Source organism: Actinia tenebrosa, unplaced genomic scaffold (genome assembly GCF_029948245.1).
Source record: "Actinia tenebrosa isolate PJP-AT-01 unplaced genomic scaffold, QUT_ActTen_1.0 PGA_scaffold8__29_contigs__length_14323225, whole genome shotgun sequence".
Classification (NCBI taxonomy): Eukaryota; Metazoa; Cnidaria; class Anthozoa; order Actiniaria; family Actiniidae; genus Actinia; species Actinia tenebrosa.
Genome location: NW_028292585.1, coordinates 12409121 through 12681462, shown reverse-complemented (window position 1 = coordinate 12681462; position 272342 = coordinate 12409121). Strand labels below are relative to the sequence as shown.

Sequence of the window (272342 nt, the reverse complement as noted above, 5' to 3'; positions counted from 1 at the left end):
CAGGATGCATCACCATCAGACAGTGGGAAATTGCAGATCTTCACTCTAAGCACAAATATGAATTAGTGCTGCTTACAATGATATGGACAAAAATAAAGAATATACTACGCTGCTACAACAGGTGATTACATTAAATGAGGCAAGTATATAGAAGTCCTAAGTTATAAACTGTGCTTTACCATCGTCTTATTATACCCCCTTCCCTGACATGACAGCAGCCATAGCAAGCCCTTGGGTGTCCATCATTCTCCAATCATTTACTTCTGATTCTGATTGGTTTTTGTGGTTTTTGGTGAGGAAACAGGACTTCAAAAACGAAAAATCGAAGAGCCTTGCCATGGAGCAGTTTTGATTTCACTGTATATTATCACTCATTACATGTATTGTTAAGGGTTACATATTATTTTGATCCTTAGCGGCCATGTAACCCCGCATACATATCTTTCAGTTTTTCCATTGGTTTTCGCATTCTTTTAAAAGCAGAATCAATACTTTATGTAAAATTTCACTCTTTTTATACAGAGAAAGAGAGAAGATTTCGAAAAGCTAATGCAGCATTGATAGTTTAGATGCCTTACTGGAGTTGGGGTGAAGACACATCGGAAACACTGGAAGGAAATTTGCTAAGAGATTTATAAGTTTTATTTCTAGGAGAACTTGGCTCTCGGAGCTTTGGAGAATCGAAGGAAGCTCATGATGGAGAAGAAATCACTATGTGTGAGTTAAAATGCTCAAGGGTATGTGAGATTCGTGCCGTGGTCGCGTTCAGCCCCGCCGACAACACTCAGGGTCTAAAATAACTCAGGGAAACGTGCTTTCTTAGTAATTACATCTGCAAATGATTAGAGGTCAAGGGGCTCGGTGTAAACAATTTACTTAATTTTTCGCCTCTCTACTCATTAAACGACCTATAGGAGAGACGTAAAAAACATCTGAGGTGAATGACCCTACAGTGACCACCACTCAGTTCCTACACCCTCATCACCCACCTTTCATGATGTACCGCCATGATAGATCAGGAAGAAAGGGCCTGGTGCACTAAAATCATTATCATTATATCCTAACTTTCGAAATAGTTAGAGAGGAGGAGCTTACATTGCAATTATATTCCAACAATGTCGCAAGCATTGGTTTTTAATTCAGCCCAGCCACAGAAGTGAACTGAGAGACTTGTTACCGAGCTCACTTATGGCCAACGTTGGCGAACATCCCCGTTTGTAAGCTTGCTTGGAGCTTTGTAACGTTATGGTACGTTCAATACCTTTCGGCTTCAGGACCATTTAGTAATAACATTAAGCAATCTTGATATAACGTCTATTTCAAAGGTTGAATACTGAACTCCGGCATACTGAATAGTGCATTCCAGACCAAAGTGCTTTTGGGGGCCATAGTCATATCTTGTTCTAAGAAGGACTATCAATAAATCATTATTCTTTTTTTAGTGTAGTCCATCTGCTTAAACAAGGTACTGTACTACAGTAGAGAGTTACTTGATGTATATTTTACTTTTTATTTCAAATTAATGAGACCCACAATGTCAAACATACAACTGCGGCACTTTGCAAATTCATTTCTTGTTTTTTAATATATAGGTCCTTTGTGGCGGCTGTTGTTCAAGTTTCGCTGAGAATGGCCTCTCTATCGATATCTTCACTCTCAATGGTCCGAAAGATCCACCGTACGGAATATTGCTAAAATCGACATCACAGAAACATACCAAGAAACGGACTATCGTCTCATCTTTGAAAGTTAACTCCTAATTGGCTTGCAAAGGCAATGAACCATCTTAGTTACAATGAAGGTACATACAAGAGGGACTTAAGATTTAATTGATTTAAAACATTAACAACCATGTCTAATTATGTAGTTTTTTGTGGGTAATATACAGTGGTGCTAGAGATCTGGCAGCGCGCCATGTCTTACTGGGTAAGAACAACATCCATGGTGGGTCCTGACTTTGGGTGGTCACGTGATGTCTACGAAGGCGCATATGCGAAAAAGACACAGGGGTGGAATAGTATCAAATACTATTGTAACTAGTTTCTGCTCTTCTACTACTTATAATTGGAATTGAATGTTGTTAAATCAGCTTTTAGTGTAACTACCTGTCAATGGATGGCAATCGAATCTTTGGAATACATGTGTATCCGTACAAAGTGACCTGTAAGTATGGCATAATAGATCCCGAGACTATTGTAATACGTCAGTGCATGTAAGTATGTCATATAGATCGCTAGAAACTATGTGTATACATAACAAAGTGACATTAAGTATGCCAATAGAAATCCTAGAAAGACTAATTTGTGTACAGTACAAGTGACTGTAGTATGTCAATATAATCTTAAAGAACTATGTGTATACAGTAACCAAGCGACATCGCTAAGTATGTCTATAATCCTGTAGAAGACTATGTGTATAACAGTCAAAGTGACATGGTAATAAGTCAATAGAATCGGTCCCTAGAGACTATGTGTAACAGTACAAGCTGACGTGTAATATGTCCCGATTAATCCCTGAGACTAGTGCATACATACGATGACATGTAAGTTAGAGTCACATAGAATCCTTAGAAAGACTATTGGTTTACAGTACCAAGTGACCATTAAATTATGTCCCTATAGGAATCCCTAGAGACTATGTGTATACAGTCCAAAGTGAATGTATATGTCATATAGAATCCTTAGAAGACTATGTGTATACGTACAAGCAGACCTGTAAGTATTCATAATAGCAATCCCTAGAAAATACTATGTGTTAACGGTACAAAGTGACATTTTTATATGTCATTAGATCCTTAGAAGACTATGTGTATAGTACAAGGACATTAAAGTATGTCAAATAGAATCGGTCGCTGAAGACTATGATTATACAGTACAAAGGCGCATGTAACGTATGTCATGAATCGTCCTAAAGACTATGATTTACAGTACAAAAGCGACATGAAGTATGTCATATCAGAATCCTAGAAGGACTATGTGCCATACAGTCAACGTGACCATGTAAGTATTTCATCTAGAATCCCTAAAGCCTATGTGTATACAGTAAAGTTGACAATGTAAGTATGTCATTAGAGGCGGGTCGGTCCTAGAAAGACTATGTTACTACAGTACACAACACATTATGTATGTCAGAATCTTTAGAAGACTATGTGTATACAGTACAAACGACATGTAAGTATGCCATATAGAATCCATAGAAGACCATGTTTATACAGTACAAAGTGATTATGACGTGTAGGCATGTCATAAAGAAGACTTTTTTTGTTAATATTATGATTTGGACGGTCAACTTACTTTATTTGTTCTTTTATTATCTTATCCCTCTTCAGTTGGTCATATGGTGTTTGTTTGTGGGGAAGTTGAGACTTTGGTGTAAGTACCTGCTGCGATCAAAATATGAATACAGTAAACCTGAAATTTGTGATCCCAAGCACTTCCGGGTCAAATCTTTGTTATCTGGGGTCCGAAAGGGTATTCGCGGGAGCCGGAAAACGGATAAAATATAGCGTGGGATTCGGGGAAACTAGACTCGGGGGATATTGGGCATAAGGCCCGTGACTCGGGGATTGCCGAATACGGGATTTTGCTTTCTGATTTTCGGGGAAAACCTGATAAAAACATTAATATATAAAGAGTAAATATTCAAACGCCTTTGAATATGTTGCATTTGTTCGTGCGATATAATAGTCGCGGGACACGGGATTTCGGGGAAAAAATTAGCGCGTGATTCGGGATTCGGACCTCCCCTTCCAGACCCTGTATCATAATATCCATATAATATTAAGTGTATTTAACCTGAGCATATAATACAGGTCACATTCCCTACCCGGGTTTGAATGGCATGAAAGTGTTTGAACAAGCTTAAAAATGGATATGCGACTGAGAAACCAGATGACTGCACCGAAGAAGTGTAAGTCAGATGAACAATATAAATAGTAATAAACCATTTCAAGAGAAAATTTAGGCTTGTAGTGAATATCATAGTCACCGCGTTTGCTTCAATTTTAGCCTGGATTTATCTTAGGGAAAAAATCATGTTAATTTGCTTCAAATTATTATCAGACCAAGGTCGCATATGCCTCTCAGTCAAAAAAATTTAAAAAAAAAAAAAAAAAAAATGAACATGAAGGTTTCTAAATAGAAATAGTATTATATAGTGCTCATGATCGGGGATTCCTTCACTCTCTTGGCCATTGTATGATCTTAAAAAATCTTGTATGATCTTATAAAATTTATGATATCAATATTGCACACAAATAATAGATACCAGATCATGCTAGAGTGTTGGCAAGAGAATCCTGACAAACGTCCAAGATTCAGCGAGTTAGTGACAAAAGTCTCGACGATGTTGGAGGAATGTCCTGTAAGTACTACAATTTAACAAGGAGTTTGGTATTTCATTGCGACATGCATTAGAAAACATGTCCTTAAAAATCGATTACGTACTGAAGCGCCTCAATTCAGCTTGTTGCAATAAATATAATAGTTTTTTTAAGACATCGAGACATTCGTTCTGTCTTCTTTATTCTCAATTTTGAAATCTTAAATCTTTTTTTAAATCTTAAATCTTTTTTTTTTCCTAGTTCTTCCATTCCTGTTTCTACACTTCTTTTTTCCTTTTATGCATTTTCCTAAAGTAAAAACTTCAATTTTTATATTTTTCATTCTTTCTTTTTATGTGTTTGTTTTGTTTTCTTAAGGAGTACAAGGAAATCCTGTCACAGGAGAAAATCGAACCCTCTGAGGGCGAAATTAAAATCGACAATTTATTTTGGAGCGAAGAGAAAAAAGAAAGCAAAAATAACTACTATGAAGACCCTGAGCTGGTGATTAATTTAAACGAGGAGAGCAACAAGTTGTTGGACAGCTATTAAAAACCTGCCTGTAGTTTTTCTTGAAAAGCTTTTAATGTATGAGTGTTTATTACAGCTAGATGGGTCATGGTTCAATCAGAGAATGAAACAAGGCGAACACTTTGCATACTTGCAGCTATTTCAAAAACGTTTGGTGAAGCTTTTGTTGCATGCGCATTTTGCATCTTGTATGTTCCCGTGCATATTAAGCTTGAAATGTGTTATATATCTGTAAATAATTTCAGCACAGAAGAAATTATGCCGGACAAACGCGCACACAAGTTTCGGAAAATTTCGTATCATTTTGACCTTCTGCTTATTGAATTCACATCGTGCAGTTTGGTTTTGGCATGAAACATGCAACAAAATCTTTACAAACCTATTTCGTTGTCGTTGATAGAAAGTCATATTGTTTGTACAAGGACAAAAAAAAAAAAATCTCTATAAAACAACAGAGCGGTATCTCAGAAAAAAAACAAAAAAGTTGGAGTGACTGGTGTTTCTTCAAGTATTATTATTTTCGTTGATCGTCGTTAATAGACGTCCATTAGTATCGGTGCTTCGAAGCGTGCCCATTTTTGAATGATCTATCGCATACTTAACTATCTATCTACTTTGTAGGCATTAGGTTATATTAATTTCTTATCATTTTTCGATAATCACTTACATATGAATAGAAAATTGCGCGCGCTTCGTTCGTCGATGTGTGTTCGTCGATGCGTGTTCGCGCTTTCAAAATACGAAATAAATATAAATTTTAGAACTAAACCTCTGTTCTCTACTTTCTTTCAAAGAATCATTTGTGCTACGACACTAAGATAATTAGTCACCGTAGCTTCGGTGATTATCAGTGAATATTTAACTCACCGCTGGAACACTTGTGGCTCGGTAAATATTCATCGATAATCAATAAAATTACAAAATATTTAACAAATACAGTTTTGCATGATTCCTACAGCATTATTGGAGTTGTAATGGAGCCTTCTCTAAATTGTCCTGAATACGACGCTATGTATATCAACATGGAAATACAAAAGAAATGCCCCCAATTCCATCGAGAAAAAGTATGATATCTTTTGTATTTTCATGTTAGCCTCGCTTTTGCTTTTGCGACTGCTGATGATAGCTTTATTCCACCTGTATTATTATTAAGATAAAACCCCTGGATATATCCCTGTATACGAAGAGGTTTTCTTTTCTTTCTATTTTTTTCCTTAACTCTCCTACTTTTAATGGCTTCTCCGTGTTTTTTATTGCTGTGTTCTTCACGTTTTAAAGAGTTGCTGTAGCTCGCAAAATATTGGTCCAAACATCACATGCAAAGGGTACATTACAAAGAAATTGTCAATGATGGTTTTTATTTTTAAAAAAGCAACTACAAAATATTATATACAGCTTAGTTTTGTAGATTATAGAAGACAAAAATAGTCTATGACATTCTGTATATGTTTCGAGTAAGAATCAAAGTAGCAAAGAGTGAGTTGGTGAGATATGCCTCCCATATATTGTTATTCAATAAAAAAGATATGGGTTTTTGAAATTTGAAAATCCGCCATTTTGTTACAAAAATAGCACGAAATATCGGGAATTTGGAATTTTAAAAATTATTGTTTCAGCTATATCTCTTCAGCTATATCTATTAACTATGTGCCCAACCGTGATTGATGGTAAGGCAGATTCATGGTCATTTGATGAATTTTTTTGGGTTGTTTTCCAACTCGCTTTTATAAACTACCAGCTAAAAACAAATTAACGACGAATAGCAAACAATGGAAAAAGTCTTCATTTACCAATTGCAACGAAATCGTACTTATGTCCAGCTTGGAGACGAGAGAGGAACATTTTCAATCCTCTAGAGATGATGCTGAACATATATAGCTTTCAGTTAGTAGAATCCAGCCAGTAAAGTCGTTGGGTTATTAAATAATGAGTCCTTTCTCGCTCACTGACATATCGGCTGATAATGTCCTTGTGTGAGAAATTGTCCTCAAAATTTTATATATGCTCTAGATCGATGCTTCACTTTTCGGCCAATTGTTTTTTTTTTCCTCCAGACTATTCCTGACCCTCGGACATCATCAGCGGTTATCCCAACGGCAAGAAGAGGTTTATTTACCAAATATAGTCCGATTTCGAAGTAGCTTCATTTTGTTCATTCAGGATTTTTATACAACATATATATGCATATAAGTTTTCAAGTGGAAATGTGAAAGTCATATTATGAGATGGATTCTTCATTTATCATCCCATAAGCCGGATTCGCAAGTGACATAATGCTTTTTTGTGGCTCAAACTCGTCACTCTTGTTTTTGTGGTTTTTGGTCACATTTGCTGGTGGCCCTGGATGTTCAACGTATCTTTGACTTTCCTCATTCTCGATGATATTTAATACTATCTCACTAGGTTTATCGATTATGCTTTTGACTTCCTTTTCTTCTTCTTCTTCTTGGGCAAGGAATGATTCATCAATGACCACTTGGTCGTAAGAAGCGTTGTTGAATTCTTCAGTTGTCAGAGCTCGTTCATCTTCGTGTGTCTTTGCTAGGAATGATTCATCAATAACCACTTCGTCGTAGGAGGCATCGTGCAATTCTTCGGGTGACACGACATCTTCGTGTCCCTTTAAGAAAGACGGAATTGAACATTACATTTCTTTTAGTCCGCATAAACTTACAGGATCGTGATATATACTTACAGGGACGTCCTTAAGCAAAAGTAAGATCCTCTTTGTTAAGTCAGTGAATTTGGGGCGTTTGCTTGGATCTTTTTGCCAGCAGTCCATCATAATTTGGCACCTAAAATAAAGTAAATTCTTGTTATAGGTGAATTGTTACGTTTTAGTACGATTGCAACCATTAAAAAACACATACAATGTATGAAAATTAACTACAAAGACAAGATCAAGCTCAACAGAAATACTTAACAAATACGGACGTAGTGGCCAAAATACTACCATAAACCATTAAAATTTGCAAGTGAGCTCTCCTTTCTTTTATATTTCGATTCAGGGTCTGAGAACAACGGAACACACTAATACACTTACACTTCATTCGAACATTCTTCAGGCTTCTCAAGTCTATATCCATGTTGCAGATTGCTCAGCAATTCAAGCCCACTTATAGCTGGATAAGGAATGCGACCTTGGAAATTGAACAAAGATGAACTTCAGCGTATTGACTAATGTACTAGTCTACCATAAACAAAATGATTTTAAAACTCACCAAAAGTTTCTATTTCCCACAAAACAACGCCATAAGACCAACTGAAACACAAGAAGAAGAAAAAGAAAGATGAATAACTATGGTTCTATCAGCATTTTTGTATCTGCCAAAACCCTATAGACAGAAGACACCTCTTCCAGAATTCAGTTGATATCCGACATCTTGGTAGGCATTAACATGCCTCTCAAGATGGCAACCACAACTAATGCTTGAATAATTTATGTAGATTTCGAAAATTTAGTTTGGATACTAATTAGAACTAAGAAAAAATAGCAAATTATAAATCAATTCAGTACACTTTGTGTTCTAATCATAGATAAAGCCAAAACGAATGATTGGACATGCAAATAAAGGTCATCAATCTTTTGAATATGTAATCACTTTGTTCAAAAATCAAATAATAAAATCCAACTTTTAATGACTTGTTTAAGTTTCTATTTTGTTGGAAATTATGAGTATTGTCATATTGAAATTTTTTGGCTTGTTATGTGACCATACAGCCTCTAAACACTAAGTTTATCAGGTATCCTATAGAGCGTTTTCACGTGACCTCACAGCGGCCATCATGGTGTACCAAAACAATGCAATTTCTATCCTCGTTGAATTGACCTTTACTTGTTTGCATAATCTATGCAGAAAGTTTCTATTGTTTGGTACTCCAATATGGCTTCCTTCTTACGCGAGTGAAAATGCTTTATATACCATACTTACACGTCACTTTGCACTGTATACACATAGTCTTCTAGGGATTCGATTGCCATCCATTTGACAGGTAGTTTGCCCTAGAAGTAAAGGTTTAGTAATACACTGTTATTTTTTAGGAGTTGATATAACTCCAAAAGTGGAGTAGAAAAAAAAGGTACAGGATAACTCCTTTTTTGGAGTAACTTTAACTCCACTGATTTAACTCCCTTCCAAGAGTAAAATTTACTCCCATGAATAGTAACGTTTACTCCCATGAAAGAGTAACATTTACTCCCATGAAAGAGTGACTTCTACTCTACATGGGAGTTGTTTTGAACCCCCTAACAGAGTCAAATTTATCCTTTCGGAGTTGTTATAACTCCCTGTTTGTCACCTTTCAAAGGAGTAAAATTTGCACCTTTTCAGGAGTAGATTTTTTCTTGCTTATTAAGCTTCATCAATTCCCACTGTACGTTAAAGAATAATAACACAAATGACTACAAAACTACATTTGGTTTTAAAAATATTTATTACATATAAATGCCGAATTGATAAGTATATTTAGTAACAACATTTTATGTCGCCTGCGTTCACTGCATGACATAATCTCTACTCATACTTCTTCATTTTTCAGTTACAGTCAAACCAGCTAACGTTCCTATCAAGGCTAGAAGATTCAGTTAATTATTTAGAATCTGATTTCGAGTTTGTTTTGAAGCTTGTATTTAATAATACGTGCTCAGATAAAAATCGTTTTATGTCTTCACAGATTTGTGCAAAACCAAAATTATTTCACTGTTGTATAGCTATCAACTCAAACCCATCTGTGTGGTGTGATACTTTGAGTTAATGCCGGGATCGAAGGTCATTACAACCGCCAATACAAGTTTCAAAAAAAATTCGAATTCAAATTTCTGTCTATATCGTTAATGAGCATGTTTGGCGCCATCGAGCGCCATCGACAAACATGCTCATTAACAATCCTGTTAAATCTTTTCATTCTTTAACCATCGGTCCCTTTTTTCAATGTTCCAGCTGTGTGGTATATATTTTTCTACCGTATATATCAGTATTTCTTGAAGGAATACAAATCTTGGAAGACAGTTTCGTTTCGAATTTACCTCATCGTCAACAAGCTTGGTGAGGTGCGAGCCTCGTGCTTTACTCCGGCAGAAACCAAAGCATCATACAATTCAGCACCCATAACCTATGATAGGACAAAAAAAGCTATTATTAATGATTTATCATACTCATCAATATACAAGGATGCTTAAGCTTAAATAAGAGCATCGCTTTGCAGTTACAGAACACCGAAAGCTTTCAATTTCTTATCAGTATTAACATAACAAACTTAAGTTTAAACTTTCTGATCTAAATAATACGAAAAAAATAGTAATTTACCTGCACAATATATTGAATCCTTTGAAAGTAAGTCATCCATTACCACAAAAGTTGCTTTTGAAATAAGAATTCAATGGGTTTTAGGCTGGTTTTTAACTTCAAAACCCCGAGACAAGCACTTTCCATCTCCAAGCTTCAGGACACTGTTGCAGGAAATAGTGATACTCTATACCAGGTCATAGTCCAAAAACATTCCTGGCATTGACGATGTAAGATCCACCAATCACGATCAAGAAAATTTGATACATGTCATGTAATGTGCAAGTGGTCTAACGAGTCCAACTTTCATGTCCTGTGTGGTATAGATCTTGTGCGAAGACCTACAAAAATGTTCTCTCTTACAGAAACATCTGATTCGCAAGCACATCATCGCGAAAGATACACAACAACACGATTCATAAAATGACGACTCTGGAAGTGTTTGAGTGCTCTAGCGCAACGGTGAAGTTTATCTGACAAGCGAGGAGCGCCAAGAACTTTACCATCGGTCCGATCGGGCAGAGAATGGACAATTTGACCCACAAAAAAGCCGAAAACTGAATGAAAACGGCATATGCTTTTTCCCTTGTGAAATTTAAAGAAAGGAGTCGAGTGCTACAGGCAATTATAGATTTGTATACGATACGTCAGAGTTAAAATTACTCTAGGGTCGTATTAACGAAAGGAGTTGAAACAACTCCCGTCAATTTTACTCCAAAAATAGAGTCAAATTTACTCTGGTTGTTTCCGTCAAACATGAATTAAAAACAGCATGGTTTACCTTTTTTATCTAAAAACAGGCTTAAATCTACTCCATTATTGATAATGTACTCTTTATAGTAATGTTCAACTGTCGTCATTTCCAAAGAGTTAAATTTACTCTTGGAGGAATACATTTTACTCTTGGAAGCATTAAAATTACTCTCATTGTAGAGTAGATTTAACTCTCTTTCAAGTTACTCCACTCTGTAGAGTAACTTTAACTCTTTTGGTAGAGTTATATCAACTCCTGAAAAATAACAGTGTATCAATTTCATGATATTTAATGATTGAACTAGTGGCGGATCCAGGGGGATCGGTGGGATGGTGTGGGGTCTGGTCCCCTCTCATACCTGAGATTCAGTTGATTACGTTATCCTAAAATTTAGTTTGCCACAGGTTTGAAGTAAATTTCGTATTTTTTTTATAGAAATCTATTTTTAATATAATTATAGGGAGTATAGAAGTGAGTGGTGTCCAACAGGTTTTACTAAGTATAAGTTTGGAACCCTCTTCTCATCTCAAAAATTCCTTAATCCTCTTTTGTGAGCACTATTTTTACACTACTATTCAGTTTTATTCTTACCCCTGTTGTCTTTTCATATTGACCGCTTTCGTAAACATCACGTGATAACCCAAAGTCAGACACCATTGGTATGTTGTCCTTACCCAGTAAGACATTGCGCGCTGCCAAATCTCTGTGAATACACTACAAGACGAAAATATATCAAGCAATTGCCAATATCTAAAAAATACTTAAGAGGTACAGATTGTTCGGCGATTATTAAACGTACCTTCTTCTTCCCTAAATGGGTCATTCCCTTGGCAATACCATATGCAAACATCAGTTTCTCAAGAAGAGATATACCGGTTGTGCTGGTAGTGTTCATGGCGGTATTTTCATAGCTATGATTCTGTTTTTCATTTTCACTTGTGCTGACAACGTTTTCGTAGCTGTGTTCTTTTTTTGGGCGATGACACTGAAGATACTCGATCAGGGAGCCGTTCTCAGCAAACTTGGCAACCAGCCACAGTGGACCTGACGACAAAATAAATAAAATATTATGTTAGATAGGATGGCAGACATTATTACGTTATGGCGCTTGGACGGCAATTAATATTGGATTGTGACAAATCTCACCACCAATTGTACAAGCTCCAATCAAACTGACTATATTTGGATGTTCACCAACGTTGGCCATAATATTCAGTTCGTTGACCAAGTCTCTCAGTTCTACTTCTGTGGCTTGAGCTGCAAACCAATAACGACATCAATATTTATGCTGTTGTACGCATCCCTAACTACTTAAATATCACCTGCAAACTTTAACTAAACCCGACATTAAAATGAACTTACCCTTGAGCATTTTCACTGCACATATTGTGGTTTCTTCTCCATCAATGAGCTTTCCTTTCTTGACTTCTCCAAAAGCTCCAGAGCCAAGTTCTCCTATGAACTCTATACATTCTCTAGCAATTTCCTTCCAGTGTTTCTCGATGTCTTCACCACCGACTCCAAGTAAGGCATCTAAACTTATCAATGCTGCATTCTGCTTTTCTAATTCTTCTTTTTCTCTCTGTATGAAAAGAGTAACATGTTTAACAAAGTTTTAAATCTCTAAGACTAAATTGCCAGAAAGGTTTAAAAGATATACTTTAGGATGCTTTCTACCACTGATCAAAAAGAATGCGAACACTTCTTAACTGTTGAAGATAAAGTGAAATCAAACCTGCTCCATGGCCAGCTGCTCTTCGATTCTTTTTCTTTGGCGTCGCTGTTTCCTCCACCAAAACCACAAACCAATCAGACTCAGAATTAGAATAATTGGAATGATTACACCAAGGGCTATGGCTGCTGTCATGTCAGCTGCAAGGGGTATAATAAGATCGATGATTAAAGCATCAGTTTTATCATCTTAAACTAGACATATTTGATATCATTCATTTGCCTCACCTGTTGTCTGAGCTGTTATTATATTACTTTCTTTTTGTCCATATTTATTGTAAGAAGCAACCATAATTTCATATTCTGTGCTGGACTGAAGATCTTCTATTCTTCCCTTGTTTTGATCGGCTGATAGCATCTTACCCATAATCCATTCCTTCCTACCAGTTTTCCTGTGTAATATTCTGTACCCAGTGATGGCGTATGCTTTGTAGTCTTGTGGGTAATCCCATGTCAGGTGAATATCTGTTGGGTTTATTACGTTTGCTTTGGGATTTTGTGGAGGAGACGGTGATTCTATAGTATAAAACAGTACAGTTATAAGACCATAATTGGTCTTGCACCAGCTCAGCCTAAGCAATACTACAAGAAAGCTGCTTACATTGCCGGTACCAAACATGACATGACATAGATATTTCGGGGCTGGTAGCAGTAGTGAAATCTGCAAAATTGGGAGGTGAAATCTGCAATATTGGGAGGTTTACGTTCTCATAGCGCGTACAAAAGACCTCCAGTTTTAATTGAACCCTGCAACAAATCTCTGCACTACCACTGAAACCTGAAATAAGTGGGGCACGGCGTAACTCACGTCACAAATAGAATTGAAAGTTAGCACTGTAATAGGTTTTAAATGAGAAGGATAAAAAAGCGGAGTACTCGGAGAAGATAATTAATGGATCAAAAAACAGGAGAGTTTTTTATTGGCGCGTGACCCCAAAGGTTTAAGGCGAGCGATACTGCCGGTACACCGCCAATTATGATCAATCTCCATGTACGTATCTTTTACAATGCTACAAGTACCTTTGAAAATGATGTTATCGAATGTGATATCCTCCGTCGTATTCTCGCCTGCAGAGAATGAACGAATGAGGGTTTCTTTGATTGACTTTAGCGAGGACGATTTCATGCTTGGGTCATCCATTGCTACGGAAACCTTTAACTCTGCTATTACACTGCCATTCCTTTATAAGGATAAATAATACTTTTTTAAGAACAAAGGCTCCCAGGGTGGGTCTTCGAAAAACTAAAGTTTTAACTAACAACTAATTTACCTGAACTTGAGGACCGTGACGAACACATCTTTTCTTGGTTTGAATGCTTTTAAGATCTACATTACACAGAGAAAAACGATAAATACTTAATTATGAGTACAGTATAGAATGTGGTTCTATGTTTTATTGAATGGTAATATGCTCACTGCTGTTTCTATTTTGAGAATGAACTCTCTGGACATCTTGGATGTTATGTCTTCTAGTTCTTCTTGATATTCTTTATTAGAAACTGTTATCTGGAGCTGGATTACAGCAACATCTGAGAAAATCAACGGTTTTACGAACAATACGAATTACAGTAGTAACAACTGAAGGCAGTCATTGACAGTCATGCGGATCCAGCATTTTGAAGAGGAGGTTCCAAAATGGCCGCCACACAAAAGAAGCTGGCGCACTCGCCTTTACAAACGGGGGCTACAGTTTTTTTCCTACTTAGCTTAGAGAACATGAAAAATAAGAGGATATACACATAGAATGACGAATCGTTCGTTGTACTTTTCATTTTTTTTCTTTGTTTTAATATGTTTTTTTAGTTTTGCTATTGATATCGCTGCACTCGTGATTTCCACATTAGTTTGTAACATGTTTTAACACGTCTTAAAACACGTCTTAAAAGGCGTGTCATGCATATTTGATCTATAAGAAGACAATCAATGGGAATCATATCTAGAAACGATTTGTTAACTGGATTAGTTTGCACTGTATCATGATATGACTACGGTTATATTCAATATTTCAGTACTCACCTATAGATACTGTAACTGACACATCAGTTGTTGCTACACCATAAGTGTTGTTCAATACACACGTGTATAATCCTCTATCCTGTTTTTCAGTATAGGATATGTACCATGTACCATTCGCTAACTGTGTCGTAAATCTCTCTACACTTTTATTTTCATCGTGGAGTCGCTGTCCATGACGCAACCAGTATATCGTGGGCTCAGGTCGTCCTTGGTATTCACATAGTAACCTTGTCGCATTGCCTTCTTTTGTAACGATGGAGCGACTTTCGTAGAATGGTTCAGGAGCACCTACCATAAGCACGAAACTAATTTATAAGTGGAAATCAGTTGCTTTCGACACTATCATTTCAGTTATAATTGTCCAGGACGAAAGCTTCGTTTAATTTTTTATTTCAGTACTCGACAGACTTAAAAAGGATTAAATATATTTCAAGTTTGTAATGCTAACACCTACCACAGGGACATGTGCTAGTGACGTAAACAGCAGAAAATGGTCCATCTCCAGGTGAAGTGTAAGCAGCAACCTTAACGGTGTAGTTCTTACACTCGTCCAGTGTTATTGCGTTACTTGTGGTTGTTGTTGTGAAGTTCTTGTAGAGCAGTTTTCCATGGTAAAGCAATACCCTGTATCCTAACAGTTTACCATTGATGTTCTTAACACCAAGAGGATCCCACATCGCTCTTAACTCGTATCGATCACAAACAAATGCTGCTTTCAGTTTTGGTGGAGGACTACTTGGTTCTGAAATAACGAGGAATAGAGTAATGTTCTCCTTCTTTTCTTATATCTTTTTTACACTGGGAATGTGGCATTTGTTTAGTGAGATTAACAACATATGCAAATAATCCAATTAAATCCTTTTTCCTTTAATGACTTACGGCAAATGGCAAACATTTTTAGGGATGTTGAGCTAGCTATTTAACAATAAGACCCGCAGGCCGTAACCGAGGGCGAGACAGTCTACTAGTTTTAGTATAAACTGTAAAGAAAGACCTGAAAAAATGATTTCAGGCACCGGCATCGCGGAAGTCATGGGTTCGATTCCCGTTGAAGCCTGAAATCATTTTTTCAGGTCTTTCTTTACAGCGTTCGCTTGGATCGCTTATTCACTGTGAAGATCAACATCCTAACAAAATACTATAGTGTTACACTGGTTGTATTTTTTCTTCATTGTACATGAATGAATAACAACATATTGAAAACTTACTGTCTTCCTGCGTTTGCCATGATGACGCTTTTTTAACCATGGTTGGCGTAATCATGAATCCCATGGAAGTAAAGCCTATCACTCCACAGTAGTAGGATGAATATGGCTTGAGATTTATAATAGTATAGCTTCTGGTATCTAGAGAAACCAATTCCCTTTGGTAATTTGCGACAACTTCCTTCACATTTAAGTACATGACGTAATAACCCAACAGAAACCGTTGTGTGTCTCGGGAGGCAGTGGTTTCCATTCCATGTAAATGCTGGTGGGAGTTGGAGAGGTAAGTTTTGTAACTTCACATATATCGCTTGGTACTGCAAGGCAATCACCCAGAAGAAAATGATTGATATAACTTAGTTTTATTATCATTATTATTATTATCATCATCATATCATCATCATCATCATCATCATCATCATCGATAGTTATTCTTATATATCTGAGTTTATTTTCACCGCCTATATGTATTTTCGTTGTCAACATGGCTATAAATGAAGCTGGTCTGATTCAACTGTAGAGTTTATATTACCAAACAAGAAGTTGGCGCCAATTCAAAACTTGACTTCATTGCTGCAAATTATGATAAAGTTCTTCAAAAGTTTGAGCAAGAGGAAACTGATGATGATTTCGCAATTTCGTGTTGTGATTTCAATTTTCGCATAGTAATTTTTTTACTCTCGCACAGTGATTCATTATCCTCACCATACTTTTGTCCTGTTTGGCTTGCCATGGTTCAGGGCCTTCATTTGACTAGTTTAGTTAGCTAAATACGGTCCTTACAAAAACATAAACTCTTCATATGGTAACCAAAAATTAATGTATGAACTAATATAATTAATTCTAATGTAAAAGAAGTAAAAGTAAGCTTATATTTTGCTCTCCTTTTCTTAACCAGTTTTCAAGCCCGTCTTATGTTCGTGTTCATTTTTCCTTAAAAACTTAGAAAATCTCCGCTTGAAATTTGGATTTTAATGAAAGACCTCCTAGGTACATTTCACTAAACTTGTCAATTAATTGGATAATCTGTGGTTATCTTTCGTTTTTCAAATAAAATTAACCAGGAATTCAAAGCGTGGAAATGGCGCCCATGCAAAAGTTTGTCGAAGAATTTTTTTCAAGAACAAAACTAGCCCCTGGGGTGGGGCTGGTGGTGGTTTGTGTACATGCGACAAAATTCCTAAGTGGGAGAGTACTAAGGTCGAAAACAAAGACTCGTGCAAAGAAAACGATTTAGTGCAATTCTTTTTTATTTTTTTCACTTCATGTTATGAGAGACATTAATATAAATCTCGAAGGAGAAAAAAATTTGAAGATTTTTTGCCCGATTTTATTTTCATTGGACTCCCTGTGCCTATTGGGAGCTCCGCTTTTAGGTAGTGCCTAAATTTATATATTATCAACTCCTAAAAAATAAAATTGTTGGTAGTTCTAGCTCTGATTGTCTTCCTATCTCCTATGGTGTTCCTCAAGGGTTCAGTCTTAGGCCCTTGCTGTTTCCGTTGTATATTAATGATTTCTCCACCTAATATCTTAGATATTCATCTTTTTGCAGATGTCTCAAATTTATTCTATTCTGACTAAAGATCTTATATAAATCTTGAAAAAACTATTAACCTTGAACTAATTAAGGTTAATGAATGGTTAAGTGTTTATAAGCTTACTTTAAAGGCCTATCTACATCGAACCGAGATGCATTGCGCGCTGGGGTAATTTTTTACGAGTACAAAAAAGACGTCATTTTGTTGAAAGTTCGATCCAGTTATCTTTGTAATCGGGTTCAATCATCCTCAGTTTACCAATTATGTAGAATGCAAATGCTGGCATAATTGTACCTATTCAAGCTGGAGTTATTTTAAGATTAGAAAGGTATATTTCAACGATAATGCCTAACGTTGGATTTTTTATCATAAATTATGTCGGGATCAAAGAGACCTCGGGGACGACCAACATTGCCTGGTAGACCAAAGTCAAAATTTGTAAGAGTTTGCGAGAGAGCTTCGAATCTCTTTAAAGAGACAAAAGTTAGACTTGCTTTTTCAAGATCATCGGACAGTATCTTTTCGGAAGCGCTTTTCCGGTCCACAGATTGTGAAAATCCACATCATATCCTTCACTATCTTGAGAAACTTAAAGCCACTCTTCTTTGTACTTATACTCTTTCAGTTCCTGTTTAATGAATATATTCTTCTTTTCGTATGTGAATGTTTGTGTGTGCTTTTATTTTATTTTTTTTAAATGTGCGTGTGTTTTTGTGTGCATACATATAATTTAGATCACGTAAAAATAGTAATGCGTATACATATAATTAAATAATCACAGATGTATATAATCATGTATATATACACCTACTTGCAAGAACGTTGTCATACAAGAATAAAACATTAGTAATTTAGTGAGAAAGGAATACATTAAAAGACAAAAGAAAAAGTTCAGCTTCAGTGATCTTCTTTTGTTTTTTAATATAATTCCTATCCCACTAAATCACTAATGTTCTATTTTCGTATGACAACGTTCTTTCAAGTAGGCGTATATAGATACTCGATATTCTAATCTTTATATTATAGCCTTCTTTTCCACCCATATACTTTGTAATTTCAGTTATGAGTGTTACCTAGCTCGTTTAGCTCTTATTGAGTTATTCTAGGTAATCCCTACTATTCTTTTGAAAATATTTATATTTATATTATTTCCTATTGTATCTATGGTATAAATAAAGCACATTGTTGTTGCTGTTCATCATCATCATCATCATCATTATTATTATTATTATTATTATTATTATTATTATTAGTCGTACTTCCCGTTCTTTTTTGATAAAGAAAAAAAAACGTCTTATAATACTCTAAGTTCTCTTTTAACACTCTAAGCTCTCATTTTCAGCTCATTTGGTAGTCTTAATATAGTGTTATTTAGGCAAACAAAATTTTACAACGAAAAGGAATAGAGGTATCAAGAATCAAATAAGAACGAAAATTACAAATTCTGTACATCTCATAATGTCTGTTTCTTTTCCTTGGAACAAAATACGATAAACGTGGGCCGAAACGGTTGTCAAGTAAGATTGCAATGCAATGCGTCACCGAAATGTCAAAAAAATGCAGCCATCTTGAAAGGTAGCCGTGCCTTTGCATCAAAACGAGACGAACAGTGAGCTTGCAATGATATAGACCTTATAGGCAATTATTTCACACGCCTCTATCATTGCAAGCTCACCGTTTCTCTCACTTCGATGCAAAGGCAGGGCTACCTTTCAAGGGTGCAGGAATATGAATGAGACTATTGAACGACTACTAGTTTTAAGGGAGGTATGGTCGCGTGACCTGTTAGTGCAATTGCCTTATTACTCTACAGAGAGCAGGTACCTCCTTCAGGGGTCCGTACAGTCACAGGAGAACTCCACTGCCCATGACCAAGAGACGTTTTGGCTCTGATATATAGTGTGTAGTATCGGTATGGCAGAAGGTGGTAGATAGTAACACTTCTTTTATTGGAATTAGCAATTGTACTAAGGTTACCAGAAATGCCATCAGTTCTGCCGTACAGTATTATATAGCTGGTGATCGTGCCGTTAATACGTTTGGGTTCTAACCAGGTTAAGGTAATGTAAGATTTAAAATCACCACCGTCAGTTGACGCGGTTACGTTGTGCGGAGCTGACGCAAAATCTAGAAATAAAAGATTCAAAAGAAACTCAAATCAATGATATTAAATGATATGATGGCAATCTAGCTAAGGAAATCCTTGAACCATTAAACAATAGCGCCAACTCCCAACTCCCAACCACTGACTATCTCGTTTATTCATCCTCCTATTCGTTTACCCAATCATCCATCCAACCATTCACTCATGCTCCCAACCATTTATTTGTCCTTCCGTCCATCCATCAATGATGATTTGATGATTTATTGCTTATATAGCGCCATTTCTATATGAAAATAATCAAAGGCGCTTTACATTGAGTTGTGAATGACAGATTGCTTTAATTCATGCAATTTACAAGCATGAGAGATGGTTACTATGAAGTGTAGGCACTGAGGGTGGTCACTGCCAGGGTTTCATTACGTCCTCGGTGGTTCTTTTACGTCCCTCCAATGTTGGTTAGCAATTTAGCAATGATGAGTGTGGAGAGATAGACGGGGCCGCCATTTAAAGTGGTCATCCGAGCCACTTGAAAGTCTAACCATTTGCAGATGTAATTACAAAGGCAGCACTTTCTCCTCAGTTATTTTAAGACCATGAGTGTTGGTCCGGCCGGGACTCGAACCACGACCTCCCGCACGAAAGTTCGAAGCTCAACCAACTGAGCAAACAGGTTTTTCAATCCATTCGTTCATCTACCTATTTACCTATCCACCCATTTATTCCGTTAATCATTCATCCGCATATATAATGACTTTCTATACCATCTTTTTACAGACGCTAATACATTTGGGGCACAGGAATTTAAATTTGCGTCAGAGTCAGTAGCTCGAACAATCTTTGCGCATGCGCTTGTTAAGTTGAAAATATGTAATGTATATTCATAGTTATTTTTTTTGTCGCAGCACACATGTTTTTATTGAGCAAATATACAAGGTGTTCGCTCATCTGTCCAATCTATCGTGTTATGCTCCTTTCATTCTTACCTTGATCTATGCTGTTCGTGATGGTGGTAGGGACCAAAATTACAAGAAGAAAAACGGCTCCTATCTTTAAGCTGTCCATCATGCCTGAAAACAAATACAGTCACCCTTCAATATCATGCGTCGATGTGTTTACTGAATGTTCTGATCTATCGAAATATAGAGGGTTTGATTGAGGACTATTGTGCTTACGTATGTCATTGCCATTACGTATGTGATTTATCGCTTTTAAATCGTGTTACACATTGATTCAGTCAAGGGTTACTCAATTAATTTCTACACAAAATGATGGGGTTAGCTCAGAAAGGCTAGCACTCACGCAAACTAGCCTTTGTCCTGCGTGTGATTTCCTGAACGGAGCTGTCTCAGGGTCCCTATGAATACCAGCAAGTTGCTGAATATCTGTTATTACAGTTCTGCCAGCAATGAAAAAATAATTTTGCTTTGAGAATCATACAAGTGAGGTTATCGGGCCGATAGCGGAATGCTTGTTTTGTCATTTGCATGCATCCATAATAACTGCCATTGACCACTCTCTCAAATAAACTTCATATTTACATTCAAATTTGTCGAAGAAAAGAATTGTAATGGCAGTGACGAAGGTAGTGCTTTCGCAATAACTAAAAATTGCTAAAGCAGTTTAAACCATAATGATATTTTGCTCTGACATGCACGAATATGAATTGCTTATATCTAGCATGTTTTTACAATAACATACAAATTTCTTGCACGCTGATTGGGTATTTTTATCATTTTTTATCGGCTACATTGACAATGTGATAACACAATTTATCGTCAATAAGAGGACAGACACATTAAAAACTGATGTCTATTTTTTAAAGTGAATCTTCAATTAGGTGAGTCAGTGTTTCAACATACTACTAATTGCTTACCATGAAAAGTCAACTCGATGGTTTTCCATTTTTTCTTAAGTATGGATCTCCGCTATATCAATATCAAAATCAAATAAAAGCCCCTTTCCACCTAAACAAGATTTGAACTTAGCTTCGGTAAATTAGGCTTTAAGAGGGCTAGTCCCTAAAAACCAAACAACGTGAACAGACCTTGAAATATAAAAATTCTTCAAACTTTGTCAGATCACAGCATTTGGGCTACTATTAATCACAAAACAACTCAAAGACATTGTTTTTTATGAACGAAGGCAATTTTGATTTTCGCCGTTTTAGGGAGACTTTTGAGCTTGGAATACTACCTCTCAACCCAAGTTCATCATATTTATATCACTGGATTGGAAAGTTCCATAGCCACTTGAAGTTCTGTTTGAAAGATGATTTGACTTATTATATAAAAAAATGGGATTTAAGTTGAGAACCAACGATAAGGACAAAAGCTATATGAGCTAGCTTTCCTGGTCAGCCTTTTAGGAGGCAGTTTCTGTAAAAGCGGCCCACTGCATTTCGGGTCAGAAAAAAGTTTTCCCTCGAACTTTTACCATAGAAAGGTAATTACTAGTAAGTAATGAAAATGACTTTATTTTCTCGAAATTCATCAAAACAGTTCATATACCTCGCCAAACGCATCATAACATTGTATCAAAAAGCATCTATTTTAATATATCTGACTTTCTTAAACGGCCAAACTAAGGAAAATAGACAAAACACAATTTATCTACGACGACAAAATGAACAACCTAGTTCAAAACAAGTGATTTTAATAATACGAAGTCCAAGATTTTAGTTAATTGTTAAAAATGTCCGTAATGTTATGATGCGTTTGGCGAGGTATATGAACTGTTTTGAAGTTTATGCAAATTGAGTGTTTGTAGTAGTTTGTTCAAGCGTTTAAGGTGGCTGGACCCCCTCACGCTTGACCGCTACCTTCCACGTTTGGAACGCTGGTGCATAAACGTGTTTTATCCGATTGCAAATCTTTTTTGCACATAAGTCACATAAAGATTGAATTAATGTTTGATGCAGTTTTTAATTAGATCGGACGTTAAGACACGTGACTATGAGGAAATATTTGTTTTCGTTTAGAGAACAATCTTAGCCTTGAACTCATTTAACGCGATCTAAAGCGAACGAGAAATGCAGAAAACATCGATCGTCTCCCAACGATTTGATGCTCTGGGAATTCTATTGTTTGCTAATGATCATAACGTCAAATTCTTTCGCACCATGCACGGTCTCATCTCGCTTGGCTGCTTTCCGACTTACTCCCGAAGTATGGTAATAAACAGTTGTTTTTTTTTAATTCAAGCGTAAGACGTTTGTCATGCTGTACTTTGTCAGTGTGAGTGAATAAAATCGGCGAACATGCCTCAAATAAAAATTGTGTTACTTATCTCGAGCATATTTTATCTCCTTTAATGTTTATTACTATACTTCATGAGTAAATCGGAAAGCAGCCAAGCGAGATGAGATTGTGCATGGTGCGAAAGAATTTGATGTTATGGCCGTATGAAATCCATTGTTTAATTTTGAAGTAAATTATGCACTATATTTAAAGAATCTCAAATATCTCATAATTAGCTAGATAGATTTTTTCAAAAATCCCTACGAATGGAGGCATCTAGTATATAATCATGTGGTACGAAGCATTTTAGTGTTGAACACTCTGCAAGGCTAAAATTGTTCTCTAAACAAAAACAAATATTTCATCATAATCACGTGTTATGACGTCCGATTGCATTATAAACTGCATCAAACATTAATTCAATCTTTATGTGACTTATGTGCAAAAAATATTTGCAATCAGATAAAACACGTTTATGCACCAGCGTTCCAAACGTGGAAGGTAGCGGTCAAGCGTGAGGGGGTCCAGCCACCTTATATTTTGCGAGCAGTGACGACTTAATATGGGCAATTTTCAATTGATAATAAATGCAAATTTAGCGATAACGGTGGTCCAGGATTTATGCGCTGTAAAAAAATCCTTTTGATGAATTTCGAGAAAACAAAGTCATTTTCATTACCTACTAGTAATTACCTTTCTATGGTAAAAGTTTGAGGAAAAACTATTTTCTGACCCGAAATGCAGTGGGCCGCTTTTACAGAAACTGCCTCCTAAAAGGCAGACCAGAGCCGCCATCTTGGATTAAAGAATCGTGGACACTATTCCTGTACCTCTTTCGATTTCAGTGCATGGTTTTTATTACGGGGGGCATTATCTTCATCTCGAATAAAAGACATTGAAGATCCCACCCCCCTCCCCCGATCGATTTTATTTTTACCTTTAAGATTCATTCATATTGGGCTCTCTGTGACTTGCGTATCGGGAGTTCCGCTTTTAGGCAGTGCCTAAATATATGTATATTAGTGGAAATAAAAAACAACAACACATAATGTGTCTTTGAAGGGTCATATGAGACTATGGGACTTGGTAGCTCAGTGGTTAGAGCATGGCACCGAAATCGCCAGAACAAAGGTTTATAGATCCCGTTTAATTTTTTCTGAGTCTTTAAATTTTCAGCTGCATTTAAAGTTGCTTGATATACTGCGAAGATCAGCTCAATTAGATACACTTCGACCGCAGCACAATCATATAGTTTATACATATTCTCATATACTACATAAAGAACTGTTATTAAGAATTGAAGGTGTCGTTATATGCAAATATTCCCCCGACGTTAAGCGTGCGGAACGGAAAGAATAAGTTTTTAAAGTGATGTTTACAATATGAGCAGCCGTGTTATTTTTCTACAGAGAAATGTCTTATATGCTTCAAATTTTGGATTTGATTTTCAAGCGGCGTCATAACTACTTTTCTGCCCTTGACTTTCCATCCAAATTTACACAGGCTGCATTAATACAATATGATGAGATTCTGATTCTAAGTTCCCGAGAATGAGGACAAAAAAGCCAAAAAGCTAAAAATATCACTGCTTGATTTTCGGCCATAGTAGGCTAAACAAGGAAATCTTTAAGTAAAATAAACTGTTAGTATAAAAATCTAGCTAGTATAATTAAAGTACAACATATGAAAAATCCAGTTAAATTCCACATTAGTTTTGCGAAGGCAGCGCCAGAGAGAATAAAATTGTCCAAAATTGGCTTTGAATTAGTTGGGATCTACATTAAAGCTATAAGCTTTTGTGGAAATATTATATGGATATTATAAATATATTTTCCCCTCACATGTTGTTTCAAGTTTCTCTAATTTTTTAAGAAAAGAAAGAATACGTTTGATCTTAGACTTTTATAAGATCATGCGCTCAAGAATGTGCTTAAAATAGTTTAAGCAACATTCGTTGAATTCATAAATTTAACGGATATCAGGATTTCTCGGTGATATGCAATGCGACACATTAAAAAATAATGATATATCCTTTGCTACAACGGGCTAGGTAATTTACGCCATAACATAAAACTGGAAGAAAAAAAACTAGGACAACGCTTATCGCTTACCTTAATGATCTCTATACTTGTTTGTTCAGATCTGTATTATGAACGTTTCCCGTTCAGCGTCCTATGCTTTGGTTTTCCCACGGTTAGTGCAGTACGATGATGTTTTAAGTTCAGTCAGGTGTGACCACAAAGAATTTGCATCAAGTAGGAAGTAAACACCTCTGAGCTTGCACTGAATATGTCTGAGCATGCACTGGCAGCCTTATCATTGATTGGCCGGTAAATAAAGTATGCCTCTATTAAATAAAGTGGCCATTCTACAGGCAAGTGGTCCTGAAAAGGTGTTGCAAGAGAGTTCTGAAACCGATGACGATGTTGAGTCAGAAGGTGCTGACAGCGAAGAGGAGGCAGAACCAAACGAATTTATGGAGTCCGATGCATGTGAGGGAACTGAATCCGATCGGATATCGCAATTGTTGAAACCAATTAGTGATCCATAGAGAAAGACGAATTCAAACCAGTGAGCACTTTTTAAAATACAATTTTCAAACATCGTTGCTGTTACGATTATGATTCAAATGGTATTGGTTATTATTTTGCATATTGTTGACTTATAGAAAACGTTCAAACAAACTTAACTCTACTGTCAAAAACTAAATTACTAATAAATTAAAAAAGAATAGATATTGAAATGAATGAATAAATGAATGAAAGAAAGAAAGAGAGAGAGAGAAAGAAAGAAGATAGTAAGGAAGACAAATAAATACCACGAAAGGTATTGTATTGGTATTGTTTTTGATTCATTATTTCAATTAAAATGGAATAGATAAGACAGCATACCAAATTTTAAATAGAATTTTACAGCACTGAATAATTGAATAGGACACATTGAGTGAGTTATTGAAACAATTTTTTAAGAATAAAGTTTTTTGAATAAATAAGGAAGCATCTCGACCTGGCAATATTGTAGTATTATATTACGGAACAATGAATTCCTCCACATTTTTAATGATCCCCCCCACTGGGAGAAAAAACAGATTTACGCTTGCAGGAAATTACAAGGAAACGTTCAGTAAAGACCAAATTTACGTTGATTTACATTAGTTTTTTTTTGCATTGTAAATTCAAAGTTTACTTCGAAATTTGCTGTACAGTAAATTTAGTAAACGCGCACTTTACTATGGTATGAAAACGGAATTAAATCATATAGGAAATATGATCTTTACATCGCTATGAAATTTACGTAAATATTACATTAAATTTGAAATTTTCCAGTCTCGTAAAGTGTATTAATTGGTACAGTAAAGTTGGCCTTTTTGGTCCCCTTAAATGCACGTAAATAAAATATCAAATTTGAAATTTTCCATACACTTAAAGTGCATTAATTCCTTATAGTAAAGTTCCCGTTTTTGGCTCATTAAGCTAGCGGAACTATACCAAATTTTGAAATTTGCCATACCAAAATGTTTTTTTTTCCAAATGAATATAACAATACAACATATTATCTTTATTTTTTTAAAATATTTATTAGGAGAGTAATTTCTGATACAAGTAACATAACAGATTTTTTAACGTTTCCAATAATTAATAAACAATTCAAGTGATCCTGCCTTAACAAAACAGCATGATTTTCTTCAGAAAAAGTCAAGAAACTTGATGTTTTTTGTTTTTCTTGCCGATCTTTAGCAAGTGCTCTTTATTTTCATAAAATTCCTTCTTTACAGCCCAAGAAGGAAATGATTTGGGTACAGGCCTTGAGGAGGGCTCATTGGCTTCAAACCTCTTCAGAGCCATTCGCTTTGACCTTCTAGATAAGCTGTCTAAATGCTTCTTATCTAATGCCCTAAGCATTGAAGTCAGCTCATCTGAGCGCCATTCTAGAGGAACTATCACTAGAGAGTTGTCCTCGTCGTCGGAGTGTTCTGAACTCATAAAGTCCAGATTCATTACTCGCAAATGCTTCTTTCTTTCTTTGTCGTCAATTCTACTTGTTGACATCAAGATTTTCTTGCGTGCGGCCAATTTCTGAAATATTGAATTAAAACGAAAATAAATCATGTGCTCGATTACTTCGTATAAAGAATAGCATACATTGTCGGGTTCCAACATAAAACATAGCAAAGTTGAGACCGAAAGGTATTTTGTAAAATGATATAATTATCCTCTGATAACATTTGCAATGCACAGTCAATATGAAATTAAACGTACGTTAATTTCCGTGCAGATTTTACATTTTCGATGTTTTGAACTCGACAAAGATATTACTGAATTCACGTGCCAATCATGATATCGCCTATTGTTTTGATGATAAAAGGTCAGCAAGTCTGCACTTACCCTTTTTCTACGTTCATATTTCCTTTGGCGTGACACGTGGTTATCAAATTGATTTTTCTTCTTCTTTATGTGCGCTTCATAGAGAGAAGTGTAATACCTTTGCGTAGCCACTGAGAGATAATAAAAATGGTATCTATAAATATAATTTCGCTTCAAACAATTACACTTTTCTTTTACTTTTATTGTACGATATCACTGCAACACCAACCTCTAATGGATCCTCTTGGCGCATTTGGATACCACCCTTTCACTATCTTCATAATCTCTACACTAGTCTTCACGTTGCTTGCATCTCTACGTCTAAAGAAAAGCAGTCCGAGATTTATTGAATTGCACGATGAACAAACAAACGGACGAATGAATGAATGAATGAATGGATGGATGGATGGATGGATGGATGAATGAATGAATGAATGAATGAATGAATGAATGAATGAATGAATGAATGAATGAATGAATGAATGAATGAATGAATGATGTACTCAATTTTGTTAACACACCCTTTATCAAAATTCCACAGTGCCAAATCGTTTTCTTCTTCTTCCTCCACGTTTTTTACAAGATCTCTGTAGGCAGATCTCACTGCTTCCTGTATAAATAAAAAATTAAACGATGTTAATCTCAATAGCATTGTTTCTAAGATGTGTTCAACAGAACAAAACTTACTCTTATTTCATTTGGAACTTGGATCTTTTTCGCCCTTTCTATTTCCTCTTCTTTATTTTGAAGCTCCAAAATTTCTTTGTTCTGGGCAATTATAGTTTGCTGGTTTTTAAAAATTTGTTGAAGAATATTCATATCTGGCGTCACAGCTGAAAATAAATTCAAAAACACGTAAGAACTTTTTTCGAGACATTCATTAGGGTATTAAAAATCAAGCTACACGATTTAAAGTATTTCAATATGATAAATGCCTACGTAATTGGATATCGTTCATTACGTCATAATTCTGCAGACATAAGTTATACATAATTTATGCATGTTGGTTTTTAGGTTGTACAATTAATTCATGAAATTTCGATCACCTTGTGATCACAGAGTCCCAGAAAATTGTGTATATTTTCTATTTCATACAGATTATAGGTTTATGTTTCATAATACATGCATGAAGTTAAGGAATCATTAGTAAACCCTGTAGCATAGTAAATATATTAGTTTTGGCGCGATCGAAAGGTATTTCATTTCTGTAGAAAAATGTAACCTTTCATTAACTAGCAAAAAATTGAAATTAAAGATAAACAAAGCAAAATTGAAAATTGCACATATTCCCTAATTCATACAGATTAAAGGTTTAGTTTTCGTGTTACTTGAGGTTAAGGAAAGATTAGTAAACCCTGTAGCATAATTAAATTTTCTAGTTTTGGCGCGTTCGAACTGTATTTCATTTCTATAGAAAAATGTAGCCTTTCTTCCATAAATAGCGAAAATTTGAAATTAAAGATAAACAAAGGGAAAGAATAATTTATGGTAGTGATTTAAAAAATAGGAAAAGTAAGAAGTAAACATAAAATCATAAATTTTGGCGCCAAAATAATTATGTTGACCTTGAAAAGGTATGAAAACGCAATATTGCGCTACTGGAACATTTATTTAAAACAAAAATATTTCAAGTTCCCGATGATTTACCTTCTTTGCTGACCTCTTCTCTTGAAATTTCATTTTCTTCTTGAACGTTTTTCTTCTGAAAGTTTTTCTTCTGCGGGTTGCCCAAGGTTGTTCTAATTGGCGCCAGTTTTCGATTTGTAGCTTTATCTTCTTTTTCGCTAGAGCTAAAATCGGACGAGCTTTCCATCATAGCGATCTTTGATCTTTCGAAAATTTGGTAAGAAAAAGACAAGAAGGGTAGAATTTTCAAGACCTCGGTAAAGCAAAACTTCTGTACTCGACTGATCAAGGTTGTGAACTGACGGAATGTGCCTGTATGAATGACCCAATGTCGTTATCGACTGATTGCTCGAGTGTATTAACCTAATGTCAAGTTTCTTGACAATACCTTATATCAATTTCAAGATAAAACTGCAGCATTGTCTATCTTCTTAGTAACATTTTTGTTGTAACGCTTTCCTGGAACGCTTTATTAAGCAATATTTCAAGTCAAAATTCGTTCATTTTCTGCAACTTGCCATGGAAAGACCTCGTAAAAGAACCAGAACTGTTTGTCCTGGATGTGATCAGTCATATTCCTCACGATATTTTATCGAACATAAAAAAGAAAATTACTTTGGAGGGGACAAATGGCTTTGCTCAACAAAGATAGGTAATGTTGAAAACACCGCTGCATTTGACCATCACTTATATGATTATGACGATGTTGAAACAGACGAAAGCCTGATTTGTACGTCGGATGACCCAATACTGGACGTCGATGGTCACCAAGAGGAGTCGCATAATTCGAAGGGAGAACAAACCAACCAAAATAGCGCGGGAACGAGCTGTCACGTTGCAGAATTGCCCATCGAAGCCGGTCATATGAGCGATGAAGAGTTAGATGACGAAAACGAACAATGGGATGAAGAAATAGAAGAAGTCAGAAATGACACTGATCAGAAAGAAGCAGATCAATATACAAAACAAAAATGCGCTGAACATGGGCTATTGAAATGGATTTGCCTTTTTATAAGTGTATGGCAAGCAACATCTGCCATACCGGATAACGCTATCAGATTACTACTAGAATTTTTAAGTGCCCTTTTCAAGATTCTCGGGAAACACTGCGCATTTGTCGCTAATTTGGCTGCCGTATTTCCTTCTTCAATACATACATTGTGGAAAATTCTTAAGATAGATGGAGACGAATTCATAAAGTTTGCTGTATGCCCCAAATGCAATTCACTGTACACGTTAAAGGAAGCTGTAATAACCGATATTGGAGGAAGGAAACGAAGCCTTAAGTGTACTTATGTAAAATGTCCTAGTCATCCTCATGCGGCAAGAAGACGTCCATGTGGAGAAAACATAATGAAAGAAGTTATGCTGAAAGGGGAAAAGAAGTCTTTTTATCCTCGTAAAGTATACTGCTATAAAAGTGTAATCGATTCCCTACGAAAATGCGTGTCATCAAGTGCTTTTCAAATGGACTGTGAAAAATGGAAAAATCGCAAGCTGCCTGAAGACGTTTTTGCTGACGTCACAGATGGTAAAGTCTGGAAGGATTTCAAAAACTTCCTAAATCAATTTGGCAACTATGGGTTGATGCTAAACTTTGATTTTTTCCAGCCTTTCAAACATGGAACGAATTCTGTTGGGGTGATATATTTAACAGTCATGAATCTCCCAAGATCAGAGCGCTTCAAGCTCAAGAACGTAATACTCGTGGGTATTATACCTTCTATCAATAGAGGTACATCTATAAATCCTTTTCTTGCCCCATTAGTTAAAGAATTAGAAGAATTATGGGACTTAGGATTTCAGTCAAAGTCTTTCTTAAATGGAGCAATACATACTTTCAAAGCAGCGTTGCTTTGTGTGGCATGTGATCTGCCTGCCGCAAGAAAAGTTTGTGGGTTTTTGTCCCACTCAGCAAAGCGTGGCTGTTCAAAGTGCTTTAAAGTATTTGGTGGGGATTTTGGAAAGAGAGACTATTCCGGTTTCGATAGGGAAAACTGGGGAGAGAGAAACGACAAAATCCATCGGGATGCGTGTGAAAAATTGAAAACCTGCTGTACTCAAGAAAAACTATCAAACCTTGAAAGTGAATTGGGGACGCGATGTTCTGTATTAAATAATTTGTCTTACTTCTCTGCAGTTAGATTTTGCATCATAGATCCCATGCATAATTTGTATCTTGGGACTGCAAAAAAAATGATTGAAATTTGGATTGAAAAAGGAATATTAACGGAAGACAAACTCCGTGAAATCCAGAAGAGGGTAGACAGTGCAGAAGTAGCAAGTGACATTGGTCGCATTCCTTCAAAAATAGCGTCAAGTTTTGGAGGCTTCACAGCAGATCAATGGAGAAGCTGGACAAACCTTTTTAGCATAAGTGCGTTACAAGGAATTTTGCCGAAAAAACACTTGGAGTGCTGGCGAATATTTGTCCAGGCATCACGTCTGCTCTCTTCTCGCGTGATTCGTTTAAATGAAGTATTAGAAGCAGATAGACTTTTATTAAAGTTCTGCAAAACAATTGAAACCTTGTATGGCGTAGACGTTGTTACACCCAATATGCATTTGCATTGCCATCTGAAAGAGTGTATCATTGATTATGGTCCTGTCTTTTCTTTCTGGTGCTTCAGTTTTGAAAGGTACAATGGCATTTTAGGAAAATACTCAACAAATCAAAGATCTATTGAAATTCAGTTGATGCTGAAGATTCTTAAGAGATAATCAGGTATTTCACCTACAATCTTGTGAAGATTCCTCTTATAAAGACTTAGAGAAGATTGTTCGAAAAGAAAAAGAAGAAAAAGGATCTCTTTTTGAAACAAGCATCGATCCAGAACGTGTTCTTTTTGTTTTGGAATATGCATTGCCGTGCGAGAACATTCCAAAAGATTGGCAGTGCGACACTGACATCTACCTGCTGCGCCCTCCAAGACAAATAAAACTGTTTACTTCTCTGGAGCACGACAACATTAAATCCGCATATAAATTGTTGTATCCGCAAATACAAGACAAAAATGCCCAAGTTGAAATACCAAAAGCATTTTCACGTTACAAGTCATTTTCCTTTGCCGGCGAAAATTTTGGCTCCGAGCTTACTAAGAGTGAAAGATCCTCTCTTATAATGGCATCATGGGTCGGGTATGATGGAAACATTGCTCTTCGATCAAGAACGAGACCAGGAAGAGTACAATATTATTTGCTGCATAACATAACTGATGCCAATGGTGTTTGTAAACCTCATTTATTTGCAAAAGTTAGTTGGTTTCAGGCTCTAGACGACGACGTGAGAAATCTTTGTGGCGATCCTGTAGAGCTGTGGTGCAGAAGCTTATACGAAATCGATGGTCCTGCAAGCTTCATCCCAGTTCAACGCATACGGTGCAAATGTATAGCTTCAATTCATCTGTATAAACATGAACAGCATCTGGCTATTACGCCAAGGGAACGTTCTTTTAATATTTAGCAAATCATTTGTATATCAGTCCGGTATCAGTTTAGGGTATTGTGTGATGCTTGTGATCGATGTGAGACTTTTTTTTTTTTTTTTGCAAAAAAAATCAAAACTTCATGGCTTTTGTGATCTGAACGTTTACCACTGGTTTATAGCATAATTAAACTTAAGTAAACATTAAGTTTACTTGCGTTTGGATATCAACATTAAATCCTATTAAATCCGGAAATTACAATAGAAATTAATTTGAATTTACTTGTAATTTACTTCTAAATTTACCATCAAATTTAAGATTAAGAACAATGCAATTAAATCTGAAATTTACTTGAGCTTTAAAACATATTAAACCCCAAATGCGAAATTTACTTAGATTAAATTCCATTAAATTCCAAAACTCGATATTTACATTGCAATTTACCATAAAGTTTAATTATGTAAATTCGATTTCTGATGCAGTGCCCCCCCCCCTTTGAAGCTGTGGTTTACGACTGATCCCCCCTTTAGTATTCCCAAAAATCGACTTGTGCCCCCAAAAATCCTCCGCCCCCCCCCTCCGCCCCCCCCCTCCCCCCCCCCCCCCCCCAGGCGATAAATGATGACCGGTCCAATAGTAGTTCCTATTCTTGACCAGATCGTTTGAAAACGACGAATAACATAATATATGAGTGTGTACTTCAGTAGAAAGAAAAGAAAACCTCTTCATATACAGGAATATATCCAGGGGTTTTAGGATTTCGTTAATGATATCCCTTGTGGCATTAATCAAATGAAAGAAAGTAGAAAGTAGAAAGTAGTTAAGGTCATGGAGGTCCAACGGGGATACGTGACCGTATCTATCTATTTATGTATGTGTTTATTAATTTTTCAATCTTATTTTTGTTGTTGCTGTCGCGGTTGTACTATATTATACATATATATCTATATAAAAAATAATAATAATACAGGTGGAATAAAACTCTCATCAGCAATCGCAAAAGCAAAAGCGAGGCTAACATGAAAATACAAAAGATATCATACTTTTCTCGATGGAATTTGTGGCATTCCTTTTGTATTTCCACGTTAAAATATATAGCGTCGTATTTCAAGACCCCATTACAAATCCAATGCTTTAGAAATCATTCAGTACTGTATTTGTTAAATATTTCGTAAATATTTCGAGTATTTGTTAAATATTTCGTATACTGGAATGGTTGATGGTCACCCTGTGGTATAATTTGCTTAAACCTCTTCCCATCGTACAGATTGATACGGACCGTACTGTCTGTATCGGCCCGTGCATCTCAGTATTCCGATGGTGCAGCCCGTAAATGATTGCGCTGCAATCTTAAAAACGGAAATGTTCGATCGATGTTATTCGTCGTTTTCAAACGATCTCGTCAAGAGAAGAACCTAATTTTTTCCCTCACTCTCCTACTTTTAATATTCTCCGTATTTTTTATTGCTGTGTTTTTCACTTTTAAAGATTTGCTGTAGGTCGCAAAATATTGGTCCAAACATCAAATGTAAAGGGTACAATACAAAAAAGTTGTCAATAATGGTTTTTATTTTAAAAAATATTACAAATGACTACAAATATTATATACAGCTTAGTTTTGTAGATTAGTAGGGCACTTGTGCCCGGCTAGAAGATTAGAGACATTAATAAAGCTATTATTATTATTATTATTATTATTATTATTATTATTATTATTATTATTATAGAAAGACAAAAATAGTCTATGACATTCCGTATATGTTTCACGTAAGAATCAAAGTAGCCCTTTCTTGAGTTGGTGAGATATGCCTCCCATATATCATTGGTCAATCTATTAGCTAAAAACCAACCAACAAATTAACGACGGATAGCAAACAATGGAAAAAGCCTTCGTTTGCCAATTGCTTATGTCCAGCTTGGAGACGAGAGAGGAACATTTTCAATCCTCTAGAGATGATGCTGAACATAACAAAGCTTTCAGTTAGTAAAATCCTGCCAGTAAAGTCGTTGGGTTATTAAATAATGAGTCCTTTCTCGCTCACTGGCATATCGGCTAATAATGTCATGTACTGTGTGAAAAATTGTCCTCAAAATTTCACTTATGCCCTAGATCGAGGCTTCACTTTTTGTCCAATTGTTGTTTTAATTTTCAGACAATTTCTGGTCCTCGGACATCATCAGCCGATATTCCGACTGCAAGAAGAGGTTTATTTACCAATTATAGTCCGATTTTTGTTCATTCAGGATTCCTATATAGCCTATATATGTATATAAGTCTTCAAGTGGAAATGTGAGATCTATATTACGAGATGGATTCTTCATTTATCATCCCATAAGCCGGATTCGCAAGTGACATAATGTTTTTTTGTGGCTCAAACTCGTCACTCTTGTTTTTGTGGTTTTTGGTCACATTTGCTGGTGGCCCTGGATGTTCAACGTATCTTTGACTTTCCTCATTCTCGATGATATTTAATACTATCTCACTAGATTTATCGATTATGCCTTTGCTTTCCTTTTCTTTTTGTTCTTCTTGGGCAAGGAATGATTCATCAATAACCACTTGGTCGTAAGAAGCGTTGTTGAATTCTTCAGTTGTCAGAGCTCGTGCATCTTCTTGTGTCGTTGCTAGGAATGATTCATCAATGACCACTTGGTCGTAAGAAGCGTTGTTGAATTCTTCAGTTGTCAGAGCTCGTGCATCTTCGTGTGTCTTTGCTAGGAATGATTCATCAATGACCACTTCGTCGTAGGAGGCATCGTGCAATTCTTCGGATGACACGACATCTTCGTGTCCCTTTAAGAAAGACGGAATTGAACATTACATTTCTTTTAGTGCACATAAACTTACAGGATCGTGATATATACTTACGGGGACGTCCTTAAGCAAAAGTAAGATCCTCTTTGTTAAGTCAGTGAATTTGGGGCGTTTGCTCGGATCTTTTTGCCAGCAGTCCATCATAATTTCGTACCTAAAATAAAGTAAATTCTTGTTTTAGGCGAATTGTTTTAGTGCGATTGCAATCATTAAAAAACACACACAATGTATGAAAATTAGCTACAAAGACAAGATCAAGCTCAACAGAAATACTTAACAAATACGGACGTAGTGGCCAAAATACTACCATAAACCATTAAAATTTGCAAGTGAGCTCTCCTTTCTTTTATATTTCGATTCAGGGTCTGAGAACAACGGAACACACTAATACACTTACACTTCATTCGAACATTCTTCAGGCTTCTCAAGTCTATATCCATGTTGCAGATTGCTCAGCAATTCAAGCCCACTTATAGCTGGATAAGGAATGCGACCTTGGAAATTGAACAAAGTTGAACTTCAACGTATTGACTAATGTACTAGTCTACCATAAACAAAATGATTTTAAAACTCACCAAAAGTTTCTATTTCCCACAAAACAACGCCAAAAGACCAACTGAAAACACGAGAGAGAGAGAGACAAAGAAAGAAAGAAAGAAAAAAAAAAAAAAGATGAATAACTATGGTTCTATCAGCATCTTTGAATCTGCCAAAAACCTATAGACAGAAGACACCTCTTCCAAATTTCAGTTGATATCCGCCATCTTGGTAAGCCCTAACATGCCTTTCAAGATGGCCAACACAACTAAAGTTTGAACAATTTATATAGATTTCGAAACTTGAGTTTGGATACTAACTAGAACAAAGAAAAATAGCACTATATAAATCAATTCAGTTCACTTTGTGTTCTAATCATAGCTAAAGCCAGAAAGAATGATTGGACATGCAAATAAAGGTCGTTAATCTTTTGAATATGTAATCACTTTGTTCAAAAATCAAACAATAAAATCCAACTTTTATTGACTTGTTTCTATTTTATTGGAAGTTATGATTATTGTCATGTTGAATTTTTTTGGCTTGTCATGTGACCATGCAGCCTCTAAACACTAAGTTTACAAGGCATCCTATAGAGCGTTTTCACGTGACCTCACAGCTGCCATGGTGGTGTACCAAAACGATACATTTTCTATCCTCGTTGAATTGAACTTTTTTGCAAAACTTGTGCAGAAAGTTTCTATCATTTGGCACACCAATATGGCTTGGTTGGTAACTGAGTGAAAACTCTTTGTATACCATACTTACACGTCACTTTGCACTGTATACACATAGTCTTCTAGGGATTCGATTGCCATCCATTTGACAGGTAGTTTACCCTAAAAGTAAAGGATTAATAATATCAATTTTATGGTCTTTAATGATGGAACTAGTGGCGGATCCAGGGGGATCGGGGGGATGGGGTGGGGTCTGGACCCCTGTCATACCTGAGATTCAGTTGATTATGTTATCCTAAAATTTAGTTTGCCACAGGTTTGAAGTAAATTTCGTATTTTTACAGAAATCTATTTTTAATATAATTATAGGGAGTATAGAAGTGAGTGGTGTCCAACAGGTTTTACTAAGTATAAGTTTGGAACCCTCTTCTCATCTCAAAAATTCCTTAATCCTCTTTTGTGAGCACTATTTTTACACTACTATTCAGTTTTATTCTTACCCCTGTTGTCTTTTCATATTGACCGCTTTCGTAAACATCACGTGATAACCCAAAGTCAGACACCATTGGTATGTTGTCCTTACCCAGTAAGACATTGCGCGCTGCCAAATCTCTGTGAATACACTACAAGACGAAAATATATCAAGCAATTGCCAATATCTAAAAAATACTTAAGAGGTACAGATTGTTTGGCGATTATTAAACGTACCTTCTTCTTCCCTAAATGGGTCATTCCCTTGGCAATACCATATGCAAACATCAGTTTCTCAAGAAGAGATATACCGGTTGTGCTGGTAGTGTTCATGGTGGTATTTTCATAGCTATGATTCTGTTTTTCATTTTCACTTGTGCTGACAACGTTTTCGTAGCTGTGTTCTTTTTTTGGGCGATGACACTGAAGATACTCGATCAGGGAGCCGTTCTCAGCAAACTTGGCAACCAGCCACAGTGGACCTGACGGCAAAATAAATAAAACATTATGTTAGCTAGGATGGTAGACATTATTACGTTATGGCGCTTAAGGACGGCAACTAGTTTTGTATTGTGGCAAATCTCACCACCAATTGTACAAGCTCCAATCAAACTGACTATATTTGGATGTTCACCAACGTTTGCCATAATATTCAGTTCGTTGACCAAGTCTCTCAGTTCTACTTCTGTGGCTTGAGCTGCAAACCAATAACGACATCAATATTAATGCTGTAGTACGCATCCCTAACTACTTAAATATCACCTGCAAGCTTTAACTAAACACGACATTAAAATGAACCTACCCTTGAGCATTTTCACTGCACATATTGTGGATTCTTCTCCATCAATGAGCTTTCCTTTCTTGACTTCTCCGAAAGCTCCAGAGCCAAGTTCTCCTATGAACTCTATACATTCTCTAGCAATTTCCTTCCAGTGTTTCTCGATGTCTTCACCACCGACTCCAAGTAAGGCATCTAAACTTATCAATGCTGCATTCTGCTTTTCTAATTTTTCTTTTTCTCTCTGTATGAAAAGAGTGACATGTTTCACAAAGTTTTAAATCTCTAAGACTAAATTGCCAGAAAGGTTTAAAAGGTATACTTTAGGAAAATTTCTATCACTGATCAAAAAGAATGCGAACACTTCTCAACTGCTGAAGATAAAGTGAATCAAACCTGCTCCATGGCCAGCTGCTCTTCAATTCTTTTTCTTTGGCGTCGCTGTTTCCTCCACCAAAACCACAAACCAATCAGACTCAGAATTAGAATAATTGGAATGATGACACCAAGGGCTATGGCTGCTGTCATGTCAGCTGCAAGGGGTATAACGAGATCGATGGTTAAAGCATCAGTTTTATAACTTTAGACTCTATATACTTTATATCATTTAATTGTATCACCTGTTGTCTCAGCTGTTATTATATTACTTTCTTTTTGTCCATATTCATTGTAAGCAGCAACCATAATTTTATATTCTGTGCTGGACTGAAGATCTTCTATTCTTCCCTTGTTCTGATTGGCTGGTAGCATCTTACCCATAATCCATTCCTTCCTACCAGTTTTCTTGTGTAATATTCTGTACCCAGTGATGGCGTATGCTTTGTAGTCTTGTGGGTAATCCCATGTCAGGTGAATATCTGTTGGGTTTATTACGTTTGCTTTGGGATTTTGTGGAGGAGACGGTGATTCTATAGTATAAAACAGTAAAATTATAAGACCATACTTGGTCTTGCACTAACTCAGCCTAAGCAATACTACAAGAAAGCTGCTTACATTGCCGGTACCAAACATGACATAACATAGAGATTACGAGGCTGGTAGCAGAAGTGAAATCTGCAAAATTGGGAGGTTTACTTTCTCATAGTGGGTAAAAAAGACCTTCAGTTTTAATTGATACCCTGCAACAAATCTCTGCACTGTCACTGAAACCTGAAATGAGTGGGGCACGGCGTAACTCACGTCACGAATAGAATTGAAAGTTAGCACTGTAATAGGAATATTTAAATGAGGATGATAAAAAAGCGGAGTACTCGGAGAAGATAATTTATCGATCAAAAAATAGAAGAGTTTTTTATTGGCGCGTGACCCCAAAGGTTTAAGGCGAGCGATACTGCCGGTACACCGCCATTTATCATCCATCTCCATGTACGTATCTTTTACAATGCTACAAGTACCTTTGAAAATGATGTTATCGAATGTGATATCTTCTGTCGTGATCTCGCCTGCAGAGAATGAACGAATGAGGGTTTCTTTGATTGACTTTAACGAGGACGATTTCATGCTTGGGTCATCCATTGCTACGGAAACCTTCAACTCTGCTATCACACTGCCATTCCTTTATAAGGATAAATAATACTTTTTTAAGAACAAAGGCTCCCAGGGTGGGTCTTCGAAAAACTAAAGTTTTAACTAACAAAAGCTAATTTACCTGAACTTGAGGACCGTGACGAACACATCTTTTCGTGGTTTGAATGCTTTTAAGATCTACATTACACAGAGAAAAACGATAAATACTTAATTATGAGTACAGTATAGAATGTGGTTCTATGTTTTATTAAAACGTAATATGCTCACAGCTCTTTCTATCGTGAGAATGAACTCTCTGGACATCTTGGATGTTATGTCTTCCAGTTCTTCTTGATATCGTTTATTAGAAACTGTTATCTGGATGTTGATTACAACAACATCTGAGAAAATCAAAACATTACGTATTAGTAACTACTGAAGGCTTTGGAGGATCCAGCATTCTGAAAAGAGGGTTACAAAATTGCCGCGCTATGCAAAAAAAGCTGGCGCGCTCGGCTTCACAAATGGGGGTTCCAATTTTATTCTACGCGTAAAGAGCATTATTAATAAGAGAATAAACGCATAGAATGACAAATCGCTTGCTTTACTTTTCAACTTTTTCTTTTTTTATATATGTTTTTTGGTTTTGTTATTTTTATGGCCGCTGCGCTGAGGTTTGAACATGTTAAGACGTTATGCATCTTTGATCTATAAAAAGACAGTCTATGGAAATCATATCTAGGAGCAATTTGTTAACTGAATTATTTTGCGTTGTATCGTGATATACCACCATATTCAATATTATATAGTACTCACCTTTAGATACTGTAAGTGAGACATCAGTTGTTGCTACACCATAAGTGTTGTTCAATACACACGTGTATAAACCTCTATCTTGTTTTTCAGTATAGGATATGTACCATGTACCATTCGCTAACTGTGTCGTAAATCTCTCTACACTTTTATTTTCATCGTAAAGTCGCTGTCCATGACGCAACCAATATATCATGGGCTCGGGTCGTCCATGGTATTCACATAGTAACCTTGTCGCATTGCCTTCTTTTGTGACGATGGAGCGACTTTTGTAGAATGGTTCAGGAGCACCTACCATAAACACGAAACTAATTTATAAGTGGAAATCAGTTGCCTTCGACACTACCATTTCAGTTATAATTGTCCAGGACGAAAGCTTCGTTTAATTTTCTATTTCAGTACTTGTACAGACTTAAAAAGGTTTAAATATATTTCAAGTTTATAAAGCTAACACATACCACAGGGACATGTGCTAGTCACGTAAACAGCAGTAAATGGTCCATCTCCAGGTGAAGTGTAAGCAGCAACCTTAACGGTGTAGTTCTTACACTCGTCCAGTGTTATTGTGTTACTTGTGGTTGTTGTTGTGAAGTTCTTGTAAAGCAGTTTTCCCTGGTAAAGCAACACCCTGTATCCTAACAGTTTACCATTGATGTTCTCAGCATCAAGAGGACCCCACATCGCTTTTAACTCGTATCGTTCACAAACAAATAATGCTGTCAGTTTCGGTGGAGGACTACTTGGTTCTGGAATAACGAGGAATAGAATAATGTTCTTCTTCTTTTTTATACCCTTTTTACACTGAGGTCAGTTTGTGGCATATGTCAGATATGAGATTAAAAACGAATGCCGGTGCTCCAATTAAATATTTTCTCCTTTAATGACTTGCGCCGGGCAAATGGCAAATGAGTTCATGTTTAGGGATGCTGGCAATTAGACCCTCAGACCGAACCGTAGACCACGAGGGCGAGAGATCTAATAGTTTTTGTATAAACCTACTTATTGCTTATGAGCAAATTTGATTTTCTGTGTATTGGAGATGAATAAACGAAAAAAAAAAAAAAATTTCGATTGACTAAATATTCTTGGAGATATAACGCCCTACCACGCCCCATCAGCACAGAAAATCAAAATTGATCATAATCCTATAAAGGTAATAGGCACTTTAAGCAATGCATCATATAATAGTTTGAATTTATTTGACATGATTCATTTTTGCGTCTTCTGTTTTTCAGAACTGGCATTTTTCGCTATTTATGGAAGTCTATCACTAATAGACCATTCCATTAGTAATAATAATAATAATAATAATAATAATAATAATGATAATCTAAATAAAATCTATACTCTAGTAGCTCAGCCAATCAGAGCGCGGGAGCTAGGATAGACCATTAGAAGGGTTGGCTAATTTAAGATATACAGTGAAGGCCCATCACTCCCAGCCTTCTGATAACTAGGGAATAGGTTTGAACAAAAATGTTTATTAAGTTACAGATAGACTTCACTGTACATGAAAAATTACACCAAAACTTACTGTCTTCCAGTGTTCGCCATGATGACGCTTTTTTAATCATGGTTGGCGTAATCATGAATCCCTTGGCAGTAACACCTATCACTCCACAGTAGTAGGATGAATATGGCTTGAGATTTATAATAGTATAACTTCTGGTATGTAGAGAGACCCATTCCTTTTCGTAATTTGCGACAGTTTCCTTCACATTTAAGTACATGACGTAATAACCCAACAGAACACCGTTGTGTGTCTCGGGAGGTAGTGGTTTCCATTCCATGTAAATGCTGGTGGGAGTTGGAGAGGTAAGTTTTGTAACTTCACATATATCGCTTGGTACTGCAAGGCAATCACCCAGAAGAAAATGATTGATGTAACGTACTGTATGATTACTTATACTTTGTATGGTTATGTATTAGTTACTTCTCGTTCTCCTTCAATTTTTAAGTTTTATAATATCTCTAGTTCTCTTCAAATTTATTTTCATTTTCAGCTCATTTGGTAGTGATCATAATATGGTAGAGTTCATATGATAAATATAATAATTAAACTTCAAAGCGCAAATGAGCATAAAATGTTCATCTGCGATTTTTACAAAAATAATATATGCAAATAATGATAAAAATAATAGTTGAAGAACAATAAACATGGCCGAAACGGTTGTCAAGTAAGATCGTAATGCAATGCGTCACCGAAATGTTAAATGCGCATGCCCACTTTGAAATTTGCTAATCAAAAATAGGCTTGACACATTTGATTTGACTTTTGCAAGCCCAAAATGTCTTTGGTTTTCCATATAAATGACAGGCAAGCAATAAATATGAATATAAAAGTCTCATTGCAGCTCTTTTTCAAGAGATATAAGAGAATATATTTATTTTTAGCACACTTACGGCAAATAACCACTCAATGGCTGTTTTTTTATGTTGTTCATTATGATGCTCGATTAAAAGTTTGAGAAAAAAGCTTTTCGAAGCTATAAATTTTGATGACTACACAGGGAAAAATATTTCGCCTCCAGGCGCATTTTTTTTCATCAGTAATGATTTCACAGGGGAATTGACTCATAAAAAGGCAATGACAATAACACAACAGGCCTTTTGCACTAACAGGTTAAGTGACGTTAGTACGAGCTGAAACTATGCTTCGTTATACTAACACCAAAGTGTCAGTTTTATTTCTGGTGTTCATTTGTACGATTGCTAAATTTAGGGGCAGTAGGATCACGTAACCTGTTAGTGCTATTGGCCTATTACTATATATATAGAGAAGATACCTCCACCAGGGGTCCGTATAGTGACAGGAGAACTCCACCGCCCGTAACCACGAAAGGTTTTTGCTCTGATATACAGTGTGTAGTATCGGTATGGCAGAAGGTGGTAGATAGTAACCCTCCTTGCATACGAATTAGCAATTTTACTATGGTTACCAGAAATGCCATCAGTTCTGCCGTACAGTATCATATAGCTGGTGATCGTGCCGTTAATACGCTTGGGTTCTAACCAGGTTAAGGTAATGAAAGATTTAAAATCACCACCGTCAGTTGACGCTTTTACGTTGTGCGCAGCTGACGCAAAATCTAGAAATAAATAATTCAAAAGAAACTTAAATCAATGATATTCAAGGCACAATTACACGGACCAATTCTCTCTGCAACTTGTCTAGAAAAGCTTTGCGACACGAGTTTCATGGAGTAGCGTGTAACTACAGCAAAATTTATAGCGTTTTTACTTTTGGCGACGATTACGTAACCGATGCATCGTGTAAACACTCCTACAACTTGTTTCGCAGCGCTGTTGCGTGACAAGTTGTTTGGAAAATTGCTCCCTGTAATCGCGCCTTATTAAATGATATAAAAGCTGTGCCATCCAGCTCAAGAAATCCCTCCATCAATAAAACAATCACCCAACCACCCAACTACTCACTTTCTCGTTTATTTATGCTGCCATACATTTACGCATTCATCCATCCTTCCATTTGTCTCCATTGTTCTTGGAAACCCGGCCCATACAAAATTCACTGACTGCGAGAATGAAATTCAGATCGATTTCTTTAATTAGCTCTCTTAACAGCAGTAAAAACAGCTTCAATCAAGTTAGGAAAATTATATTTTGTTTGCATTTAGAGAGCTAACTAAACGAACCAAACAAATATTTTGTTTAAAAGTCAGTACGTACATGCGCACGGAATTCCGAGAACAATATCCGAACTTCTTGGTGACCATAACACTTTGCAACACCATTATACAACGTGATGGCTTAAGCGCCGAAAATGTGCTTTCATTCTTACCTTGATCTATGCTGTTCGTGCTGATGATAGGGACTAAAATTACAAGATAAAAAACGTGTGCTATCTTTAAGCTGTCCATCATGCCTGAAAAGAAACACAATAAATGCAATAGACTTTTTTAGCATGTGATCTGGAATGGAGAAACATTACACCTGAGCTAAAAAAGCATATTCACTATACCTATATGTTTACAGAATGTTATGTTGTATACAAATATAGAGGGGTTGAATAAGAGTAAAACGGACTATTGCACTTACGTATGCCGTTGACAGTGCTTATGCTTACGTCGCTAGTAAAATTTAAACCAGACTTAGCGCTTTTGAATCTTGTTCCACACTGATTCAGTGAAGAATGGATGACTCAAAGTAATTTCGACATTGAAATGGGTGGGGTTGGCGGGGGAAGGCTAAGACTTACGCAAACTAGGCGGCTTTGTCTTGCGTAGGATTTCCTGAACTAAGCTGTCACAGGGCTCGTATGGATACAGGCTGAATGCCGAATGGGCCACTCTCGGTTATAATCTTTACATTTACATTTGTCAAAGAAAACGATTGTTTTAGTGATCGATTGTAACGGAAGTGACGAATGTAGCGCTTCCGCCAATATTGAAAGTTTCTGAAACAGTTGAAACCATAATAACAATTGCTCTGTCACGTACGCATAAATATGAAATTTTCTCGCGCTGATTGTTCATTTGTTCATTTTTTTAAATCATTTTATTATCCATCTTTAATGCCATGAATATAGCATATTATATGAGATAATATAATATGTACAATAATAATTTCCTTTAAATTAATATTTTGTCGCTTAATTAAGCTTTTTTACTCTTTAGCTTTCAAGGCAAACGTCTATTTACGAAAAAAAAAAAAAAAAAAAGAAATACGGAAATGCTCAACCGACTGTGCACCAGACCGAAACGTAGACAAAAATTGATCGTGATTGAAATCATGCACGCTTCAGATTCATTGAAATCGATCCATTTCCGCTTTCAATATACATATCTTTTTACCTCTAACTGCGCAATAGAGTACAAACAATAAATGTGTGCAATAGTTATCATTATTTAGTAGTAAATAGCACTAATTAAACAAAAGAAAACAATAGAATTAGCATAAAATAGCACTATTTAGTGATATTTATGTTGCACACTTTTAGTGTACTTTCTAACAAGCCTTCAACAACAATAACTCAATTAGTTATAAATACTAGGCTCGTGAATTATACCTATGAGTTTTGAAACAGTTCAAGAAACTTTCAGAACATATTTTATCGGGCACGCAGAGTAGTCTTAAACCCGATTAACCACTCTTGCTCGTATATTAAACATTATATAAATAATGGCTCAAATTTTTTGTCTGAGCTGTGAATTTAACTTTTTCTGTATTTTTCTATACGACTGCCTAAATGATGATTATGTGCCTGTCCTCTCATTGACGACAAATTGCTTCATCACATTGACAAGTAGTGAGAATCCACGAGGCGTAGCGGATAAAAAAGGGGATATATTTTCTCCTCGCTTGTTTCTTTCAATTTTCTTTCTTTTGCCAACTATGGTTCGTTACACAGTCGTGTTGAAGTAATTTTGATCAAATTGTTTTGAAGGAAAAACCGGAATGCGTCCGAACTTAGACTTTTAGAATAATTCCACGAGTAACTAAGAGGCCGATATTTTTCTGTCTGCATATTTTTTCTCTGAGGTCATCCATAAAATTTGAATAACACCTACAAAACCTTTCACTTTACCGTATAGAAATACCAAATAAAAGCTGTGATAAATAATATGGTTGAACTTTATGAAAATACGGCTTACTTGTCTTAAACAATCTGGTTCCATTTGTCGTCATCTCTTCGATGTCGCATCGCTTACTCTTCGGTAATAGGGCGATTTTATTATTCAAGCCGTGATTAGTTCCGAAGTTTATCTATTGTTACGGATTTACCTACAAAACTCGATGACATAGAAGCTTACCCGTGATTGGTTCCGAAGTTTATCTATTGTTAGGGACTTACTTAAACAACTCGATGACATAGTGGCTTCGCCTCTACGAGGCAGCAGCCACAAAAATGTATGGCTCGCCAACCTTCAAGGAAAATTCAAAGACTACGTACCTAGGATTACCAACGAGAGTGCTTATTATGTGAAAACTGTTTATAATTAACCCTCTGTATTGTATCGGGGTGTGTTTGGGATATTGATTATTATTTATGTCCATGTGTACTATCTAATCAGTAGACCAGGCATCCAGGCGTACCGCCGGAGTGTGCTTGGAATACTATTAATGTCCTTGTGTACTATCTAACCAGTAGACCAGGCATCCAGGTGTACCGCCGGAGTGTGTTTGGAATACTATTAATGTCCTTGTGTACTATCTAATCAGTAGACCAGGCATCCAGGTGTACCGCCGGAGTGTGCTTGGAATTGCTTTTATCAGAAGTTTCCTCAGTCATGCGTAGTTAAAATGACCATAGACTGCTGTTATTGTTAATTGCATTGTAAATAAGGATTGAAATATAAATGGATGACAAGTACTGCAGCCGCTTAAGAGCGATGTGGCGTGGCCTATTTTATGTTGTTATTCACACTATTATACCACTTTAAAATGATGCACTTGGAAAAGGTTCACTTTAGATATGATTTTCACTTTAGAATGTGAAATATTCTGAATACAAATTGTGTTGATTGCACGTTTTTTTAAAATTTTTTTGTTTGTTACATTTTTCAACATTTTGCGCGCAATCAAAAATCGAGTGATTAACTGACTTCGATACTATATTCGCGTATAAATGATTTAAAACGCTTTCATTTGCAGTTCCATAGCTCTAATAAGATTTGAAAAAACTGATAAAGTACAGTGATTGTAAATAATATCCACAGAAGATATTAGTCTCCCGAGGGAAAATAAAACAACCGAGTTATTACAGCTACATACCAGGAACAACTTGCTTTCATTGATAACTTCTGGCATATACACAGGGCCTAAGTAAATTATTTGGTCGACCACCGGTGCGCGGTGAATGCTGAAAACACTTAAATAATCGACAATCAACTTTTTGTGTTTAACAAAGAATGATTTGAATTATTGAGCAGGACTAGATTTTACCTGCAGTCGACCGAAAAAAATTCGTGTGCCGAGAGTAAATCCAAGAATTGGAATAGGCGAAGCCACAGTTAAAAAAATATACACCTATGACATGTTGAAAATATTTAGTTACGGATAAAGGACTGCGACAAGCACAGGGAGCCCGGCTTTAGAATTTGTACATGAATAAAAAAAATCAATAAGTGCTTTATTGGGTTTCCTGTGTTTAGAGTTTGTTCATGAATAAATGAATCAATAAGTGCTTTATTGGGATTCCTGTGTTGAGATTTGAAACAAGGCGCTGATACGTTGAGTTTCCGGTAATCGTACTAACCAGTAACTTGATAGCAGATTAACGTAACGTATCAGTGTAACGCACGCCCTAGTAAATGGTAAGAAAGAGAGAAGGGCTGAAACTAATTTGAGTACCTATTTTGAAACCGCCGTTAAAATAATTCGCCATGGTTAAATACCAGCAAATACAGCACCAAACGATCACATGACAAATAAACTTAACGACAGCATGTCTTATTTATAGAATATATTAATCTGTGACACACAAAACAATGATATTTGTAAGCCATACTTTAAATGTATGTGGACCAGTGGTTGATGAGACCAGTTAGCTCTACAACCGTGACCTCTCTGGTAAATATCTGCTTTCAAACAATAGACTTTGACAGATTCATGACAGTTTCATTGAAATGCAGCATTCTATTTTTATTGTCCTTTATATTATACATAGGTTCGTTTTCCGCCTCGCTCTAAACGAACTTTCTGGCGTACCACAGAGGGGAAATGTCCTTTTTCTTTATCAGGAACTCCATTTTCTTTCCCCAGAACTTTGCAGAACATTTCATTTAACCTTGGTAGTGGAACCTGGGATTCCCGTCCAGATACAGAAAAGTTTTTCAAAAGCCTGAAGAAAAAACATGAGATTTTAGATCCTGACGACGAAATTAATGGTCAAATATTTTGAAAAATATACCTTACTCACCATAACATAAAGTATTGTGCTCCTTGAATATTTGATTTGTTTTCATTTGATTCCAGATTCTGATTGCCAGCACGCGTCATGTTGACATTCAGACTGCGTTCCTCTAAAGCTCATTAGCACTGGTCCCATCAACCGCTGGTGCACATGTAACGATAAACTTGCCTTGTTTCAGCCCTTCTCTCTTTCTTACCATTTACTAGGGCGTGCGTTACACTAATACGTTAAATTTGAATTATAAGCTGCTCTCGAATTACTTACATTAATCTGCTATCAAGTTACCAAATCTCAATACATCATTGGCGTCTTGTTTCAAATCTCAACACAGGAAACCCAAAGCACTTTATTGATTTATTTATTCATGTACAGATTCCAAAGCCGGGCTCCCTGTGCGACCAGGGGATTAAAAAACCTTGAGCTTAGAAGGTGATGGAGTTAATCCCAAGCCCATTTTGGTATCCAAGGATGCGGGACAATCTGTACTGTAAAAGTATGTAGGTACTTACAGTCCGGACCCGAGTGCATTCGCTTATGTTTTGTGGCAAATGAAAAATGTAAAAAAGCTAACTCTTAAAATAATTTCGTGCAACAAGCAAATAACGTCCTAAAAGAAATTCCTGTACAGGAAAACACAAATTTATTCGCATCAGCGAGTGCGAAAGGGATATTGATTTTAGCGGCCCTATCGTGAATATCTCCTAGGATCGAATTAGCTAATTTAGTAGTTGGTTGTTTATGGTTCTTTGCCTCATGAACGGGTCACTAGAAATAATTTTTATATCAGAGATTATCAAATAAGATACAAGTGAATATAAAAGACTATTAAACCTGAGAGAAAATCAATATATGACATTTATTTAAAAAAGAGTTGTGATATAAAACGTTACTCGCATTTTTGGCCTTGGTATATAATTTTCAAAATTGGACGAGCCTTTAGCTCAATTTGAGAACTTTCAAAACATCTCGAGTATCTATAAATTCAAAATTGTACGAGAAGATTGTGCGATGTTTTGTTTATAATACACTTTAAAAAATTGTGCAACTTAATTAGGACTCTACAGAGTACAATTTGAGATGTAATTATACTCCTTTTGTCCAATCAGTTTCGAGTAATTTTGAAGTGTATTATATTATATTTTGTATCATTCTATTTGCTAAATAAACATTTCAGGTTGTATTTGTAGTGTTTAAAAAACGAGTAGGAGTGTTTTATCAGGTATAAAAGCACGAAGCGTAGCCGAGATAACGCAATAATACAAATTGATTGAAGTTAAATCAGGTTGCCAATTACTAGCGGAGCTCCGGCCCGCGCGAGCGGAGCCCCATACTTAAGAAAAAATGGTAAACCATCGAGTTGATTTTTCATGGCTTGGCTGACGTCACTTCCGACCGTCCGTCCGTCCGTCTGTCCGTCCATCCGTGTACACAACACAGGAATCCCGCTCGATGTCAAAGAAAAACTACTCACAAAATGCGGCTCTCAAATGCACAAAAAATTTGCTTTAGGGCAAGTTATAGACCAAAAACAATTAAAAAAAAAAAAACTTTCATGTATTCAAAGATGGATCAAGAAGTGTTCTTCAAGAATTCAGGTGTATGTTTTTTAGCAAATAACCGTATATTATTATTTTTTGACAAGCATTTTTCTCGACGAATCGACAAATCAAAGACTTTCTCTCAAAACTTTTAATATTTCTATAGATAAGCTTAAATTATCTTAATTCTGGAGGAAATATAACACGAAGAGCATATTACGACAACAAATATTCGTCCTTTATTTAGCTTTGTAAGTCTTTAACAATTCGGTTATTTTTAACCAACTATCGTATGTTTTTCGTTCAAGAAAAATGCAGCCTTGTTCGCCTCCTATCGCGGGGTTTCATTCAATAATTTTATATCTTTCTACAAATAATTTATTGAATTATTGAATGAAATATAAATTTTTATTAAATATTCAACTGTTTTCAATGAAAGACATCCGAGGTAAATTTCACTAAACTTCATATTGTATTGGATTATCTGTAGTCATCTTTCGTTTTTTTTTTTAAGTAAAAGAGATTCAAAGCCCAAAACTGTCGGCCTTAGAAAACTTTGTCGAAGAATCTTCCAAGAACAAAACTAGCCCCTGGGGGTGGTGATGAGTTGTGTACAAAATTCCTAAGTGGGAGAGTATACTCGCGCAAAAAAACAAAAAACAATGTAGCGCATTTCGATTCGATTTCCCTGCCGCGTGGTTTTTATTATGGTAGAAATTATCTTCATCTCGAATAAAAAATAATTGAAGATTTTTTTCAGTTTCATTCAAATTGTTCTCCCTGTGACTTCCGTATCGGGAGCTCCGCTTATAGGCAGTGCCTAAATATATATTAGTTATTTAAAATTTTGTTAAATCAAAACAAAAAAGGAGTGTCGCCTGAACAGGAATCCTCTAAAAGAATTAGACCTTGGATTAGTCATGGTGCAGTCTTTTGCCTCGGTAAACAATTCGTTCTGTCTAAGGCACTGCCTTTGGGTGACTTAACCTTATGGTCATGAATTTGTTACTGAGTAAGACGCGAGGTACACAACTTTTACATAGACTTTACTTGCAATTTACAAACAGTTTCAAATACTTTACTTGAAATTTACAAACACTAGTTACAACTTCTTTACTTGAAATTTACAAATAGCCTCAAATACTTTACTTGAAATTTACAAACACTTGCAAATACTTTACACATGAAATTTACAGATACTTTCAAATACTTGACTTGAAATTTACAAACAGTTTACAAATATACTTTACATGAAATTTTTGGTATTTTGTAGGATATGGTTATTGATTATTAAACTTGCCACTAGCGTGGCCAAAATTAGTCCAAGACTAATGCCTCCTCTCTTCTCTTTTGTAAACTAGTAAGTCGTGATGCAAGGCCTGGACGTTAGTTAAACTTTAGTCTTAATAAACGTATTTTTCTTTAATAAGTTAATCAAATTTACCTTCAGTACAGTAGAGGGTAAATTTGATTAACTTATTAAAGGAGAGTAATCGCTAACGAAGTGACGCCGGCGCTTCTTGGCACGGATAGTACAGCGGTAAATACTCAGAGCGTACGTACGGTTGATTCAAACCAGAAAGACTGTTGGTGGACGTGCCCGGGGGGTACTCCCCTATATTTGCTATACGGGTATGTGCCGCCCTATAAGGTATGGCTTTTGGGCTTTTGGGTCTGGGGTAGGGTATCATTTTTTGACATTTTGTCTGGGATAGGGGATCATTTTTGTCTGGGATAGGGTTAAGATTTGGTCGTTTTAGCCTGGGATAGGGTTAATAACGATTTGGTCGTTTTTGTCTGGCGAATAGGCTACGCTTTCTGACGGCACAAAAACAATAAAAACGTAAGCCGTCTTTTCCGTCTTTTAGTCTGTGATAGGGTGATCAATTCTTAGTTTTAGTCTGGGGTAGGGTATGTAAAATCAAAATCTTAGGTCTGGGATAGGGTCAGGTTTTTGAGGTCCTGGCGGCACACCCCTGCAATCTATTGAATATAAGCCGTCTTTTCCGTCTTTTAGTCTGGGATAGGGTGTACAATTCTTAGTTTTAGTCTGGGGTAGGGTATGTAAAATCAAAATCTTAGGTCTGGGATAGGGTCAGGGTTTTGAGGTCCTGGCGGCACACCCCTACCCAAGTTGGGGTGGTAGTACCCCTCCTCCCCCCGGGTGGACGTGGTAAATATATAAATATCGTACGGCTGAATCAAACCAGAAAGACCGTTGGTTGGAAAGGACGTTTATTTTTAAAGATAAGTGATCACTATTTAGTATCCATTTAGAAACAAACATATGTCAATTCAATCAGAATAACTGAAACAATCACACATACATCTAAAACCCAATCCGTCTGTCCTGTCGCCCTTGTTAAAAGGTATATAGATTTACAAACAATTGACGAAATTCACAACATCATAAATCTCAGTTTACATAGCTCTTATTAACCGAGTGCGAGGTCCGTACCTTAAGTTATGGACCGAGTTTTTTCCACTGCCTTATGGCCCAAGCGCGTAGCGCGCGGGACATAAAAAAGTGGAAAAAACGAGGATCCATAACTTAAGGTACGGACCGAGCAAACGAGGTTAATAAGATACTTATTATATGGCAAGGCATTGAGATCAAAAAGAGGCGAAGCAACAAAAAGTAAAGTTAACAGCGCATGTCAAACGAGAACTGCATTGGAAGGGCTTTCTGTACGTGCTACAAGTCACGTATGTTTGAGTCGCTCAAAAAGAGAAGTTTTAGTTTACTTTGTTGAAAGAATTTAGCAATAGCTTAAAGTTTTATGAAATACTAGTTAACAAAAGTGTGGCTTTCTTTTGGAAAACATGTAAATGCAAAGCAAAAAAGGCATCAAAAGAAGACCTCAAGAACTCAACATGAGATTGAGAAGAAAACTGTCGTACTTCGAACTTCAAGCTATATTCACAACCAAGATGAAAAATACTACTGCCTTCCGCTTGTTTTCCTACCTTTCATTGAGGAAAAAACTCGAAAACTGTCTCCAGAAATGAATGAGAAGCTTTGGAAAATTACGGCTGGCTGAACATGGATAGTTTTCGTCAATTTTCAACGTTTTGACTGTTTGAAGCAGGCCGCCATATGCACAATGGCTGAAGTCATGAAGACGGCACACTTTCGACTCAATTAAAAAGGTACTGCCAACTCTCCTGTCTAAAAATGCATTCAAATTCAAGTGGGGGTGAAATATTACTGAAATATGGAAATACTTCAAGATGGATGAGCCTAGAAAACTGCTTAAAACGTTTACCAAAGAAACCACTGGCTTCTTCACCCGATCGATTCAGATAAGTTTAAACTGGACGATGTTAGCTCACTGAAATAACAAATTTACGCTAATTCTACATGTAAACCTATCTTTATTTCATTTACTGAATTAGCCGCTGTTCACCACCCTTTAGTTCGTAGTTTGACTTAGTTTTAGCTTTAGCATAGTTAGTTTTTCTAGTTTTTTCTAGTCGTACAAAATCGCTCAGCTAGTGCCGTGTAGAGCCTTGATCGAAAGAGTTTCGCTTGTATGAAAGAGTTGTCGCTTGTTTGATAAGTTTTACATTAAATGCCAGTGACTTTCAGTTATCTTTAATTATTTATTGAAGGTTTCCCGACGATTTTCATCCAGAAATATATTTTTTTGATAAAGATTTGAATGTTTTAAAAGATCATAAGTGCGTACACTCGGTGAACCATTTCATTTTTCGTTCCGTACCGTAAGTTATGGACCGCAAATTGACCAATCATAGCGCGTGAAATTACTTTGCCATATAATAAAGTCTGTTATTTACAAACTATTTACAATCTTTTTACACACTATGGAAATCGGGTTAACTTTGCTGAAGATTTCCATGAGAATTGCTTTAGTTTTCATAATATTTTTACCGATATCTTTCGTAAATCAATGAAGATTATCTTCCATAATTCCTCACGTTTAGTTGTATTTTTCTCTAAATTAAAGTCAAAAGAATAAACTAAACTCGAAATTATGTAGTCAGACGTTCTTGTAGGATAGGCTAGATTCTCCCACAGTCTCTCGCTCGTCCATTCCGTCTGCACGCTTAGAGACTGTAACGGTACAATGACCGAAAGGACTTATGGGTCCCGAAAACTTGGACCCAGCGTGCTTTGGGAACCAAAATACTCGTCCACAGTCTCTCTCGTTTTCGCCGCCATCTTGAAGATATTGAAACGAGAGAGACTGTGGACGAGTATTTTGGTTCCCAAAGCACACCGGGTCCAAGTTTTTGGGACCCATAAGTCCTTTCGGCCATTTTACAGTTACAGTCTCTAAGCGTAGAGACGGAACGGCCGAGCGAGAGACTGTGGAAGAGTCTAAGGATAGGCTAGATTTTCTTCTGTTTGGTGTTGATCTTCAAGTGCAGAGAATGTAGGACCACGTTGAAAAAAGCTTAGCTTTATATTACTAATATAGATGACCTGTTACATCCTCAGCAAATAAAGTGTTCTTAGAAAGCTGCTTCAAACAGCTGAGTCAAAGAATGATTAATCGATGAAAATGATCTGATGGCCATACAAATTGAAAACTCTCAGCTCGGGTTTAAAGTTTTCCCATTTCAGACCACTTGTCATTCCCTAGAGTATCATTTCTTTGTTTGACAGCTAGACTGCACATGAGAAGACACGCGAATATGGATACGACTCAGATAAAACATCTTATTCTCAAAGGAATGACACGTGGTCTGAAATTGGAAAACATTACGCCCGAGCCGAGGAGGTCTTATCCTGCCTTATCAAATCCTTGTTTACGAGTCGTTTACGACTAAATGAAAAGTTTTAGATTGGCTGTCGAATTACAGCGGTCAACATAGGATCAATTCCTGTTACGAAATAAGCATGCTCCACCCTTTATTAATTTCTCGCCAACTTAGCGGCATTGATTGACAGCTAGCTTATGCCAATTGAACGGACTTTAAATGGGAGCCCAATAGAAGAGGCCAAGGTCTCTTGGATAAAGTCCTAAAGAGGCTTGGGTCTTATTGCACAAGTTTTCCATTTTGTTCAAGGAAGCACGGCAGAATATTGTTTTTTGACGATATGATGGAGGATTTTTGATTAAACGTCCGCCATCTTGTTTTTTCCCGCCATTTTGCTTTTTGCTTTGTCTTTCCGCTGACCGTTTATCATTTTATTTATTACTGTTGACCAAGACGTGCAGGAAGGTGCATTCATGTATTTCTGGCAATTTATATCATTATTCAGATCTCAATAAGAACTAGAATGTGATACGCAGAAACCAATATTCGAAGTTAAATTTTCTTTATCTGCGTCCGAGTAAAGCCAATGTTTACATAAACAGGTATTGATATTGTTAAGGAATGTCCCGGTATTCGAAAAGTCCGTTTTTAAACTTCATACTGATTTTTGAAAGTTGTAGTTAAAATTGTTGTTTAAATTTCATCTGATTTTTGAAAGTTTTCACGTTAAAGTAAAAGTAAAGGATACTGAAGCTTACCAGAAATCCTCCTCTTCTTTCTTTCACAACCAGGAACTGTTTTCTGAACCAAGCGACCGAAAGTCGCTCGGTTTATGAACGGTTGTTGCTCAAGTTTGCATTCTTCAACAAATTCATTGAATATGCTCTCCACAGTCACGACATTGTCAGGCTTAAACAGAAATCTTTCTCTTGAATTCTGTTGATACGAGATAATTTTTAGTATAAAACATTATTCGATCAAAATAACACATCCAACTTTTTATCGACCGTTAACTTATTGACATTCAAACTGAATAAATTTAAATACTTACACTTTGTTATGGTAATCAAGACTAGTCGAGCTTGTTGAATATTCATGTTTGGTGATTTTCAAGTTTGTCGGTCATTCTAGCTCATTTATTTACGCCATTCCTCAACGTTCCTAGCAACGGTGCTGTTCCTAGCAATTTACTACGAGCTTCTAGCGATCATATTCCTACGGTTGCACTCCCCGCCACTTCGCGCCCCTTCGGGGCTCGCTCGTAAATTCATCGACTCGCCTGCGTAATAAACGGTCAGCGGAAAGACAAAGCAAAAAGCAAAATGGCGGAAAAAACAAGATGGTGGACGTTTAATCAAAATTTCTCCATATGCATAAAACAATATTCTGCCGTGCTCCCTTGTTTTGTTCATGAGAAATCAGAAGAAAAATAAACTCAAAAAATAAATAAAAATAAAGGTACGACTGGTTAACACAGGTAACCCAGTAGTTAGCTTCTAAAAACGTGGATTAATAAAATGGGCAGATAGTTCAGAGATCAGTTGCGCATTGTAAACCTTACATTGGTTTTATAGCCAAGATTGAACCAGAGAAAGGGAATAAGAATGGATAGCCAGAACGCATCTCACGCATTTTCAAATTCGAAAATTCGTTTTCATTCTTACTCCTGGCGCTAAATTAATAATTTCTAGTTTTCTAATGTTCTGTGATCGTCATGCAAAATAACGCAGTATCCATCCGGTCAAAAGTCCATTGTGTCAAAGATAATTCAAAGATAATTCATATTTTTAATATTTTTTTCTTCAAATTTTCTTCAAAGGCCTTGCTTAGCTTCCTGTCACTTATTATGATTTTTTGCCGTTTTATCAAGGGCGCCAGGACAGACGGATTGGGTTTTAAATATGTGTGATTGTTTCAGTTATTCGTAGATTTCTAATTGAATTGATATATGTTTGTTTCTAAATGGATACTAAATAGTGTTCACTTATCTTTCCATCCAACGGTCTTTCTGGTTTGAATCAGCTGTACGTACGCTCTGAGTATTTACCGCTGCACTATCCGTGCCAAGCAGCGAACATTTATCATACCGACAAAGAAAAATACACAAGAGTGTGAGATCATTTGTGTCTGAGTGATGAATGTTCTGGTTGAGTGATAGTGACTATTAGTCACTCAATCGATAACTTTAGTTAGTACTTACTTTGATTTTGTTTCACGGTTTAATTGCATCCGCTCTAGAATAAATAGTGAGTCATGGGAAAAATGCGAGACCGCAGTAGAGGGAGCCGATGGCTACGTATTTTGTCAAACGTTAAGGGAGGAAGGACCATAACGACCTAAGGCTATTGTTTTAAGTGTCAGGCAATGCATGACTATAGGATATATTAATATTAACATAAAAGCTATTTCGCAGTTTAAATGCAAAGCACTCTTTATGAAGTTTGTAATTAGCAAAAGTTTTGTGAATCGAATCTTTTCAAAAAGTTCTTAAAACGCTGTTGTTACCTCAAAGGGCTATAATTGTAAACGATGAAAATGACCAGAGGGCGAATGGATGTTACTCAGGCGATTAATGCCTTTTGTTCTTTTTGCTGTGACATTTCACGCGATCATCATGCTATTTCATTAAGGCCGCAAATATAAACACTTTTCTTTCAAGTTTCCTAACGTCAGTATTGTTACAAACTTTTTGACACGGCAATTGGATTGTAAGGTTTCCTTCTTTTTCACTTAGATATAGTTTGATATCTCACTGTTTACCGACCAGGATATGGCTGCTTCAGCAACAATAAATTTAATCTTGTTAGCTGTGTTTCTGTGTTGCGTTTTGCAGCTAACGAAAGGTGAGTGTAAAAAATAATTTAGAATTAATTGAATGAGGTGCAAATTACGTGGGTTTGTGAATGTTTCAACCTTCTGTGAACTGATTACGAAGTTAAATTAGTAAACTAATGATATAGATAACGACTAATTAATTTCAGTTATCGCACAAATGTAGGTTTAATCGGGTGAATGTAGGGTTAACTTTAAAAGCACTCAAAATAAATGCCTTGTCCTTGTACGCACACATGAACCAATTATTAAACAAAATCGAGAGGTATTAAAATTTAAAAAATTGTGTTTTTCAGTTTTCTTAATAAAATTACACTTTTGAATCATCTAAGTGAGAAAAGTTTTTCAGACAAGATTTGGAAAATTCCTGGGTATTTGTAGGGTCATAAAATTCAGAACCACACAGAAAACGAAAATATGTACAGTCAGGTTCATTATTCGTTTAAATAAGTAGTCATCGATAATACGCCAAAACAATGCAGTTATGGATAAATTGAGAAATACTCGAGAGAACATTAAATGCTTTGTTTCAGTCGAATTCAAACGAATATATAAGTTCATAATTTATATATATACATATATATAATAATAATTGATAGACGTATTTTTCAAATAATAATTCAATTAATTTTGGATCGCTCGTTTTGTATTCTTCTGAAGAATTTCAAGAATTGCGAAAGAAGAATTCAAACTGCGATCCTTTGGATCGACAAATGATGCTAGTCACGAAAGATAGTACTTCAATATCGTATGAATATGATTAAACATTTCTAGGCAGGGATGAATATCGAATGAAAAGAAGATTTGGAAATTTGACAATACTAACTAATCGTCGTATGTGCGAATCCAAATAGCACAGATAGTTGCCAATATCGTGTAAATAGAGAATAATACATGGCCGCTTGGAGATATGGAAGTTTTCTTCGAGTGTTCAATTTGATATCTCAATCGTTCGCTGCGCTCGTGAGATATCAAATTTGAACACGAGAAGATAACTTCCATATCTCCAAGCGGCCATGTATTTTTCTGTTTATTGTATGAGGGAAGGTGGGGGATTCGGGATGCTCAAGCCGTAAAGTGGCTTATATATATTTACACATATTTATAGTATTTAACTCACATATCTATTTAACCGGTTCCAAAGTATTTTGGGATTTTCCATTTTAGAAAATAATGAATTAGAATGGTTTTATTAGCCAAACTAGCATGCCAATGGATGAACTGCCATTCAGTGTTTGTTGATTTTTTTAAACACTAGCAAACTTCAGCGAAAATTCAATTTTTTTGGTTTGAAAACCTAAGAGAGGGACTTTGGAAGCTACTTCAATAAATAGGCAATACGCAAGTATGGTTCTCCTTTACTTTAATCAACAGGCAAAATATCTGTGTTTACAATATGTACATTATGAAGGCGTTGATAAGGATAAACAAAATGAAGGGTTTTTCAGTGATCGCTTGCCATTGTTATTACAAAACAGTGTGGGAAGACACGGTTCAGTGTTTTTTGTAAATGCAATGTTAAAACTGGCTTAAAATTAACACTTTTAATCCTTCACGTCTATCTGTATGCTTTTTTATCACTAACCAAGCTGTATAAATCCTCCTATACAAGGTATTTGGCATTATATAATAAATTTTACCACCACATGGCTCAAAATTTTTGAGCATACTCAAGGCATCATTAAATTAAGACAGTAATACAATGCATGTCCATGGGAGTGCTCAAAATTTTTGAGCATACTCAAGGCATCATAGAATTAAGATAAAAATACAATCTATGTCCATGGGAATGCTCAAAATTTTTGAGCATTCTCAAGGCAAACAAATTACTTATGTATTTGGATGTTTACGAAAATTACGCTTTGAATTCCTGGTTATTTTTACTTGAAAAACGAAAGATAAGTACAGATAATCCAATAAAATATCAGGTTTAGTGAAATTTACCTTGGATGTCTTTCATTAAAATCCAAATTTTGAAGATTTCCGATTATTTTAAGGACAAATCAACATTGCAAAACAGACTTGAAACTGGTTTTTAAAAAAATGGTAAGCAAAATATAATCTTACTTTTGCTTCTTTTTTACATAAAGATATTTGGTTATCTATATGAAGAGCCTTGTTTTTACATGGGCCGTATTTTTACCGCAATGAAAATAGAAAAAAAGAAATGTTCCTGAGATAAAACAATGATAAAATTCCTCCGAAACTTTCTCCAATAATAGTTGAGTTGTGATCTGGAAGTTTCTTGTTTTAAGTTCAATGATTTTCGCTTTGTTCACATCCTCAAATGTAGCACAAAACCAGTTTTTTTGTTATGACTTCGCCACTTGAACTCCTTCATACTTCCTTCTATAGATAATGATGATTTTTGAACCAAAACTTTCCAGTAATCACTCGTAGTAGTTTTGAAGCTTCGTTGCACAGTTTTTAGTTTGAATGTCTTCAACTCAAAAACCAGTTTTTATCATTTGTTTGATTTCGTGAGCCTGTCGCAGCTTTTGATTGGCTAACAGACAAAATCTAGTAAAACTGATTTCCTTGAATTCGTGATCGACCTCTGATCGACGTTGCATCATAAGTGATGACTGAATCGTTGAAAATCAGCTGCAAAATGCAGCGTTTTGCAATACTTGAAAGCTACTTTAATCGTAAAATTGAATTCGTGACATTTACCAGAAGCAAAAGAAGGCCTTATCAAGCAAATTGAATGGAATACCAGTGAAATATAATCATTTGAAAAGGAAGATATTCGTTCAGCCCACATGCATAATAAAGTAAACAAAGGTGTGTTTTTCTCACAAACATGGTTAAATAAGACGGAATCGTTTTAAAGATATCCTTTTTTGAATAAAAGAATTTAGTTGGGCAGTAGTGCATGCTGCACTTCGGAAATCTACAAGTTCTTGTGAGAAACGTTTTTTTAGTTTATTTTAGCATTTGAGTGTTTTATATTGCACTTTTCAATTTACTCCTACTTTTTGTGTTTACTCAATAAATGTTCACCTGTTCATATCATTGTAGTGCATGTTTTAATATTTTAAGGTAGTGAAACCAGTAAATTGATAATTGAGGTTGTTTTTCCAGCATTTTCCGGTGGAATCTTAACTAGTCCATGTAAAAGTTGAAAAAGCCGTGGAAGGGTCTATTTGTCACATCAATAATAGTTTATCCATATAAAAGTTTACTTTCTAAACCTTTTATTTTGCTTGGTCATTCTTTTCCACCTGAGTGCTCAAAATTTTTGAGCATTGCCGTGGACAGAATGAATGACAAGAAGCATGACCTTCCATCAGAGTGCTCAAAATTTTTGAGCATTGCCGTGGACAAACGGATGATAAGAAACATACCTTCCACCAGAATGCTCCATTTGTTTTCAATAAAAACTACTCAAATGAAAATTCAAATGACATGATGGAGATAATACCTAAAGTTTTTGTTTCAAAATGAAGTGCTAAAACATTTGTACTGAAAAATCAACCAAAAAAAATCAATTCGATTGCCATGGTTAACATAAACCTGCGATAACGATAACAAATCGCTGCTAATTTTCTGAAATTGAAAATCCCAAAATGCTTTGGAACCGGTTATTTGTATTTATCTATTCTATTTATCATTATTTCTATTTATTTGTACTTGTATTTTATGAAAGTGCTCCAATCGATAGCAGAGCTTTTTATTAGTTCTGAATGAGGGACTAACGTGGCCGCTTTATTTATTTTTAGTGCCTACTACAAAGTAGTAAACATTATTGTTATCGGGTTGAGTAAGTAACTCTGTCACGCGTAACTATCAAGTAAATAAACCCCGGGAAGTGGGGGGGTTCTCCCTTTGTTCAGGTGGTAGGGGTGATCGGCGCTCCTTTTAGGGCTGAAAATGTTCCCTGTGTGGAAAACGAGAAAACGTTCCTCAAAATATGACCACCATTTTGTTTCAGTCACGCAACAGTTGTACAAAATTAATCGGCATAACACAGGAAGCCCAAATTACACCGATGTAAATGATCATGAAGTATTCCATTACTTGTCTTATACCTGTTAACCGCCATAATTAATCACACATGAAGTAGAAGAGACATTACTAATGGACAACTGATCGCTATCCTCAGTCCGTGCAGCATAATCTCCAGCCACATATTTCCCTGTACGGCCCTCCCACACGGCCAATAAGTGCTCAATATCAACATTCATACTAGCAAATTGTGACCAAGTCAAACGGACAATAAGGCCCCGTCCACACTATGCCGGATAAATTTGAATTTGCGGCTTTCAAACCCAAACTGAAAAAAATATTTCCGTCCACACATGAAAAAGGGATAAAATGTTTCGCGTTCACACTAGTCCGATCAGAGGCGGTAAAAACGCTTCATTGCACATCTAAGCATGTGCAACGAAGCTGAAATTGAGCCCGCGGTGAATTTTTAGCCTTCCCGCCATGTTCCCATGATAATCATGACTTCATCGTATTCGAAAAATTTCGGAGACGAAATGTTCTCCGTCCACACTAATGCGGCTAGCCGGTGTTTTCAAATTGTTCCACTCTGGACACCGTTTTCGAAAAAAATCGTTTTCGGTGAAGAATTGCTCGGGATTTGCCCGGACAAGTGTGGTCAGTAGGCCTAACCGAATGAATAAAAATTCGGATTCAAGTTTATCCGGCATAGTCTGCACCCTGAGTAACTTAAAATGACATCTCTTGCCCTGAGGGAGCCCAATTTAGATTAAAGTGAATGGTGATTAAAATAAAATCGGAAAAATTAAATAATAATAATTTTTTTAATGCGAGATCAAGATTATGTCCTCTTAATGCGAAAGAGTAAAAAAATCAATAAAAAATGCACTATAGAACATTTTTTTACTCTACAAAAAACTTGATCAAAATAATCCCTACGATGGGATTAAAAACTCTTTTGGCTCTTCTTCCAAGATTTCTATGAGTGAAATTTTCGTGCAGAAAATTTTTCGCTTGCAGCTAAACTGATAATTCATTCATTAAAATATTTTCATTTACATCCAGGACTTCTAAAACGAAAAGCATAAAAAATTTAGCATCGATTTTTGCTTAACAGCTTTCATGATGATGCAGTTTTGTCCTGAAAAAGTCCGGAAATCTCCAAAATTTCAAGTTAAATGAAAGACATCCATTGTGATTTTCACTAAACCCGATATCGTGTTGAATTATCTGTAGTTATCTTTCATTTTTCAAAGTAAAACCAACCAAAATAGCGAAAAAATGTCGACCATAGAAGACTTTGTAGAAGGAATTTTCAAGAACAAAACTAGCCCTGTGGGGTGGCTTGTGGTGGGTCGTGTACACGTTACAAAAATCCTGTGCGGGAGAGTAGTAAGGTCGAAATTTGTTCTCGCCCAAGTCCTACGCAGGTAAGAACCTTGGCATAAAATGGCAGAACATTTTTCTGCAAGCGAAAAATTTTCTGCACAAAAATTTCACTCATGGAAATCTTGGAGGAAGAGCCAAAAGAGTTTTAAATAAATGAATCCCCCATCGTAGGAATCATTTTGATCAAGTTTTTTGTGGAGATCGAGGTTTGAAAAACGATGAAATCGTGGTTTAAAGTGAGTTGTTTGTTCAAATATGGCGACTGAAGTTTCCTCCCTTGTCAGAGTATATATACATGAGATCAACATCAGATACCATAGGGGAATTATATAGGAAAACAAAGGCGCGCGCGAAAAAAAATGTTCTAGTGCATTTCTTATTGATTTTTTTAATCTTTCCCATTACGGAGGACATTATCTTGATCTCGAATTAAAAAATTTTTTTTTTTAATTTAATTTTCTCCGATTTTATTTTCACCATTCACTTTAATCTAAATTGGGCTCCTTGTGCTCTTGCCATGGGTTTCTTCTCACGACGAAAAACTAAAATTTTTACTAATCTGGTTTACAATATCTGCACATCAGAAAAAGTCTGTTAACATTTGGTCAGCTACGATTTCAAGCTCCTCTTGTGAGCCCATACAAACTATTTCTCAAAAACACGGTTTTTGGATCTTTTCACAAAATAATGATTATCTAGATAAAAAACAGAAGTGGATTCTGTTAATTCAGCTATTCAAGGACTGTATTATATGGTTTAGATTGAATTTTATTGAAAAAAACCACAGTACTTTTTGAGTTCAATGTACGCTATTGGACGTATTTTACAAGAGAAAATGTATGAAATAACCGGGGCCAAGCTAGAAAATCGTCTTTCTTGATATAAAACAGAACCTGTCAAAAAAAAAAAAAAAAAAACAGAAGTGGATTTGAAAACCCTGGTCTTTCCTGAACATTTTGGTATATAATTCATAGGAATTATTAAAATTTAGAACCATATTTTTGCTGATTTTATAAGCTCATACTATCTGTTGGCCTATACATCCGCCTCTTATGGTTTCTTAGGTTTCGTAGCCTCGAAAACACGCTAACTACTAGTTAGCGAAAGAACAGAAGATTTACGGGTCACTTAGGATGTTTTGTCACGCAGTTCACTCGTGCTATATAACTTAACTTTTAAGACCAACCTTTTGCTTTGCAAAGAGGGGAAAAAGACCGAAAAGAGCAAATATTCCAAATGTATGGGTAATGTTGAGTCATATTATCCTCAAATACTTCAATTATTTGGACTTTCAAAAATTGGGGCGTTTTCATCCAAGTGCTTTATGAGCGCCTTTTTTAAAATAAAGGTTTCATTCATTCATTCATAAACCATATCACTGTATTTTTTTCAAAACAATGGAATTTTATTGTAGAAAACATCCCAAATACAAAGTTCAATTCGACATAAAACCGAGAATTTATAAATACCGGTCTCTAATAAACAAACCCAAATCAAGTTCAACTCTACGGGACTGTTCAGTCTCGCTTTTTCTATGGCTGTCGATCAAAATATCTTGAAAACGGACTGAAATAAACAAGCTAACGACAGCAAACCTTAACAAACAATCGGTCGAGTCTCCTTCTCAGTAGCCTGCGTCACATCCGGAATTTTCTTCGTAAATACCGTCTGCGAAACATCGCCAGAAAGCTTGTTCTAGACCCCCCGCAAATTGCGCGATTATATATAATAGATTCTGATTGGCTGTTAGCCATTCTAACGTGAACTTCCATTGGATAACGTGAACTTCCATTAGAACAAGCTTTCTGGCGGCGATGTTTCGCAGACGCTATTTACGAAGAAACTTCCGGATGTGACGCAGGCTACTTCTCAGTTGTGATAAAATAACTGAATGAGCGACAGGTCGTTCTTTTTTTTTTTTTTTTTTTTTTTTTTGGTGCTTGCATCTTTCTCCTCCTCGATAAAATCTATAACGTTTTGTAAATCAAATGTGACAAACCTTTCAGCCATGTTTTTGAACTTAATTTTCGATAATTTTAACAAAATTATCATTGCAGTGAGCAATGTTTGCAACCACATACGAGACAAAGCTGCCAACCATTGTGATTTTTCCGCGCTTGTGACAGACAATGCTATACTCGCCACACTGGATGTTTGTTCATTATACACGAACATTCCTCAAGAAGAAGGCATCGAAGTGGTTTGTTCACACTACAAACAGCATTATGAGCCAAACTTACCAATTCCTATAAATTATCTAAAAGAGCTCATGAGACTGATTCTGAAAGAAAACTCTTTCAAATTTAATGACAAACACTATCTACAAATACACGGTATAGCAATGGGAACTAAAATGGCTGTTGCTTTCTCTGTCATTTTTATGGCACCTTTAGAAACAAAGCTGTTATCTAATAGTCCCTACAAACCTCTCGTCTGGAAACGTTTTATTGATGATGTGTTCTCCGTGTGGACTTTAACTGAAGAAGAGATCACAAAATTTGTTGATTTCGCTAATAATTTCCACAACACAATAAAATTCACTTTTGAGCGTAGCTTTTCTCGACACTACACTTCACGCATTTTAGATGTGAAAACATATTTTAAGCCAATCGAAACCTTCCAATACACCCACTTCTCATCATGTCACCCTCTTAGCGTAAAAAAGGGTTTTGTCAAGGGAGAGGCTTTAAGACTACTACGTAACAACTCCATAGCCGAAGCTTGTGAAAACGACATACAAAGCTTCACCAAACGACTCCACAATCGAGGTTATCCGAAAGAGTTTGTCACAAACATCCTTAAATAAGTTAATTTTATTGGAAAACAAGAGGCGCTTAAAAAACGAAACAAAAAATCGCATTGTAAAATGCTACCATTCGTCACTATGTACAATCCAGCCGTACCGAACATCAAAAACATTTTAATGAAGCATTGGCTCCTTATTACTGGCAACCAGAACCTTAAGAGGATCTTTCCTGATCCTCCTTTCGACTCTTACAAGAAGAATGAATCACTTAAAGACTCGCTAGTCAGAGCGAAAATCCCGGAAAGAGACTAGATATAATTCTAACGAATTTTTGTAGTGTTTAAACTCATTGAGCATAGTGGCAGGGCAGTGGCAATATTATAACATACAATATTATATTACAAGATAACCGCAGCCATTTTTATAGTGAGTTTTATCTGTTTTTTTTTTTTTTTTTTGAACAAGCTAGGCACACAGGTTTATCGTGGAAAGTATCAAGTGTTGTTTAAAGTGTATATGACACGAAAACATTCCATCATTTAAAATGTATAGTTTGTTAGTAATAATAAATATATCGTAACAAAATTTGTTTCAAAAGCTTATTTCTTGAGATATTTGCGAAAGTTAATCCCAATTTGTGACGTCATTTTGTTGACACGTACTCTAGATTCAGTAGTAATGTACTAAAAATAAATTGTAATTCATATAAATTAACAACAAACGACATATTTTAGTCAGCTTCATTTGATAGCTTACGTAGTACTCTTCCAATGTTGGGAAACTGAAAAGTGTACTACTTGAAATTAAGATTCTATATTCAAACATATTTCATGTATTTGCAACTAAATCTGGAGACTTGTAAACAAAATGACGTCACAACTCGTGCTAAAATTTTTTGAATTTCTAGAGAAATGCGTTTTTGGAACAAATTTAACCGTGATATTCTTATTAATGCCATTAAACTACACATTCTTAACATTAAAATTTTTTCGTGTCATATACACTTTAATTTAAGTGCTTTCAGGTATTTGCAATATCTAGAAAGAATTTATCGCAAAAAACGACCACTGAATTGGCGTGGTTGTGCTACACGAAGCATGTCAACAATGCCGTTTCATGAACGATTGTTACAGAACCGATGCGATGTGAAACTTACTCAGATTGTTACAGTGACAACATTTGAGCCCTTTAAAGGGATAACTGAGCTCCGTAAGCAGAATATTAAGCCCTGAATACCTGCAAAAGAATATTCTACATATACATGATTCAAAAATGTTGCTGTTTATCTATCAGCAGTAGACACATGTACTCATCGAGTACGTATTTTTACATGTGTTGAAATACGAAATTTCTCAGTTGTAGAAATCTTTGTAAACAACTATAGTTTATTATATAATAAATATCACTAAACATTGATAGGTAAGGGGTAAATATCGAGTGAAAAATATCGGATACTAGAAGGATATTCATGTCGTTTTGAACATCGTTTAAATATCATTAAACATTGATAGGCAGCAGGGGAAAAATATCGAGTGAAAAATATCAGATACTAGAAAGATGTTCCTGTCCACTTCAATGTCGTATAAATATCATTAAACATTGATAGGTAAGGGGTAAATATCGATTGAAAAATATCGGATACTAGAAGGATATTCATGTCGTTTTGAACATCGTATAAATATCATTAAACATTGATAGGCAGGGAAGAAAATCGAGTGAAAAATATCGAATACTAGAAGGATAATGAAAACAATTACTAGAAGAAAAAAATAGATAAAAAGTATGAGAAGCTTCGTTTTTTTTATGACGACAATCTCAAATATTATCTGATAAGTAATGTTTACAATATGAGCCGTGTTGTATCGACCAGCTCGTGATTGTATGGGCGATACAACAAGGACGTGAATGTTGTAAACAACTTGTGAAATTCCGTGAATAATTCTTAACTCCTTTGGGACATTTTGAATTCATATGCTAAATAGATACAACCACTAGGGTGATTTTCATAAACCCGTGAAACAGATATCATTTAATTGGTGTGTAATAGTGAAATGACACCAAAAGAACAGAATGGAATTAGGGTCTATTAATTTGTATTAGGCTAGTGTGCATTTCACGGGTTTATGAAAACTACTCTAGTACAGGTATCAGAACAGTATACGTCCAATAGTGATTTATCTAATAAGCATTTTAAATGTAAGGTTTGTATCGGGTTTACATGATATTCATGTGACCTAATTTCTAGAGCTGTATTGGCTTAGGCCCTCATATTAAGTATTCATGAATTTTACAACATCCAATAACAATTGGGTCAGAAAAGAAGAGAACGGGAGATATCTATGGATGCTAATGAGAAATCTTTTGTTAAATGGCACCAACATGGCCGCGATGACGTAACGTGCAATCGAAGAATATTCGTTCGTTCGCTCGTTCGCTCGTTAACGTTCGCTCGTTTGTTCACTCGTTTCGTTCGTTTGTTCATTCGTTCGTTCGTTCATTCGTTCGTTCGTTCATTCGTTCGTTCGTTCGTTCGTTACTTTGCTTCTGTCTTTCTGTTTTTCTTTCTTCCTTTCCGAATTATATGTTTTTGTATTTGAAGGTAACATGCCAATTTTTACTAATTTGTTCTTTAATTTCTTTCCTAAAGTTTCTGCTAAACCAATAGTAGGATTCACGTCAACTGAGTCAAATAAAGTTGAAACGTCAGGTTTGGTTACCATCAGTCTTCAAAGAACTAATCAAACAAACATAGAAACAACAGCGACGTAAGTGTTTTGCTATTGTGTTTTGCATCTTCTTTTCCTCATTTAATTTAGTGTCCCCATTGTTCCCTCCCTCTCTTCCTTCCTTCCTTTAATCTTCCATAAAAATTCGTTTGCAGCTCAAGCTTCTTCTTCTTCTTCTTCTTTCTTCTTCTTTTTCTTCTTCTTCATCTTCTTCTTCTTTATTTTTTTGTATTGTTTCTAATATTTCTCTGACGAACATTTAAAAACAAATTCAAGATCATCAATAAACTTCTTTTTCATGTTTACTTTCTTCTTCTACAGCTTAGTTTTAAGCGGAACCGCAACCAAGGATAGTGATTACGTGCTAATACCAGGATCATTGGTGGTAACTTTTCCGGCTAATGATGCATCAAATCAAAATATCAATCTTTTTATACTCAATGATAAACTTGTTGAAAAGGGAGCTCGTGAAACTATTATCTTTACGATTCAAAACGATAATGCTTTCGATGGGAAGGAGAACTTCACGAGACACACAATCAACATTGCAGATGATGATGGTAAGTAATCAAACTTCTGCATGGAAAACTTGTGGATTCCTTCTGAATCCTACTTGCACTTTTGAGGTATTGGGCTCCCTGTGCTCCTCTTACGTTCCGTTGACAAAAGCGTTGCGTTATGAGCGTTACATTACTCATATGACTTGACCTCTCAATGATGTCCCGTCTGACTTTTTTACATGCATTGATTCACTCAGAAACTATTTACTTACTCTGTGAAATAAGCGGATTATAAAAATTCGTTTAGAAATGTTATACCCTGACTTGTCTTCATTTAAGTGTGTATAATAAGACTGACAATTTAGTTGTTGCTCGCTGACATTTCTACATAAATCCGAGGAATTTTCTTGAATGCCGTAAAATAATTACTTTATGACTTTTACAAATTAAAAAAATACTTCTAAAAGAATAACATGTAGTCTATAATGGAAAAACGTTACGCCCAAGCTAAACGAATGGGTCTATAAATGATATATGGATGATTATATTGAGTACCAGTAGTTACAGTACCTCTCTAATCGAAATCATGTTTTCGCGGCTCACACTTTTTGACATAACTCTTACGATAAGTCCTATTTTGTTTCCATTTCAGTCAATATTACTTGTCGAAACACTCAGATCAATGAGTCTGCGGAAACAGCTAAAGTCCAAATAACCAGGTCCGGGTCATCACAAGCCTTGAATCTTACCCATTCTATCGGGTAAGTATTTTAATACCGCAGTAAAAAAAAAGACACTTGATAGACTTGTCACTATCACTTTATGGCGATAATGTTGGTGTTGTTTAACAAAAGATTTGTCATTAGCTTAATTTGTTAAATACTATTAACCTTTATAAACTTTCATGTCTTTGGGAACGTAACAAGCAATTTGTTTAAAAACGCAATAGAAATTGCAATACCTATCTATTTTAACATTCTTGGGTGTCTATTGAATAAACAGGAAATGTTTAGCGTAGAAATTCCCCGTAGAAATTGACAGCAAAAGGAAAAAATGATAATAGCCATATTTCTCTCTGTCTTGGATTATTATCACGTGATGTGTATTGTCTCTTGTCAAAGGTCATTTTTTGAGGGCTTAGCGACGGAGGAGCAAGTAGTAAGAATAGACCAACTCAGAGATATGCTTCACTTGTCACACCCAAAGGGCCAGTGCGCGTGCTGATTTAAAAAAATTAAATCCATACATCATGTTTATTAATAATTGTATATCTATGAATCAATCAATAGTAGCTATGTAGAGTTAAATAACAAATTAATTTTAGAAATATGTATATGTATGAATATCAACTCCATGATTGGTTATCTAGCTTCAAATACTAACAACTAGACTAAACAGTTTGCATAATAACCGGGACCCACGACAAAATTTAAGATAAAAAAAGACATTAACCAATCAGGAGATACCTTATATAGTTCAAATATACTGCTTAAAACAACCATTCCTGTTCGATAGCATTACAACACATTGCTTTGTTAATGCGAAAGGCATTCGTGAGCCTTTAACGCTCATATGGACAGATCTTAATACGTGCTAAATTGAATAAATTATTTTCTCCTGCCACGAATCACTGAGCATTATGAACGAAGCATCACATTGAAATCCTGCCTCACGCAGAATATTCAGCAGCTGAATCACAAGTTTTCAATGAAATTATTTCTTGCTGACAGCACATTGTTGGGTGGCAAGCATTCCAAGAGAGTCATGACAAAAGCATTGTGGTCTAGCTTCGGGTGATAAATATATTTTGTTCATCATGCCTTATATGGTGTTGTTTGTACTTGATCTAGACCACAATGCACCCTGTTTATCGAACTCAGAAAAGGCCTATGTTACGTGTGTAGTAATAACAATGGATGGTAATAAGAATTCCTTTTTCAAATACTACCAACATGGCCGCAATGACGTAACGTGCAATCAAAGAATGTCAGGAGCACTTAACAAAAATTAAGGACTTTTATTAGCTGATTGTAATCCTGCAATTTAAGACTTTTTTTCACAAATAGATTTTTCTTTCTTACTAAGATGCTCCACGGAAGATGGCAGTGCATCGGCACCAAGCGATTACACCTCAGAAGAGTTTGCTATCAGCTTCACAAGTTCCAACAATGTTCAACAAATGAGTATTCCTATCATAAATGATTCTATTCCCGAGGCAGACGAAAATTTTACAGTCAAATGTTTTACAGGTGACGTAAGAGTACAGATACAAAGCTCTTGTCAGGATGCTTTGGTTACCATTCGAAACGACGACAGTAAGTTACCATTTTTAGATTTGAAGGATATAATTAAATACTCGTTTTGGGTGCAGTAGAAAAAGGTGCGGCAAACTCGTGACTGTACTGTGGTCATATCTAATTTACTATATGATATTGTGTACAGCAAAAATGCAACAGGATTGCGAAAGACACCCTTCAAAATCCACGGGGTGGTTAATTATCCATGACGCAACCCTTGAAAAATGAAACATGGGTTTTAGATAAGCAATCTTAAACCCGGCTGATCGGTTAGTTATCAATGGCGCAACACAAAAAGCGAAACATCTCTACAAAGATACCCTCCAAGACACGTTCGAACGCCAGTTGATTGTTCAGTTCAGAATTTTTCCACTAAGTATACATCAATGTTTATTGAACAGTGGAGATATATAAAAGAACCATAGATTATTAATAGAGGAACCAGAGATCCTTAGAATATCAAGATTGTAGGTTTTTCAAAGTGCTTATCATGGATTTTCCAAAAACATATTATGTGGTTAAGCATATATACTCTCGAAGAAACTCAAATGTCTATCCATAATAAGCCCATATATAATGAATGGGTATCACAATTTTCCTTTAAGACCGTAGACTGCAGCGGATAATAAAGGATTGGTCATTGATTAGCGTGCTTTCATTGAGTTTTGGGTGCACGCGGGCCGGAGTTAGTTTTGAAGACGCTGCTTCCTCCTTACAAGACAACTTCGAACATCTACCGATAAAGGCCTTCATTTCATGTGGAATATTTATAGGTTTATGCAAAGCTTTTGATACAGTAAACCATAAAATACTACTGGACAAGCTAGCGTATTATGGTTTAAGAGGGATAACTCATGAATGGTTTACTTCATGCTTAGCAAATAGAAAACAATTCGTTTGCATCAACAGTGTCAATTCAAATTACAGAAACATTTCATGCGGGGTACCCCAGGCTCAGTCCTTGGACCGCTGCTATTTGTAATATACATGAATGACTTTCAAAAATGCTCTCAACTATTTGACTTCCATCTCTTCGCTGATGATACCAACTTGTTCATGAACAATAAAAAATTACTAGACCTAGAAAATATAATTAACCAAGAACTATTACATTTTTGGTAATTGGTTATCAGCCAATAAGTTATCTCTTGATATTGATAAAACTAGTTATATAACTAGTTTTATCAATATTAAGAGATATATGTGCTATTTCACCCACCACCTAAGAAAATACCATTTACTTGCAATTGAAAATCTTCAATTGATGGTTTTCACGTTGGCCATGTTGGAGGACTTGACTTGTCAATGAATTCTTTTGTTATATCCTCCAACATGGCCGCCGTGTCTTTTGTTAATTAATTCTCTTGGGAATAGTTGAAAACCATCAATAAAAATATCAAACAAGACTTAACTATAAAATATTTAGGTATCATTTTTGATCGTAAGTCTCCAAAACCGTAGGCATATTTACAAGAATGAGACATTTTGCCACAACTGAAGTAATGATACAGCTGTATTATAGCTTAATGTATTCTCTGATTACCTATGGTATCTCAGTCTGGGGCAATATACTTATAAAACTAACCTGAAACCATTAATCACATTGCAAAAGAGAATTGTACGTGTGATCACTTTCTCGCCATATGATTGTCACTCACAACTACTATTCCTTCAACTAAAACTATCAAAATTCAAGGATATTATAGGTCCGTGTAACACTCCACAAAGAGCTTTTCAATTTAGTTGGCGTGAATTGGACATATGAAATTTGCCTGATTTTTGAATTTTCATTTTTTATGATCATGTCAAAATTCGAATATTATCTCATCAATGTCAATTTTCAATTTTCGAATTCAAAAATTAAAAATTAAAATAAATATTTGAAATGACTTTTCGAAATTTTGATTTTGTACTCTGAAAACGAACTTTGGAAAAATATCCTGTAGACAGGGGGAGGTGAAGATAAGGCGGACTGAGGGTAGGTGGGTCCACTTCCGCTTTCATCATCGTACAAATTGGTCGAAAATTCTTCCATGGTTTTCTCTCAAGGTTTACATGTTGTTATAACACCCTCCTTGGTGCCTCCCCTCCCTCTATGGTTTTTTTATTATTGTCGTTGTTAGTATTTCACCCACCATTCCCGAAACAAAGACTTGTTCATACCGTTCAACAATAGTCTTATGACGTCAATTGGTCGTCGTGGCAACCTCAAACAATACCTACCCGTCGCTTTATGCTAATATTTGATGAATAATTAATGCCCCGTCCTTCCCCGTCCTTCCCCGTCCCCTTCCCCGTCAAAAATCCGGCCCGTACTGCGCATACACTACTACTGTACTCTGTATCGATCTAAACCTGATATCGTTTTGAATTATTTGTAGTTATCTTTCATTTTTCAAAGTAAAACCAACCAAAAAAGCGAAAAAATGTGTCGACCATAGAGAACTTTGTGAAAGGATTTTTCAAGACAAAACTAACCCTGTGGGGTGGCTTGTGGTGGGTCGTGTACACGTTACAAAAATTCTGTGCGGGAGAGTAGTAAGGTCCAAATTTGTTCTCGCCCGAGTCCTACGCAGGTAGTAACCTTGACAGAACATGGCAGAAAATTTTCTGTAAGCGAAAGATTTTCAACACGAAAATTTCACTCTTGGAATCTTGGATGAAGAGCCAAAAGAGTTTTGAATAAATGAATCCCCCATCGTAGGGATCATTTTGATCAAGTTTTTTGTTAAGTTCGAGGTTTAAAAGACGATGAAATCGTGGTTCAAAGTGAGTTGTTTGTTCAAATATGGCGACTGTAGTTTCCTCCTTTGTTAGAATATATATATCAGATCGATATTAGATACCATAGGGAAATTAAATAGGAAAACAAAGGCGCGCGCAAAAAATTTTTTTCTGGTGCATTTCTTATTGCTTTTTTTAATCTTTCACATTACGTAGTATATTATCTTGATCTCGAATTTAAAAAAAAAATTAATCATTTAATTTTTCCGATTTTATTTTCACCAATCACCTTAATCTAAATTGGGCTCCCTGTGACTAAACCCAAACTCGACTTGAAACCATTGTTCATGATCGGTCATGTGAACGGGCTTTTCACAGAGTCTTATCGTTACTAGAGGATGCTAAACTGATGTAATTATTTTTCTTTTTTCTACAGATTATGTACAACAAGCGAAGGAGGAAACAGCCCATCAATTTTTACAGGATGTAATAAAGTAGCTTTTGCAGTAAATAGCGACAGGGTACCTGTTAATATTATTATTATCGATGATAATAAAGGAGATACAGAAATCCAAACGTTTGAAATCAACTTGAGAAAGCCGTCAGGTTCTGATGACTTCAAAATTAACGATACAGCCAGTTATACCGTCACTATTAGGGACAACGATAGTAAGTGTGCCAGTGTCTGACGACATGAACTTTTTATACGCAACTTGAAACATATGTTTAACTGTGATTTTAATAACCCTTGATTTACTAGAATTGTTATTCGGATGAGCTGCTACGGTTTATGATAATTACATATAAATATTTGGTGGTTTTTAATTCGTTGGCATTACAATATCTGCACATCAGAAAAAATCTGTTAACATTTTGGTCGGCTACGATTTCAAGCTCACGTCCCCTCATGAGAGCCCATACAAATTATGTCTCAAAAGCAAGGTTTTGGGATCTTTTCTCAAAATAATGACTATCTAGGCAAAAAACAGAAGTGGATTCAGTTAATTCAACTATTCACGGACTGTATTATATGGTTTAGATTGAATTCTATTGAAAAAAACCACCGTACTTTTTGAGTTGAATGTACGCTTTTGGATGTATTTTACAAGAGAAAATGCATGACATAACCGGGGTCAAGCTAGAAAATAGTCTCTCCTTGAAGTGGATTTCAAAACCCCGGGTTTTCCTGAACATTTTGGCATATAATTCATAGGAATTTGTTAAAATTTAGAAGCTCATACTATCTGTTGGCCTATACATTCGCCACTTATCGGTTTCTTAGGTTTCGTAGCCTCGAAAACACGCTAACTACTAGTTAGCAAAATAACAGAAGATTTACGGGTCATTTAGGATGTTTTGTCACGCAGTTTACTCGTGCTATATAACTTAACTTTTAAGAGCAACCTTTTGCTTTGGAAAGAGGGGAAAAAGACCGAAAAGAGCAAATATTCCAAACGTATGGTCAATTTTTTCCAATGTTAAGAATTATATCAATAAATACAAGCTGGATAAAAACAAACAGACAGACAAAAAAAACAAAAAAAACCAACAAAGAAACGAACGAACGAACGAACGAACGAACAAACAAACAAACAAACGAACGAACGAACGAACGAACGAACGAACGAACGAACGAACGAACGAACGAACGAACGAACGAACGAACGAACGAACGAACGAACGAACGAACGAACGAACGAACGAACGAAAAAACGAACAACCGAACAAACAAACGAACAAACAAACGAACAAACAGACAGACAGACAGACAGACAGACAGACAGACAGACAGACAGACGAACAAACAGACAGACAGACAGACAGACAAACAAACAAACAAACAAACAAATTTAAACTAAATACTACAAAAAAGGGGACAAAATTCAAAGAGATATTTAACAATTATATGGAAGTGATTATCGGTGGAATATTTAGCGAGCAGCCGCGATCACCGTTCGCTCGACCAATCACAGCTGGAGAAACTCTTTTTTCAAATCTAAAATTATACTAAAACTGACCATTTAACTTATTTCCTTTTGTTGCTTAATGTTTTTAAGCAGCAATAAATCAAACCCAAGATAACTAATAACGTTCATTTATTCTAGATACCTTTTATCTGACGAACGTTACTGAGTTATCGATGACTGAAGGTACTGGATCACCTAATGTTTCTCTCACTATCAAAAGAAATGGAAGAATATCAGTAGCTTCTAGTGTCAGGTAATTAAACCAAGTGCTTTGGACATAGGATGGATAGAATTGTTTTTTTCCTGACTGCATTATGAATCAGTAGGCAGAAAAGGCTCTTAAAATTGAATTCAAAACTATAAGCGGAACAGAAGAATCTAACAGCAATAAAAATAAAATAAAAAATAAAAAAAAACCTAAACAAGCAATACTTACACAAACTATTAAATGTTATTGTCATCGCAAACGGTACCCTCATCATGCATCATCATTATTGTCACATCTTCCAATCACCATCATGATTAACATTATCAGTATATCGTCATATTATCATCGTCATCATCACTGTATTGTCATTATCATCAACAACACGGTATCATCTTCATCATTATTATCCGTTTATCATATGAATATCTATGACTCATCATTATTCCAAAATCAATATAATGATTCATCATCATCATCATCATCATCATCATTAACAGATATAAACCATCATCAATAAATATTATCTCTGCACAGAACGCATGTCGACATTCAACCCTTATTTCTTGAGTGTAGCAAATAAAAAAAATTATATGTGCTAATTTGTTTTTTTTTTTAAATCAATTTTCAATTGCCCTTAGAGTACGACTCATATTTGACACAGCTCAGAATGCAGATTGCATTGGTCCAAGCACCAATGACATCCAATTTGCAGCAAATGAAGACAACAAAACTATAACAGTCTGTACAGTGGTGGATGACAGACTGATAGAAGACGACGAGACTTTCAATGTAACGATATCAGGACTGTCTTCAAGCAATGTTGAGAGTGGGAAATCTGAAAGAACTGTCAAACTGATAAGTGATGATGGTATGAAAAACAATAATATTTATATCATATTCAGTATGCTTTTTTCTTACTTTTTTAAAAAATCTTTTAAATGCTCCAACTATTCAATAGATCACTCTGTATTTCACTTTATAGAACGAGGCATGTCATAATAACAATCGATTAGTCTGTATATTTGACTTTATATAACGAGAAATGTCATAATAACGAACCATAAGTATGTATTTGATTTATAAAACGAGACTCCATAGAAGGAGATTATGAGGATATCTTGAGCTGCATATTGACGAAATGACATCCGGTGAGACGGATCGTCAAAGGTTATGACTACCCGTCACGATCCGTCACAATCGACCCGTCACGATCCGTCATGATTTCAAAGGGGGTCTCACTGACCACAGGAAACCCAATTTAAACGATAATGTGCATTCCTGTTGATTTGCATATAAACGAAATGACTTCCGGTTAGATGGATCGTCAATACCACAGGAATCCAAATGCTAGACCAACTCTAGATGTAAATCGCTGAAATGGGCATCCAGTGGTCTTTCACGAAATGACTTCCGGTTAGATGGATCGCCAATTCTTCATGACAATCCGTCTCATTTCGTGTGTATTGGACTCAAATAATATCGTAAGACAAAAATTTAATTTAGAAAAAAATGTCCTTGATTGGAAAGTGTGCTATAAAACACAATCATTATTACTCTAAGGGGAAAATGAAACAACAACAGTTAACAGATATTTTTGTTTTTTTTCGACTTTGTTTTCCTTCGATAAAATAATCCGACTTCGTAATATACATTTTGCGCTTTTCGAGGGAATGTATTTTGGAATAAGCCTTAATATTTCTCTTCAGTGAATGTTACATGTCAAGGGGCGTCGTTGAAAGAAGCCAATGGTCCTGCTACTATGAGACTGGACAGAACTGGAGCAACCGCAGTCACTGCTAACAATATCTGGTACGTACACAGTTATGAACTAATTCTATCAGGTTTTTGTAGTTCGAAATAACGTGCATTCTGGTGTAGCTGCAAACACCATCATATAAGGCATGACTAACTCAAGCTAGACTACAATGCACCATGTCTACAATCTCAGAAATGTCGCTCTTGGCCTTATTATGTTGCTGTATATTTTAAATATTTTTGTTTTCATTTTCTTTAGGTGCAGCACTGCCGACGGTACGGCTTTAAGCCCGTGCGACTACACATCTCAATCTTCAGCCACAGTCTCATTTGCACTCAATCAATTGATTAAAAACTTTTCTGTGGTTGTTAGAAATAACAGAGTAGTCGAGACAAATGAGAGTTTTACAGTTACTTGTAACACTTCTGACGCACGAGTGGTTGTTGATCCGTCCTGCATTGGTATACAGATAAATATCATAAACGATGACAGTAAGTATTGCTCGGTATCTTAGCACAAAATCAAGACACATCTTGTGTTCAAGGTAATCCAAAGAACGATATTGAAGAAATAGAAAACGCGCAGCCCTGCTGTGCGCATTTATAAGGCACGCGGGGGTAGGCGGAACACAGCAAGCACGTTTTTTCATTTCTTTAATAAAATACAAATTACAATAACTGTTATTTTAGATAGGAATTATGACGCATCTCAAAGTGCGAGCGCATAAAGAAGTGCTGTCATAAAGTACGCACTCCCAACCAATCAGAACGAGAGATTTCTAACAGGTATTTCATAAACTTGATGCTGTGGGGAATAATACGAGCCCAAATCACAGGAGAGAACCAGCACACAAACGCGTCTACTCATCAAATGGGATGGCGGCATAGAAGAACAAACACACAACACGATAGCAGTGTAAACTTCCGACTCCCCTTGAGTTACCGTTGGCAACTTTTTTAAAAATAAAAAAAGATAAATCTAAGAATTAAAAACTCTGATGGCTGAAAATTGATTATAAATTGTGTCAATAGTTTACTGTCCTGCGAAAAGAATAGAAAGTTGCCTATGTTATTGTATGTGGGACAGGATTTAATCAGAAAAACCACTCTAAATGTGCATGATTGGTTTGCTATTGTCTGAGTCGGAACTTCGAATTAGTCAACACACGTAGCATTAACATAAACATGAAAACAAACTATATTGTTGGCAGTTATTAAAACATTTTACACTGAGCTTAACACAAATTAAAAATTCTATCATTTTTTCAGCCAATGTTTACTTCTGTCCTGGATATTCAACTTCCATTGAAGAAAACGTTGGGTTCTACACAGTTCGACTTTGTCGTGTTGGTGTGCTTGAAGACACCCACACTGTGCGGTAAGGGTTAAGCTTTCCCAATTACATCTACTTCCTCCCCTTTTCGAGGATTTTCTTTAAATGTTCTTGCCTAGAAATATCATTCAAATTTTATATTGTTCAACGAAGAGATCATAAAAAAGGAAGATAAAAAGAGTATGAAGAAAAAAAAAAAAAAAAAAAAAGGAAAAAATATAATAAAAAAGAAAGAAAGAAAGAAAAGAGAAGAAAACAAAAGAAAAGAAAAAAGAAAAACTCTTTTAACATCATTTTGTCTCTCCCAAACAGACTATGCACAAGTTCCGATTTGTTTTTCCGATTTGTTTTTCCGCACAATCCAAATATGGAATTAATTATACCATATATGGAGTGAGCTTTCTCTACACCAACTTCGACACTAACATATAAAGAGAGTATAAGAGAGTATATAATATATATTATATATATAATTTAAAGAGTAAAGCTTGATATGAAAAGAAAGGGAAAAAAAAAAGAAAGAAGGAAAGAAAGAAAGAAAAAAAAAGAAAGAATAAAGGAAAGAAAGAAAGAAAACAAAACAAAACGAAAGAAAGGGAAAAAAAAAAAAACGAAAAACTCTTTTAACAGCATTTTGTATCTCTCAAACAGACTATGCAGAAGTTCCGATTCAGGTTCTCCGCCGCGTGATTATCCATCAATACAAGCACAGTGTGATAATATAGTGTTTGCAGCCTACGACACGGTAAAAGAACTCCTCATTCCTGTGACTAACGACACTTGGGGCGAACAAGAGTACAAAACATTCAACGTTTCCATAAACACTAACGATTCTCGCGTCACCTTCAACGATACAACAAGTTACGTGGTAACCATACGCGATGACGATAGTAAGTACTTCTTCTGTACTAAAGCGACAAAGTAGTGTAGAAAGTAAATGGATATAAAGGGTGCCTTAGGCCCAGGGCAAATGTCGAACTAACCATGAGCTTAATTTAGTCGAACCTATTACATTTGAAATAGGTTCATGCCTAGAACGACGTTTGCTGCAATTGAGAACGACCCTAAATATATCATGCAAGTCGCATCAATTACACCAAAGCCGTGAAAACAACCACTCCCCCACCTTCCAAACACTCATCCCCCCACCCACCCCCACCCCGCTGGTGAGCATGCGCTATACAAAGATGAGTGATGAACGAGACCGAGGAGCAGTCTGGATACGAAAATAAATTCAAAACTACTCAAACTGAACATGTACGCGTTTAGATAATCCTTGCCACGAGACGAGACTCTTGAGTCTCGTAGTTTTTGTTTTGACTAAACGAAATTTGTTTGCTTGGTTTGTGAGATGCCGACCTGCAATAAATGTGGTGTATCCAAGAGCAACGAACATGAGCCGGGCTGGACGGCGGGCAAAGCGTTGCGCATTGTGAATGCTACGAGAGAGGGAAGAAAATAATGAAAAAAAGTATTTAATTGTGGTCGAGCGCTATATTTCGCCATTACAAGGATATGCCTTAATCCGGAAAAGACAAACAAATGTCCGTGCGTTCCCCCGTGCATTTTCATGTCCAATAGCCCCTTTTCGAGTTGTCACGATACCGCTGGGACGCCTTGCATTGCGGGCGCATTTAAGTATGGAAACGAGGCTCCCACTGTAAGATTCGGTTCAGTACTGTAAACAATAGTGATACAGACGAGAACACTAGCATTTATCGTCAAAATGAGCGCAGGAAAACCACCGGAATCTACAGAAAAGAAAATATATAGTCCTTCAATGAAGCCAAGAAGTCGTGGAAGGCAATGTGCAGCCTTAAATTGTTATAATTACGAGTATAATGCTGACGGATCAAGATCGAGCTTACGCTTCTTCACGGTTCCCACTGACCGCAAAAGGAAGGCACGTTGGTGCAATTTAATAAAACGCCAGGATGGAAAAGATGGATTTAAAGTCACTTCTAGCACCGTGATTTGTGAAAATCATTTCCAAGAAAGCGATATGACCAAATCTTATGAAGGAAAAGTCAGATTGAAAGCAGGTACAATAAGTGAAATTTAGCTCGAAGGATTATCTGTAAGCTTACATTATGGAGCTTCAAATTTTGTTCTGACAGTCTTTCTAATACTCACAAACCGTAGGCATATAATTTTGGAAATCATTTCTTTCTAAAATTTCTGCTCAGATATTAATAGGGTGTTAAACTAACGAAGTATTCTTTACAGGGGCAGAACCTTCCAAAAATATTCCTGGCATGAAGCCTCTCCCTCCAAAAAGAAAGCTTCCGGCAGTCCGTATTGCTCTCCCGACCAAGAAAAGAAAAAAGACTGCTTCTAAAGTCTCAAAACAACATATCGGTAGGTCAGACCTGCAACAGGTCATTGAAGAGTCCATCCTGGCTTCTGAACAAATAGTTGTCAAGGAATCAGTCGAGGAGACACACACTGAGGTATATTCACTTGAATCAGAAACCTGTGGCATGGCAGACAAGTGTGTGCAGACAGACTTTTATCTGTTGCCTGAAAAGGACACCAGTGACCACACGTACGCATTTGCATTCAAGCAAGATAACCGAGGAGACCTTGTGGAGGCCATGCGTGAAAGACTGGAAGTAAAAGAGGAAGAACTTAATAAGCTGAAGGCTAAACTTGGACAATTGCAAAAGGACTTAGACAGTTACAAGGAGAGAGAGTTTTCTCTAAACAAATTTAAAGATGACCCTTCTGCAATCCAATTTTATACTGGCTTCCCTAACTATGAGGCCCTTATCGCATTTCATAAATATCTTGAACCCAAAGCTGCAAAGCTTCAGTACTGGGGATCGAAGAACATCCAAGACTCCCAGCCTTATCAGGAGGAGGGAAAGAAGAAGCCTGGAATAAAACGCTCATTAACCTCTCTTACAGAACTGTTTCTTGTACTAGTAAGACTCAAAGTAGGGCTGTTTGTGAAAGATATTGCTGATCGATTTGGGATTTCTGTTGGGCATGTCAGCAAAATTTACTCTACATGGATTAATTTTCTACATTTGGAGACTGAATCCCTTTTTCCATTCCCAAGTCAAGATACAATAAGACAAAATATGCCAGAACAGTTTGCCCTCTACCCAACTACCAGAGTCATAATTGATTGTACTGAGGTATTTGTAGAGGTTCCATCCTCCATGAAAGCCCAATCTCAGACATGGTCAAACTACAAACATCATAATACCTTCAAGGTATTAGTGGGCATTTCTCCAAATGGCCAAGTTATATTTATTTCAAAGTTATGGGGAGGTCGTGTATCTGATAAACTTATCACCCAAAAATCTGGACTAATTCGTCATTTGCAGTCAGGAGATAATGTCATGGCAGATAGAGGCTTTGACATTACTGACATCTTGCCAGCTGGGGTTGGCCTGAATATTCCCCCGTTTAAAGGTGCTCGTGCTCAGCTGTCTGCAGAGGAAGTAAGAGAAACTGCTCGCATAGCTGCTGTGCGGATCCATGTGGAGCGTGCAATTGGGCGAATAAAAAATTATCACATCCTTGATGGTACCCTGCCCCTCAGCTTGGCTCACCTTGCTGACCAGACATTCAGTGTATGTGCATACTTGACAAACTTTTTACCTCCTCTCCTTCCCCCAAAGGAAAAGTAAGAAATTAATTTAAGTTATGTTGTTTTATTTATTGGGTGTGTTCATTCTTAGGTCAAAATGTTTGCACTGCAATTCTTCAATGTCAAAAATGACTGTTGAGATATGTCACAGTCAATACATGTCAAAATACTTATGTATCTCTACAAAGTGGCCTTCTGCTTGTAGATTTATTGTGATGTATATGAAAAATATAGTTAAATTTCATTACATAAATTTCTCTTCACAAACTCATATAATATTAATTAGAGTGTTTGCACTATACCTGTGAAATATCATCAAAGTTGTTAGTAGCTATATAGTTGCTACTTAGTAACTATTTTGTCACTATCACTGAACCAGAATATTGTTAAACAATACACTTGAGACACCACATACACTAGAGACCCAATTATATTGTTATTAACAATGTACTGGTTGACCAATAGTGACTACTAGTTACTATCTAGCAACTGATGTTTCACATATATATTGCAAGCAATCTAATAGAAAGGAAAGCATTTTATTATTTAAAGTGTTTCCAACCCCCATGCTTGTATAGTTTGACACCACGCTGAACTCTTCTGGTTAAAACTTCAGGTAGGAATGCTCTTTTATAGAAATGCATTATCCTTGGTAATGCAGTCTTATACCACCATTCTTTATTAAAGTTAATGCGTTCAATAAATATGACATCATCACCAAACCATGTGGCAAAATCCACCCACTCTAAATTACATACAAACATTTGTCCTTGAACTTGATAATAGTACTTGTGACCAACTTTTAGTTGTGGCTGCCCACTGCCATTGATACCCAAGAAAAAAGCTTTATCCTTGCATGCATCCTCCACAGACATCCCTTGTTTTGAGTAAGGACATTTAATTTCAAGACCCCCAGTTTTCATGCCCTTTGCAAGTGGATCAATAACCTTCCTATCTAGGCTAGCTCCTAGGCCAGGTTCTTCTTTTGATAGAATTGTTCCAACTTCATGTACCTCGAGAGCATGATTCCCATCTGCTCTTTTCATTGTAAGGTATGTCTGAACAGCATCATCTTCATGTTCTCTGCCAAATCTAAGAGATGGGGCTGAGAGATTACTATCTTGATACATTATAGAGTGTAAAAGAGCATCTGGCTCCTTTTTCCTGACAGCTGCAGAGTAGAAATTAGATGCTGTAAGTTTCACTTTTCTTAGGTCTCTCCACGCCTGATTGGAATGTTGCCCTCTTGTGATACGCTCTACTCTTTCAATTTCAGTGTCATCAATTTTTTCTGTGTATAAATCCATCATAGATTTAAATCTAGGTATTGATATGTCATAACTATCATTGAATGGCATACTACCAGAGTCCAAAGGTTCCTCCCTAATATCAGGTGCATTTTGAGGTATGTCTGCACATATACTGTCTATTTCCACCCCATTAGTACTGTTAGTTATCAGTTGGCTCTTCACATTGTGAAATAAAAAGTAGCTGCTACTATGAAGGCTGTTGCTTAGGGCCGTAGAAAGCTCAGCCACTTTTTCAGGATTGACACACCTATCTGCTGGTGCCCTGGGATCATAATTAGTTGACTTGGGAACTGTGGCAGATAATTTTCCAAACTTATACTTTGTTATTACAATGTTGTCAACTGGTTTGGGTTCCACCTTCATGTTTCTAGGAGTATTCCAAGAGCAATGTTTTGATGTACAAGAAATGGGCTCAGAATGCTCCTTCAATCCTTGGTGGCAGAAGTCCTCTATTGCAAATAATAAGCCTCCGGCATGATTACAATGACCCAGGCCACCAACCCCTTTCCTGGTAATCAGGAAAATAATATGTATATAAATAATAATAGTTTTATCTTGCTATAAGTATATCTTAATGGGTTGAAATAATGTATTAGTATAATAAAACAAAAGTGGAGAATAAATTTATCTTAAAAATAGAAATGCTATCCCCCGGAAGAAAAAAAATTCAGCTAAAACTGGAAGAAAGGAGAGGACTACATTTCTCACTTGGGTAAAAACTAAAAATAGTACAATTGAAGAAAATAACTCACCCTGCCGGGCATTGACATGCGGCTTGTGAAACTTCGCCGCTTTCGCTGTCAAGCACAATCATGACACCATATTTTTCCTGCTTCATGGAAGCCAGAACTTCCCCTTTAACGTAAGTAAGTTTGTCTCGTACTCCCACTTCCAGTTTTTTTATATGTCCTTCCTTGAAAAACTGAAAAGCCTTAAGCTTTTTGTAGCCAGCTTGGCGAATGGAGGCGTGATCATACTTAGCTGTTTTTATAACCAAGTAGTCGTAAAGTTTGAGGAAGTCGAACGGAGGTAACTTGCGCAAATCATTCGTCCAAGCAGAACCAGCGGCGCGTGCTGCAAGGCTTCCGTAAGTCACCTCTCTGTTGTCTACTCGGCTCGAAGATGCTGTTGTAACGAGAGGAACGTTTGCTGAAACTGGAGTAGCAGTGGGAGTGGATGATTTTGCTCTTTCTTGCAGCACATGGCATCGAATGACCAGGTCTGCTTTTTTCCCAGAAGTTAGCTGGCCATGATCTTTGAGAATCTTTTTCAGTTCATCCACTTTTAGCTTTCTCAGATCATCGAGAGATGCAGAATCGATTTCTGACAGAGTTTTCGGAGATTCCATGGAAATCGAGTGATTATGGGGAATTATTATTGTTTAAAATCTCGTATGCCGACGGTATATTACAGCTGATGATTCTCTTTGTAAACAAATGTTACAGTGGGAGCCTCGCATTCATGCCCCAAAAGCGCGCCCGCTGTACGAAATATAGCGGTTATGCAGAGGCGCGGGAGAATTCGAAACTGGACTATTAAAATTATAATAACAATGGGTGAGTGAATTAAGATCAACATTGGTTCGACGTTTGCCGCCACGTAGGCTCTTAGTCGACCTTCCACCGAACCTATGTTAAATAGGTTCGGTGCGACGTTAGTCCGACGTTTGCCCTGGGCCTTATAGATGGGACTGAAAAACGATTGTGCATGCGCCAATTTGCTTAAGAAAACAAAGATGGCCGCTAGACAGGTATACAAATGTTCATGTTATGATCTTAAATGTCCTTGCGATATGTAAAGTTCCTGATAACACTGCTTTCTGCATATTATTATTATTATTATTATTATTATTATTATTATCAGCAGTAAACACGTTTGAATGCTAATTAGGTAAGCTAGATAGGGCGTAATTTCGTAACCTACCAGCATGACAGGATTAATAATATATACAATCACTTAAAACCAATTATTAATGTTCTTAAGATGCAGTTTAAATACTTGGAATGTTTGAAATGTCCTTAAGATGTGATTAATTTGAATGTTCTTGCAATGTTCACTGTGCAGCTTAATACCGCTTTCTGCATTCTGAGTAATACATCTTTGTATCTTGCTCCAAAGATATTCTTCATCTCAGGCTCCATCTCTTTAGACCATCCTCCAAGAGCGTCCAAAATGAGGTTCACTTGCAAGATCGTGTATCCTGGGTGTTGTTTTGTGAGGTCAAGTCTAAGTGCTCCATACTTTTTCGTCTTCTCTTTGTCTTTCTTTTCTCGGTTGTTAACCCACGGACAGCTCATTTCCACCATGAGTACTTTCTTGTTATTGTGGTCGATGAAACGCGCGTCCACACGGTTAGATCGTACATACATGTGGTCAGCATATACAGGTACATCCCAGTATGCTTCAGCGTCAGTTGATTTGTAGAGTGGTTTGGGTTTGACATCAGAAAACCATGGGGGTGTACTATCAGCCAGTTTGAGATCTCTTAGCATCTCAAAGAAAAACACTTTCAAAGCAGCGTTGTTCTGTGAAAAAACCCATTTCTGACACTTTCTCACAATTTTTAGACCTTCAGTGAGGCCTACATCTGCCAGTTACTAATCAGCAAATCCGTGTGGTACCCAGATAGAAAGTCAAATACTGCGTTGACTTGCGTTACTTTATATCCAGGGTACATTCTTTTAAGACTAGATCTTAAGTCAGTATATTTAACAGTTTTCTTTTTATCCCTGTCAGTATCTTTCCTACATTACAGACTTTTCCTTCAAATATAATCCATTGCTTGTCATTCTTGTTCCGCACAAGAATGTCTGGTTTATTTGCACCGCCTTTTGGTGGGCTGTCTTGCTAGATTTGGATATTCCACAGTACTTTTGCTTTATCATTTTGGACAGAGCTCTTTGGGGGTGGTTCTTTGTGCCAAGGTGTTACGTTGACTTTATCATCAGAAAGTTCAAACTTCTCAAGTATCGCGTGATACACAGGTCTAAGCATGTGATCATGTCTTGATGTGTAGAGCGATTGAGCTATGGCCGAGCATTTGCACATGATGTGTGCAATACTCTCATCTCCAGATTGGCATTATTATTATTATTATTATTATTATTATTATTATTATTATTATTATTATTATTATTATTTAACTCATTTACCTTTGTTATTTAATGTTTTTAAGCAGCAATAAATCAAACCCAAGATAACTAATAACGTTCATTTATTCTAGATACCTTTTATCTGACGAACGTTACTGAGTTATCGATGACTGAAGGTACTGGATCACCTAATGTTACTCTCACTATCAAAAGAAATGGAAGAATATCAGTAGCTTCTAGTGTCAGGTAATTAAACCAAGTGTTTTGCACATAGGATGGTTAGGAGTGTTTTTTTCCTGACTGCCTGAATCTGTAGGCAGAAAAGGCTCGAAAAATAGAATTCAAAAATATAAGCGGAACGTGTCTCGACCTTGTATTATCTAACTTCCCAAAGAGCTAGAATACAATTTTTTGTAGTCAAGATTAATGGACTATCGGACTATCACCTACCAGTATTTGGAGTTCGTTTGAATAAAGACACATCCAATCATCCTAAAATCCCACGAACAATTGAATTTCGCAACATGAAGCGTTTCGACAAATCTGCCTTTTTTTCTGATCTAAAGGATGTACCATGGAGCTCCGTATTTGTTTTCGATGATATAAATCATCTTCTGAATGCCTGGGAGAATTTGTTTAATAGTATCCTTGATACTCACGGTCCGTGGAGACTGGTCAAAAAAGTAGTTAAACAGAATCAAGCTCCCTGGATGACTGAGGGTATATTACGTGTGCTTCGTAAAAGAGATTCTCTGCTACACAAAGCAAGGCAAACTTGTAGTGTTGCTGACTGGAATTCCTGCAAAGCTACTTGAACGAAAATCGCTCCAAAATTAAAACTCTTTCATTTGAGCTCAAACTTTTCTGAAATAATCTTTGATACATTAATAATCACTCACTGAAATATCTTTCTGATATTCGAAAGAAAAGTGCCGAAATTTTATGGTTGATTTTCGTCCGCCATTAATTTGATAGTCTCATAGCCGCCAAAGAGTCATTATGTACAGCGGTTTCTCTCTGTCACGTCATACATGCAACCCATTCAAGTTAGCGTCGCTTTGACCGTACATTTCTTGTTCGATTACCAGAAGTTTATTTGATGTTTTAACGCGTTATCGTGAAAAGAATGAAGCCAGCAAACGATTTTTTAAAGCTTTGATGCCTCTTCAAATGGTGGAAAGTGCTTTGGACGCTCTCTTTGTTAATCCAGAAGAGTTAGAACCAGTTGTTTCCAACGAAGAAGTTATCGTGCATAAGAGAGAAGATGAAGCCGAACTAGAAGAAGCAATGCTTGCGAAGAGGTTTTCATAAGAATTCCTTACTTTCATTCCATGATTTATATTTGCTACATACTGTCCATGATATAAAGATCTTAAATTTGAAGTTTAAATATATAATATAACAGCTATTGATGTTATGAAAAAATCTGATTGCCTTTTGAATTCTGCTTTGTGATATAAAGATTTGTGACAATTACTTAGATCTATGTGCCAAATAATTTAGAATGTGAGCTTGTAATTCTCCTAGCTGATTTGCTACAGAAGGGTTATTATTTGCTCCAAAATGTTTACTATGCATTCAATAGGTAAAAAAATACGGTTATCTAATATCATCTTTGTGAAAAAAAAAAAAAAAAAAAGTCAAAGGTTTCTTATTTATTACTCGCCCAACAGCGGCGTCTGTCACTCAACTCTACATTTTACTTTTGTGTCGGATGTCTCGCGGACCCAAATTGTGAGGTTGCTCTTAGCGCTTGTATGTAAATATACTTTGAAAAGTTGTTATCCTTAGAAAGATTCGAATAAATCCTGAATCTCCCTGTCACTTCGCGCGATGGAGCCGCTAGAATCTCTCCCATGCGTCCTGAACTTTGTTGTGATTCTTGGCTTGCCGAGATGTATTGAAATGTCACAATTATGAACGTCAATATCATTGAAACTGAAAAAAAAAAATTCAGCGCCAAGACATTGTTTGGTAATATAGTAGTTAAGGAATCGAATGAAATATTATATATTTTCTGAAACCAAATAAATCGAGTTTTTCGAACATGGTACATACATTAGTCACCAATGTTTTGGTTTGGGTTGAATGTATGACGTCATATGTTACTCGTGCCAGTCTTCTTGAGCCGAATTCTTCTAACAAGAAATTAATGGCGGACGAAAATAAATCATAAAATTTTGGCCCTTTTCTTTCGAATATCAGAAAGATATTTCAGTGAGTGGTTCTTAATGTATTCAAGATTATTTCAACAAAGTTCCAGCTCGAATGAATGAGTTTTAATTTTGGAGCGATTTTCGTCAAAGTAGCACTTTAAATATCTCAATCAAATCTGGTGTCTTTCCTGATTGTTGGAAGCAGCGAAAGTCACTCCTTTATTTAAATCTGGCGATCGCGATGCTCTAGATAACTTTCGTCCTATATCTATATTACCGGTGTTATCCGAAAGATACTTGAACGTCATGTACACATGCATTTCTACGTTTACCTCAGTGCAAACAACCTACTGTACCCATTACAGTCTGGCTTCAGAAAACATCATGGCAAGGACACTGCTCTTATTAGAGTTATCGACAATTTGTTATTTAATCTCGACAATGATCGTGCAAGTGACCTTGCTCTTATAGATTACAAAAAGGCTTTTGATATGGTTAACAGAGAAATCGTTATACAGAAATTAAAGGCTTACGGAATGTCTCCCATTACACTTCAATGGATTAGCTCGTACTTGATTGATAGGTATCAGTATGTCGCCCTCGATGGCATGGCTTAAGATTCTGCTCCTGTGAGATATGGTGTACCCCAAGGTAGCATTCTAGGCCCGTTGCTCTTTGTCCTTTTTATTAATCATTTACCATTACATGTTCATGGTGCTGACCTAGATCTTTATGCAGATGAGACTACGCTATATACGGCTGATATTTCTGCAATTAACATTCTTCAAGGGTCACTAGCTGTGGCTTTGAGGAACATTGAAAGTTGGACACACCGTAATAAACTTCCTCTAAATGAAAAGAAGACTTAGACATTACTAGTCACTGGTAAACGACTTGCAAAGAAACTGCCCAATGGCTATAAACTATCTCTGAAAACAAGTAGTGGCGTAATGGTAATTAGACATGTATCATCAGTAGAACTTTTTAAAAAGAAACTTACCTGTTCAATTTACAATCCAAGTAGTCAGACCATATTTATGACTTGGGTTATTTTTATTTTATATATTTTAATGTTGGAGCAAGTGTCGTCTGGTAAACTTCTTGGACTTGACATTGACCATGATTTATCATTTAACACTTACATCGATAGGCTGTGCAAGAAACTCTCTCAAAGAATTGGCATATTGAATAAGATCAAACTCTGTTTACCGTTAGACCAAAGACTTTTATTTTACAACGCTTTGATTAAGCCTATATCTAATTATGCCAGTGTGACTTGGCAATCGTTAATTTCAAAGGAATCACTTCTTAGAATTCTGAGGTCACAAAAAAGAGCAGCAGGGTTGTTTTAGATGCTGAGACGAGGAGCTCATCAGTTAAGCTTTTTAATCGTTTAAATTGGATCCCTTTCTACAATTATACCAAATTAGCCAAATAGTCTATATCATTTAAGAGAACCCAACTCAACGTACCTGAGTACCTTATGGATAGTTTGCAATTAGTAAGTTCAAAGCACTCAAGAAACACTAGGTTTAGCAATTGTAATTTTATTTTACCTAAGTTTAAAAGAATTAATAAGGGAGGGAAAACGTTTTTAGTCTCCGCAATTAAATTGTGGAATGAATTGGCACCAGATTTGAAAAAAAAGGCTACAATAAAGAGTTTTAAGAATAAAGTATTTAAAAAATTTTGTTAGTGTATTTACACTATTAAGTGTATATCCCCTTTAAATAAAGTCTTCATTATTTTTATAAGCAGAACAAATAAAAATAACAGCCAAAACAAAACGTAAAAACCCCAAAACAAGCAAAAACTACAAAAACATTAAATTTTATTTTCATCGCAAACGGTACCCTTATCATGCATTATCATTATTGTCATATCTTCCAATCACCATCATGATTAACATTATCACCATATCATCAGATTATCATCCTCATTGTATTATCGTAATCATCAACAACACTGTATCATCTTTATCATTATTATCCGTTTATCATATGAATATCTATGACTCATCATTATCCCATAATCAATATCAGAGTGCACGCACTAAAACCGTAAACATTAAATGGTACTAATTAGTACTATTTCATACAGAATCCTTTGTTTTCTATTGTTTAATTATCACTATTTAATGCTAAAAATTAGTATTTGTTTCACGGATTTAGTGTGAGCACTCTATTATGTCATCATCATTCAATCATCATCATCATTATCATCATCATTAACAGATAGAAACTTTCATCAATAGATATTATCTGTGCACAGAACATATGTCGATATTCGACCGTTATTTCTTGAGTGTTCAGCAAATAAAAAAGATGTATATGTGCTAATTTGTTTTTTTTATCAATTGCCCTTAGAGTACAACTCATATTTGACACAGCTGAGAATGCAGATTGCATTGGTTCAAGCACCAATGACATCAAATTTGCAGCAAATGAAGACAACAAAACCATAACAGCCTGTACAGTGGTGAATGACAGACTGATAGAAGACGACGAGACTTTCAAGGTTAAGATATCAGGAGTGTCTCCGAGCAATGTTGAGAGTGGAAAATCTGAAAGAGTTGTCAAAGTCATAAGTGATGATGGTATGAAAAAAAAAAAATCTTTTAACTGCTCCAACTATTCAATAGATCACTCTGTATTTCACTTTATAGAACGAAGCATGTCATAATAACAATCGATCAGTCTGTATATTTGACTTTATATAACGAACGTCATAATAACGAACCATCAGTGTGTATTTGATTTATAGAACGAGACTTCATACAAGGGGATTATGAGGATATCATGAGCTGCATATTGACGAAATGACATCCGTTGAGACGGATCGTCAAAGTTCATGACGATCCGTCACGATCCGTCAAGATTTCATATATAAACGAAATGAATTCCGGCTAGACGGATCGTCAATACCACAGAAAACCCAATACTATCAACCTTGGTGGTGAATCGCTGTCATGGGCATCCTGTTTGATTTCTAGAAATGACATCGGTTAGATGGATCGTCAATCCTTCATGACGATCCGTTGCATTTCTTGTGTATTGGACTGAGATAGCATTGTAAGACAAAAATATAATTTAGAGAAAAAAGTCCTTGATTGGAAAGTGTGCTATAAAGCACAATCATTATTACTCTAACGGGAGAATGAATCAACAACACAGTTAACAGATATAGTTGTTTTCCTGCGACTTTGTTTTAATTCGATAAAATAATCCGACTTCGTAATATACATTTTGCGCTTTTCGAGTGAATGTATTTTGGAATAAGCCTTAATACTTCTTTTCAGTGAATATTACATGTCAAGGTGCATCACTGAAAGAAGCCAATGGTCCTGCTACTGTGAGACTGGACAGAACTGGAGCAACCGCATTCACTGCTAATAATATCTGGTACGTACACAGTTATGAACTAATTCTATCAGGTTTTCGTAGCTCGAAATAACGTGCATTCTGGTGTAGCTGCAAACACCATCATATAAGACATGACTAACTCAAGCTAGACTACAATGCACAATGTCTACAATCTCAGAAATGTCGCTCTTGGCCTTATTATGTTATTGTATATTTTTAATAATTTTTTTTTTTTTTTCATTTTCTTTAGGTGCAGCACTGCCGACGGTACGGCTTTAAGCCCGTGCGACTACACATCTCAATCTTCAGCCACAGTCTCATTTGCATTCAATCAATTGATTAAAAACTTTTCTGTGGTTGTTAGAAATAACAGAGTAGTCGAGACAAATGAGAGTTTTACAGTTACTTGTAACACTTCTGACGCACGAGTGGTTGTTGATCCGTCCTGCATTGGTATACAGATAAATATCATAAACGATGACAGTAAGTATTGCTCGGTATCTTAGCACAAAATCAAGACACATCTTGTGTTCAAGGTAGTCCAAAGAACGATATTGAAGAGATAGAAAACGTGTGCCCCTGTTGCGTGCATTTATAAAGCACGTGGAGGTAGGCGGAACGCAGAAAGCAAGTTTTTTTATTTCTTTAATAAGATACAAATTACAATAACTGTTATTTTAGATAGGAATTATGACGCATTGCAAAGTGCGCACGCATAAAGAAGTGCTGTCATAAAGTACGCGCTCCCAACCAATCAGAACGCGAGATTTCTAACAGGTATTTTATAAAGTTGATGTTGTGGGGAATAACACGAGCCCAAATCACAGGAGAGAACCAGCACGTAAACACCTCTACTCAAATGTGATGCATGGCGGCATAGAATAACAACAACACACAACAATAGCAATGAAAGCTTCCGACTCCCCTTAAGTTACCGTTGCTATGTACCACATGCTTAAGCGCCATTACCGGAGCCATTTTCTCTGCAATTTCTCTCGGAACAGTGTTGGGACATAAGTTGCAAGAGGGTTTACACGGTGCAACGGGATCAAAATTTCAGAATCAAAAATAAAAGAAGATAAATCTAGGAATTAAAAACTCTGAGGCTGAAAATTGATTATAAATTATGTCAACAGTTTAATGTCCTGGGAAAAGAATAGAAAGTTGTCTGTGTAATTGTTCGTGGGACATGATTTAATCAGAAAAACCACTGTAAAGGTGATTGGTTGGCTAATGTCTGAGTAGGAACTTCGCATTAGCCAACACACGTAGCCCTGAACATAAACATGAAAAATCCTTTTATGTTGGCAGTAAGGTACAGTTATACTTTCTTTCAGTTATTAAACCGTTTTACACAGAGCTTAACACAAAAAATCATATCATATTTTCAGGCTTCGTTTACTTCTGTCCTGGATATTTAACTTCTATTGAAGAAAACGTTGGGTCCTACACAGTTCGACTTTGTCGTGTTGGTGTGCTTGAAGACACTCACACTGTGCGGTAAGGGTTGTTCAGTATCCTATTACATCTATTTTCTCCTCTTTTCTAGGATTTTCATTCAATGCTCTCGCCTAGAAATACAATTCATATTCAATCCAAATTCAATCAAAGATTTTGTCTCTCCCATACAGACTGTGCAGAAGTTCCGATTCAGTCTCTCTGCCGCATGATTACCCAGCAGTACAAGCACAGTGTGATAATATAGTGTTTAAAGCCTACGACACGGTAAAAGAACTCGTCATTCCTGTGACTAACGACACTTGGGGCGAACAAGAGTACAAAACATTCAACGTTTCCATAAACACTACCGACTCTCGCGTCACCTTCAACGATACAACAAGTTACGTTGTTACCATACACGATGACGACAGTAAGTACACGTTTTGTACTAAAACAAAAAGTGTAGTATAGAATGTACAATGGAAAGAGTCACTATTCAAAGTCATTTGAATATTATAATGAATACCCTAGGAAATTGTAAGTATGTAAATAGACTATATATCCCTCTGCGCCATTTCATATATATTGAAAGCTGCCGAACCCGCGCACCTCCCGCTAGCAAGCGGGACCTAACTCTAACATATCCCACTCTGGGATAACCGGTTCTTTTTTCGAGGCCAGAGTGGGAATCCGCATACCTCATTAATATTAATATATATGGTAGAATATTATACTAAACCAATTTGGGCAAGCTCAGATATTTATCACAGCGAACCTGCCAATCTCAGATATCATAACTCAGTTTCTTTCTCAGTTTCGGATCAGGGTTGAGACTAGCCGAGCCCCAGACCATATCTAGATCTACTCCCTTACACTCTGCCAAGCACGGAATCGATTGAACCAATGATGTGCACGTGAGCAAATTTATTTTGTGCATTGTCTTCACGGCAACTGGTATACTGATTCACCTGGAAGAGTGGACTAGTGGGGAAATTGATTGTAGGCACTAAAAAACGTTGAACCGCCCACTAGGTTGTTGAAACTATTTCTGTATTTAACTTGAATCAGTAGAATTACAATAAGAAGAATAAGTTCACAGTAAGGTAAGGTGGGTAATTTGATCGAATGAATCGAGTGAGTTGAGTGAGTCGAGTGAGGTTTCTAAACAAAAACAAGCAGAATATTACAAACTAATATGAATATAAGGAAAATAATGCACTAGTTACATACCTGACGGTTAAAAGTCCTACATAAATCTATGATACAAAAAAATAAACGAAAAATACTACGGATGATTTTGCACGTGTAAAACAAAACTCGAAAGTCAAAAACTACCGCGCTGGCCTGGGTCTGATTTACCTTTTTTGGTAATTTATGTTAATTCGTTGTTACATACCGGCCCCGAATGAGCGACTAGCTTATTCTAACTAATTTACAACGAATTGCTAAATATTAACGTGTAACGTCTATGATGTGTTCTTTACTATAGTTCATAGCAGTTGTCCTTCCAATAGACACAATTTCCTGACATCTCTTCGCAGGCTTGTTGTAAATGTCTTGACTTGTACTTGTCTCACCATGCCATGTTTGTCAATATAAAGCTCTATTACGATACCTTTTGGCCAGTTTCCGCGATGAACTTTGTCGTCAACTATAAGTACGAGGTCACCGACAGCGAAGTTGCGCTTAGGTAATGTCCACTTCTGTCTGAGTTGCAGTGTTGGTATATACTCATGAATCCATCTTTTCCAGAAGGCGTCGGCTAAACACTGAACAGTTCTCCTTCTCTTCTTATACACGTCCCTCTCATCAACTTCATCAAGGGGAATGCTAGCATTGTTCTTCAGTAACAACAGCTTGTTCGGTGTTAGGGGCTCTAGATCAAGTGGGCTGTCAGATAAAAGGGTTAATGGTCTGTCATTCAGAATACGCTCAACTTCTGCCATAAGTGTTAACAAGGTTTCATCTGTTACTAACTGTTGTTGCAATAACGCTCGTAGGATGTTCCTGATGGATCTGATCATACGCTCCCACACTCCTCCTTGATGGCTAGCTTCAGGTGGGTTAAAATGCCATTGTACTTCATCTCGGCGAAGATGATCATTAATCTTGTCTTGGTTCCAGCGTTGTAAAGCTTCTCTGAGCTCTCTTTCAGCACCTTTAAAGTTAGTTCCGTTATCACTGAAGATTTCCTTTCGTACACCTCGTCTACTTACAAACCGTTGGTAGGCACATATGAATGAATCACTTTCGAGCGTATGAGCGATCTCGATGTGCACGGCTCTAATTGCAAAACACGTAAAGACACAACCCTAACGCTTAACGTGGGAACGTCCTTGTTTCACTGACAGTGGACCAAAGTAGTCTACTCCTACGCGTGTGAATGGTGGATCTGAGGGGATAAGTCTGGCTGCTGGTAGCGAAGCCATTAACTGCACTCAGGGGTATTAAGGCATGGTTATGCTCAAAAAAATGAATTAATTCACTAAAAAATAGATTAAAAATCCTGTATACATCGTGTCTCAAAGAAATCTAGCAGGAAGGGTAGATATAGATAAGGACTTGAATTGTACAGGCGAAATTTGTGGTGGAGGTCACGTGACTTTATTAATTAATTTAATTTATGCAAATAAACGTCTTTCTTTGAAGGGGTGTGAAAAAATATTTGTCCCATTCTAAGTTATAGTGTTTGATGTCCATACACTTCAAGATAAATGAGGCTATAGGTACATGATTAGAAAACACGGTATTGTCATAGCTAACGGGTGTAATTTTGCGTTTAAATTAGATTTGAAACAATTTTCCTTTATATGCCAACAAAACGTGCAGTTTTGTCTTTCTTTGAGCTATAAAAACCAAAATTTCTAATCAGTCACCGGTAGTTCATTGTATTTTAAGTTAAAAAAAAGGGTTAAGTAAGACGTTTGTGCTAAATGTACATCTTTTCAAAGCCATGTATTTAATGCCGTTCCGTGAAGTGCTCGGGCGCCATTTTGATTCTTTCAACACAGCGGCTCATACAAAATCATCCAGCGGTCTGCATACGTTTCCACGGTTACCGTGGATGAAAAACCAAAATGGCCGTCAGAAATAGTACATAACGAAGAGCTTTCTGTACAATTAATAGCTGTTTCTCAAAGAAAATCGTTCTCAACGACTTAAAAATGATTCAACATCTAATATACTAAAGTGGACTTTGTAAACTTAGGATTTTTTGAAGCAGAAACACATTTATTCAGAAGAAAACAATGTGATTGTAAGTATAAGCTGATCGATTTTAACTTGCATTTGAGCGAAGGAAGTGTATTTCTAAAATTTTCAAAGTTTGATGTTAATGTGTAATAAAATCCATATATATCGTGAATTCTGCGCATGTCATTCTTAAAAGGCGGGAAATTAAAATTCATTCAGGCGGGAAGTTTTTACTGCGTTTGTAGTTGTGGAATAGTGTAGTCTTTAAAGCATATATATTCGATGAAAACATAAAATATTATAAAATTTATCAAGTTGAACGACTAATTGTCATGTCTGGGACATTTTTATGTCCAAATACATGTGGATTTGCTAAAGTTGTGGCTTTAGAAGTTTCACGAGAAGTCAGTAAAAGCAGCTCGAAAGAACCGAACGAAAGCCCTACAAGGTACAAAAGAAGAGTGAAGTCAGAAGAATATAATTTATTCCAAAGCTATTTTACTGATACTAGAGAAGTAAAACTACAAGTAAACCCTGCACATTTTGAAAAACATCTACCATCACTAAAGGGTGCATTTAACAAAAGGAACACTAGAAAACTGCACGAAAAATCCAGGTATCTAGAACACTTCTCACTCAAAAACTGGTGCTCTCTCTCATCTTCTCAAAAGAAGGAGCACACCTTTTCAAACTGCAAAGGATGCTCTATCAGATTTGCTGCCATACAAGCACTTTTTCCTGTAGGGACAGTAAGATTATTAGGAAAAGCTCGATTAAGCCCTGTATTTTCAGCAAATACTGAAAGTGAAAAATTGAGAAATCCACAACCTGTGATTAAACCAACACAAAATGATGCAAAGTGTGCTGCCAAAGCTATCTATGATGCAGTTGCTCCTCAATTTGAGAGTATTTTCAAACAAACATTTGCCCAAGCATTGTCCAAAAACACTGAGCTAAACTTACAAAATAAGACACAAGTACAACGTCGATTGGAGTTAAGGAAATTGTACAAAAGAGACAAAGAAACATGGAAAACCATATGAAGGATACATCATTTTTAAGGTAAATAATATTAGTTAATCACATATATAGCATGTAGTTTTGACTGTTTAATAATGATCAGATTAGTAAGCACTAGTAAAAATTACACAATATTCATAATAAGCTAGGTTACATCTGAGTTTATTTATTTTTTGCATGATTACTGGTGTATAATTCTTTAAATGATCATTAGCATCCATGTACAATTATATGTCAGTGAAGCATAATTCTGACTTTCAGTAACTTATAATATTATTTTATTATACAGATTGAAAAGCTTCAGTGGCATTTTTGACATACATGTATCATAATGTGGATTACAATTATCAAAACAGCTATAGTTACTATTCAAAATGGTTTCTTTAAATTATGGTTTCTTAGTAAAACAAATTTAAAGGACAAATTACATTTAATGCAAAAATACAATTCATGAATGCATAATTATTATGTAATTTGGCCTTTGTAGCACTCATCAAGATCATGCATGAATTCTTTTGAATTGTTTATAAACAATTTATGAGTTTTTGAAATGTCAAATAATCATATGCATGATGCAGATTTCAGTGATAAATGTATATTTTTAAACTGCTTGTCATCTTATTACATATCAGCTATAGATTAATGATAATTAATTAATTTGTAATTTTCTATTTTTATTAACTTAACAATTAATTTAGAATAATTAAATTGATTTTCTTTCTATTTATTGAAATACCAGGTGTTACGGAGGGAGACAATCTTTGAAAAGCTGGCAGCGGAGTCGTATGGCTCTTTCATTTAAAACAAAGAAGTCTGCAAAAGAAAGAAAACATCTGTTAGAAGTGAAGAACCAGGCATCAGAAGCAAAGAAAAAGAAAGAAAAAGACCATACAGGAAATATTGAATCAATGGAATGGGATAAACAAGGTCTACAGGCAGAGGTGGAAGGCTATGATGATAATCATGAAGTAAGCTGGAGAGAACTAGCTACCCGCTACAATGTGAAGAACAAAAATGGAACATTAGCTGCAAATGGTGGGCAGATTGTTAAACAATGGCTGGTGTCGAATAACGTCGATATAAGTAGATTTGAACACAAAGGCCGTACCAACCCTGTTATGAGAAGGAGGAAGATAAGAGGTGCTGGAGGAGAAACATCTTTACCTACAGAGGTACAACCAGAAGTCATAAAAAGACAACTTATCGAGAAACTTGAATCTGGAGAGTACACCATTGGTGAAATGATTGTCCCAAGAAAGGTAATATTTATTGACAAACACACAAGCTTAAGACAATCAACAAAAATGGAATAAAAAATAAACTGTGAGCAGTTGATGTACTCAGAAACCAGAATGCAGTGTATCGAAGAACTTAAAGAAAATATAACTTATGAGAATATTGAGTATGTTGACAAAATGAGATTTTGTCATGGTGACAGCCCCCTGAGAGCATTTGAAGCTGGCCACCAAAAAGGTGGTAATTATTTCTGCTCAAGCTGTGGGGTATTCTTTACCATGGTCTATGATCTTGACCATGTTTTGAATTGTCAACTGAATTCTCTACAAGACCGGCAAAAGAAAGTTCTATCTGGTAGCGTTGCCAAAAGGAAATCCCTTCAGAAAAAAGCCAAGCCACTACAAGATCTCACAAAAAAAATGCTAGAGGAAGAGTTGGGTTCTCGCCGCATATATGATGGAAAGACAAAAAAGGAAATGCAAACCCTACTGACTGATGAAATGTGTGGAATGCAGCGTTTACCAGCTTTGCTGTTTAATACTCCACTAGCTTCACTTCAACACCTTGGACTTGACAAATATGAAATTTTACCAGCTGAGCCTTTACATGATATTGGAAACCACATTAATAATGTCCTCACAGAGTTACCCCACCATCTTTCTCCTGAAGAATCTAAAGTGCTGCAGGAATCCATTGAGACATGCCTTGCCAGCAAAGAAAGCAAAAGGACAGTGGACTACCGTACTGCCCTAATCAAGACCACTGGATATGCACACCAGTCTGGTGTAATGTCAGAAAAAGTTCTCAGTCTTCTCGACTCCTTAGTAGAAATCCAGAGAATCCTTTACCTGCCCAATGAAAACCGATCCCCTTCCATGATACTCCGTTTTTGCAACCAAGTGTGGTACCACTCCATCCTCCTTAAAGACCTAATTGCCAACCCTCAGAAACTTACCCTACGAAAGCTGTATGGTGTCTACTTCCATAACCTGTCTGCGCATGCTGCGACAATGCTGAGAATCATATCAGGCCAGTCTGCACACACCGAAAACCAAGAACGAATTTTCAACCATCTTAAAAGAATTACAAAGTCCACCAGCAACTACCATCCTGGCCATGTGATTCCAAATATGCTAATTCGCCTTAAAGCAGAAAAAGAAATGGGAGATTTAGAAGACTCTGTCGCCATACAGCAATCAACCATCAGTACACTATCAACATGCCTGCCCCTGCCCTCAAATACAAAGATTCCTTTGGATATCATTCAAACGCACAGCCTTGAATGGCAAGCGCATCTGCAACAAATCAACGATTTCCTCTTAGAAGGGAAAGGGAAATGGTGGAATGAATGCAATGATGCCATTGAGTTCTATGACATCTCTATCCAGCCCCCTGTAAATGAAACTGGGCCTCCCCTACACCATTTTAGATCCAGCACTCTTGCATCAGAAGCAGCCTACCTCAAGGAATGCTGGTATAGATGCATCCAACAGAACATCCAAATACCCACACACATCCTACGCCTTGACGAAGCTAATGGAACTACTACTGTAATACACACTAGATTTTTGGATAGTGTCCATGATCATGAGCAACTTGATGAGATTCCTGAATATGTTGACAGTACTCATGATGATATCACTGATGATGAAGACAGCAATGCAAGTGAAATGATAATTACTACTACAACCATAAATGAAGAAAGTGGCCAATGCTCTAATGACTGCAGTGACTCTTCTGACCCTGCAATGGACATTGCTGATGATAACATTTATGAAGAACAAGTGATAGACATAGCACCTGCTTCTGATGAAGTTATAGCTTTAGATGATATACATGTAATTACTAGCCAAAACACTGATCCTACACTTAACTCAGCATTAGCTCCTTCTTCTCAAGCACATGAAATAACAGGAGAAGACACACGATTACTGACAAACACTATAGTTACTACAACACCAGAGAAGAACCTATCTAAGTCTTATGACAACAAAGTGATAAGTAGTCGCATCGGGAAAGCAGTACAAGTCGTTCTTGGAGATATAGATGATGTTTCTAAGTTTGAAAATAAATATCTACAACTGAAAAGTGCACAACGTGACAACAGCTATCCCACAGATACCAAAAAGGAGCTGGAATCCACATTCAAAGATATGCTGGCACAAATACAAACCAAAGTACTAGCACAAAGCACCCAAGCAAAGCAAGAACTAAAAAAGTGGGAGAAGCAATATTTTTATAATGACCTCTGTACACCAACATACGAAGTAATGAAGGCAGACAAAACAGCCAGTTCTTTATTACAGAAAATCAAGTATGCAAAAGCCTTATTCAAGCAATGGAAAATTGACTTTTCATAATTATATGAAGAGAATCATATACACCAATTGATTTATTATATTGTACATATTAAATTCAGGTATCCATGCATAGTATTTATGTTAGAAATTAAATAATTTCAATAATCAAAACAATGAACAAAATGTCAGATTTTGATATCAATCCGGCTATATTTATTTATTTTAAATGAGATTGGATGTTTATAATGTATAGTACTTATTATGAGTTTGATTTATATCGAAGTAACTGCATGTATACTGACTCAATCGTTATAAATAAAACAAGTAACAACACATAAGCTTAATAAAGACATTATTAACTCGAGATCCTCCTGCTATATAAAAGGCGTGCGAAGTCGATCCTGAAGAGAATCGACTGTGGAAAATTCGATCATACGTGAGCTATACCTGAAGCACTTTTAACTGTACAAATAATCTTAATAAAATTAAATTAAGTAAACTTAATACTATGCCGTTCGGGATGTTGTAGTCGACTTTCGCTACTTAAGTTAATATGTAAAAATACGTTTGAAGAAGAATGTGTCGATGGTATGCTCGTAAACGACCAGAACGACTGGTTAATAGAAAATTAAAGTGAGTTTTAATGTTAAAACTAGCTGTGATTCAGTGTATTTAAATCTACAAGTTTAAATATAAGTTACAAGACCTCAAGCTTATAAGACTTATAAGCATGCAAGATCGAACAAACACGTATTAAAGCTTACATTTAAAGCTCATAATAACTCACCTTTCTTATATTAGATCGGCTTTCCAATCCACAGTAGATCACACAGACAGTATAACAAAGAAAATCCACACATTTGTCTTGAAAGGACATAATTCCTTTTGATCTAAAACGTTTAAACTTATAAACAAAAATCCCATGCGTTTGGACAGCCTCACCAGCCGCCGACTCGATCCTTTCGCTTGGCATTTCGTTGCTAGACAACAAGGTTCCAGGCCTCTTGGCCGCGATACTCTGCTGGGGGTTAAATTCGGGTCAAAGCCTTAATAGGCGACTTGCACTAAGAAATCACGTGACTTCTTGGATGGCAAACGCGCGCTATGTAAACAAACATCAAGATGGCCGCCGTCGCACCGGAAGGCGACAAAAACAGGTTAGTACAACCACTTAGACGTAACTTTTTAGCTTTTTTCCTACCAAATATTGGTACCCATGGAGTCTTCAAGCATATTTGGCTTTTCGATTGGTCCGAAAGAAAAATTCTTACGCTAATTTTTTCACCAAATCCAAAGCCGCTTCCTGTTTGTTATCGCAACTTTTTTTCGTGGTCTTTGACCTGGGACTTGCTTTTAAAGGGTTTTCCCCTAGAAAACTTTAAAAACAATACACTCTAAACACAGGACTTTATCTTTTGCTTTACTTTTCGCGAATTAAAATCGTCTTATTCCGAATTTTCACAATTCGTGTAGACCAACAAACAACTATGTTTGTTGTGTTCCTAAATGCACAAGCGATGGTCGACGTGATGATGGTTTGTCATTTCACCGCTTCCCTTGTCGAGAGGAAATAAGAAAACAGTGGATTGTTAAAATACGAAGAGACATCGGAGAAAACTTTAAGGTAAGATTTTACGTTGGTTACTGTTCGTTACTAAATTTTTTACTAGATTTTATTGGTCAGTCTTATTTTACAGCGTCAAACTCGCTAAAAAATTTATTTGTATACAAAGCATATGTGAGCAGAAATAATTTACGAGTTTTTATGAATATTTATGCCTCGATTAGATAACATCGAACACCAGAGTATGTTCAAGACATTTTGACACTGATCAATATGAAGAAGAAAAGGATATATGTGGGCGCCGAAGATTAAAAAAGCATGCTATACCAACTCAGTTTGCATGGACCATCAACAAGCCTCCCAGACGCGTACTTGTGAGGAAGTTGCCAAATGCTGCTATGTAAGTAATAAACAATTCATGTTAATCATGCAAAGAGAAAGAGAAATCAAAACTTAACAAATGCTCTTGTTTTATCTTTTTCAGTACAATTTGCTTATTAGTTGTTTTATATATATGTTGCTTTAAAAATTAAAGAAAAATTTATAGACATATAACACTATATTGAATGAAAAACCCAAAATACTTTCCTTTTAATAGCATCATTATGCATTTGTTTGTAGAAACAGATATACAACTGGAACTGATGTTCTTGAAAATGAAATAACAAAACTAAAGAAGGAAATAGAAGACCTGAAGGCCAGATTATCTGCCATGAAGATCTACAAATTTGGATGTGAAAGATTCACAAATGATAGCAATTCCATCAAATTTTATACTGGATTTCCTTCATATCAGCATTTTATTTTATTTTATGAATTTGTGCAGCCCTCTGCAGAAACCATGACATACTACTATGGAAGTAATATATCAGTTGGGCGCCCAGGCAGCAAAAAAATGTTACTTATTGATGAACTATTCCTATTTTTGGTTAGAATAAGACTGGGGTTGAAACTATTTGACCTGTCACATAGGTTTAATGTCAGTGAGTCAACTGTAAGCCGTAAGATTATTACCTGGGCCAATTACTTGTACTTCTTCCTTGGGATGCAGCCTATTTGGCCTTCTTTTCACACTGTTAAACAGAATATGTTCCCCCTATTTAAAATGTTATACCCAACTACCCATTGCATTATTGATTGCACAGAAATAAAAGTGCAAGTCCCAACATCCCTGAAACTGCAATCCCAGATGTACAGCAACTACAAGAGCTCAACCACTCTTAAAGGCTTGATTGGAATCACACCAAATGGTGCAGTGTGCTTTGTCAGCTCTCTGTATACAGGCTCAATTTCAGACAAAGAAATAACTGCACAGTCCGGTATTTTAGATCTTTTAGAGCCCCATACTAGCATTATGGCTGATAAAGGCTTTGACATTGATGATCTTTTAGTGAACAAGACAGTAGATCTTAACATACCCCCTTACTTATTAGAAAATAGTCAACTTAAGCCACAAGAAGTCATAGACACAAAGAAAATAGCCATGTTAAGAATTCATGTTGAAAGGGCTATCCGAAGGATAAAAGAATTTCACATTTTTGATGGCATTGTTCCCCTATCTTTACTAGGAAGTGTTAACCAGTTGTGGACTGTGTCATGTTTGTTGACTAACTTCCAAGGCCCCTTAATAAGAAGGGATTCTTCAAGGGCCTAGGGTCTAAATTTATAATAAATATTCATGCCAATTTACTCAGTTTTATGGTAATATATATATAATGAAAACAAGAGTCATATAATTGGCAAAATAATTTAATTAAAATTGGTGTTCTTGAATTAATTCAACTTTTTATCTTTTCATGAAAAAGATTTCAATTGATATGAATTAATTTGAAATAAATTAATTGAATAAAATATATTGTAATAGTTGTTTTATGGCAATACTTATTAATAATATTTTTTACGTATTGCATAAATTATCCTTTTTTCAGTGTTATTTGAATTTACCTAAGAAATAACACAGATGATTGCATTATGTTATATAGTAAGTAAAATAAAAGGTATCAACTCTGTCTTTGCTCTCTTGAAAAAAATTTCTGTCAAATAGAATTCTCTCATGAAAATAAAGATCACTACTTACAAAGCAAAAAAAGTCACACCATTGTAAACAAGTAATAGCTAGCTGACATTGTATTTGGTAAAAAAACTCATGTTTTCGTTTAAGAGCAAAGTGATTGGTGTCCTTGTCAAAAGTTAAATAATTCACATCATGTAAGCTTTCAACATCTTTACATACAACTTTAATTTCAAGCAAACCAAAAGGACTCATAGCATTTTCAGTGGCTAGTTCCATGTCAAAGACCTTGCGATCAGGAGAACACCCTAACCATGGGCAAACAGGATGAATAACAAGACCACATGGATATAAGTTAACAGAACTGTTTTTTACTTTGGTTGCATAGTTATAGGCTGCATATGGTTCCATCTCAATTCCCTTCTTCATTGCTGCTGTTTGGACATGACGGGTTGGGTCTAGTTGCTTGCATAAAGACTTGAAGTTAGCTTGTCTTTTAGCTACTATGCCAAATTTACTGGCTGTTATTCTTTTCTTCCTTAAAGTGTGCCAAAGTTGACACTCACTTTGGTCTAGTTCTTTCTTCTAAATGAAAGGACATTTCCTCATCAACTCTTAAGGAGGTTAGTGTAGCTAATTGCTCAGCATTTAAACAGGAACTGAAATTATTGGTAAAAGAGGTGTTGCTGGTCAATGGTAAGGAAGGAAAATCAGTATTAGCATAATCATTAATGATATAGGAGGAAGTAAGCTTCTGTTGATAAGATAAAATGCAACCTATAGGAACTTTGCCAAATCTTGTAGAAATTGCAGGGAGGTTTGTATCAGACATGTCAGGTAAAAGGGTACATATGAGAGGTACAGGCTCTAGAGCTTTCAGGTTTTCTTTGTAAGTAGAGTCTAGCAGCAGGTATTGGGAGGCAGGGGAGTACAAAGAGCTCTTTATAGATTTAGTATAGTCCGCTCCTTCTCTAGTTTTCTTGACAACCACTTGATCAACACATTCTGGCGTGATCTTTTTTCCCCTAGGAATATTCCACCTTTGTGCTGACATAGTGCAGGTAAGTTCATCGGGCAATGCTGTTAGACCCAGCTGCTTGCAGTGTGCAATCAATAGTAAAAGTGCCAGGGTATGTTGACAGGCTCCTCCTGCACCAGCCACGCACGAACATTTCCCATATAAATTCTTGTTTTCCAGTAGGCACACAATAAATACTGAATGTGGCTTCTCTGATTTTTTCATCGAGCGAAAACATTTACTCTCTATCGTTGCCTCTTCTTGACTATAGCGAACTAAGAGAAAAAGTCAAATTTTAACAGAGTCCATTGAATATACAAGCACGACAAAGTACAGCCAGAGTTAACAACTAGTACAACAGCACAAGCATTGACCGTTTTTAAAGCTTTTTCGTACATTTTAATTCCCCAAAAAACTCACCTTTATAATCATGGAGATATCCTGTTTCGGCAAAAAATTTGTAGGCTTTTTTCAGACTCGTTGAACCTCCGCCAGTCTTTTTGGCAAATAACTCTACGTCGCCAAACGACAGTTCAGGCATCCTGGTAAGGTCAAGCGACCCTTTTTTCGCCGGCTCGCTAAAGAATTAGATCAATAACGATGAAATACGTCCTTGGAATGGAAATGTTTACTAACATTTCATGAGTCTGTGTATTGTTTTTAAAGTTTTCTAGGGGAAAACCCTTTAAAAGCAAGTCCCAGGTCAAAGACCACGAAAAAAAGTTGCGATAACAAACAGGAAGCGGCTTTGGATTTGGTGAAAAAATTAGCGTAAGAATTTTTCTTTCGGACCAATCGAAAAGTAAAATATGCTTGAAGACTCCATGGGTACCAATATTTGGTAGAAAAAAGCTAAAAAGTTACGTCTAAGTGGTTGTACTAACCTGTTTTTGTCGCCTTCCGGTGCGACGGCGGCCATCTTGATGTTTGTTTACATAGCGCGCGTTTGCCATCCAAGAAGTCACGTGATTTCTTAGTGCAAGTCGCCTATTGCCTTGAGCATACCTGGTCTAGCATTTCTTCTTTTGCAGTCGATACAATTTCCAACCAACTTTCGTACGGCGGAGTAACCTTTCACTATCCAATATTTCTATCTTAGCTCTGAGAGTACTTGAGTAGGACCACAGTGTCCAGCAATGTCGTGATAACTGCGTATCAGAAGTGTGGTTATGTGATGATTGCTTGGTAATATTATAGGATGCTTGTTATCGAACGGTAGTTGTGCTCTTTCCAATCGTCCTCCGACTCTGAGTACTTTCTCTTGTATCATCGGATTAAGCTTGCGTAGTGGACTAGTAGTGCTTAATGACTTGTTCCGGTGCTTCATGGTCGACCTTTCAGCTCTTTGACTGGTTTCTGTCTTAAGGACTGCATATTCATCAGCAAATGTCTTCTTTTGGACATGGATGACTATTTCTGTAGTTGCTTGCTTTATCTCTTGGACTGTTAATGGACCTGATGTAGGCTTTGTAGTGAATTTCCTTGACAGGTACTTGTGACACATGTATGCTTTGAAACGGAGAATCCACTCTACTGCCTTCTGTAGTCGATACCATGACGAGTACTGCTTTAGTAGCGATGTGACTTTGTCTTCATGCTGAGTTGTTACATTGACGCGAACGTCTTTCCTTACTTCTGGGTCTTCTGGAGACAGTTCGGTGATAACAGATGGTGATGCTGGCCACGTGCTCTCATCTGACCAAAGGAAGTCTGGACCTCTTAGCCAGTTCTGCAGGGTAGTAATGTCACAATCAGCGATACCGCGGGAGGCAATATCAGCAGGGTTGAGGTTAGTGTTAACGTATCGCCACTGAGACGGGTCAGAACTTTCTTGGATCTTAGCAACTCTGTTTGCAACGAACGTTTGGAAACGTCTTGATTGATTTCTCAGGTACTGCAGAACCGAGGTGGAATCCGTCCAGTATGTTGTACTGTCTACGTGATATTCTAGTTCTTGACTGATAACACTGTTCAACTTGATAGAGACTACAGCTGCAGACAGTTCGAGTCTGGGAATAGAAAGTGTTTTCATTGGTGCGACACGTGACTTTCCCATCGCGAAGGATAAATGAATCTTCCCCTTCACGTCGACGAGGCGTAGGTAAGACACTGCGCCGTACCCAACTTGGGACGCGTCGCTGAAATGGTGCAGTTGAACTTCTTTAACGTTGTCGAAGTCTGGTGGTTTAAAGCAGCGTCGAACACAACTCTCACCTTGTTAGGCTTCAAGGGATGTGTGACAGGATGATGTGGTAAATACCATGTGCGACTGTTGTTCTTATTAGTTAACTCTTGTTCTGTTAGGACTCTTGCGTGGTTGTCCCGTATGTAAGTGTTCATAGTTTCTTTGTATTTTTCTAGGAGACGTGAGTCGCCAATGAGGCGTTTCTTCAGTGTACGAAGTCGTCTTTCAGGGTACGCGCGGTTGTTTGGTAATTTCAGATTTGGATCCTTCCAGGGTATACCAAGTTGATAGTGTCCATTGACTATCTTAACAGATGACTCCATCATACCGAGTGCTTTCTTGTCGTCAAGGGACATGGTTGTAGTCGAATCCGCCGTAGGTTCGTTGAAATCAGCATTGAACATTCGTTCAACTCGTTGATGCAGTAGTTCATCATCTTTACGTAAGAAATTAACAGTCACCTTGTTATTGTCAGTTGTACCGAGTGGACCCATCAGAGTCCACCCTAGCGGTGTGCGAACCGCATAGGGTTGACCTTTTGTACCTCTTCTATACTCGAGAACCCAGTGTGCTTCGGGGTAGTCACTACCGATTAGGATTGTCACTTCTTTATCGTCGAGATGAGGCAGTTCTATTCCGCTAAGGTGTGGCCATGATGCGATGTCGTCAGTTGTTGGAATGTTGTGATTCGAAATGGACAAAATATCCACAGTCCATACTTTATCAAGATCGATAACTTCATCTGAGTCGGTTCCTTTAACGATCAGCCTCACCTCTCTTCCTTGACGGGTTGATGTTTGACCATTTACAGTTGTAATAGAGAAGTTTGTTGTATTACCATGTAATCCGAGTTTGTTAGCAATACTGTCCGAGCACAGCGTGACATCCGAGCCATTATCGAGCAATGCGTATGTATTTATCGGTATTGTACCATCATCATAACTTACAGTCACTGGAAGGGTGCGCAGACTAACTTTATGTCCTTTTGCAGCTGAAGTTGAGTCACAATTACCTGAGGCTCCGGCCCCACTTACTTGACTGGGTTGACTGGGCTGACTGGGGTTAGTCTGCACAACATGAGATGTAGGAACAGCTGCTGCTTGATTTTTGTCGGTTTCGTCCTTAGGAGCTGGATGTAAGAAGGTGTGATGTTTATTGCCACAGCCTGAAACTCTGCACGTATTTTCACTTCTACAGTTGTTAGCAACATGGTTACGTCCGAGACAATTATGACAAAGTCTTGCTTGCATAGTAAACTCCTTCTTTTGCTGAGATGTTTTATTCTTAAATTGTTCGCAGCGTGCTAGCCTGTGTGACTCTGCGCACAGTGGACACTTGCTTGTAGACTCTCTTTGAGCAGACACAGGATTAGACTCTTGTTGAGGCACTTTATCACTAAACGTGGTGAGCGTTGTAGCTTTGGCTGTTGGAGGTGGGAAATTTGATCTTCTTACAGTGGTGGTCCTTACACGTGACGAGTTACTCTCTGGACTAGAACCAACAATCATACCGTACATAGTATTAGCAAGAGTAGCTCGTTCATCAACAAACCTTGTCAAATGTTCAAATGTAGGTTCAGTTCCTTGTCTGATCAGAACTCCTGCTACCTCAGCCCATTTACCTTGCAAGCGTACAGGTAAGCGTTTAACTACTTTAACAAGATTATCAGAACTATTGATATCTGCTTCGAATCCCATACTTGATAGAGTTAATTGACAGTTTTGCATTTGTGAAGCAAGCTTAGTTAAGCTTGACGCATCTGAGTTCTTTATCTGTGGGCCATTGACCAGGCGATTAACATAGGCATGTGCAATCACATGTTTTTGGCCATATCTTGAGTGGAGGATTACTTTAGCCTTGCTATATGCTGACTCCTTGTCAGGAATAATAATACAGTTCTTGATGGCTTCACGAGCACGTCCTGTACATTGATGGATTAAATAAGTAAGCCTGGAATCTGCATCTGTTAATTGACGTTCGATGTTTATTTCGAAGTTCTTTATAAATGTCCAGTAATTAATAGGGCTACCATCGAATGTCAAAAGTTCCTTTCTAGGCATTTCAAATCCAATCCTTAGAGACGATGCCATGAGTGACATAGCTTCTTGTTGTTGTTTAAGTAAATGTTCAAAATTCTTTCTTTCAACTGGTTCACTAGCATTAGATTTATACGACTTGTCTCCAGCTAAACTGTCAGCACTTAGTGGTTGATTTCTTTCTAACTCAGTGGAGTATCCATGTTGTGAATGTTGATTAATATAGGGAGTAGATGTTTGTACTTTTGATTGAGGCGTCAAAGGTTTCATAGGCGATAATTTGAAGCATGATGGTTCAAGCTCGTTATCCTGATTTGGGCGATAAGATGAATTAAAATGTCCAATCTTGGTTTGATAAGAGTCGTCAAAGTCCTTTTTATAACGAATAAGAGCGGCATATTCATCGGAAAATTTCAGTTTTTCTTCGACATCGGCGTCAGATTGTAGTTTAATTAGAATGTCCTCGTAAGAATGCAAACAGTTATTGTAAGCAGTGTCCAATTTCTGTTTAAGGTTCACGACTTGATAATAATTAGCCGAATCGTTCATTACGTCGTTCAGTTCTCTGTAAATTCTATTAAGATGTCCTAAATGACCTGACTTGGACTTCTTTAGATGATAAATTTCGTCGACTTTATGCTGTTCCAAGGTGTCGGTCATCTACATCTTCGTCAGCTGTAGACATGATTTATTTGCACTTGAACACTATACTAGCGTATGATTAATCCTTGGAGACTCGATTGAAGAAGTAAGATGTGGTCATAAGCTTGTTCAAAGTTGATAAACAGAATTGACGAGCTGATTCGCAAACATGAACACCCAGACATCGGCGGCGGCGTGAGAATCCTTTGTCGTAAATTCGTAGCAGAACAAGTTTCAGAAACTTAAATGTAGGCACTAAAAACGTTGAAACGCCCACTGGGTTGTTGAAACTATTTCTGTATTTAACTTGAATCAGTAGAAGAACAATAAGAAGAATAAGTTCACGGTAAGGTAAGTTGGGTAATTTGATCGAATGAATCGAGTGAGTTGAGTGAGTCGAGTGAGGTTTCTAAACAAAAACAAACAGAATATTACAAACTAATATGAATATAAGGAAAATAATGCACTAGTTACATACCTGACGGTTAAAAGTCCTACATAAATCTATGATACAAAAAAATAAACGAAAAATACTACGGATGATCTTGCACGTGTAAAACAAAACTCGAAAGTCAAAAACTACCGCGCAGGCCTGGGTCTGATTTACTTTTTTTGGTAATTTATGTTAATTCGTTGTTACATTGATTCTCTTGCTTGAAGTTTCTCTAGAAAGATATAAAAGTTTAACGACTCATCTAACATGCGCAAACTTGTTTCTTATTTGCAGCAACTTGTCTAAAATGCAGCATTTCGTCTATCATAGCACGAGCAACTTTCAACTTTCAACAATTCGCGTAACTAGCAAGATGTCCCTTATTGGCCACCGTACCCTTTGCTATATATAAACAAAACTACTTGAAGTTAACTTGATTTTCATAACAATTTTACTGAACAATTTTTTAAGATACATTTTGCTTCACGAGAATGTCGGCTACAGTCTACGAAGAACACGATAAATTTGTCAACTTGACGATCAGAAGAACGGGAGCAATCACTGTGTCAAACGCGTCTGTCATGTGAGTATATAAATAGAACTCGAGTAGCTTAATTTTATTTCACATCGATTTAGCCTACAACAAAACCTACCGACTTGTTTTTTTACGCTGACAAAGAGTTCAAAGCCCCAAACTGCCATTAGACTTAAGTATATTTTTCCTAAACAGTGTTCTACATACATGTATATATGTATGAGTAGAACGTTGACTTTACACCGATCAGGTACAGGCGGATAGGTAGGTGTTTAGGTGTGTAGGTAGGTAGTAGGTAGGAGTGTTGGTGTTAGTGTTGGTGTTGGTGTTGGTGTTCATTACACAGAATTGCCCATCAACTCTGGTCATTTCCAAATGAGAGATATTATTTGAAGAATGGTGGAGCATTTAAAAAAATAAACACTGTAATATCTCAATACTATTAAAAAGATTTGAAAAAGAATTGGAAAAAACGATTAAAAATATCTTTAAAGCAAAATTCGCGTGCATTTTCCCCAAATTGGGTATCAGTCTCCGCTCGGACAGCTTCTCGAACCAGTACCAAAATATATGCTGAGTTCGTGAGCAAATACGTCCGTTTTAAAGCGAGATCTGGAGACGAAATTATGGATATTAAGCGATAAATTAAAGAGGCCAAGTTTCTATGGCTATACAAATCGCGGCAAAAGTATGATTTCTTATGTCAAAAAAAGCACTGGAAAGTCTTCATTTTGGACTGTTTTGCTTTATTGGGTCAAAGTTAAAACTCCTGAAAAATCGCTACTTGCTTTCAGCTTCAAATAGAGCTGGATTTTGGAAGCAATCAAGCAATTCAGTTAATTTGAATGATTTTCTTCACGACGAACAGCAGGACCCGAACAAACTGCAGGAATGATAAATTTCCATACATATAAACACTACGAAACCTGAAATCGACCCACAACAAATCGCATGTTGGCAAATTGAATCACCAAAATAAATGGTAAGCTTATATTGTGTGGTTGTCATTCTTTAATATTCCTATGTTACTTTTCTTGCATTGACTTTCAATTTTCACAATGCGCTAAAACTTTCAATATTATGACTTTGCCTTATAAATATAAATGGCCGTGAGAGGAAAATCGATATTCGGAAACTGGAATCTAGTAATTTGTTCTCTAATTTCCCGGATGTGTCACTCAATTCTGTGCGATGTTGGTGTTGGTGTGGGTGTCGGTGTCTGTGTGGGTGTGGGTGTTGGTGTTGGTGTTAGTGTAAGTAGGTAGGTAGGTAGGTTGGTACATAGGTAGGTAGGTGAAATGGTAAGTAGGTAGATAAGATGAGTAGGTAGGTAATGATAATAGGTAGGTAATAAATAACAATAATTTATAAAAAAAACTTAATATTACGTGAATGTTTATGTAATATTTGCACAATACTCCACAATACTTCTACTCGCTTGCTAATACTCCATTTTTACTATAGCGTTAACACTTCGCCACAAACCGCCATTACTCCAGATGACTACACAGAACCGATTCTTAACCACCGCTTCTTTGTTGGGGAGATTGAAAAAGATATCTCAGTAAATATAGTCAACGATAGACTTGTAGAAGATGATCAGACGTTCCAGCTTTCATTGACTGGTGTTGATGGAAGTACCTTGTTCTCGGACTGTAAGACTTCTAATGTAACTATTGTCAGCAATGACGGTAAGAGCCAAATGTATTGGTTAATTTGAACAATATGGATGAAGTTCGTGTCTGAGTGACTTAAAGCTTGCTGACGGATCGAATGATTGATCTTTGAATGCTTTCATTTCAGTGAACATATTCTGCAGAGATCGGAGAGGACATCAAAGGTTTTACGAGAACAGACAAGGTCCTGTACTCATGGAGTTCACGCGAGAAGGATCTCTGCAATACAACCACACAATGAGGTATGGCTTGCAACATCAAAAATATTCTAAGCAGATTTTCATGCTTAGGGACAGAAAATATCGTCACTTTCATCTACGCGTGAACCATATACTCTGTTGTATAAAGTCGATCTCGTTGGAAATGGACAAACGTTGACGTTTTAGCCGACAAACCTTTAAGTTTCAATAGAGAGTTAAAATGTCTAGATGTCTGTTGATGCGAACGACGGTAAATACAGATAGAACCATAAGAAAAGGAAAACAAAGGCGCGCGCGGAAAAAAAATGTTTTAGCGCTTTTTTGATCGATTTTTTTTACTCTTTTGCATTATGGATTAGAGCGCATGCAGTAAAACCATAAAATAAAAACAAAGTTGATACTGACAAAAAGTAGCTATTTAAAGTGACTAATAGTTACTAGAACTCAACCAGAACATTTATTAAACAAAAGACACAAATGGTCTCTTGTGTATTTATCTTTGTATGATCAATGTGCTGGTTGAGTGCTAGCAACTATTCATCACTAAATAGCTTCTATTTGTTAGTATCAACTTTGTTTTTAGTTCATGGTTTTACTGCACGCTCTCTACTCAACTTGACCTCAAAAACATCAAAATAATCAAAGTAGATTTTTCCCCCGATTTTATTTTCACCGTTCAATTGGGCTACCCAAACGGTTCAGGCAGTGGTAGATCAATCCTATCGACTTTTTTTCTTAATCCTGATCAAAATCGCCTTTAGATAGACAATATGTTGGGTTAGGTACCAGGGGAAGTAACGACTAAAGTTAGCTAAAGACGCCATTAATTTATAACATTTAATATCTTATTGATTGATGATTCTTGACTTCCGTGTTTGGCAAAATTAGGCTCTTTCCAGGTGTATAGGAAATATATTTAAGTTAGAATGTCATGCGATCAGCATAGTTTGGGTTCCCTGTGGCACGTGATCCCACGTCCGCGTCTTCGCGCGTGGAAGAAGACCTCATGGCGCCAGTTAAAAATCTTTTCTTACTTTTTTTTATCCATTTTTCATCAGAAGACGCCAGGATGTAAGTAAATTTATGTTGTAATTTCAAGAAACTTTTCTCGATGATGACTTGAAGTAATTATTTTCTAGGTTTTACCACACATTGTAAGATTCTTTAAATAAAGTTTTGCGCGTTGAAGGACAGTGCCGTCTGAACAGCTCTAAAGGAGTATAGTAGGACAGATTCACTGTCATTGACTGTTACTGACCTGCAAAAAATTGGAACTCCCTTATTCAAAAAGCACTTTTACTGGATTACTAGAGTTATCTACATTTCCCAGAAATTTCATGGGTAATTTACGACTTATTTGATGGTTTCGTCTTCTCAGCGATCACCCTTGTCGTATTTTGCCTTGCACCTGGCGACAAATTAGTGTTCTAACAATATGATCATATTCATATCAATACCATGAGTTCAAAGTAGTTGTAATGGATCCTTCTCAACATTATCTTGAATACGCGGAGGCTAACATGGAAATTTAGATACAAAGAAAACGCCACTAATTCCAAAGATTAAACTTTTTTGTGTGTGTTTCCATGTTAGCCTCGCATCGATGGTAATCTTGAGAAGGTTCCATTGTTTTTTCATCTTTATATTTAAAGAATAAATATTTCGTTTGTTTTTACAGACCCTTCAATTTAGCGAAAGTAGATTTAGAGACGGACGCTGGGAATTACCACGAAGAATGTTGACTGTGAATGTTTGTATTTCAGAATCCGTACGCTTAATGGCACCGCCCAATCTGGTGAAGACTACATTGCTATCGATAAAACCTTAACATTCGCACCCAACCAGTCCAGCATAAGAGAAAATGTGGTGTTGGTGAATGATAACGTCCTGGAACCTGACGAGACGTTTAGCTTGTCTGTGACGTCATCAGATGACAGGGTTAACATGATATGTCCTGGTACCGAATTTACTATTATCAATGATGACAGTAAGTATGAGCGCCTTGCATGAGTGGAAAGTTGAAATTTGTACCCAAAGAAGAAAGCTTAAACGTATCGCAGCTGCGAAACAATGCCGTGCCACTGGTTTTAAAATTTGTAATGAAACTCTTTTTCTATCTATCGAACAAAATGGACGCCATTTCTTAAATTTTAATTTGTTTTCTTCGTTTCTTCGGCAAAATCTGTATCACTGTAACACTGGTGAACGGTGGCACTTCTCCGAATCCATCCCCCTCTCTTTAGATCTGTCACTGGAATATCAAGAGAGATATCGGGAAACCCATCCGTGCGTTTTTATCTTTTCTTTCGTATCACTTTGTATAGCTTTTATCAGATGTACTAACCAAAGCATTGTGGTCAGCGAGGGTAACAAAACCGTCTATTTTACTTTGAAAAGAGAAGGTGTCTTGAACATAACTTCTCCTATCTGGTAAGACACTGATTACCGCTCATTTCTATCTGCACTTGAATGACTTCTACTTCTAAAGATTTGAAATACTTGTAAAACTTTAAAGACTCGTAAAGCTATATTTTTGGTGTAACAGGTTTAGTACAAAAGACGGCACAGCATTTGATAAATCAGACTACAAGCCACAAAACCAAGTCAACAGAACCTTCCTTCCAGGTCAAGTGTACATGACGTTAAGCGTCGATCTGGTTGACGACGAGTACAAAGAAAATAATGAAAATTTCTCAGTCATCATTGGATCTCATGACCACGACACGACTCTTACGTCAGGAGACAAATGTGAACTTATTACCATCCAGGATGATGAACCAAGTAAGAGCGATTCTGTGATAAGCAAAGTGTTATTCATCTAGACTATTCACCCACCCATCCATCTATGGCTATCTACCAATCTGCTACGTATCCATCTTACCATCTATCTACCCATCCATCCATTACCTTTCCACCCATTTATACATTCATCCACCCATTTATCCAGCCATCCAGCCATCAATGCACTCAGTCAACCACCGACGCATTTATGCCTATTGATTTACCCAACAATCCATCAATCTCATCAATGAACCATCCGTTCACCCACTCACATGTATAAACCTCTACATATATCCTTCCATTCATCCTTCCATTTACCAAACTTCCAACCCACCCACCGATTCATCCTTCCATTCATCTACCCATCAATTCATAGCTCCGACTCAGACAATAGTGAACAAATCAACATTGCAGCAGTTTTTTCAATGTAATCAAGATCTTGTCCCACAAATAACTACAGATTATCCATTTTATAGAGTACTACAAGGATTACGAGGCAGTTTTCTATTGTTTTCACAGGACAGAAACTATTGCCTATTGAAATATTCAATTTTGAGCCCTCAGAGTTTTAAATTTTGAGCTATTCTAGATAATCTGTTAATCTTGTGGGACGTAGCAACGGTAAGTATGGGCAGTCGGAACCATGAATGCACTCAATCAACCACCAACACACCAATCAACACATGTATTCACCGAACCATCGATCCAATTCATCAAACCATCCATCTATCCACCTATCTCTCCTTGACTAATGATTAATAAACTATATTTTAGATCGTGGGTTCGAATCCCAGCGAGGTCGGAAATTAATTTTTCCGAATTTAATTCCAAGGGCTTTCGCCCGGAATAACCTCGTTCCCAAGCACTACAACTTACTTATATTATCTTCTACTATTTCATTAGTGCCACGCGGTCCACATACTCTATATTTTAGATCTTACTGAGGGAATGACAAAGCAACAAGCAGAAGGTAATGAAATATTATATTTCAATATGTCAAAGATTAAAGACGACAAATATGACATTGCCTAAATTATTTCCAGATGAGTTGGTCTACAGAATGAACTTGAGGTCAACCAATCAAAACTGAGAATTTAACATTTTCCTTGATTTTGCCAAGAGAACCCATGAAATACGAATTCTTCACTTTTTGAATTTATCCTAAACGCAAGTCGAACTCATAGCGGATTTCCTTTTCAATCCACAAAGAAATCTACATTATCTATATCCCTGCTCAGAAAATGCTAACGAAAAAAAAGTTGACCCATAATTCGTTTAGGGGAACGATGTCAACTCAGCAGGTCTCGAGACAGTACTTTTTTTATGAAGACTTCTTTAATTCGTTTTTTTTTTTTCAGCACTCCTCGCAAGACAGCGCAATCTCGAAATAATTATTGGAGTGGGCTTGGCAGTCATGGCTTTGGTTGTTCTAATAATGCTCATAATTTTCTTTTTCTTGTGGTAAGCACAAAAATCAACTTTATATCTATAAACAGCGTCTTGGGAAAATTCTGCAAACAAAATGAATATCTATATATTATCGATATATCGGGGATATTATGGGTAATTTTCAACTGGTTGAAAATCGCTGCAGGTATTTAAAGAAGTTGATCGTTTCTTTTTTTATTATTTTCTTCTTTGCAGCGTACGTGTGGCATGATCAAGTAGTTAAGAAACACTGAAAAGTGGAATCTATTGACTCAATGTATTCATGCACATCACCACACGTTCTCGGAATCTTCAGGGAATCGAAGACACCATGAAACAACCAATCACTACCCACTATATTGCTTATGGCACATCACGACACGATACCTTTAAGGAAATGAAGACACCATATAAACAACCAATCACTATCCACTATATTGCTTATGGCACATCACGACACGATACCTTCAAGAAAATGAAGACATCATATAAACAACCAATCACTACCCACTATATTGTTTATTGCACATCACATCAACACACTGTCGCGGTACATCCATGAAAATAGTCCCTTTCCCTGTGTGATCTTGAAAGGTAGCCGTGCCTTTGCATCGAAGCGAGACGAACGGTGAGCTTGCAATGATAGAGACCTTTTTTAACACATTGTTTTAACACCTTTCGTCTTACTTCCATGCAAAGGCGCGGCTACCTTTCAAGACGGCGCAGGCAACTGTGGTAATCGTTTGACCACCATTGGTGGGTCGTTGGCATTTAAGGACTTTTTTATAAATTGTCTCAGAAGTCTTAATATTGAGAATCTTAATTGTTTGAAATAAATGCTGGTCCTAGATTTTCAAACTCTAGTTATTTACAAGCTAAAAGTTAAAGTACCCCTAAATCAATATTTTCAGTTTATTGAACGGAGTGAATAGATGAGTGAATGGTAAAATATTTGATATGACTCGAGTGATGCATCTTGGATGCAGCTCTCGGAACCGATAAGCCGTCCATGAGGGGGATAAAGGTCACGGTTCCAGTCTTTCCTCGGCTAGATACATAGATTGTTAAATATATTCTGATTGACAAGCCTAGCACGAAAAATAACCCAAGGTAAAGCATTCCATGCTTTTTTAATATCGAAAGAAGGGCCAAGAACGCAATGGGAAGCTATCAGCATCGGCGCCCAAAGACTCGCGAAGATAAATACGAGAAGTAAACATGTTTTTAAGAATCCGCGCTTTTGATAGTGTTACCCTGGTTCGATTGAACTCGTGTGCTGCTTTTTTTTAAAAAAATTTACTTTATATTCAGTTAACGGCAGACCAATTTCATTAACGAGAATCGCTATTTGACCTGCACTTTCAACCTCTGGACAAAGATCTAAACAAAGGTAACGAAAAACCGCCCCCAAACGCCTGCTAAGCAAGCTATCAACACGATAGTATCATGTTCTTTGCCACGGCGCTTTATGATCCACAACTGATAGTGCTCTTCCACTTCTTAATATATTAGAAATTCTCACCCTTCAAAATATCTATAAAGTACCTATTCTTACATTCACTCACGACTGGTATAAAAAAAATCCCCAAGTGTATTTGATGTTTTGTTTTCAATATGCAAACAATGTACATTCCTATAACACTAGACATGCATCAAAACAAAATTTACACAAACCAAAAGTTAAAATAAATACTGGAAAGAAAACAGTTCGTTTTATGGTAACAGAATTCTGGAAAGAAATTCCTAATCATTTAAAAAACCTTTAAGCATTTATTAATAAAAAGTTGAGAAACCATGAGACTCGCCCCATGTAAGGGAATCCGGACTTATGGTGGATTCCGGATTCCAAGCGCTGGATTCCGGATTCCGAAAGCCTGGATTACAGATTCCAAGGTTCTGGATTCCGGATTCCAAAACTTTTGTATTGCGGATTCCGGATTCCATATCGTTAATTTTCAGATACTTTCTCTGAAAATTATATTTGATGTACTTGCCAGTATAAGTAGAATTAAAAAATTAAACGAGGCTTACCTGTAAGGTGAAGTTTGATTGGGATTCTACCTCCTCATTCTTGCATAGAGAGATCACGTGAGATAGCGCATGCGTAGTGAAGTTCATCCTTTAAAGCGGGCCCATGTTATCCCAAGAAATGGGTGGGTATACACCAGACAATGGGGTGGGCACGTGATCTCTCTATGCAAGAATGAGGAGGTAGAATCCCAATCAAACTTCACCTTACAGGTAAGCCTCGTTTAATTTTTTAATTCTACTTATACTGGCAAGTACATCAAATATAATTTTCAGAGAAAGTATCTGAAAATTAACGATATGGAATCCGGAATCCGCAATACAAAAGTTTTGGAATCCGGAATCCAGAACCTTGGAATCTGTAATCCAGGCTTTCGGAATCCGGAATCCAGCGCTTGGAATCCGGAATCCACCATAAGTCCGGATTCCCTTACATGGGGCGAGTCTCATGGTTTCTCAACTTTTTATTAATAAATGCTTAAAGGTTTTTTAAATGATTAGGAATTTCTTTCCAGAATTCTGTTACCATAAAACGAACTGTTTTCTTTCCAGTATTTATTTTAACTTTTGGTTTGTGTAAATTTTGTTTTGATGCATGTCTAGTGTTATAGGAATGTACATTGTTTGCATATTGAAAACAAAACATCAAATACACTTGGGGATTTTTTTTATACCAGTCGTGAGTGAATGTAAGAATAGGTACTTTATAGATATTTTGAAGGGTGAGAATTTCTAATATATTAAGAAGTGGAAGAGCACTATCAGTTGTGGATCATAAAGCGCCGTGGCAAAGAACATGATACTATCGTGTTGATAGCTTGCTTAGCAGGCGTTTGGGGGCGGTTTTTCGTTACCTTTGTTTAGATCTTTGTCCAGAGGTTGAAAGTGCAGGTCAAATAGCGATTCTCGTTAATGAAATTGGTCTGCCGTTAACTGAATATAAAGTAAATTTTTTTAAAAAAAAGCAGCACACGAGTTCAATCGAACCAGGGTAACACTATCAAAAGCGCGGATTCTTAAAAACATGTTTACTTCTCGTATTTATCTTCGCGAGTCTTTGGGCGCCGATGCTGATAGCTTCCCATTGCGTTCTTGGCCCTTCTTTCGATATTAAAAAAGCATGGAATGCTTTACCTTGGGTTATTTTTCGTGCTAGGCTTGTCAATCAGAATATATTTAACAATCTATGTATCTAGCCGAGGAAAGACTGGAACCGTGACCTTTATCCCCCTCATGGACGGCTTATCGGTTCCGAGAGCTGCATCCAAGATGCATCACTCGAGTCATATCAAATATTTTACCATTCACTCATCTATTCACTCCGTTCAATAAACTGAAAATATTGATTTAGGGGTACTTTAACTTTTAGCTTGTAAATAACTAGAGTTTGAAAATCTAGGACCAGCATTTATTTCAAACAATTAAGATTCTCAATATTAAGACTTCTGAGACAATTTATAAAAAAGTCCTTAAATGCCAACGACCCACCAATGGTGGTCAAACGATTACCACAGTTGCCTGCGCCGTCTTGAAAGGTAGCCGCGCCTTTGCATGGAAGTAAGACGAAAGGTGTTAAAACAATGTGTTAAAAAAGGTCTCTATCATTGCAAGCTCACCGTTCGTCTCGCTTCGATGCAAAGGCACGGCTACCTTTCAAGATCACACAGGGAAAGGGACTATTTTCATGGATGTACCGCGACAGTGTGTTGATGTGATGTGCAATAAACAATATAGTGGGTAGTGATTGGTTGTTTATATGATGTCTTCATTTTCTTGAAGGTATCGTGTCGTGATGTGCCATAAGCAATATAGTGGATAGTGATTGGTTGTTTATATGGTGTCTTCATTTCCTTAAAGGTATCGTGTCGTGATGTGCCATAAGCAATATAGTGGGTAGTGATTGGTTGTTTCATGGTGTCTTCGATTCCCTGAAGATTCCGAGAACGTGTGGTGATGTGCATGAATACATTGAGTCAATAGATTCCACTTTTCAGTGTTTCTTAACTACTTGATCATGCCACACGTACGCTGCAAAGAAGAAAATAATAAAAAAAGAAACGATCAACTTCTTTAAATACCTGCAGCGATTTTCAACCAGTTGAAAATTACCCATAATATCCCCGATATATCGATAATATATAGATATTCATTTTGTTTGCAGAATTTTCCCAAGACGCTGTTTATAGATATAAAGTTGATTTTTGTGCTTACCACAAGAAAAAGAAAATTATGAGCATTATTAGAACAACCAAAGCCATGACTGCCAAGCCCACTCCAATAATTATTTCGAGATTGCGCTGTCTTGCGAGGAGTGCTGAAAAAAAAAAAACGAATTAAAGAAGTCTTCATAAAAAAAGTACTGTCTCGAGACCTGCTGAGTTGACATCGTTCCCCTAAACGAATTATGGGTCAACTTTTTTTTCGTTAGCATTTTCTGAGCAGGGATATAGATAATGTAGATTTCTTTGTGGATTGAAAAGGAAATCCGCTATGAGTTCGACTTGCGTTTAGGATAAATTCAAAAAGTGAAGAATTCGTATTTCATGGGTTCTCTTGGCAAAATCAAGGAAAATGTTAAATTCTCAGTTTTGATTGGTTGACCTCAAGTTCATTCTGTAGACCAACTCATCTGGAAATAATTTAGGCAATGTCATATTTGTCGTCTTTAATCTTTGACATATTGAAATATAATATTTCATTACCTTCTGCTTGTTGCTTTGTCATTCCCTCAGTAAGATCTAAAATATAGAGTATGTGGACCGCGTGGCACTAATGAAATAGTAGAAGATAATATAGGTAAGTTGTAGTGCTTGGGAACGAGGTTATTCCGGGCGAAAGCCCTTGGAATTAAATTCGGAAAAATTAATTTCCGACCTCGCTGGGATTCGAACCCACGATCTAAAATATAGTTTATTAATCATTAGTCAAGGAGAGATAGGTGGATAGATGGATGGTTTGATGAATTGGATCGATGGTTCGGTGAATACATGTGTTGATTGGTGTGTTGGTGGTTGATTGAGTGCATTCATGGTTCCGACTGCCCATACTTACCGTTGCTACGTCCCACAAGATTAACAGATTATCTAGAATAGCTCAAAATTTAAAACTCTGAGGGCTCAAAATTGAATATTTCAATAGGCAATAGTTTCTGTCCTGTGAAAACAATAGAAAACTGCCTCGTAATCCTTGTAGTACTCTATAAAATGGATAATCTGTAGTTATTTGTGGGACAAGATCTTGATTACATTGAAAAAACTGCTGCAATGTTGATTTGTTCACTATTGTCTGAGTCGGAGCTATGAATTGATGGGTAGATGAATGGAAGGATGAATCGGTGGGTGGGTTGGAAGTTTGGTAAATGGAAGGATGAATGGAAGGATATATGTAGAGGTTTATACATGTGAGTGGGTGAACGGATGGTTCATTGATGAGATTGATGGATTGTTGGGTAAATCAATAGGCATAAATGCGTCGGTGGTTGACTGAGTGCATTGATGGCTGGATGGCTGGATAAATGGGTGGATGAATGTATAAATGGGTGGAAAGGTAATGGATGGATGGGTAGATAGATGGTAAGATGGATACGTAGCAGATTGGTAGATAGCCATAGATGGATGGGTGGGTGAATAGTCTAGATGAATAACACTTTGCTTATCACAGAATCGCTCTTACTTGGTTCATCATCCTGGATGGTAATAAGTTCACATTTGTCTCCTGACGTAAGAGTCGTGTCGTGGTCATGAGATCCAATGATGACTGAGAAATTTTCATTATTTTCTTTGTACTCGTCGTCAACCAGATCGACGCTTAACGTCATGTACACTTGACCTGGAAGGAAGGTTCTGTTGACTTGGTTTTGTGGCTTGTAGTCTGATTTATCAAATGCTGTGCCGTCTTTTGTACTAAACCTGTTACACCAAAAATATAGCTTTACGAGTCTTTAAAGTTTTACAAGTATTTCAAATCTTTAGAAGTAGAAGTCATTCAAGTGCAGATAGAAATGAGCGGTAATCAGTGTCTTACCAGATAGGAGAAGTTATGTTCAAGACACCTTCTCTTTTCAAAGTAAAATAGACGGTTTTGTTACCCTCGCTGACCACAATGCTTTGGTTAGTACATCTGATAAAAGCTATACAAAGTGATACGAAAGAAAAGATAAAAACGCACGGATGGGTTTCCCGATATCTCTCTTGATATTCCAGTGACAGATCTAAAGAGAGGGGGATGGATTCGGAGAAGTGCCACCGTTCACCAGTGTTACAGTGATACAGATTTTGCCGAAGAAACGAAGAAAACAAATTAAAATTTAAGAAATGGCGTCCATTTTGTTCGATAGATAGAAAAAGAGTTTCATTACAAATTTTAAAACCAGTGGCACGGCATTGTTTCGCAGCTGCGATACGTTTAAGCTTTCTTCTTTGGGTACAAATTTCAACTTTCCACTCATGCAAGGCGCTCATACTTACTGTCATCATTGATAATAGTAAATTCGGTACCAGGACATATCATGTTAACCCTGTCATCTGATGACGTCACAGACAAGCTAAACGTCTCGTCAGGTTCCAGGACGTTATCATTCACCAACACCACATTTTCTCTTATGCTGGACTGGTTGGGTGCGAATGTTAAGGTTTTATCGATAGCAATGTAGTCTTCACCAGATTGGGCGGTGCCATTAAGCGTACGGATTCTGAAATACAAACATTCACAGTCAACATTCTTCGTGGTAATTCCCAGCGTCCGTCTCTAAATCTACTTTCGCTAAATTGAAGGGTCTGTAAAAACAAACGAAATATTTATTCTTTAAATATAAAGATGAAAAAACAATGGAACCTTCTCAAGATTACCATCGATGCGAGGCTAACATGGAAACACACACAAAAAAGTTTAATCTTTGGAATTAGTGGCGTTTTCTTTGTATCTAAATTTCCATGTTAGCCTCCGCGTATTCAAGATAATGTTGAGAAGGATCCATTACAACTACTTTGAACTCATGGTATTGATATGAATATGATCATATTGTTAGAACACTAATTTGTCGCCAGGTGCAAGGCAAAATACGACAAGGGTGATCGCTGAGAAGACGAAACCATCAAATAAGTCGTAAATTACCCATGAAATTTCTGGGAAATGTAGATAACTCTAGTAATCCAGTAAAAGTGCTTTTTGAATAAGGGAGTTCCAATTTTTTGCAGGTCAGTAACAGTCAATGACAGTGAATCTGTCCTACTATACTCCTTTAGAGCTGTTCAGACGGCACTGTCCTTCAACGCGCAAAACTTTATTTAAAGAATCTTACAATGTGTGGTAAAACCTAGAAAATAATTACTTCAAGTCATCATCGAGAAAAGTTTCTTGAAATTACAACATAAATTTACTTACATCCTGGCGTCTTCTGATGAAAAATGGATAAAAAAAAGTAAGAAAAGATTTTTAACTGGCGCCATGAGGTCTTCTTCCACGCGCGAAGACGCGGACGTGGGATCACGTGCCACAGGGAACCCAAACTATGCTGATCGCATGACATTCTAACTTAAATATATTTCCTATACACCTGGAAAGAGCCTAATTTTGCCAAACACGGAAGTCAAGAATCATCAATCAATAAGATATTAAATGTTATAAATTAATGGCGTCTTTAGCTAACTTTAGTCGTTACTTCCCCTGGTACCTAACCCAACATATTGTCTATCTAAAGGCGATTTTGATCAGGATTAAGAAAAAAAGTCGATAGGATTGATCTACCACTGCCTGAACCGTTTGGGTAGCCCAATTGAACGGTGAAAATAAAATCGGGGGAAAAATCTACTTTGATTATTTTGATGTTTTTGAGGTCAAGTTGAGTAGAGAGCGTGCAGTAAAACCATGAACTAAAAACAAAGTTGATACTAACAAATAGAAGCTATTTAGTGATGAATAGTTGCTAGCACTCAACCAGCACATTGATCATACAAAGATAAATACACAAGAGACCATTTGTGTCTTTTGTTTAATAAATGTTCTGGTTGAGTTCTAGTAACTATTAGTCACTTTAAATAGCTACTTTTTGTCAGTATCAACTTTGTTTTTATTTTATGGTTTTACTGCATGCGCTCTAATCCATAATGCAAAAGAGTAAAAAAAATCGATCAAAAAAGCGCTAAAACATTTTTTTTCCGCGCGCGCCTTTGTTTTCCTTTTCTTATGGTTCTATCTGTATTTACCGTCGTTCGCATCAACAGACATCTAGACATTTTAACTCTCTATTGAAACTTAAAGGTTTGTCGGCTAAAACGTCAACGTTTGTCCATTTCCAACGAGATCGACTTTATACAACAGAGTATATGGTTCACGCGTAGATGAAAGTGACGATATTTTCTGTCCCTAAGCATGAAAATCTGCTTAGAATATTTTTGATGTTGCAAGCCATACCTCATTGTGTGGTTGTATTGCAGAGATCCTTCTCGCGTGAACTCCATGAGTACAGGACCTTGTCTGTTCTCGTAAAACCTTTGATGTCCTCTCCGATCTCTGCAGAATATGTTCACTGAAATGAAAGCATTCAAAGATCAATCATTCGATCCGTCAGCAAGCTTTAAGTCACTCAGACACGAACTTCATCCATATTGTTCAAATTAACCAATACATTTGGCTCTTACCGTCATTGCTGACAATAGTTACATTAGAAGTCTTACAGTCCGAGAACAAGGTACTTCCATCAACACCAGTCAATGAAAGCTGGAACGTCTGATCATCTTCTACAAGTCTATCGTTGACTATATTTACTGAGATATCTTTTTCAATCTCCCCAACAAAGAAGCGGTGGTTAAGAATCGGTTCTGTGTAGTCATCTGGAGTAATGGCGGTTTGTGGCGAAGTGTTAACGCTATAGTAAAAATGGAGTATTAGCAAGCGAGTAGAAGTATTGTGGAGTATTGTGCAAATATTACATAAACATTCACGTAATATTAAGTTTTTTTTATAAATTATTGTTATTTATTACCTACCTATTATCATTACCTACCTACTCATCTTATCTACCTACTTACCATTTCACCTACCTACCTATGTACCAACCTACCTACCTACCTACTTACACTAACACCAACACCAACACCCACACCCACACAGACACCGACACCCACACCAACACCAACATCGCACAGAATTGAGTGACACATCCGGGAAATTAGAGAACAAATTACTAGATTCCAGTTTCCGAATATCGATTTTCCTCTCACGGCCATTTATATTTATAAGGCAAAGTCATAATATTGAAAGTTTTAGCGCATTGTGAAAATTGAAAGTCAATGCAAGAAAAGTAACATAGGAATATTAAAGAATGACAACCACACAATATAAGCTTACCATTTATTTTGGTGATTCAATTTGCCAACATGCGATTTGTTGTGGGTCGATTTCAGGTTTCGTAGTGTTTATATGTATGGAAATTTATCATTCCTGCAGTTTGTTCGGGTCCTGCTGTTCGTCGTGAAGAAAATCATTCAAATTAACTGAATTGCTTGATTGCTTCCAAAATCCAGCTCTATTTGAAGCTGAAAGCAAGTAGCGATTTTTCAGGAGTTTTAACTTTGACCCAATAAAGCAAAACAGTCCAAAATGAAGACTTTCCAGTGCTTTTTTTGACATAAGAAATCATACTTTTGCCGCGATTTGTATAGCCATAGAAACTTGGCCTCTTTAATTTATCGCTTAATATCCATAATTTCGTCTCCAGATCTCGCTTTAAAACGGACGTATTTGCTCACGAACTCAGCATATATTTTGGTACTGGTTCGAGAAGCTGTCCGAGCGGAGACTGATACCCAATTTGGGGAAAATGCACGCGAATTTTGCTTTAAAGATATTTTTAATCGTTTTTTCCAATTCTTTTTCAAATCTTTTTAATAGTATTGAGATATTACAGTGTTTATTTTTTTAAATGCTCCACCATTCTTCAAATAATATCTCTCATTTGGAAATGACCAGAGTTGATGGGCAATTCTGTGTAATGAACACCAACACCAACACCAACACTAACACCAACACTCCTACCTACTACCTACCTACACACCTAAACACCTACCTATCCGCCTGTACCTGATCGGTGTAAAGTCAACGTTCTACTCATACATATATACATGTATGTAGAACACTGTTTAGGAAAAATATACTTAAGTCTAATGGCAGTTTGGGGCTTTGAACTCTTTGTCAGCGTAAAAAAACAAGTCGGTAGGTTTTGTTGTAGGCTAAATCGATGTGAAATAAAATTAAGCTACTCGAGTTCTATTTATATACTCACATGACAGACGCGTTTGACACAGTGATTGCTCCCGTTCTTCTGATCGTCAAGTTGACAAATTTATCGTGTTCTTCGTAGACTGTAGCCGACATTCTCGTGAAGCAAAATGTATCTTAAAAAATTGTTCAGTAAAATTGTTATGAAAATCAAGTTAACTTCAAGTAGTTTTGTTTATATATAGCAAAGGGTACGGTGGCCAATAAGGGACATCTTGCTAGTTACGCGAATTGTTGAAAGTTGAAAGTTGCTCGTGCTATGATAGACGAAATGCTGCATTTTAGACAAGTTGCTGCAAATAAGAAACAAGTTTGCGCATGTTAGATGAGTCGTTAAACTTTTATATCTTTCTAGAGAAACTTCAAGCAAGAGAATCAATGTAACAACGAATTAACATAAATTACCAAAAAAAGTAAATCAGACCCAGGCCTGCGCGGTAGTTTTTGACTTTCGAGTTTTGTTTTACACGTGCAAGATCATCCGTAGTATTTTTCGTTTATTTTTTTGTATCATAGATTTATGTAGGACTTTTAACCGTCAGGTATGTAACTAGTGCATTATTTTCCTTATATTCATATTAGTTTGTAATATTCTGTTTGTTTTTGTTTAGAAACCTCACTCGACTCACTCAACTCACTCGATTCATTCGATCAAATTACCCAACTTACCTTACCGTGAACTTATTCTTCTTATTGTTCTTCTACTGATTCAAGTTAAATACAGAAATAGTTTCAACAACCCAGTGGGCGTTTCAACGTTTTTAGTGCCTACATTTAAGTTTCTGAAACTTGTTCTGCTACGAATTTACGACAAAGGATTCTCACGCCGCCGCCGATGTCTGGGTGTTCATGTTTGCGAATCAGCTCGTCAATTCTGTTTATCAACTTTGAACAAGCTTATGACCACATCTTACTTCTTCAATCGAGTCTCCAAGGATTAATCATACGCTAGTATAGTGTTCAAGTGCAAATAAATCATGTCTACAGCTGACGAAGATGTAGATGACCGACACCTTGGAACAGCATAAAGTCGACGAAATTTATCATCTAAAGAAGTCCAAGTCAGGTCATTTAGGACATCTTAATAGAATTTACAGAGAACTGAACGACGTAATGAACGATTCGGCTAATTATTATCAAGTCGTGAACCTTAAACAGAAATTGGACACTGCTTACAATAACTGTTTGCATTCTTACGAGGACATTCTAATTAAACTACAATCTGACGCCGATGTCGAAGAAAAACTGAAATTTTCCGATGAATATGCCGCTCTTATTCGTTATAAAAAGGACTTTGACGACTCTTATCAAACCAAGATTGGACATTTTAATTCATCTTATCGCCCAAATCAGGATAACGAGCTTGAACCATCATGCTTCAAATTATCGCCTATGAAACCTTTGACGCCTCAATCAAAAGTACAAACATCTACTCCCTATATTAATCAACATTCACAACATGGATACTCCACTGAGTTAGAAAGAAATCAACCACTAAGTGCTGACAGTTTAGCTGGAGACAAGTCGTATAAATCTAATGCTAGTGAACCAGTTGAAAGAAAGAATTTTGAACATTTACTTAAACAACAACAAGAAGCTATGTCACTCATGGCATCGTCTCTAAGGATTGGATTTGAAATGCCTAGAAAGGAACTTTTGACATTCGATGGTAGCCCTATTAATTACTGGACATTTATAAAGAACTTCGAAATAAACATCGAACGTCAATTAACAGATGCAGATTCCAGGCTTACTTATTTAATCCATCAATGTACAGGACGTGCTCGTGAAGCCATCAAGAACTGTATTATTATTCCTGACAAGGAGTCAGCATATAGCAAGGCTAAAGTAATCCTCCACTCAAGATATGGCCAAAAACATGTGATTGCACATGCCTATGTTAATCGCCTGGTCAATGGCCCACAGATAAAGAACTCAGATGCGTCAAGCTTAACTAAGCTTGCTTCACAAATGCAAAACTGTCAATTAACTCTATCAAGTATGGGATTCGAAGCAGATATCAATAGTTCTGATAATCTTGTTAAAGTAGTTAAACGCTTACCTGTACGCTTGCAAGGTAAATGGGCTGAGGTAGCAGGAGTTCTGATCAGACAAGGAACTGAACCTACATTTGAACATTTGACAAGGTTTGTTGATGAACGAGCTACTCTTGCTAATACTATGTACGGTATGATTGTTGGTTCTAGTCCAGAGAGTAACTCGTCACGTGTAAGGACCACCACTGTAAGAAGATCAAATTTCCCACCTCCAACAGCCAAAGCTACAACGCTCACCACGTTTAGTGATAAAGTGCCTCAACAAGAGTCTAATCCTGTGTCTGCTCAAAGAGAGTCTACAAGCAAGTGTCCACTGTGCGCAGAGTCACACAGGCTAGCACGCTGCGAACAATTTAAGAATAAAACATCTCAGCAAAAGAAGGAGTTTACTATGCAAGCAAGACTTTGTCATAATTGTCTCGGACGTAACCATGTTGCTAACAACTGTAGAAGTGAAAATACGTGCAGAGTTTCAGGCTGTGGCAATAAACATCACACCTTCTTACATCCAGCTCCTAAGGACGAAACCGACAAAAATCAAGCAGCAGCTGTTCCTACATCTCATGTTGTGCAGACTAACCCCAGTCAGCCCAGTCAACCCAGTCAAGTAAGTGGGGCCGGAGCCTCAGGTAATTGTGACTCAACTTCAGCTGCAAAAGGACATAAAGTTAGTCTGCGCACCCTTCCAGTGACTGTAAGTTATGATGATGGTACAATACCGATAAATACATACGCATTGCTCGATAATGGCTCGGATGTCACGCTGTGCTCGGACAGTATTGCTAACAAACTCGGATTACATGGTAATACAACAAACTTCTCTATTACAACTGTAAATGGTCAAACATCAACCCGTCAAGGAAGAGAGGTGAGGCTGATCGTTAAAGGAACCGACTCAGATGAAGTTATCGATCTTGATAAAGTATGGACTGTGGATATTTTGTCCATTTCGAATCACAACATTCCAACAACTGACGACATCGCATCATGGCCACACCTTAGCGGAATAGAACTGCCTCATCTCGACGATAAAGAAGTGACAATCCTAATCGGTAGTGACTACCCCGAAGCACACTGGGTTCTCGAGTATAGAAGAGGTACAAAAGGTCAACCCTATGCGGTTCGCACACCGCTAGGGTGGACTCTGATGGGTCCACTCGGTACAACTGACAATAACAAGGTGACTGTTAATTTCTTACGTAAAGATGATGAACTACTGCATCAACGAGTTGAACGAATGTTCAATGCTGATTTCAACGAACCTACGGCGGATTCGACTACAACCATGTCCCTTGACGACAAGAAAGCACTCGGTATGATGGAGTCATCTGTTAAGATAGTCAATGGACACTATCAACTTGGTATACCCTGGAAGGATCCAAATCTGAAATTACCAAACAACCGCGCGTACCCTGAAAGACGACTTCGTACACTGAAGAAACGCCTCATTGGCGACTCACGTCTCCTAGAAAAATACAAAGAAACTATGAACACTTACATACGGGACAACCACGCAAGAGTCCTAACAGAACAAGAGTTAACTAATAAGAACAACAGTCGCACATGGTATTTACCACATCATCCTGTCACACATCCCTTGAAGCCTAACAAGGTGAGAGTTGTGTTCGACGCTGCTTTAAACCACCAGACTTCGACAACGTTAAAGAAGTTCAACTGCACCATTTCAGCGACGCGTCCCAAGTTGGGTACGGCGCAGTGTCTTACCTACGCCTCGTCGACGTGAAGGGGAAGATTCATTTATCCTTCGCGATGGGAAAGTCACGTGTCGCACCAATGAAAACACTTTCTATTCCCAGACTCGAACTGTCTGCAGCTGTAGTCTCTATCAAGTTGAACAGTGTTATCAGTCAAGAACTAGAATATCACGTAGACAGTACAACATACTGGACGGATTCCACCTCGGTTCTGCAGTACCTGAGAAATCAATCAAGACGTTTCCAAACGTTCGTTGCAAACAGAGTTGCTAAGATCCAAGAAAGTTCTGACCCGTCTCAGTGGCGATACGTTAACACTAACCTCAACCCTGCTGATATTGCCTCCCGCGGTATCGCTGATTGTGACATTACTACCCTGCAGAACTGGCTAAGAGGTCCAGACTTCCTTTGGTCAGATGAGAGCACGTGGCCAGCATCACCATCTGTTATCACCGAACTGTCTCCAGAAGACCCAGAAGTAAGGAAAGACGTTCGCGTCAATGTAACAACTCAGCATGAAGACAAAGTCACATCGCTACTAAAGCAGTACTCGTCATGGTATCGACTACAGAAGGCAGTAGAGTGGATTCTCCGTTTCAAAGCATACATGTGTCACAAGTACCTGTCAAGGAAATTCACTACAAAGCCTACATCAGGTCCATTAACAGTCCAAGAGATAAAGCAAGCAACTACAGAAATAGTCATCCATGTCCAAAAGAAGACATTTGCTGATGAATATGCAGTCCTTAAGACAGAAACCAGTCAAAGAGCTGAAAGGTCGACCATGAAGCACCGGAACAAGTCATTAAGCACTACTAGTCCACTACGCAAGCTTAATCCGATGATACAAGAGAAAGTACTCAGAGTCGGAGGACGATTGGAAAGAGCACAACTACCGTTCGATAACAAGCATCCTATAATATTACCAAGCAATCATCACATAACCACACTTCTGATACGCAGTTATCACGACATTGCTGGACACTGTGGTCCTACTCAAGTACTCTCAGAGCTAAGATAGAAATATTGGATAGTGAAAGGTTACTCCGCCGTACGAAAGTTGGTTGGAAATTGTATCGACTGCAAAAGAAGAAATGCTAGACCAGGTATGCTCAAGGCAATAGGCGACTTGCACTAAGAAATCACGTGACTTCTTGGATGGCAAACGCGCGCTATGTAAACAAACATCAAGATGGCCGCCGTCGCACCGGAAGGCGACAAAAACAGGTTAGTACAACCACTTAGACGTAACTTTTTAGCTTTTTTCTACCAAATATTGGTACCCATGGAGTCTTCAAGCATATTTTACTTTTCGATTGGTCCGAAAGAAAAATTCTTACGCTAATTTTTTCACCAAATCCAAAGCCGCTTCCTGTTTGTTATCGCAACTTTTTTTCGTGGTCTTTGACCTGGGACTTGCTTTTAAAGGGTTTTCCCCTAGAAAACTTTAAAAACAATACACAGACTCATGAAATGTTAGTAAACATTTCCATTCCAAGGACGTATTTCATCGTTATTGATCTAATTCTTTAGCGAGCCGGCGAAAAAAGGGTCGCTTGACCTTACCAGGATGCCTGAACTGTCGTTTGGCGACGTAGAGTTATTTGCCAAAAAGACTGGCGGAGGTTCAACGAGTCTGAAAAAAGCCTACAAATTTTTTGCCGAAACAGGATATCTCCATGATTATAAAGGTGAGTTTTTTGGGGAATTAAAATGTACGAAAAAGCTTTAAAAACGGTCAATGCTTGTGCTGTTGTACTAGTTGTTAACTCTGGCTGTACTTTGTCGTGCTTGTATATTCAATGGACTCTGTTAAAATTTGACTTTTTCTCTTAGTTCGCTATAGTCAAGAAGAGGCAACGATAGAGAGTAAATGTTTTCGCTCGATGAAAAAATCAGAGAAGCCACATTCAGTATTTATTGTGTGCCTACTGGAAAACAAGAATTTATATGGGAAATGTTCGTGCGTGGCTGGTGCAGGAGGAGCCTGTCAACATACCCTGGCACTTTTACTATTGATTGCACACTGCAAGCAGCTGGGTCTAACAGCATTGCCCGATGAACTTACCTGCACTATGTCAGCACAAAGGTGGAATATTCCTAGGGGAAAAAAGATCACGCCAGAATGTGTTGATCAAGTGGTTGTCAAGAAAACTAGAGAAGGAGCGGACTATACTAAATCTATAAAGAGCTCTTTGTACTCCCCTGCCTCCCAATACCTGCTGCTAGACTCTACTTACAAAGAAAACCTGAAAGCTCTAGAGCCTGTACCTCTCATATGTACCCTTTTACCTGACATGTCTGATACAAACCTCCCTGCAATTTCTACAAGATTTGGCAAAGTTCCTATAGGTTGCATTTTATCTTATCAACAGAAGCTTACTTCCTCCTATATCATTAATGATTATGCTAATACTGATTTTCCTTCCTTACCATTGACCAGCAACACCTCTTTTACCAATAATTTCAGTTCCTGTTTAAATGCTGAGCAATTAGCTACACTAACCTCCTTAAGAGTTGATGAGGAAATGTCCTTTCATTTAGAAGAAAGAACTAGACCAAAGTGAGTGTCAACTTTGGCACACTTTAAGGAAGAAAAGAATAACAGCCAGTAAATTTGGCATAGTAGCTAAAAGACAAGCTAACTTCAAGTCTTTATGCAAGCAACTAGACCCAACCCGTCATGTCCAAACAGCAGCAATGAAGAAGGGAATTGAGATGGAACCATATGCAGCCTATAACTATGCAACCAAAGTAAAAAACAGTTCTGTTAACTTATATCCATGTGGTCTTGTTATTCATCCTGTTTGCCCATGGTTAGGGTGTTCTCCTGATCGCAAGGTCTTTGACATGGAACTAGCCACTGAAAATGCTATGAGTCCTTTTGGTTTGCTTGAAATTAAAGTTGTATGTAAAGATGTTGAAAGCTTACATGATGTGAATTATTTAACTTTTGACAAGGACACCAATCACTTTGCTCTTAAACGAAAACATGAGTTTTTTTACCAAATACAATGTCAGCTAGCTATTACTTGTTTACAATGGTGTGACTTTTTTTGCTTTGTAAGTAGTGATCTTTATTTTCATGAGAGAATTCTATTTGACAGAAATTTTTTTCAAGAGAGCAAAGACAGAGTTGATACCTTTTATTTTACTTACTATATAACATAATGCAATCATCTGTGTTATTTCTTAGGTAAATTCAAATAACACTGAAAAAAGGATAATTTATGCAATACGTAAAAAATATTATTAATAAGTATTGCCATAAAACAACTATTACAATATATTTTATTCAATTAATTTATTTCAAATTAATTCATATCAATTGAAATCTTTTTCATGAAAAGATAAAAAGTTGAATTAATTCAAGAACACCAATTTTAATTAAATTATTTTGCCAATTATATGACTCTTGTTTTCATTATATATATATTACCATAAAACTGAGTAAATTGGCATGAATATTTATTATAAATTTAGACCCTAGGCCCTTGAAGAATCCCTTCTTATTAAGGGGCCTTGGAAGTTAGTCAACAAACATGACACAGTCCACAACTGGTTAACACTTCCTAGTAAAGATAGGGGAACAATGCCATCAAAAATGTGAAATTCTTTTATCCTTCGGATAGCCCTTTCAACATGAATTCTTAACATGGCTATTTTCTTTGTGTCTATGACTTCTTGTGGCTTAAGTTGACTATTTTCTAATAAGTAAGGGGGTATGTTAAGATCTACTGTCTTGTTCACTAAAAGATCATCAATGTCAAAGCCTTTATCAGCCATAATGCTAGTATGGGGCTCTAAAAGATCTAAAATACCGGACTGTGCAGTTATTTCTTTGTCTGAAATTGAGCCTGTATACAGAGAGCTGACAAAGCACACTGCACCATTTGGTGTGATTCCAATCAAGCCTTTAAGAGTGGTTGAGCTCTTGTAGTTGCTGTACATCTGGGATTGCAGTTTCAGGGATGTTGGGACTTGCACTTTTATTTCTGTGCAATCAATAATGCAATGGGTAGTTGGGTATAACATTTTAAATAGGGGGAACATATTCTGTTTAACAGTGTGAAAAGAAGGCCAAATAGGCTGCATCCCAAGGAAGAAGTACAAGTAATTGGCCCAGGTAATAATCTTACGGCTTACAGTTGACTCACTGACATTAAACCTATGTGACAGGTCAAATAGTTTCAACCCCAGTCTTATTCTAACCAAAAATAGGAATAGTTCATCAATAAGTAACATTTTTTTGCTGCCTGGGCGCCCAACTGATATATTACTTCCATAGTAGTATGTCATGGTTTCTGCAGAGGGCTGCACAAATTCATAAAATAAAATAAAATGCTGATATGAAGGAAATCCAGTATAAAATTTGATGGAATTGCTATCATTTGTGAATCTTTCACATCCAAATTTGTAGATCTTCATGGCAGATAATCTGGCCTTCAGGTCTTCTATTTCCTTCTTTAGTTTTGTTATTTCATTTTCAAGAACATCAGTTCCAGTTGTATATCTGTTTCTACAAACAAATGCATAATGATGCTATTAAAAGGAAAGTATTTTGGGTTTTTCATTCAATATAGTGTTATATGTCTATAAATTTTTCTTTAATTTTTAAAGCAACATATATATAAAACAACTAATAAGCAAATTGTACTGAAAAAGATAAAACAAGAGCATTTGTTAAGTTTTGATTTCTCTTTCTCTTTGCATGATTAACATGAATTGTTTATTACTTACATAGCAGCATTTGGCAACTTCCTCACAAGTACGCGTCTGGGAGGCTTGTTGATGGTCCATGCAAACTGAGTTGGTATAGCATGCTTTTTTAATCTTCGGCGCCCACATATATCCTTTTCTTCTTCATATTGATCAGTGTCAAAATGTCTTGAACATACTCTGGTGTTCGATGTTATCTAATCGAGGCATAAATATTCATAAAAACTCGTAAATTATTTCTGCTCACATATGCTTTGTATACAAATAAATTTTTTAGCGAGTTTGACGCTGTAAAATAAGACTGACCAATAAAATCTAGTAAAAAATTTAGTAACGAACAGTAACCAACGTAAAATCTTACCTTAAAGTTTTCTCCGATGTCTCTTCGTATTTTAACAATCCACTGTTTTCTTATTTCCTCTCGACAAGGGAAGCGGTGAAATGACAAACCATCATCACGTCGACCATCGCTTGTGCATTTAGGAACACAACAAACATAGTTGTTTGTTGGTCTACACGAATTGTGAAAATTCGGAATAAGACGATTTTAATTCGCGAAAAGTAAAGCAAAAGATAAAGTCCTGTGTTTAGAGTGTATTGTTTTTAAAGTTTTCTAGGGGAAAACCCTTTAAAAGCAAGTCCCAGGTCAAAGACCACGAAAAAAAGTTGCGATAACAAACAGGAAGCGGCTTTGGATTTGGTGAAAAAATTAGCGTAAGAATTTTTCTTTCGGACCAATCGAAAAGTAAAATATGCTTGAAGACTCCATGGGTACCAATATTTGGTAGAAAAAAGCTAAAAAGTTACGTCTAAGTGGTTGTACTAACCTGTTTTTGTCGCCTTCCGGTGCGACGGCGGCCATCTTGATGTTTGTTTACATAGCGCGCGTTTGCCATCCAAGAAGTCACGTGATTTCTTAGTGCAAGTCGCCTATTGCCTTGAGCATACCTGGTCTAGCATTTCTTCTTTTGCAGTCGATACAATTTCCAACCAACTTTCGTACGGCGGAGTAACCTTTCACTATCCAATATTTCTATCTTAGCTCTGAGAGTACTTGAGTAGGACCACAGTGTCCAGCAATGTCGTGATAACTGCGTATCAGAAGTGTGGTTATGTGATGATTGCTTGGTAATATTATAGGATGCTTGTTATCGAACGGTAGTTGTGCTCTTTCCAATCGTCCTCCGACTCTGAGTACTTTCTCTTGTATCATCGGATTAAGCTTGCGTAGTGGACTAGTAGTGCTTAATGACTTGTTCCGGTGCTTCATGGTCGACCTTTCAGCTCTTTGACTGGTTTCTGTCTTAAGGACTGCATATTCATCAGCAAATGTCTTCTTTTGGACATGGATGACTATTTCTGTAGTTGCTTGCTTTATCTCTTGGACTGTTAATGGACCTGATGTAGGCTTTGTAGTGAATTTCCTTGACAGGTACTTGTGACACATGTATGCTTTGAAACGGAGAATCCACTCTACTGCCTTCTGTAGTCGATACCATGACGAGTACTGCTTTAGTAGCGATGTGACTTTGTCTTCATGCTGAGTTGTTACATTGACGCGAACGTCTTTCCTTACTTCTGGGTCTTCTGGAGACAGTTCGGTGATAACAGATGGTGATGCTGGCCACGTGCTCTCATCTGACCAAAGGAAGTCTGGACCTCTTAGCCAGTTCTGCAGGGTAGTAATGTCACAATCAGCGATACCGCGGGAGGCAATATCAGCAGGGTTGAGGTTAGTGTTAACGTATCGCCACTGAGACGGGTCAGAACTTTCTTGGATCTTAGCAACTCTGTTTGCAACGAACGTTTGGAAACGTCTTGATTGATTTCTCAGGTACTGCAGAACCGAGGTGGAATCCGTCCAGTATGTTGTACTGTCTACGTGATATTCTAGTTCTTGACTGATAACACTGTTCAACTTGATAGAGACTACAGCTGCAGACAGTTCGAGTCTGGGAATAGAAAGTGTTTTCATTGGTGCGACACGTGACTTTCCCATCGCGAAGGATAAATGAATCTTCCCCTTCACGTCGACGAGGCGTAGGTAAGACACTGCGCCGTACCCAACTTGGGACGCGTCGCTGAAATGGTGCAGTTGAACTTCTTTAACGTTGTCGAAGTCTGGTGGTTTAAAGCAGCGTCGAACACAACTCTCACCTTGTTAGGCTTCAAGGGATGTGTGACAGGATGATGTGGTAAATACCATGTGCGACTGTTGTTCTTATTAGTTAACTCTTGTTCTGTTAGGACTCTTGCGTGGTTGTCCCGTATGTAAGTGTTCATAGTTTCTTTGTATTTTTCTAGGAGACGTGAGTCGCCAATGAGGCGTTTCTTCAGTGTACGAAGTCGTCTTTCAGGGTACGCGCGGTTGTTTGGTAATTTCAGATTTGGATCCTTCCAGGGTATACCAAGTTGATAGTGTCCATTGACTATCTTAACAGATGACTCCATCATACCGAGTGCTTTCTTGTCGTCAAGGGACATGGTTGTAGTCGAATCCGCCGTAGGTTCGTTGAAATCAGCATTGAACATTCGTTCAACTCGTTGATGCAGTAGTTCATCATCTTTACGTAAGAAATTAACAGTCACCTTGTTATTGTCAGTTGTACCGAGTGGACCCATCAGAGTCCACCCTAGCGGTGTGCGAACCGCATAGGGTTGACCTTTTGTACCTCTTCTATACTCGAGAACCCAGTGTGCTTCGGGGTAGTCACTACCGATTAGGATTGTCACTTCTTTATCGTCGAGATGAGGCAGTTCTATTCCGCTAAGGTGTGGCCATGATGCGATGTCGTCAGTTGTTGGAATGTTGTGATTCGAAATGGACAAAATATCCACAGTCCATACTTTATCAAGATCGATAACTTCATCTGAGTCGGTTCCTTTAACGATCAGCCTCACCTCTCTTCCTTGACGGGTTGATGTTTGACCATTTACAGTTGTAATAGAGAAGTTTGTTGTATTACCATGTAATCCGAGTTTGTTAGCAATACTGTCCGAGCACAGCGTGACATCCGAGCCATTATCGAGCAATGCGTATGTATTTATCGGTATTGTACCATCATCATAACTTACAGTCACTGGAAGGGTGCGCAGACTAACTTTATGTCCTTTTGCAGCTGAAGTTGAGTCACAATTACCTGAGGCTCCGGCCCCACTTACTTGACTGGGTTGACTGGGCTGACTGGGGTTAGTCTGCACAACATGAGATGTAGGAACAGCTGCTGCTTGATTTTTGTCGGTTTCGTCCTTAGGAGCTGGATGTAAGAAGGTGTGATGTTTATTGCCACAGCCTGAAACTCTGCACGTATTTTCACTTCTACAGTTGTTAGCAACATGGTTACGTCCGAGACAATTATGACAAAGTCTTGCTTGCATAGTAAACTCCTTCTTTTGCTGAGATGTTTTATTCTTAAATTGTTCGCAGCGTGCTAGCCTGTGTGACTCTGCGCACAGTGGACACTTGCTTGTAGACTCTCTTTGAGCAGACACAGGATTAGACTCTTGTTGAGGCACTTTATCACTAAACGTGGTGAGCGTTGTAGCTTTGGCTGTTGGAGGTGGGAAATTTGATCTTCTTACAGTGGTGGTCCTTACACGTGACGAGTTACTCTCTGGACTAGAACCAACAATCATACCGTACATAGTATTAGCAAGAGTAGCTCGTTCATCAACAAACCTTGTCAAATGTTCAAATGTAGGTTCAGTTCCTTGTCTGATCAGAACTCCTGCTACCTCAGCCCATTTACCTTGCAAGCGTACAGGTAAGCGTTTAACTACTTTAACAAGATTATCAGAACTATTGATATCTGCTTCGAATCCCATACTTGATAGAGTTAATTGACAGTTTTGCATTTGTGAAGCAAGCTTAGTTAAGCTTGACGCATCTGAGTTCTTTATCTGTGGGCCATTGACCAGGCGATTAACATAGGCATGTGCAATCACATGTTTTTGGCCATATCTTGAGTGGAGGATTACTTTAGCCTTGCTATATGCTGACTCCTTGTCAGGAATAATAATACAGTTCTTGATGGCTTCACGAGCACGTCCTGTACATTGATGGATTAAATAAGTAAGCCTGGAATCTGCATCTGTTAATTGACGTTCGATGTTTATTTCGAAGTTCTTTATAAATGTCCAGTAATTAATAGGGCTACCATCGAATGTCAAAAGTTCCTTTCTAGGCATTTCAAATCCAATCCTTAGAGACGATGCCATGAGTGACATAGCTTCTTGTTGTTGTTTAAGTAAATGTTCAAAATTCTTTCTTTCAACTGGTTCACTAGCATTAGATTTATACGACTTGTCTCCAGCTAAACTGTCAGCACTTAGTGGTTGATTTCTTTCTAACTCAGTGGAGTATCCATGTTGTGAATGTTGATTAATATAGGGAGTAGATGTTTGTACTTTTGATTGAGGCGTCAAAGGTTTCATAGGCGATAATTTGAAGCATGATGGTTCAAGCTCGTTATCCTGATTTGGGCGATAAGATGAATTAAAATGTCCAATCTTGGTTTGATAAGAGTCGTCAAAGTCCTTTTTATAACGAATAAGAGCGGCATATTCATCGGAAAATTTCAGTTTTTCTTCGACATCGGCGTCAGATTGTAGTTTAATTAGAATGTCCTCGTAAGAATGCAAACAGTTATTGTAAGCAGTGTCCAATTTCTGTTTAAGGTTCACGACTTGATAATAATTAGCCGAATCGTTCATTACGTCGTTCAGTTCTCTGTAAATTCTATTAAGATGTCCTAAATGACCTGACTTGGACTTCTTTAGATGATAAATTTCGTCGACTTTATGCTGTTCCAAGGTGTCGGTCATCTACATCTTCGTCAGCTGTAGACATGATTTATTTGCACTTGAACACTATACTAGCGTATGATTAATCCTTGGAGACTCGATTGAAGAAGTAAGATGTGGTCATAAGCTTGTTCAAAGTTGATAAACAGAATTGACGAGCTGATTCGCAAACATGAACACCCAGACATCGGCGGCGGCGTGAGAATCCTTTGTCGTAAATTCGTAGCAGAACAAGTTTCAGAAACTTAAATGTAGGCACTAAAAACGTTGAAACGCCCACTGGGTTGTTGAAACTATTTCTGTATTTAACTTGAATCAGTAGAAGAACAATAAGAAGAATAAGTTCACGGTAAGGTAAGTTGGGTAATTTGATCGAATGAATCGAGTGAGTTGAGTGAGTCGAGTGAGGTTTCTAAACAAAAACAAACAGAATATTACAAACTAATATGAATATAAGGAAAATAATGCACTAGTTACATACCTGACGGTTAAAAGTCCTACATAAATCTATGATACAAAAAAATAAACGAAAAATACTACGGATGATCTTGCACGTGTAAAACAAAACTCGAAAGTCAAAAACTACCGCGCAGGCCTGGGTCTGATTTACTTTTTTTGGTAATTTATGTTAATTCGTTGTTACATTGATTCTCTTGCTTGAAGTTTCTCTAGAAAGATATAAAAGTTTAACGACTCATCTAACATGCGCAAACTTGTTTCTTATTTGCAGCAACTTGTCTAAAATGCAGCATTTCGTCTATCATAGCACGAGCAACTTTCAACTTTCAACAATTCGCGTAACTAGCAAGATGTCCCTTATTGGCCACCGTACCCTTTGCTATATATAAACAAAACTACTTGAAGTTAACTTGATTTTCATAACAATTTTACTGAACAATTTTTTAAGATACATTTTGCTTCACGAGAATGTCGGCTACAGTCTACGAAGAACACGATAAATTTGTCAACTTGACGATCAGAAGAACGGGAGCAATCACTGTGTCAAACGCGTCTGTCATGTGAGTATATAAATAGAACTCGAGTAGCTTAATTTTATTTCACATCGATTTAGCCTACAACAAAACCTACCGACTTGTTTTTTTACGCTGACAAAGAGTTCAAAGCCCCAAACTGCCATTAGACTTAAGTATATTTTTCCTAAACAGTGTTCTACATACATGTATATATGTATGAGTAGAACGTTGACTTTACACCGATCAGGTACAGGCGGATAGGTAGGTGTTTAGGTGTGTAGGTAGGTAGTAGGTAGGAGTGTTGGTGTTAGTGTTGGTGTTGGTGTTGGTGTTCATTACACAGAATTGCCCATCAACTCTGGTCATTTCCAAATGAGAGATATTATTTGAAGAATGGTGGAGCATTTAAAAAAATAAACACTGTAATATCTCAATACTATTAAAAAGATTTGAAAAAGAATTGGAAAAAACGATTAAAAATATCTTTAAAGCAAAATTCGCGTGCATTTTCCCCAAATTGGGTATCAGTCTCCGCTCGGACAGCTTCTCGAACCAGTACCAAAATATATGCTGAGTTCGTGAGCAAATACGTCCGTTTTAAAGCGAGATCTGGAGACGAAATTATGGATATTAAGCGATAAATTAAAGAGGCCAAGTTTCTATGGCTATACAAATCGCGGCAAAAGTATGATTTCTTATGTCAAAAAAAGCACTGGAAAGTCTTCATTTTGGACTGTTTTGCTTTATTGGGTCAAAGTTAAAACTCCTGAAAAATCGCTACTTGCTTTCAGCTTCAAATAGAGCTGGATTTTGGAAGCAATCAAGCAATTCAGTTAATTTGAATGATTTTCTTCACGACGAACAGCAGGACCCGAACAAACTGCAGGAATGATAAATTTCCATACATATAAACACTACGAAACCTGAAATCGACCCACAACAAATCGCATGTTGGCAAATTGAATCACCAAAATAAATGGTAAGCTTATATTGTGTGGTTGTCATTCTTTAATATTCCTATGTTACTTTTCTTGCATTGACTTTCAATTTTCACAATGCGCTAAAACTTTCAATATTATGACTTTGCCTTATAAATATAAATGGCCGTGAGAGGAAAATCGATATTCGGAAACTGGAATCTAGTAATTTGTTCTCTAATTTCCCGGATGTGTCACTCAATTCTGTGCGATGTTGGTGTTGGTGTGGGTGTCGGTGTCTGTGTGGGTGTGGGTGTTGGTGTTGGTGTTAGTGTAAGTAGGTAGGTAGGTAGGTTGGTACATAGGTAGGTAGGTGAAATGGTAAGTAGGTAGATAAGATGAGTAGGTAGGTAATGATAATAGGTAGGTAATAAATAACAATAATTTATAAAAAAAACTTAATATTACGTGAATGTTTATGTAATATTTGCACAATACTCCACAATACTTCTACTCGCTTGCTAATACTCCATTTTTACTATAGCGTTAACACTTCGCCACAAACCGCCATTACTCCAGATGACTACACAGAACCGATTCTTAACCACCGCTTCTTTGTTGGGGAGATTGAAAAAGATATCTCAGTAAATATAGTCAACGATAGACTTGTAGAAGATGATCAGACGTTCCAGCTTTCATTGACTGGTGTTGATGGAAGTACCTTGTTCTCGGACTGTAAGACTTCTAATGTAACTATTGTCAGCAATGACGGTAAGAGCCAAATGTATTGGTTAATTTGAACAATATGGATGAAGTTCGTGTCTGAGTGACTTAAAGCTTGCTGACGGATCGAATGATTGATCTTTGAATGCTTTCATTTCAGTGAACATATTCTGCAGAGATCGGAGAGGACATCAAAGGTTTTACGAGAACAGACAAGGTCCTGTACTCATGGAGTTCACGCGAGAAGGATCTCTGCAATACAACCACACAATGAGGTATGGCTTGCAACATCAAAAATATTCTAAGCAGATTTTCATGCTTAGGGACAGAAAATATCGTCACTTTCATCTACGCGTGAACCATATACTCTGTTGTATAAAGTCGATCTCGTTGGAAATGGACAAACGTTGACGTTTTAGCCGACAAACCTTTAAGTTTCAATAGAGAGTTAAAATGTCTAGATGTCTGTTGATGCGAACGACGGTAAATACAGATAGAACCATAAGAAAAGGAAAACAAAGGCGCGCGCGGAAAAAAAATGTTTTAGCGCTTTTTTGATCGATTTTTTTTACTCTTTTGCATTATGGATTAGAGCGCATGCAGTAAAACCATAAAATAAAAACAAAGTTGATACTGACAAAAAGTAGCTATTTAAAGTGACTAATAGTTACTAGAACTCAACCAGAACATTTATTAAACAAAAGACACAAATGGTCTCTTGTGTATTTATCTTTGTATGATCAATGTGCTGGTTGAGTGCTAGCAACTATTCATCACTAAATAGCTTCTATTTGTTAGTATCAACTTTGTTTTTAGTTCATGGTTTTACTGCACGCTCTCTACTCAACTTGACCTCAAAAACATCAAAATAATCAAAGTAGATTTTTCCCCCGATTTTATTTTCACCGTTCAATTGGGCTACCCAAACGGTTCAGGCAGTGGTAGATCAATCCTATCGACTTTTTTTCTTAATCCTGATCAAAATCGCCTTTAGATAGACAATATGTTGGGTTAGGTACCAGGGGAAGTAACGACTAAAGTTAGCTAAAGACGCCATTAATTTATAACATTTAATATCTTATTGATTGATGATTCTTGACTTCCGTGTTTGGCAAAATTAGGCTCTTTCCAGGTGTATAGGAAATATATTTAAGTTAGAATGTCATGCGATCAGCATAGTTTGGGTTCCCTGTGGCACGTGATCCCACGTCCGCGTCTTCGCGCGTGGAAGAAGACCTCATGGCGCCAGTTAAAAATCTTTTCTTACTTTTTTTTATCCATTTTTCATCAGAAGACGCCAGGATGTAAGTAAATTTATGTTGTAATTTCAAGAAACTTTTCTCGATGATGACTTGAAGTAATTATTTTCTAGGTTTTACCACACATTGTAAGATTCTTTAAATAAAGTTTTGCGCGTTGAAGGACAGTGCCGTCTGAACAGCTCTAAAGGAGTATAGTAGGACAGATTCACTGTCATTGACTGTTACTGACCTGCAAAAAATTGGAACTCCCTTATTCAAAAAGCACTTTTACTGGATTACTAGAGTTATCTACATTTCCCAGAAATTTCATGGGTAATTTACGACTTATTTGATGGTTTCGTCTTCTCAGCGATCACCCTTGTCGTATTTTGCCTTGCACCTGGCGACAAATTAGTGTTCTAACAATATGATCATATTCATATCAATACCATGAGTTCAAAGTAGTTGTAATGGATCCTTCTCAACATTATCTTGAATACGCGGAGGCTAACATGGAAATTTAGATACAAAGAAAACGCCACTAATTCCAAAGATTAAACTTTTTTGTGTGTGTTTCCATGTTAGCCTCGCATCGATGGTAATCTTGAGAAGGTTCCATTGTTTTTTCATCTTTATATTTAAAGAATAAATATTTCGTTTGTTTTTACAGACCCTTCAATTTAGCGAAAGTAGATTTAGAGACGGACGCTGGGAATTACCACGAAGAATGTTGACTGTGAATGTTTGTATTTCAGAATCCGTACGCTTAATGGCACCGCCCAATCTGGTGAAGACTACATTGCTATCGATAAAACCTTAACATTCGCACCCAACCAGTCCAGCATAAGAGAAAATGTGGTGTTGGTGAATGATAACGTCCTGGAACCTGACGAGACGTTTAGCTTGTCTGTGACGTCATCAGATGACAGGGTTAACATGATATGTCCTGGTACCGAATTTACTATTATCAATGATGACAGTAAGTATGAGCGCCTTGCATGAGTGGAAAGTTGAAATTTGTACCCAAAGAAGAAAGCTTAAACGTATCGCAGCTGCGAAACAATGCCGTGCCACTGGTTTTAAAATTTGTAATGAAACTCTTTTTCTATCTATCGAACAAAATGGACGCCATTTCTTAAATTTTAATTTGTTTTCTTCGTTTCTTCGGCAAAATCTGTATCACTGTAACACTGGTGAACGGTGGCACTTCTCCGAATCCATCCCCCTCTCTTTAGATCTGTCACTGGAATATCAAGAGAGATATCGGGAAACCCATCCGTGCGTTTTTATCTTTTCTTTCGTATCACTTTGTATAGCTTTTATCAGATGTACTAACCAAAGCATTGTGGTCAGCGAGGGTAACAAAACCGTCTATTTTACTTTGAAAAGAGAAGGTGTCTTGAACATAACTTCTCCTATCTGGTAAGACACTGATTACCGCTCATTTCTATCTGCACTTGAATGACTTCTACTTCTAAAGATTTGAAATACTTGTAAAACTTTAAAGACTCGTAAAGCTATATTTTTGGTGTAACAGGTTTAGTACAAAAGACGGCACAGCATTTGATAAATCAGACTACAAGCCACAAAACCAAGTCAACAGAACCTTCCTTCCAGGTCAAGTGTACATGACGTTAAGCGTCGATCTGGTTGACGACGAGTACAAAGAAAATAATGAAAATTTCTCAGTCATCATTGGATCTCATGACCACGACACGACTCTTACGTCAGGAGACAAATGTGAACTTATTACCATCCAGGATGATGAACCAAGTAAGAGCGATTCTGTGATAAGCAAAGTGTTATTCATCTAGACTATTCACCCACCCATCCATCTATGGCTATCTACCAATCTGCTACGTATCCATCTTACCATCTATCTACCCATCCATCCATTACCTTTCCACCCATTTATACATTCATCCACCCATTTATCCAGCCATCCAGCCATCAATGCACTCAGTCAACCACCGACGCATTTATGCCTATTGATTTACCCAACAATCCATCAATCTCATCAATGAACCATCCGTTCACCCACTCACATGTATAAACCTCTACATATATCCTTCCATTCATCCTTCCATTTACCAAACTTCCAACCCACCCACCGATTCATCCTTCCATTCATCTACCCATCAATTCATAGCTCCGACTCAGACAATAGTGAACAAATCAACATTGCAGCAGTTTTTTCAATGTAATCAAGATCTTGTCCCACAAATAACTACAGATTATCCATTTTATAGAGTACTACAAGGATTACGAGGCAGTTTTCTATTGTTTTCACAGGACAGAAACTATTGCCTATTGAAATATTCAATTTTGAGCCCTCAGAGTTTTAAATTTTGAGCTATTCTAGATAATCTGTTAATCTTGTGGGACGTAGCAACGGTAAGTATGGGCAGTCGGAACCATGAATGCACTCAATCAACCACCAACACACCAATCAACACATGTATTCACCGAACCATCGATCCAATTCATCAAACCATCCATCTATCCACCTATCTCTCCTTGACTAATGATTAATAAACTATATTTTAGATCGTGGGTTCGAATCCCAGCGAGGTCGGAAATTAATTTTTCCGAATTTAATTCCAAGGGCTTTCGCCCGGAATAACCTCGTTCCCAAGCACTACAACTTACCTATATTATCTTCTACTATTTCATTAGTGCCACGCGGTCCACATACTCTATATTTTAGATCTTACTGAGGGAATGACAAAGCAACAAGCAGAAGGTAATGAAATATTATATTTCAATATGTCAAAGATTAAAGACGACAAATATGACATTGCCTAAATTATTTCCAGATGAGTTGGTCTACAGAATGAACTTGAGGTCAACCAATCAAAACTGAGAATTTAACATTTTCCTTGATTTTGCCAAGAGAACCCATGAAATACGAATTCTTCACTTTTTGAATTTATCCTAAACGCAAGTCGAACTCATAGCGGATTTCCTTTTCAATCCACAAAGAAATCTACATTATCTATATCCCTGCTCAGAAAATGCTAACGAAAAAAAAGTTGACCCATAATTCGTTTAGGGGAACGATGTCAACTCAGCAGGTCTCGAGACAGTACTTTTTTTATGAAGACTTCTTTAATTCGTTTTTTTTTTTTCAGCACTCCTCGCAAGACAGCGCAATCTCGAAATAATTATTGGAGTGGGCTTGGCAGTCATGGCTTTGGTTGTTCTAATAATGCTCATAATTTTCTTTTTCTTGTGGTAAGCACAAAAATCAACTTTATATCTATAAACAGCGTCTTGGGAAAATTCTGCAAACAAAATGAATATCTATATATTATCGATATATCGGGGATATTATGGGTAATTTTCAACTGGTTGAAAATCGCTGCAGGTATTTAAAGAAGTTGATCGTTTCTTTTTTTATTATTTTCTTCTTTGCAGCGTACGTGTGGCATGATCAAGTAGTTAAGAAACACTGAAAAGTGGAATCTATTGACTCAATGTATTCATGCACATCACCACACGTTCTCGGAATCTTCAGGGAATCGAAGACACCATGAAACAACCAATCACTACCCACTATATTGCTTATGGCACATCACGACACGATACCTTTAAGGAAATGAAGACACCATATAAACAACCAATCACTATCCACTATATTGCTTATGGCACATCACGACACGATACCTTCAAGAAAATGAAGACATCATATAAACAACCAATCACTACCCACTATATTGTTTATTGCACATCACATCAACACACTGTCGCGGTACATCCATGAAAATAGTCCCTTTCCCTGTGTGATCTTGAAAGGTAGCCGTGCCTTTGCATCGAAGCGAGACGAACGGTGAGCTTGCAATGATAGAGACCTTTTTTAACACATTGTTTTAACACCTTTCGTCTTACTTCCATGCAAAGGCGCGGCTACCTTTCAAGACGGCGCAGGCAACTGTGGTAATCGTTTGACCACCATTGGTGGGTCGTTGGCATTTAAGGACTTTTTTATAAATTGTCTCAGAAGTCTTAATATTGAGAATCTTAATTGTTTGAAATAAATGCTGGTCCTAGATTTTCAAACTCTAGTTATTTACAAGCTAAAAGTTAAAGTACCCCTAAATCAATATTTTCAGTTTATTGAACGGAGTGAATAGATGAGTGAATGGTAAAATATTTGATATGACTCGAGTGATGCATCTTGGATGCAGCTCTCGGAACCGATAAGCCGTCCATGAGGGGGATAAAGGTCACGGTTCCAGTCTTTCCTCGGCTAGATACATAGATTGTTAAATATATTCTGATTGACAAGCCTAGCACGAAAAATAACCCAAGGTAAAGCATTCCATGCTTTTTTAATATCGAAAGAAGGGCCAAGAACGCAATGGGAAGCTATCAGCATCGGCGCCCAAAGACTCGCGAAGATAAATACGAGAAGTAAACATGTTTTTAAGAATCCGCGCTTTTGATAGTGTTACCCTGGTTCGATTGAACTCGTGTGCTGCTTTTTTTTAAAAAAATTTACTTTATATTCAGTTAACGGCAGACCAATTTCATTAACGAGAATCGCTATTTGACCTGCACTTTCAACCTCTGGACAAAGATCTAAACAAAGGTAACGAAAAACCGCCCCCAAACGCCTGCTAAGCAAGCTATCAACACGATAGTATCATGTTCTTTGCCACGGCGCTTTATGATCCACAACTGATAGTGCTCTTCCACTTCTTAATATATTAGAAATTCTCACCCTTCAAAATATCTATAAAGTACCTATTCTTACATTCACTCACGACTGGTATAAAAAAAATCCCCAAGTGTATTTGATGTTTTGTTTTCAATATGCAAACAATGTACATTCCTATAACACTAGACATGCATCAAAACAAAATTTACACAAACCAAAAGTTAAAATAAATACTGGAAAGAAAACAGTTCGTTTTATGGTAACAGAATTCTGGAAAGAAATTCCTAATCATTTAAAAAACCTTTAAGCATTTATTAATAAAAAGTTGAGAAACCATGAGACTCGCCCCATGTAAGGGAATCCGGACTTATGGTGGATTCCGGATTCCAAGCGCTGGATTCCGGATTCCGAAAGCCTGGATTACAGATTCCAAGGTTCTGGATTCCGGATTCCAAAACTTTTGTATTGCGGATTCCGGATTCCATATCGTTAATTTTCAGATACTTTCTCTGAAAATTATATTTGATGTACTTGCCAGTATAAGTAGAATTAAAAAATTAAACGAGGCTTACCTGTAAGGTGAAGTTTGATTGGGATTCTACCTCCTCATTCTTGCATAGAGAGATCACGTGCCCACCCCATTGTCTGGTGTATACCCACCCATTTCTTGGGATAACATGGGCCCGCTTTAAAGGATGAACTTCACTACGCATGCGCTATCTCACGTGATCTCTCTATGCAAGAATGAGGAGGTAGAATCCAAATCAAACTTCACCTTACAGGTAAGCCTCGTTTAATTTTTTAATTCTACCTCCTCATTTGCATATTCGAGATCCCGTGAGACTTCAAAGCTACGTGGGCCCGTGTCAATGTACCCTTCAGTAGGGAAACACACAATAACCTCAAATGGAAACATTTTAATATGAAATTAATTGAACATTTTTGTCATCTTTATAAAGCACAGCTTAAAACTGAGCTTCCATAACAATTGTCTGGTTTAATGTCTTTCTTGTAAAAAATAGCAAATGTACATTGTGATGACCATCCTGCAGCTTCCATAATTGTTTCTAATGGCACTCCACTGCGATAAGCAGCCGAGGTTGATGCTGACCTGGTGCTATGTGGTAGGAATGTTTTAACATCTATGCCTGATTGTGCCATTACTGTTTTGACCCATCTAGAAATAGTGTTTCTGGTAACAGGCTGAAAAGGCTTGTTATAACTGAGAAAGAGCCTTGTGTTCTGTGGCCTTCGGATAGTTTCTGTTTTAGCTATGTAAGCTTTTAGGTAAGTCACTACACAAAGTCTCCTGTCTGCAGGGAAAACAGGAAGCACCAGTATTGGTGGTTGCTTTCCAGGTTTGGATTGTTTTATAAGTCCATCTAGAAAAAACTTGTAGGAAGACTTCCCTTTTGAAACATGTTGAAGGTCCATCATGTGCACTGATTGGCATCTTTGACCAGTAACTAACATACATAACATAACTAGCTTGAGAGTGAGTAACTTTAAATCCAACTTTGAGGCAGGACTCCATGTTTTTAATAAATCTAGCACCTTGCAGACATCCCAAGTTGAGTGATATCTTGGACGAGGTGGTCTGGTCTGAAAAGTTCCTTTGACAAATCTTCTAATTAGAGGATGTTCTCCAACACTCGAAGTACTATCGGCAAGCTCAACAGTTGCCGACAATGCTGATTTGGCAGTGTTAATTGCTGAGTAACTGCTTCCAGAGTCATATAGGTGTGTTAAGAACTCAATTATATTAGCTACAGTTGGATAAATGGGATCTTGATTTCTTTCTGCTGTGTATCTCCTCCATTTATCCAAATAAACTCTGTACTGTTTTGTTGTTCCTGTTCGCCATGACGAGAGGATAATTTCACAAGCTCTTTCTGAAATGTTCTGTTGTTGGAGTCGTCCCCTGATAAAAGGCATGCCATCAGTTTCAATTTTGGCCACAATGGGTGAATCAGTTTTCTGTTGTGTGGTAATTGTAGCACAAATTTGTCTCTTGGAAGCAACACTGGTCGCTGGATTAACATGTGTAACATCTTTGGAAACCAGACTTGGGTCCGCCACAATGGTGCTATCAGCAAGGCTTGAGCTCGGTCTTCCTGGAGCTTTTGAAGAACTTTGGTCAACATGCTGAATGGTGGAAATAAATAAACATACTTATTTTTCCAACTTAAACAAAATGCATCTATTGCCATGGCTTCAGGATCAGCACGCCATGATACAAAAGGCTTGAATTGATAATTGTTTCGGGAGGCAAATAAGTCTATTTCTGGCCTCCCCCAGAGTTCTATTAGCTGTTTGAAAACAGTGGGACGAAGTTGCCATTCTGTTCTATCTGTAAATTTTCTGCTCAACCGATCAGCTATTTCATTTTGTATTCCGGGAATGTGTGTCGCACTGAGCCATATATTTTTTGAAATACACCACAACCAGATTTCACGATCTACTTTGTTGCAAGCCAAAGAGTGAGTTCCACCCATATTATTAATAAATGTTACTGCTGTGACATTATCTAGTTGTAAATGTATGTGTACATTTTTCTCATTGCTACACAGAGACTGTAGTCCTAATTTAGCAGCTTCAAGTTCAAGACAATTTATATGTTTGGTTTGTTCATGTGCAAGCCATCTACCTCCTGCACAGTCCTTTCCTTGGCGGTGTGCACCCCACCCTTCCAGGGAGGCATCAGTGGTAAGGGTGAAGTCTGGGTTGTTGTGGGAAATTTTCTTAGTAAATTTGTAATGGTTTCCTAACCACCATTTAATGTCTTCTCTAGCTGAGTTAGAGAATTGTATTAAGGCCTCAAAATCACCTCTGCTATTTTTGAGTTCCTCAATTTTTTTCAATTTCAAGTTGTTTGTAGAAAAGTGGTCCAAATTCCACTCCAACAGAACAAGAAACTAAAGTTCCAATAAGTTTAGCTGCTTCTCTTATTGTACATGTTTTATTATCCAAAATGGTTTTACCAAGGACTCTAATATTTTTAATTTTTTCCTGTGTGAGACTGACTGTCATGTCAATAGAGTCTAATATGAACCCCAAATGCTCTAAAATTTGGGTTGGTCGGGTTACCGATTTTTCCTCTGAGACCTGAAACCCCAGGTCTCTAAACAGATCATAAGTTTCATTTATATTATTCATGCACTGATCATATGACGTTCCCAATAAAAAACTATCGTCTAGGTAACCACTTGAGATATGTCCTCTGCTCCGCAAAGTGGAATACACTGGCTTCATGAGTTTTGTAAATATTCTCGGTGCAGAGCTAAGACCATTTGGTAGTGTGATATATTTGTATAATTGGTTTCCCACCTGAAATTTTAGGTATTTCTGGGATTTTTGGTGGATAGAAACTGAATAATAAGCATCAGTTAAGTCCAGAGATGCCATGAAACAATTCCGTTCCATTACATTTATACAGGACTGTATTGTGTCCATTTTAAAATGAACTGGTAAAATATTTTTATTCAGTTTTTTGAGATTTAATATCAATCTGAATTTTCCATTCTTTTTTGTTCGTAAAAACACTGGTGAAATAAACTCTTCTCTTTCGTGTTCACATTTTTCTATGACTTGTTTGTCTAATAGCTCATCTACTAGTGTATGAAGAGCTTTCTCTTCAACTGATTGAAGTTTTGGTTGTCTCAAAGGAGTTGTTTGTACTGGTGGTGAAATGAAATCAACTTCGTACCCTGTTACAATATTTAGGATTGTTTTGTCAGAAGTTAGCTTTTTCCATTCATTTTCATGAAATTTAAGACGGCCAGCTGGCAAAACTTGGTTTTTGGTCAGTGTATTCTCACTTTGCAGAACAGATTTCTCTGTTTTAAATGCAATATGATCATTTTCCTCAAGGTTGCTTACCTTAACAAGAGGAATAGAGATATGTAAACTTGAATTCACTTGCGAGGCTGATACTGGGATTGGTTTTTCTGATTTCGGTACCCTGTGTATCCGCTTCTTTGCCTTCCAGTAGAGCCTCTGCCCCGGCTTAAAAAAGGAAACCTTCTCTGATCTGACCTCGCATATTGGCTGCCATTTGAGTTCTGTCTCTTGTAGTTATTGTGTTTCGAGGTAATTTTAGATGTGACCTTGCTGGCCTCCGTCAAATCCTTTACTGATTTGCCTAGCTCAGTTCCAAATAGCAGATCTTTAACAGGGTTTTGATCGCTACACAGCAAACGATATTCAGATTTCATATCTGATTTGAACAAAGCTCTTCTTCGCAAGTCAATTTCATGCGAAGCATCGCTTAACAGTGACAGACTGTCTGAAAGAGTCTGCAGTGTGTTTGTTGTCATGTCCGCCATTTCGGCTGGAATGTTCTTATCTTTTTCAGCTTTCATAAAGTCACTTAGCACTTTAGCTACTGCCGTTATTCCTTTAAGAAGAGGTTTCTGTGCTTTTTGTAGCATAACATCCTCTGTTTTTACTTCCTTTCTCACACTATTGAAGATCTCAGGGTTTACTCGAACGACCTCTAGTCGCTGACAGTTTCCTGGCGTGGGTAATTTCTCCACCAGCTCTTCGCGCGAGTCTTTGCTGGCGCCTTTGCTTAGAAGTTCTGTCAATAATTCGGCCAAATCCGAGTCGAGATCTTCTCCATTGTGTAGTGGTTTATTTACCACTTTCGCCATGCCGGCGAGAACCACATTCAGTTCTTTCTTGGGTTTTTTCCTGGGAGGTTCGCCTTCCTCCTCCCCGCCATTGTTTTCGTTGGCGGGCGATTCACTGTCACTTTCTGACAACTCATCAACAGCCTGGTTATAATTATCGTAGGCTGTTTTTATCTCAGTAATTACTGGTGTAAGGCTAGCTAAAGATCCAGTAATGTTTGCTAGTTGTTGTTTGATGTCATCTACATCTTCGGCCAGCAAGGTATTTTCGGTTTGGTCTTTGCTTGATTTTGGCGCCAAACTTTTCGAGTGGCCATCTTCTGGCTGTTTGTCTTTGGGACTCGTGGGATTTTCTCCCGTCTTATGACTTTTTTCGAGCCCTTTTCCCTTTCGGGAAGTTTTTTCGACAGTATTCTTTCCCTTTCGGGATTCTTTCATGGTGGTTAAACCACTGGTGGTTTCTGATCTTTTTGCAAGACTTTCGCCTTGACGCTTATTGGCCTCATGGCCTTGCTCCATTCTTCAGAAGTTCTTGCCAAAACACGAACTGAGAGTTCCCTCGGGACGATGGAAGTCGGTAGACACCTATTTCTCTAAGAAAATCGTGGTTCTTCTTAAAATCTTTTCCGAAACAAAACGTGGACTTTTCTTCACTGAACGCAAACGCAAGATGAACTTCACTACGCATGCGCTATCTCACGGGATCTCGAATATGCAAATGAGGAGGTAGAATCGTCTATCAATTAAATCAGCATCCGATGACATATATTCTTGGTGGAGATATTACACAGTGGGGGAGGGGCTACATCGGTTCAGTCTAGGTCGAGACGATAGCATTTGAGTGTATACTTTGAATTTCAAAGTAGAGGATTCCGGATTCCAAAAGAGTGGATTCCGGATTCCATCATAAACTGGATTCCGGATTCAAAGGCCAGGATTCCGGATTCCAAAGTACTGGACTCCGGATTCCAAAGCCTAAAATTTCGTGGATTCCGGATTCCAAATTCCCTTACATGGGGCGAATGAGATCAATTGACAGGAATTTTCATTCCTCATAAAAGTATTTAATACTTTTTGTTTTCCTAACATATAATATGCGTTTTCTTACCTTGCCTATTTATAGTGGAGCTCCCGCGCGGGCCGAAGGCCCGCGCAAGCGGAGCCCCATACTTAAGAAAAAATAGTAAACCATCGAGATGATTTTTCAAGGTTTGGCTGACGTCACTTCCGTACGTACGTCCGTCCGTCCGGGCGTGTACACAACACAGGAATCTCGCTTGATATCAAAGCAAAACTACTCACAAATGTGGCTTGATCTCAAATGCACAGAAAAAATCGCTTTAGGACAAGTTATAGACCAAAAACAATTTTTAAAAAACTTTCATGTAGTCAAAGATGGATCAAGAAGTGTTCTTCAAGAATTCAGGTGTGTGTTTTTTAGCAAACAATCGTATATATACATTTTTTTTTTTGACAAGCATTTTTCTCGACGAATCGAGAAATCAAAGACTTTCTCTCAAAACGTTTTATATTTCTATCGATAAGATTAATTTATTTTAATGCTGGAGGAAATATAACATGAAGAGCATATTACAACAAATATTCGTCCTTTATTTAGCTTTGTAAATCTTTAACAATTCGGTTGTTTTTAACCAGCTATCGTATGTTCAAGAAAAAGCTTTGTTCGCCTCCTATCGCGGGGTCCAGTCGGCAAAACAAAGAAGACTTTTAGATATCTTTCTACACGGATAATTTATTTAATCATTAAATGAAATATAAATTTTTACCAAATATTCAACTGTTTGTTAAGCTGTTCGAGCAAGTATGATTATAAAAATCAGCTTAAATTTGTGTTGTTGAAAGATGTTATTGTATTAAGACCTACCAGACTTTCACTCTAAAAAGCTGAAAAATATTCAAAAACATTTACAAACGCCAATTTACTGCCAAAGAAATGAGTCATTTTGTATTTTGCATTGCCTTTTGCATTATTTTTATTTTGTCTCAGTTGTTCTTGTCAACTGTTTAAATGAATGTAAGTTCTGTTTTTTTAAGTAAACCTCATTTCTTGCTCACCTTAACCAGTTTTCAAGTCTGTTTTTTGGTCTTGATTTGTCCTAAATCTCCAGGTTTTCAATTTCAATGAAAGACATCCGAGGTAAATTTCACTAAACTTGATATTGTATTGGATTATCTGTAGTTAGCTTTCGTTTTTCTTTAAGTAAAAGAGATTCAAAGCCTAAAACTGTAGGCCTTGGAAAACTTTTTGTCGAAGAATCTTCCAAGAACAAAACTAGCCCCTGGGGGTGGTGGTAAGTTTTGTACAAAATTCCTAAGTGGGAGAGTATACTCGCGCAAAAAAAAAAAAAAAAACAAAAAAAAAAACAAAAACGATGTAGTGCATTTTGATTCGATTTCACTGCATGGTTTTTATTATGGGAGAAATTATCATCATTTCGAATAAAAAATAATTGAAGATTTTTCCCCCGATCTTATTTTTACCTTTAATAATAATAATGATAATAATTTATTGACTTATATTGCGCTGCTTCAATAAAATTATCAGCAGCGCATTACAATATATATGATATAAAATAAATCTAATCTAATTCACTAAAATTATAATATAAATAAGTATTGTAATCACAATCGAAATTATATATAATAAAAAATATATATATATACACATATACACACACACTCATATATATAAATACATATATAATAATATTAGGAACTAATCTAAACGAAATACCAATAAAAATCATAAAAATATAACTATATACATAAAATAATATCATGTCCCAACTTTGTGGATGCTCTCTGGATTACATAATATATTTCAAATCACCTAATTGTATGCCAGGCTAAAAACAAAGTTTTCAAATGACGCTTAAATGTGTTAATATCAGTTATTGCGCGCAATTCAAATGGAAGGTCATTCCAAAGTGCAGGCGCAGCTGCAACAAACGCTCTATCCCCTAAGGTGGCCCGTGTGCGAAAACTAGGATAAGCTAGCAATATTCCTGTAGATGAACGCAGATTGTAGTTGCCTTGACTCTTGATTGAAATCAATTCTTTTGGGTACGGTGGCGCGAGACCATGAATGGCCTTAAATGCGAATAGCAGTATCTTAAAGTGTATACGGTACCTAACTGGTAGCCAATGCAGCTCGCGCATCAGAGGCGAGATATGACAAAACCGCGGGGCGCAGCATACCAACCTTGCCGCAGTATTCAAAACTCGTTGCAATTTATGCAAATACTTTGCAGGTAAACCATATAACAAACTGTTACAGTAATCAACGCGTGATGTTACAAATGCATGCACCAAAGCTTTTGTGTCCTCTGGACTTAAAAACTTACGTATGCGGTTGATATTATGCAGATGGTAGAAAGCCGCACCAGAAACTTTACTGATATGAGTATTCATGTTGAAAGTGCTATCAAACCAGGCCCCTAAATTCCTTACTACTGGTTTTGCTTCGATATATGAGTTACCAACTAGTATACTATCAATATCTACCTTAGCTAGTTGTTGCATAGTACCTAGTAAAAGAAATTCAGTCTTATCGTCGTTTAACATCAGACGATCTCTAATCATCCAGTTCTTTAAGTCTGTGATGCATGCACGCATCACACATCACTTTCAGTTTCATTCAAATTGTTCTCCCTGTGCGTGACTTCCGTATCGGGAGCTCCGCTTTTAGGCAGTGCCTAAATATATATATTATCCTAATTTTGTATTCAATCTTTCTCTGTTTTCATTGCTTCTAACAATCCCATCCTTATATTTTCTATTTAATATATACTTACTGAATTACTTTGTCATTGCCATTATCAAAAATTACCTTTCAAATGGCTAGAGTCTAACTAGAAAACTCCCCAGTTTATTTAGGCTCAAGCATAATTTATTTGTATTGTAAAATAGTAATAATTATCTCGTGATATGTAAATGTAATAATAGTTCATTTTTGTAAATATAATTAATTGTAATAATCGTGCAAAAAATAAAATTGAATTGAAATTGAATTGCAGCCATGTTAGATGAACAATACGATTGTGAAATCTAAGATTAAAATGCTACTTTAAACCTAATTTTTACAATAATTGGCGTCGAGCTTTCGACCTATGTCTAGGCCGCCGTCTTTAGAACTATTAAAATGCTGTTCGTTACAAATGAAATAGCAAACAGAAGGGAGTACGTGTGCGAGACTAAAAGACACACATGCACAACCAAGTAGATAGCTTCTAAGAACAAGGATCAATAAAATGGGCAGACAGTTCAGAGATCAGTTGCCAAGATTGAACCGGCGAGAGGGAATAAGAATGGATAGTCAGAACGCATCTCACGCATAGCTTGTGTACCAGCTATTCATTCTTCGTAAAATTTCGCATTTTCATTCTTACTTCAGGCCCTAAATAAATAATTTCTAGCTGGGTACCACACGGATTTGATTAGTAAACTGACTGTTGTAGGCCTCACTGAAGGACTAAATATTGTAAGAAAGTGTCAGAAATGGGTTATTTCACAGAACTGTGAGATTGTGAAACGTCTGCACAATTGTTAAATGTGTATACATCTTTGTAAAATCAGTCATGCAGATAATTGCTTAGACTATTCATGCCCGCAATATTCTCTATTCATGTAGCAAAAATGTCTGAAGTTGAAATAAACGTATAATAATTCTTGTGTTATAATCATGCTCATTTAGCTTGGTCAACTTGAGATCTGACAACAAGAAATTGTTCTTATGCATTTGAAAATGTGTAAACAACAATGATGCATCCGAACCATTCCACTCCGTTAACTATATTTAGATATCTGCTGGCATGAATGGTTGTGAACTTTATTTATCTATCACTCGGCCATGATGCATGTGCCTTTTGAATTGACTGATATTCTCTGACAGATTTTTTTTTTTTTTTTTTTTTCATGAAACATAGCTTGTTGCTATTTCCTCTTCACGCTCTTTCAATTGTACAACTGGCCTCGCTTCACCACCAGTCCCCGATCACTTATTCGAAATATGAATAAAGTTTAACAATTTTACGCTGAAGTATTTCCATTGTTCAAAAAAATTTACTTTCGTTCCACTTCCCTGCTTTGACGTTTTGGTGACACTGTTTTGGGGTCTAGAACATTCAGTCTTGATCCATTGGTTTGATATTTGTTTAATCCAAGTGCGGTATATGACGACGTCTTATATTATTGAATCAAGCGGCCTCGTCAACAAACAAACTTAGTGCTTATACACGAGATTGTAGTTCTCTTACTTGTACCTACCTGGAAATGCCATCTTTACGAACAGCACCGAACTTGTTTATCTTTGCTTTTCTCTTGTCTTATCCTCTAGGACAAGGTGAGTATACTACCTTAAGATTCGTAAGTAATGTAAATTTCAATTGATGCATAAGAATGCATTATCTTCGTGAAGCTATTAACTCATTTCGTTGAGTAAAAAGCGACTGGCTACATACAGCGACTTAAATTGCAATTAGATTTATCATTACTCATACTGATTTAAAATTGCCTGCTCTCGTGAAATGAAGCTGATAAAATTACGTAAAATATTAACGACGTATGAATAGCAAGCGAGTTAATTCATGAGTATATATAATTACCATATTCTGGACGTAGAATGACTAAATTCAGAACCACTGAAAATACGTAGTTTACATGTTAATACAGTCAGGTTCATAATCCGTTCAAATTAATCGTGTTCGTGCTCATAATTCATCTCCATTTTTCATAATATGCAAATTTAGGCAAAGGTCTAAAAACAGAGCTCCCATGAAGTGCATTCTATTTTGACACCTATTAGATTGATTTAGCTTGCATGAAACTCAAAAATGGTGTTAAAGTAAAAGAGTCTATTTTAAACTGTTTGCAAAGATTTCATCGGAAGCATCTTTCTTTTAGATCAAATTGAGACCTCAAAAGGTTAAAATTTGATCATGATGAGAATTTTAATGTTTTTTGAGTTTTTGCAACATTTTTTCGCGAGTGATACGAATTTATTTTATTCATCTTGTTATTACATAATGCGATAATGGCGAAAAAATACCAATGAGAATCCATAACAGGGTTGAAACGTGTAAATAGTATAACCATGCTCCGGAATATTCAAACATCACAAAGGCATCTTGTGAGCATTATATTTGATGCACTTTAGAGAAAATTAATTCCACTGCTATAAAACTGAAAGTAATCTTTTTGGGCCTAGCGTTACATCACAGATTATTCAGTATTTGGATTAAGATCACTGTGCAAATTTTCATGTTTGTAACCAAAAATTAAACAATTCTGTACCATTTGTGCTCCATATTCGTGCACTATAGGTGTCATTTTGAAAATTTTCGACGAGCATTGCCGCCCTTCGCTGTAAATTGGAATCTCCCCTATGGCCATGTGATGCACAGCATCTATGTCGTAAGATTAGGCTTCCATTTAAAACGTTTGCTTTTGTAACCACATTTTTCATTCAGCATGGCGTGAAACTATCATGCGGTCAGCACAGCGTCTTTCATTATATTCTATCAATCGTATAAGGCACGTATTTCCTGTCTCCTGCAGAATGTTCAGAATGATAAATTTTCAATGAAATTCTTTATTGCTCACAGCAAATGGTAAAACTTTTTTGGGCCTAGGGATACATCAAACATGCTCAGCATTTGGTCTTCCATCACTATACCAAATTTTCATGTTCGTAACCAAAAACTAAACAATTCTGTACCATTTGTGCCATATTCGTGACGTCATTTCCTGTCTCCTGTAGAATGTTCAGAGTGATAAATTTTGACCACCATCGCAAGCATTCCAAAGAGAATTAAATGGAAAAAGAAGGTTAAATGGAAACATAATTCTCATGGATTTAGAACTTATACAAAAAAAGATATCGGTTAGTTAAAAAGAAGTTTAAAATATTGAAAATTACGGTGCCAAGCTTTTAGGGGGGAAAAATAATCTCATGAAATTAAGAATGTTCTGGTTTTATCAGAACACCTTCACTCTACAATATGATACATGCATGCATGCATATACACCTATTTCAAAAAACGTTGTCATCGCCAAAGGCGATAGGCGATAGGTCATTCTGACATGGAAATGGTTTCGTTGAATACAAAGGCATCGAATCAGTTTGAGCACGAACGACCATACTTTTGACGAGAAGAAAAAGAAGAAGCATAAGTCATTCCATCTATATTCTTGTATCTTGGAATGACACATATCTTATCGATTTTTGCCAATCGCCTATTATCTATCGTCTTTGGCGATGATAACGTTTTTTGAAATAGGTGTATGTGTATATTGTGACTGAAGTGTAAATTCTGCATTCTCCTGACTGACGACAGCTATTTAAAAAAAAGGTTGCGAAGGTTTTCGTTGCATGCTGCTTGTTTCTTGTTACTTAGTTAAGGTGGCTCTATAGAGTTAACCGTAATTTCTATTTGATGAGGACGTGTTGCGTGTATATATATATTTTTTATTAATAACTCAAAAACTGCATGGTAAAAATATCATAATTGTAGAGATTTTAATTCTAATCATACATTCCTAACTTTATTGGCAAATCATAAACGAATTCGGTACTGTGGAAAACGTTTTCTTCAGCAAAATCAAAATTTCGCATTATTTTAGATTTTGTAGTACTAAATCTTTTATTTACTTACTTTACTTACATTTTGAATAAATAAATTATATATAGATATATATAGACTTAGATTTTTCAAAGTTTTGAAAAAAATTCATAGCGAAAAACCAATGAATAATTTTTTTAATGAAAAATGACATTCTTCGTGTGTTGCTGTGGTTACGTTATACGTAATCAGTTTCAAAATAAAAAAGTGAAATAAAAATCCTAATCTCATGATCTTAAATAAGGTTGGCCTATCGGGTATCAAAGTGTTAGTCTGTATTAGCAATAAAATACTGTTTATATTAATGTACTATATCCATAAGTAATTAGTGTCAACACAGAACAAATTATACAGGAGAAACTGTTATTCTTGTGACCTTTCTCTGATTGAACTCACACCGCCCATAGTGCATTTCGGGATTGGTATGCAACATGCAACTTACGACAAAATGGTAACCTTCATCAACTTTTTTTCCAAACAGCTGTCTACAGCATATTCCGCATACTTTTTGGTAGAATGTGGAGAACTGGTATTGATAAACGAAAAACGAGGCTAGCTTTTCCTTGTTATTTTTCTATATTTAATAACATCTTATTATTGTCAAATTTTACTTTAGGCTTAATATATTGGTTCGGGCATATAGTTGTATTATGAAAGTAAATACGAAAAGCCATTTTCTGTGCATGATTTATTTGTTCGACAATTCGATCACTCTCGATCCAGTGATGATCATCAGACTGAATTATAATTCAAAGTTCAAGTCATTATTATTAGTTCAGAAGTCCCAACGGGATGCTCTGTCCTTGTCCAATGCCTCTGCCACCTTTCTATTTCTGTAATAGTTGTGTCCTTCGCTACTCTTCGCTACTCTAGCCTACTCTTACGTCATGTTTCACGCTGTTTTAAGATCTAGAACATTCAGTCTTGATCCACCGGCTAATCAGAAAGACCCTGTTTTAAGTGTCAGATAGAGTAATTATATTTAATCATACGGAAACAATGCATGACTATAGGAGCTATTAATATTAACCTGAAAACTATTTCACAGTTTAAATAGAAAGCACTCTTTATGAAGTTTGTAATTAGCAAAAGTTTTGTAAAAGCTTCAAAAAGTTCTTAAATGGCTGTTGTTACACCTCAAAGGACAACAATCGTAAACGATGAAAATGACTAGGGGGCAAATGGATGTTACTCAGGCGATTAATGTCTTTTGTTCTTTTTGTTGTGACGTTTCATCATGCTGTTTCCTTTGATCATCCTTTTACTCCTCGCACTACATAAACACTCTTCTTTTTCGCCGACGACCGGACTAAGTGTCCGAAACGTTTTTTTTTTAAAGCATCGTTACAAACTTTTTGAGACGGCGTTTAATTCTAAGTTTCCTTCTTATTCACTTGTTGAAAAACGATCGCATAGTTTGATATCTCACTGTTTACCGACCAGGATATGGCGGCTTTAACAACACTAAATTTAATCTTGTTCTTAACTTATTTGGAAGTTAACACATTCCGCGTAAATTAGTAAACAAATGATATATAAAACCAATAGTTAATTTCAGTTATCGAACAAATAATAATGATAATAATAATAATAATAATAATGGGGTTCTTCTATAACGCATTTCACAATGTCTCAAAACGGTTTTAAGTCCTTGTCCGAGAAGACTTGAAGGTCTAACCATTTGCAGATGTAATTACAAAGGCAGCACCTTCTCCTCAGTTATTTTAAGACGCTGAGTGTTGGTCCGGCCGAGGCTTGAACCACGACCTCCCGCACAACAGTTGGCGGTTGGCGAATAAAGGTTTTATCGGGTGAATGTAGGGTTAATTTTAAAATAACTCAAAATAAATGCCTTGTCCTTGTAAGCACACATGAACCAATTATTAATGACAAAATCGAGAGGTATTAAAATTTTTAAAAATATGTTTTTCAATTTTTTCATTTATCAAATGACACTTTTTGGATCAATCTAAGCGAGAGAAGTTTTTCAGACAATATTTGGGAAATTCATGGGTACTTAATCGTAGAGTCAAAAAATTCAGAATCACTCAGAAAACAAAAATTTTTACAGTCATGTTCATTATCCGTTCAAATTAAGTGGTCATCTAAAATAATGCAGTTACGGATGAATGGGGAAATACTTGAGAGAAAATGCTCCGTTTCAGTCGATTTCAAACAAATATCCTAGTTCAAAATTATATATATATAGCAATTATTCGTCGAAGGCGATCTAATAGTCAAGAAAAAATATTTTGACAGTCATTGAATGAAACAAACAATAAAAAAAGCGATTATTCTTTTTTGCATATCATTAAGTATATTGAATAAATTAGATATATGTATAAATGTATACTACAACGTTTCTGCAATCGAGAGTATATATAAATATATATTAGGAATATAAAACAGCGCGCGTGTCTATATACTGTGATATAAACACGATGGGAGCTGTAGAGCACTCAGAGAAACACGAGGCGTGTTTATATCACAGTATATAGACACAAGCGGACGGTTTATGTAGTGTTTAAAAAACGAGTAGGAGTGTTTTATCAGGTATAAAAGCACAAGGCGTGTATGATGGCTCCAATTGGACCATAGCCTTATGAATTATTAATGAGTGTTTTAAATCGCTTTTATAAAATATTTTTGAATGATTTCGCGCGAGCTAAAGCTCTATCGCCAATTGTCTTTTTAGTTTTAAAAACTGGTGGCTGTAATAAAAGCTCATTGTTAGAGCGTAAACCATATCTAGAGGGCTCTCGGATCTTAATTAATGAAGAAATATCTGGAGCGTTGCCGTGTATAGCTTTAAAAGTAATAACCAGTATCTTAAAGTTAATTCTAAACTTAACTAAACTAAAGTAGGTTTCATATGACAAAAACGAGGAGCACAACAAACAAGCCTAGCTGCTGTGTTTTGTACTCTTTGCACCTTATTTAAATGAGTGGCGGGAAGCCCATAGAGAAGGCAATTGTAATAATCTATTCTACCCATTATCAATGTGTGAACTAAAGTTTCTGCAGATTTTCTAGTAAGATATTTCCTTATGCGCCTTAAATTATGTATATGATAAAACGCAGCGCTGCAAGTTCTAGAAATTTGAGTTGTAAGACACATATTTGTGTCAAACCATGTTCCTAAGTCCTTGACAATGCCTGTTGACGTGATTTTAACATCACCAATATTTAGTTGATTCACGCTGATCTTTTCCAACTGCATTTTAACTCCAATGATTAAGAATTCAGTTTTGCCGTCCTTAGTCTTAGTTTCTCTGAGAGCATCAAGTTGCAAATAGCATTCACACATTGTTCCATGGCAGCAATTGCATCATTCTGATCAGGTACAGAGTTCGATCGAAACGATAAATACCATTGCGTGCCATCAGCGTACACGTGAACATCAGGCAGGTGTCCATGGAGAACATCACACAACTCACTCTTTGTTTCTTTGTTTCTTTGTTTCTTTGTTTCTTTGTTTTTGAAGGTAACAGTCTTTACTAATTTGTTCTTGAATGTTTTTCCTTAAAGTTTCTGCTAAACCGATAATAGGATTCACGTCAAGGTCATCAAATCGATTTGAAAATTCAATTAGTTCGGTTAGCATCAGTCTTGAGAGAACTAATCAAACGAACATAACCACAACACTGACGTAAGTATCTTGCTGTTGTTTGGTTCTTCTTTTCCTCATTTCCTTCTTCCATTGATCCCTCCCTCTTTTCCTTCCTTCCTTCCTTTCTTCCTTTAATCTTCCTTAAAAATTCGTTTGCAGCTCAAAAGCTTCTTAAACATATTGCTCAATTTTACATCACACGTACTAGATCTTTATAAGCATGATTGTTTTTATTACTATTATTATTATTATTATTATTATTATTATTATTATTATTATATATATATATATTTATTATTATTATTATTATTATCATCATTATTATTTCTTCCGGAACTCGCTGGTTTCGATCATTCCACTTTTATATTTCTTTTTCTTTTTCTTTTTCTTTTTCTTCTTTTTATCTTCTTCTTCTTCCTCTTCTATTTATTTTTGTGTTCTTTCTTACATTTCTCTGACAAGATTTTCAAAAACTCATTCACAATCAGTAAATTTCTTTTAAATGTTCACTTTTCTTTTTCTACAGCCTAGGTTTAGGCGGAACCGCCACCAAAGGTAGTGATTACTTTCTAATATCAGGATCATTGGAGATAACATTTCCGGCTAATGATACATCCAATCAAAATATCACTCTTTATATCATCAATGATAAAGAGGTCGAAAGCGGGAATCGTGAAACAATTTCCTTTTCGATTCCAAACGTTACGGCATTCGATGGGAAGGAGAACTTCACGAGACACACAGTCTACATTGCAGATGATGACGGTAAGTAATCAAACTTCTGCATGGCAAACTTGTGGATTCCTTGTGAATCCCACTTGCACTTTTGAGATATCGGGTTCCCTGTGCTTCTCTTACGTCCCGCTGACAAAAGCGTTGAGTTATAAGTGTTACAATACTCCTTATATTTTGACCTTTTCATTGATGTCTCGTCTGTCGACTTTTTCACTTGCATATTTTCAATCAGAAACTAATACTATCACCGTGTAATAAGCGTTTACTTATAAAAATTCGTTTAGAAATGTTATTCAACTTGTCTTCATTCAAGTGTGTATAATAACACTGACAATTTAGATATTGCTCGCTGATTTTTCAACTTAAATACGAGGAGTACTTCTTAAATGCCGTAAAAGAATTACTTGATGACTTTTAAAATTACAAAGCTACTTCTAAAAGAATAACATGTAGTCTATAATGGAAAAACGTTACGCCCAAGCTAAACGAATGGGTCTATAAATGATATATGGATGATTATATTGAGTACCAGTAGTCATAGTACCTCTCTAAGCGAAATCATGTTTTCGCAGCTCACACTTTTTGACATAACTCTTACGATAAGTCATATTTTGTTTCCGTTTCAGTCAATATTAATTGTCAAAACACTCAGATCAATGAGTCGGCGGAAACAGCTACAGTCCAAATAACCAGGTCCGGGTCATCACAGGCCTTGAGTCTTACCCATTCTATCGGGTAAGTATTTTACTGCAATAAAAAAAAAATTATAATAGCTACATTTCTCTCTGTCTCGGATAATTATCACGTGATATATATCGTTTCTTGTCATATGTTATTTTTTGACGGCTTAGCGACGGAGGAGCGAGTAGTCATAAATAGCCCAATTCAAATATATGCTTCGCTTGTCACGCCCAAAGGGCCAGTACGTGCTAAATTAAATAAATTCTTCTCCTGCCACGAAACCCTGAGCATTATGAACGAAGCATCACATTGAAATCTTTGTAAGAGACAGGCCAAGCATATCTCGGAATTTGGATATATTGATATTCTGACAAGATTTAAGGACTTTTATCAGCTGATTAAAATCCTGCAATTTAAGACTTTTTTTCACAAATATATTTTTCTTTCTTACTAAGATGCTCCACGAAAGATGGCAGTGCATCGGCACCAAGCGATTATGCCTCAGAAGAGTTTGCTATCAGCTTCACAAGTTCCAACACTGTTCAACAAATGAGTATTCCTATCATAAATGATTCTATTCCCGAGGCAGACGAAACCTTTAAAGTCAAATGTTTTACAAGTGACGTAAGAGTACAGTTACAAAGCTCTTGTCAGGATGCTTTGGTTACCATTCAAAACGACGACAGTAAGTTACCTTTTTTAGATTTCAAGGAGATAATTAAATACTCGTTTTTTGTGCAGTAGAAAAAGGTGCGGCAAACTCGTGACTGTACTGTGGTCATATCTAATTTACCTTACGATATTGTGTACAGCAAAAATGCTACAGGTTTGCGAAAGATACCCTTCAAAATCCGGGCGAATGGTTAACTATCCATGGCGCAACTCCTGAAAAATGTATACATAGCATACATCTATGTTTATTGAACAGTTGAGATATATAGAAGAACCATAGATTATTAATAGAGGGCGAACCATACACCCTTAGAATATCAAGATTTTAGCTTTATCAAAGTGCTTATCATGGATTTTTCAAAAGCATTGAATTGTAAATCTGGACAGCAGCAGAGTGAAAGAAAAAAGATCTGACTTTCCAATAACTGAGGATATTTTTTTACATAGTTCCTCAGCATGGACAGACCAAAAAAGGCGATCGTCTATTATAAGTCCCGATGACTTTGTATGATCAACTTTCTTTATTTCTTTGTCATCGATATTAATATGAATATCATCCTTTAACTGGGTACGTAACTTTTGCCGTGAGCCGCCTATGACCATGTATTCAGTTTTGGTCATATTCAGATTTAATTCGTTTGCTTTGAGCCAGCGACTAAGACTGATTAGCTCCGAATTGATCGAATTCTCAAGATCCGTCACTCTACTGCCATACTAATGCTTGTGTCATCAACAAACATTTTTGCTGTGGCTGTGATAAGACTGTTGGGCAGGTCGTTTATGCATATCAAAAAGAGTAATGGACCGATAATGCTACTCTGTGGGACCCCACAGCTTATTATGTTTGGATTTAACAAAGACCCGTTGACCAAAGATCTCTGACTTCCATGTGTTAAATAAGAACAAAAGCATTTGATAGAATTTTGTTCCACTCCATGGTAACCAAGTTTCCTTAGTAAGAGGTCATGGTCGATAATGTCAAAGGTCTTTTTAGATCGATAAATACAACACAGTTAAGGAGGCCTTTGTCAATGTTTAATCACCAGTTGCTAGTGGCTTCGAACAAAGCCGTAAGAGTACTTTGGAGAGAACGAAGTTCTGACTGACAATTGGCTAAAAGTTCATTATCATTTAAGAAGATATAACAATTTTTTCAAATATCTTTGCGACTATGGGTATTACCGAAATAGGGCGGTAGTTATTAAGGTCAGATTTCGAGCTTTTCTTAAAGACAGGTGTTACCCTCGCCTGCTTCCATTCTTGAGGGAAAACTCCAGTATTAATGGAGCGATTAAAATTGGCAGTAGGTGAAGGCCTAACAATGTCTGCAGCAATTTTCAACAATTTACATGGAATACTATATGAACCTGTAGCTTTTTTTTTTTTTTTTTTTTTTTTTTCTCATTAATCTGGCGCAACAGTTTGCCCACCTCATTAGCAGAGGTAACTCTGAGAGAGAAAGTAATGTATTAACGACACACACGCTTTTGTTTCGTGAAATAAGAGTTAGGTCTTCCGTGAGGTTTTTTTCCCCCAAAAAAATAATTGACATATGCAATAAATGCTCTTTACTGCTATTTTCATAAACATGCGAACCGTGTCTCCAATTTGCACGTTAAAATTTGTTTTTTCGCTGCCGCCAATCAAAAATATGACCGAAAGATACCGAATGATTAGGTTTGATTGACGGAATGAAAAACCAAATTTCAGCGTGCAGCTCGCAGACATAGAGCTTGCATATTTATAAAAATCGCAGTGAGCTTCCAGAAAATGAATACTTTATGGGAAATTTAATATAAATTAAACACGATATGAGTTTTGAAAGAAAATTACCCGATTGTGTCCTGTGTATTCTTAATGTGGTTTGTATACTACGTTCCGTAAATTCCTAATTATAAAATACTTGCATGTCCTTTTTTTAAAAGCTTGTTTCAAGTCCATATCTAAAATGCTTCATCATTAGCGTTTTGTGATTTGCCAGCATTCCCAAGAGTGTCAACTCTGACAAAAAAAAAACATCGGCCATCTTGATGCGGTCACAAAAGATGCCGATGGTAATCTTTTGTAAAATGGCACCAACATGGTGAAGATGCATTACGTGTGCGTGTGATCCATTATTGTCAGCAATCTTTGCAGGATATCATTGCACTGTACAATTATCAATTGAATTTTTTTTAACGTCAGTGGAGTAGTTCAGTTCCCTCTATTAATTAGTAGTATAGTATGGTTAAAGTTAATAGACGTAACATCTATTAGTATGATTTTTTTATGGATTCGTATATTTCAGTAATAAAGTAAATACGTATCTTGCTTATATACAATAACATGCTCTGTCTTTGTTGCCAAAAACTTCGACATCTAGATATGGTCTACCGGGCGCTTGCCATATAACTATGAAGTCTTCAAAGAGCGTTCGTATATGTATTAACGACTCTTTCTTCTCTACAGCGTACGTATTCTTCTGTCCAGATGGTTATGCAAAACAAGTTGACGAAAGTGCCGGTTCTTTTTCAGCCGATATTTGCCGTGTTGGTGTTATGTCTTCGACGCCTACTGTTAAGTGAGTATTTAAGTGTACGTTTGGATGAGCACGAAATAATGGCTTGAAGTCGAGGCTAGCTGAACTCGATTATTTTATTTATCAAGTCCAACCTCGACTTGAAACCATTGATCCGTGATCAATGAAGTGAATTCGGAAAAGGTCTCTTTACAGCGTCTTATCGTTACTAGGATGCTAAAGATGTAATTGTTTTTCTGTTTCTACAGATTATGTAGAACAACCGAAGGAGGAAAAAGCCCATCAATTGATACAGGATGTGAAGGCGTAAATTTTACATCAGGAAGCGACAGGGTTACTGGTACTTTTAATATTACCGAAGATACTTTAGGAGAAACAGAATTCCAAACGTTTCAGATTTACTTGGAAAACTCTGATCCTGCCGTCATTGTCAACGATTCAAGCCGTCATGACGTTACTATTCAGGATAACGATAGTAAGTGTGCCAGTGTCCTCTGGCGACATCTTCTTTTTTATATGTAACTTGAAAAATATTATAAACTGTGATTTCAAAACCCTTGTTTTACTAGAATTGTTAATTGTATTAGCTTCCGTGATTTTCCTTACATTTTGTAAGTATTTGGTGGTTTTCAATTCGTTGGAATTACAATATATGCAATTCAAAATTATATCAACAAATACAAGCTGAATCAAACAAACAAACAAACAGACAAACAAAAAACAAGCAAACAAACAAACAAACAAACAAAAAACAAGCAAACAAACTAGCTAACTAACAACAGAACACTAAAATAAAGAGACAAAAGCCAAGGATATATTTAACAATTATTCGGCGAAGGCGAAGTGAATATCGGCGATTATCATATGGCCCGTATCTGCCCGGGCGCTCGCTCTTAGAAAAACCTTCGGGAAAATGGCATGAGCAGGACCGTACGGCTTTGAGCGAGCAGGGCCGTACGAATCCGTACGGCCCTGCTCGAAACCTGCGACCGTATGTTCTTTCTTTTATTTTATTATTTTTCTTTTCGTGAGGGTCATATGATAAAATGCTTATTAACTGAGTTAGATCGGGCCGTACGGGAAAATATTTGGTTCTCGGTCATTCGGTACGGCATCGCCTCGAGCCAAATATTTTCCCTTACGGCCCTCCCACTCACTCAGATAAAAGAGAAAAGAGAATATCAGAGAAAAGTCCAAATTCAGGATAAAAAAGCGTTTTAGTATTGCTTCCGATCTGAAAAACGTAAGAAAACCTCATAATCACCGCTCCAGCGGTGGTTCTCGTCTCAGCCGTGATCACCGGTCGCTCGACTAATCCAGCTGGAGAAACTCTGTATTCAAGTCTAAAATTGTACTAAAACTGATTATTTAATTTATTTCCTTTTGTTACCTAATGTTTTTAAGCAATAAATCAAACCCAAGATAACTAATAACGTTCATTTATTCTAGATACCTTTTATCTGACGGACGTTACTGAGTTATCAATGACTGAAGGTACTGGATCAAGCAATGTAACTCTCACCATCAAAAGAATTGGAAAAATTTCAGTAGCTTCTAGTGTCAGGTAATTAAACCAAGTGCTTTGTACGCTCTTAAACCACAAAGAATGGTTAAGACTTTTTTCCCTGACTGCGTTAAGAATCAGGAGGCAGAAAAGGCTTGAAAAATGGAATTCAAAAATATAAGCAAAAGGCAAGAAAAAAACAACCAAAAAAAAAAAAAAACAACAACAACAACAACACAAAACACAAAACAAGCAAAAACTAAAAAAAAAAAAAACATTAAATGTTATTATCATCGCATTCCTCATCATGCTTCATCATTATTGTCACATCTTCCAATCACCATCATGATTAACATTATCACCATATCATCATATTAACATCGTCATTATCATTGTATTATCATAATCATCAACAACACGGTATCATCTTTATCACTATTATCCGTTTATCATATGAATATCTATAGCTCATCATTATCCCATAATCAATATTTTGATTATCTTCATCATCATCATCCTCATTAACAGATATAAACCAGCATCAATAAATATTATCTGTGCACCGAACTTATGTCGATATTCGACCGTTATTTCTTGAGTGTTTAGCAAATAAAAAAAAATTTATGTGCTAATTTGCTTTTGTATCAATTTTCAATTGCCCTTAGAGTACAACTCATATTTGACACAGCTGGGAATGCAGATTGCATTGGTCCAAGCCCCAATGTCATCCAATTTGCAGCAAATGAAACAAGCAGAACAATAACAGCCTGTACAGTGGTGGATGACAGACTGATAGAAGACAACGAGACTTTCAGTGTTACGATATCAGGAGTGTCTCCAAGCAATGTTGAGAGTGGGAAAAGTCAAAGAGTTGTCAAACTGATAAGTGATGATGGTATGAAAAACACTAAAATTTATATCATATTTATGCTTTTTTCTTACTTATTCATTAATTATTTCAAATGCTCCAACTATTCAATAGATCACTCTGCATTTCACTTTGTAGAACGAGGCATGTCATAATAACCAACCATGGACCAACTGAGATAACATTTTAAGACAAAAATATAATTTAGAATGAAAAATCCTTGATTGGAAAGTGTGCTATATAACACATTCATTATTACTCTAAGGGGAAAGTGAAACAACAACAGTTAACAGATATAGTTGTTTTCCTGCGACTTTGTTTTCCTTCGATAAAATAATCCGACTTCGTAATATACATTATGCGATTTGAAGTAAATGTATTTTGGAATAAGCCTTAATACTTCTTTTCAGTGAATATTACATGTCAAGGTTCATCACTGAAAGAAGGCAATGGTCCTGCTACTGTGAGACTGGACAGAACTGGAGCAACGACAGTCACTGCGAATAATATTCTGTACGTACACAGCTATGAACTAATTCAATCAGGTTTTCTTAGTTCGAAATAACGTGCATCCTGGTGTAGCTGCAAACACCATCATATAAGGCATGACTAACTCAAGCTAGACTACAATGCACCATGTCTACAATCTCAGAAATGACCTTGGCCTTATTATGTTATTGTATATTTTTGATAATATTTTTTCATTTTCTTTAGGTGTAGCACTACCAATGATACAGCTTTTAGCCCGACCGACTACACATCTCAATCTTCAGCCACAGTCTCATTTGCACTAAATAAATTGACTAAAAACTTTTCTGTGGTTCTTACCAATGACAGAGTAGTCGAGACAAATGAGAGTTTTACAGTTACTTGTAACACTTCTGACGCAAGAGTGGTTGTCGATCCGTCCTGCATTGGTATACAGATAAATATCATAAATGATGACAGTAAGTATTGCTCGTTTTCTTAGCACAAAATCAAGACACATCTTGTGTTCAAGACAGTCCAAAGAACGATATTGAAGAAATAGAAAACGCGCGGCCCTGCTGTGTGCATTTATAGAGCACGCGGGGGTAGGCGGAACACAGCAAGCAAGTTTTTTCATTTCTTTAATAAAATACAAATTACAATAACTGTTATTTTAGATAAGAATTATGACGCATCTCAAAGTGCAAGCGCATAAAGAAGTGGTCTCATAAAGTACGCGCTCCCAACCAATCAGAACGCGAGATTTCTAACAGGTATTTTATAAACTTGATGCTGTGGGGAATAATACGAGCCCAAATCACAGGAAAGAACCAGCACGCAAACTGAATTAAAGACTCTGAAGGCTGAAAATTATTGATTATAAATTATGTCAATAATTTAATGTCCTGCAAAAAGAATAGAAAGCTGTCTGTGTAATTGTTTGTGGGACAGGATTTAATTAGAAAAACCACTGTTAAGGTGATTGGTTGGCTGTTGTCTGAGTTGGAACTTCGAATTAGCCAACACACGTAGCCTGAACATAAACATGAAAAACAAACTATACTGTTGGCAGTACGGTTTAAGCAATAGAAAACTTTTTCCGTGTTTACATAGCCTGATAGCAACACGAGGGGAGGTTGGGAGAATTCGAGACAGTTATGCAAACCCGAGACGTAGTCGAGGGTTTGCATAACTGTCGAGAATTCTCCCAACCCCCCGAGTGTTGCTATCAGGCTATGTAAACACAGAGAAAAAAGTTTTCTATTGCTTTTATAAAATAAATACTAACGGAAAACATTACCACTTGCAAGAAAATAAATCTTTATTTGAATTTGATTCTCATATCAAAATACAAATTCTCCATACATCACGAACTTTGATCGTTAGCCAATCAAATTTCGTGTAATAAACGCCAAGGAGGCAAATGTGAAGCGAGAAAGAATCGCTAGCTATTTTAAACATTTATCATTCTAAAACTTTAAAACAAATACAAAGAAATGTCCAAAGATTGAATAGAAATCTTAATAAAAGATTTCAGAATTGATTATCTTTACGAAAGTGATCAAAAGTAGATAACTGAGTGTCACTGTGACTGGAATTCTCGGTTTTGCAAGAAACGTGGTTTTGCTCAATTTGACAGCCAGAAAACATGGCAGCGAAGTCGATTGTTTCGTCTCGCCTCGTGAAGATATTTTGTGGAGCTGAAGAGCTATCGCTGGAAAAAGTTTGAAGCTGCTGACTGTTTCCTTGAAATACTTGTATTCCTTATCGGGCGGTGCATTTAAATCATGAGAAAGCACGTCGCTGAACAACCGAAGCTGTCCTGACGAAGGACGTGTGTTGTAGCTCCTGAGGGAATTCTCTTTGCGGTGACCAACGAGAGATTGTCATGATATTACGATCAGAAAGACCTGCATGAGACCATAGGGTTATGCCTGAGGCCCTGACACAAGTCAAAATTTGGAACTTCGTCTTCAAAATACACTTTTGGGGGCGTTTTTTTCCTCGAAAGAAACTGTGAATTTTTGAACTTGTACCGGGAAAACAAGAAAGTTGTGACGTCAAAACTGTGTTTATATACCCTCATGCAAACATGGCTATCAACCAATCACAGCGTGCGTACTATTTAATTTATTTTATAAACAGGTATATTCACTTTCAGTTATTAAGCCATTTTATACAGAGCTTAACACAAAAAATCCTATCATTTTTTCAGCCTATGTTTTCTTCTGTCCTGGATATTCAACTTCCATTGAAGAAAATGTTGGGTCCTACACAGTTCAACTTTGTCGTGTTGGTGTGCTTGAAGACACCCACACTGTGCGGTAAGGGTAGTGCAGTATCCAATTACATCTATTTTCTCCCCTTTTCTAGGATTTTCATTCAATGTTCCCGCCTAGAAATAACATCCAGATTTTATATTATTAAAAAATAAGGAAGATAAAAAAAAAGAAGAAAGAAAAAAAAAGTACGAAAAAAAAACACAAACAAACAAAAAATAAATAAATAAATAAATGAATAAAAAAGGAAAGAAATAAAAGAAAGGAAAACGTACAAAAGAAAAGGAAATAAAAAAATATTTTAACAAGATTTCGTCTCTCCCAAATAGACTATGCAGAACTTCCGATTCAGTTTCTCCGCCGCATGATTATCCATCAGTACGAGCACAGTGTAATAATACAGTGTTTACAGCGTACGACACGGTAAAAGAACTCCTCATTCCTGTGACTAACGACACTTGGGGTGAACAAGAGTACAAAACATTCAACGTTTCCATAAACACTAACGATTCTCGCGTCACCTTCAACGATACAACAAGTTACGTTGTAACCATACACGATGACGATAGTAAGTACTTCTTCTGTACTAAAGCGATGGTGCATGCGCCTATTTCCTTAAGTAAACAAAGATGGCCGCTGGAAAACTGGTCGAGATTTACAGACAAAAGCATTTTATAACAAACATAAGAACAATGAAACACAGAACATGTCTTTATTTATATCCGTAGGGATTTTCAGAATTATTTTACGATATAAATAAATTAAACATTGTGCCTTCAGAAGTCTTTCTTCAATTCACATTTTACCTAGGCATGGCATCACCTTTCTTTTCATTATATATATACATGGTCGTGTGATTTCTACTTTATGACTATTGTTTCTGTATTCTCTAAGGAATCAAAAATTTTAATATGAAAGAACTTTAAAAACTATTATGGTATAGAGTCGGGGGTGAAACGTCATTTCGCTTCAGGCGTAATGTCAGAGTTTTAGGGATCCCGTGTATATATATATATATATATATATATATATATACACTCGATTGCAGAAACGTTGTAGTATACATTTATACAAATATCTAATTTATTCAGTATATTTAATGATATCGCTTTATTTATCGTTTGTTTCATTCAATGACTGTCAAAATATTTTTTTCTTGTCTATTAGATCGTACAGATTATGAATCAGTTGATTTTAAGCGTTGAAAATGGTTATTTTGCATTATGCATCTCATTAGATATTTGTATAAATGTATAAATGTATACTACAACGTTTCTTCAATCGAGTGTATATATATATATACATATATATACAATATATACACTCGATTGAAGAAACGTTGTAGTATACATTTATACATTTATACAAATATATATATATATATATATACACTTGATTGCAGAAAGGTTGAAGTATACATTTATACAAATACCTAATTTATTCAGTATATTTAATGATATGCAAAACAGAAAACTCGCTTTATTTATTATTTGTTTCATTCAATGAACGTCAAAATATTTTATTCTCGTGTTTTCCTACAGATTATAAATCAATTGGTTTTGAGGGTTAGAAAAGTAAAATTGCAATATGCATCTCATTAGGTATTTGTTTAAATCATAGTTAATAGAGGGGAATGGTTATAAAACCTATTTTTATATGTCTTTGTTCACTTTTTTCAAGCGTGACCGTGCACAATTCTTTGTTTTAACATCGTTTTACCATCGTTGGCAATGGCTGAGTGAACAGACCAAAATCTTTCTTTTGACTGCTAGTTCAAAATACTTAAAGATTTATAAGAGGTATTTGAATATTCCTTACAATAATCCCATAGACGAAGTTTATGTTTACTTATTTTGCAATTTTGGATTAGCAAATATCAAACCTTGTGCACGGTCAAGACCGGTTCAACATCAAAAGCGAACAAAGACCTGATAACAATAGGTTTCCTAACCATTCCCCTCTATTAACTATGTTTAAATGTATAAATGTATACTACAACATTTCTGCAATCGAGTGTATATATATACATATATACACTTGATTGCAGAAAGGTTGTAGTATACATTTATACAGATACCTAATAATGAGATGCAAGAATGCAAGATATCAAATGAGATGCAGAACGTAAAACACGTTTAAATACGATTGCTTAACCACTAAATTTTGTGAAAAATACTTTTTTTAATTTGACTTTGTGCAATACTTATGTCTATGATACAATAGAATATAAATACCTCCAAATAAGTTACTTTTTAAATTTTGTATCTCATTTGATATCTTGTATCTCATTAGATATATGTATAAATGTATACTACAACAGGTGGCATCTTTTGTTGGAACTGTTGTACGGCGAGTGTGAAGAGAGAATGCGCCAGGACAACAACATCGAACACTTTATTTCTCTTGATTCCCACAAACATATGGATGCAAATCTTTGAAAAAGTGATTTTTATAATACCCGCATACATTTACTGATGCTAACATAAAAAAATCTCCCTGTTGTATGCATAAACAAATTATGTGAAGTGCATGTCGCTCATTTAATTCTAGTTACTGTTTTTCAATAAGAACTTTTTTGAATTTCTAGATACATTTTGCTTCACAAGAACGTCGGCTACAGTATACGAAGAACACGATAAATTTGTCAACTTGACGATCAGACGGACAGGAGCAATCACTGTGTCAAACGCTTCTGTCACGTGAGTAGAAAATGAACTGTAGCTGATTTTATCCGGGTGATCTGATTAGGCGCGGAAAGCATGATTTTCCTATTACACCTTTTGCTGTTGAATAACAGAAAAGTATATTTTCTGTTATTGAACAGCAAAAGGTGTACTAAAAGTATCCCATCAATCCCATCAGCCTTTGCACGGTCCAATGCACTTGGCTTTCGGTAGCTAATCATGTGCGAAGTTTTCGCAGTAAATCTTTAAAATGACGAGGCATACTTGGTTACAAATTTGAGGTACTTCCTAAACAGAATGCGAACGAGTTTTGGAGTTTGTTTTTAAATCACCTTTCAATGTATCGAGCTTTTCAACAGTCGGCTGTGTGAGTGTTTAAGCGGTTTGGCTTTAATTAAAATATGAACAATAACCTGACCGATGAAGGTAAATTTCTAGTCTTATATGGACAACATAACCTTTAAAGAAGAAACATTTTTTAACAATAAACCTTCAGCTAAATGACTTTTCTCCTTCTCTGTCCGCAATTTCTTTCCTGCTGATCAGGGACTGGGAGCATTGGCCCATGGTTGATTCTTATGTAAAAAAAAATTCGCAATCTAATTGGCTGATTATACGGTTTTGCTTTGCAACATACCTACTAGGCCATAGCCCTAAACCTTTCAGTGATCTGTGCATTCGATGATCACGTGACGGGGAAAATGGCGGGAAATGCAGAATCACGTGAACATTTTTTATTTATTACAGAGCTTGCTAATCTAATGGTTAATGTTCTTATATTATAGCATAAACACTTCTCCACAAACCGCCATTACTCCAGAGGACTACACAGAACCGATTCTTAACCACCGCTTGACATTCTTTGTTGGGGAGATTGAAAAAAATATCTCAGTAAATATAGTCAACGATAAACTCGTAGAAGATGACCAGACCTTCCAGCTTTCATTGACTGGTGTTGATGGAAGTACCGTGTTCCCAGACTGTAAAACTTCTACTGTAGCTATTGCCAGCAATGACGGTAAGAGTTCTGTCTGGTCTGTTCTGTTCTGTCCTAAAAACTAAGAACAATGGCAGGAATAAGCATATCATTAGTATCCGTAACTAAACAAGCTCGAGTAACATTTGGTGACTATAATCATGCAAGTTTGGTTATTTCATATACAGATACCAAACTCACTACCATCATGCATATCAATGTATCTTAGCTTTATTTGGTTCTTTTTTGTGTGTTTTTATCAGTTTCGATTTGCTTTCGATAAATCAGTTATCCACTTTTGATTTTAAGTATATTGGTAACTAGTTTATTTCCAACAACTTCTCAAACACAAAGAACTTTAATTGTTATTCTTGTAATCATCCATTCATATTTGAACTAACAGTCGACTAAAGCCATTTCAGTTTGATTTTTTTGGTTCTTTTTTGTGTGTTTTTATCAGTTTCGATTTGCTTTCGATAAATCAGTTATCCACTTTTGATTTTAAGTATATTGGTAACTCGTTTATTTCCAACAACTTCTCAAACACAGAGAACTTTAATTGTTATTCTTGTAATCATCCATTGATATTTGAACTCACAGTCGACTAAAGTCATTTCAGTTTGATTCTCAAATTTTGTTGCAAATGAAGCCCCCCCAAAAAAACTTTTTAGTGACTGGCTGCCTGACGGATCTATACTTGCTTTTATTTTAGTGAGTGGTTAAATTCTGACTGACTGACAGAGTGATTGATATTTGAATTTTCATTATTTTAGTGAACATATTCTGCAGAGATCGAAGAGGACATCAGAGGGTTTACGAGAACAGACAAGGTCCTGTACTCATGGAGTTCACGCGAGAAGGATCTCTGCAATACAACCACACAATGAGGTATGGCTTGCAATGTAAAATAAATCTTATTAGCAGATTTTCCCATTAAGGCAGATAGCTAGATATTTGCGATTCGTTTCTTATGACGGATTGAAAATTTTTGACTGTAATTCTATGTTTTTACTTTTTTAATTCTCCAAATTAACTAGAAAATGGTATAAAATATCTGTATTATCATCTAACACTTTATATAGTAGTTATATGAAAAATATGCTGTAAGCGGATATCCAATGCGGGTGCATGGAAATATAAATAAATTGGTGTTTATTTTCCGAGTCCGAATTCCATTTGTCTGTTCGGTCCTTTAAATTTTACGGTTTTACGGTTGTGACAAAAAAGACACTCTTACGCAGAATCGTTGAATGTGAATGTTTGTTTTTCAGAATCCGTACGATTGATGGCACCGCCCAATCTGGTGAAGACTACATTGCTATTGATAAAATCTTAACATTTGCACCCAACCAAACCAGCATAAAAGAAAATGTGGTGTTGGTGAATGATAACGTCCTAGAACCTGACGAGACGTTTAGCTTGTCTGTGACGTCATCAGATGACAGGGTACATATGATATGTCCTGGTACCGACTTTACTATTACCAATGATGACAGTAAGTAATACTATAAAAGGGCCTTGCATCATTGCTTGGTGAGACTGGATGGGAGATTTAGATAACCTAAACTTGATTAGGGTATCTGAGTACAGGCCTTCGAGGAGAGGGCCATGGGGAAAGGGGAGAGGGGGGAGGGGAGAAGAAGAAAGCCTGACACAAGTGCATTCACTTGCATTTATTGTGCATTCGTTCGTGTCAAACATCCAGATTGGATAAATAAACAAAAACAACATTACCGAAAATGAAGATATCCATGTGGGAAGGCTAGCGGCCATAACATCTAATACAAGTAAGATTCTCTATAAGTGTTATTCTTCTTTGAAAACCAAGGATTAAAGAAAACGTTGGAAGGGGCTCTGAGATATAACTTAAATGAGACAAGTGAATGCACCAACGGCTGCCCTCGACACAACATTGCATAAAAATGCACATTTTACCGCTTTTCTTGGCTTTAACGGTTACAGTTCGTAATATTTCACACCTAATTGTAATATGGGGCGAGGGCGGAAGGGCATGACTTGACAGCATGAATACCAAAAGTGAATGCGATCGCATGATATTCTTAAGCCCACAGGGACTGGTTCGAAGGGTGGAAGGCATAGCGATAAACGTTTGTGTCAGACTTTCCTCGATCTCATTTTTCTTTACCTATTCCTCCACCTTCCTCCACCCTCCCTTCCCTTACCCAAGGCTATAAGAAAGATGGTATAAATCGTTTCTGATTCAAATTAATTCTACTGGTCTAGCAGCTTCGGTACAAACAATACCATGACGGTGATTCTTTTTTTTTAATCTATTTTGTTGGGAGCAATTGCCAACCAAAAGATAACCCCTCCTGAATTGAAGGTTGAACTTTGTAACCGAAGTCAAAAGTCCAGAATACACCACGTACATATATTTAGGGCACAGGCATCCTGTACGAAGAAACTTTCAGTCTAGATTTTCAGCCTGAAAATAACGAGAAAGAAAACCTGCTTATGCGCCCCTGACAATCAATAAAGTATAATAAGGGAAATCAAGAGAGATAACGAGAAATTGATTCTTCTGTTTACTATATCTATCTCTTCATCTGCATTACTTTACAGCTTTTATCAGATGTGCTAACCAGAGCATCGAGGTCAACGAGGGAATGGAGGGCAACAAAACCGTCTATTTTACTTTGAAAAGAGAAGGCGTCTTAAACAAAGCTTCTTACATCTGGTAAGACAATGAATATCACTCATCTTTATCTACATTTCAATTATGATACTCCTTGCGGTTTTGAACTGTAAAACTGTATTTTTGATGTAACAGGTTTAGTACAAAAGACGGCTCAGCAGTTGATAAATCAGACTACAAGCCACAGAACCAAGTCAATAGAACCTTCCTTCCAGGTCAAGTGTACATGACGTTAAGCGTCGATCTGATTGATGACGAATACAAAGAAGACGATGAGACTTTCTCAGTCATCATTGGAACTTATGACCACGACACGACTCTTACGTCAGGAGAAAAATGTGTAATTGTTACCATCAAGGACGATGACCCAAGTAAGAGCGCTACCATTCAATCCTACATTCTGCCCATTTAGCCTTCTATCCATCTATCATATCTTATACCTAATGCTCTAACTACCATTCAATTCACCCTTCTATCCAACCACCCTTCTATCCAACATTCCATCCAGCCATCTTTCCACTTACCCCTCAATCTATCCATTCATTCTCCAACCTATCCCATTTTCTACTCATCCATCATTCAACCCATCAAACCATCAATCTTTTCTCCACTCTTCTACTATTTATCAACCCATCTATCACTCGTGATTCGTGGCTAATAGAGTACCTCCCTATTTTCCAGATCGCATGACGGAGCAGCAAGCACAAGGTAATAATACCCCTTCTCTTCAAATACTTCTATAAAAATTATAAATAGTATTCTTCTGAGACACTTTTTCAACAAAAATCAACTCATTTTCTATAATTTTTCAGAACTCCTCGTCAGACGGCGTAATTACTTAATAATCCTTGGAGTTGCCGGTGCATTTATGGCCCTGGTTGTTATATTTTTCCTTTGCTGTCTTTGCTATATCTTACGGTAAGCATGTGAACAAGTTCAAACAAGTTCCTTTGTCCTTTTCGTCCTTTTTTCATCAGAGTAACAAATCTGTAACCTAAGTTAACGTTTTCAAAGTAGAATATATTTGAAAGTGTTGCCTTTGTTACATCTTTTTATTATTATTATGGCAAGTTTTATTTGTCTGTATATATCATGTTTACATTGTCCAGCGGACTAAGTCTAGGCTTGTTAAGTTCATCATTTTTTACAATCCTTTCTTCAGTTTATGCATATTATTATTATTTATTATTATTATTATTTTCTTTTTTAATTTTGCAGCCGAGCTAAGAAGAAGGGTTTAATAAAGGAGTAAACCGAAGGAAGCAATCAAGTTAATTAGTGTATATATAACACACAAGTTATATATAACCCAAACACATGACGTGTTTCCGGTCCCTTAACGGAATTGACGCCATTATATAGCCAACCAATCACCAATCAGCGTATAGTACGATATATAATATTTATAAATATAATACTTTTCTATATCAAGGAATAATTCACTGTAAAAACTGTCTAATCGAAACAACCAAAAAACATTGGTTAAATTTATGGAACTGAGACAACCAGTTTATAAATGGTTGAAATATTGGTTGTTATGAACGATTTACTTTGGGTTACAACCACCATAATAATAATCTTTAACATTTCAATTTGACCAATTATGTAATGTTTAATAAACGAGCAGGAGTGTTTTATCGGGTATAAAACACGAGGCGCAGCCGAGTGGTTTTAGACCCGATAAAACACGATCTGCGAGATTATTGAACGGCTTAGAAAACTTATGATGTTTGTTCTCATTGTGTACCGATTTTTTTACGAAATGAACCAAGTTTGATAGAGAAAATCCAAGTTAAAGTTTATGCAAATGAAGACGAATCTTTATCCGATATAAAATCACCTTCATGGTCATGATTTCTATTGTGTTTTCTTCATGAATTATTAATGAGTTTTCTAAATTATGATTAAAATTTCATTGCCAAATCAAATTCAAAACTCAATCCAAAACAAATTTAATCATTATCTCTTTCAAGTTTCACAGTTGAATACAGTATATAAATATTTACTATGTGATGTTTTTTAATTTGCTTGGACGAACGCTGTTCGATAACCTCTCGAATTGGAATTTGATCGGCGCTCACCAATAAGAGGTCTAGTAGCTTAGTTGGTTAGAGCGTCCGTTTTGTTTGTTTGGTTGCAGTATTAATAACCTTATTGGTTAATTTATCAACCAATAAGAAATTGGTTATAATGGCTGTTTCAATTGGTTATAGGTATATGGGTTGTTTTAACCAAAATGAATCTGGTAATAACGACCATCTTGATATTGGTCATTTTATCAACCAAATATAGGTTGTTTTAACCAAAATGAATCTGGTAATAACAACCATCCTGATATTGGTCATTTTATCAACCAAATGTAGGTTGTTTTAACCAAAATGAATCTCGTAATAACGACCATCCTGATATTGGTCATTTTATCAACCAAATGTAGGTTGTTTTAACCAAAATGAATCTCGTAATAACGACCATATTGATATTGGTCATGTGAGGTTGTTTTAACAAAAGATAAATCAATTCAATTATTTATAACCATTTTTCTAGTTGTTTCAATCAGGGAGTTTTTACAGTGTTTAACAGCACCACTTATACCATAGAAGTTTCTCACAGTCTTCTATTTTCTATTATATATTTTTTGAATATATTTCTGCTTTGAAGGGTTTTGGGGACTAGCTTCGTTGAAATAAGTAAATTAACCCTTTTGTATTGTTGTTAATTTGATATGGTCTCTTGGTCGGCATCATTGTATCACCCCACTATTATGCTTATTAAGTGACGTATATAAGGTTGAGATCAGTGCCTCCCCATTATGCCTCAGTGACGTATAGGGCTGAGATCAGGGCCTTTAAGGCCTCTAGGCCAATGTTTATGTGCTTAACATTAGGGTCCTCAAAATCCACAACGAGAGCGAGGACGACGACGCCAGATGACGACACGAGCACATTTTAAAAAGGGTTTTGAATGTGCGCGCCGTCGTCCATTCCGCTGCCGCCATCGCTAGAACGCCAGCAGGCCAGGTGCTGTCTCACGTTCTAACGAAAACGGCAACAACAAGGACGACGGCGTATTTAGGATAAGGTGCTCGCGTCATCATCCGACGTTGTACCACCTAGCTAAAGAAGTGGCACTGCCCGACAGACGGGATAAAGCGATAGATAAATATCCTTTATTTAAATACGATAATTCTATAGATATTCGGTAACTTAATATTCACGAAGGTACGCTTGCTTCAAGCAGACGTCTGAGATTCACATATATTGTTATTTTTTTGTTGAACATTGTTTATATTTAACGTACAATAACTTACACTTTCCATGGAGTCAGTCCTTATTTTCGTAGACCACGGGATACTCATATATTTAGTTTTATTATCATTTGTTTCTATATTCCTTTGCCCATATATTTGTGAAAATCTTTTACAATCATTCGCCGCAGCCGCGAGTCTTCCAGCGCGGCATTGTAATTATAAATATTCACAATAATCAATGAAAAAAGTCTTGTTATTACTTTTGCTCTGGAAAACTTTGAAACCCTCATAATCACCTCTCGAGCAATGATTATCGTATCTATATGCAAGTCTAAAATCATGCTAAAAAGGTGTTAATTCCGTCATTTGTCTAAACTATGTAATTAATAATAATAACTATGTGCATGCATATAAGTGACACGAAACCAACCCCGAGTCATTTGTCATTCGTAAAAATAAAATATCTTGTCTTTTCCGTAAATGATTACCTTTCTTTTTATGTGGTTTTAGCCCCCTCCATTTGTGCAGAATGCCATTATCTCTACATAAGCTAAGAGAAACTATCATTACATTTACCACAAACAACGAATACAGAAACACCAAGAGAAAATTAACAAGTTTATATTCTCTTGTAAACAGTGATTGTGCTCCACTGTCCCCTTGATACATTTTAGGATACCAAGAAGATTTAGATCTTCACTGATGGAAACAGCCTTGCTCTCACAATAGTCAGGACTATTTTATACTTATAATAACTAACTTCTGAGATATGCTTTCCTTGTTACGTACAAAGAATTCAGAGTAAGGCTTCGGGCATTATGCTAGCACTCAGGTTTGGAACAAAACAATTTAGCATGTAGCCTCGTACTGAGTATTTGCAGACATGGAACGCTGGATCCCTCACACACTAAACCCTTTTCCCTCTTTGCTCATACTATGTTAGGAATTAATTTGTGGTACAATTCTTTAATTCGAAAAAGCCTACCAGTTATTGGTAGTTCCATTAGTTCTGGGAATGACTTACATCATAATCAGATGTGAACTGTCATCTTTTCAACCTGTTACCACCGTAGCCAAAAAAAAAATCATCGCTATACTTAGGCCACGCACACACTTATCCGGATATCTTAGAAAACGGGATTCTTTTCTAAAAACATTTTTGTCAAAATTCAGCACATACCAATCGTTTTTGCCGTTTATCTAGATACATCCCACATTTCTTGATCATGAATTCATAATGAACAATTCAATTGAATTTATCAACCCTGAGTTTCTCTAATGGAAAAACTCACACAAACATCGGTTTTGGTGAAGACTGCGTGCAACATTAAGACAGTTAAGTATTTTTGTCGCATCACCAAAAGTTTCATGATGAATTTCAAAATGGAGTCGTATTTTTAGTTAACCTTTTTAAAATACGTCCTGAAATAAATTTTTACATTGAAGCATTCTATGTTACATGTACCAGAAAAGATTCCTTTTGCCTTTTCCTTTTTTAAAAATTAATAACAACAAAACATAAATGTAATCAACGTGTGAGCTGAGCGTTCTGTGCATAAAATATTGAATGTAGTGGTAGTGCGTGTGAGCGAAAAGTGTCCCCAATTAGTGCGAAAGCGCTAGAACGACTAGACACTTAAATAAAAGTGATTTATTTTTTATTTTAATAAAAGTAAGCAAAATCGGAGTTGTCTTGGTTAGTCACCAGCCGCCATTTTGCTTACCCATGAGATATTATGAAACAGGAGACTGGGTATTAGGAACTGTTCGTTTTGACAAACAATCCTTTGCGCGCTTCGAGTCGAGATCACCTAGAGGACTCTGGTCGGATTTCTTTATCAAAAATTGAGAATCAAGCTTTGGTATTCCGGCTCAAATGTGGAACGGTCTTTTTCGGCTGACCGTAGATATGATGGAAATTCAAAAAAAGATGCAATATATTATTTTATAGTCAAGACAATTATTAAACAATAACAATATTTTTACCAGAGTGTAACATCTTATTGATTTTACTGTTATATCTATCGATGGATCATTAGGTTTACACAAGAGAATATTGAGTATTATTATATAATTACCAATGAAATATCTATTTTTCTCTATTTCGAAAAATCGATATCTTCACACGTGAAAATAACATGTTATTTTCACGTGTGAAAATAACACCATTGCGATGGCTATTCACAAAAATACACGGAAAGAATTGCCTGAAAAAGCCAAAACATACTTCATTGATAATTATATAATAAACAGAATATTACATGGGCGCTTGGAGATACGCAATTTATCTTCTCGTGTTGAAAATCTCTCATCTTTTCAACACTCGAAGATAAATTACGTATCTCCGCGCGCCCATGTAATATCCTCTATTTATTATATAAACTCCAATGAAATATCAGGTGATCTCTCGCGCGAAAAATTGATATGTTCACACGTGAAAATAACATGTTATTTCACATGTGAAAATAACACGTTACCATGGATACTCCATGCAAACACACGCTTTGAATGTGCTCGCTTGTTGAAAATGGCTGAAGCAAACGAACCACACTGGAACTTTGATATCTTGAATGAAAACCCCGAAAATACTAAATCAAGATTCGCTACAGTATCTCGGGAAGACGTCGACAATCTCATAGCTAAAGAAGAGAACGAAAATACAAAGAAAAAAACCGCCTATGACCTGAACATCGTTTTGAAGTTTCTGCTAGAGGAGCGAAACGAAAGCCGAGATTTGGAGAAAATCCCGCCAGAGCAGCTGAATGTGTACCTTAGCGAATTTATTATTGCTGCAAGGACAAAGAAAGCTAACGACTACGAACCATCATCTCTCAGAGGAATATTATCAAGTATTGACAGATACCTGACTCGAAAAGAATACGGCAAAAGGCTATTTTTTGACCCGGAGTTTTCGAGGTTGAGGGACGCTCTGAAAGCCAAGCAAAAGAAGCTAAAAAAGCAAGGTCGAGGAAGTAAACCCAACGCAACAACTGCTTTAACAGACGAGGAGATTAATATTCTTCTTCAAAAGAATGTTTTGGGAGCCAGTTCTCCACAAGCGTTGTTGAATTCAGTCTGGCTGAATAACATGATTCACTTCGGTCTCAGGGGTTGTACAGAACAGAGGAGCTTGTGTTGGGGCGACGTTGCTTTAGAGACTGATAGTCAGGGGAAAAAATATCTTGTCCTTTCAGAGAGACAAACAAAAACAAGACAAGGTGATGATCCTAGGAATGTCAGGACAGTAAAACCAAGAATGTATGAAAACAAACAAGTCACAGCCGAGCGAGATCCAGTGAACATATACAAACTTTACCGAGACAAGCGGCCAGAAATAATGTTGAAACCTGATGCTCCATTTTATCTTTCTTGCAACTACTTAAAACATCTATTCAAGGCAAAAATAGTGAAAGCAATTGGTTTAAAGCACAGCCCGTGGGAGTAAATAAATTGAACAGTATGTTGAAAGACATGTGCGACGCTGGTGGAATTCCCCGCAAAACAAACCATGCTGGACGAAAGACGCTAGTGCAAAAATTACAGGATAGTAATGTCCCCCCAAACCAGATCATTCAAATAACTGGACACCGAAACTTGCAGTCAGTAAATAATTACAGCAGTCTCCGAGAGCGACAAATGGAAAATATTTCAAACATTCTGAGTTCAAGTACAACAAACCGCGAGTGTTCAGTCGCACAACGATCAGAGTTTCACACAGCCGAAGCACAACATTTCTATCAAGCAAGCTCATCAACCTCCTCAGTCCAAGAAAACCAACTTCAAACAATGTTTTATGGAAATACAATATCTGGAGGAATTTTCAACATAAATATGGCACCATATAGCAGCCCTCCAGTTGAACCGAGAAAGAAGTTTCGACGAGTACTTCGTATTGAGTCGTCGGATAGCGGCAGCAGCCAGGAAAATTAACTTAGCTTAACTTATAAACTTTACATTCAAGTTTAACCTGGAACAGTTTGCAATATTTCGCGATTTATTATAATTTTATCTTTATTTATAGTCAGAATTATCATATTTCTTGTCTTATTGATATTGTCTTATTGACAATTTTATCCTCAATAGTTTAGGATAGACAGTAAGAAATTGACATTGAATTGCTTATGTTTTGACGCATCTATTTTAAAATATTCAGATTTGTTTGACATGCATTTAAGAATAAAATGTTTGCTTTTTCATTGGAGTTTATATAATAAACAGAACATTACATTGGCGCTTGTAGATACGGATTTTATCTTCTCGTGTTCAATCGATATCTCACTCGTTCGCTGCGCTCACTCGTGAGATATCAAATTGAACACTCGAAGATAAAATCCGTATCTACGCGCGCCCATGTAATATCCTCTATTTACTTCATATTCTCTTGGTTAACATGTTCATGTTGTTTTGCTTACTCAAGTCAAGACCAAAAAGTACGAACTGAATACTGTTGGCCTTGGCCTCTTAGAGCTTCTTTACGTATATATTTTATATCAGTTTAATGCCTGAATTTGTTAACGCTAATGACAAGTTCTTAAGTTTTCCTCCAGCATTAGTTCTTCTACCTTGCTCAACAATGCCTAGGATGAAGAAGAAGGAGCTGGCACGACTTTGTCATTCGGGTTTTCACCTTTGAAATTGAACACCAAACAGTTGGAAGACCGTTCGTACTTGAAGGCTAGTCCATAGACCTTGTTACACAATCCTTCGCCGTTTTGAAAAACCTTCAGTATATTTTTAAAAAAACCTTTCAGGAAAAGATGACACTGGAATAGAGCATGGCATGTTAGTTCATAATCACCAACTTGGTTGAAGATAACAAAGCACTCCTCACATACTGTAGGTATTTTGCAGGGGACAACACTTACCTCGGCAAAAGTGCGACATGGTCTGTTAGTTTTTATTGGACCCTTTTTGGAGTGATACAAGGTATAATCATCCATCCAATTCTCAGAGTAGGTCTTGTCATTCTTGCAGGCCTCGAGCCATTTGTCGCAAGCATCACTGCAGATGGGTAGCTCGCTAACATAAGCGCCAGTTGTTTTCCATTTGACCAGGTTTGGATCACAAAAATAGAAACAGGCCTCGTGTAACAGGTATTTCTTACAGGACTAAGATATATAATCTCACTGTTAGTCATGCTAGAGGGGAATTCAGAATAGTTTGGATCGTACAGGCCAAAAACTACGATTCAAATGTGAAGTTGTAAAGAGGGCCCAGAATCCTAAGAAACCCAAAAGAGCTCGGGCTAGTTCATTTTTTATCAACCATGTCAGTAATCAGTGTAGATCGGCGCCTTATAGCAGATTGCAAAATTATTCTTTCGAAAGAAATGTTGCCGCAGACAATATATATCTAAGGATATTTTAAGTTGTTAACCTTACTTCACTTAAGTTACCACAGTATTCCCAGTCCAAATGAAGGATATTTTTGACGATATTTTTCTTTAGTTCCACAGTTGTATTGGCCCAACAGCAAGACTTGTTCTTCCAGGGAAAACAAGTAGCAAAGCCAGGTCCCTCTGGTGAAGGAAACTTCTTGTGAAATCCACCTCAGAGACACTTCTCTACCGTGCCTGAATACACAGACACAAGCTGAATACTCAGAATTGCTGTGATAACAATTGCAGTTAACATACTTTTTGCTCCGTCCATAGCTGGGCTAGCTTGATGTTATCACTGAGATCAATTTCTATATATAGTGTAGACAGCCAAGAGATGTTTGCTTAAGGTAAAGTTTTAAAGTATACTACAGACATTGTATTGTTTTTCTTTCTAAGGATCCTTTTGATATTTTAAAATATATATTCATAAACTATTTCAATATAGGCTAGCACTTCATTTGCCCGCTGTTGTACATAAACATGGCTATTTAGTAGATATACATTGCCGACATTGAAGTTTTTCTTATGAAAGCGGACCGTTTATTTGAATTAGTAGATTTTACTCCATTTGTCTTTTTAATCCTATAAAATAGAGAAACTGGGCTACAAAAAGTGAGCAATATATGTTGTATGAAAACAAAAACAGGTCACTCCTTAGACTAAGAAAACTAGGAATATTGTTCGCTGTAAGTGGTATCAGAATAATAGAGGTCTTTACCAGAGAACAGGAGTCTAGAGAGGCACTTGTAGTGTCTTATCTTACCTATAACATAACTTAGAACTTTATGTTTATTTTGAGGGAAATCATTAAGAATATTGTTCGCTGTAAGTGGTATCAGAATAATAGAGGTCGTTAACAGAGAACAGGAGTCCAGAGAAGTACTTGTGGTATCTTTTCTTACCTATAACATAGCTTACAACTTTATGTTTATTTTGAAGGAAATCATTAAGAATATATTTTGCTATAAATGGTGTCAGAATAATAGAGGTCGTTAACATAGAACAGGAGTCCAGAGAGGTACTTGTGGTATCTTATCTTACCTATAACATAACTTAGAACTTTATGTTTATTTTGAAGGAAATCATTAAGAATATTGTTAGCTATAAATGGTATCAATAATAGAGGTCTTTACCAGAGAGCAGGAGTCTAGAGAGGTACTTGTAGTGTCTTATCTTACCTATGACATAAGGTCTTTCTAAGGATCCTTTTGATATTTTTAAATATATAATTATTAGCTACTTCAATATAGACTAGCACTTCATTTGCCCGCTGTTGTACATAAACTATGGTTGTTTAGCAGATATACATTGCAAACATTGAAGTCTTTCTTATGAAAGCGGACCGTTTATTTGAATTAGTAGATTTTACTCCATTTGTCTTTTTAATCCTATAATGTAGAGAAACTGGGCTACAAAAAGGAGCAATATATGTTGTATGAAAACAAAAACAGGTCACTCCTTAGACTAAGAAAACTAGGTATATAGTTCGCTGTAAGTGGTATCAGAATAATAGAGGTCTTTACCAGAGAACAGGAGTCCAGAGAGGCACTTGTAGTATCTTATCTTACCTATAACATAACTTAGAACTTTATGTTTATTTTGAAGGAAATCATTAAGAATATTGTTAGCTATAAATGGTATCAATAATAGAGGTCTTTACCAGAGAGCAGGAGTCTAGAGAGGTACTTGTAGTGTCTTATCTTACCTATGACATAAGGTCTTTCTAAGGATCCTTTTGATATTTTTAAATATATAATTATTAGCTACTTCAATATAGACTAGCACTTCATTTGCCCGCTGTTGTACATAAACTATGGTTGTTTAGCAGATATACATTGCAAACATTGAAGTCTTTCTTATGAAAGCGGACCGTTTATTTGAATTAGTAGATTTTACTCCATTTGTCTTTTTAATCCTATAATGTAGAGAAACTGGGCTACAAAAAGGAGCAATATATGTTGTATGAAAACAAAAACAGGTCACTCCTTAGACTAAGAAAACTAGGAATATTGTTCGCTGTAAGTGGTATCAGAATAATAGAGGTCTGGTTTGCTCTGGAACCTCTGGAAATTGAAGTATGATTTGCGATTTTGTTGTCCATATCAACGTAGCGTTCTCAAAATGGCCAATCAAACCCCTATTTCCTCTATTAAACCCCCTGGTGGCTTATAGTTCTCTTCTATAGTTTTGGACGGGGTTTTCCTATAATGGAAGCGTATTAGCTTCATTGATTTTCCTGATATTTGGAAATTCATAGTTATTCTTAATCATAAGCTCGACAGTTGGAATTGAAAGGCCTACCAAAGGAAAAGGAAAACGTTCCTTAGGGATGGCTTATTAAAAGAGGGCAGTACAGGTTGGGTGCTTAATACGGTTGAGATGCCAACGAAGGTGATGGCTCATCTGATTGGTTGGATTGGTCCTAACTTTTTCAGCTGCCAAGATTTTAGAAAATTGCTAAATTTCTCTTCGTACATGTAATAATGTACTGAACTTTTGAATAACATTCTGTGTCAGTCAAGCCAAATGACATGTAGCATGCGTGCAGACCGAATTTAATAATAATAATAATAATAATAATAATAATAAATAATAATATTTAATACTTGATATTGTGCATTCTAACATTCTAGATATGATAGAGTGCGCATTACATGATTTACTAAAGTTAAATTAAAATATATGATATAATAAAACAACTTATACTATATACAATAAGATTAAATTCCTACTAATTACAAGTTAGCAATGTACTATTTACAAGAATATGAAATTCCTAATAAATATATATATGTGAAATAAATAGAAAATAGAAATTAATAAATATAAAACGATAATTGCCCTACTTCACTATGACGTCACATCAAAACAATCTATTGTTTAAACGCAAAGGATCATGGTCGTCGGAGGGGGTCAAATCAACGCAAACTAACCGAAAATTGTTCTAAATCCCGTATCATTCCACGAAGAGAAGTAGAATAGCCAGCAAACGCTCACAATATTTTTTAGTACATATTAACACACATTATATCTGAAAACCAGGCCATTTTAGATTAAACTGTTTCGCTAGGAGCGAATTTAGTTGAATTTTCTATTGGATTTAGCGATTCTATCCCCGACATAAACAACTGAGCAGTGACGTCATAGTGAATTAGGTCGATTATAGGCTGGAATAATTTGACTTCTATATGATATAACTAAGTGAAAGCTACTTAGTCAGGTCTCTTATGGTCTTGATCGTTACAGAGCTTACAAAAGCACCAAACTTGGCATAGTTGTAGCTTATGGTAGTACTATCAATGTTAGAGGGGGAGCCCAACGTAAATTGTCCTTTAAGGGAAATTACGGAGGATTTACTTTTTCAAATTTCACGAATTGGGCTCCCTGTGCTTCTTTTTAAAAATATATTCATTAAATATGTAAAATCGTTTTGAATAAATTTTACATGCTATTTACCCATTGGAATACATTATCTGTCATGGCTATCGATTACAACCCCAAATCTTAACAAAAAAGCTGCTTTTCGGCATCTCTTTCAAACACTAGTGGCCAGTCCCACTCGGCAGTGGCTAAATCCAAGATGGCGGCCCCCAGACTTACCTACAAAACCTGTAAGTAATTTTGCTCTTAAAAGGCCGTAATCTTGCTATTTTTATATTGCAATATATATAAAAGTTTGGTTTAACAGGCTTTCTTTGAAGTTTAAGTTGTTTTTCGAATTAATTAGCTAAAATTAATCGAAAATATAATTATTTCAGAATCGGAAATGGAAATATCTTGGAATCGATGCATCATATGCCAAACAACTACAACAGAAGATTTAAGATGTCCTCTTAGAGCATCTGGTTCCTGTTATGAACCTGCATCAGTCTATGCCTCTTTTCTTCAGAATGTTTTCTTCAGAAAGCATCCATTGAGTTGGTTGAGTATATTGAGATTTATATTAAGGAAAACAAGCTTCTTTTTATGCTATCTGAATTGCATGCACTTTACATAATTCGTCTTGAAGCTTTGGGCGTTTATAAGACTGTAAATAAGACTCGACTGAAGAATTCATTGTTAGATCAGTTTCATGATGCACAAGAGCAAAATGATGGAAAAAATGTTTTCATAGTTTTCACGAAAGCATTAAAGGGCATGGTTAAAGATGCAATCAAGATTAAAAGGGACTTCTCCGAGGACGCCACAATACTGGCCAAGGCTTCCGCAATTGTAAGAAGAGACATACTTGAGCATAAAGGATTCAACTTTTCTGGAAGTTTTACTACAGATTGTCAAGAAATGTCCACCCCAGTAAGTCTAAAGTCACTCATTTCTATGATCCTGAGTGGTTTGGTACTGAACTACCATCCAACTGGTTGTCATTCCTGCGTGACCCGTTAAACAAACAAGAGTTGTTTCAGTTCCTATCGTTGAAGGTTGCTGGACATAACTGGCCAGAAACGAAGACAATCCACGTTACATCAGGTAACATGCAACACATATGTCAGCTATGATACTCAAACAAAATATGCTGTATGTGTAATACAACAAAGGAAATTAACTAACAAATCTTTCGGCTAAGCGACCCCCCTCAGTTTTCTTACTAAGACATATTGAAAAGTGGTAACAATCATGCTAATGTGTATAACCTATGTTGGAATCACACAAAAAATGTTAACTACCGAAATGATTTTTCTCCAGGTACTTCTGTGATTTCCATTGGCTCTGTAACCGCTATGACAGATTGTACTCACGAGGAGGCAGATACGAGGGTTGTGGTCCATATCCTTCACGCCATCCAAGTTGAAGAGGTGAAAACTGTCCTCGTCCGAACCGTGGATACCGATGTCCTACTCATCTTGGTGGGAAAATTTCATGACCTGAGAGAAATCCAGCCGGAACTTGATCTGTGGCTTGCCTTTGGTATGGGTCGAAACTTTCGCTTCGTCAGCGTCAACTCTATTTGTGCTGTACTTGGTAAACCACGATCTACTTCCCTGCCTGTATTCCACGCATTAACTGGATGCGATACCACCTCCTGCTTCTTTGGGAAAGGGAAGAAGTCAGCCTGGCAGGCATGGGAGATATTTCCAGAAGTCACGCCCACATTCGAAATGCTTGCCAAAACGCCATTTATGCAGCTTACGACAGACTCGCCCCTCTTCAAACAGATCGAGAGATACACGGTAATCCTGTACGATAAGCTCAGTCCCTTATCCGACATCAACCTAACCCGGATGGAGCTATTCTGCAAGAACAGCAGAGCAATGGACAAGCTCCCGCCTACACAGGTAAATATTACTTTTTTCTTTATCACAATTTGTCTCCAATTCACTTATGAGAGGAAGAGTCAGGGGGCCAGGACGCTAACAGGACACATACTCACAATGACAAGTTTGAACTAACCCGCTGCACCCTCTTTCCATGAAACTAGGATCAATCCCTTTTTTAAATAATCCTTAATAACATCGACACTGTTGTTATTTGCAGGCCATGTCCTTTTGCAGCATGTCCGGCGCACCGTTTACCAGGCCGGTATCTGGACAGTTAGCAAGCAGCCACAGCCACCTGTGCCATCACCAGGGCAGTTCTCGTGGTTTGAAGTTGATTGCAAATGGGTTCCGAAATGGATCACTATTCCCGAAGTATGCAAGGCTTGCAGTGAACTGATTAAGTGCTCTTGCAAACGTGCCTGTACAAGATGCAAGTGTGCCAAGGCTTCCTTGGGATGTACCCCCCTTTGTAGATGCCAATGCTAACAAAGTAATTGCATCAAGTTTAAGGGACAATCTGAAGAGTTTCAGCGATCGAACATTGTTTCCGTTATGTAGCCCTAACTTAATTCAAATAATATAGTTATCTCTTGGCGTTTCTATTAGCGCTATTTAAAAGTACATTTGTTTCGCGAACATATATCGATCTAACAGCAGTAATTTAGGTTCAAAATGCGAATTTGAGAAAGGGAACGTGAATTGCAATAAGCTTTGGCGAGAAGGGACTGGGAACTAGTATATATTCAAAAGCCTTATGTAATGTATATGCGAAGAAATGAGTAAGCATAATAGTTTCAGTCAATTAATGTCACTACTGCATTTCTTGTGAGCTGTTTTACTTGAAAACTGCCAACAACAGGTAGCCCAATTCGTAATTAAGATCAATTTTAAAAACCCCTTAATCCCCCTTAATTGTGAGAATTGCGTTGTGCTCCCCCTCTAACATTATTTAGTGGATCCTAAGGAACATCTCTGCCAAATTTGGCGCTTTTGTCACTTCTGTCACGGTGGGACCTATATTTTGCCATAAGAGACCTGACTAACTTTAAAGAGGTGAGTTCTTAGCAAACGTTTAGATTAAAACATATGATTTAGTATTTCTGATATCTAAGGTTAGCCTGTTCCATACCTTAGGCGCTGCATTAGCAAACGCCCTGTCATTTTAATAATGTACTGAAATTGGTAGAGTACAAAGACTAAAGGCGTGCAACATAAATAGAGGATATTACATGGGCGCGCGGAGATACGACTTTTATCTTCGTGTGTTCAATTGATATCTCACTCGTTCGCTGTGCTCACTCGTGAGATATCTAAATTGAACACGAGAAGATAAAATTCGTATCTCCAAGCGGCCATGTAATGTTCTGTTTATTATATAGATATAGAAACTTAAATAAAACAAAAGCTCAAAAAAAATTTATTTCTTTATTTTTTATTATCAACAGCGATATCTTCACATGTGAAAGATATGGTATCTTCCACTGGTGAAAGCTTTCAAGTTTTCGACACTAGAGAAAACCTGGTATTTCATTGATATCTATATAATAAATAGTACTAAATACTGTGAAATTATGCTAATTCTATTGTTTTCTATTATGTAATTAGTGCTATTTAGTTCTAAATAGTACAAAGTATTGCAACCATTTAATGTTTGTACTCTAATGTTCCTTTGTCAGTCAAACCAAAAAATAACAATATATATATTTAGGCACTGTCTAAAAGCGGAGCTCCCAATACGAAATTAGGGAGCCAGGGAGCCCAATTTGAATGAATCTGAAAGGTAAAAATAAGATCGGGAAAAAAATATTCAATTATTTTCATTCGAGATGAAGATAACGTGTCCCATAATAAAAACCATGCATTGAAATCGAATCAAAATGCACTAATTGTTTTGTTTGTTTTTTTACCGCAATGAAAATTTAAAAAAAAGACAAATGCTTTGAAAGCATCAGGGAGAAAATTGCCTGGAGATCATCAACTAACTAAACTTGAGAAATGAAGGCCCTGAACATTTAAAACCAAATGTGTCATGAGTTAAAAGGAAAAAGTTTTCTTAATTACTTCATTGAAATAATTTTATTCCTTTCATATGAGAATTAACTACTTTTCGAGAAGCTTGAAAACTAAGCTTACTAAATTTTGAGATTCGATTTTACCAGTTTTCATGTCTGTTTTCATGCGTGAGAAAGATACGAAAATCACGAACGACAAAAGTTTTCGAAAAGCAAAATTTACATTCAGTATTAAACTTGACACGAACAACTGAGACAAAATAGAAAATAATGCAAAATACAAAATGACTAACTTCTTTGTCAGTAAATTGGCATCTGTAAATGTTTTTGAACATTTTTTAGCTTGGTTATAAAGTGAAAGACAAGGTCTTTATACAATATCATCTCTCAACAACACAAATTTAAGCTCATTTGTATAATCATGGCTAGCTCGAACAACTTAATAAACAGTTGAATGTTTGGTGTAATTTTACATTTCATTCAATATATAAATAAATTATCTGTAGAAAGATATAAAATTATTGAATGAAAGTCTTCAGCTTTGTTTTGCCGATGGGACCCGCGATAGGAGGCAAGCAAAGCTGAATTTTTCTTGAACGAAAAACATATGATAGTTGGTTAAAAACAACCGAATTGTTAATGATTTACAAAGCTAAACAAAGGACGAATATTGTTATAATATGCTCTTCATGTTATATTTCCTCCAGCATTGAAATAAATTAAGCTTATCTACAGAAATATTAAAAGTTTTGAGGGAAAGTCTTTGATTTGTCGATTCGTCGAGAAAAAATGCTTGTCAAAAAATAATAATATACGATTGTTTGTTAAACAACACACACCTGAATTCTTGGAGAACACTTCTTAATCCATCTTTGAATACATGAAAGCTTTTTTAATTGTCTTTGGTCTATAACTTGCCCTAAAGCGATTTTTTCTGTGCATCTGAGAGTCGCCTTAACTAGTAGTTTTGCTTCAAATTCCTTTGTCTTTCACGTTCATTTTCTCTTTGTTCATCCGTCAAGTTTTGCCTCATATTCCTTTTTCTTTCACGATCATGTTCTCCTTGTTCATAATCGAAGTCCCGCCTGGATTTGCGTTTTCTCTCTCTCTCTGCTTGCCGCTTTTCTTTGGTGAGATTCCTTCGTCTTTGCCTTTCTTTTTCACGCCTCCAGAGTTTTTCCCCTTCCGAAAAAACTCTTTTACTTCTGGCCTTTCTTTTGGCTTCATCCTCCTCTGAGCTTTCTTTCGACATATCGATTTCGGAAAGGGGTTCCATCGTAAATAGAGTAAATATAAATATAAATATAAGCTTGAATAAATAAATTATGTTGTTATCTTTCGGTATTTCTATACGTAATAACAGGTGTAAAAACGTTTTTTACAAAAGTTTAATAGCCGGATTTACCTTTATGTGTACCCGGATGTTGCAACGCGTCGACATTCCCGCCAAAAAAAAAAGATAATCTAACCAGCCAATCGGGATTCTTGCGTACACGGACGGACGGACGGACGGAAGTGACGTCAGCCAAGCCATGAAAAATCAACTCGATGGTTTACCATTTTTTCTTAAGTATGGGGCCCGCGCGGCAGCTCCGCTAATAATACAAGGGTTATAATATAGTGATTGACGTAAGTAACTTAATGACGTATTAAGCTCCTCCCATAGTGATTCGGAATTTCCGGTCATGACCATGCCCACTTTTTTGACGTTTCCCCTTAGAACGTGGTGTTCCCGCAACGTAGTAAGCATCATTCTCAGACAGGGAAAAAAATCAACATTAATTGGCCAAGTCGTGTCCACCCTAGCAGATTTTGCGAAACCTTCGCCTGAAGCTACAGGTGCTAGTTTAAACTTTCCCAGTCTAGAAATGACGTTGCTAGTCTCCTTCCTGTTTCCCCTTATCGATGTTGTGTTTACCTATTTTATTAGCCTCCTTTAAAGATTCTGAGTTTTGTGAGAAAGTCTCCTTGTATCGTTTAAACCTTTTTCATATTTATTCGGGGTCTAGGAGAGAGTTTGACATGGGCTTCCTGTCGAGAAGAGGTTCGATTTCTAAAGCCCTAGCGTATCAATCCCAGCTATGCATTATCACAAACAAGTAAGAGTTTTCTCAGAAAAAGGTACTCTTCTCCTCAGTTTCAAGTTCGCAATTTGACATTTGACAGGTTTTTGAGCTGGTATGGGTGTTACATTATAGTGTAAAAGCGGTTTCTCCAAACGTGTACGATTTGGGGTTTTGAATTTGGGAATTTTTGAATCTTTGAGGTTTGCGTTTTGGGTGTTGATCGAGATAGGATGGTTGGTCTTCGATATGAAGTGTCTCAAAAATTCACCATTATTGAAATATGATAAAATATATGGTTCATATAAATCGTATAAATGGTTCATGAGCTAGGACTGCTGCCATAATTTATATATGAGTACAGTGGGACAAGAGAAAATAGTTTATTTTTAGTCCTCGCCATGAGGGCGAGAGGACTAATTGTTTTAGTCTAATTCGTCCAGCGCAACCAGCACGTGTCATCCTGATTGGACTGCCTGTGCATTATTCAGTGTGCGTGAACTAATTCGGACACGAAAGGATTTGGCAAAAGTATACCACGACAGGAACGAGGACTATGATGCCCGACGATGACAAGAGCACAGTTTCAAAACGGTTTTTCAAACGTGCGCCGTCGTCCTTACTGTTACGACCTCAGTACAACGTGAACCATCTTAACTTGTTGTAGTCAAAGCAGCAGCGGTCTTGCAGGGCACCTAAGCCATAAAGACAATAAAACAATAGCCGAGAACAATGATTTTGGAGCTAAACAATACCCTGCAAAACCAAAACCCTAACCCAAAAAACAATAAAGCTTGCTACATGCGGTGCAAGAAAAACACAGTAAAGGTTTTTATTTATTTATTGTAGCAGAGTTAGTCACAGAAAAACTGAAAAGCTGAAATATATATTTAATAAATGCTCGATAGAAAAGTTACGTTTTTGATGTTGTCAAATTATGCGTTGCCATAGAAAAGTATTGCGGTGCAAGGTAATTGGTGATTGATTGGCTATATCATGATGATATCGTGCACGTGATTCGCACACTCGTCGTGACGTGGCATGTGTGTGTTATATCTGCACTAATTAACTTTATTGATTCCCTCACGTTTACTCCCCCGTTGAACCTATTTCTTGGCTCGACTGCAAAAAAAAAAAAAAAAAAAAAGTAACAAAGGCAGATACATAATGATTAAACTATGATAAATCAGCAATTCTAAACATATTCTACTTTGATTAAGTTAACCTGGGTTACAGATTTTTATTAATTGCAGATGATTGAACTTGTTTCCTTACCGTAAGATATACCACATGCGGCAGACGACAGATATAAGAACCAGGATAGCGAAAGCACCGGCAACTCCAATAATTATTAAGAAGTTAAGCCGTCGACTGAGAAGGAGCGCTGAAAAAGTACGTTTAGATTATATTTATCTCTTCACTTCATTGTTATAATAATTAGACATGAAAATAAACACTCGTAAGTTTGTAAGTTAATGTGACGCGAAGTGTCATGTTGCTTGGTTGCTTTTGTGGCCATCATCCTGCTTGGATATTCGTATACACTTATTTTAATAAAGTTAGTCGCCTGAAAAGCTACAAGGTTAAGACCAACAAGGATTATGGGTAGTTACATTTTACATGTTTCAACCACTTTAATAACTGTTGATGGATTTTAGATCTTTTAGCAGTTACAGTCTCACCTCTTCTGAGCATCCTCAAGCTGCAAATTGTATCAAAAGCTTTACTTGTTAGGTATTAAAAGTTTCCCATGATCCTTAGTGATCTCAGCTTTCTAGGTTTTTTGGTGACTAACTTTATTGAAATAAGTGTATGCTTCACCTAAAAGATGATAATGGGTTACCAGAAGAAATTGCGAAAAAGAAATCCTACTGTTGAAGACAAAAGTGACATCACCAAAGACAGATTATGAGGGCGCGTCGGGAAGGTTTCAAAGCACATGTTCTGCCCTTGAACGATTTCTTGCGAAGAGTGGAATGTATATAACTCATGCCGGAGTTTATTTGAATAATTCGTGGACCAATTCAAAGACATAACTTATCCTAACCGTGAATTGTATTGATAATATAATATATGCAAATAGCTTTGAATATTGTAGTTGGTGTTAGTTAAAGAAGGGTCTCCCAATAATTTGACAAATAGTATTTGTTCCTCTATATATTGATATTTCAAATACAACATTACCTTGTGCTTGCTGCTCCGTCATGCGATCTGAAAGATAGTAAAGTACTTTATTTAGCCACGAATCATGAGTGATAGATGGGTTGAAGATAGTGGAAGATAGACTGATGGGATGAAGGATGGATTAGTAGAAGATGGGATAGAATAGGTGAATAAATGGATAATGGATGGTTAAATAGAATAATGGTTGGATGGAGGGGTGAAAGAAATGATGGTTGGAGGGAGGGGTGAACGGAAGGGAGGTTAGATAGAGAGGTGAATGGAAGGGTGGTTAGATGGAAAATTAGATGGAAGGATGGTTGGGTGGAGGGATGGAGGGAAAGATGGAAAGGGTGGTTGGATTGAGGGATGAATAGAAGGATGATTGAGTGATTGAATGGAAGTGTGGTTAGAGCGGTAGGTGGAACGATCGATAGAAAGCTGAATGGATGGTTTGTATCATGGATACGTGGTCCCGCGGAAGCGCTCTTACTTGGGTCATCGTCCTTGATGGTAACAATTACACACTTTCCTCCTGACGTAAGAGTCGTGTCGTGGTCATAAGTTCCAATGATGACTGAGAAAGTCTCATCGTCTTCTTTGTACTCGTCGTCAACTAGATCGACGCTTAACGTCATGTACACTTGATCTGGAAGGAATGTTCTATTGACTTGGTTCTGTGGCTTGTAGTCTGATTTATCAACTGCTGAGCCGTCTTTTGTACTAAACCTGTTACACCAAAAATACAATTTTATAGTTCAAAACCGCTAGAAGTCATCATAATTGGAGTGTAGATAGAAATGAGTAATTATCCAATTATAATTTTAGTCTTTTTCCTTGTAGGACGGAACGTTTTCTGCAGTCTTTTTTTCCTTCTGCTGTTAAGTTATGGAATTCTTTAGATTTGCAAATTAGGAATGTGGAATCTCTTTCTATTTTTAAGAAAGATATCTGTGACAAGTTTCTTTCTTGGAAATGTAATAAACTATTTAATTATTCTATTTCAAGAATAGCGTCAGTTCTACATGCTCGATTAAGGTTACAAGCCTGTGCATTAAACGAATACTTGTTTCAAATCAATTGTTCTTCCTCTCCCCGATGTAGATGTGGAATTGAAAAAGAATCAATTATGCATTTTTTCTTTAAATGTCCCTTATATGCTGCTCAGAGAAATTCTCTTTTTACCTCAGCTGCATTGATTTGTGGTAGTTTGTGGCAAGATGTTTCTTCAAAAATGCAAAAACCTAATTGGTTTTTATATGGCTGTAGAGACTTAGACTTAAAAAGAAATCATGAACTTTTCACTGAAGTACAAAAGTATATATTAGCTACAAACCGTTTTTTGTTCACCAAAGATTTATTATTTTTCCATTTACTGTTTTCATTATTTCGCTTTTGCTAGTTTACTTTTCTTTCTTTGTACTGTAAATATTATGGATGTGAGCCCCCTAGTTAAGCTTTACAGCTTTTTGGGCAAATGTTTAGTAAAAAATGTTTAAATAAAAAAAATGAAAAAAAAAGAGTAATAGTCATTGTCTTACCAGATTAAAGAAGCCTTGTTTAAGACGCCTTCTCTTTTCAAAGTTAAATAGACGGTTTTGTTGCCCTCGCTGACCTCGATGCTCTGGTTACCACATCTGATAAAAGCTACAATGAAGTGATGCACAAGAAAATATAAAAACACGTACAAGAATGAGTTTCTCGTTATCTCCCTTGATTTCCCTTGTGCTTTGTTGATTCCCGTCATAGGCGTATAAGCATTTTTTCCCACTCACTATATTGAGGCAGAAAATATGGACTGAAAGCTTTCTCGCAAAGGATGCCTCCGATCCAAATCTATATACAAGGTGTTTTCTGGTCTAGCGGCTTTCTGGCTGAAGTGACAAAGTGAATGACAAATCGCGTGTTAAGTCCTAAAAGATGCCGGCTATAATGAGAACCACAATCGAAGCTGAAGACCTGTGCGAAAAATTCTCCTGAAATCAGAAACTTTCTACGCTTCCCGATTTTAAGAGATCTCAACCTCCCGCACAGTCACATTGAGAAAACAGTGCAAGGCGCCTTCATACTTACTGTCATCATCAATAATAGTAAATTCGGTACCAGGACATATTATGTGTACCCTGTCATCTGATGACGTCACAGACAAGCTAAACGTCTCGTCAGGTTCCAGGACGTTATCATTCACCAACACCACATTTTCTGTTAAGCTGGTCTGGTAGGGTGCAAATGTTAAGGTTTTATCGATAGCAATGTAGTCTTTACCAGATTGGGCGGTGCCATCAATCGTACGGATTCTGAAAAACAAACATTCACCATCAACATTCTGCGTGAGAGTGTCCAGTTTTTCACAGCCTTAGATTGTTAATTCTAAAAGGACCGAACAGACAAATGGAATACTGACACACACAAAAATAGCAACTTATTTGTCTTTGCATGCACCGGCATTCGATATCATTTTAGGGCATAATTACATTTTTATTAGAAGTACTATATAGATTGTCTATAATAAAGATTTTAAACCATCTCAGACAATATCAAGAATTATAACAAAAAATAGATTGATAGTAAAAATATATCCAATACGTCAAAAGCCGGCCGGATCTAGCTACCTGCTTGGAATGTTTTTGATATTGCAAGCCATACCTTATTGTGTGGTTGTATTGCAGAGATCCTTCTCGCGTGAACTCCATGAGTACAGGACCTTGACTGTTCTCGTAAACCCTCTGATGTCCTCTCCGATCTCTGCAGAACATGTTTACTAAAATGAAAGCAAGCATTCAAAGATCAATCATTCGGTCAGTCATCAGCCAGTCATTATAGTGTCACTCGAGCTTTTGAGGTTATGGATACTAATGATATGCTTATTTGTGCCATTGCTTTTGTTTTTTTAGGACAGATCAGGACAGAACTCTTACCGTCATTGCTGACAATAGTTACAGAAGAAGTTTTACAGTCTGGGAACTCGGTACTTCCATTAACAGCAGTCAATGAAAGCTGGAACGTCTGGTCATCTTCTACGAGTTTATCGTTGACTATATTTACTGAGATATGTTTTTCAATCTCCCCAACAAAGAATGTCAAGCGGAGATTAAGAATCGGTTCTGCGTAGTCCTCTGGAGTAATGGCGGTTTGTGGTGAAGTGTCAATGCTATAATACAAGAACATTAACATAATTTAGATGAGCAGGCTTTGTGCCAAAATTGCTCATGTGATTACTCATTTCCCGCCATTTTCCCTGTCACGTGATCGTTGAATGCGCAGGCCACTGAAAGACTTACGAATATTGCCCAGTAGGTATGTTGCAAAGCAAAAGCCTATGATCAACCAATAAGATTGCGAGTTAGATTTTTAGATTAATGATTAGTTCTTAATTAACCATGAACCCAAGCTCTCAATCTTTGATTACCAGGGGGGTGGGAATGGTGAACTGAGAAGAGTGTCATTTTACCGAAGGTTTGAAATTTTAAAAATGTTTTTCCTTTAAAGGTTATGTTGTCCATATAAAACTCGGAATTTACCTTCACCGGTAAGGTTATCGTTTATTGTTTGTTTTTTTTGTTTGTTTGTTTGTTGTTGTTTTTTTCTGGTTTTTTCGTTGTTGTTGTTGTTGTCTTTTGTTTTTTTGTTTTTTTGTTTGTTTGTTGTTGTTTTTTTGTTGTTTTTTTTGTTGTTGTTTTTTTTTTGTTTGTTTGTTTGTTGTTTTTTTTGTTTTTGTTTTTCGTTGTTTTTTTTGTTTTTGTTTTTTGTTTTTTGTTTTTTGTTTTTTTGTTTTGTTTTGTTTTTGTTTTTGTTTGTTTGTTGTTGTTTTTAATTAAAGAAAGACCGCTTAAACACTCACATATGCTGTTGAAAAGCTTTATCGATTCCTTGAAAGGTGAATTAACAGCACACTAAAAATAATCCGCTGCTCTTCGTTCGTAATGTGTAGTGAGTACTTCACATTGGTTACTAAATATGCCTCATCATTTTAAGATTAACTGCGAGAAATTCGCACATGATTAGCTTCTTTTCAAGAAAGTTACGAAAATCAAGGGTATTGGACTTGCGGTGGTTGATAGGAATGATACTTTATCGATAATATAAATCATGCCTTGCGCGCCTAGTCAAATCCTTAAAATCAGCTACAGTTCATTTTCTACTCACATGACAGAAGCGTTTGACACAGTGATTGCTCCCATTCGTCTGATCGTCATGTTGACAAATTTATCGTGTTCTTCATAGACTGTAGCCGACGTTCTCTTGAAGCAAAATGTATCTAGAAATTCAAAAATATTGTTATTGCAAAACAGCCTTTCAAGACCTAGCTAGGAAACAGTCAGATTTTCCATATCCGAACCCGTCGATTGGTAAATAACAAATATGTATCTCAATGGATGCTTCTGAATGTGCCTATCACCCTTTTGACAATATTCACAGTTTTGATTCTACATGGGGTAAGATAATAAATAACCCCAAACCTTTTTAAAAAATAGGCTTCTTGAAGTTATAAAGGTTTTTCACATCATATGCTAATGCTGGCACTTTAACGTTTCCTTTTTTGTATGTATAACTTCTAGAATTATCTGATTCATATATGATCAGTTTATTTTGTAAATTAATTCTGAAAATCCCTAAGGAGATTAAACTGATGACATGTTCTGTGTTGCATTGCTCTTATGTTTGTACTAAAATGTTTTTCTCTCAAAATCACGACCAGTTTTCCAGCGGCCATCTTTGTATTCTTGAACAATTAGGTGCGTGATTGGAAAGGTTTCTAAGCCTTATCTATAAGGCACCCTATATTTCCATTGCACTTTCCAAACAACATTCGTTGTTTAAATACAAAACAAGTACTTACTATCGTCATCGTGTATGGTGACAGCGTAACTTGTCGTATCGTTGAAGGTGACTCGAGAGTCGGTAGTGATTATGAAAACGTTGAATGTTTTGTACTCTTGTTCGCCCCAAACGTCGTTAGTCACAGGAATGACAAGTTCTTTTACCGTTTCGTAGGCTGCAAACACTATATCATCACATCTTGCTTGTACTGATGGATAATCATGCGGCAGAAAGACTGAATCAGAAGTTCTGCATAGTCTGTATATGAGAGAGAGAAAATCGTACCTTAAATATTGTTAAACGTTTAATTTCTTTGCCTTTTTCTTTTCTTTTCTTTTCTTTTTTCTTTTCTTTTCTTTTTTCTTTCCTTTTCTTTTCTTTTCTTTTCTTTTTTTTTTTTTTTTTTCCTTTCTTTTTTTTCTTTTCTTTAAAAAGAAAAAGAAAAGAAAATCTGAAGGCAATGTTTATAGGCAAAAACATAAAATGAAAACGCTGGAAAATAGGCCGGATCCAAGGGCGCATCTAGCCAAAATTTTAGGGGGGGGGCTAATTGAATTTAGGGGGAAGGGCTAATTGAGTTCCTTTCGTGAACACAACGGAAAACACTATAAAAAAGCACCATTTTTTTCTGCTGAAGGAGGGCTTCAACCCCCATTGCTCCCCCCTGGATCCGCCCTTGGGATCAAAACAATTGTAATTGGATACTGCATAACCCTTACCGCACAGTGTGGGTGTCTTCAAGCACACCAACACGACAAAGTCGAACTGTGTAGGACCCAACGTTTTCTTCAATGGAAGTTGAATATCCAGGACAGAAGTAAACATAGGCTGAAAAAATGATGATTTGATGATAAGCTCTGCGTAAAATGGTTTCATAACTGAAATAGAAGATATCTTCTAACACAATAGTTTTTTTTGTGTGTGCATTCAGGCTGCGTATGCTGCTTATGCGCCGCCTTTCACTGCTGTTGTCGTATGTTCGTTCTTCTATGACGGCATCCCATTTCAATAGAGGTGTTTGCGTGCTGGTTCTCTCCTCTGCTTTCGAGGTCTGTTTACTACCCACAGCATCAACTATATCCTTCTTTGGAATTTCATCTAAGGTGGACACAATGCGTGCCTTGATTTTGTGCTTAGAAAACGAGCAATACTTTATTTATTTAATTTAATTTATTGAAACAGTTTGCCAAAGGCAGGCGATTTCACAATAGAGCATTAAGTCCCCTACAAGGTGCATCATCCAAACCCAACCCATGTACTATAAAATATACTAACCAACCCTCAAAGAAACCTCTAAGAAAAAATATAAATTTAATCAATTTCCTCCATTTTTTCGTTTATGTCTTCTTATTTACCACGATTTTTGCTATCTAGTCGTCAAGGCGTAGCCGAGGGAGTCCACGAAATATTTTGACGGCTAGATGACGAAAAAAGTGTTAAATAAGAGGACATACCAAGGAAAGCTGGAGGAATTTTTTTTTTTTTTTTACCACAAAAAAATGAATAATTACTTCAAAACAAGAGTTAAATTTGAAAGAAAAACGGGATTTCAAGCGCGAGCGTGATTTGCTGACGTAATTTATCGGTATGTCCTCCTCTTTCCCTCGGCTCTAGACCAATCAGAAAGCGAAAAAATTCCCAATAGTGGTAAAAAATCGAATGAGGAAATATACTGAAAGAAAATTTTAAATTTCTGTAACTGGCATAGCTAATTCCGTGAAAGTGAAAAACTATAAATATTGATTAAAGCTTGATCTTCACCAGTGTATAAGCACAAGCATAAAACATAAGAGTGTACGTCCCCACTAGAAATTTAGTGACACAAGCATAATCACAAGCATAAGAAGAACGAAAACGTTTTGATGTTCTTAATAAACTTATGCCATGTTATGGCCGTGTCGTTAGTGAGGACCAGGGCTAAGATAAGTTACATTAACAAGAACATTTAGTTTAACTATTTGTTTACTTACTGTCATCATTTGTGATATTTATCTGTATACCAATGCAGGATGGATCAACAACCACTCGTGGGTCAGAAGTGTTACAAGTAACTGTAAAACTCTCATTTGTCTCGACTACTCTGTCATTGGTAAGAACCACAGGGAAGTTTTTAGTCAATTGATTGAGTGCAAATGAGACTGTGGTTGAAGTTTGAGACATGTAGTCGTTCGGGCTGAAAGCTGTACCATTGGTAATGCTGCACCTAAACGAAATGAAAAATATATGTTTTTTATTTATCAATTGACACGGTTTTCTTTGTTATTCGCAATGTTTTATCTTTGTTATAACCCTTTCATAGCAATGGTATACACTTAATGTCTGTTCGCGAGGGAAATAGTTTTGTTTTTCCGAGAGTCTCGATGATTCTCGAGGCAAAGCCGAGAAAAATGTTTCTATAGCGTGCTAAACAGTTTGATCAACTGAAAATATATTGCCATTAGTGAAATAAGGACGGAAGGGAAACATTTATGAGGTAGAGAGACTGATAAGTTGCCGTGGTGGATATGCAAGCTAAGAAAATGAGTTATTTCATAGTTTAATTATATAATGCTATATATAATGCATATTATTTCAGCAACTTTAATAAGTTTGGTGTTCTTTGTTACTTAGGAAGAAAATTTGGTTGATGTGAGAATGATAGCCAAGGGCTTTAAGATTTAGAACAATCAGACTTTCGGTTTTTGGAAAGCTGCAAATCGTATTTCGCGCAAATTTTGCCCGGTTTTCTCTCGTTACCAGGCTGGTATCTGTCATATGCTAAGGACGCCTTGAACAATTTATTATTGATATTCGAAGAAATGGCGGAAAGAAGGAAAGTTTTAGTAAAGTTTTCGGGTTTTCTTTTGCGTTGAAAAGTGCTTTAGGATCGTAAACCGAAAGAAATCTTTTGCTCTTTGGAGTTATATTTGGAGAAAGTGTGGACAAAACACTGAACTGTCGGAATGCCATGCATACGAAAGGATTTATTTTGCACAATATCAATGAATACTCTTCGATGGACACAGGTTTGTGCCAAATTTTGCAAAATGGCGGTCATGTTTTGTCTTAATAGTGCTCTTAAACCGAATCAAGAATTGTATTTATTCCTACGAAACAACAGTTATATGACAATTCCATATTGTGTCTTTCAAAATGACATGCATGTGAGATGTTTAAGATCTTGAGCATCGAGAGAAAATAAACAGTTGATAGAAAACCTTCTCAACTGATAAATATAATTCTTAATGGTTAGACCTTCAAGTCTTCTCGGACAAGGACTGTCTCCCAACCCTTCCTAACCTACAGTAAAATGGAGTATGCATAATGAAACAACCTGTTGAATTATCTATTATATTATTTGAAATGCGCTACATGAAAAAAAATCCCATTATTAAACAAGGTGCATTGTGGTCTAGCTTGAGCTAGTCATGCCGTATATGATGGTGTTTGCAGCTAAACCAGGATGCATGTTATTTCGAACTACGAAAACCTGATAGAATTAGTTTATAACTGTGTACGTACGAGATATTATTAGCAGTGACTGCGGTTGCTCCAGTTCTGTCCAGTCTCACAGTAGCAGGACCATTGGCTTCTTTCAACCGCGATCCTTGACATCCAACATTCACTGGAAAACATTATAAAACAAGATATATTAAGGCTTATGAGAAAATACATTTATTCTCATAAAGTGCAAAATGTTTATCACAAAGTTGAATTATTTCATCTTTGATTCTACCTTGACCACTTGCTGTTACTTGCTGTTTTTTTTTGTTTGGTTTGGTTTGGTTTGGTTTGGTTTGGTTTGGTTTGGTTTGGTTTGGTTTGGTTTGGTTTGGTTTGGTTTGGTTTGGTTTGGTTTGGTTTGGTTTGGTTTGGTTTGGTTTGGTTTGGTTTGGTTTGGTTTGGTTTGGTTTGGTTTTTCCGTTAGATTGTTTTATATAGCAAACTTTCCAATCAAGATTTTAAATCATATTTTTAATTACAATTTTTTCTCATTTGGGCTCCCTGTACTTAAATCAGCGCAGAGGTCGTTCTTGGGTTTGATAGATAAGTTGTTTGACTTTCATGTATTATTGGGTAACTTATAAAGAAAGTTAAATCTTTTGCGACAGGATATTCCTATATCGATATTGAGCAATTAGAATAATTGAAAGGAAAAATGATAATGTATGAATAATAAATATTACATGGTGGCGCGAAAACGGATTTCACAAGCAAAAACTTGAAAACATTGGAAAACTGAAAAAACGTCATCGATATCTTCACTAGTTCGTATGAAAAATACGAGTGGCTTGCGCTTATTTCGTTGCCATTAAAACACAAAATGATATAATGAATATGATCAGTTTGACTTTTCTTTCAGGAAAAAATATATATAAATCCTTGACCAAATAGTCCATTTGTGATAAGTTGAATGTTTTGCAACAGAATAGAGTTATCTTTATTGAATAATAAGAATAATGAAAAGAAAGAATAAAAAAGATAGAAAAAAAGCATAAATATGATGTAAATTTTATTATTTTCATACCATCATCACTTATCAGTTTGACAGTTCTTTCAGATTTTCCAGTCCTAACATTGCTTGAAGACACTCCTGATATCTTAACCTTGAAAGTCTCGTCGTCTTCTATCAGTCTGTCATCCACCAATGTACAGGCTGTTATTGTTCTGTTTGTTTCATTTGCTTCAAATTCGATCAAACGGGGACTTATACCAGTGCAATCTGCACTCTTAGCAGTAGTGTCAAATACGAGTTCCAGACTAAAGGCAATCGAAAATTAATAAAAATCAACAAATAAGCACATTTTACCTTTTTCTACAAGACGGTTGAATATCGACATCACAACACCTTGGACAATTTTTCTCAATCATTACAACCTTAACGTTTAGTCTCGCTTGGATGCAAAGGCACGGTTACCTTTCAAGATGGCGAAGGAAACTGTGAAGGGGACTATTTATACCATGATTAACCTCATTCAATAATTGGATGATGGGAAGATGTGGTGTTAATGATGATGATGATGAAGAGCAAATGTATTGGTAATGATGATGATGATGATGATGATGATGATGATGAAGGGCAGATGTAATGGTAATGATGATGGTAATGATGATGATTTGAAGATGATGTGGTGGCAATGATGATGATGATGATGATAAAGATGATGGGATGATATGATAGTAATGTTGGTGATGATACCCTCATGTTGCTGATTAGGATGACATAATAATGTTAATGACATGGTGATAATAAATAATGATGATGATCATAAGAAGAATGTTGATAATAATCAAATTATGATACCGTAATTTTTGTGATTATGATGATTTAAAGAGCATAAAGAGAAATACAATTACCTGACACTAGAAGCTATTGAAGTTCGACCCTCCCTTCTGATAGTGAGAGTAACATTAGGTGATCCAACACCTTCAGTCACTTGGATCTCACTAACACTCGTCAGAAAAAAGGTATCTGAAAAAAAATCGTGTCATTAGTTGCTTTATGTTTAATCTATTGCTTAAACATATTATTTATTTTTCTTTTTGCCTTTTCTCTATTTTCCGTAATTCATTTAGCGTGCATTTTGTTTATTTCGTAATTACACATAATGTATTGTCAATGAATTCATAAAAACCAAACACTTATAACATTGTATTATCAAAAGTGGAAATCTTTTTTCCTGTCCAAATAAGACTAATTTGGATCGTTTCCATTCGCGTTCTTTCGAGGGAAAAAAATGATTTATGGAATCAGTCTAGTACAGTTGGGGATGATATGAATAATCTGCAATAGGACTACATGTCTGTCCAATTTGGAAATAATTGAATTCAAAAAATTCCTCTGACTGCCAAATTGGACTCAACCTATCGGCCTCTTCCAATTTTGCCAGTCCTCGGAATTTTTTTCATCCAATCATTTCCAAATTGGACAGCATGGAGTCCTATTACCTATACTAATCCAATCAACAGTTTTGATATAGCAAGGTTATAAGAATCGCAGTTAGTAATGCAATTTACATATTAAAAAAAGTCGTCAGACGCTTACTGTCGTTATCCTGAATAGTGACGTCATAATGGGCTGTATCGTTAATTGTGACGGCAGAACTTTCCAAGTAAATCTGAAACGTTTGGATTTCTGTATCTCCTTTATTATCATTGATAATAATAATACCAGCAGTTACCCTGTCTCTATTTACTGTAAAAGCTACATCTTTACATTCTGCAATAATTGATGGGCTGTTTCCTCCTTCGGTTGTTCTACATAATCTGTAGAAACAGAAAAACAATTGCATCTTTAGTGTCCTAGTAACGATAAGACGCTATGAAAAGACTGTTCACATGACCGATCATGAGCAATGGTTTCAAGTCGAGTTTGGGTTTAGTGAATAAAATAATCATATTCAATCTCGACTTCAAGCTATTGTTTCGTAGTCATCCAAGCAAACTCGGGAAATGTCTATGTACACTTGAATACTCACTTAACAGTAGGCGATGTATCCAGGACACCTACACGACAAATTTCGACTGAAAAAGAACCGGCATTTTCGGCGACTTTTTTTGCATAACCACCAGGACAGAAGAATGCGTACGCTGTAAAGAATAAATAGTGTATGTCGTTAATTGAACGAACGCTTTATAAAGTCGCATTTTATTGGCTTAGATTGAGTATTGTGTTGGAAGCAACGGACGTATTTACTGTGTTACCGAAACATACTGCTCCCTGTGTTTCATGATAAAACATGACCCTGTTTAACTAAACAGTTGTCATCATGATGTTGAACGTGCTTTTCGCTATATACTAACCGACCTGCCGGATCGCAGAGAGAACTTATTCGCATTCCTATTGTGATTATGCTGCTACGCAAAAGACAATAAACTGTAAGACAGAGTCTTAGAGGGTATTTTTCGCAGGCCTGTTGCAGTTTCAATGCATACAATATCATATGGTAAAGGAGATATGACCACAGTACAGTCACGAGAGTTTGCCGCTGCTTTTTCTACTGCACAAAAACGAGTGCTTTTATTATCTCCTTGAAAACTAAGAAAAAATGACTTACTGTCGTCGTTTTGAATGGTAACTACAGCATCATCACAAGAGCTATTGATTCGTACTCTTACGTCACGTGTAAAACATCTCACTTTAAAGTTTTCGTTTGCCTCGGGAATAGTATCATTTTTAATGGCAATACTCATTCTCTGTACTTTGTTGCGATTTGTGAAGCTGAAAGCAGAGTTTATTGTTGTATAATCACTTGGTGCTGTTGCACTGTCATCTTTTGTGAAGCATCTTTTGTAAAATAGAAAAAAAATTGTGAGAACAAAGGTCTTTGGTCGCTGGATGTCAATAAGCTGCAAGGCGTTGGCACCACATAATAGTTTGACGCCATGCTGAATGAAAAATGTGGTTACACTATGAAAGCAAAAGTTTTGAATGGAAATTAATCTTACGACAGATGCAATATGATGCTATACATAATCACATGATCATAATCCAATAAAGAAAGGATAAAATGTGGCCATTAATATATTTTCCTTTCGCTTTTTATTTATCTAATGGCATTCCAAAGCTATGCATTTTCTTATGTCTGTTTTTAAACTTATTAGTGGATTTCAACCATCCCCAGTAGAGTCGAAAAAATGGAGCACGGCAGACCGTTGTTTTTGTCGCCTGTAGTTAATTTATCTTTCATGTCGCCAGTAGTTAATCTATTCATCCGATTATCCTCTGACAAATAGAAATTCGGTTGCTAATATCACTGCCGAGCGAGTTTCGAAGGGACGAGAGTGTCACCCGAGCGTTGTAAGTGTCCACGAGCTACTTCTGGACTCACTCGGTGAAGCAGGAGCGCCCGCATTTTTCCTTTACCAGCGGAATAAATTTAGATTACAAGCAACCGCGCCGTCTGCCATGCTTCCTTGAATGAATTGACAAAGACAGGGCATTTGATGTGTTGGTAAAGGAAGCAAGTGAGAAATATTTTCAGCGTTAAAGAACACCATTATGGTCGTCGTGAGAAAGCGTCGTGTTTTTTTTTTTTTTTTTTTTTTTTGTTTCTTTTTTACGAAAATATAAAATACTTACTCGATAGAATGGGTATCTCTATTAGCTCGGAATGACCCGGACCTGGCTATTTGGACTGTCGCTGTTCCCGCAGACTCACTGACCTGGGTGTTTTGACAATTAATACTGACTGGAATGGAGACAAAATAGGAATCAATGTTAGAGTCATATCAAAAAATGCGAGTCGCTTAAACAGGACTTCAACTCGAGAAACACTTAATAGATCTCCTTGGCTCGGGCGCTATCGGGCGTAATGTTTTCCCATTTCAGACCACGTGTCATTCCCTAAAGCATCATCTATTTGTTTAACGGTTGCGCACGAGAAGACACATTAATATGGATACGACTCAAACAAAGAATCTTATTCTCAACGGAAAGGCACGTGGTCTGAAATGTGAAACACTACGCCCAAGCAGAGGAGGTATATTACCATTAACAATGTTATCGTCTATATTATTCATATACACATTAAGTCTGCGCGTAACGTTTTCCCACAAGATAGACCACGTGTCTTTTTCTTATGAATTATTTCTTTCTTGAATGAGCCAAAAAGACAAACAGATAGACACACGACACACAGACAGATAGACACACACACACATACACAGACAAATAGACACACAGACAGATAGACAGACAAACAGACAGAATCAAACAGAGAGGAGAAAAGTTGCCCTTTAATTCTTCCTTACCATCATCATCTGCTATGTAGACTCTGTGTCTCGTGTAGTTTGCCTTCCTATTGATTGCAGCATCTTTTCGAATCTCAACGATAATAGTTTCGCGTTTCCCGATTTCGACAAGTTCATCATTGAGTATAAAAAGACTGATATTTTGGGGGGATAAATCATTAGCTGGAAAAGTTACAACCAATGATCCTACTACAAGGTAATCACTATCCTTGGTCGCGGTTCCCTTTAGATCTAAGCTGTATAAAGATAAAAAGGAGACATATACATGGCAAAAAAAATTATATTCTGAATGATTTGTTTATGTTTGTCAGCATATAAATAAGAGAATATGAACTAAAAGAAGGAATCCCGTGCCCCATCATGTGCACACTTTGATGCTATCTTTAGAATCTATTCTAAAAATGTCATCCAATTGTATCATTTATTTGATCGTTTGATTTTCTGCACGTGCATAGTACGCGCGCGCTCTACGCTGTTTGCTAACGTTTTCCTGTGTTTTCTTATGTTCAAATGGTCAAATCTGCCCTCAAGATGACGATGTAGGTCGAAGGCTTTGGAAAATAGATGTAAAAATACTCCAGAAAGTTGAACAGATTACTACTTCAATTTCCTGTCGTATTTGCCAAGCTTTCGACGCGCACATTCATCTTCAGGGCAGAGTCGAAATAACGGAAAAACCCCAAAAACGTAAGCAAACAGCGTAGAGCGCGCGCGTACTATGCGCGTGCAGAAAATCAAAAGATCAAATAAATGATACAATTGGATGACATTAGTAGAAGTAGAAGAAGAAGAAAAAGAAGATGAAGAAGAAGAAGAAGAAGAAGAAGAAGGAGAAGAAGAAGAAGAAGGAGAAGAAGAAGAAGAAGAAGAAGAAGAAGAAGAAGAAGAAGAAGAAGAAGAAGACGAAAAGATACAAAGTAGTGGAATAAAGCCAGTGATAAAGATCTAGAGCTTTTCAAAGGATGATATGTCTAATTGAACAATGTGTTTTACGGCGTTCTTTGGCTGCCAAATATTTTAAAGGGAGATTAAAGAAGAAAGAGATGGAGGGACGGGGGATGAGGGACGGGGGAGGAAGAATGGTAAATTGGAAAAAGAGACGCAGAAATGCGAAATATATACTTACCTCACTGTTGTTTGTATGTTTGTGTCAACAGTTCTTTCAAGGCTGATGCTAACAAAACCAGACGTTTCAGATTTTTTTGATGACCTTGACGTGAATGCTACTTTTGGTTTAGCGGGAACTTTAAGAAAGAAATCCAAGAACAAATTACATAAAATTTAACATAGTTTAACCTCCAAATACAAAGAAAAATTATTTACAATATTTGCAAACAAACAAACAAACAAACAAACAGGGAAGTGTGGCTTTTTGTATGTGTAAGTTTTGTGTAAAAGCTCGTTTTATAGCCAAAAGACCCTGCATAGAAATCATTCAAATACACTCCAGTATTAGAAGAACTACACTGGCTACCAGTAAAACAGCGAATTACTTACAAAATATTGCTACTCACATTCGAAGCACTTAACTCTAGGGCTCCTGATCACCTGACTAATCTACTACAAAGCTACACACCATCAAGACAATTAAAATCGTCTTCCAAAAACCTACTTCAAGTTCCTAACAGTAACATAAATTCGTATGGTGAACGAATTTTCCAAATCTCTGCTCCAAAGTTATGGAATCAACTGCCACAAGAGTTAAAAGCAAAAGACTTTTCTCTTTAGATACTTAATTTTTATAATAGATTTTTTATTCGCATATTATTTTATTAAAGACTTTTAAATCTATTAAATTATAAACTAGTATGTGATGAACGTACTTTGGAAATTGTTAAAAACGAATCATCAAGTGAATTTAATATAATTTTAATATAATATAATTTTAAATAATTTGTTGTAAAGCGCCATTGACCTCACGGAAATGGCGCTATATAAATGTTTATTTATTATTATTATTATTATTATTATTATTATTATTATTATTATTATTATTATTACTGTATTACTATTATTAAGTGCAGTCATAATATGGCGCGAAACACAAAGTATGAAATAACTGCTAAAGTTAAATATACAAATAAGAAAAAAAGATATATACAGCTATTTTTAAAAAAGGTTGAATACTCAATACTGCATACTGAATAGTGCATTCCAAGACCACAGGACATTGTGGGTCTCGTTAATTTGAAATAAACAGTCAGTGATGATTTTTAGGCATGTTTTGTCCCTTTTTAAAGTTAAATGAGCAATCTAATTAGTTAGCGATTCAAATTTAGTTAATTTTGAATCATAATTAATTTTCTAAGGCCTAGGGCAAACGTCGAACTTTCCATGCACCGAACTTAATTACATCAGAGAATGCCGCCTCATTATCACCTGATATCCATTGTTTTTAATGAGTTCGGTACATGGAAAGTTCGACGTTTGCCCTAGGCCTAAGTTGTTTAATTGAATGCATCAAACTGGAAATAAAAATATTTTGAGCCACTTCGTTGTGTCGTGTCCGTATTCACTGGAGAGTTGTCGAAGTGATACTTTTCTCAAATTCTGTCAAGGAATGGGATACTGAATTAAACATTTCTTTCCGTATAAAAGCACAGGAATGGCATGGTTTTTGAATGTTTTTGAAGACTCCGCCTTTATATTTTCATAGAAGCGAGGAGTACGCGCGTCGGCTTGGTCTAATTAGCGTTACAAGATACAAAGATAAGAATATGTGGACCGCGTAGCACTTATGAAATACATGAAGATATAGAAATAATGATAAGTTATAACTTATCATTATTTCTATATCTTCAGATACAAAGATACAGAGTTACAAAGATACAGAGTTACAAAGATACAGAGTTACAAAGATACAGAGTTACGAAGAAACAAAGATACAGAGTTACGAAGATACAGAGCTACAAAGATATCGAATTTCAATAAGACAGAGTTACAAGAAAATAGAAAATACAAGAAAATAGAGTTACAACGATATTGAATTACATGTAAGCAGAGTATTTATTGCATTTGCCTCTCGATGAAATTGAATTGATTGTTAAATTAATTTCATTTCCCATGCTCATTAATAATTCATGAGGAAACCAGCCAATCAATGGGCTATTTTTGGGTCACATGATGTTACTTGAAACCTGGTAAAGTCACGTGAAAGGATTGAATTCAGTCTGTAGTCATGAGAAGTCATTTCAAAGCCTCCAATATTGGACTGGACGGGGTTTCAAGTCCGCTCAATCAGTTTCAGTCCAAGGCGAAGCGATAGTACGCGTTTTCTGAAGCATTTCATAGGAGACCTTTATGGGCCCACCAAATTGTACAAAATAGTGCTCTTGAACAATAGAAAACAATAGAATTAGCATACATATTAGTAATACTAATATTTCACAGTTATTATATTGTTTGGATTCTAATTCATTTCGTTCACAGCATTATTCTCTCGTTTTTAGAGTAAAACACGACTTTTAGCGGTCAAACACTATTTTGGCTTCTTTTCAGTACCACGATTTTTTTGAGTTTTGAAGGTGAACAATCTGGATTCCTGGTGTATTTAATTTGAATTTCGTTGACTTACGTTTAACTTTAGATGAAAAAAAAAAAAAAAAACACGGAAAAGCCTCTTTTGGTCTCTTATTAATATCTTTGTCTATATATCTTTCATGAGATACATGAGATATATTTTGTGACTCTGTATCTTTGTAACTCTGTAACTCTGTAACTCTGTAACTCTGTAACTCTGTAACTCTGTAACTCTGTAACTCTGTATCTTTGTATCTTCGTAACTCTGTATCTTGTAACGCTGAATATACCTAGCCGACGCGCGTTTGTTCTGAATCGGAAAACGGAAATAATTTTCTCGATTTTTAAAAGTGCAATATTTTCAAATCAAAAAAAGATGCCGTTCATCTTTGGGACAAATGCATGAATTCTGTGTGGTTTTTGTTTGTATAAGTTCAGTGGTCTCGGAAGAGTTCTTGGAGCTCACTTTAGTGCTTAGCAAAATATGTAGTAGTAAATTTGGACAATCACCTAGCTAGTTTGGAGCCTAGCTTTCAATATTTCTGCTTCTAACCTTTTCGACTCTTTGCATCCCGATCTATTGAAAGTCTTGTCGTCTTCTCAACCTAGCAATGTGTCTGTTGTTCCTACTGTGCTTTTTCTTTTCCTCGACAAACTTATTAACTCATAGCTCACCTTAAAGACCTGCTCTGCGCACGCTGCTATATTCGTACAAACTATGAATGTAGCATTAGATAATTATCATTATACTAATGTCCATATTCTGCCTAGTTTTTGTTTTTGTTTTTTTAACTGACAAATAAAACAAATGAATAAATTTAAATAAATAAAATAAATGAATAAAATGAATAAATAAATAAACTCATAAATAAATAAATATATATGTTGCAAATAATGTCCAACGCTGGGATTTTTTGATAATCCTAAGGTTTTATACTTACCTTGCGCTATAAGATAAAACAGGAAAACAACAAAGCACGACAAGCTAGCTGTACAAGTTGCCATTTCCAGGTCGGTACAAAGTAAGAGGAATACAATCGTTTCCCTTTAACCTTCAAAAAGAGACCCTAATAATAATTTAATACTGTAAGACGTCGTTAATAATAAATATAGCAGAGTAAAGCAAACACCCTTTGGCGTATTAAACCTGAAAAGCCGTAGGTCTTTATTATTGCCCGCTCGTGTTCAAACTGAATGTTCTAGACCTCAAAATATTCTCAACATGACGTCAAACCAGGCATAGTCAATGGAGCGAAATGGTTGGGAAACCTATTGTTCTAGATTTTTGTTCGACTTTATCATCTAGTAATTTAACTGTATCTGTGCGGAAATATTTATCCGCATAGTTTGTAGTCATCGGATGAAAGTTTTTACTTTCAAAATGTTTATACAAGAAAATAATAAGGAAAGCAGTATTTTTAGCGATACTTGCTTTGGTTCGTTGTGCACGGTCAGTATCAGTTTTCAAAAGTGGACGAATAATAAGGAAAACAGTATTTTTAGCGATACTTGCTTTGGTTCGTTGTGAATGGTCAGTATCAGTTTTCAAAAGTAGACGAACCTCTAGGCGAATTTAATTCGATAACTTTCAAAACATTACGAGTATCTATAAATTACGAGTTGTACGAGAAGATAGTGCGATTTTTTTGTTTATAAACACAAAACAAAATTGAGCAAATTAATTGGGACTCTACAGAGAACAATTTGGGATTTAATCCTCTGTCCAATCAGAATCGAGAATTTTGTCAAGTGTATAAACTTGCAAGTAACTAGAGTTTGAATATAAGAAGATTTTCAATGTTAAGACTTCTGATGTAATCGAAGAAAGTTCTGAAATGTAAATAACTCATCAATGGTGGTCTCACAGAAAGAATTCTTTTCAAAATATATGAACCTGAACCTTCGGCGTTAGACGAGAAAGGAAATAACGTCAAGTGAAGCCAGGAAATACAGGCGATGGATAAGACATAATAAAGTAAAATAACATAGCGTCGATGCAGGGGAGTAGAAGGAAAAGGATTTTTTTAATAATGAAAATACTACGGTGTGAAATTTCGTAATAATTACATGTTCGCTCGTTCGCTGCGCTCACTCATAAAATATCTCCTCAACACTCGAAGATAAAATCGTATCTCCGCGATTAATTCTATGTGATATCCCCTATATATCTCAGAGCTTTATATATATATATATATATTAGCACTTGATTCCGCTATTTCAATATATTTAACGAAGGAGTCATTTTAATGTAACCCTCTTAATACTTGTTTAAAATAAAGTTCACCGCTAACACCAAAATGTATATAAGTGCATTAGTATTTTTCTTCTCGGTGAAGGGAAAAAATGATCTAGTTGGAAAATATTTATGTTTTTTCACCTTTTCGCTGCACACGTAACTCTAGTCTGTTTTATTAGAATGATTTGCAAACTCAGTTGAAAAAATCATAAAAATCGGGTTCAAAAAAGCATGGAAGTCCAGACTGAAATGTCCCAAGCTGGTTTAAAAAACAATCACGCCCTATTTCTATTTTTGATGTAGAGTTTGAATTTCGAAGGAAAGCCTGTCCGGGGTTTTGAATTCAGCCCCGCTCTCCCCTGTTATAATATCAATGCTGAAATAAAAACCCGGGACAGGTTTTCCATCGAAATTCAATCCCGATATGAAACCTCATAGAAAAAGGGTTTGGTGGTTTGCATGATCCTTTAACATGTAAAAATATTTATAGTAGCTCATGGAAGTAAAAAGCGCGTTCAATATTAGGCTGTGTAAGAATTTGAATTCAGTCAATCTTTGAGGAGCTCTCATCATGAGGTATCATAGCGTGAGCGAAGAACCATAATAAAGAAAAATTGGTAACTCATCGAGTTGATTTTTCATGGCCTGGCTGACGTCACTTCCGTCCATCCGTACGTACATACGTACATACGCACATACGTCCGTGTACATAACACAGGAATCCCGCTTGATTTCAAAGCAACACTACTCAGAAATGCACAGAAAAAAATCGCTTATTTGGACGCATTATAGACCAAAAACAATTTTAAAAAACTTTCAATGTAGTCAAAGATGGATAAAGAAGTATTCTTAAAGAATTCAGGTGTTTTTTTCCAGACGATCGTACATTTTTTTATTTTTTATGACAAGCAGTTTCTTTCGAAGATAATCGACAATTCAAAGACTTTCTCTCTAAATTTTTAGCCTTTCTATAAATAAGTAAAATTCATTTTAATGCTGGATGAAATATAAAAAGGAGAGCATAATACAACAAATATTCGCCCTTTATTTAGCTTTATAATTATTTAAGAGCTCGGTTTTTTTAACCAACTATAGTACGTTTTTCATTCAAGAAAAATCAGCTTCGTTCGGCTCCTATCGCGGGGTCTTATCGGCAAACCAAAGAAGACTTTCATTCAATAGTTTTATGCATTTCTACAGATAATTTATTCAAATATTGAATGAAATATAAAATTAAACCCAATATTCGCAGTTTATTGAGCTTTTCCGTTTAGTATGATTATACAACTGACTTTAAATTTGTTTTCTTGAGCATCGAGAGACATGTTATGGTATAGAGACCTTGTCTTTCAATTTAAAAAGCTAAGATATGTCGTTATTGTATAAAGACCTTTTCTTTCACTTTAAAAAGCTAAACAACATTCAAAAGCATTGAGGAACGCCAATTTACTGAAAGAAATTAGGTATCTGCAAGATCTCTGATTGAAATCATATTTATGCTGCAAGTTGAGGAAGAATACATCTTTTCAAAACTGCAAAAATTGATTTGGAAAAAATAATGTATAGAAACGCCTGCTGAATTTGGTAGAAATACATGCGATAATTATGCTTCCTTAATCAATGCGGGAATAAGGATTTTCATTAAGATTGCCATGAAATTTACCCTGAGAACTAAGAAATTATTGCTCGCGCCATTTTTTGAAAGTGCAGTGTGGTTTGAAAAATTTAATCTCCATTAGGAAGGTTTTAGAATTGTCGGTAATATTAGCAAAAAACGTGATCTTCTGTGATTGCGTGACCAAGGTTCCACTTTTTAGAAGTCTCATCAGTTCCGATTGCTGCATCCAAGATGCATCACTCGAATTACATCAAATATTTTACCATTCACTCAACTATTCACTCAATGTAGATTCAATACTGAAAATATTGATTTAAGGGTACTTTGTGTTTTAACTTGTAAATAACTAGAGTTTGGAAATCTAGGAACAGCATTTATTTCAAACAAGATTCTCAATATCAAGACTTCTGAGACAATTTATAAAAAAGTTCTTAAATGCCAACGACTCACCAATGGTGGTTAAACGATTACCACAGTTGCCTGCGCCGTCTTGAAAGGTAGCCGCGCCTTTGCATGGAAGCAAGACGAACGGTGTTAAAACAATGTGTTAAAAAAGGTCATCATTGCAAGCTCACCGTTCGTCTCGCTTCGATTCAAAGGCACGGCTACCTTTCAAGATGACACAGGGAAAGCGAATATTTTCATGAGTGTACGGTGTCCGTGTGTTGATGTGATGTGCAATAAGCAATATAGTGGGTAGTGATTGGTTGTTTCTATGATGTCTGTATTTCCATGAGTGTACCGTGACAGTGTGTTGATGTGATGTGCAATAAGCAATATAGTGGGTAGTGATTGGTTGTTTCTATGATGTCTGTATTTCCATGAGTGTACCGTGACAGTGTGTTGATGTGATGTGCAATAAGCAATATAGTGGGTAGTGATTGGTTGTTTCTTTGATGTCTGTATTTTCATGAGTGTACCGTGACCGTGTGTTGATGTGATGTGGTAGTGATTGGTTGTTAATATGATGTCTTCATTTCCTTGAAGGTATTGTGTCGTGATGTGCAATAAGCAATATAGTGGGTAGTGATTGGTTGTTAATATGATGTCTTCATTTCCTTGAAGGTATCGTGAGAGTGTCGTGATGTGCCATAAACAATATAGTGGGTAGTGATTGGTTGTTTATATGATGTCTTCATTTCCTTGAAGGTATCGTGAGAGTGTCGTGATGTGCCATAAACAATATAATGGGTAGTGATTGGTTGTTTATATGATGTTTTCATTTCCTTGAAGGTATCGTGAGAGTGTCGTGATGTGCCATAAACAATATAATGGGTAGTGATTGGTTGTTTATATGATGACTTCATTTCCTTGAAGGTATCGTGAGAGTGTCGTGATGTGCCATAATCAATATAGTGGGTAGTGATTGGTTGTTTCATGGTGTCTTCGATTCCCTGATTAATATACCGAGAACGTGTGGTGATGTGCATGAATACAGTGAGTCAATAGACTCCACTTTTCATTGTTTCTTAACTACTTGATCATTTCTTACGTAGGCTGCAAAAAAGATAATAGTAAAAAAAAATGATCAACTTCTTTAAATACCTGCAGCGATTTTCAAGCAAACGTTAGCCAAATATCTAATATGAGTGCTCACACTTTACAATATGATTATGTTTTACCAAAATATTGTTTCAAACCTTTATTAAAACGATTTTTGATTTGAAAATTACCCATAATGCCCCCGATATATCGAAATATATAGACATTCTTTTCGTTTGCAGAAATTTTGCAAAGAGCTGTTTATAAATATAAAGTTGATTTTTGTGCTTACCATAAGAAAAAGAAAAATATGAAGATGATTATCAGAACAACCAAGGCCATAACTGCTAGGCCCACTCCAATAATTATTTCGAGATTGCGCTGTCTTACGAGGAGTGCTGAAAAAAACGAATTGAAGTAGCTTTCTTAAAAGGAGTACTGTCTCGAGACCACATCGTTCGTGATTTGACATCGTTCCCCTAAATGAATTATTGGTCAACTTTTTTCGTTAGCATTTTCTGAGCAGGAATGAGGATAATGTAGATTTCTTTGTCGATTGAAATGGAAATCCGCCATGAGTTCGACTTGCGTTTACGATAAATTCAAAGAGTGAAGAATTTGTATTTCATGGGTTCTCTTGGCAAAATCTAGGAAAATGTTAAATTCTCAGTTTTGATTGGTTGACCTCAAGTTCATTCTATAGACCAGGTCAGCTGGAAAGAATTGAGGCTATGTCATATTTGTCGTCTTTAATCTTTGACTTATTGAAATAAAATAATTCATTACCTTCTGCTTGTTGCTTTGTCATGCGCTCGGTAAGATCTAAAATATAGTTTAATAGTAATTAGTCAAGGAGAGATAAATGGAAGGATGAATCGCTGGGTGGGTTGGAAGGTGAATAAATGGAAGGATGAATAGAAGGATATATGTAGAGGTTTATACATGTGAGTGTGAGTGGGTGAACGGATGGTTCATTGATGAGTTTGATGGATTGGTGGGTAAAGTAATATTTCGAGAACGAGTGAGAGTGTTTCATTAGGGTTTCCAAACACGAGAAAACATTTGAAAGCACGAGGCCGTAGGAAGAAGTTTCATTGTTTTTATTTAATATGCGTAGAACAGTTGTATGGGAAAAAAATTTATAAAATATAAATCCAACCCAACTTTGTCAATAAATTCCTCGTTGGTATAGTTGGTGAAACACTAGACTATCACGCAAAGGGTACAAGGTTTGAGACATGGTAAGTCCAAGGTAAAAAGAAAAGAAAAAGGTAATTATGTAAGGAGATAGTAGATAGAAGTATAAAAAGTAAGTAACGGAGAGGAGAGAGGTAAAGAAATGAGTGCAAATGGGCGGAAAGTGGATGACAAAACTAGCTATTTTGAGACATCGACGACAAATATGTAGATTAAGACATATTTCAGCACTAGTGATGAAAATATTTCAAACACTAGTGATGAAAATGGTGTTTCATTAGGTTTCAAAACCCCTCCACGAGATCTGAAAAGTGTCCCTCAATTGGTTGCTGAGCTTATGAAGTATTAATGAGTTTGAGAATTAATAGACATAAATGCGTCGGTGGTTGACTGAGTGCATTGATTGCTGGATGTCTGGATAAATGGATGGATGAATGTATAAATGGGTGGAAAGGTAATGAATGGATGGCTGATTGGTAAATAGCTTAATAGGAGGATGGATGGGTGGATGGTCTAGATGAAAAAGGCCCCGTCCACACGTATCCGGAAATTTTTGTATCCGCAATTTTTTTTTTTTTTTTTTTTTTTTTTTTTGCGGATACTGGTTACGTCCACACGTGTCCGCACATTTTTGTGTCCGTATCCGCAAATTTTACGAAAACGGATACGTGTGAAAAAATAATTTGAGGATACAAAAATTTCCGGATACGTGTGTACGGGGCCTAATACTTTGTTTATCACTGAATAGCTCTTACTTGGTTCATCATCCTGGATGGTAATAAGTTCACATTTGTCTCCTGACGTAAACGTCGTGGGGACATAAGATTCAATGATGACTGAGAAATTTTCATTGTTTTCTTTGTACTCGTCGTCAACCAGATCGACACTTAACGTCATGTACACTTGACCTGGAGGGAAGGTTCTGTTGACTTGGTTTTGTGGCTTGTAGTCTGATTTATCAAATGCTGTGCCGTCTTTTGTACTAAACCTGTTACACCAAAAATATAGCTTTACGAGTCTTTAAAGTTTTACAAGTATTTCAAAATCTTTAGAAGTAGAGGTCATTCAAGTGCAGATAGAAATGAGCGGTAATCAGTGTCTTACCAGATAGGAGAAGTTATGTTCAAGACACCTTCTCTTTTCAAAGTAAAATAGACGGTTTTGTTACCCTCGCTGACCACAATGCTCTGGTTAGTACATCTGATGAAAGCTACGAAGTGATACGAAAGAAAAGATAAAAACGCACGGATGAGTTTTGTTGATATTCTAGTGGCAGATCTAAGGAGAAAGGAAATGGATTCGGAAAGTGGCGGATCTAAGGAGAAAGGAAATGGATTCGGAGAAGTGCCACCGTTCATCAGAGGTACAGTGAAACAGATTTTCCCGAAGAAACGAAGAAAACAAATCAAAAATTAAGAATGGCGGCAATTTCGTTCGAGAGAATTTAGAACTTTAAAACCAGCGACAGATATTGTTTATTGTTTAAGCTTTCTTTTTTGGGTACAAATTTCAACTTTCCACTCATGCAAGGCGCTCATACTTACTGTCATCATTGATAATAGTAAAGTCGGTACCAGGACATATCATATGTACCCTGTCATCTGATGACGACACAGACAAGCTAAACGTCTCGTCAGGTTCCAGGACGTTATCATTCACCAACACCACACTTTCTTTTATGCTGGACTGGTTGGGTGCAAATGTTAAGATTTTATCAATAGCAATGTAGTCTTTACCAGATTGAGCGGTGCCATTAAGCGTACGAATTCTGAAATACAAACATTCACAGTCAAAATTCTTCATGGTAATTCCCAGTGTCCGTCTCTAAATCTACTTTCGCTAAATTGAGGGGTCTGGAAAAACAAATGAAATATTTTCTTTAAATATGAAGTTGAAAAAAACAATGAAACCTTCTCAAGTTTACCATGGATGCGAGGCTAACATGGAAGCACACAAAAAAAAGTTTAATCTTTGGAATTAGTTGCGTAGCCTCGTATTCAAGATAATTTTGAGAAGGATCCATTAGCACTACTTTGATCGCATGGTATTCACATAAATATGTGTTATGAGAGAGAAAATTAATGTTTTTACAGACTAAGCTAGACATCAGTTTTCTAATTACTATTTCTTATCGTATGAAAACAAGATAAAGAACGATCAATTAGTTATTGAAAATATCGATATAAGATTTCAGTAAGGCTGCCATCACGCACGAGTTTAGATGATGGTATGCTTTGAATTTACAAGTAAACTACTTAGCTCCTCCCATTAGCATGTACACCTATGGTTACACTCTAAACACTCTTTACCCCTTTGCTTAGTTATTTTACCACTATTCTTTTAAATCTTATGATATAATTATTCCTCGTAGACCTTTCTACACATTTACCATATATTCACATAATATCTTTGGTTTAAGTTATGGTTAGTTCTATGATATTCACTCGTATTATTCTTAATAAGATATCGCACTCAGGAATTTACTATTTCCATTAGCCAATCAAGGCACAGCGATAATATCATATTGATTGTAGAATGACACCTGTCATGAAGTTATTATAAATAGAGCTCATGTAATTAGTTTTAGTCAGAAGAAGAGAAAGTAGAATAAAGATCCCGAGTAGCTCTACCGAGAGCGCTATCCCATAACATATGATCATAGCTATTGTTAAAACACTAATATATGCGTGTGCGAGGCAACTACGACAAGAATGATCGTTCAGAGTTTTTGCATCTCACAACAACCAATCAAAAGACGAAACCATCAGAAAAGTCGTAAATTACCCATGAAATTTCTGGAAAAAGTTGGTAACCAGTAAAAGTGCGTTTTAAATAAAGGACTTCCGATTTTTTGCAAGTCAGTAACAGTCACGTGATTCTGTCAAACACGCAAGTCAAGAATCATCAATCAATAAGATATTAAATGTTATGAATTAATGGCGCCTTTAGCTAACTTTAGTCGTTACTTCCCCTGGTACCTAACCCAACATATTGTCTATCTAAAGGCGATTTTGATCAGGATTAAGAAAAAAAGTCGATAGGATTGATCTACCACTGCCTGAACCGCTTGGGTAGCCCAATTGAACGGTGAAAATAAAATCGGGGGAAAAATCTACTTTAATTATTTTGATGTTTTTGAGGTCAAGTTAGAGTAATCCATAATGCAAAAGAGTAAAAAAAATCAAAAAAGCGCTAAAACATTTTTTTCCGCGCGCGCCTTTGTTTTCCTTTTCTTATGGTTCTATCTGTATTTATCGTCCTTCGCATCAACAGACACCTAAATTTTTAACTGTTTATTGAAAGTTAAAGGTTTGTCGGCTAAAACGTCAACGTTTTCCATTTCCAACGAGATCGGCTTTATACAACAGGGTATATGGTTCACGCGTAGAGAAAGTGACGATATTTTCATGAAAATCTGTTTAGAAATTTTTTGATATTGCAAGCCATACCTCATTGTGTGGTTGTATTGCAGAGATCCTTCTCGCGTGAACTCCATGAGTACAGGACCTTGTCTGTTCTCGTAAAACCTTTGATGTCCTCTCCGATCTCTGCAGAATATGTTCACTAAAATGAAAGCATTCAAAGATCAATCATTCGATCCGTCAGCAAGCTTTAAGTCAATCAGACACGAACTTCAACCATATTGTTCAAATTTACCAATACATTTGGCTCTTACCGTCATTGCTGATAATAGTTACATTAGAAATCTTACAGTCTGAGAACGTGGTACTTCCATCAACACCAGTCAATGAAAGCTGGAACGTCTGATCATCTTCTACAAGTTTATCGTTGACTATATTTACTGAGATATTTTTTTCAATCTCCCCAGTAAAGTAAATCAAACTTTGGTTAAGAATCGGTTCTGTGTAGTCCTCTGGAGTAATGGCAGTTTGTGGCGAAGTGTTAATGCTATAATATAAATGAGTATTAGAAAGCGATGTGCAAATATTACATAAACATACACGTAGTATTATGAAGGCTTCTTTCAAAATTCTTAGTTTTAGCAACAATTATCATAGAATAATATTCCGCAAAGTTTGGTCACATCTGATTTCATGCCATATTTAATGTTACGTGATCATAGATCATTCTATCCATCTATCCATCTATCCATCTATCCACCTACTTAGCTACCCTTCGGCTTATCTATTTACCTGCTTCAATACCCACCTACCTACCCACTTACCTACTTACCTAAAAAAAATTTTTATATATTACCTACCTATTATTATAACTTACCTACTCATCTTACCTACCTACTTACCCATTTCACCTTCCTACCTACCTACACCAACACCAACACCATCACCAACACTACTACCTACTACCTACCTAAGCACCTAAACACCTACGTATCCGCCTGTACCTGATCGGTGCAAAGTCAACGTTCTACTCATACATATATACATGTATGTAGAACACTGTATAGGAAAAATATACTTAAGTCTACTGGTATTTTGTTGCATTTAGCTCTTCGTCAGCGTAAAAAAAAACAAGTCGGTGGATTTTGTTGTAGGCTAAATCGATGTGAAATAAAATTAAGCTACTCGAGTTCTATTTATATACTCACATGACAGACGCGTTTGACACAGTGATTGCTCCCGTTCTTCTGATCGTCAAGTTGACAAATTTATCGTGTTCTTCGTAGACTGTAGCCGACGTTCTCGTGAAGCAAAATGTATCTTAAAAAATTGTTCAGTAAAATTGTTATGAAAATCAAGTTAACTTCAAGTAGTTTTGTTTATATATAGCAAAGGGTACGGTGGCCAATAAGGGACATCTTGCAAGTTAGACGAGTCAACTAAAAAACAAGTTGCTCGTGCTATGCTAGACGAACTGCTGAATTTTACAAAAGTTGCTGCAAATAAGAAACAAGTTGGTGCATGTTAGATGAGTTGTTAAACTTTCATATTTATATGCTTATTTTATGGTTAACAAGATCTATTATTCAAGCAAGAGAATCTCCTCCGCTTAACAAATTCCAATTTGACGCTTTTGTCCTTCCTTGGCACAGGATCGAACAACTCTTTAAGCGGCACAAAATTGCTCTTTCTTTTGACCATAGACTGCCGGACACGGATTAAAAGTCCGGCAGTTTTTAATTTTCGAGGATTTCTCAACGAAAACGAATCGTAAACGACAGAAAGTTACGACAAAATTTACAAGAGAAAGTTAAGCAGGCATAAGTTTCACCCATCCATGTCTTAACTTAGCTCAACCGAATTTGATTTATTGTCATGGAAGCCCAAGTTATTTCCCCACTAGTCCACGCTTCCAGGTGAATCAGCATAACAATTGCCGTGAAGACAATGCACCAGATAGACTCAATTTGTTCACGTGCACATCATTCTTCAAATCGATTCCGTGCGTGGCAGAGTGCAAGGGATTAGCTCTAGATATATTCTGGGGGCCGGCTAGTCTCTACCCTGATGATTCGTCTAGAACACAATCCTGTGTAATCCGTACACCCAAGGGCAGAGGGCTTTAATCGCATTAAAAGTATTTTTCCTCTTCTTCTTCGTTTTTCCTTTAGCCTTAGATCTTTTCTTAAATACTTATTTATTATTTTTTATAAGCGACTTTTTTTAATTCAAGGACATGTGGATTCTTCTTTTTTTCTCCATGAAGGATGTCTACTCGCTCAAGAAAAACCGTTTCAACCCTCCTTAAGAGCGGGGATCAGTAAATGTCGACCAGAAGTGTGCAAAATGAAAAAATCGAAAATTCCCAAAATATTTCCAAAGATAGGTTTTGGTGAGTTAGAAATGGAAAAAATATAGAAATGTTCACAGGATTTTTGGTTTTCGCGAAAGACGGCGTTTTCTATACGACAGCTTCACACCCGCTTTACGCCTGCCTCAGACCGGTATCGATTAGAAAATCCATAAAAAATTGAGGAAAGAATATATTTCGCCACTAATCCCCGAATTGTATAGAAGAATAACTTCTTAGTAATTTTGCTTAGTTTCATTGATTTTAATTAAATTCTCAATATTTTCAGAATTTTTAAATATATTTGTATTTCTGTTCCGTTTCGGCATGTCAAATTGAACGCTAAATCGAAAGATTGAAAAAGGGCATTGCTACATGCCCTGAGGTTATAAAACTATATTCCCTTGAAAGAATGATGTTTCTTCTTAGAGAAAACGTAATAACATTTTTGGGCTACTGAAACAACGAATTTTCAGCGCCCTTTTTCTGAGCCTACCTGACGTCCAAAACAGCCACTTTGTCACGGTCACGCGATACGCTATATTAACTAAGCGCGAGAAATAAAAATTATCCGACTAAATTTGCCTCGGTCGAATGATCTAAAATAAAGATATTCAACCTTTTCTAACATATCACTGATTACTTGACCAAGTGAAATTGGAAGCTTTTAGATGCTGTTTGATGCCGAAACACCTAAATTAGTCTACTATAGTCAGTATATTTTTCCCTCGATATATGTCGATGATTTAGTAAAACTTCTTTTTTTACTGAAATGCTCCACATCAGTTTTCCAAATCAAATTGTGAGATTTATGATGTTAATAAGAAAAGGCATAACATATTTATGATGTATGTGGTACCTTTTGGAGTGGTTTATTGTCATGAAAAACTTCATAAAGACTGGAACGGTCAAAAGTGATGCACATCGTACAAGTCCAATGGCGTCGATTGCGTTACACACAGGCAGCCCAAAAACGTATTGGAAAAAAAATTGTTTTTGAAAAAAGATTTTTCTTTTATACCTGTTTCCAAACTAGACAAGCTTATGTCCATTTAAAATAAAAACTTGTACTTTTCGAAACTATTTAGTGAGTGTAAATGAAACTGTTCCTTACCGACATAATATAATAAATTGCTTTCAAGTAAGTTTTTTGGTTTGTTTGTTTTATACCAAGTATCAAAAACATCAAACAAGAAAACAAAGTCTTACATGTAATTTGTTGTACCATAATTTGACTTTTCATTCCTTATTTTTTTCTTTTTTTGAAAACAAGATAATATAAATTTATGTTTACTTAAAATATAACAATAAAATTTTACTTTTCGGAACTCTCTGAGTGTCAATCAAACTGTTTTTTAACACTGCATAATGAACTGCTGTCGAATTTTTCCTTCACCAAAACCTTCTCTACATTGAAATGACTTACGCATTACATGGCGTCGTGCAGCTACTCTGCGTTTGTTCGTGGTCTGTGTGGTTCCAGTAAATTTAATCCCAGTAATACTGAGTGCGTGTCACTGGGCAACTGCAAGAAAGATATTAAAGGCCACTTGAAAACCTTCAATACTTCTGCGGACTTACATCTAAAGACGGAGGCAGATCTTGTCCTCGCCAGAGCAGGTAAACACTACGATAATTTATTTTATTATATAATTACCAATGTAATATCTATTTTTCTCTATTTCGAAAAATTGATATCTTCACACGTGAAAATAACATGTTATTTTCACGTGTGAAAATAACACCATTGCGATGGCTATTCAAAAATACACGAAAAGAATTGCCTGAAAAAGCCAAAACATACTTTCATTGATAATTATATAATAAACAGAATATTACATGGGCGCTTGGAGATACGAAATTTATCTTCTCGTGTTGAAAATCTCTCACTCCTTCGCTGCGCTCACTCGTGAGAGATCTTTTCAACACTCGAAGATAAATTTCGTATCTCCGCGCGCCCATGTAATATCCTCTATATATCTAGTGCGTTCTAATATCTAGTTTATATCTTATTTCATTATTTGAGCTATGAAAAAGGAAAGGGAAGGGGAGTGAAGGGGAGGGAATGGAAGGGAAAGGAAGGTAGGGGAGGGGATGGGAGGGAAGGGAGGATAAGGAAAAGGGAGGAAAGGGAAGGAAAGGGAAGGGAACGGTTGGGAAGGGAAGGGAAGGGAAGGGAAGGGAAGGGAAGGGAAGGTAGGAAGTAGAGTGTCAACTGGTTCGTTGCGTTTGTCAACCATGAAAACATGATGTATCTGTATTTAGCCTCTAACGACGGGGTTTGTGTTTATATTTTCAGCTAATTGCAAACGATGTAGACTTTTATTGAGCAATGGCGACATGCTTGCGCTTCACCTTCACCAGCAAAAGGAATACAAGCGTTGCATGCGTAAATACAGGAAAGTCTTTGGCAAAAGGCTGGGCCTTGAAAACGTCTAGTAGTGGCAAGCGATTCAATGTTATTCAGAAAAGTTATTTGGATGAAAAGTTTGCAATTGGCCAAGAGACTGGGCTGAAAGCCGATCCCGAACAAGTAGCACGCGACATGAGACACGCCAAGACGGAAAATGGAGGTCTTCGTTTCAAATATGAAGAGTTCTTGTCCTCACAGCAAGTAAAATCATACTTTTCCAGAAAGGCAGCCAAAATAAAACAGGGAGACACAGCTCAGGTGGGAGCCACAATTACCACAGACGATAAAGCCAGTGAAGACCAGAGTGCTTAGACATCTGCTCGAGATCATATTCTCAGTGTCAGATGATTCATCCAGTTATTTATGATGCCTTTGTGATATATATACAAAAGATAAACTCAAAAAGCTCAGTGTAGCTCTTTTGAGCCATATTTGCGAATATTTTGATTTACAAGTTGATGATCTTCCTGAAAAACGAAAAGCTCCTTACATTAACTTGATTTCTGAGCTTGTGCAAGCATGTTCTTGTGGTGGAAAGGAAGGCTAAAGAGACGGGAGAACTCAATGAAAGAGGAACTCAAAAAAATTTAGAACCTGTTATACAGTACTAACGGCCATATGTATGAGTCACAAAAACTATACAACGAATGTGAATATACATCCGTTCACGAGCCTGGTAAGGCCTGGTTTTCAATAGCGACACATAAGCACAACAGTTTTAAGTTATTAAAATCATTCGAATTATTTTTACCTTCGCTTTGATTGGCCGAGATAACTGCAAATAACTGTCTACAAAGGATATTCTGCTCATGCGCATTACGGTGCAAAGCTTTTTGCCGCAAATAATAATTTACACATGCGCAGTAACGTTGCATTGGTCAACATGGCTCGCTTCGCTGGTATGTTTGACGGATAGCAAAAAAACCGGCGAACAACGAAAAGAAAACGGAAGGAATAATTTGAATGATAAAACATTTAGTTTTTGGCATCAGCAAATAATTTCTCGCTTGCCACTAGAAACCCACGATATTTTGCTCGATATCGTCCAATATTGCTCATTATCATCCAGGAAATAACCAAGCCGAGCGTCAACTTTGAACAAAGTTTGTTAAAAAATAAACAAATGAATAAAAAATCGATTTATGGTACAACAAATTACATGTAAGACTTTGTTTTCTTGTTTGATGTTTTTGATACTTGGTATAAAACAAACAAACCAAAAAACTTACTTGAAAGCAATTTATTATATTATGTCGGTAAGGAACAGTTTCATTTACACTCACTAAATAGTTTCGAAAAGTACAAGTTTTTATTTTAAATGGACATAAGCTTGGAAAACTGATGTGGAGCATTTCAGTAAAAAAAGAAGTTTTACTAAATCATCGACATATATCGAGGGAAAAATATACTGACTATAGTAGACTAATTTAGGTGTTTCGGCATCAAACAGCATCTAAAAGCTTCCAATTTCACTTGGTCAAGTAATCAGTGATATGTTAGAAAAGGTTGAATATCTTTATTTTAGATCATTCGACCGAGGCAAATTTAGTCGGATAATTTTTATTTCTCGCGCTTAGTTAATATAGCGTATCGCGTGACCGTGACAAAGTGGCTGTTTTGGACGTCAGGTAGGCTCAGAAAAAGGGCGCTGAAAATTCGTTGTTTCAGTAGCCCAAAAATGTTATTACGTTTTCTCTAAGAAGAAACATCATTCTTTCAAGGGAATATAGTTTTATAACCTCAGGGCATGTAGCAATGCCCTTTTTCAATCTTTCGATTTAGCGTTCAATTTGACATGCCGAAACGGAACAGAAATACAAATATATTTAAAAATTCTGAAAATATTGAGAATTTAATTAAAATCAATGAAACTAAGCAAAATTACTAAGAAGTTATTCTTCTATACAATTCGGGGATTAGTGGCGAAATATATTCTTTCCTCAATTTTTTATGGATTTTCTAATTGATACCGGTCTGAGGCAGGCGTAAAGCGGGTGTGAAGCTGTCGTATAGAAAACGCCGTCTTTCGCGAAAACCAAAAATCCTGTGAACATTTCTATATTTTTTCCATTTCTAACTCACCAAAACCTATCTTTGGAAATATTTTGGGAATTTTCGATTTTTTCATTTTGCACACCTCTGGTCGACATTTACTGATCCCCGCTCTTAAGTCCCAATATTTATCGGCAAACTGCTCGCGCAATGCTAATCGTTTAACATACAGCAACTCGTCTAACATGAAGCAACTCGTTTTTTATTTGAAGCTAACGACTTATTTGTTATTTGAAGCAACTCGTCTAACATATGACAACTTATTTCTTTATATCTGCAGCAGCTCGTTTCTTCAGTTGCAGTAACTCATCTTGCCTCCAGAAACTCATCTCACATGTAGCAACACGATTCTTATTTGCAGCAACTCGTCTTAAATGCAGCAACCTGTCTTACATGCAGCGACTCGTTTATTTTTCATCTGATGAGCTTGCAGAATGAGCCCAAGCTTCGTTTCACATTTCCTTTCTTTTTCTAATTCATATTTAGCTAATAAATTTGGTTTAGCTAATAAGAACGAAATCAAACCACGTCAATTTAAAGTAAGAAACGGAGTTATGATATCTGAGATTGGCGGGTTCGCTGTGATAAATATCTGAGCTTGCCCAAATTGGTATAATGACTCTTTCCATTGTACATTGTACTTACTATCGTCATCGTGTATGGTGACAGTGTAACTTGTCGTATCATTGAAGGTGACTCGAGAATCGGAAGGGTTCATGGAAACGTTGAATGTTTTGTACTCTTGTTCGCCCCAAGTGTCGTTAGTCACAGGAATGACGAGTTCTTTCACCGTGTCGTAAGCTGTAAACACTATACTATCACAATGTGCTTGTACTGATGGATAATCATGCGGCGGAGAACCTGAATCGGAACTTCTGCATAGTCTGTATGGAAGAGACAAAATCTTGCTAAAAATGCACGCAAAGAACACTTTGATAAATCTTTGTAGACTAAAATATTGTATAAAACTCCTGGAAAACATGAGAAAATTTACACTCATAGGAAAAAATAGGGGGGAAATCAGTAGGAATGGGTAGAAATGTTTTTAATGCAGTCAGCCATTGCACAATCCTTACCGCACAGTGTGGGTGTCTTCAAGCACACCAACACGACAAAGTCGTACTTTGTAGGAACCTACGTTTTCCTCTATGGCAGTTGAATATCCAGGACAGAAGTACACATAGGCTGAAAAGAGATATGATTGAATGAAATGAATGATTCTATTATAAGTTTATTGATTAATTATTCATACGAAATATACTCACTGTCATCATTTATGATATTTATCTGTATACCAATGCAGGATGGATCAACAACCACTCGTGGGTCAGAAGTGTTACAAGTAACTGTAAAACTCTCATTTGCCTCGACTACTCTGTCATTTGTAACTACCACAGGAAAGTTTTTAGTCGTTTCATTGAGTCCAAAAGAGACTGTGGCCAAAGCTTGAGATGTGTAGTCGCTCGGGCTTAAAGCCGTACCGTCGGCAGTGCTGCACCTAAATAAAAGAAAATATAAATGGTTATTATATGCAATAAAATGAATTGCCTAAGACAGGTCATCAGCATCATCATCATCATCATCATCATCATTATCATCATTATGAAAATTTTAGAGTTTGATAAATATCTATCTACGAATTACCTAAGACAGGTCATCATCATCATCATCATCATCATCATCATTATCATCATTATGAAAATTTTAGAGTTTGATAAATATCTATCTACGAATTACCTAAGACAGGTCATCAAAATCACCATCATCATAATCATCATTATCATCATCATCATCATTATCATCATTATGAAAATTTTAGAGTTTGATAAATATCTATCTACGTACGAGATATTATTAGCAGTGACTGCGGTTGCACCAGTTCTGTCCAGTCTCACTGTAGCAGGACCATTGGCTTCTTTCAACCTTCCCCCTCCTTGGCACGTAACATTTACTGAGAAATATCACAAAAGCAAATAGTAATAGAGTGCATAACATATATCAGTGAAAAAATTAACTAACAAAATTGTACAAATTAGTGCAAAGTTTTGTAGGGCTACGGTCTAGCGTATATATATATATACAGCGATATGCAGAAATTATGATACTTTTGTATATACACAAAAGTATATCAAAAGTATATTAGAGATTATGGGATACCATGAAAGATACCAGAAAGTTCTAGAGATGGGCAACCCGAAAAAAAAATACCAGGGATGATATCCCATAATTTGTGATATACTTTTGATATACTTGTGCATATGTACAAAAGGATCAGAATTTCTGCATATCGCTGTATATATAAATACATATAAATCACACCATAGAAGGTGCTTTGTCATGGGTAAATTTATTCGCCGTTTTTTGTAAAGCACTCACTGAATCGGTATTTTAACTCAAAAAACTTGTGCACATAACCCTGTACTTCACACTTTCTGTAAAGTAAACTCTATGTAACAAATGGTTGAAATATAGCAAAGATATATGTTATAAATATTAGGATTTTTCATACCATCATCACTTATCAGTTTGACAGTTCTTTCAGATTTCCCAGCCCTAACATTGCTTGGAGACATCCCTGATATCGTTACATTGAAAGTCTCGTCGTCTTCTATTAGTCTGTCATCCACCACTGTACAGGCTGTTATTGTTTTGCTGTCTTCATTTGCTGCAAATTGGATTACACGGTGGCTTATTCCAGTGCAATCTGCACTCTTTGCAGTAGAGGTGAATATGAGGTCCAGACTAAAGGAAAAAAATAACAAAGAAAAGGCATTTCATATATCATTTTTTCCTTCCCTCAATAATCAATAAATTATCATAACATAGCCACAATATAACTCGCGCTTTGATTGATTAATTAGCGTGCGCAAACGTGCATCCAGAAATGGATGGTGGACGCTGACGTGATTGAGTAGCGCGCTATATATTGAAAAATTAGTTAGAACAAAATTTGAATTTTTTTTGATCATCTAATTTTCTTTTACGGTTTTGCTCTGTTATAAAAGAAATGATTAATGCTTAGTTGTACGTATATCCAGTTCTGGATGCACTTGGGAGGCTGCTTAAACACTCAAGAAGCTAGAGTTGCCTCGTGTGATTCTGACGCTTCTTTTTGTGCTTAGCAGTCTCCCGCGTAAATCCAGAACTGGATATACGCACAACTAAGCATTGACCATTTCGTAACAGCCTACTGGCATTTGTTCTATATAACTAACTGTCAAAACAGCATTTCACATGCTGTTGGTGATGATGATGATGATGTCATCGACGATAATACAATTTTTAAAATATCCTTATTTAAGAGTCTAGTCGGTCCAGCGCTTTCGCACTAATTGGGGACACTTTTAACTCCCACACGCTATCACTATATTCACCATAATACTGACACAACGCTCGACTCACATATCGATTTTTACGGAGGGAGGAATCCGGAAAACCCTCAGAAAAACCCTCGTGACAAGGGAGAGAACAACACGTCAAGCTAACTCTATTTACATATGGTGTCCGCAAGGCTCCAACCAGTCAGCCTATCCTTGGGAACCGAAGTGGTGAAAGACAACGCGTTAGCGCAAATCTATTTTCCATGCGTTAGAAAATTCACCTTTAAAAAATTGAATTTGATATAATGTAGATGTGTAGATGTTTTTTAATTCAGGTTATAAAAAGTACAGAGTCTCTCGCAAAATTTGATGGTTTTTCCCACTTGAAATTTAAAACGTGTGTGGTTCTTCAATAAAATTTTGAGAATCATTGATGCTACTTCTAACTCGTTACCATACCCGCGATAATCATGCTTCCCTTTAATGCCTCGTTTTAGGACGGGAAAAGCGCCATGTTTCGCTACGTCTACGACAAAAACACAGGCTTTTGTTTACTACAAGACTGGAAGCCGCCTACCCTCAAGAAATCAAGCAATCAGGTTGTTCACTCAAAATATCTCCAAGCTAAATATAGCATCAAACTGTACACATGATGGTTACAAGGCTATATAGGTAGGATTCCTTCTCTTAGTTCATATTCTCTTGTTTGAAGGTTATTCAGCTGTAACTGGTACGCAGGCACATCGTGGGCTAGCGCAATTCGAACCTTCAATAGTATGCTTTAACAGTTTTGTGACGTCTTTGGATACTCACATGGAATTGATTATGAGTCTTAGAACAAGACAAGACATCGATCGATACATCAATATGTTGTACATACGGACTGACCAGCCTTGATTAGTGGATGCATTTGAATGGTGCGCCACGCAGCCAATCGAGATATACTTTCCATTCGACTTAATTACCTGACATTGGAAGCCACTGAAGTTCTACCATCTCTGTTTATAGTGAGAGTAACAATGCCTGGCCCAATTCCTTCAGTCATCTGCATTTCCGTGACGCTCGTCAGATAAAAGGTATCTGGAGATTTTAAGTCATTTGAGGATTAAATCGGTAACGAATTTAGAAATGAAAAGTTTATACCAAAGAAATTACGCAATTGGGTTAATGTTTCTCATTTTTTCTTATTTCCGTTTTGGTGAGTGTGTATGTTTGTGGGAGGAGGGATAAGGACATCCTATCTATTCTATTATTCGCTATTTTTAGTTCCTCCAAATTACTCCATTCTGAAGGAGTGCGTCAGCCTCACAACTTAGTAAGTTGAATATTAACCTCCATTCAAAAGCAAAATTGTCATAAAATTTGTTCATAAATGCTTTACTAGACAGCTGAGCGGTGAAAGCGGCGCGCAAAGCATGACTGGGAAATAAAACCGGTCCTAAGACTTTCTGGAGCTTGAAAGAAGGAAGCACATTGAGGCTAAAGTGAAATTGAAAGTGAAAGTGAAATTGTTTTAATTCTTCCTTTCCATATTTTTGCTTCTTGTAGGCATGTATATCATATTTTAGTCAAAAGAAAACAGAAAAATACGCAAGAGTTGGGTTATATTACAGTAGCCTGAGAATGAGGGCCGAGCGGCAAAACAGCTAAGCGTTCTGTGGTTGCCTGGGACAAATTTCACCGCTCAGCTGGACAGGAAAAAGACAATAATTACATCGGGCTGTGGTTGCTGACTTAGTTCTTATTATTAGATTAGATTAGATATTTTATTGGTTCTATTATAGACTCCAATGTAGATTTATTTATAAGGAGCCAATAAAATACGTTGTCTTGTCTTGTCTATTTTCAGTTATTTCCTACAAAACGAAAACTTACTGTCATCATCGTGTATGGTAACAACGTAACTTGTCGTATCGTTGAAGGTGACGCGAGAATCGTTAGTGTTTATGGAAACGTTGAATGTTTTGTACTCTTGTTCGCCCCAAGTGTCGTTAGTCACAGGAATGACGAGTTCTTTTACCGTGTCGTAGGCTGTAAACACTATATTATCACACTGTTCTTCTACTGATGGATAATCATGCGGCAGATAGACTGAATCGGAAGTTCTGCATAGTCTGTATGTGAGAGACAAAACGTGGTTAAAAATACACGAAAAGAAAACTTTGATAAATCCTTGTAGACTAAAATATTGTATAAAAATAATGATAATAATAGTAATTTAATACTTATGTAGCGCGTGTTACATAGGAAGATGTTCACACGCGCATTACAAACTGATATAGAAATATATATGTATATATTAAATCTAATTATAAAACTTATCAGCAAAATGTCTATTGAATAAATGCGTTTTAAGCAGCTTCTTGGATGATTGCGTGCTTCTGGCAGTGCGTATTTCTGCTGGGAGGGCGTTCCACAGCTTAGGCGCAGCAACTTCACATGCGCTGTCACCCAGAGTGGTTAAAGATTTTATTCTTGGTCTCTCGAGCAACCGCTCTTTGGATGATCTAAAATTGTAACTTGATTCGGCCTTAGAAAACAGGAGAAAATTCACAATCATAGGAAAAAATAGGGGAAAATCAGTTGGAATGGGTAGAAATATTTTTAATGCAATCAGCCATTGCACAATCCTTACCGCACAGTGTGGGTGTCTTCAAGCACACCAACACGACAAAGTCGTACTTTGTAGGAACCTACGTTTTCCTCTATGGCAGTTGAATATCCAGGACAGAAGTACACATAGGCTGAAAAGAGATATGATTGAATGAAATGAATGATTCTATTATACGTTTATTGATTAATTATTCATATGACGAGAAAATATACTCACTGTCATCATTTATGATATTTATCTTTATTCCAAAACAGGATGCATCAACCATCGCTCGTGGGTCTAAAGATGAACAAGTAACTGTAAAACTCTCTTTGTCTCAACTACTCTGTCATTTGTAACAACCACAGGAAAGTTTTTAGTCAATTGATTGAGTGCAAAAGAGACTGTGGCCAAAGCTTGAGATGTGTAGTCGCTCGGGCTTAAAGCCGTACCGTCGGCAGTGCTGCACCTAAATAAAAGAAAATATAAATGGTTATCATATGCAATAAATAGCTCTTATTAAACGAGTGCGAGGTCCGTACGGTAAGTTATGGACCGAGTTTTTTCCACTGCCTTATGGCCCAAGCGCGTAGCACGCGGGCCATAAAAAAGTGGAAAAAACGAGGATCCATAACTTACGGTACGGACCGAGCAAACGAGGTTAATAAGATATTTATTATATGGCAAGGCATTGAGATCAAAAAGAGGCGAAGCAACAAAAAGTAAAGTTGACAGCTCATTTCAAACGAGAACTGCATTGGAAGGGCTTCCTGTACGTGCCAAAAGTCATGTAGTGTTTGAGTCGCTCAAAAGGCGAAGTTTTAGTTTACTTTGAAAGAATTTAGCTAAAGTTTAAAGTTTTCTGAAATACTCGTTAACAAAAGTGAGGCTTTATTTTGCAAAACATATAACTGCAAAGCAAAAAGGCATCAAAAGAAGACCTCAAGAACTCAACATGAGATTGAGAAGAAAACTGTCGTACTTCAAACTTCAAGATATTCACAACCAAGATGAAAAAACCTACTGCCTTCCGTTTGTTTTCCTGCCTTTTATTGAGAAAAAAACTCAAAAACTGTCTCCAGAAATGAATGAGAAGCTTTGGAAAATTACGGCTGGCTGAACATGGATAGTTTTCGTCAATTTTCAACGTTTTGACTGTTTGAAGCAGGCCGCCATATGCACAATGGCTGAAGCCATGAAGAAGGCACACTTTCGACTCAATTAAAAAAGGTACTGCCAACTCTCCTGTCTAAAAATACATTCAAATTCAAGTGGGGGTGAAATATTACTGAAATATGGAAATACTTCAAGAGCGGATGAGCCTAGAAAACTGCTTAAAACATTTACGAAAGAAACTACTGGCTTGAATGTTTGATTTGATTTGAATGTTTTAAAAGATCATAAGTACGTACACTCAGTGAACCATTTCATTTTTCGGTCCGTACCGTAAGTTATGGACCGCAAATTGACCAATCATAGCGCGTGAAATTACCTTGCCATATAATAAAATGAATTACCTAAGACAGGTCATCATCATCATCATAATCATCATCATCATTATCATCATCATCATCATCATCATCATCATCATCATTATCATCATCATCATTATCATCATTATCATCATCATCATCATCATCATTATCATCATCATCATTGTTATCATTATGGAAATGTTAGAGTTTGATAAATATCTATCTACGTACAATACATCATTAGCAGTGATTGCGGTTGCTCCAGTTCTGTCCAGTCTCACTGTAGCAGGACCATTGGCTTCTTTCAACCTTCCCCCTCCTTGGCATGTAACATATACTGAGAAATATCACAAAAGTAAATAGTAATAGAGTGCATAACATATATCAGTGAAAAAATTAACTAACAAAATTGTACAAATTAGTACAGAGTTTCGTAGGTCTACGGTCTACTGAGGTCTACTAAATTAACTTATTTGTGCAAAATTGTGGAATTTCGTACAAAGTTTTTTCAAGGATGTATATTATGTACTCTAAAAGCATAGTGATGAAGTATTTTGATCCTGGCTTTCCTGCAATATTTTTTTAAAACAAAGCAAGTAGGTCGGTAGGTCGGTAGGTCGGTAGGGTCGGTAGGTCGGGTAGGTCGGTAGGTCGGTATGGTCGGTAGGTCGGTAGGTCCGGTAGGTCGGTAGGTGGTAGTAGGTCGGTATGGTCGGTAGGTCGGTAGGTCGGTAGGTCGGTTAGGTCGGTAGGTCGTGGTAGGTCGTTAGGTTCGGATTAGGTCGGTTGGTCGGTAGTTCGGTAGGTCGGTAGGTCGGTATGTCGGTAGGTCGAGTACGGTCGGTAGGTCGGTAGGTCGGTTAGGTCGGTAGGTCGGTAGTGTAGGTCGTTAGGTGGTAGAGTCTGGTAGTTCGGTAGGTAGGTAGGTCGGTAGGTCGGGTAGGTCGGTAGGTCGGTAGGTCGGTAGGTCGGTAGGGGGTAGGTCGGTAGGTCGGTAGGTCGGTAGGTCGGTAGGTCGGTAGGTCGGTAGGTCGGTAGGTCGGTAGGTCGGTAGGTCGGTAGGTCGGTAGGTCGGTGGAGGTCGGTAGGTCGGTAGGTCGGTAGGTCGGTAGGTCGGTAGGTCGGTAGGTCGGTAGGTCGGTAGGTCGGTAGGTCGGTAGGTCGGTAGGTCGGTAGGTAGGTAGGTAGGTAGGTAGGCGGTAGGTCGGTAGGTCGGTAGGTCGGTAGGTCGGTAGGTCGGTAGGTCGGTAGGTCGGTAGGTCGGTAGGTCGGTAGGTCGGTAGGTCGGTAGGTCGGTAGGTCGGTAGGTCGGTAGGTCGGTAGGTCGGTAGGTCGGTAGGTCGGTAGGTCGGTAGGTCGGTAGGTCGGTAGGTCGGTAGGTCGGTAGGTCGGTAGGTCGGTAGGTCGGTAGGTCGGTAGGTCGGTAGGTCGGTAGGTCGGTAGGTCGGTAGGTCGGTAGGTCGGTAGGTCGGTAGGTCGGTAGGTCGGTAGGTCGGTAGGTCGGTAGGTCGGTAGGTCGGTAGGTCGGTAGGTCGGTAGGTCGGTAGGTCGGTAGGTCGGTAGGTCGGTAGGTCGGTAGGTCGGTAGGTCGGTAGGTCGGTAAGCTAGGTAGCTAGGTAGCTAGGTAGCTAGGTAGGTTGGTAGGTAGCTAGGTAGGTAGCTAGGTTAGGTAGGTAGATAGGTAGGTAGGTAGCTAGGTAGGTAGCTAGGTAGCTAGGTAGATTAGGTAGGTAGGTAGGTAGGTAGGTAGGTAGGTTAGGTAGGTAGGTAGGTAGGTAGGTAGGTAGGTAGGTAGCTAGGTTAGGTACGTACGTACGTACGTACGTACGTACGTAGGTTAGGTAGGTAGGTAGGTAGGTAGGTAGGTAGGTAGGTAGGTAGGTAGGTAGGTAGGTAGGTAGGTATGCAAGATACCAAATGAGATGCAGAATGTAATAAACATGCTTAAATACGATTGCTTAGCCACGACATTTTGTGTGTAACATATTGAAGAAAATAAACTTAAGTTTGTGCAATACTTATGTCTTTGATACAATAGAAAACAAGTTAGACCAAATAAGTTACTTTTTTTATGAATGTACACTATAAAAACCTGTAATCAAGTGAAGGTGCTTTGCATGGGTAAATTCGTTATTTGTGTTAAAAACACTCACTGAATCGGTAATAATTAGGCTTCATAATGTATGGCAGAAGGGGGGGGGGGGGGGGGGGGGGGGGAGGGGGCAGCTGAAATCTTTAAATGTCAAAAAAATTCTTAAGACTTTCCCTTGAAGTCCCCCCTCCCAAAAAAAACTATCCCCCGCCCCCACGGTCAATCTCTCGTAGCTTATTTAAAAAAAATTGGCATCCCTCCAATTCTCTGAAAAAATTTTCAACCCACCCCCCCACATTTTACTGGTAAAAATGTTTCCCATCCCCCTAAATTTCACCTATCCCTCCCCCTCCCCCTGCCATACATTATGAGCGCAGCCTTATCGCTACTCGTACTCAAAAAACTTGTGCATATACTGAACTTTCTATTAAGTAAACTCTATGTAACAAATGGTTGATGATCAACTGATATTTGCTATGGACTATCTGATTTTAAAAGTTCATAAGTAAAGAAATATATACTCGTATATTTGAATATGAAATATAGCAAAGATATATGTTATAAATATTAGGGTTTTTCATACCATCATCACTTATCAGTTTGACAAGTCTTTCAGAATACCGAATATCAACATTGCTTGGAGACACTCCTGATATATTAACCTTGAAGGTCTCGTCGCCTTCTATTAGTTTGTCATCTACCACTGTACAGGCTGTTATAGTTTTACTTGTTACGCCTGCATTAAATTGGATAACACGGGGGCTTATTCCAGTGCAATCTGCACTCTCTGCAGTAGTAAATATGAGTTCTAATCTAAAGACAAAGTAATATTAGTGTAAAAGTATAATCATAAAAACAGCGTATTTTTATGCTCAGTTTTTTGTCTATTTGTAACACTACAGAGATGACTCGTGAATTCTCACATCTGACAAAAGCTTCGTGTACGTTGTTTTCGCTCCCTCGTCGTGGGTCGCTACTTATGAATGAAAACACACGATTTTCCTTCTCTAGAATATCTTTAATTCTTGTACTAATTCCTCAATATCTGGGACTGTCGAGCGTGTCGAGCGTGACCCTTACATGTGTATTGGCAATAGTCAACTGTGGGATATAAACGCTAATTCAACTAAAAATCACTTAAGATTAAATCATTATAAGTATAACTACTTACAAATTCGTTTGAGATAACTAGAGAAGTGTTTTGAATGTTTTGTCTTGCTATTACGCTTTTGAACAATATTATATTGAGTCCTTGTGATCCGGCGTGCGAATGATTCCACAACAACTGAAATACAATCGCTCCTATCTAAGTATATATCAGCACGTGTGCTATAAATCGTCAGGTAAATCATTAATCAAGTTGAGAGAGCGTAACATACGTGATGATAATGGTAATGGAGAGTTTTAGATTGATTTTTTTTTTTCTCCCCACAAACGGCAAACATGACCACGTTTTCATCGTCTTCCTGTACGTATTTAACTTAACCTCTTGCAAACTTTCATACCACACACAAATATTCTTTTTTTCCCTACTACTTGGACTTTTTTGCGATTCTTTCTCAGCTATTTGAAACAAGTTTTCACTGGTCAACTACGTTTCACGTTTGCCGTGAACGTAAATCTAAAACTCTCTAATGATAAAGATTACGATGGTGGTGGTGATAAGCGGGTAATAATCATCCTTAACTAACCCTTTTCCATTCTATGCTGGTTTTTTTCTTTTTTGTTTTTAATTACCTGACATTGGAAGGAGCTGAAATTTCCCCTTCTCTGATTATAGTGACATTAACATCAGCTCCTCCAATACCTTCAGTTTTTTGTATAATATTGTTACTGACGTTCATCAGACTAAAGGTATCTGAAATAATAGAATATTGGTCATTTCAGATTCAATTAATTGTAATAGTACAAAAAAATTTTCTTACGAAAATGAATATTATGATGCTTGAATTACCAGACAAAGAAAAAGCTGAAATACTAGAGTACAAACACTAAAAGTGTGCAACGCTTTGCACTATTTAGTAGTAAATAGTGCTAATTAAACAATAGAAAACAATAGGATTAGCATAATTTAGCAGTATTTAGTGGTATTTATGTTACACACTTATAATGTTTGTACTCTACTTTGACAGCTAACTTTACTAACAATGTCATATATCAACAATAATAGTTCAGTGGTAAAATACAGAGTGTAATGTCATAATACTATAAACTAGCTACGATTTTGAGACGACAATACCACGAAATATTGACGGCTAGTTGGGAAAAATATATTCGGTATTGGGCGTAGTCGCATGCTAGTTTAGTTGTATTCAAAACCCAAATGACGTGTTCAAATGGCCGTGGTAGTTCCGTCGTGTACCGGTTAACGAAATTAGCATAAACTAAAACATATTAATTCCGATTAACGACACTACCAATGAGTGTCCCCCGGTGGGGAAAAAAGTACCGGAGATGCTCGTCGGAAATTTTCAAAAAGACCCCTAAAAGATACCGGAAGTCTTTAAAAAAGGGCGTGGCTGAATGATTTTTAACCCTTAAGAGATACCACAACAAATAATAAGTTTCCTCGAGTAGTAACTATTCTTCTTACACTAGGCATCTGACCTATAAAAAGCGCCAAGGATAAGCCATATCGATGCACGCTTCTCTCCTTTTCCGACACCCTAAAGCCTGGTTCACACGAGCAACGCAAACGCAAACGCAAGCGCAAACGCAAACGCAAGCAATGTTCACACGTACAACGCAAATACAAGTAAATTAAGATACGCATGCGCAGTAGTGATTGTTTATAGTTCACACGTATTTTCCTTGCGTTTGCGTTGCTCGTGTGAACCACGTCTAGCGTTTGTGTTTGCATTTGCGTTTTCTCCGGTTCACACGTTAAAAACGCAAACGCAAACGCAAGCACAAGAAAATGGAAAATTTTCCATTCCTTGCGTTTGCGTTTGCGTTTGCGTTTGCGTTTGTGTTACTGTAGTTCACACGTAGTTTTCTTGCGTTTGCGTTTGCGTTTGCATTTGCGTTTGCGTTTGCGTTTGCGTTTGCGTTTGCGTTTGCGTTGCGTTTGCGTTTGCGTTTGCGTTTGCGTTTGCGTTTGCGTTTGCGTTTGCGTTTGGTTTGCGTTTGCGTTTGCGTTTGCGTTTGCGTTTGCGTTTGCGTTTGCGTTTGCGTTTGCGTTTGCGTTTGCGTTTGCGTTTGCGTTTGCGTTTGCGTTTGCGTTTGCGTTTGCAATTGCGTTGCTCGTGTGAACCAGGCTTAAGAGATACCAGAAAATGCTGATTTTCAAAAATTCGCATTTAACACCCTAAAAGATACCAAATCGCAAATTTTTACCCCTAAGAGATACGACGAGCATCCCCGGTACTTTTTTCCCGGAGTCCGAAATTGTAACACGATATTTTCCATGTTAACCCTGTAACTAATTTATTCCTTATGAGTCATTAAAATTATTGTCCGATTTTTATGATTTCATTTGAATAGGGTTGTCGTCAGACACTGGCACTACTATACTTACTATCGTCATCCTGAATAGTTACTTTAGGACGGGTTATGCCGTCAACTGTGACGGAATCGGCTGAAGGATCATCATCTTTTTTTTCCAAGTAAAATGAAAATGATTTGAATTCTTGCTCTCCAACATCATCGTCGTTTATAGTAATTTCAGAAGTTGTCCTGTTGCTATTTGATGTTAACCTTAGAAGTGCGCAGGCTTCGGTAACGGAAGGAAGGACTCCTCCATCTGTTGTCGTACATAACCTGTAGAAAATTCAGTATATATATATATATACACACTGGTTTCTAATTCGTCCCTCTGTCATTCACACACGTTAAAACTAATATACAATTATTGGTAGAGGGTAAATATGATATCATAAATTATCAACACTAAGATCGTGTACCGCTGGCTGAGGCGGATAAAATGGCCGAGGTCTTGATAATTTACCGGCGATAACATGCAAAAATTAACCGAATTCAACAATTGTTTATTATACATTTGTAGTAAACTAAGAATAAAGATTTAATTCTGCTTTCAAAGAAATAGCAAACGTATTTCAATTCCCAGTGTGACTTTGAATGAACTTGACATGATAAGTATATGCAGGCAACCTACATATAATTCACATAATACCATGGATTAGTTGAGGGCTCTCGGCCAATGAAAAGCGAGATAGTGAGTAAAATGTCATAACATTAAATATTAGAGGCATACAACTCTCAGCTCACATGTTGATTTTCACGAAGTGTGGAAATCCAAAGAACCTGGAGAAAACCCCTCGAGGTACAGGAGAGAACCACACATTAACCCATCAAACCGAGAGACTTAGCTCCAAGAAACTCAACTAAAGTAGAGTGCAAACCGTATATTCATGACATAGTACTAACTAATTCGTACAAAAAAGCATCAATAATACAATCGAAAACAAAAGAAATAGATGTGTTTAGTGCTATTTAGTTTTTGTGCTATTTCACGGATTTAGGGTTTGCACTCTAAGATCTAATCCAAGCGGTTACTCGAAACCGGACTAAGCGGTAAGAGGCGATACCGTTTTTTAACACCTTGGGCGATTGTTCACATGTATCTATCATTGCAAGCTCGCCGTTCGTCTCTCTTCGATGCACAGGCACAGCTATCTTTCAAGATGGGGCAGGGAACTTTGATGCCATTACCTTACCTTTAATATTTGGGTGTATTTTGCATAGCCTCTTACCGCTGTAACCGCTTCTCTATCCTTTACAAGAGGATGCAATGAACTATACATTTACTCACTTAACGACAGTAAGCGGGTAAGACAGGTCACCCTCACGACAAATATTGACTGAAAGAGGACCATTGTTCTCCCTTATTTGTTTTGATTGAACATCCGGACAGAAGACTACCTTGGCTGCAAAGAAGAAAATTTGCGAACGTTAGCACAAACTCTTTTTTTTAGAAAAGTCAACTTATTCAAATAAACAACCTCCTGACCTGGTCAGTTACAAGGTCTTATTTTTTGTGGCTTTTTTAAACAATTATTCGCCGAAGGCGAAGTGAATGTCGAGGAATATTTACCAAGACGCGAGTCTTCGAGCGGCGAGGTAAATATTCTCAGATATTCACTGAGGCTGAGGCAAATCATTGTTTTAGTATAAATACACAGGTGATTCTTTCAAAAAAAGAAAAAAAGAAGATAAAAGACACATTTAAAATTAGGAAAAACTGAAGTGAAAAGCGAGGCTTCAAATACAACATAGGCGTAAAAACATTTTGTTTGATCTTATTTGATTGTTTTAAGTCCTTTTTTACCTTTGAATTTGCAAATTTGTTAGCCTCTTTAGTCCTTTTGGGGACAAAATTTTCTTTCATTATTTCTAATTCCTCTCCGGTAACGACAACAAAGCGGCTGGCCGCCATTTTGGATTATCGCTGGAGGTGATTATGTAATGTTTAATAAACGAGCAGGAGTGTTTTATCGGGTATAAAACACGAGGCGCAGCCGAGTGGTTTTAGACCCGATAAACCACGATCTGCGAGATTATTGAACGGCTTAGAAAACTTATGATGTTTGTTCTCATTGTGTACCGATTTTTTTACGAAATGAACCAAGTTTGATAGAGAAAATCCAAGTTAAAGTTTATGCAAATGAAGACGAATCTTTATCAGATATAAAATCACCTTCATGGTCATGATTTCTATTGTGTTTTCTTCATGAATTATTAATGAGTTTTCTAACGTGTGATAGTGTGAGTTTCTCGACCAAATCAGCGGGCGAGATTTTCAATAATCACCTGTCTATCTTTACTAAATAACTCTATCGAGAATATTCTCTACTTACGCATACCCACAATGCTTTGGGCCTAGGGGGTGGGGTAACCAAGGTAAACAAACTAATAACGTCTCGAAGCGTGCAAAACAACGTTTACTTAAAGCTTCCAAAAACGTATCAAGAGGTATCCAATTTTATTTATTGATTTTGAAAAATCGATAGGTAAAAAGGCCCTCGTAAACATCTTGTGCAATGCTTTAAACATTTCGACTTCGGACCCTTCTGACAAAGACAAAGAACACATTCCGACTTCTATTGTCAATATTCCTAGTATATTAAATTATAAAAGAATGGAGGTCCGCTATTGATGGAAGAGTCAATAGTATAAACACTCCGTGTTGGGAACATAAGCAAGGGATTACTCTGTAAAGTAAGTTTTCTCGACAGTATTCCAACTGATATTTCTTTAGAACTTTTTAAAGTAATCCTTCTTTGTGATTTTCGATCATTTAGAGTTCATTTACTACCCGTAAGGGGGAACTGTTACTCATCCTTTTCTACAGACAACGAAGAGAGTAAATTGCTTTACTTGGTGCTTGAAAGATCAACCAGCAACCCAGTTTATTCTCATTGCCCGTGCACTGCTGGGTATTGTCAGTGTAGCCTTTCGAATTATTTTTACTCGTTCTTGGTATACCCACACACAGTGGCTATAACTGAAGATGGATGGTGTAAATGATCTGCTTTGTGGATCGTATGATTTTACTCCACCAACAAAGTGAGTTGAGCAAGGTCGAGTGTTCTCAGTTGGAGCGAAGTTATCTCGCCGTATTCGCTGCAACCAAGCTTTTCTACGTGCTGCATCTTTAGGAATTCTAAAGAACTTCAACAGAGGATTTTTTTTCGATTATTCGAGTAGTATAGCTATGAGCACAACAAAAGCCATTTTTGCCCATTCTTGACAACGACAGTCAGACGCCATCAAAACAACATGGCGTCGACTGAATACGACCTATGACCCCCAAGGCGCAAAGCATTACGGGTTATGCACAAATAGAGCATTGGAGTTTAGAAGTTGAATATACGGAAGGAGGAAAACCGGAGAACATGGGGGAAACCCCTCGAAGCACAGGAGAGAATCAGCAAGCAGCTTTACTCACATACGCAAGGGCGGATCTAGAGATGATGAAGCAGGTGGCTAGCCATCCCGCCATCCCCCCTCCTCCCTAGCCGCCTTCCGCCCTTCCTCCTTTTGCTTAAATTTCTCAGTATATCCTTAATAAGACACCCCCTTCCATGCATTCCTGGTAAACCCTTTATAAAGTTCCTGGATCTGCCACTGACACCAAGCCAGGCAGGACTCAAACCCAGGTCGCATTGGTGAGAGGCAATGTATTAGCAGCTAAGCCAACCGTGCAACCCACTATTTGCATTGGTTTCCACTCATGAGTTTGAAGCGTACGAGCATGGCAAGCTATGATATCACTATGTTCTCATTTAAGTCATCTAATCGAGTGGTCATCAATTGCTGTTTTTCACTTCACTTCTTTTCATGTCTCATGCGGAATGTTCATCAGCTCAATCGCAAGTTTTCAATAGGATTCTTTCTGGCTGACATCACATGGTTGTTATGAATTTGCCGCACGATTTTCCATTATATGAAATGGAATTTTTTCCCCTTGCCAATCGACTCCTTCTCTCACCTTTTTAAAGTGATAATCTTCAGTGGACAAAAAAATACAAAAGAAAGACCACAAATTCCGTTGAGAAAACGTCTGACTTTTTTGTACCTCCCTAGTTACTGTTGCTTCGTCGGACAAGCTAACTTTTTTTTTAATATACGGCATGGAACAGACACCGATTGCTGAAAATTGTAAATGCCTGTCTTAGAATGAATTAGAAGGCATTCTAAGGGAAGATTAATAGAATAGTTTGTTGGTCGGTCATTCTGTTTTCCATTGGGAAAACTACCCATTTTTGGGTGAAAAGTCAAGCATAGCCGGTAGCGGTGTATTTTGAAAAGATTAATCCATTTGTTTATATAATTTGAAAAAAAAACATAGTTAATACTTACTGTCGTCATCTTGAATAGTAACCACGGCATTCTGACAAGAGCTACCGATTCGTACTCGTACGTCATTTGTGTAGCAGGTGACATTAAACGTTTCTTCTCCTTCGACATCGTTGGAATCTATTATTGAAATACTCATTTCCTTTTCTCGGCTGGGACTTGTAAAACTGAACATAACATTGTAATTTGCGGTATAATCACCTTCAGCCGTTGCTGTGCCATCTTCCGTGGAGCATCTTTGTAAAAGAGAAGACAGTTGTGAGAACAAATTAATGTCCCGGCTGAGTGCGGATCTTACTTCAAGATAAACCTAGATAAGAGGCCCTGTGTATTACATCAGTCATATATTTTCTTAACCACTCATATTTTATTGCCACTCAAATTGTATCTATAAAATTTTCATGCCAACTTCAAAAACTTTGACTTTTGTACGAGCATATTAAATTAAAAGTAGATTATTCATATCTGATTTGGAAAGTAAGTTTCCTAGTGTTGTAAATGAAGGCTTGAAATATCGTTTTTTTTTTTTCTCTCTAGCGTTTTCCCCCTGCTTATCTTATCTTATTTTTTTTAGAATCCAGAGGCTGATTTAAAACACTGACGACTGAATTTAGAAATAAAACTGGTTTGCAATTAGTAGATTTGCACATTTGTTTGGCATTAAATGAGCACTAAACATGAGACTTCCCTGCTCTCCTTACCCATGTCAATTTGACATAAAGTAGTTAAATGGCCTCGCGAAGATATGAATTTTATCTTCGAGTGCTGAGACAATATCTTACGAGTGAGCGAAGTAAAATACTTATATGATAGAATGGGTAACACTTAAGGCTTGTGATGACCCGGAAATGGTTACTCTGACTGTAGCTGTTGGCGCAGACTCACTGACCTGGGTGTTTTGACAATTAATACTGACTGAAATACGACAAAAAACCGTCGCTCAATGTAAAAGAAATAAAACGTATTCAATTTATTTTAACTGTTGACTTCACAAGCACTGTGCACGTGCTTGCTGTTATTAATATCATGATTACCATCATCACCATTGTCGTCCATAGAACTTTTCTGAGAGCGAACATTGCATTGTGGTCTAGCTTCGGTACAAACATCTTTTGTTCCTCATGGCTTATATGGTGTTTGTTTGTACCTAAGCTTGACCACAATGCATCCCGTTTATCGCACTCAGAAAAGGCCTATTGTAGATTGTAGGCCCTTTGCATGTGACGTCAAAGCAGCTCAATTTGGAAGGCAAAACAAAAGGACTTCAAAGTCATAAGCATTGAAAACTATTGTTATGCCTCCAAATTAAGCTGCATACCAATGTGCTGTAAGGGTCTATTCATCATAATTGTCGTCATCGTCACTGTCAAGTAAAGTTTGGAAACCCATTCACCACGTGACCTTGGGGGTAACGTTTCTCCGTCATAAACAACGTAACGTGTTATCAGTCTCTTTCGTATTATTTCATTGTTTGCTCGTACGGATGTACTTATACAAGGAATCTTATTACTTATATGATCAAAACTGGCCTAAAATTTAATTTACGTCCAAACTGCATGGGTCTATTTAGAGACGTTGTTAGACAAACAAAGAACCAGAGAACCAGACAGACAGACAGACAGACCGCGACAGACAGCAGTAAAAGAAAGGAAGCAATACCATACTGCAACCGTATATTTCTATACTCATGATGCAATTTATCCCTCTTCCTTACCGTCATCATCGGCTATTTGGACTGTGTGAGACGAGAAGTTGACCTTAGCATCAAATGCAGCGTCGTTTCGGATCGTAAGGATAATAGTTTCAAGACCTTTCTCTTCGACAAGTTCATCATTGAGTATGAAAAGATTGATATTTTGATTTGATGAATCATTAGCCGGAAAAGTTACCACCAATGATCCTGCTACCACGTAATCACTATTTATTTTTGCAGTTCCGCCTAAATCGATCCTGCAGAGGGAGAAAAATAGAGTTACGTTAATCACAAAGGACATAAACAGACAACTTTATTTAAAGTGCCTATAACCTTTATAGGATTATGATCAATTTTGATTTTCTGTGTGTTGGAGATGAATAAACAAAAAAATTTTTTTCGACTGACTAAATATTCTCGGAGATATAACGTCCTAAAGTACGCAGTTTTGCCACGCCCCATCGATTTGGACGGGATCGCGAGGTCTGGTACCTAGTTGGCGTCGAATGACGTCACACCAAGAACGACTCGGCTTCCAATAAGTAAAACAAAGTGGAGCTTGGCCGTTCCTTCCAGTGTTTTTACCTGTTTTGCTCGCTTTATTTGCCTCTTTGTATCTTTGAAATTAACCAGTTGTCAAAGAAAGGCTGTAAGATGAAATCCATTGATAATGCTGATGAATACTTTGATTCAAGCGACGAGAATAAGAGCATTTACGACCTCGAGGACGAAGAATTAGACGAAGCCGTTCATGGATATCCCGAACAGGAATATTCTGATGAAGAAGTTTATGACACTTGGGTTTTATCCTGTCAAATAGTTCCATGCTAGTTTCTTTCATTGTTTATAGCTGGCCCCAGTTTTATAGTTACTTAAAAATAGGACTTACTGAATCAACACCGATCCTCCAAAAAAAAAAAAAAACCTCAAGAAGTGCTTTTTAAATTTGGGTTATAAAGTTTGACTTTATTATCATTCTATGTTGTAGATATTACGAAAGATTCATGCAATAATAAAACTAGTCAATATTTTGTTCAATAATACCTGTTACTGACACAATTTAGGTACAACAAATAAAGTATATGTTATGTTTAAATAAAGAATACTTTTCCCTACAACTAGCCACCAAATGTTGTATTAGATTAAATATAGTTGTTGTTGTTCGACTCATTCTCGCACCGGCAACTCAACTTCTTTCGGTAAAGACACGGAGGCAAGGCATCTTTTAAGACCTTTGGAAAATAGATAATTTAAACAGTTTGAAAACCAAAATCAGAGAATTAGGACTATCGAACAAGTTTGACAAGAAAACATTCCTGGAGATTTGGCCAGCGACACTTTTCGGCGATAACGATCCGACAGTTTGGTTTGCTCTTCATGGTTGCAGACATAAATCCTTGGGATGCCAACAGTCCCAGCCTCATCTTTAACTAACTGAGGACGATTTTACGAGACAAAATCAAATCTCTGATTATAATCCTCTGGTAGGAAGTGTGTAGAAAATATGACGGAGGTAGCCGAGGGGTTGAAATTTGCTTGCTTTCTCTTCACAAAATCAATCCATCTTTGCTTCTGGACGATTGTCGTTATGAAATGGGATCTTATGCAAGTATATACCTTTCGTAAAATCTGGGGTGTTTACACCCAGCAACAACACATCTAGTCGGCATTTTCTCATATTCTGACCGAAGAACTAGTAAGAATCTTTGCTTATCAAAACATTCGTTCTTGTTGTGACGTCACCACTCAGCGAGACTCTGCTCGGCCCAGTTCCTCTTTATCCCGTCCAAATTGATGGGGCGTGGCAAAACTGCGTACTTTAGGGCGCTATATCTCCGAGAATATTTAGTCAATCGAAAAAATTCTTTTTGTTTATTCATCTCCAACACACAGAAAATCAAAATTGATCATAATCCTATAAAGGTTATAGGCACTTTAAACACGGTAAAAAAACATCAGCTTAATATTAATTCACCATTTTCAATACATGGGTTAATTGGTCAAACACAAAGCATTCAGTCAAGTTTGCAAGGTTTAATTTTGAATAATCCTTTGAAAGTACCTTGGCGCCTCGCTTGAGCGCTTTGTGTTCGACTAGTACGAGGAGGAAAGGAGGTGAGGAGGAAAGGAGGTGAGGAGGAAAGGAGGTGAGGAGGACGGAGGAAAGGAGGAGGAAAGGAGAGAGCGAAGAAAGAGGCAAGAGGAACGGTAGGAAGGAGGAAAGGAGGAAGGCAGAGGAGGCAGGGGGAAAGGAGGACGGAGGCTCCAGGGGCCGGCGGCGGAGGGAAAGGAAGCGGCAAGGAGGAAAGGAGGAAGGAAAGCGAGGAAGGAAAGGAGGAACGGAGAGAAGGAAAAGGAGGAGGAAAGGAAGATAAAAAGGGAGGAAAGGAGGAAAGGAGGAAAGGAGGAAAGGAAGATAAAAAGGAAGGAAGGAGGGAAGAAGGAAGGAATAACTTACGTCACTTTTGTCTCTATGCTTGTCTCAACACTTCTTTGAAGACTGACTGTAACCAAACCAGACGTTTCAGATTCCCTTGACGACGTTGACGTGAATCCTACCGTTGGTTTTAAAGCAGTAGCTTTAGGAAAGAAATTTAAAAACAAATCAGTTAAAATATGTCGTGTCACCTTCAAAAACAAAAATATATAATTGAATTATTTCCATACACCAGTTCAATGGAGAAACACAAATAAAGTGCTCAACTAGGCTACAAGGTCGTTTCAAATGATCATTTATTCTGTACCTTGCAGGCTCAATTACAGTACTGTAAACACTTTTTTTCTCCTGTTTTTGTTCGTTTTTTCCCTGAACTGTCACTTTCCAACCCTCTAAAATCATGATGAAGCATTGAGTTCAAATACACCGAGTGACGGTCAAAATAAATCTCATTTCCAAATCGATTGGCTCAAGAGATGATTTATAGTATGAATTTGAAAGGAAAAAAATGACAAGAAAGTGTTCAAGTTTAGCTCGAAGTTTATTAGATAATCTATACTATTAAATCCATCAAAGTCATTGAATGACTATGCTTCTTGAACTATTGGTGAAAAATGTAGGTATGTGCGCCTCTAAGAACGTCCAAAAATTGCACAAGTCAACTATTCCCATCAAATATTTCAAAATCTATCCAATAATCTCTTCTTCATATTTTGATATATAATGACGAGCATTGCATTTATCAAACATCTGAAATAAAAATTAGGGTTCACCATTCTCGTTTTTGATTTATCTTGAAAAACATCTCAAAATAGTCGAAAACTGACGCTTTTCTGAGTGGAGACTGTGGCGAGTCAGATAAAAATTGCAATTTCTCTACTCAAAAAAGAGAAAAAAGTGAAAATTGGTTTTGAACATGTTTCTCATTTAGTTTCCAAAAGAAAAAATGGCTAAACTTTGTTAGTTCCATGCTTTCAGTTGCATGCGCAGAAAATGCGCAGTGCAAAACAAGGGAATTACCTTAAAGGCTTGATTACGCGGAGCAATTTTCTCTGCAACGTGTGTGTGTCGTAATACGGCGTTGCGATAAACATTACATGGAGCATGGAGAACGTGTAACCTACAGCACAATTTGAAAAATGTTGTGAAACAAGTTGCAGCAATCGTTGCGAAAAGTGGAATAGAATTCGTTTCTACTTTTGGTAACTATTACGTCTCCATCACACCGTATAGACACTCTTGCAACTTGTGTCGCAACGGCGATGCGACAAAAGTTGCAGAGAAAATTGCTCCGTGTAATCGTGCCTTAAAGCAGAAAGCGGAGAAGGTACACCGTACGCTAGTGTAAAGGGCCCAAAAGTCAGTATTACTGCAAGCCATGTCATTAGTAATTTTCGATTTTAAAGCAAATATATGAAAAACAACAATAATCCAGCTGATCTGAAATAGTGACGTAGAAATGACGTCACTGAAAAACTAAGGTGCCATGAAGCACATGGAAATTGACCAGCGAAAAATAAAAACCTACCACCATTGGAATAAATAGAGGATATTACATGGGCGCGAGAAGATACGAAATTTATCTTCGAGTGTTGAAAAGATCTCTCACGAGTGAGCGCAGCGAACTAAATGTGTGCAATAGTTATCACTATTTAGTAGTAAATAGCACTAATTAAACAAAACAACATAAAACAAAACAATATAATTAGCATAAAATAACACTATTTAGTGATATTTATGTTGCACACTTTTAGTGTTTGTACTCTAACTAACTAACAGCTTAAACACACATGGTAACGATATTTTCACAAGTGAAAATAACAGTTTTTCGAAAAGGAGAAATATAGGCATTTTATGGATAATTAAATGATAATTAACAGATCGCACATAGATTTCCATTGTCTGTCCTCTTATTGATCATAGATGACGTCTTAAAATGTTCAAAACTAAAGTGGAACCACGAGCGCAGCGAGTGGTTTCACTGTAAAGTTTTGAACATTTTAAGACGTCATCTATGATCAATAAGAGGACAGACAATGGAAATCTATGTGCGATCTGTTTTTTACAACAAACTGCGAAATGTTTACAAAATAAAATAAGCGAAAAGTTTTTCGAAAATTTGTCATTCAAGGAAAGCAAGGCGATAGACCAAACAGCTCCGATTATTGTGAGCTTTTGAATATTTTCGCTAAGATAGTTAGTTTTCATGATCATTAGAGGACAGAGTACAGAAGTAAGACGAAGGTTTTTCGGTTATTTACTTTTGAAAACTTCAAAGGTTATTTTATGACTTACAAAAGTTTTTTCATAAAACACGTCAACATTTCACAACCAAACTTCCTACGCTGTGATTGGCTAATTTTGACAGTTCTTTGACAGCCACTGTGAAAGAATGCTTGCTATTGGTCAAAACTTTTGACATTTACTTATAAATGGCTTTTTTAGCTAAGTCGAAAAGAGTTTGAGTCAGAACTCAAAGGTTCTAAAAAACGAAGCTTACTAATAAGTTCAGCTAAGAAAAGCAATGTCAATTTCGCTTGACAACATAGACATTCACGTTCTGGATGGAGCAGCCATTGAAGATCGACTCTGGAATGGAGTTAATGGCCATCTCAGACTGTACAAGCTCATTCAAGTCTTTTTCTTCGCAAGTTGCAAAGCGAGATGAATTTTTCACGTCTTCCTCTATCTTTTCTGCCTCCAGAACTAAATATTCGTCGGCAAGACTATCAGCAAGATTAAATTCAAAGTTTGGTTCCTCTTCTAGTTCCATTGTCGACTTTTATTAGCAAAATAAATTCGCAAAATCACAGTCCTTACGATAAAATCCTACCGGCGAGTCTTGTTTTCAAAAACATTACGTCATCCATGTGTCTGTCCTCTTAGTGATCATAGCTCTCAGCCAATCAGAATGTGTTATTTACGTGAGTTGTTGTAAAAAAATATATAACTCATTTAGTGTTATCGTGTTATTGGTATGAACCTCTTATTAACAAAGTTATTTTTATTAAATTGGTGGTGGCCTGGAGAGCCATTATTTCTAGAGGAAAAGTGACACCTCTGTTTTGAAATTTTTCTCTTTTCTGATTGGCTAACATATTTCTCAAACTACCGAACAACAAGGAAGCATAACACAAATTATATTTTCAAGATGCTTACTTTGAGCCATATTGTTTTCGAAATCGTCTTGCTGGGGGGAATGAGTGTTTGAGAGGTGGGTGAGTCATTTTTGAACGGCTTTGTTAAAATTAATAAACTTCATTCAATTTGCATATGATTCATTCGCTAGTGCGGTTTTCGTATGACTGTGAAAAGTTCACGGCACGAACACGGTCGTGACACAGCAAGGAATACGCCTTTGTTTTCCTCTGTGATGTCAGACCATGTGTTATAGATGTCTCTGCCCTTTTGACCAGCCCATTTTAGTAGTTAAAAACTCAATAGAAATCATGACCATGAAGGAGGTTTTATATCTGATATAGATTCGTCTTCATTTGCATGAACGTTAACTTGGATTTTCTCTATCAAATTTGGTTCATTTCGGAATTCGGTACAATATGAGAACATACATCATGAGTTTTTAAGCCGTTTATTATACCCGCAGATCTTGTCTTAGTATCGGGTCTAAAACCACTCGACTGTGATGAGTTTAAATGTTGTTAAATAAAATTTAAGCAAAGTTAAACTAGAACTTAGTAGCCATTATCGCTATCTGTCATACAAGTATGTAATAAGCAAACAATTGCTACTTGCTCGCAGCTTCAACGCTATCCAATTTCGCAAACGCTAGCTCGACGCATTTGGTTGGCAAAACGTATGACGTGAGTGAACAGTTGATGCGCGTTACGAGACTCGCATGTTAACGCTATCCAATTCGCTAACGCTAGCTCTTCGCATGTGATTTGCTACGAGCGCTTTTTTAATCTCTCGCCCTCCCTCCTCTCAGGTAAGTATAGGTAAGTATTCCACTGACTTTGTCAGTGTGACGGTGCGAGGTAGGTTCGAACAGGGTTGCTAGGTAATCGCTGAGGACACCGCCAAGCTCATCTACTGTGATGTTCCTAATACCCGATTAACAAGTACATAACTGCATTTTTCTGGCTCGCTTCTTGATTTTAGTGGACCAGTGAACATGAGTTCGACGTGTTGTTTGAAACGGCGCCACTCCTTTCGAAGATTCTCGGCTCCGTCCTATCGCATCGCTGGGGCTTCAACTCCACTTAAAGCCATCTTGAAGGATTCTTTCAGACTTCTGACATCATGTTATAGATTATGAGGCATAGATATTGGGTTCTAACTTATTTTAATTCAGTTCAACTCCAACAACTAAGTATCTCACAGATTGTACATACAATATCTTTTCTAATCTTAATTGTACTAGATTCAATGACGAATCAAGACAAACTATTCATGCTCATTCCTTAACACAAAAGGTGTTAGTGACCAGTACTTCGTAAAAAGTTAAGCATTCGACGAAATATTTGTGATATGGTTTGAATAGAAATTTTGTTTTCTAATTGAGGAGAACCAAAATCCTCGAAAATTTCCATTCGTGTGTTCGGAAACCTATGACGCACCTGGGTAACCCGTACACCACGATGCTACCCTAAAATCAGCCAGCTTCGCATCAACTAGCTTTATCATTATTTCTTAGCTTTATTTCACAGGACCAGGCACGGATTCTACAAGTATTATGGTCTGTTGCTTTCTAGCGATGTTCAAACGTCACTCTTCTGCGTTTATTTTCAACTCAAGGCCATATAGAATTCATAAAATTCAGAATATGTAAATGAAACAAACTCTAGGTTTTTACACTCACCTTGTTTTAGCTGCAAAAGGCAACACAGAAATGCAGCGAACAAGATCAAATTTAGTGTTGTTAAAGTAGTCATTTCCTGGTCCGTGCACAGTAAGAGAGCTACGATCGTTTACTTTTGAGACATCATCATTTAGAACCTCAGAGCTCTTTGATATGCCTCTTTGTAAAGCACCTCTTTTATTAAGTTAGGTTTAGGGTAAGATGTTTGGAACACCAATCTATTGTCATTATGATGTTTTATTATATTAAGTATTATTTCTGTTTTATTATCACTTACGGATCCTGCAATCTGATTAGTTAAAAAGGACACAATTGGGTTTTAATATTTTCCAATTTCAAACAATGTATCATTCCCTGGAGTGTTATTTCTTTGTTTAACGGTTGTGCGTGGGAAGACACATGAATATGGATACAACTCAAGCAAAGAATCGAAGAGATTAGGAGATTAAAGATTAATTCTTCGTTTGAGTTATATCCATATCAATATTCTTTTTATGTACAACGTTTACAGCGCAACCCGCAAAAGTATGACCACATTTAGTATATTTTCATATTTGTTACGTAAGGGCGTTTGTTACGTTAAACTAACACATTTCGATGCGTCTGCTACTTTTAAATGACATGCACAAATTTGTTTTTCAATTTTTTTCCTATTATGTTTTCTCTGTTCTTGTCAATGTAATTGTACGAATAAAGATATTGTTGTTGTTGTTGTTAAAACGTATCAAGAATTCGGTGCGACGCAAAACTCGTTTGATAAAATCCCGTGCTTCGAAGTATGCGAAATCCTTGAATGTGTTCATATTTTTGCAGGTTGCGTTGTAAACGAAAAAAATAGGCGCCCAACTACCGCATGTGGCTACTGCAGAGCAAGGGCGGAACGTTCCAGAATTTTTTTTGAATGGGGGGGGGGGGGGGGGGGGGTCCGAAACTTACACTAAATAATTGACTTCATATATAGTCTGGGGTTCTGAGGTTTCTAAAAATGATCCTATAGGGCTTGTTCATGCCAAATTTGGTATGCATAAGGTACTGGCTCAATCTAGTTACACATACATCGAGCCATAAAATTACATTCTTAGCATATAAAGAAATGATAAGCTCCAGCCGTAAAATTTGCTGGAGCCAAAAAGTAAGGCTGGGTGATATATGGCTAGAAGTAAATTCCAATACCTCTCGCCAGCCAAACGTCTTTGTTACTATCAAAACGAGATTTGAAGACATAGAGAAACAAGACTGCCTCGGGGAGATCTTTAATTATAAAAGAGACACCCCTGGCCAAAAGAACAAATTAAGAACGTTTCGCCTCTTCAAAGTTAGTTATACGTTAGAAGGTTACCTAATAAATGTAAAAAATTTCAATCACAGAAGAGCCTTAACTAAGCTAAGAATAAGTAACCATGACCTAGAAATTGAAAGAGGCAGATACTCTAGTTACAAGAAGGTATAGGAAAGGAAGTGCTTTCATTGTACTGATATAATAGAAGATGAAAGACACTTCCTAATTAAATGTCCTCTATACTCCAAACTTAGAGAAGAATTTCTTATGCAAAATAACATAAGTAACTCCCTTACGGAGGACCAATTGTTCCTGAAGTTGATAGATCCTCCCCATATTTTACAATCAGCTGCAGCAAAATACGTTTACAATTGTTTTGCTCTGCGTAGTGAAAAAAAGCAACAACAACAAAACAAATAAAAATCAATACTTGTATAATATTGCATAAAGATGATTGGGATTAGTAACGCATTTTATCGAAATAATTATATGAACATTTATATATACAGAATATATATGTATGTATGACGTGTATGTGTGGAATATGTGAATATAGATATTATGCATAAACATACGTATATATTCGTAACTTATTTGGATCTAAGTTGATGTGCAACTTTGTACAAAACGCCAAATAAAATATGTCTGTCTGTCTATAAACACTATAACAGTCGTAACACATACATGGTTGCTACGTAATGTTTAATAAACGAGCAGGAGTGTTTTATCGGGTGGTTTTAGACCCGATAAAACACGATCTGCGAGTTTATTGAACGGCTTAGAAAACTCATGATGTATGTTCTCATAGTGTACGGAATTCTTTACGAAATGAACCAAGTTTGATAGAGAAAATCCAAGTTAAAGTTTATGCAAATGAAGACGAATCTATATCAGATATAAAATCTCCTTCATGGTCATGATTTCTATTGTGTTTCCATCGTGAATTATTAATGGCTTTTTTTAATGGTACAAAAGACAGCTCTTGAACATTCTCCTTTCTTGTGACAAAGATTTATGATATCATATACTTGTAAAAGATTCTATGTAATATATTGTATGTTAAAAAGGGGAAAACAACCAGTTGTAAAGGGAGGTGTATAATCATCGTTATTATACATTTCATGACTCACTATTTCGCCTCACAGCTCATTGGAAGAGAGCCCTCATGCAGCCAATCCATGCCCGTATGAACTCGACAGGATGACAAATGTCATATAATAAAACAACTATTGAATTATTAAAAGTTGTACTAATAAGGGTGACGTTTATGACAACACTAATGTTGATGATGATTATAATAATGATGATGATGATGATGATAATAATGATGATGATAATGCTGTGAATGATGATAATGATAATGATAATGATAGTGATGATGATGATGCTCAATAATGATGATGATACATTTTATATTATATTACGTTTATGACAACACTAATGTTGATGATGATTATAATAATGATGATGATGATGATGATAATAATAATGATGATGATAATGCTGTTAATGATGATAATGATAATGATAGTGATGATGATGATGCTTAATAATGATGATGATACATTTTATATTATATTACGTTTATGACAACACTAATGTTGATGATGATTATAATAATGATGATGATGATGATGATAATAATGATGATGATAATGCTGTTAATGATGATAATGATAATGATAGTGATGATGATGATGCTTAATAATGATGATGATACATTTTATATTATATTACGTTTATGACAACACTAATGTTGATGATGATTATAATAATGATGATGATGATGATGATAATAATGATGATGATAATGCTGTTAATGATGATAATGATGATGATAGTGATGATGATGATGCTTAATAATGATGATGATACATTTTATATTATATTACGTTTATGACAACACTAATGTTGATGATGATTATAATAATGATGATGATGATGATGATAATAATGATGATGATAATGCTGTTAATGATGATAATGATAATGATAGTGATGATGATGATGCTTAATAATGATGATGATACATTTTATATTATATTACGTTTATGACAACACTAATGTTGATGATGATTATAATAATGATGATGATGATGATGATAATAATGATGATGATAATGCTGTTAATGATGATAATGATAATGATAGTGATGATGATGATGCTTAATAATGATGATGATACATTTTATATTATATTACGTTGGACAGATAAATGAAATCTATTATGATGATGATGAATGATATACCTACTACTTTATCCACTATTGCTTATGCATTTTTAAATCGTTTAACTAGGAGATTTTTTGGGGAAAATGTAATTGTTAGGGCTTCTTATAAGTTGGTGTTAAGCTTTATGTTTAGAAACAACAAGAGCATTACATTTTTAATGTGGCTTTAGAATAGCTTATTAATTTATTAAATTGTTCTAGTTCTCTTCACTTCACATTCACTTTTTAACCCCCACCCCACCTCTTCAGATAAAAGGCATTTAGAAGCCCACCCCTTGTTGAGCAATTAATTTTTGCGGCCCCCCCTAATTTTCCTCCAGCCCACCCCAAGGCATTATTAAACGCTCTCTTAGTCGAGGTCGGATCCTGGGTTGTAGCCCGGTTGCCATGGTTACCTCCTTGCTGGGGGATATACTCGCGTAACCGGATCCCGCACTGGTACCTAGCCCAAACTCATTAGTTAATTGATGAGTTTTAAATTTATAGTTTAGTCGCCGAAAGTCTCTCACGAAACGACCGACCCAAATATGCTGCCGGCTTCTGATTGGACGTAACGTTCCTCTCACGTGTGAAGAAAAGCCGTACGTGGACTCTGCTTGGATGTATCGTTTTTTATTGGTTTGTTTGCTTTCTTTTCTTTTCTTTTCATACGCGCATTGCGATTGGTTGGGAAAGGGGAACGAATGAAAGTATATTAAACAGTTTTTTTAGCGTAACTGTAATATAACCAAGCTGCTTGAATAGCACAGCGCACTGATTCTAAAAATAGCTTAAAGATTCGGACAAACATTGCATTCTGTTTAACCGCTACGAGGATTATACGAACCGATTTTATTATTTTTACTTAAAGTTACAATAATAACCCATGTAAACTAAGATCAACTGCTTATCTGCTGAAAGTAAACTTGTAAGTTTGTTTGTCCGAATTCCACCTTTGTCTTCGTTTTTATGACGTCACGGTTGCGCTGCGCTATTGAAGTGTTAGGCTCATTTTGAATAAACATTATGATCGCTTGGGTGACGAAAAGTCCACTATGTTTATAAACCAATGATTGGATGAAAATTGAACGAACGAACGAACGACAGTATATCAAACAGGTTTTTAGTAAGTAAAATATTTAGTGAGCATAACTATATTAACGAAAGTTTTTGAATTGAATTGTTCTTTCGAGTAAAGAAGCTAGCTTCAATATAGACTTGTTTTGATCGCTAGCGCAAAGAACCCCGGATACCTATCAACCAATGATTGGTTGAAAAAGTGAACGAACGAAATTATATCAAACAGGTTTTTAGTATGTAAAATATTTTGTAAACATAACTATAATAACGAAGCTGCTCGAATTAAGGTGTTTGATCAAACATTATGATCGCTTGGGCGACGACAAAAAACCCATATATATCAACCAATCATTGGTTGGTCGATAACGGGGGCTTTTTCGTCACCCTAGCGATCATAATGTTTAATCAAAACAAGCCATTGAAGCTTCTCAAGCAGCTTTGGTATTATACAGGGTTCGTACAGGTTCCCTTGAGAGAATTTCAAAACATTTTTCAAAACTTTTCAAAGCCCTTTGACTCAAATTTTTAAAACCACAAATAACGCAAAATAAAGCCAAATTCATGGATCTCAAACATAGATGAGATAGCTCGGCTGACCAAAATGCCATGCATGAGCAGTATAGGCGCTGTAGCAGGCATTTTAATGTTAAAACACGCGTACGCCACACCTACAGTGTTGACAAAAAAGATTTGGTGCTTTACAACAAAAAGCAAGTTATAAGCTAGAAAAGCTACAAAAAATTCCAAAACTTATCCATAGCATAGTGGACTAAAAATCTTTACCCAAGACTTTCATGTTTCTGGAAAATCCGTTATCAATTTCCAAAACTTTCCAAGACTTTCCAAAACCCAAAACCCGTACAAACCCTGAATTTGTAGTATAAAATATGTAACCAGGCTGGAAATATGGAAATCAATATACGTTATTTATCGGCCAGGAAGTCCGGATAGGGAAAAACTGTGCCCGAGGTCTTGATGGTTATACGGACCGAGTCCGTTACCGACTATGGACGATAAATAACTTATTAATTTTTTTCCCGTATTTTTTTTTTTCTTCTGGTTTTTGTAATCGTTTTGTTTTGTTGTTTAGCGGCAAAGGATACCGGACCGCGCGCGCGGGCAGATACTGACAAAATACCGCCCGTTCAAACAGCCAATCAGAACGCACGATTTTTCAGGATACCGGACCGAAAAAAATGATAAACAATTAATATATACATACAGAGATCATTCACTAAAAACCTGTTTCTAATTATATTGCTCTTGTTACCTAATGACATATCACAAACTGTCAATTCGAATTCCTCATAACAAAACTTCCCGGCTATATTGAGCCCTCAATGTCCTTGATGTATAGTCACCTCTCTTGATCATGAAATCTTCATGGCTGCTATGTTGTTACTCTTTCCTTGCAATTTTGAATACTTCTAGAAATTTCATTGGTAAGTCAACTTTTGTAATATCTCTTTCTAAAAGTTTTATAAAAATGAGTTTCTTGATAGATTTTTAACATCCCAGAGATATATTTTTTGTTCGTTACTCGCGGATATTTCAACAATCGTGAATTTGGTGTGAAAGTTTCTAATATCATTGCTATACCAAGTTAAAAGGTTTAATGAAATAGGATCAGAGCAGGATAGTAATTTTTTGAGAAACAAATGCTCCATTTTGAACAGCTTCTTGTAACTATGGGCCTTATTACATAAAGTATGCTATTAAAACGGTAGATATAGAAATATACCAATGTAAAGGATTTTTATTTGACCTAGTTTCTCGTTAATTTGTTGTTGTTTTTTAAATAGTTTTGGAAACTCTTTACGAAAATAAATAATAAAAGACTCCTTCAGTTGAAGAAGGCCGCTGTCGTTATCAGCCGACAAGATTTTTTATAATCTGTAATAAGTTTATTGACGAGAACATCTGCATGTTTACTCATGTTGCAGTCATTGCGGCAGATGGATGCAAGGAAATGGATTTCAAAGTAACATTACAAGGAAAGACGTTAGCAAACCACGTCTTCAAAACAGTACGAGCCACGAACGATGCGCACTGCGAATCCCAGTGTTTCTTGGATGATCGCTGTATATCTTACGGCTTTGGCACAAGTGCGAGTGGAGAGAACTACAGGTGTGAGCTGAGTGACTCGGATCACTTTATGCACCCTGATGATATAGTGGACAGACCTGGTGTCATCTACAGAAGCGCTCAAGTAAGTACTGTAAAAGAGATTTTATTTTTATTTAAACTGGTTTGAGATTTAAAAACAGATCAAAATATTCGGTCCAAAAACTCAGCCGGATGAGCGATACTAGTAAATTATATCAGAACCTATTGGGTACTATCTCTGAATTGTTTTCCAAATCCTTGTGTTTTCGCGGTCAAAATCATTATTCTTTTCATTTGCGTGTCTTGGGGATCAGTCTGGACGACAGGTGGTTTTGACAAATTGACAAATCTCTCGGTCTGCCCATAACACATAAAGTCATAACGTTGGCACTTGACTTCAGTCTATGAACCACTCCTGTTTGTTAAGATCCTTCTAAATTTTTGGACGTGAAAAGGCTCATTTGATTCCATACATCGACTTGTGGGAGATCTTTATAAGTGAGATGATAGGACTTTGCTAATTGTTTTCTGAAATTCAATTAACTTACGGTTACAAAAGCATGACTATTTTTACAACACTTATAAAAATTAGCAGAGTTCTACGACCCCATGCTATCCCTAAAAAAACAGTTCAAGTTTGAGATCTAGAGAATTCCATATTTGGTACGGCAAGTTTAAGTTTTGATCACGCAATTGAAAACGTTTTTTTTTTTTTTTTTTGTCCGTTTTCGGACCCAAAACATTTGCGTTTTTTATACAAATTACTTCAATGCAGTAAAATAAAAGAGAAAGCTAATTAATTATGATCCATCCTGGCTGCAACTTTCATAGGTTTAGTATTTTTGTTTTACCCTTTAGTAACAATTTATTAATACCATTTAGTGTATGTTACTGAGAAGAGGAAAATCTTATTACTGTAGAACACTTGTACATGCAAAGGGAAGCAATACTGCAAATATGACTTCATCACGAACACAGGGCTTTGTTTATGCTATCCAGGATTCACTGGGACAAACTGTGACATTAGTAAGTATGTTTTAAGATTAAAAGTGGCAATGGCAAATCATTCAAAGGATCTAGTCAGAATGAAGTCATGTGAAGTGAAGAAATAGATATGCATACCTAAACTGACAAATTGAAAATCAAGTGATTAAATTGTCCTAAATATCTTTTAGATATCAATGAGTGCTCAAGCATTCCCTGTCAAAATAGTGGATCTTGTGTAGACAAGGTGAATGGCTATGAATGTAAATGCCTTGCTGGGACGTCTGGAGTGAACTGCGAAACAAGTAAGATTTTTACAATAGAACTAACAGATTTTTTTAACGCTATTTTTGAATGAACTATTTATACATCTCTTCCAGGCAAAGTTTTTTTAGTACTCAAATGTGGCATATTTTGGCTATATTTACTATACTTAGTAGTAAGGCCCATTCGGATTTTTCATATATTCACTATAAAGTTTGTCAAAACCAGCGAAGTTTCTTAGAAGTATCAAGAATCCTTAAGTCGTCATGGAAAAATTACCATGCGCGTCATAATCACACATGGAATAATTAATCTCGACAAACACACATGTGACGTAATTGATTTCAAATCGAAACATCCAATCCTCTCTCTCTTCAATCACCGCCATTATGACCTCCCCCCGTCCACATTCAAACGTCGTTAGAAACAGAGACTTCCAGAGCTTTTGATTGAAGCGACGTCAAGATGTCAGCTTATCGTAATGGCTTCCGGCTAGTTAGGCGGTTGTGCGTTATCGAATCTTTGCAGAGTTAACAATAGGCCACGTTCTAAATATTAAGATTCTAGTACGATACCGAGGCTCTCCGGAATAAAATGTTCAAATTTTCATTAAATCTCAAAAGAATCAGTAGACATAGTGCTGCATGTAGATTGGATTATAACGTTGCTGAGCAGTGAACTGACTAGCATTTCTACGACTTTTTTCTTTTATTCCCGGAAAATAGGAACTTCGTATTTGGTACGTTATTTATAAGTATTCCTATCAATATATGTTTTTTTGGTGATCCACGTTTTTTTACCATATATAAAACCATAGACTAAAGTCTCACAATAAAGTCTGAAATTCTCGATTCATAATTAATAAACCGAAAACCCCTCGGGAGACAAGAGAGACTGCCTTGGGGAAGTCTAGAACGTGGTACGTTGAAATAGGCTTTAAAAACGTGAGTGTCATACCATATAACCGTCAAAGAGTTAACTAACAAAATTGTACAAATTATTAGTGCAAAGTTTTGTAGGTTTACGGTCTAATGAGGTTTACTGAACTTACTATTGGTGCATGCAAATGTGTGGAATTTCTTACGAAGTTTTTCACGGATATATGGTACGTATGCATTCTAATATATTCTTAATACTAAACCTCTTTTTTTCTATTTTAGACTTCGATGATTGCAGCCCTAATCCATGCCGGAACCTCGGCTCATGTTCCGACAAAATCAATGATTTTGAGTGCTCCTGCATTCTAGGGTTTGGAGGAAAAACATGTAATCTCGGTGAGCCACATAAAGGAGTTAAAAATGTTGGTGATATTATTTATGGCCTATGGCCTATATTAAAATGAAAACAACAAAATGTTAGACTTATGAATCAATCGAGAACTGGAAATATAACTGATAGCCTCTGTCTATTAGTATGGGTAATCGCAAGGACTAAGAGCAAAGAAAAATACAAGGAATTAATTTCAATTTTTACCAGGAATTTAAGGAAAAGGGAGTGGCTCACTAAAGAAATATTGAGAGAGTTGAGCAAAAGTGGGGCGGCTAGCCATCCTCTTCACCACCACTGGATCCGCCCCTAAGAATATATGCTCTCAAAAGGGAAAATATGAAAAATCGTGCGGATTCTATTGCTTACATACTCAATTTTTATGAAACTTTGTTTGAGTGTGGCCTATGGTCGCACTGTAATAACTACAACTTCATAAAAAAAATAAATAAATAAATAAAAATAAAAAGATTCTTTTTCATTCATTAATGAATTAATCCAATTATTCAACGATAGACCCCTTGCACTGATTCCCAATCTGAGATAAAAAGAAAATAATATCCTTCTTTTGGGGTTTGAAATCATTTTTTAATGTAATTTAAAAAAAAATTGTTTTGAACCCCAGTAGGGCCGGAATTAGTGCGGGAGGGTTATAAGATTAAATACAGGGGGAAAATCTTTATGGACCTTAATCTCTATCTCACGGAGCAGCCAGGTTTATTCTTATCAGTGAAATCACCTTGAAGCATTTGAGTGCGATGCTACACTAGGGGGAAAACTTATACTGGTCCAACATGGCCGACACTTGAGAGAGGTTGATGTTAAGGTCGTATTTTATTGAAAGTTGAAAAAAATGATGCCTAGTCAAAATAGCAGTGTTTCAAAGTGTCTCTTTTTGATATGTTTTAAATGATTTTTAATTGCAGATATTAGATACTGCGAGAATAACCCAAACCCTTGCCGTGATGGAGCAAGCTGTATTAGTATGTTACTTTATTTTAAGTGCCAATGTCCGAATGGATTAACTTATGAATACGACGATCAACAATGTGAGTAATGGCACAAAAGTAAATAGTAGAGTACTTGCACTAAAGCCGTGAAACAAATACTATGTACTTATTGACTGAGTTAGGTCGGGCGGTAAGGGAAAATATTTGGCTCGAGGTGATGCCATACGGACGGAGCGCAGCGAGGTCCGTACAAATGACCGAGAGCCAAATATTTTCCCTTACCGCCCGACCTAACTCAGTCAATAAGCATTTTATCATATGACCCTCACGAAAAGAAAAATAATAAAATAAAAGAAAGAAAATACGGTCGCAGGTTTCCAGCAGGGCCGTACGGCCCTGCTCACGCTATTTTCCCGAAGGTTTTTCTAAGAGCGCGCGCCCGAGCAGATACGGGTCATATGATAATAATTTTAGTACTAAATAGTAATAATCAAACAATAGGAAACAAAG

At 36.6% G+C, this 272342-nt stretch overlaps 25 protein-coding genes, 3 long non-coding RNA genes and 1 pseudogene across 33 annotated transcripts in view; 12 read left to right on the top strand and 17 right to left on the bottom strand.

The window, feature by feature from the left end:
* Nucleotides 1-5620, top strand: part of LOC116299340 (proto-oncogene tyrosine-protein kinase receptor Ret) — a 20874-nt gene extending 15254 nt beyond the window's left edge. The window contains exons 14-15 of the mRNA XM_031707980.2: nucleotides 4263-4362; nucleotides 4700-5620. Coding sequence (XP_031563840.2) covers nucleotides 4263-4362; nucleotides 4700-4873 — 274 coding nt within the window. The 3' untranslated portion in view covers nucleotides 4874-5620. The remainder of the gene's footprint in view (nucleotides 1-4262; nucleotides 4363-4699) is intronic.
* Nucleotides 5621-6193: 573 nt separating this feature from the next.
* On the bottom strand, nucleotides 6194-19324 carry LOC116286920 (uncharacterized). The gene is made up of 18 exons (XM_089040887.1): nucleotides 19210-19324; nucleotides 15848-16161; nucleotides 15094-15381; nucleotides 14640-14927; nucleotides 14040-14152; nucleotides 13894-13949; nucleotides 13643-13803; nucleotides 12851-13138; nucleotides 12627-12763; nucleotides 12254-12473; nucleotides 12038-12148; nucleotides 11691-11935; nucleotides 11483-11605; nucleotides 8785-8855; nucleotides 8074-8114; nucleotides 7896-7992; nucleotides 7548-7647; nucleotides 6194-7472 (listed from the first exon to the last, which is right to left on the bottom strand). The coding sequence occupies exons 2-18, from the start codon at nucleotides 16095-16097 to the stop codon at nucleotides 7071-7073; spliced, it is 2991 nt and encodes a 996-aa protein (XP_088897013.1). The 5' UTR covers nucleotides 16098-16161; nucleotides 19210-19324; the 3' UTR covers nucleotides 6194-7070.
* On the bottom strand, nucleotides 17173-24959 carry LOC116308558 (ephrin type-A receptor 5-like). The gene is made up of 4 exons (XM_089040931.1): nucleotides 24837-24959; nucleotides 23663-23729; nucleotides 20473-20556; nucleotides 17173-19512 (listed from the first exon to the last, which is right to left on the bottom strand). The coding sequence occupies exons 2-4, from the start codon at nucleotides 23673-23675 to the stop codon at nucleotides 19193-19195; spliced, it is 417 nt and encodes a 138-aa protein (XP_088897057.1). The 5' UTR covers nucleotides 23676-23729; nucleotides 24837-24959; the 3' UTR covers nucleotides 17173-19192.
* Nucleotides 24960-26354: 1395 nt separating this feature from the next.
* Nucleotides 26355-29079, bottom strand: LOC148905214 (uncharacterized). Of its 2 annotated transcripts, none has more exons than XM_089040916.1 (6): nucleotides 28737-29079; nucleotides 27777-27922; nucleotides 27611-27699; nucleotides 27319-27410; nucleotides 26985-27220; nucleotides 26355-26801 (listed from the first exon to the last, which is right to left on the bottom strand). In XM_089040916.1, the coding sequence occupies exons 1-6, from the start codon at nucleotides 28903-28905 to the stop codon at nucleotides 26421-26423; spliced, it is 1113 nt and encodes a 370-aa protein (XP_088897042.1). In that variant the 5' UTR covers nucleotides 28906-29079; the 3' UTR covers nucleotides 26355-26420. The 2 variants fall into 2 exon arrangements, with proteins under 2 accessions (XP_088897042.1, XP_088897043.1); XM_089040917.1 differs by having other exon boundaries at nucleotides 27111-27220; nucleotides 28737-29075.
* A 5154-nt stretch (nucleotides 29080-34233) lies between these two features.
* On the bottom strand, nucleotides 34234-45420 carry LOC116308556 (uncharacterized). 3 transcript variants are annotated; one of them, XM_089040883.1, is made up of 20 exons: nucleotides 45347-45417; nucleotides 43534-43617; nucleotides 42521-42823; nucleotides 41269-41583; nucleotides 40193-40480; nucleotides 39738-40025; nucleotides 39210-39322; nucleotides 39064-39119; nucleotides 38810-38970; nucleotides 38036-38323; nucleotides 37812-37948; nucleotides 37440-37659; nucleotides 37224-37334; nucleotides 36875-37119; nucleotides 36667-36789; nucleotides 36258-36328; nucleotides 35531-35571; nucleotides 35353-35449; nucleotides 35010-35109; nucleotides 34234-34934 (listed from the first exon to the last, which is right to left on the bottom strand). In XM_089040883.1, the coding sequence occupies exons 1-20, from the start codon at nucleotides 45378-45380 to the stop codon at nucleotides 34443-34445; spliced, it is 3567 nt and encodes a 1188-aa protein (XP_088897009.1). In that variant the 5' UTR covers nucleotides 45381-45417; the 3' UTR covers nucleotides 34234-34442. The 3 variants fall into 3 exon arrangements, 2 of the variants coding, with proteins under 2 accessions (XP_088897009.1, XP_088897010.1); XM_089040884.1 differs by lacking the exon at nucleotides 45347-45417 and adding an exon at nucleotides 43791-43901; XR_016121851.1 differs by lacking the exons at nucleotides 34234-34934; nucleotides 35531-35571 and having other exon boundaries at nucleotides 45347-45420.
* Nucleotides 45421-47310: 1890 nt separating this feature from the next.
* On the bottom strand, nucleotides 47311-47997 carry LOC148905213 (uncharacterized). Its single transcript, XR_016121854.1, has 2 exons — nucleotides 47614-47997; nucleotides 47311-47535 (listed from the first exon to the last, which is right to left on the bottom strand). It is a non-coding gene; the product is annotated as an uncharacterized LOC148905213 (long non-coding RNA).
* A 16050-nt stretch (nucleotides 47998-64047) lies between these two features.
* Nucleotides 64048-65145, top strand: LOC148905212 (uncharacterized; annotated as a pseudogene).
* Nucleotides 65146-65891: 746 nt separating this feature from the next.
* Nucleotides 65892-118360, top strand: LOC116308559 (uncharacterized). Its single transcript, XM_089024357.1, has 28 exons — nucleotides 65892-65994; nucleotides 67433-67550; nucleotides 67833-68071; nucleotides 68664-68772; nucleotides 70097-70326; nucleotides 72690-72708; nucleotides 73469-73701; nucleotides 75138-75252; nucleotides 75846-76075; nucleotides 76914-77016; nucleotides 77222-77454; nucleotides 78232-78340; nucleotides 78947-79185; nucleotides 86427-86541; nucleotides 90818-91047; nucleotides 91750-91852; nucleotides 92064-92296; nucleotides 93205-93313; nucleotides 93445-93683; nucleotides 111362-111473; nucleotides 112890-113116; nucleotides 113229-113343; nucleotides 115065-115288; nucleotides 115626-115731; nucleotides 115847-116082; nucleotides 117017-117052; nucleotides 117441-117543; nucleotides 117727-118360. The coding sequence occupies exons 1-28, from the start codon at nucleotides 65892-65894 to the stop codon at nucleotides 117740-117742; spliced, it is 4284 nt and encodes a 1427-aa protein (XP_088880483.1). The 3' UTR covers nucleotides 117743-118360.
* LOC148905211 (uncharacterized) lies at nucleotides 80707-82615 on the top strand. Its single transcript, XM_089040907.1, has one exon. The coding sequence runs from the start codon at nucleotides 80776-80778 to the stop codon at nucleotides 81931-81933; it is 1158 nt and encodes a 385-aa protein (XP_088897033.1). The 5' UTR covers nucleotides 80707-80775; the 3' UTR covers nucleotides 81934-82615.
* On the bottom strand, nucleotides 82436-84567 carry LOC148905210 (uncharacterized). The gene is made up of 2 exons (XM_089040932.1): nucleotides 83956-84567; nucleotides 82436-83711 (listed from the first exon to the last, which is right to left on the bottom strand). Exons 1-2 carry the CDS (start codon nucleotides 84549-84551, stop codon nucleotides 82436-82438), a joined length of 1872 nt encoding a protein of 623 aa, XP_088897058.1. The 5' UTR covers nucleotides 84552-84567.
* LOC148905209 (uncharacterized) lies at nucleotides 102052-104254 on the top strand. The gene is made up of 4 exons (XM_089040900.1): nucleotides 102052-102158; nucleotides 102475-102625; nucleotides 102790-102965; nucleotides 103187-104254. Exons 1-4 carry the CDS (start codon nucleotides 102124-102126, stop codon nucleotides 104217-104219), a joined length of 1395 nt encoding a protein of 464 aa, XP_088897026.1. The 5' UTR covers nucleotides 102052-102123; the 3' UTR covers nucleotides 104220-104254.
* Nucleotides 104790-106577, bottom strand: LOC148905208 (uncharacterized). The gene is made up of 3 exons (XM_089040925.1): nucleotides 106479-106577; nucleotides 106015-106172; nucleotides 104790-105869 (listed from the first exon to the last, which is right to left on the bottom strand). Exons 1-3 carry the CDS (start codon nucleotides 106511-106513, stop codon nucleotides 105139-105141), a joined length of 924 nt encoding a protein of 307 aa, XP_088897051.1. The 5' UTR covers nucleotides 106514-106577; the 3' UTR covers nucleotides 104790-105138.
* Nucleotides 118361-120932: 2572 nt separating the features above from the next.
* Nucleotides 120933-128043, bottom strand: LOC116299467 (extracellular matrix protein 3). Of its 2 annotated transcripts, XM_089040908.1 has the most exons (9): nucleotides 127820-128043; nucleotides 126177-126403; nucleotides 125950-126064; nucleotides 124005-124228; nucleotides 123562-123667; nucleotides 123211-123446; nucleotides 122241-122276; nucleotides 121750-121852; nucleotides 120933-121566 (listed from the first exon to the last, which is right to left on the bottom strand). In XM_089040908.1, the coding sequence occupies exons 1-9, from the start codon at nucleotides 127909-127911 to the stop codon at nucleotides 121551-121553; spliced, it is 1155 nt and encodes a 384-aa protein (XP_088897034.1). In that variant the 5' UTR covers nucleotides 127912-128043; the 3' UTR covers nucleotides 120933-121550. The 2 variants fall into 2 exon arrangements, with proteins under 2 accessions (XP_088897034.1, XP_088897035.1); XM_089040909.1 differs by lacking the exon at nucleotides 120933-121566 and having other exon boundaries at nucleotides 121842-121852; nucleotides 122241-122307.
* A 3599-nt stretch (nucleotides 128044-131642) lies between these two features.
* Nucleotides 131643-132608, top strand: LOC116299468 (uncharacterized). The gene has a single exon (XM_031708128.2). It carries the CDS (start codon nucleotides 131643-131645, stop codon nucleotides 132606-132608), a length of 966 nt encoding a protein of 321 aa, XP_031563988.2.
* Nucleotides 132609-132712: 104 nt separating this feature from the next.
* LOC148905207 (uncharacterized) lies at nucleotides 132713-134503 on the top strand. Its single transcript, XM_089040923.1, has 3 exons — nucleotides 132713-132814; nucleotides 133121-133278; nucleotides 133424-134503. Exons 1-3 carry the CDS (start codon nucleotides 132780-132782, stop codon nucleotides 134152-134154), a joined length of 924 nt encoding a protein of 307 aa, XP_088897049.1. The 5' UTR covers nucleotides 132713-132779; the 3' UTR covers nucleotides 134155-134503.
* Nucleotides 134504-135038: 535 nt separating this feature from the next.
* On the bottom strand, nucleotides 135039-137235 carry LOC148905206 (uncharacterized). Its single transcript, XM_089040902.1, has 4 exons — nucleotides 137134-137235; nucleotides 136668-136818; nucleotides 136328-136503; nucleotides 135039-136106 (listed from the first exon to the last, which is right to left on the bottom strand). The coding sequence occupies exons 1-4, from the start codon at nucleotides 137166-137168 to the stop codon at nucleotides 135074-135076; spliced, it is 1395 nt and encodes a 464-aa protein (XP_088897028.1). The 5' UTR covers nucleotides 137169-137235; the 3' UTR covers nucleotides 135039-135073.
* A 104-nt stretch (nucleotides 137236-137339) lies between these two features.
* On the bottom strand, nucleotides 137340-138305 carry LOC148905205 (uncharacterized). The gene has a single exon (XM_089024356.1). The coding sequence runs from the start codon at nucleotides 138303-138305 to the stop codon at nucleotides 137340-137342; it is 966 nt and encodes a 321-aa protein (XP_088880482.1).
* A 3565-nt stretch (nucleotides 138306-141870) lies between these two features.
* LOC148905204 (extracellular matrix protein 3-like) lies at nucleotides 141871-149015 on the top strand. 2 transcript variants are annotated; one of them, XM_089040910.1, is made up of 9 exons: nucleotides 141871-142128; nucleotides 143545-143771; nucleotides 143884-143998; nucleotides 145720-145943; nucleotides 146281-146386; nucleotides 146502-146737; nucleotides 147672-147707; nucleotides 148096-148198; nucleotides 148382-149015. In XM_089040910.1, exons 1-9 carry the CDS (start codon nucleotides 142037-142039, stop codon nucleotides 148395-148397), a joined length of 1155 nt encoding a protein of 384 aa, XP_088897036.1. In that variant the 5' UTR covers nucleotides 141871-142036; the 3' UTR covers nucleotides 148398-149015. The 2 variants fall into 2 exon arrangements, with proteins under 2 accessions (XP_088897036.1, XP_088897037.1); XM_089040911.1 differs by lacking the exon at nucleotides 148382-149015 and having other exon boundaries at nucleotides 147641-147707; nucleotides 148096-148106.
* Nucleotides 149016-151630: 2615 nt separating this feature from the next.
* On the bottom strand, nucleotides 151631-154979 carry LOC148905203 (uncharacterized). The gene is made up of 2 exons (XM_089040906.1): nucleotides 153504-154979; nucleotides 151631-151769 (listed from the first exon to the last, which is right to left on the bottom strand). Exon 1 carries the CDS (start codon nucleotides 154772-154774, stop codon nucleotides 153539-153541), a length of 1236 nt encoding a protein of 411 aa, XP_088897032.1. The 5' UTR covers nucleotides 154775-154979; the 3' UTR covers nucleotides 151631-151769; nucleotides 153504-153538.
* Nucleotides 154980-159376: 4397 nt separating this feature from the next.
* On the top strand, nucleotides 159377-185274 carry LOC116299472 (uncharacterized). The gene is made up of 22 exons (XM_031708131.2): nucleotides 159377-159617; nucleotides 165424-165544; nucleotides 166032-166270; nucleotides 166867-166975; nucleotides 167377-167606; nucleotides 170042-170153; nucleotides 170360-170586; nucleotides 171561-171675; nucleotides 172281-172510; nucleotides 172894-172996; nucleotides 173198-173430; nucleotides 175167-175275; nucleotides 175560-175798; nucleotides 177818-177929; nucleotides 178700-178932; nucleotides 179664-179778; nucleotides 180162-180385; nucleotides 181474-181588; nucleotides 181682-181917; nucleotides 182228-182254; nucleotides 182359-182464; nucleotides 182765-185274. The coding sequence occupies exons 1-22, from the start codon at nucleotides 159548-159550 to the stop codon at nucleotides 182796-182798; spliced, it is 3339 nt and encodes a 1112-aa protein (XP_031563991.2). The 5' UTR covers nucleotides 159377-159547; the 3' UTR covers nucleotides 182799-185274.
* A 2046-nt stretch (nucleotides 185275-187320) lies between these two features.
* On the top strand, nucleotides 187321-188238 carry LOC148905202 (uncharacterized). The gene has a single exon (XM_089024355.1). The coding sequence runs from the start codon at nucleotides 187321-187323 to the stop codon at nucleotides 188236-188238; it is 918 nt and encodes a 305-aa protein (XP_088880481.1).
* Nucleotides 188239-189370: 1132 nt separating this feature from the next.
* LOC116299466 (riboflavin-binding protein-like) lies at nucleotides 189371-190444 on the bottom strand. The gene is made up of 4 exons (XM_089024354.1): nucleotides 190429-190444; nucleotides 190175-190311; nucleotides 189659-189901; nucleotides 189371-189556 (listed from the first exon to the last, which is right to left on the bottom strand). Exons 1-4 carry the CDS (start codon nucleotides 190442-190444, stop codon nucleotides 189371-189373), a joined length of 582 nt encoding a protein of 193 aa, XP_088880480.1.
* Nucleotides 190445-194192: 3748 nt separating this feature from the next.
* On the top strand, nucleotides 194193-195825 carry LOC148905201 (uncharacterized). The gene is made up of 3 exons (XM_089024353.1): nucleotides 194193-194640; nucleotides 194857-195446; nucleotides 195646-195825. Exons 2-3 carry the CDS (start codon nucleotides 194892-194894, stop codon nucleotides 195823-195825), a joined length of 735 nt encoding a protein of 244 aa, XP_088880479.1. The 5' UTR covers nucleotides 194193-194640; nucleotides 194857-194891.
* A 4476-nt stretch (nucleotides 195826-200301) lies between these two features.
* Nucleotides 200302-219905, bottom strand: LOC116299471 (uncharacterized). Its single transcript, XM_031708130.2, has 22 exons — nucleotides 219678-219905; nucleotides 216344-216461; nucleotides 215218-215453; nucleotides 214547-214655; nucleotides 213522-213751; nucleotides 212943-213054; nucleotides 212510-212730; nucleotides 211822-211936; nucleotides 210992-211224; nucleotides 209986-210088; nucleotides 208455-208687; nucleotides 207204-207312; nucleotides 206504-206742; nucleotides 205810-205921; nucleotides 204582-204814; nucleotides 204310-204424; nucleotides 203737-203960; nucleotides 203205-203310; nucleotides 202157-202392; nucleotides 201688-201714; nucleotides 200779-200887; nucleotides 200302-200625 (listed from the first exon to the last, which is right to left on the bottom strand). The coding sequence occupies exons 1-22, from the start codon at nucleotides 219739-219741 to the stop codon at nucleotides 200610-200612; spliced, it is 3300 nt and encodes a 1099-aa protein (XP_031563990.1). The 5' UTR covers nucleotides 219742-219905; the 3' UTR covers nucleotides 200302-200609.
* A 3045-nt stretch (nucleotides 219906-222950) lies between these two features.
* Nucleotides 222951-243166, bottom strand: LOC148905200 (extracellular matrix protein 3-like). Its single transcript, XM_089040891.1, has 19 exons — nucleotides 243066-243166; nucleotides 241597-241828; nucleotides 241402-241510; nucleotides 240642-240880; nucleotides 239732-239846; nucleotides 237956-238188; nucleotides 237292-237397; nucleotides 236712-236944; nucleotides 236523-236631; nucleotides 236092-236330; nucleotides 229840-229951; nucleotides 228946-229178; nucleotides 228719-228833; nucleotides 226814-227037; nucleotides 226374-226479; nucleotides 226025-226257; nucleotides 224859-224894; nucleotides 224365-224470; nucleotides 222951-224087 (listed from the first exon to the last, which is right to left on the bottom strand). Exons 2-19 carry the CDS (start codon nucleotides 241646-241648, stop codon nucleotides 224072-224074), a joined length of 2616 nt encoding a protein of 871 aa, XP_088897017.1. The 5' UTR covers nucleotides 241649-241828; nucleotides 243066-243166; the 3' UTR covers nucleotides 222951-224071.
* LOC116299460 (uncharacterized) lies at nucleotides 241660-252974 on the bottom strand. The gene is made up of 7 exons (XM_031708119.2): nucleotides 252748-252974; nucleotides 249698-249812; nucleotides 248444-248685; nucleotides 246664-246784; nucleotides 245510-245739; nucleotides 243066-243171; nucleotides 241660-241828 (listed from the first exon to the last, which is right to left on the bottom strand). Exons 1-7 carry the CDS (start codon nucleotides 252917-252919, stop codon nucleotides 241660-241662), a joined length of 1155 nt encoding a protein of 384 aa, XP_031563979.2. The 5' UTR covers nucleotides 252920-252974.
* On the bottom strand, nucleotides 245924-246223 carry LOC116299461 (uncharacterized). Its single transcript, XR_004197470.2, has 2 exons — nucleotides 246098-246223; nucleotides 245924-246027 (listed from the first exon to the last, which is right to left on the bottom strand). It is a non-coding gene; the product is annotated as an uncharacterized LOC116299461 (long non-coding RNA).
* A 585-nt stretch (nucleotides 252975-253559) lies between the features above and the next one.
* On the bottom strand, nucleotides 253560-257019 carry LOC116299469 (uncharacterized). Its single transcript, XR_004197471.1, has 3 exons — nucleotides 256896-257019; nucleotides 254459-254694; nucleotides 253560-253659 (listed from the first exon to the last, which is right to left on the bottom strand). It is a non-coding gene; the product is annotated as an uncharacterized LOC116299469 (long non-coding RNA).
* Nucleotides 257020-267591: 10572 nt separating this feature from the next.
* LOC116299465 (uncharacterized) lies at nucleotides 267592-272067 on the top strand. Its single transcript, XM_031708123.2, has 6 exons — nucleotides 267592-267704; nucleotides 268206-268471; nucleotides 269289-269394; nucleotides 269544-269657; nucleotides 270777-270890; nucleotides 271809-272067. Exons 1-6 carry the CDS (start codon nucleotides 267635-267637, stop codon nucleotides 271937-271939), a joined length of 801 nt encoding a protein of 266 aa, XP_031563983.1. The 5' UTR covers nucleotides 267592-267634; the 3' UTR covers nucleotides 271940-272067.
* The last annotated feature ends 275 nt before the right edge of the window (nucleotides 272068-272342 follow it).

Excerpts from the sequence above, each read along its gene's own strand:
- LOC116299460 (XM_031708119.2), bottom strand. The coding sequence starts at position 252,919 with ATGTTCAGTTTTACAAGTCCCAGCCGAGAAAAGGAAATGAGTATTTCA. Across the intron at positions 248,686-249,697 it reads TACCCGCTTACTGTCGTTAA|GTTATGTACGACAACAGATG; the intron begins GTGAGTAAATGT and ends AATTTTCTACAG. Across the intron at positions 243,172-245,509 it reads CAAACTGATAAGTGATGATG|TATATGTTACATGCCAAGGA; the intron begins GTATGAAAAACC and ends GATATTTCTCAG.
- LOC116286920 (XM_089040887.1), bottom strand. The coding sequence starts at position 16,097 with ATGGAAACCACTGCCTCCCGAGACACACAACGGTTTCTGTTGGGTTAT. Across the intron at positions 14,928-15,093 it reads CACTAGCACATGTCCCTGTG|GTGCTCCTGAACCATTCTAC; the intron begins GTAGGTGTTAGC and ends TGCTTATGGTAG. Across the intron at positions 13,950-14,039 it reads TTCTCAAAATAGAAACAGCA|ATCTTAAAAGCATTCAAACC; the intron begins GTGAGCATATTA and ends TGTGTAATGTAG.
- LOC148905208 (XM_089040925.1), bottom strand. The coding sequence starts at position 106,513 with ATGGCCGCCGTCGCACCGGAAGGCGACAAAAACAG. Across the intron at positions 106,173-106,478 it reads CCGGAAGGCGACAAAAACAG|CGAGCCGGCGAAAAAAGGGT; the intron begins GTTAGTACAACC and ends CTAATTCTTTAG. Across the intron at positions 105,870-106,014 it reads ATATCTCCATGATTATAAAG|TTCGCTATAGTCAAGAAGAG; the intron begins GTGAGTTTTTTG and ends TTTTTCTCTTAG.
- LOC148905205 (XM_089024356.1), bottom strand. The coding sequence starts at position 138,305 with ATGGGAAAGTCACGTGTCGCACCAATGAAAACACTTTCTATTCCCAGA.
- LOC116299468 (XM_031708128.2), top strand. The coding sequence starts at position 131,643 with ATGGGAAAGTCACGTGTCGCACCAATGAAAACACTTTCTATTCCCAGA.
- LOC116299465 (XM_031708123.2), top strand. The coding sequence starts at position 267,635 with ATGAAATCTTCATGGCTGCTATGTTGTTACTCTTTCCTTGCAATTTTG. Across the intron at positions 267,705-268,205 it reads TACTTCTAGAAATTTCATTG|TCATTGCGGCAGATGGATGC; the intron begins GTAAGTCAACTT and ends CTCATGTTGCAG. Across the intron at positions 269,658-270,776 it reads TGGAGTGAACTGCGAAACAA|ACTTCGATGATTGCAGCCCT; the intron begins GTAAGATTTTTA and ends TTTCTATTTTAG.
- LOC148905206 (XM_089040902.1), bottom strand. The coding sequence starts at position 137,168 with ATGGCCGCCGTCGCACCGGAAGGCGACAAAAACAG. Across the intron at positions 136,819-137,133 it reads CCGGAAGGCGACAAAAACAG|ACCAACAAACAACTATGTTT; the intron begins GTTAGTACAACC and ends CAATTCGTGTAG. Across the intron at positions 136,107-136,327 it reads AAGTTGCCAAATGCTGCTAT|AAACAGATATACAACTGGAA; the intron begins GTAAGTAATAAA and ends ATTTGTTTGTAG.
- LOC148905200 (XM_089040891.1), bottom strand. The coding sequence starts at position 241,648 with ATGGTTGATGCATCCTGTTTTGGAATAAAGATAAATATCATAAATGAT. Across the intron at positions 237,398-237,955 it reads CAAACTGATAAGTGATGATG|TAAATGTTACGTGCCAAGGA; the intron begins GTATGAAAAATC and ends GATATTTCTCAG. Across the intron at positions 224,895-226,024 it reads CATCCAGGATGATGAACCAA|ATCTTACCGAGCGCATGACA; the intron begins GTAAGAGCTATT and ends ACTATATTTTAG.
- LOC116308558 (XM_089040931.1), bottom strand. Across the intron at positions 19,513-20,472 it reads CACGAACAGCATAGATCAAG|ATTTTGCGTCAGCTCCGCAC; the intron begins GTAAGAATGAAA and ends TTTTATTTCTAG.
- LOC148905210 (XM_089040932.1), bottom strand. The coding sequence starts at position 84,551 with ATGGAATCTCCGAAAACTCTGTCAGAAATCGATTCTGCATCTCTCGAT. Across the intron at positions 83,712-83,955 it reads GCATGTCAATGCCCGGCAGG|GAAAGGGGTTGGTGGCCTGG; the intron begins GTGAGTTATTTT and ends CCTGATTACCAG.
- LOC116299471 (XM_031708130.2), bottom strand. The coding sequence starts at position 219,741 with ATGGCAACTTGTACAGCTAGCTTGTCGTGCTTTGTTGTTTTCCTGTTT. Across the intron at positions 205,922-206,503 it reads CACCATACACGATGACGATA|ATACATTTTGCTTCAAGAGA; the intron begins GTAAGTACTTGT and ends TTGAATTTCTAG. Across the intron at positions 201,715-202,156 it reads CATCAAGGACGATGACCCAA|ATCGCATGACGGAGCAGCAA; the intron begins GTAAGAGCGCTT and ends ACTATCTTTCAG.
- LOC148905204 (XM_089040910.1), top strand. The coding sequence starts at position 142,037 with ATGTCGGCTACAGTCTACGAAGAACACGATAAATTTGTCAACTTGACG. Across the intron at positions 143,999-145,719 it reads CAATACAACCACACAATGAG|AATCCGTACGCTTAATGGCA; the intron begins GTATGGCTTGCA and ends TTTGTATTTCAG. Across the intron at positions 145,944-146,280 it reads TACTATTATCAATGATGACA|CTTTTATCAGATGTACTAAC; the intron begins GTAAGTATGAGC and ends CACTTTGTATAG.
- LOC148905202 (XM_089024355.1), top strand. The coding sequence starts at position 187,321 with ATGGCTGAAGCAAACGAACCACACTGGAACTTTGATATCTTGAATGAA.
- LOC116299466 (XM_089024354.1), bottom strand. Across the intron at positions 189,902-190,174 it reads ACTGTGGTAACTTAAGTGAA|TCCTGTAAGAAATACCTGTT; the intron begins GTAAGGTTAACA and ends TATATATCTTAG. Across the intron at positions 189,557-189,658 it reads CATGTCGCACTTTTGCCGAG|TGTCATCTTTTCCTGAAAGG; the intron begins GTAAGTGTTGTC and ends GCTCTATTCCAG.
- LOC148905207 (XM_089040923.1), top strand. The coding sequence starts at position 132,780 with ATGGCCGCCGTCGCACCGGAAGGCGACAAAAACAG. Across the intron at positions 132,815-133,120 it reads CCGGAAGGCGACAAAAACAG|CGAGCCGGCGAAAAAAGGGT; the intron begins GTTAGTACAACC and ends CTAATTCTTTAG. Across the intron at positions 133,279-133,423 it reads ATATCTCCATGATTATAAAG|TTCGCTATAGTCAAGAAGAG; the intron begins GTGAGTTTTTTG and ends TTTTTCTCTTAG.
- LOC116299467 (XM_089040908.1), bottom strand. The coding sequence starts at position 127,911 with ATGTCGGCTACAGTCTACGAAGAACACGATAAATTTGTCAACTTGACG. Across the intron at positions 126,404-127,819 it reads GTGTCAAACGCGTCTGTCAT|CGTTAACACTTCGCCACAAA; the intron begins GTGAGTATATAA and ends TTTTTACTATAG. Across the intron at positions 126,065-126,176 it reads AACTATTGTCAGCAATGACG|TGAACATATTCTGCAGAGAT; the intron begins GTAAGAGCCAAA and ends CTTTCATTTCAG.
- LOC148905214 (XM_089040916.1), bottom strand. The coding sequence starts at position 28,905 with ATGATGGAAAGCTCGTCCGATTTTAGCTCTAGCGAAAAAGAAGATAAA. Across the intron at positions 27,411-27,610 it reads CTGTGGAATTTTGATAAAGG|ACGTAGAGATGCAAGCAACG; the intron begins GTGTGTTAACAA and ends GCTTTTCTTTAG. Across the intron at positions 26,802-26,984 it reads AAATCTGCACGGAAATTAAC|AAATTGGCCGCACGCAAGAA; the intron begins GTACGTTTAATT and ends TCAATATTTCAG.
- LOC148905209 (XM_089040900.1), top strand. The coding sequence starts at position 102,124 with ATGGCCGCCGTCGCACCGGAAGGCGACAAAAACAG. Across the intron at positions 102,159-102,474 it reads CCGGAAGGCGACAAAAACAG|ACCAACAAACAACTATGTTT; the intron begins GTTAGTACAACC and ends CAATTCGTGTAG. Across the intron at positions 102,966-103,186 it reads AAGTTGCCAAATGCTGCTAT|AAACAGATATACAACTGGAA; the intron begins GTAAGTAATAAA and ends ATTTGTTTGTAG.
- LOC148905211 (XM_089040907.1), top strand. The coding sequence starts at position 80,776 with ATGGCAGACAAGTGTGTGCAGACAGACTTTTATCTGTTGCCTGAAAAG.
- LOC116299472 (XM_031708131.2), top strand. The coding sequence starts at position 159,548 with ATGCCATCTTTACGAACAGCACCGAACTTGTTTATCTTTGCTTTTCTC. Across the intron at positions 172,511-172,893 it reads CAAACTGATAAGTGATGATG|TGAATATTACATGTCAAGGT; the intron begins GTATGAAAAACA and ends ACTTCTTTTCAG. Across the intron at positions 175,276-175,559 it reads GAAGACACCCACACTGTGCG|ACTATGCAGAACTTCCGATT; the intron begins GTAAGGGTAGTG and ends TCTCCCAAATAG.
- LOC116308556 (XM_089040883.1), bottom strand. The coding sequence starts at position 45,380 with ATGACGACAAATGGAACCAGATTGTTTAAGACAA. Across the intron at positions 39,120-39,209 it reads TTCTCACGATAGAAAGAGCT|ATCTTAAAAGCATTCAAACC; the intron begins GTGAGCATATTA and ends TGTGTAATGTAG. Across the intron at positions 37,120-37,223 it reads TGGAGCTTGTACAATTGGTG|GTCCACTGTGGCTGGTTGCC; the intron begins GTGAGATTTGCC and ends TTTTGCCGTCAG.
- LOC148905201 (XM_089024353.1), top strand. The coding sequence starts at position 194,892 with ATGACAGATTGTACTCACGAGGAGGCAGATACGAGGGTTGTGGTCCAT. Across the intron at positions 195,447-195,645 it reads ACAAGCTCCCGCCTACACAG|GCCATGTCCTTTTGCAGCAT; the intron begins GTAAATATTACT and ends TGTTATTTGCAG.
- LOC116308559 (XM_089024357.1), top strand. The coding sequence starts at position 65,892 with ATGCCGTTTCATGAACGATTGTTACAGAACCGATGCGATGTGAAACTT. Across the intron at positions 86,542-90,817 it reads TCAGTAGCTTCTAGTGTCAG|AGTACAACTCATATTTGACA; the intron begins GTAATTAAACCA and ends AATTGCCCTTAG. Across the intron at positions 116,083-117,016 it reads CATCCAGGATGATGAACCAA|ATCTTACTGAGGGAATGACA; the intron begins GTAAGAGCGATT and ends TCTATATTTTAG.
- LOC148905203 (XM_089040906.1), bottom strand. The coding sequence starts at position 154,774 with ATGGAGCAAGGCCATGAGGCCAATAAGCGTCAAGGCGAAAGTCTTGCA.